Raw genomic sequence first — 228041 nt, forward strand, 5'->3', positions numbered from 1 at the left:
CATGTAGGCATGGAGGCTGTGCTTTCCCACCAACGTCCACGCCTCAATTTTACTGGTACTGAGGCAGTGGGATTAAAAGTGTAGGTTGCTTTGCAGCCCTGCCTGTGTCTGCTGGTGGTGCACACCAGCATGGAGAGAGGGCTTCTGCAATTGCTGTGGGACCTCAGCACATCAGCGGGAAGAGGTACAGAGACTGTGCATGTTTGTAAATGAGCAGCAAGTAATAGAGTAGTGCACAGCTCCAAGCACAATCCAGCCCAGACTCACCAAGGGTCCTTCAGGATTTCGTCATCCTTCCAGCACGGTCATTTGCCAGGGATTTCTGCTCACAACATTAGTTTCATATAGTTTCATAATAGTTTTCATAGGGGACTTTTTAAAGGGCTTTTTGTAAGGACATGTTTTGATAGAACAAATGGGGAATGGCTTTAAAGGGAAAGAGGGTGAGGTTAGATCAGATATCTGGAAGAAATTCTTTACTGTGAGCTTGGGGAGGGACTGGCACAGATTGCCCAGAGAAGCTGTGAATGTGATGTAATGCTGGAAGTATCCAAGGAGAAGTTGGATGGGGCTCTGTTCAACCTGGTCTAGTGGAAGGTGTCCCTGGCCATGGCAGGGGGCTGGAACTGCATGATCCTTAAGGTCCCTTCCAACCTAAATAATTCTGTGATTCTGTGATTCTATGATTCTATGGTTCTATGATTCTATGATAAGTTGGAAGTTCAGGGTTTTTCCTTTGACCTGAAAGAGCATCTTCATGGAGGAACAGACATCCATCCTCTGCTTGAAAGTTGGTGCTGAAGTATTTATTCTTGTACCTGGATCCCCTGTCACCGGGATCTTCCCACCTTAAACCTGTATGCATTCCCTGCCATATGAGCCTCCTGCCACTCAAAAGGCTGAGGGATTTCGAGCAGGAAGGGCTGCAGAGATGGAAGGGCCTTCAGCAGTGGGATGTGTTCATTGCCTGTGCCTCAGAACTGCTCAGGTGCTGCCACATCCTTGGCCAATAGCCCAGGTTAATAGCCAGGGATCAGCCGCTGGGGTCTGTTCTGTGCAGCTGTCCAAAGGCTCCCTGCACTCTCCAAATCCCACCTCCAAGCCCAGTGGTGCAGTCAGGAAGCAAGTCCAGCCCTGTGTTCCTGGCAGAGCCTCCCTCACTGCCTTTCCACACATGCATGGGTCCTGTTGGGCACAAGGCAAGGCTGCCCAAGCCATTCCAAGTGCATCAGATGCAGTCCAGAGCAAAGCCCAGGCACAGCCAGAGCCTGCCCTCACACCCACACCAGCTGTACTGACACAGTGAGGAGGGCTTGAGTGACATGGGCATGGCCCCAGGTGGTCACAAATCGTCTGTCCTGAGCTTAAGGTCAGCTGAGAGTTCACAGCTGAGGGCTGGGCATCAGCAGGGCATTTCTAAGGGCTGGGGAAGGAACCCTGTGACTGTGCTGTGACTTCTACATTTTGAGCAGAGTTCCCAGTTTGCTTTGAAGCAAGGAGACTCCCTTTTATTGCTCCTTATTTCTGCAGTATCACCAAAAGAACACATTCAGTTGGGTCCCCAGGAGGATTTCCAGCACCCTCATTCCAAAGTGGAGCTTAGAAAACTTTTATGATAACACTGCAAATATAAAGGTATATTTTGCACCTTCCACTAGCTAAAATTACAAGCTTTATACCTAGGTAAGAAACTTCAGTGGTGTTTTGTAGAACAATTAAAATCCAACTCCACCTTTCTCAGCAGGAAGGAAAAAAGACACTAGCCCAGATTTGGGGAGAGAGTCACCAGGTCAGAGTTAAGCTTCTAGGTGAAACCCCAGCTCTGAGTTTCCTGATCTCAAGTGTTTTCCTGTCCCAGTTTTCACATTTACAAGTGCACAAGGCTGGTGCATTCAAACAAGGATGCCTGTCAGCTCCTGGCCTCACCGCACAGGACCTCAGTACTGTCCCTGCACAGCCCAGAGACCTCTTTGCACAGGGCAGGAGGACCTTTCCAGCCACAATTTTTCCTAGGAATTAATCAGGACTCTGCACAACGAGGACTTGAAACTGCAGCTAAACTCGTAGCATGGGTGCCATGAAAACATTTTACATGAGCAGATAGTGATAGGAAAAGGGGGTACAGTTTTAAACTTAATGAAGGGAGATTTAGATTTGATGCTAGGAATAAATTTTTTACTGTGAGCATGGTGAGGCACTGGAACAGGTCGTTTGCCCAGAGAAGCTGTGGTTGTCCCATTCCTGGCAGCGCTCAAGGCCAAGTTGGATGGGGTTCAGAGCAACCTGGTCTAGAGGAAGGTGTCCCTGCCCATGGCAGGGGGGGTGAACCTCGGTGATCTTTCAGGTCCCTTCCAGCCCAGGCCATTCTATGGTTTTATGATACCACAAACCGGGGCAGACTCTAGGGCTGCAGGAGGACGCATCTTTGGAGGGCGGGGATGCTGCGGGAGCGCGGCGCGGGCGGTTCCCGGGCTGGAGGTACCACACTCGCACACTCACACCCGCACCACACCCACACCACAGCAGGGGCTGGCTGCAGCCCGGCTCCTCCCCCGCTAAGAGGCTCAGCCCGGGCCGGCGCTGCCCTCGCTCGGTGCTGGCGGCAGCGCGGCTCCGTGCGGGCAGCAGCCCCGTGCCCGTGCCCGTCCCGCCGCCGTGCCCGGCCATGCCCCGCTGAGGTAAGGCGGAGCGGGGGGAGCCGGGGTGCTCCGGGCGGACGGGGAGCAGCCGTGGGGCGCTGTGGGATGCGGGGGGCGCGGTGCCATGGGTGCGGTGGGTGCGATATGTGCCATGGGTGCGGTGCCCCCGGCGGGGCTGCGGGCAGCGAGGCGGATCGAACCTGGGCAGGAGGCTGGGCTCGATGGGAGGGGGAGAGACACGGCGCAGACCTGCCGGCCGTGCCCAGCAGCCCCGAGCCAGCTCGGCTCCTGCAGCATGGATTAGCGGCTCGGTAATTTCTAGCTGCTGCTTAATTTGGCTGGGGTCACCTAGCAGGGAGCTGGAGGGAAGGGTGGAGGGCATTGCCCTCGTGTGCCGTGCAGCCCTTCACCCCTTCGCTCCACAGCCCTGTCACATCCAGGGATACCTCTGGATGTGCTTAAACGTGGGGAGGGGCTCTGGGGGATGTTCCTGCTACATGGATACACTGGCAGTGCCACAAGACCCCGGGTGTCCTCCTAGCCCACTTCACCCCCTGCCTGCTTTCACGCAGCTCCAGACACGGCATTTAGGTGGATAAAGCACAGGCTGTGCTCAGGCAGGTGCTGCTCTTCAGGGAGCAGCACAAGTTCCCCTGGCTGCAGCACAGCACAGCTTGTGCCCAGGCTGGTTTTTGGGGGTGTCTCCGGGTCACGTCTGTGCTGGTAAGCAGCACCCAGGACCTTCCAGGCCATTTAAATTATTAGGAGTCTCCCTGGGAAGGGGCTGAAGCTTGATGTGGGATAGGCAATTCTCACAGAGTGGTTTGCATTTTGCTGCCTGGTTTGGGTTAACAAGATATTTAATACTCTGCTTGTCTGATTTGTCATATATTGGTGATTTGTTAATAATGTATGGATGTAAGCTTGTGTCGTAGAGGGAGGACCCTGGTTACTCATTCTAGCATTAATTCTCCTATTTAAATATAAGTTAGCCTGTTTTGTACATGGGCTGTGCTGGGCCAGCTGAGCACAATACCAAAGAAAAATCCCAGGATTTCCTAGGGTATTTACAATTACATTATTCTAAGGAAAGTGGAACAGTGGAACTGGCATATCTTGGTGTCTCTGGGAAGACTGGGGTGTATGGTAGAGGACCTGCCATGCAGGCAAAATGGAGGGGGAGTTTGAAAGGCAGCACACCAGTGGGTCTAAGATTGCCTGGTTGCCCCTTGCTGTTAAATCTCCCCTGCAGAAGGAGGTGGCAGAAGCTTGAGAGGGTTTTCTCACAGCCCTAGGCTGTGTTGTTGGTGTGAGTGCTTCTCTCCATAGTCTGGGCAAAAGAATGTCCAAGAACCAACCCTGTGGGGTTATCCTATGCATTACATAAAGATGGAAAGGACATGGTGGTTGCAAGCTGACTCCTCACCCATCCTCCACTGTATGATGCTGTGGGTCCTACTCTTCCCATGAGGTGAGGGACTGCAAGCTCCCAGTGCTGGTAGTGTGAAGGTATGGAATGGATTTGCAGCTTTGACCGAGCTTTGCCAAAGCTTCAGTCAAAACCTGCATCCCTGTGAGAGCCTGTGAAGTCTCCTTCCTACCCTGTGCCTATCTGTCCCGAGGAAAACCAAAGAGGGACAAAAAAGGGCAAAAAAAATCCAGGACAGCACTTCTCTCCTGTTCATTGATGGTGGAAATTGTTTTCACCTGTGGCTTTGCAATCTCTGAGCCCTTACAAATTCCCAAATATGTGTGTCTAAATTGTGTTTAGTTTTGTGGTGATGGCCTGGTGACAAACTGTCCTTCTTCTCTCCCCAACCTGTTTGAAAGCTGTTGATCTTCTGTAAAACCAAGATGTAGGGCCAAAGTCTCTTCTTGGGCTTTTGGGGTGAGACTGGAGTAGCTTCATGGAGCTACAGAATCCCCCCACAGGCAGTGGCATTTATGGGATCTGAATCCTGGCTGGGGATGACCCTCTTTTCAAGGCAATATTATTTCTGTGTCATTTCCCCTCCCCAGAGCAGCCGATTCCTCTCGCTAGCTACGAAGTTTCCCTGGGCCAAGTGCTGCTGTGCAGCCTTTGTGTCTCGCACTTGCTAACTTGTGACTTCGCAATCCTTGGGTTGCCATGGAAAGGATTACGCTGTGATTAATGAAGGCATTGTCAGCTAATAGTTTTTTTTCAAAGCCTTTCCTGGAGCTGCAGAGGACAGCTTCCAAGCCTGGCAGAAAGGGGCTGGCAGGATAGGTGGGTGCAGGCACTCAGTGCTGGGCACATTTTTGGCTGTCTGCATCAAGACCACGCTGGCTCCAGTCACAGACATAGTGGTTCTGCAAGTCCCTTTTGAGGGTGAGAGGAAAACCAGGGAGGTTATTGTCTTCTTGGAGCAGAGCCAGTGTTTTTTTTTTCTCTCAAAGCAGAGCGGGACAAGTGTCACTGTACCAAGGGTTTGGCAGGATGTGGAGACAGCACGTAAGACTGTGAGAGCTTTGCACTGTGAAACCCTCCTCTCTGCCAGGCAGTGTCCTAGAGGAAAACTGGTATGGGATGAACCTGTGTGTTGTGACTTTCTGGTCCCTCAGTCATGTGCTAGGTAGAGCCAGAAAGCTTTTCAGGGCAGCCCTGCCCCAGCAGTGTCCATGGTTATGCGGTACCAACCCCAGGAAAACCTTCCCAATCCTGCTGTGCCTGGAGCTGTGCAGAGAGCCCCTGCTCTGACCTGTAGAAGCACAATGGTTGGAAAAGCCCTCTAAGATCATAAAGTCCAACCCTCAACCCAGCACTGCCAACTCCACCACTAAACTATGTCCCCAAGTGCCACATCGACAGGTCTTTTAAATACCTCTAGGGATGGTGACTCCATTACTTCCCTGAGCAGCCTATTCCAGTGCTTGGCCACCCTTTCTGCAAAGAAATTTGTCCTGGTATCCAATATAAAATTCTCATAGTCAGACACTTGTAGAGAGCAGAGTGCAGTTGTGCCCAACTGCGCAATGGGAGTGCAAAATATGAAAATCCAATGAAAAGCAGGCACTTGAAGTAGACTGAGTACCAAATGAAAATAGAAAGTTAGAAATCCATAGCCATAAGTCTCTGGGGACCCCTTCATATCTTGGCATTGTTAGATGAGTCTCCCCCTACCCCAGACCTGCCCAGCCTGAGCACCTGGGTAGCAGCTTCTACCTCAGCCCAGCTGGAATCTAAAAACTGAGTGCTTGGTCCCACTGTCAGCCTCAGAGCAGTCACAGAAAATCACTGAGCTCTTCTTAGGCTGCAGGCCCAGCAAATGCCTTTCCCAGGATGTTGGTTCAGCTGCTGCCATCTCCTTTCCACATCCTGGTGTCATGGCGCAGCATTTACCCGGGGTGCAGATGACCTGAACACAGTTTCACATGCATGAAAGGGGTTAAAACTTGCACTGTGAGGTTGGCTGTGCACTGACAGGTGCCTGGGGGGAGGTTTGCCCTGCTGTTGTTGCTGCACAACTAGCCTGGTCTCCACCTTTATGAGTGTGGAGCAAGGAAGATTTGCAAGAGGCTGTGCCTGATGTTACGTGGAGTGTTGGGAGAATGGAGCCTCTGTGAATCCTGGTTTTGTCTCCTCTCTCCATCTGACACTGGCTTGTACAGTGGGAGCTGTGCTTGGAAGGGGCTTTGCCCCATCTAACAAAGACACTTTCTTCAGCTATTCCTGACTTTTGAAATGGGAAGATAAATCTGGGATCATGGTAGCTGTCAACACCTCCATGTAAATGTAAAGACTTTTACAGGGATACTAGACTAGGTTGCTCAAAATCCCATCCAGCCTAGCCTTGATCACTGAGATTTAGTCTCTTTAGGCTTGCAGGTTCCAGCAGGGAAACACCTTCCACCTGGGCAGGACTCACCTGCCCAAAACACCAGGGCACAGGGAAAAGGTGCTGTGGGCTGTGCTAGGCTGGGACCAGGACCCAAATATTGAACCAAGCCCTTCTGTGTTCCTTCTGATATCTGCTGTTGTCCAGAGAGCACATTCCACTCCTCTGGTGATTTATCTCATTTCAAGTCACCTAAAACAAAAATTATTCCACTGGGGAGAATTCTGAGAAAGGAAAGTCAGAGGTCTGGGACATCTTTCACAGGAGGAATGATTGTTTAGACAAAGGCTCCAAGCTGAGAAGAGATGGGAAGAAGGCATGTTATAGATCCTGGAAGATCATGTTTGCATGGTAAATGCAAAAGAAAGATTTTTCCTCTGAAATACAAAAATTAGGGAGCATCAAACAAAGTTTACAGAGACCAGGCTCAAAGATAAAAAGAGCTTGCACAATCTGGCATCTGTGGAGTTCCTTATGGCAGAACCCCGTGGATTCTCAAAGTATTGGGTTAAAAAAGCACTTGGACAAGTTTCGTTTACAAAAAGCCTCTAAAAACTATAAAGCGTGTATATGAAAGGAAAAAGAAAACTACCCCCTTTTTGGCTCTAGAGGTTCTTGAGCTGCAAATTACTGTTTCTGGGGGAACATTGCAGAGTAATGCCACTACATCTGCTTTTATACTGCTCCTTAGGCATCCTCTGTCAGAGAAATATAGTGGGTGGGGAGCCCACAGGCTGGATCCAGTGTGGGCTGTTTACTCACCAAAAAGTTGTTCAGGCCTAGAGATCCTCCTTAAAGAATTCTTCTGAGATATCAGCCTCACTGCACTTCTTAGTTATCTTGGAGAAGATAAAGTGTCAGCCCATCATTTTAGTACAACTCCCATGTGTCATGTGGCCAAGGGAAATACAACAAAACCTGCTCTCTTCCTCTTTCATTGAAAACATTTTTGTTTTCAGATACAGAGAGGAGCTTAATGGGATTTCTTGCAGGTTCTGTATCAGATTTCCTGAAAGCCATTAGGGAATTGCCACAAAGATACTGATCAGCTGGATCTCTGCTAGAAAAGCTGGGGTTTGTGTGTGGGTTCCTGTGATTTCCAGAGCTGACCCATGCCATTGTTGGGGTGAGGCTTGCATTGTAAGTTAGTTTTCCATGTGCCTGGTGTGTGTTGGTGTACAGGAGTTTGAATTCATGCTAACAGGAGAGGCTGGGAGAAGAAAATGCTTCGCCTCTTGGTGGCATCGAGTTCCCAGCCCAGGCAGAGCTCCCATCGAGCTCAGTGGGCTCAAACAGCCTCACAAGAACTGGGGGGCTGGAAGGGAAGGGGAGCACCCACAAACACAGCACCCCTCATCACCGGTGGGGATGGGGCTGGGGCACAGGCAGACCTCCTGCACTGGCACAGAGGAGTCCAGCACGTGTATGCTGAGGTGAGGTGGTGGAAGGAGCCCTGCAAGCCCAGCTGGAGCACATCAGAGTGCTGCCTCCCACGTCTGAGCCTCTGGGTGTTTTCCAGCATCAGTGGAGGTTGCTGTTATGCTGTGATACCCCAGCTATTTCTGTCCTGCTTCCTCTCATCCCTCAGCTTTGCTGGATCAATGCATGCCATCAAGGCCAGCAGATTTACCCTGGGCTGAGATGAGCTGCAGAAACCACACACACACACTGGGTTTATTTCATACAGCCCACACAAGCTTTTGGTCTGGAGAAACAAAGAGTGGTCATTTCATCTGTAGTTTCTGTGTGAGAGTCTTCCTCAAGTCAAGTCTACTGAAAGTCCGCAGGAGTTCTCCATGGCTGGAAAAAGGCTTGTAAGCTCTTGGCCAAATGATGAAGTAAATCAGGACTGCAGTTGATTCAGCTTAATTGTACCAATACATATTAGGGTAGTGGGTAACAGAGGGTAAAAGCTCTTAGGGCAGCCTTATTCCTCTTATAAAAAACCCTCTAGATCTCCCCCAATGCCCTGTTAGATCTGTTTTTCTCCCAGGGCAAACTACTCTTCAGAGTAGCAAACCAGGTCCTGTCCTCCCAGCCCTGAGCTCAGCAGTCAGGGAAAATATTAAGTAAATAGGAACAAAATTCAAGCTTTTCAGGTGGAGCTGTGATGTTGACCTCAGCCAGGGAAATGAGACCTGTCTCCAGAAACCACCAATTTCTTGAGTGTAGCTAGGAGCAAATGACAACTATCAACAGCCACCCCTTCCTTTGTGTGAGTATCTCAAAGTACTGCAAAGAAGGGTAGGAACAGAGCAGTTTGTTAATGCTGGAATCGTTTAAGGACCTGATTAAAGCCAGCTTTCTCATCTAGGCTGATTTCCATAGGAAACAAGGCTTGTGTGGCCACTCTGACTGTCCCTTTAGATGTGTCACCTAATCACAGCAGTTTGATGATCAAGTTCCCTTCAAATTTCAGCTGTAACAAGGAAACAAAGTTTTTAGACACTTCCTGAAATGACACAGGTGAGCATGGGAGAAATCTGGTGCCCTGCAGCATGATGCCACTGCCTGTTGGCCATCTCAGGTGGGGTGAGAAAGCTATTAGGGATGCCACACCTGCAGGAAAGGCTTCTTAGGAGGGGCTATGCCCTACTGACCATCTAGAAATCCTATTATTTGGAATTTTGTCATTCTAAGTGAGGCTTTTGTTAGCACTGCTCCTCACAGATGAAATTCTACCTGTTTCTGGCTCTGCTGTTTGCTAAGTGGGAACTTGGCACGGAGCAAAACTGCTTTATTTCCTGGAGACTCCAGTCCTTTTGTCCATCCAGGCTGTTTCAGGATGCAATGACTTCTACTTTATGCCTGTGCAACACCTGACATATAAAATCATAGAATGATTTGGGTTGAAAGAGACCTTTTAGATTATCTCGTTCCAACCCCCTGCCATGGGCAGGGGCACCTTCCACTCAAGCAGGTTGCTGTAAGCCCCATCCAACCTGGCCTTGAACACTTCCAGGGATGGGACATCCACTGCTTCTCTGTGCAACCTGTGACAGTGTCTCACCACCCTCACAGTAACATATTTCCTCCTAATATCTAATCTAAATCTACCTTTTTATGTGCCCTTTAGTCTAACTCTCTGACCTATACGAGTGACTTCAGCTCAGCCAGATGATGCCCTTTAAAGCAGAGCATCCCATGCACTGCATAACCCTCAGCAGGAGAGCCACAGATCAGCAGCAAGCAGCCCCTGTGACTCAGAATCCCCAGCTGAAAAATTAATATGACTTTTTGCATGTGCAGCCAATGAGTCAGGGAGTGTCAGTCCCCCTCTCATCCCGACTATTACAGGGCTGATGTCTCCCAGCACTGCCTGATGCTGCCCTGAGGGGTGTGATGCTGATTGCACCAAAGGCATCCTGAAAGGGCAGAGCAGAGTCTCCACTTAATTTTACAGTCCCTGTTCAAGCAAAACAACCTCAGGAGTCAGCAGAAGTCCCAGCATAAAAAGCAGGGTTGGTGTCTTATGATTTGAACCCACTTAATCCTAGCAACCCTTGCATTTGGAGGCTGACCCCAGTCTCTTGAAGGGCCACCCTGAATTTCTCCAGGCCATGAAAAATAAGAGGATAGTGTTATGGCAGGCAGAAGGAGGATTTCACTAAAAATCCCAGCAAAGGGGTTCCTGCTGAGACAAAAGCCCTCACAGGATTACAACAGCTTGCAGAAGTCCTGCTCCAGCCAGCATTAGTAGCACCAAAAGGAGAGCGCCAAGGCCAGATTATTAGAGACCTACAAGACCAGAGGTGAGACAGCTGCCTATTATGCCAATTTAAGGATAGAGAAGAGTAGAACAGCTGCCTTTAATAAGGATATTCTGATCTGGAGTCATAGGCACAGACTCGGATGCCCTGGTTCCACTGCATGACCTTGGGGAAAGTGACTTCCTAACTCTATGCCTTAGTTTCTCTTTGTGTGAAATGAGGACAGCATTAGCCCCTCCTCCATAAATAGGCTGGGATTCAAGAAGGAATAACACAGGATAATATATTTATAGAGTTGGTAAAACAGTGGCTGCAGTAAAGACTCCCTTTAGAGAACATTTCTATAGGTAAAAAACCAGAAGTGGGTTAGTAATTAATTTACTGAGCTGAGCTAAGTTCAGTAAATTACCTTTGCCATATATTGTCTGGGTGGTGGAGGGTCATCTAGAGACTGTTGTAAAATGGAGCACCTTTCCTTAGATTTCTGGTTCCCAAGCCTTTGCAACAGGCTGCCCTGCACAGATAAGCTGTGGATGCCCTATCCCTGTTGGATGGCTCTATTTGAGCAACCTGATCTAGTGGAAATGCTCCCTGCCCATAGCAGAGGGGTTGGAACAAGATAATGTTTAAGGTCCCTGACAATCCAAATCTTTCTAGGATTCTATGACATTTACAGAGTTGTTTTCAGATAACAGAGTCTTTGTAGGTGCCTGAGCAATACAGCCAAAGGGTTACACCTGCATCTAAGACAAAGGCTGATGTCTGTGGTTCAGCTGCAGGGCTGACACAGCCTGGGGGGCTCAGAAGGTTGTAGCCTCCTGAACCTGGCCCTAAACAGGATGTACCATGTATGAATCTCCTCCCAAATCCAAGCATTCAGTGTAAAGCACATCAGGCTCAAGTCAGCCACCACATCTGTGTGTATCATTTGCTCTCTAAACAGCAGGGATTTACCAGCCCATGAAGGAGCAGGTCCATGGTGACCCCACTGGCACTTGCTGGTCTGCACAGTCCAGGCTAATTGGGCTTCTCTGAATCACAGGTAGGCAGGTTCTGAGCTCTGATCTCGGCACAGTGCTGTCCAGACATCTCAATTTGCTCAGGACAAGCAAGAGGGTTTCCAGTACAGCCCAGCCCTGTGCTGCTCCAAGGAGGAGAGTCTTGAGAGAAGGTCACTCGTACAGGTCAGAGAGTTAGACTAAAGGGCACGTAAAAAGGTAGATTTGGATTAGATATTAGGAGGACACATGTTACTATGAGGGTGGTGAGACACTGTCACAGGTTGCACAGAGAAGCAGTGGATGTCCCATCCCTGGAAGTGTTCTAGGCCAGGTTGGATGGGGCTTTGAACGACCTGGTCGAGTGGATGATGTCCCTGCCCATGGCAGGGGGTTGGAATGAGATAATCTAAAGAGTTCATGTCTCTCACCCCCAGTTTCAAACAAAGGCTTTATTTCTAGTTTTTTTTCTTGTCATGTGCCCTGTTTGTAGGGGCAAGACTTGGGAGTTCATTACAGGTAAAGAGGAGATGAAGACACTTGCAAACGCCATTCAGCCAGCCTGCAAGTGCAGCATTTTCCCTAGATCAGCTCAGCCTGCTGCGTCTGGATTATGCTGAAATTACACCTGACCTCCTTGCAAAAGGATACTTTATTTGATTAATTATTGTGGCAGTTGAAAACTGCTCAGTGGGCGGTGGGGGCTGGTGCACAAAAGGAAATTGCCCTCCTTGGAGGCTGTGCTGAGTGCTCCGCGCAGAGTCGGGATCGGATGCCGCCGCAGTCCTTTGTTCTGCTCGGGCTGTGTGAAAGCTCAGCAAGGGAGAAAAGGTCAGGTCTTTTGTTCAGCTCCTCTACCTGCTGGACTTTTCAAGGAGATTGAATGCAGGGCAAATCTATTGAACTTCCTGCTGAAGGCTTAAAAAATTGATGCCCGTTTCCTGGCCACTTCAGATGAACAGAGGCTGCTACGTATCAATTCTCTGACTTTCCAGAGGGGGGAGTTTTCTGAGATTTCTTGCTTTAATGTAACATTTTGGCTGGGACTCGTTCAGTTGAGGTGTCTCTTTCCATGGCACTGCTACCAAAACCCTCCAAATAGAGGTTTGAGGATCAAACCCTCAGAGTCAGATAAGTGGTCTTTTTTCATATTCACAGCTGCTCAGGGATGGGAGAAATGAGGGGACATAAAAATGAAACCAATCACCTCAGGCTTCTTCTGTAGTCTGTGGAGATTAATAATCCTGATAGATGGAATGAATTGGGCCTTGGAAGCACTAGTGTATCCCTATAGTCACGGAGGTGATCTTAGAGAATCTTAGAAATATTCAGGTTGGAAAAGATCTCTAACATCATCAGTTCCAACCATTAACTCAGCACTGCCATGTTCACCATTAAGACATGTCCCTAAATTCTCTATCCACTTATAAGGATGGTAATTCCATCACTGCCCTAGGCAGCTTGTTCCAATGCTTGAAAACCCTTTCAATGAAAATGTTTTTCCTAATATTCAATTTAAACCTCCCCTGGTACAACTTGAGGCCATTTCCTCTTGTGCTGTTGCTTGTTACTAGGAAGAAGTGACTGACCCCTGCACCTGGCTACAGTGTCCTTTCAGGGAGCTACAAAGAGATCTAATTTCATCCCAAGTCTCCTTTCCTCCAGGCTAAACACCCCCAGTTGCCTTGGCTGCTCCTTATCAGACTTGTGCTCCAGACCCTTCACCCTTCCAATCCTTGTTGACTTGCTCAAACCCAGTGTCTGCATATAAACAGCTCCATCTCACTTTGGGTGTCAGATGGGACTTGGAGCATGAAAAGATAAGGTTGAGAACCACAAAGGCACCTAAAGATAGCACTGTCACAGGAGAGGGAAGGGTGGGTGCTGATGTGAGGCATAAAGCCACAACAGAGAGATTCGCTAATGGGCTCCCACTCTAGGATTTGCATTCTTCTTTCTTACTCCATGGTCCCCAGGCTTGTGTGGATAAACACAGTGACAAGTATTTGCTCCCAGCTCTCCTCTGATCTGTGGCATGGCCAGGCGGAGGCAAGGAATTGTTCAGGCATTGCCCCATCCCTAGTTAGTGAGTGCATCGCAAAGCAGGCTCTTGGCTTTGAGGAAATTTGCTTCTGTCTTGAGTTCTGCTTAAAATCACATCCGGAGGTCCACAGTGTTTTGGGGTTAGTTTTTTGAGTTAGCTAGTTTATCACCTTTTGAGACATGGTGTCAACTCAGAAAGTTGCTCTCTTGCACGGAATAACAGAATCAATTTGGTTGGAAAAACCTCTGAGATCAAGTCCAGCCTGTGACTGACCACCATCATGTCAATAGAATATGGCACTGTGTGCCATATCCAGTCCTTCCTTAAACACCTCTGGGGATGGTGACTCCACCACCTCCTTGGGCAGCCCATTCCAATGTCTAATCACTTTTCTGTGAAGAAATTCTTCCCGATATCCAAGCTGAACCCTTCTTGGCACAGCTTAAGACTATGTCCCCTTGTCCTGTCGCTGTTTGCCTGGGAGGAGAGGCAGCCGGCCCACCTGGCTACATTTGAGGTAGTCATGGAGTAGAGCTCAGAATGCACCCCCAACATAGCTAAACCCACAGGGGGTGTCAGCCTCTGTGGGGAACTGTCTGTATTGTCATCACCTGAAATATGGAAGAGTTTGGGTAACTCTGTTAGGAGATTGGTGGTGACAAAGCAGAGGATCAAATGGACCACCTGACTCTGTTAGGAGATTGGTAGTGACAAAGCAGAGGATCAAATGGACCACAGAGGTCCATGAAGACACTCAGAGGACTGGAGCACCTCTCCTATGACAGGCTCAGAGGAGAGATTTGGGTTTGTCCCGTTTGGAGAAGAGAAGGTTCTTGGGGATGTTACAGCCCTTTCCAGTAATGAAAGGGGCTACAAGAGAGCTGGAGAGGGACTTTGGACAAGGGAATGTAGTGATAGCACAAGGGGAAATGGCTTTAAGCTGAAGGAGAGTTTATTTAGACTAGATAAGAGAGAAGTTTCTTACAATGAGGATGGTAAGGCACGGGAACAGGCTGCCCAGAGAAGTGATCAATGCCCCATTGCCGGAAGTAGTCCATGTCAAGTTGGATGGAGCTTTTAGCAAACTAATCTAGAGGAAGGTGTCTCTGCCTGTGGCAAGGGATTTGGACCAGATGACATTTAAAGCTCCCTTCCATCTCAAACTGTTTTGTGTTTCTAAAAAAAGCTCTGAGACCCTGCAGCTGGAGAATGGGTCTCCATAGTCCTTTCACTGACCAGTGCAGTGCTTTGCGAAAGCAAACTGTATGGCACAGCCTGGAGCTGTCATCACAGGCTCTGATTAGTGCTGCAGCTCTTGGTGGAGGAACACACAGAGCACCACTTTGCTTACCTTTGCTTCTTTTCAAACCCTTCACAGTCTCAGCATTTCATGGTGCCACATTTCCCAGCTTGTGCAAATCAGCAGTTTCAACCCAAGTCATTTTATCTCAATCATTTGATACTGCTGGGGATCTGATTGTTGAGATTTTTAGCTGGGTGAAAAGAAACAACATTGTTTGCATTTTTAACTGATCCGTAGTCAGCCTAACCGATGAGGAGGGATCAGCACATGGTTTATAAATTCTTGGTTTTCAGAGAGAAGCCATATTTTTCATATTGTTAATCTCTACTGAGGGTCTGTTGAAAATCATACCCTATTTCTGGATACTGAAATCTTTGGCTGGAAGCAGTACCTACTGCACAGCCCCTGCTGCTCGTCTGTCACTCATGTAGTGTAGATGACACCCTGTTTATTGGAGGTTTCAGTTACGAGCATCATTTATCTGGGTTTCAGTTGCACTTGCACAATGACAGACTGCCATGTGCATTAGCACTGCACTTTCTTCCTGGAGCTGCTTGTACAGAAGAAAAAAGCCCTAATGTACAGAAATGCAAAGTATCTGCATATGTAATGCAGCAAGGCTGCTCCTGTGCTGGGCTGTTTTACTACAGAAAGCTACTTTGGCACCTGTGGTATTTTCATCCTGTAGTTATTTGGCTAATTGATTAGCAGGTTCTCTGTGTTCGTTTGTGTAGGAAAGGTTGTTTTTACTCCAAGTAGCTGGGATTTTATGGGTTTGGAGGTTCCAGATCTGTAGGATGCCTGGAACGTCCCTTTTTTGTAAAACACAAAACACAAACTAGCCAAACAAAGCCCCACCACAATTAAAGACTACCAGGTCTTCCCTGCGAACAGCATCCGCCCATGAGAAGGAGAAGCCTGACAGGGAGTACCCTCAAATCTAATTAGCACTAATCCTGTGCTTTCATCATTGTACGGCTGAGTGTTGCAGGAATAGCTGGAGAAAAAGCTGCACATCTCCTAAAAGAGCCCTTGCAGGCCATTGTTTAGTTGCACAGCACTGCACACCAAGGAGCCCTTCTGAGGATCCAGGGCTTCCCAGGGGCTCTTTTCCCACCCTGCTATCAGGTTTGCCTTTACATGTCAGCTTGCAGCTCTGCTTGAATCTGTCTTTTTCCCTCAGTTGTCTGTGAAGATAGATTTGCAGCTGACAAGCAGGTAATTCTTTACACCAAAACACACCTCTTGTTCAAGCAGCTATTCCTCCCCTGAGACCAGCATTCACTGGAAATCTGGTAATCACTCAAGTTCTGATGCAAAAGCTGTAGGGAAGGCTTTTCTTGACCTTCACTGAATTTGGGTCAGAGCTTTTCCAGGAAAACAGGCTCTGTGCTGCTCACGGTGCAGGCAGAGCCTGCAGGCAGGCTGTATCATGGATGCACCTCTCACATGAGCAATGGTAATTCCAATGTTTTCTGCAGCTTCTTTCTATTGTGACCCGCCTTGCTGAGGTGAGAGCTTCCTGGCATTCCTCACGCCGTTTGTCAGCATGACCCCAAGCTGATCCGTCTGTGCGGAGGCGGCAATTAAGGCATAAATAAGGGAACTTTCTCAGCACCGTGGCAGGGAACCTGTGGCCAGGTGGTGCTTGCCGTGTCCCCACATCCCCACCATGAGATCTTGTACTGTTTGCTTACTTGCAGAAGCTCAGGGTGTGCTGTCCTGTGTGTAAAAAAAACAAAAACAGTGAATGCTCTGGGTGAATTCTCATTGCTTTTTATTGCCCTCCAGGCAATATCATTGCTTTCCATGAGAATGCACCTTTTCTCCATATTAAAGGAGATAATGGGTAGCAAAACCAGAAGGCTGGATTTTGTTTTTCTGGAGGAGTTAGAAATGACAGTTTCTTCTTGCAAGGATGAAGATACTTGTGCTACAGGAAGGGAATGTGCAAGTGAATTGCCGCTGCTGTAACACTTAGTCCAAAGCTCAGGTTGAAGAAATGAGGAGCGCCATAGAGTCACGGGTTCGGTTGGGTTGAAGAGGACTTTAAAGATCATCTAGTTTCAATCCTTTTGCCATGGGCAGGGACACCTTCTACTAGACCAGACAAAACCCTCCATGTAGGCCCATTTATGTGGTCAGTTGTAGTTGGTAAGCTGTGACTGCCTCAGGGGAGAAACTGAAGGCAGATAGAGAGGATGAGACTCTAGGACAAAATACTTAAATAATTTTTAACACTAAGAATTGTTTGAGCTGTAGCTAATTACCTAGAGAAGCAGTGGGTTGTCTCTGTTGAGAGCTTGCTCATTGATCAAGCTAGCAGGGAAGATCCCTGTCAGTCAAGAAGAAGATGAATGGCTGCCATCTTCAGACTGAGGCCTTTTGACCTGAGAGCCCTGCTGCCCATTCAGGGCTCCAGGAAGAGTGCAAAAATACAAAATGTCATAGCTTCCCAACCATGCCAGGTTCCAGATGGACAAAGACTAGGAGGAGTAGTACGTATGGACATTGCTTTCCTCCTTTCTGCTCACTGTCACCCACAGTTAGAGATCCCAAAGACTGGCGGGTTTGTCAGCTTAACCGTGATCAAGAGCCATTGTTTTCCTTCCTGATTGTAATCCTGGTTTCGGTAAGGACAAAGGTGCTTGTCTCTGAGGGTGTAGGTCTGACCTTTTTATTCACCATTCCTCAGATGAACAGTAAAATATGCTGGAAAATCCTTAATCCTTCTCAGATCCCTTGCAGGAGGGCAGGAGGTGAAAGCAGTAGCATGCAGAGAACACTGACGTGTTAAATCTCTGTGCAGCTAAGGTGACACACGTTTCTGCCAGTCAAGTGAAGTGGACACAAGCTGAATGAAATTCTGGATTTTTTACAATTTAAAATGCACAAGGTATTCTCCAAAATACAGGCTCTGCACCAAGATGGGTACAGTTGGGGATGGGATAGGCATTGAATTTGAATGCACACACCCCATAAATTAATTATTCTCTTTTTTCACTGCACTTCCATTTAGGAAAATCATTTAGGGTGCAGAACTTCAGGAGAAAGGAATCGATTTTACTTTTAGCGTGAAATGCCTGAATTTCTTCTGACCAATGCTTAACAAGCATGTGCTCTGGAGGATTAGCACAGTGGAGTGATCCCCCAGGAAGTATGGCCAGTCATGTGGTTGGACTCCTGTGCTGAAGTGCCAACAAGGGGCACACAAGTGCCAGTTAAAGAGATTAGAGTAGCAACCCCCTTCTTTCCAATTGCAGCATAATGGCTTTGTCCAGGTTCCTCAGGCTTCCTCCCTCCAGAGTCAAACTCTGTTGGGTTCCTTTTATACTGAGGATGTCCTCAGAAGCAGGAAAGCCACAGTGGAGATCACTGTGGTGCAGAGCTCATACTGAAATGCTCCTTGGCTTCTGTTGACCACAGCCTGCAAGCAAGTGACATGTGTAGCTCTGTGTCAAACATCACTCTGCATCCAGGTGTATTTTAAAGCCCCCTCAGCCTCACCCCGCTGCCTCCCTCAGATGCTCAGTTCAGATGATGCTTGACCAGTGATGGCCAGAAAGCTGCAATATGAACCGTATTTACAAAAAATACACATTCCAGAGGGTTGTCTCTGTGCCCTTGTGCTACATGTGAGTGATTTGGGAGAGGTGCTGGGTATGTTTTGTTTAGCCCAGCTCATTTCCCAGACCATCTGTAGAGCTTCTCCCAGGATTGGGATTGAAGTGCCCTACACTCACCTGCCAGCGAGGGTCAGAGGGTCCAGATGGCTGTTTGTTCCACCAGGGCCCTCCTGAATTAGTAGGCAGCTGATCTCTCTGGTGCTCAGACAAGCCCAATCCTTCTTATTGATCCCTGTGGGAAGAACAGGCAGGGGAGTCTGCCCCTTCCCCTTTGGGGTGTTCCCTGCTGAGCAAGCCCTAGGGAAAGCTGGCTGCCTCTTGTCTGCAACCTCTCTTGCAAAGGCATCATGAAGGGACAGAATGCACTGAACAAGATTAAGCTAAGGCTACACCTTCAGAAAATAAAAATAACCCACAAAAGATTCAGGGCGCCAACATCCTGTTTAAAATCAGAGTGGATTTGGTATGTGAACACTCTTACAAACCTGGCACAAGTTTTGAAAGATTATTCAGCATCACCACAGGCCAGGGTAAGCAGGATGCCAACACGCCAGGTTGTTTTAATGCTGGGAACCCAGATAACCATGGAAAAGTACTTTGCTTCATCAGCAGCAGGGCACAAACTGCAGGAGCAGTTCTGAGGTGTGGACTTGTGGCTTTAGCCCAACCTGTTGGAATAGATGTCCCATGCGTGGTTTTTGCAATGTGGACACCCAGTGGGGCCAGCTCACCTAGGTCACTTGGCTGATTAGCATAAAGTTTATGTCTGGGGTATTTAGGAGCTCCCTTGTTGGGCAAGATCTCTGTTTTTCAGAGGGGAAAAGGGAGGTAAAGGAACTACTAGATGATTTGTCCATAGCAGATGTCCTTCAGCCAGGGAACTCCAAGTGCTATCCAGCTGCCTGCCCCAGTGTCCAACACTGACCCATGATCATCATGTACACACCTCTGAAGAGCCTCCCACAGTGCCTGCTCTGAGTCTGGCTAAGATTTCACTGACTATTCCCAGTGGAACAGACTCTTCAGCATCCCTAGGCAGTCTGCCTCAGGGCTCACTACTTGGCAGGGTTAGAAAGTTATTTTCAATCCATGTGAATTAAAGAGAAGAGTAATAATTTAAAGTGCTACAGAGAAGGTTCAATCTTAGAATTAGGAAAAGTGCCTGACAGCCTTTCAGTTATTAAAGTGTGCATGTGATTTTCCACCATTCATCTACCTTCTAGGAAAGGCAAAATTAATTCATTAAATATGGCCTGTGGCCAAAGTTTGCCTAGTGAGTATTTCCTAAAGAAGAGTGATGCCTTGGCTGCTCTTAGGACACCAGCTCCTTTCCCAGGCAATGCAGAATGTTTGTGGATCATGTAGATGGTTTTAGCAGATGGATGTTTTCATTATGGTGGTTGAAGGCACTTTCATTATGGTGGTTGAAGGATGGCAAAAGCCTATAGATGAGTGTTCTGTGAAAATGTAGAGGTGGTGCAGGCAGCCTGGTGAGGAAAAGGGAATAGCTGGAAATTCTGTTGGGCCTTTAGAGTCTCTGCAGGAGCTAATGGAGATGAAACCTGCCTTTCTAGCTAGGATGGGAACACCTGTTTCCCACTGCACCTGAGAGGCTAGAGAGAATTCAGCCAGCAGGATCAGCACCAAAGGCCAAGTTTATACCTTGCTGAATGGAATGCAAGCAGTTGCTGCTGGTGGGGAAGAGACATCACTTTCCTTGCCATGAGGAAAGTGTGTAGAGACACTGGCATGGGACATTATTGTACTTTTTTTATGAGACTGAGTCTGTCTCTTTGGGACATCCCACCTGGAGACGATTGTGGGAAGGGTGGAAAGACTTCTCCCTCCCATCCCCCTGAGAAATGTTTGCTTTCTAGGGGGGAGGGGGAGCATAAAAATGAAAATTATGTCTAAAACTTGAAACACAGTACTTAAGTTTTTATGATGAGTCCAGATTATTTTGCCTCTGTGAATGGAAATATCTTGTGTCCTGCAAGATTATCCTTCATCAGCATTCAATGTCCAGTGTCCTGTGGGAATTGTGTCTCTGAGATCAAGTGCCTTTCCTCCTGCTTTTTAAGGCATGAGTATTTTTACTATGCTGGAAAATGTTCCACACCATAAATACAACTATTATTGATTGCCATGTAGCAAGGATGACTCACAGATTAAAAGCTGCAGAAATTCAATTCTTTGAAAGCATTTTTCATTCATACAAACGCAATACCCCAACACACTTAATTTTGGGAGCCATGAAATGGCACTAGAGCAGCAAGCACAGACTCAGGAGCAGCATGGGACTTTCCCATGTAAATCCCACAAATACACAATTTGCACAACAGCTGGAGCAGAGAGTGGAAATACTCCATCCACTCCAGGTCTTAGTTTCAGGCTGTGCTAGGGGACTTGATATTTTCTTTCCTCTCTTGAAAGCAGTTTGGAGGAAAAGATGCAAACCCATCCAGCCATGTCACGTGTTAAGGACAGTACTCCCCCCCTCCACGTGCTTTAGTTCATGCCACAGGATCCAAAGACACATGTAATAAATCAGTATCAGAGTGTTTGCTGGGTTAATCCTTGGATAACTTTCTAGGACTCAGTTTACAAAATATTACTTGCATAAGCGACCTGCAGTCCCAGTCTCATTCACCACAGTGCCAGCATTAATCTGGATGTATTTAGAGGATTGTCTCTTGCTGTCTGGAATTAATATTACGAAAGCATTGGGAGTCTTAGTGCTACCAGCTCTCTTCCACACCTAGGGCTGTGGAAGTGCTGTAGGGTTGGGACAGTCCCCAAGCTGGGTCTCTTGAGTCGGGGGAGAGTCATTAATTGCTGACTTCTTTTGATTTAGGTCCATTCCTGGCGATTGCTGATGTGTTTATACAGGAACCATGGTGATTCTACGACAGGTAAGTGAATCGTTCCTGTCTTCAGCTTCTCTAGTTTTACTCCATCACCACAGGCACTAATAAAAATATATTTTTGGAGGGAACGGGTCAAGTCAGGTTATTTTTGTCCTTTCTTATTTCCCTAAAAGGACTGTTACAAGATGCAGAGATACTCATTAGCCTTAATCCTTGATTGGCTTAGAGGAAATCATTACTCTGTGTGTGTAGTCCAGATTAACCTCGTACAATGTTCCACTTCTATTTTCTCATCTGGGATGGCCCAAAAGCTGCATGAGAGTAAAACAACTTACTGCCTGACTTAAAATAGCATCTAGTCAAAAATTTATTTCAATTTCCAGGAACAATTCTGCTTTGGTTGTTTAGAAATAGAGTAGTTTTGCACATTTAAAAGAAATTGAAGGATGGAGCACCTCTGATATGAAGACAGTCTGAGCAAGTTGGGGTTGAGAAGGAGAAGGCTCTAGAAAGACCTTACATCACCTTGCAGTACGTAAAGGGAGCTTGTAATAAAGGAGAGCAACTTTTATATTGGCCAGCAGTGATGGGACCAGGGAAGTCCTTTTATACTAAGAGAAGACAGGCTTAGATGAAATATTACAAAGAAATTCTTTTCTGTGGGAGTGGAGACGCACTGGCACAGGTTGCCCAGAGAAGCTGCCCTATCCCTGAAAGTGTTCAAAGGAAGGTTGGATGGGGCTTTGAGCAGTCTGGTCTAGTGGAGGGTGTCCCTGCCCATGGCAGGGGGTTTGGAACAACAAGATCCTTGAAGTCCCTTCAGACCCAAACCATTCTGTGATTCTATCAATTGAAGAATGAAGTTGTGTAGCAGGTCTCATGTAGATTCTGCAATAATTTAGGGCTTCATATTGTAGTGTTTTCCCTTTGTCTGGGGTTAACATGTCTCACTCTCAGCTTCTCATTGCCATGTCTCACCTGGGGAGGACTGGCAGTCCCACCATGTATCCTGGGTTGGGGCTGCAGAGACTCGAGTGCATTTGTCAACACAGTCAAACATTGATTCAATAGAGCAAATCTACCCAAGAATTTCGATTGAATTCTTTGTCTTACTTGGTAAATCTGCTTTTGTCCAGCAGAAAGCACTGGACCTTTGAAGGAACTCGCATAGCTTCAGTTTACAGCAGTGACACAAAGCGCTGAGGATAGCTTTGAGTGGAAGGAATGCCAGAGATCTTATGGAACAACTGAAATGCTTTTTATAGCATTTCCCCAACCTGCTGGAACCTGAGCCCAACAAAAACAGGCCGTACTTTGGTAGGGGTGTGTAGAAGCTTGGTTGTCCTTCCAAAGGCTCCAAGGCATTGGGCACAAAGTGGCTGATGCAGTTAGTGGTGCCAAGGAAAATGGGTGTGGAAATTAAAACAAATCAGGCAAAAAGGTCAGCATAGCAGTTGAGAAATACCCTGTTACAGCTCTGTCTAGGATGGTATCACTCCAGGCTGCCTGTCATGTCCCTCTCTGGGTGTTACCCTCGGTGGGTAAGCTGCTGGATCATAGTCTTCTGTACCAGTCTGAATTCACCCTTTGCAGAGCTTTAATCAAATTGAGCACCTTGCTCATTATCTAAAAACAAAGTGTCTTGTCTAGGCAAGGCTGCAGCATACTTCTGTATAATTCTGGACACTCTCCCTGTGTGTTCAGATGCCAGTCAGTTGCTCAGAAATATCAGAGAAATAGGTTTGGATTGAATTTATTGCTTACTGCAAACATCTCTGCAGCGTGGATATGGTGAGCAAGGACCCCTCTGTAATTAAGTAAGGTTAACCAGTTGTTAGCAGGTACAGGCCCTTTGTGAAATCACACCATCAGAAGGTCCTTTCTGAGTCACACAGGAAACACTTGACTCTCTGTTGCCCTAAATACTGCTCTTTATGTGATGCTTAATTACAAATAGCAGCAATATTTGTATTTTGCCTCCTTCAGTTTTGCTATAAGATTTTGGAAACACATCTATGTGGTTCATGAGATGTATTACTTTCCAAGGAGCTTTCTCTTTGTCTTTTTCTTTTTTCTCATTCTTGAATGTGCACAACATGCTTACAGTCCTGCCATCCTACCCCTTTTCCCCTGAAAACTTTCTCCAGCAAGGTCAAACAAAACCCCAAATCATCACCTGGGATAGATGAGCACTGAGCATTTGGCCCTTACTGCTTGGTTTCCACCCAGCTATAAATCCAGGAGTTTTGAAGATGAGCCTGTGACACTGTTTCTCTTCCATTCTCCCATCGGAGCAATCCATTCCAAGGAACTCCTCTTAGGGAGAACTGAGCACTGAGGGCAGCACACAGCTCCAGCGAGGAGGAGAAAGCACACAGAGCTTTCTGCCTGCCCTGTGTCTTCCACCCAGTAATCCAAAAGAAAAGCCAATATTGTTCCCCAGCAGGGGCTTGCAGGGAGCCAAACTTATCAGCTTTAGTTACTAGCAAATTACTAGTGGCAAGTCCATTTCCATGCACAAAGAAAGGGAAGATGGAAAAGGAGGGCTGCCTGAATTCCTGCCTTGGCAGCCTGACAAGTTAGTTTGGCTCCACAGCCCAGCAGCAGCTCATTCATGCACGTTCCCTCTGTTACTTAATGTAGAGATGTTTTTGGAGCTGGACTGGAGGCAGGGAGGGTGTGCTGGTCCTGCCCACAGCCTGGTCTGGAAAAGGGCTCTCCTGGTGGCAAATGGCAGCAGGCTGCTGCTTGCTGCATGGCTCTTGTTGCCAGATCATTCTTCTTGCTCTTGTAGGCAACCCTCCCATAGCCCACTCTTAAATCCAAGGTGCTGCAGATTTGCTGTTGCTGGGCCAGCCCAACAGAAATCAGACCCACTTATCTGCAGGGGAATAAAACATGCTGCAAAATTTAAGTATTTTGTGGAGGACCGAGTTCTGCATCAGGAGTTGGACTGGATGATCCTTATGCAGGATATTCTGTGATCCTGCTAATCTCATCCATTAAGCTAGACTTTTCAGATTACTGTATCTGTGTTACTGTAGGCACCTGACTGTGTCCAGGCCGTATGAAGAGCACTGCTGCTGTTGCAGGTTTCTCCCATTCTTAGTGTCCCCCTAACCTGCTCCTGCAATTAGAGGGAGAAGAGTGGAAATAAGAGCTAAGAGAAACAGTGGAGACCTAATCCAAGCAGACAAAGGAAACCAAAGTTCAGCCAGATATTAAGGTCCTGAGGGATCAAGCACAGCGGATGCCTCACACTCTAAAGTTCTTTTTAGTTCAACTGCAAAACAAGGAAGTTGTTCCAATTATTTTGAAACATTGCAGGAGCCAAGGCTTCGTCAGACACTTCAGCTCTGCTCTCCTGGTTTGTCAGAGCTGCTGGGGAGGTGACTCTTGGGGGCAATGCCAAAGTCTCACTGTTTCCTTGCTCCTACCCGCTCTGCAATTGCTGTGATACCTCTGCCATTTCTTTGGATATAAAGTCTGCCGTACAGCTTCAGCTTTAAACTCCACAAGGCCTACATGAACACGATGGTCCTTAATATTTTCATGTTTCTGGTTTTTGAGAATATTTGTGGCATCCTGCTCTTGTGTCAGGATTGGCCTTTGGATGAAATTGTCCTTTCTCCTTCTTGCTAATTCTCAGTGTTTGTATACAGTTACTGTTTATTTTTGTACCCTTGGAATTGACCAAAATCCTACAAAATCATTTTCCCTCAGCCTTTTAAAACAAACTCTGCAGTCCACCACTGATGGCGGCAGCCCTTTCTTCACTATTCCAGCTTAGTTTCTTCTTGTTAAGACCAGAATTGCACATTGCAATGCAGGTAAAGGGGATTTGTGCAGTTTGTAAATGAGCAGAAATAGATGTGACTGCCCGATGCTCCAGGAGATGTTTTCCTGTGCTGGGGGCAAGAATAGCAGAGATCAGGTTCTGAAATCTTTCACAGACATCTTCCACTTGGGCTGTGTGAGCACTGGTTTACCCGGAGCTGACATACACTGTTTTGAGCACACATTCAGCTTTGCCAAGTGATTTATTGTGCTGTGTATTTTGCTAGCAAGGAGGAAGGGGTGGGAGAGAAAAACAATGATTTTTTAGGTCTGCTTAGGGCTCATCTGTAATCATGTTATTATAAAAAGCAAAGTGTAACTCTGCTGTTTGGATTCTCTTTCTCACAAACACTGAATAATTTAAGTCTTCTCCCATTTATGCCTTGTATCTGTCTGATCTATGAGTCTGAGGCTTCCCTGGATAGCTGTAACACAGCAGTGAAAAGTCCAGCACAAGCCAACCAAAGGGCACATTTGCATATAGATTGAAACATGAATCGTTGGGAGCCATTCATTAGTTGCAGTGCTCAAGACATTTGGTATTTTAACAGCTCTTTGCATCAAATCCTTTCCATCACGTTTATGGGACAATTAAAGTGCTGGGGTTGCTGTGTGCTGAAAATGAAGCTGCAGGCTGGGGAGATGTTCTTGCAGTGCTATGGCTGTGGAATATAAATTGTGTGATGTCAAATAAAGGTAGAACAAGCAATCTCAGCCCTGGCATGGAGATACCTTCTGAGAGAGCCTGTCTGAAATGCATTCATTCCTACTTCTTGATACCTCAGGCAAACCCCCAGGATCCATCTTCCCTGAAGTGTATGCACTGAAACATTCATCTATTTGAATTCAAGGCTGAGAAGGCTTGGAGTGAGAGTTGTTGTATGTGCAGCTGAGTTTAGCATTGCTTTTTTAAGAGGCAGTAACAAAATACCCAGCCAATGGGACATTCATTTGAGGGTATAGGAAACTTCAAAGGAATCAATAATAAATTTTACCTTGACTCAGTCTTGGGGCCACATGTTTCCCCAGGGAGAGCTCTTGCAGAATAGCTCATATATCATCTTGTCTTACTTGATGGTAACTTCTCCATGACTGTCAAAGCTCTTAAAGATGCATTTAACTTGCTGAGACCTGTCATCTGGAGCAAGAAGGGAGGAATTCAGCTCCTCAAACTGTCCCTTTCTCTTAAACCCTCCAACACATCATAGCCTCAAGTTGTGCCAGGGGAGTTGAGATTGGATATCAGGAAAAAATTCCCTCACCATAAGCACTGGAATAGGCTGCCCAGGGCAGTGGTGGGGTCATCATCCCTGGAGACATTAAAAAGATATGGCGCTTGGGAACATGGGTTAGAGTGTAAGGTTAACGATTGGAGCTGATGATCTTAAGGGTTCTGTCCAACCTAAATGTTTCTATAACCCGACCCTGAAGAATTCTCACCGTATTTACATGTTTTCTGTAAAAAAAAAAAAAAAAATCCTGTTGTGAATCTTGGACCTCACCTGGCCACACTGCACCAGCTGGTGGAGCTTGGGGCTGCCAGCGCATCTATCAATCCCTTTTTCAGAAGTGAGGTTTGGGGAGGGAGATTAGAAATCCTTCCCTCTCATCCAGTCTACATCTTATCCTGCTGCTAAGGTTCAACACAAGTGTTGATTTCCCTTGGTCATCCGGCTGTGGAGCCTCTGATTACTGTTCTTAATGGGAGGAAGCACCTTCCTCCCAGCTGTGAAAGCAGCAGAGCAAAAGACCTCATGTCCCATCCCATCCCATCCTATCCCATCCCCCTGCCCTCATACCCACCTGCCTCTGTCTGCCCTCCACTCTGTCCCAGATGTGTGAGACAGCTGTTATCTGGACAACCTTGTCCATAATTTCACAAAAATCATATAATTCACATGTACTTTTAAAAATCTTTTCTGTAAGTTATGATTTTTTTTTTCCTGTTCTTTTTACTCAGGTTGGTTCTCAGGTGGGATATATAGGGACTGACAATTGGAGGGATTTGAGTAAAAGGCAGACATTTAAGGAAACATGTCTGCTGCAAGGAGTGTTTGTGAGGATGTGACATCCTCAGTGGGACCATGCTTGCTGTCTTCTCCTGTACAAAAGGCTGTGTAGCAGGCTGTGTCTCTCCCTGTTCGAGGCAACCTTCCTCTTCATCAAATTCCTCTTGCAAGATTGGAAAACATTTGACAGCAAGGAATTAAAAAGGGAACCCTCACTATTTCATGGATTTGGAGTTACAGACACTTCTGTGGAATGACTCTGATGTACACCACTGAAAGATTTGGGTCTTATGGTGTAAAATTCATTCCCTTTTCAAGACACAGCATCATTTGCTGGCACAGAGTAGACTTGACAGCAACCTTCCTAAAGAAACCCCCTTAGCTCTGGCTTTTGCAATCAGGTTCAAGAGGCTGAGCACATCTCCTGGGGCCCAGGGGAGAAAAAGCAATAACAGGCCTTTTCAAAGAGCACAAATCGAAATATGGCATTTCTTTCTTGGGAGAAATTGAGAATATCTGTCAGGATGTCATTTCCTGGTCCATTAGTAAAATAGTTCCATTGAAATTAAAAGCTGAATTTGGAGACAGAATTCCAATAAGAACATCAAAATTATACTCTCCATGTCAGACTTGAGTGAAATGAAAGTGTTTTCCCTAAAGGCTTTGTTTTTCCTGTTGCATTACAGGTTTTGGTGAAATTGTAATCTCTAAGGAAAATTTATAGTGAGAATTTTTAAAGAGTAAATCTATTTTGAGTTGGTTCATAAATGTAACCAAAATAGTAAGATAATTTAGATGTTTGCTTGAATTCATCTAAGGAGACTTTTGAAAAAGAATTCAAAATCTATTGAAGAACAAAGAAAATTCAGTAGTGGGAGGGAAATAACCTGAGGTTGGCCAGGGAACCAGCTGCCACTTTAGATACTTCTGCTGGAGCTTTCGACAATGGAGGAATGAGATGAGTAAGTGTGGACTGGGATTTAGGAATTTGTGTTCTAATATTTTAGCATTTCCATTTTGCTACTCCTGGATGTATTTACAGATATTGCTCTAGTGGTCAGCAGTACTGCCCAGCTTGTGCAGGGGTTGTGCATCTGTGTTGTATGTGAGGGAATTGTCCTTTCCCTGTTGGCCATACCCACATGGATAAGTTCTGCAAACATGGGAAGGTGTTGTGATGGTGGATCAGTCCTTTTCTTCTCTACTTCACAAACCAGCCCTGTCTGGGAGGTGGCACAAGGGAGGTGACTTTGGCAAAGGAAACCAACTGCTTTCTTGCACTGGGCAAAGGTCAGTCTTAAAAGTTTACAAGGATTTCATCCTCCTTAAGGCAATTTTTGTGAAAGGCGAAAACTTCACCAGCTCTAAATTATAAGAACTTCTGTTCCTGAACAGAAACAATTATAAAATTCTTAAGAGAGTTACAGTGGGCTGAAGTTGGGAATATATATCAAATGTTCAGATTTGTTCAGACCCAGGTCTGTCCCACTTGGCATTCTGTATCCATAATGACTGTAGCTGAGCCCCAAGGGACTAGTAAGCATACACTGTTATTTCCCCAAAATATTTTCCTAGCCTTCAGCTAATTTCCTGGCCTACACCTCTGGCTTTTCAGCTTGGTCATTTCCCAAGCCTGATGTGACTTTTGTAGTTAGCAGCCCCTAGTGCATCTCCCTTCCAAGCACTTGTACAATGTCCTTACTTCTCATCCACCTCCATGGCCATTTTCTGAACCTTCCCACCACTGAGTTTGATATCCCCTTTATTTTGGACCAGAAGGGTATTTTAAAGAAGTGTATCATCCAACCTGTCCCACTCTGCCCTAGGCAACCTTCCTACCATAGATGGTCCTTTGGTGTGCCTTAACCTGGCACACTCATTTGCATGTCCTGCCTGAAGCAATGCCACTTGCATCCTGGTAGTGTTGCTCCCGCCCAGCTTTTCTACCAAAAAGCAGATGTCCTCCATCCTTTCCTCAGAGCCACTTTAGCAGAGCCCAGGAGAAGAAGAGGTTGGCTTATCCTGCATGCTGAGGAAAGAACCAAATTATGCTTGGTCTTAAGGTCAGGAAAAACACCTGTGTGGGTCGGTGATTTGCCCACCGTGACTCAGGGGCCTTTTGTGCAGCCTGTGCAAATGCAATGTGAGCAATTTATGTGCATCCCCTACCACCCAGCCAGGCGTTTTATTGTCAGCACCATCGCTGGCAAATTACTCTTAAGGTCACACACTGCATTTTCATGATCTACAAATCACTTTGTGAGGGCATTTTACTGCCTCTTTACCCCATAAAATTGCTAGATTAGGTGTGAGACGAACAGGAAGTCTTTCCAATAACAAAGGTGCTGGAAATGAAACAACATTGGCCTCCAGCAAAATGCAGTGGGGGCATTAACCATATTTCCATGCTGATATTGTCAGCTAATTCCTGAAACATAGCCTTAATTAATATATCTATATGATAATACTCTTGGCAGTCTCAAAATTAAAGCTGTATTGCAATTACTGAGTTTCTCAAAGCAAGTATAAAATTGATGAGTATTACTCACATGAATTAATTCCCCTTCACGTGATTTGGGTATGCATATGAGCACCCATTAGCTGCCAGTTTCTGAACAAGCCTCTTTGCCATGCTGGGCTCCCTGAAAACCCCCCAGCCAAACCAAAATTTTGGTTCCAGGAGTAACATTTAACAAAACTTATTTGTAATACAGCCCTTCTCAAAAGGGGTTTTGGAGGCCATATCCCCTTGTGCAGCATATGCAGAATGGACTGTCCATGTAATAAAAGATACATGAGGAATAAAACTACAGGAATTATTTTCTGAGCCAAAATGCCGAGCTTATTTCTTTTGTGTTTTCAATCTTAACTAGAGTTCAGGATATCCATATGAAAGTCTTATCCAACTGGTAATCTTACCAGCCAACATTCCTTAAAATCTTCATGTAAGACATAGGTCCAACTTCCTTTTCTAAGCTGTAACTATTGCTTTGTTTGCAGTGGCTGGGATTATTTGGCCAGGCTTGGATTTTGAAACAGGTTTCTGGGTTCATGTGTGTAAAAAGGACTGATATCTGGTTGATGGTCACTTTCTGAAGGCCAGGTCTCTTCAGTGTGTGCCCAACAAGCTCTAAACCATTAGCTGTAGAGCTGTTCCAAGCTCACAGTTTGAAGGCATCCACAGTGCACATCTGTGTGTGTCCTGATCCAACAAGTCGACTGTCTCAGCTGGGTCTGGCAACTGCAGGTGTGATGTGACCAGTGATGGTTGTCTCAATCTCTATCATCTTGTGCTGGCCTAAAAACTCCACTCCACCTCTGTTTGCAGCCTCTAGGGTTTGTCTAGCTGAACTTGCCAACTGGTCCCTTCAGACCCTTAATAAGCCAGGTTGTCCTCTGTGGTCTCTCCATTATTCGAGAGCCTTCTGGAATTTCATATACTATTAGCATCAAAGTTTAATTGAAACCCATGGAGAAATCATCAGAAACAAGTGTCCTGGTGCATTTGGTAATTCCAGGGAGTTACAGCAGATGGGGCTGGTATTGTTCTGTGCAGTTCTGCGGCTGGTCCACCTCCTCCTTCAGAGGGGCCCACCACCAGCACTTTGGTTCGTTTTTCCAATACTGTAAGCAGAGGGATTGAAGAATCCAGGCAAGTGGTTGCAATTAGCAAATTGCTCTGAGTTTCCTTTTCAAGGTGATCTTATATGAGGCAACTCTGGAGTCCTCAGAACCATACAGCAAGCAATGAAATACAGATTTTTCTGGGTTCTGGTAGGTACTCGCAGGATTCTTTTGTTTTCTATTTCATTATGAAAAAAGAACCGTGTGCTTCATGTTCTCAAGACTTTTATCATAGAATCATAGTATCATAGAATGGTTTGGCTTGGAAGGAGCCCCAAAGATCATCTCGTTACAATCCCCTGCAATGGACAAGGACACCTTCCACAGGATCAGGTTGCTCAAAGCCCCACACAACCTGGCCTTCAACACTCCTGGGTTTGGGACTGCCACACCTTCACTGGGCAACCTCTTCCAGTGCCTCACCACCCTCACTGTCATGAATTTTTTCCTGATGCCTAATTTAAACCCAGGTTTTTTACATCTTGGAGTGTCTTTTCTCCTTTTGAAAGGATGCTGCTTGTATTGCAGGATCTCTGCTCCTTTGTTGTGGCACCTAAGGAACAAAGAGCAATACTGAGATGTTTTGAATTGCATCACAACCATGTCAAGCAGGGCTTGTTTGTTTTCAGTTATGCTTTCTCCTGACCTCCATTCTTCTCAGGGATGGCTTTTCAAACACATCCCTGGAGTAGTCAGCTTCTCCTTTCTGCAGTCACATCAAAAACTCCCTCAGGATGCTCCTCTCTGAGCTGCAAACTAACCTCCCTCCAGAAGCCTCAGTCTCCTCAGTAATCATCACAGCTCTCAGTGGGTAAGCATAGATGGTGTGCAAAAAGGACAGACCTGCTCAGATCTGGTGTGGCAATGAAGGAATATTTCCTAATATTAGATACTATATTTAAGTAGTAGGGTGTGTCTGGACAGATCATAGTGACTTTGGCTAATTCAGACCCTTAGCACAGACACATTTCTGCTGGGAAAATTGTATTTACACAAGTATAGACTACTACTATATAGGAAAATAATATATTTGCAGTATGATTAGGCACTTATTTGTACTAAGTCTGCATCTTTGTTCAAGCAGGAATTGCTGTGCAGTTTACAATAGTCCCACATCTATTTAGTACACAAGAACTAATTGCAGACTAGATCTCAGTGAGGTGGTGAAAATGCAGGGAGGAGCAAAGGAGAACCTGAAGTAAAGAAATTAAGCAGAAAGCATCTTCCCCCAGCATGGAAGATAAAGCTAAAACTCTGAAACACAATTTGACAGGTTGCGTGTGAAAAGTAAAAGATATTTTTATTGCAGATGGTGGGAAAATATTCTTTGTTTCCAAAGGAATAAAATCAGCCAAAACAATTAAATTCATGTGGTTGTTTTTAGGCTTCTTTGAACAGTCTGCAAGAGCCAGGATTAGAAGCATCCTTTCCAATTTACATTTCTGTGTATCATCTTCTTTTTATTATTTTCCCTCTTAATCAGTAGTGTACAATGTAATTCAAACTGTCCTTTCTGTGAATCATTGTGATCTTGAAAAGGCTGTATGCCTCAGAGGCAGAAAAATGTTTTGTAGACGTACCTATTTACCTCCATCTGTTACATAGTTCTGCAGCTCTCATGCTCATCAGCTGGGATTCTGCTTTCATGAATCAAATCAAACAGTTCTCTGCCTTCATCCAGGGAATAAAGCTCATCCCTGAGTGTGGCAGAGCATCCATCAGCTCTGCTCAGTGCTGCCACAGCAGGTACCCCACAGGCAGCAGCTCCACTCCCCTGCCATGCTGCCAGCTCTGTGCTCTTGCTGCTCTCCCTGCGCCTGCACAGGGGCTTTGATATTGGCCTGGGGAGTTAGTTCAGGGACTAAACCAGCAAAACACTTTGCAGAAACATGTGGAACTGTTGCTGCTGGGTTAATGCCCAGAGCTGGTCCACTGGGTATCAAATCAAAGAAAAAAATCACAGATTCTTTAAGGCTAATCTAGTCCAAAACCCCTGCAACAAGCACACCCATCTTCACCTGGATCAAATGGCGCAAAGTGCTGTCCAACCTGATCTGGAAAACTTCTAGGGGTGGAGCATCCACCACCTTTCTGGGCAATCTATACCAATGCTTCACCACTCTCAATGTAAATTAACTTTTTCCTAACATTGAATATAAATCTCCCTTCTTTTAGTTTAAAACCATTACCCCCTTTTCCTGCTAAAAAGTTTGTCCCCAGCTTTCCTGTAGCCTAAATTAACCCTACTTCGACTTGAAGCCATTCCCCCTTGTCATATCACTACATGCCCTTGTCAAAAGTCCCTTTCCAGCTTCCTCTTGGATCTTCTTTAGGTACTGTAGAGGCTCTAAGGTCTTCCTGGAACCTTCTCTTCTGCAGACTGAACATCCCCACTCTCTCAATTTGTCTCCCTAGCAGAGGTTTTCCACCCTTCTGAGCATTGTCAGGCCTCCTCTGTTCCCACTCCAACAGGTCCCTGTCCTCCTTATGTTGGGGGCCCCAGAGCAGGTGGGGTTTTACCAGAATGGAGGTGAGGGGGAAGAACCCCCTTCCTTGGCCTGCTGGCCACACTGCTGGGGATGCAGCCCAGGATGCAGTTGGAATTCTGGGCTGCCAGTGCACATTGCTGGGTCATGTCCAGTTTCTCATCCATCCTGTGCTTCTCAGTGTTGCTCTCAATCCCTTTATCCCCTGGCCTGGGTGCAGGGCCTTGCTCTCGGCCTTGTTGAACCTCACGAGGTTCCCATGGGTGCAGTCCTCGAGCTGGTCCCTCTGGTGGCGCCTCATCCTTAAGGTGTATTTACTGCACTGCAGGGCTTGGTACCATCACATGGATGGGAACAGATAGATGAGTGGTATCACCCAACCTTAGGGACCTGTTGGAACCCCTCCCAAACTATGCTTAGAGGAGATGGCATTTCCTTAGTACCATCCTCCTAAAACTTGACATATAGAACAACATTCATTTATAGAAAAATATCCAAAGTATTTCATTCTGGATGGGTAAGGGCAAGGAGTTTCCATCATGCCAGCTATTGCAAACTAAAGAGAGATTCAGCTGCACCCCTGGTTCTCTGGGGATATGGGGTTGACTGTTCCTTGCAGGTGTAAGGTGGATCTGAAAGTTCCCAGAGTGGTACCCGGCAAGCTCTTACTCCTTGGACCTGAAGGAATATGTCATGGTCAAACAGTACTGAATTATGTGCTCCCATCCTAAAGTGCTCCCCTTCGGATTCCTCCTGTTCTTATTTTCCCTCAATCTGGTTTTCCAGATTTGGACTTCTTGTGATTGCTCTGTTGTTTTCATTTGGATTTTGTCCATTTGCATTTAGGACAGGACCCGGCCATGCGGTTAAAGGCTCAGTCTTCATTTCCTCTTCCACTTCTGCATCTTTGCAGATTTTTCAATCACATCCCAAGCAGCATCCATCAGCTTTTTGCATGAGACCTGATAGGCAGGGCTCTGGCACAGCTTTTGGGTGGGTGACACCCAAGGACAGCCTAATCTGCTTGTAGCATCAACGGATTGCCGGATTCTCCACTTCACCCATGGCTGTAATGCTGTAAGAGTCGAGGATTAAATCTTCTATCTCCATGTTTGTCTGCATGCTTAAACTCCTCTCCTGAGCCAAGAGGTCCCAAACAGTCAACAACAAGCTCCTTGCCAAAAGCCAGGGAAGAGGTCAGGCATCACTGGGAGCTCAGCCTCATTACACCACACTAGGTTGCATCCTGGTAAATCTGACTAAATCTATAATTTTTGCTCCCAGAGCCTTTGACTATCCCTCTACACCAAATGGGGAAATGTTGGTATGAGTGCCACATTTGTGGGAGGTTTTTTTCACTCCTGTCAGTATTGGAGTTACAGGGTGAGTAAGCAGTGCATCAATTATTGAATTATTTAACAACTCCTCTTGTATCTCTCCCCTTGCTTCAGGAAGCCTTTGTGTGCAGCTCATTACCTTGGCTGACAGCTGGTGCCTGATGTGCTACAAGAAATTGTGAACAGAATCTTCTTTGAAACAGGAATATTATTGGTGTTACCGGCTACCAGCATGTGTGCTTCTCCTCTACACTATCATTTGTTATCAAGCAGAAATGCAAGCTTTTTCTCCCTCTTCTACCTCTTCCTGATGATAGTGGCAAATGCACAACTAAAGATGAGTGCAAAGAATAGCGATGAGCAGTCCTGGTTCTCCCTTGGGTCACACAGCTGTGAATCCAGGAGGAGCTCCATTAAACTAAGCAGGGTACACCTGTGTAATTGAGAGCTGAACTCAATCAGACAGGTGATATCTAGAGGTGATGATAGGTGGTTTTAGTAGAGCACAGACATTCTACTGCCTGAAGGCTTCAGGTGGCTGCTGCAAGTCCTAACTGGCATAATCAGCTGCAGTGAACCAGTACATTTGGATTTCAGTCTGCTCTTTAAATCACACTGAAATTTGGAGTTGGGGGAACACTCTGTGTTTGCCCTGGTGTCATGTGCACTAAGGATATTTTTCTCCAAAGATGAGCAGGAAGGGAGTAAAGGACTCAGCTCTGGAAACCTGGATATGTGATTGTGTCTGTTTCCATAAGAAAAAAAAAAACAACTGCACAAATGCACAAACAGGTGGGTTTATATCAGTAGTCAGAGGTATGGCCCACAGATAACATTTGGCCCACACAGTGCATCAACAGTCATTCTGCAGGGTATCATCTTTCTTATTTTAGAAAAGCAAGTTTTAGAGCTGCAGGGAGTAACTGCTGGCCTGAGTCCAGACAGCCTCTGCTAACCACTGATTTTTCCATATCCACCTTAGCTAGCCTTGGACACATGTACTGTGGTTTTGTAGCTCCAAACTGTCCTCTTCACATGCTCCTTTAGGTCAGCATCATCTGACCAAGTTGAATTACCTGCTTTGGTGACCATAGAAGTGCCTCTTTTTTTCCCCATTGAATGTAGAATAAGCTAGGCTAGGCTAGGATATTTTGTTTGAAGGGGATGATCATCTACCAAGGGTCTGGATGTCTTGCTGAGAGGGGAATGCTGGGTTAGTTGAGTTGTGCCTGACCTTTTGTCACTGAATAACTTAGCTTTTCAGTGCTAGCTGCAAAATAATTGATTCAAGAACACTTCTTCCACCCTGTTAGTGACTGATGCATTTTCTTTAGGACTGAAAAATAGTTTGGGACAAAGAAACCCAAGCTTTTATTAAATTAGGTGTTTCACCTGCTGTGAGGGTGCTTTCTGCAGGTGAAATTTCCCTTCTTTCTCCAGCAGTAAGGTCCATGCTGCTGCAATGGCGCTTAATGGGAGCTCAGGCTTCAGCAGCAGCATGAACTTATTGCCTGTGTCGCATCAATTCTTTAGGATAAACATTTACCCCTTACTTTGAATATGCACAAAGTGTGTCACAGCAGGACCTTGATCTCAGCTGTGCCTGCTGCTGCAGAGGTGGAGTAAATCATCAGAGCAGGGTCCAGTGTGACTCTTCTGGCTCATTCTTCTGTCTCTGCAGGGAAGGGTCTAATGTTACCCTGGGGAGCTGTAATCTAAACCGGATGGCATTGCTGACAGGCTGCCAGCCGGCTAAAGGTTTATTTTCCTCCACCGTGGCCCTCCCTGTATTGTACTAAGTGCGTTTATTTGTTTCCCACATTAGGCATAGCACATCCCCTCAGAGAAAGCAGGCTGGTAGGAGGCTTACTGCTGTTGCTCTGCCTCTTGATGCATGGAGAAGGGAGGCTGGTTTCCAAGCTGGGTCATCCCTTCCAAGGAATGGGGTTTCCCATTTCCAGGAGGCAGCATGCTCGGGTCATTCAGGCAGACCTCACTGCAAGTGCCAGGTGTCTCTGGCTGACATGTGTGGCTCTGCCTAAGTGTCCCCAGAAAATCTGCTGCTAGGAGAGGAGCAGTGCAAAAAATATAGTGGTGATGTGTGAAATTACAGATCTTCAGCAACCCCAGTGCCAGGAGAAAAATAAGCACACTCATATAATAGGACTGCAGAGGCAGGATTCAGCCCTCTAGGGTCCCATCTGTCCTTTGGATCCTATTCCAAGGATAACCTAGGGCAAATCATTGCAGTCCTCTGCTCCTTAGCTTGCTATTTGTCAGCACACTGGGATACACAGCCTCAGAAATATGGTACAGGGTATGAGCAATGATGGTATTGTCTGCTCCAGTGCAAGGTGAGATAAACACTCCAGCTGCTCTCTTGGATTTGCTGCTCCCACACTGCTCCAGTTTCTGTGGCACAGCAGTGAGGAGAGGTATTCTGGTGAATAAAGAGCCTCTGTAGGACTCCACTCAAATTCAAAGATCCTGTCCTATGGATCCCTTTATACACATTTAATCTCTCTTTCCTTCCACATGGATCCTCTCATTGTTTTTCAGCTTTAAATTGACATCTATCTTCCACTTTCTGGGGGAGCAGAACTGCAGTCATTTACAGCACTGTGTGTTCAGGTCATGCTGGAGGTAGACATCTCCCCTGGGATTGCTGCATTCACTCTGTTCACTTCTTCCTGCATTACTGTCATGCCTCATGTACATTTTTACTTGCTTCTTTGGTGGGCATTCCATCTAATTAATCTTCACCTGGCTTCTTATCTGTGAGACATGATATCTTCCTTAATTTCCCACAGCACAGCTACAAGAATTACAAACCTTATTGTTGCAGGGCTTTGTAATACAGCTTAAACCTCCAGGATTGCCTTGCTGTTGTCACTGCTGCTCATGGCTGAGCAGAGCTAACTCATTCTGAGTGTAATGTACCCATCATCTGCTGTTGTCCTTGGAGACTGTGTCCCACGAAGGGTACCTGTGAAGCCTTCCTTTGTCTAGAAAGCTTACCTTCAAGCATATAAAATCACAGAATCATTAAGGTTTGAAGATCATCGAATCCAACCATTAACGTTACGCTGCCAGTCCTACCAATAAACCATATCCCCATGCCCTGTTCTTTGTGGACAAATGGATTCAAAACCCCATGGAATCAAGGCAATAGCAGAGCTTTGCATTAAAACAGTGATAAATGAGAATGTCTTAGCAGCTGCACTGTTTTATCTAGTTGCTCTGGTCTCTATAAATGGCACTGCTTTACACTCCACATTGTAATGGATGAAACTTGGGCCAAGCTATAGTGGTCTGAAAATCTCAAAATGACCAGAAAAGCCTTTCTTAGATGAAAATGAGAAATTTCTAGTGTATCTAATACAGGACAAGAAAAAAGGAAATCTAATGTTTGGCCAGTGGTCCTGATTAGTCCTTACTCCAACAGTCCTCATTATAGTGAAGGAGTGATTGCAGAAATGGGTCTGTGGAGCTGGCAGGTGTAGAGTCTGTGCAACCTCATTATCTCTGTGCTCCTTGTATTGAGCCCATTTTCATCCACAGCACAGGCTCTCCTCTCACCTATAGGCATGGAGGCCGTGCTGCGCTGAACACCTTCCACTCAATTATTTAAAATTCAGTTGCTATGGATCTACTCAAGGCGATCAGTTTAAAGAAAATGCAGATGGCCTCTGGTTTTGAGTTCCCTCTGCGCTTTGGTATGTAAAGGTATTAGGTTAATTAAATGCCATGTGTTGCGTGGGGACTGACTGCATTTGTGGATTAATAAGTATCCCAGAGTGTTCTGTGCTGAAAGTCCTCAAGCTGGCAGACAGTTATTTCCCTAAGAAAGGAAGGTAACGGAGAAGAGTCCTGGGGAAATGAAGAAGTTTCCTGTTAATCCTGCAGTTGTTTTTCCTGAACGGGTAGTTGCAGTGTCCTTCAGGTTCTTGACCGAGTATTAGCCCTTGCTGGAGAGACTGGAAGAATTTAAGTGAAGAGAAGCAGAGTTGTACAGTTTGCTTTGAGATTCCCACAGGGCTGGTCAATACAGTGAGCGTGTCAGCTGGCCAGGGGAGGACCATGGCTGGTGCGTGGAAATTTTCCTGCTAGGAGAAGATCTTTACCAAGAGCCATATTGTGAATCAGGTCAGAGGGTGTCCTGTGAGCAGCAGGCATGGTCGCGCCACAGGGCTAGCGCAAACCAGCCGCTGCGTTCGGGCATTCATGGTGGAGTACACGTAGAAAGCAGGGAAAGGGACAAGTACCACCACAAACTTTTGGAGATGATGAAGAAGAAGAAAGTCGTTTTCGTGCAGCCATGCCCTGAGGTGGTGGAAGATCAGGAGAGAGACCAGGGCAGATGGACACTACTTCGCAATGTCAACCAGGTCCTGAAGCCCACGACCATGTTAGCGGTAAGAGAGGGGGTCCCAAGCCCTGAGCATGGCTGGAAGCTTTCAGGCTGCTTTGGAATCTGTCTTGCTCTTGATGGGATCTTTGTACTGCTTACGCCAGCTTCTCTCACCTTCCTCCTTTGTCCCCCCCACTAAGCACTGTAGCTCCCCTGCAGTGCAACCTTCTTGCTCTTCACATTTGGAAGCTCCTCCTAAAGATCTTCTCTGTGAATTGTGTGGATCCCTGTGTGGTGTTTCCTCTTCTTGCAATGCTATTTGGTTGTCACTGCCCCAAGTTTGTGAGGTCCTGAGGGTCTGCCCCAGAGCAATTTGGAAATTTTTTCTAGTTTGGAAGGGTATTAAAACCCACTGGCTGCATTGAGGAGGAAGAGGCAGACCGTGTTGATACTGTAAAGGGTGGAATTCTCACTTTTCCAGTACTCTGTCATGTATTTTGGGAAATAAACTGCACCAGTGTAGGCATGAGGCAGGTTATGCAACTTACAAGCCGCAGCTGGTAAATGCATGAATCCTCATGAATTGCCCTGAAATCCCCAATATATCTGCTGGGTTTGGGGCTGATCCGAGGCTGATTGCTTCAGCAGAAGGAATGTAACTGACTTCCATGGGGTTTATGTGAAATTGATTGAAGTCAGAAAAGGAAATGGGTTGGCACTCTTAATAAGTGATGTTATTTTATAACTCCCTCGACCTTCCTGAGCTTACCAGCTTAGCCCATCCCATAAGACTTTTTTCACCAGTATTAGGAACTGCACTTTAATGGGTTTAAAAAGAGCAGTTTGAGGGGATGAGCATTCTGTGCATTAGGCAGACAAAGCGCAGAAGTTGTCTTAGTGTTAGCAGAGTATCAATTTACCTTTGGGAGAGCCTGCCTTTTATCTCAGCTGTGTGGTAATACACCATATGAAGCAGCCTGTTTTTACAGCTATTCAGTATTAGAGATTTTTTTTTTAAAAACAGCATTACAATTTTTGGATTTTTGATCAAGAGCAATTTTTACAGAGCTGCTGAGGTGTTGGAAAGGTTTTCTGCTGAGCAGGAACTGAGCAGCCAGGCTGTCTCTTGCTGACACCTTGATCAGGTTACCCACCGTGTGCATGAATTTGCCCAGTGATGCAGAGAGGATAACAGTGCTGAACATTCTGAAATGCTTTGAGAGTCTTGGATCAAAGTAGCTAAAAAATAAATATTAATATAAATGGATTTATAATGTATCTGTTCCTGACGCTGCCTTCATTAGTTGTGATTTTTTTGCCTTTTTAACTAAGTTATGACATGTAAAGATAAGACAGTTAATGAGAAAAATGTGTTAATACTATATTTTTATGTGGTGGATAAATAGACTTAGAGCTGCAGCACAACACTCTGAGGAAATGAAAACCCAAGCTGAGGACTGGATCCTGAGCTCCATGAAAGCAGGTTGACTTTGTTGATATCCTAGTGGAAACCTAGCCAGCACCTGCCAAGGATAGAGTCTGCCACAGAATGGTTGGGAATTCCTGGTGTGTAGTTTCTCCATGTGTGGATCCCTGAGTGTAACCTTACATCCTGGTGGTACTCACAGGTTTGTGTCTCTTGGAAGTCTTAATGGATGACTTGGATGGTGACACCTCCAGTTGCCACTGCCCAGCACAGAGATGAAAATTGTTTAGCAGCTATCTATTGGGCCAAGCCAAATCTATAAATATGCTCTGTCCACAGGAATGGTTGATAGTGGATACTCAGGAAGGGGGTTATATCAGAGCACATGCAAAGTGATACATCCTGGTTTTCCCTTCTCCCTCTTCCAGCAGTTTTTCAGGACTTCAAAAGGTAGATACCGCGTTTGCATCATGCTTAATAGGTGCAAGTGGAGCTGGTCCCCAAGAATGTGGTGTTAGGTGGGGCTACAAGTCCACAGCATTAATCTCAGGTGCATGAATGAAAACTCACCTGACTACTAGATTGCTCCCCATTTTAATTCCCTTTCACCTTGCAAATAGGGGTGGAAAATAATTCTGCTTTGTTCAGCATGGGTCCTGCTGGGGCTTTAGTTTGGAGTTATTTTGGAGTTTGCTTTTGTATTGAGGAAAACAGCTTCTTTAAAAGCTTCTTTGCATTTGAGTAATTTAATATCCACAGAGCTGATAAGCAGATAGTCCCTGCCCAGCAGGACTGACAGGGGTGTATAGGATCAGTAGTGACATGAAGTGAATGGATAGGCGTCAACTGCATGCTGTGTCTTTCAAAATGAAAACACAGAGATCTAAAATGAAAGAGGTAAAACATTTAAAACATGTAAAAGGACACAGCCTTTTGGGATTATGGATGCTAAAACTTTGCAAAGCTTCAGGACTCAAGTGAAAGTGCTCACAGGAGATAAAATCCACTGAGAAGTATTAAATAGAAACAGCCAACCTACACATTGCTGTAGCTGGAAGAACTCCCGAAGAAGGGCAAATATCTGCCTCTCTGTTTATGTTCTTAACCCATCTTTAGTCATTCCCTTTTCAGCAGTCTCCAAGGAATATTTAATAGTGGTTCTCTGCAAGGAAGAAAGGTGCCACAACCCTCCAGATAAGGCTTAGCAGAGCTCAGAACTATCTCCTAAATGTGACTTCCTAAGTTTGTACATTACACAGAGGAAAACCTCGACCTGGGCAGGTTTTTTCGGCCTGTATCACTGTTCTGTAACCATTCTGTGACCAGCAACCACTCATGAGCTTGAGAAGCAGAGAGTTAAGGCAGTGGGACAGCACAGAGTTAGGTCCATATGCTGTGTGGACCATGCTCTGCTGCTGGCACCTCGCAGGGGATTTCACAGACTCATGGAATCATTAGGGTTGGAAAAGATTTGTAAGATCTTTGAGTCCAAACATTAACCCAGCAGCAGTGTGTTCACCACTAAACCACATCCCCAAGTGCCACATGCAAAGCATCTGCTGTCCTGAGCCTCTGTGCAAAGGGGTGGTTTGTGGTTTGCCGGGGAAGTCATTTGACTTGTGCTAATGACTTGGCTGCAACATCCACTGCTTGTATCCCAAGGGATGCTGAACTCCCTGCAGCACTGAGTGTAACTGCTGTCTTTGTTCCAGGGGGATTATGTGTGGATGGACCTCAAAACCGGACGGGAATTCGACGTTCCCATTGGAGCGGTGGTTAAACTGTGTGACTCTGGACAGATCCAGGTCGTGGACGATGAAGACAATGTATGTACAAAGGCTTGTGATGTCCCTTCTTCAGCTCTATGACCTTGCTAGGCCAGGGGCCCCAGGGCCATGATAATCAACTTTGTTATGGCCTTCCTGTATGCCCTTGGGAATCAACTGTGCCATAGTTTTGTATTTGTAAAGACAAGACAATGTTGTGTCTCTGTTTTATTGGCTGTACTGGGAGTGCAAAATTGAGAACCTTCTTGAGAACAATGATAGCAGAAGCTCCCAAAATATATTTAGGTAGTTTTTTGAGTAAACCCACATACACCTGAGGTTCCTCTGTTGTTATCTAGTCCTTCCTGACCTCCTACCAATACCTGATGTGCCAAAACACTGGTTCTCCTTCAATTTCCCACCTCTGTTTTTGTGCAGTGCTGGCTATTTTAGAGTAAGGCCTGTGTCAAGGTGGTTCTCTGTGCTTCTTTTTTTTCTTACTGAGGTAATTCTAAATGCTCTCACTCCCTTCAAGGGTAATAAAGATTTGGTTTGGCAAGGTCCTTGTGGGCAATTTGCAGTGCTTTTGAAGCCCTTAGAAGTGCTGAGTCCAAATAACACTTCCAATAAAAGTATGACTTTGCCAGCCCTGTCCATCCCCTTCTCCTTTTCTAAATCATCTTCTTTCTTCTCAACAGTATTTTGTGGGAGAGGGTTAGCCAGTGATGTGAAAATGCAATTGTGAAGGGGAAGACAAATGTGCTATTTATTATAAACTCTCCTGATGTGCTGGATGACCATGCTGCCCTGGAGGAAGCTCCTGCCAGGATGGCTTGTGTCTCCTGTCTCTTGTTGCTCCAATAAAACTCCAACAAAAAGATGTTTTCCTCCTTCTGTTACAAATCTTTCAAATTCATCACTGCTTTGACCCAGGAATAGAAGCTGTGGCTCATGTGCCAATGATCTCTTGTGTGTGTCCTTCCATCTGATCCTTCTCTTTGGGGTGGGCTGTTTGTGTCTTTGATCCAAGTGGTCTCTCATTTGACTTACCTTTCTGTGGCCTTGCTCTTTTCCCAGGAGCACTGGATTTCCCCACAGAATGCCAGCCACATCAAACCCATGCACCCCACCTCCATCCATGGAGTGGAGGACATGATCCGCCTGGGGGATCTGAACGAGGCAGGAATTCTCAGGAACCTGCTGATTCGCTATCGGGAGCACCTCATCTATGTGAGTGTCCACCTCATCTCACCTCTGGTTCTGCACTCCCCCCCTGCTCTCCTTAGCTCTGGAGAACCCATGTAGGGGGAGCCCTGACTGAGCTGAGCATCTGGGTTTCTACCTTCGCCTTTTCCCCGGTGGTGAAGGGCTTCTAACTTTGGAGGACATTGCAGAGCTTCTAGATGCCCCAGTGAAAGACCCCATGAGTTAGGTGATGGGCAAAGTCCACACCACCTTGCTGTCCTGCCCCTGTAGAAGTTTTGGGCATGTGCATTAGCTTTCTGCATACAGAGTAACCAGTTCAACCCAGGCCATGAGCATGCTGTAGTAATCCTAAAGCAAAAACTTCTGTAGAGGTGTAAACTACGTGCTGAATGTGACCCTTCTGCCCTGGACTATTAATATATTTAACCCAAGGGGCTGAAGACAACCATTGCTGGAGGTGGAAGGGGTGGAGAAAGGATGATGAGAGGCATGCATGAAATAACTGGGAACAAAGAAGTAAGCAACTCCCAGAAGAGCTCTAAAAAACCTTTCCAGTCTGAGTTCATGGCTTATTAGCCCTGGGCTGCCTGGGATGCTGGCAGTTGATCTCTGAGGACAGCAGTGTCCTTCCTTAGGTCAGTTCAGTCATGTCATGCCCAGTGGACCCAGTGCAGCCTTGCCAGTCCAAACAGACATTCACAGATTGAGGGGTTTACAGGGAGCCAGTCAGGGCTGCATCTCTCTTCTGTGTGACAGCATCACAAAGGCCACCTCCCCAGCAGGACAGGAGTCAGCGTTCAAGTCTCTGTGCTAACTTTGTCAGTGTTCTCTATGCTGTGTAGTTTTCTGCAAACTGTTCAGACAGAAATTCAGAGTGCACATGTGTTTGCTGCTAGATAATGTACTCAAACAGCCTCTGCAAATATGGAAAATTTGGTATTACTCTTAAATCCTACAGTTTTCAGAGGTTCAGGTAAGTGCTTGCTGTGCCTTTGAAGGCCTTTTCAAAGCCTCCTGGTAATTTGATTTTTAAAAGGCTCCAGAGACTACTAGATTTTCGGTCTGGAGGGAATTGCAAGACAGTCAGACTTCACAGATAAAATAAGCTCACAGAGCATGAGTGAGATTTTATCTATCTATTTTGTTTGTTCATCACTGCTTGATGTCCAGTGCTTTTTGATCAGATGATTTTGGGTTAGGGCTGGGCAGTGATGGAGCAGACAGCACTCTGCTGCACAGGCTGTTAATATGATTGATAGCTCCTTGTCCCTCTCTGGGAGAGATCCATCTCTTCTTTCAGAGATGGAGTACAATCCTGGAGGAAGGGGACATGGTGCTGAAAAGGCACCCGTAAGTCCCCAAAGCCTGGGGGCGAACAGAGACCTCCAAATGCATCTCTTCTTCAGACACTTTATTTGTTGTGCATGATGCCTAAGGCCCTATAGTCAGTTTAGACAAAAATACTATAATCAGAAAATTATTCCCACATTAGACGAACTAAGTTTCTCTCTTTGTAGTCAAATTTTCTTGCCATTTATAATGATAAACTAGCAAGTTAATAGCCCAAATTCATACTTGAGGTGGTGTCTCCATGGGCATCTGTGGCAGTCACCAGAGGTGTCAGTAGAGCCAGCTGAGACAAGACTGCCTTTCAGTCATGCAAACAGAAATGCGTCTCAGATGCTCCAGAGCTGAATGGAGTTTGGATATCATAGAGGAGTTTATGTTGGAAGAAAATTTTAGGCTGGAGGTCTACAGTGCAACCTCCCTCAGCTCACAGGACATCTGTCTTCAAGGTTAGGTGCAGCACTCACGTAGATAACTGAATTCAAGCAACCTGAATGCCACCCAAGAAGTACAGATGGCAAATAATTTGTAGCTGATTGGCTCATTCAAGGAACTTGAATTTACCCATTGAACATTGCCCCTTTTTCCCCTGCTTGTGGGCACCCTGCAGTGGCACAAAGTGGATTCCTGCCACTCTCTCTGAGAAAGTTTGGATTGTGTTGGATATTTTTTCAGTGGTGTCCGTGTGTCTCTTTTGGGGTGTCTATTATCCAGCAAGTGCCTGTTGCCTCTCCAGGTGACCTGAGGTCCTCAGATACAATTCTGTGTGTACAGTATCATCAGATTGCCTGTGAATACACCAAGCTCCTTCGAAAAAGCTCTGTCTCTGAGCTCCCTTGCCAAGCTATGCACAGGCATCCAGGAAGATTAGGAACACAAACAAGCACTGTCCAAAGTGTTGTTTGGCAACATCATCCTAATAAGGGCTGATGCAAAGGGCAGCTTTTAGCCTGGAGTGAGTGTGGGTGGTGATTTGGGCTGAGGTGACAAAATAGCCACATCAGTTTCTCTACAAGTTCTTCTGGTCCGATGGTGACAGTGCAGTGCAGTGTGTCCTACAGAGTTCCTGCCTGAGGGATGGCCACATTCCACAAGGACATTTGCATCACAGAGGTTCCAGGTTACTGTGTCTTGATTGCTCCACACCACTAATGGCTTTGGAGTGCCATCCCAGAAACTGGGCAAAGCACGGCAATTAGAGCCATCTCAAAATCAGAATGACTCTCAAAATGACAGAGAATGCATAGCTTGATAGAGAGGTATGCACACCACTTGTGTCTACAGGTGTGTAGTTGGAGGCCCAGGAGCCCAACCTTAGATCTCAGCTATTAGGAGTGATAGCACTAGGAGGAGTAGATTCGTGTCGGATGTGGTAAATATTGATGATAGTTTTGCAAAGCCAAGGTACCACCATATGGATGCCATGTGTGCAGGGGACACCCAGCCCACTGAGGTGATTTTTTCCTGTGGTATAATTAGCACTGTCTTAAAGACAGAGGTGGGGGTTTTTTTCCTGTGGTATAATTATCACTGTCTTAAAGACAGTGAAGTTTCACTGCTTGAAGGGATTTCTGAGCCTGCTGAGTAAATGATTACTTTTCCAATGGAACTTCAGTTCCTCTTGTTTCCTTGTGTCCTTAGCTTTGTGGAGGATGTAGTTCTGCTCTAATAAAATGTAATTTCCCTTTTTCTTCTCCTTCACATTTTATTCATAAGACAAACTGCGGCGGGAGGGTAAGTACGACTCTTGGCAAAGTCATTTGCAATTGCTGTCATGCCTTCCACAGGATCACCTTTTTTTGTTAACCGTTGTGGCCTTCTCATTTACTTTGCACCACCATTGCTGCTGCTTCATAAATGCATGGAGAGCATCCATCTGCTTTGGTGCAGAGCTTGACCCACATGGTGAAGTTGTGACACGTTCCCAGAGATGGAAGGTCCCCCACCTGTGAATGTGGTTAAAGCTTTAAGTTCTTCTCAGTAATGACCTTAACTTGAAGGGAAGAAATGTCTGCAGCAAAATATGAAAAACTTCAACAAGGGCTTCTTGCCCTTGGTTTGGCTTTCACACAGCAAGAGAAACTACGCTGAATAGCAAGAGAGTCTGATAGGGAGTTTCGACTTGTGAGTAAGGTTAAATCTCTTTATCTAGAGATGAAACCAGCACCTGCTGCTGCTCTCTAAGGGCTGCCAAAATGCAGTAATGTTTGGTAGAGCTTTAACCCCATAACAATCCAGATGAAGTCAGCCATGGTGTTCTGGGTAGCGAGGGAAGCAGGCTCAGAAAGGATTTGTTTGGGGCTAATTAAAATGTAGGTCATGCAGGCAGTAATGAATTTGCTGTGAGATGCGGTTCCTGTGGTCAGCTACAGCAGAGTCCCTGCGCTCAGTAAAGCTTTATTTTTCAGATAGAAAAGGGCTTTGACATCACCCAGCAATAGAAACCAGTAAGCTACTATTTCCTTGGAAGTGCCCTTTGGCCCCTGATCAACAGAGTGAACAAAGTTTTGCCTTCTGTCAGCTGTAAGAATTGGGCAAATTGTGATTATTTATCAACTAGGAATGAGCTACGAAAACAAGCAATAGTACAAGAGTTCATGCTGACAAAGGGTTTTGTGGATCACAAGGGAAAGGTCAGTGGGAGCATCCAGAAAGAATACCTAATGGTTAACACCTTTAAAAGCCTGTCTGTTTACATTTGTGGCAGGGCAGACCAGTGTGATGGAAATGCAGGGATTTCAGAGACCTCTGCAAGGAGTTAGATTTTTTTTTTTTAAAGCTCAAGGAAGATTAAAAATGTCCCTAAAATTAATGTCCCTAAAAATGTCCCCTGATGATAAATTGTAAGGAGGAATTTAAGGAAATAAGGAAGACTCAAAGGAGTCTTCATTAGGGATCTTGCTGTTGTAATGCCATTCAGAAATTGAGCTCCCTCCTCCTCTGAGCACTGAGGTTACCTGTTCTGTCCCCTTTGAAGGCTTCTCTGAAGAGATGTCTCTGCTCCCTTTTTTCAATGCCTTCTTTTTCTAAAATCCAGTCTACATGATTTCACAGCCAATTTCTACCCTTTGGAGTTGTGACAACATTGTTCTGGAGCTCAAAGAGCTTTTCTCCCCTACTGGCACATAATCCCCCGTTACAGAGAAGAGTATTGTGTCCTTTCTCAGTTAGCACTGTAAAGTCAAACCTCATATGGGACTGAACTGAAAGTTGCTCTCTTGTGTTGGCCATGAGAGTAGAAGGTGAGGAGCCCCTAATGGCTTTCATCCTCCCTACGATGGGACACAATTGCCACCTACTGGCTGCCTTCAGGAAACCTGAACTGGTGGCAAGTTTTGTACAGATGGTGGCAAATTATTTCTTCTCCCTCACAAGCATCCTTGGCTGTGCCACTTTGCTGCTTTGTGCCGAAGCCTTACTAGGTTTAGGCCATGCAGATGAAAACCCATCAGGATTATATGAATGTTGAAATTGCTTATTTTGTTTCCTGAAAAAATATATGCAGTAGTGGGGGTGCTTTCACAGCTGGTTCCAGCAGGGAAGAAAGTTAAGATTAATCTTTTAACTTCAGTTGCTGAAAATTAACCTAGAGGAAGTGACTTAAATTCTTTGAAGTCACAGAGTGAAAGTAGCCTTCATCTCATGCCGCTGGGCTAACCCAGGGTGGAGGCCCATTGACTCACCTGCTCTAGACACTGACTTTTAGACAGATGAAACAGGGGAAGGAGGTCCTTATTCTCTGCCTTGAGGTTGGGATGTCAAGCCTCCTAACCTCAGCACTACATCTGAGCAAGATAACAAAGTTCATGAGTCCTTTGATGAGAGGCTTGAGAGAAACAGCTTCTGGAAGGGCAGAAATGAAAGAGCAAGATACCACAGAGGGGTTTGCTACCCAAGGCCCATGACAGCTGGACCAAAGGCCATTTACAAAATAGATGAGAAGGGATATGTCAGGACTTTGTGGAAAATAGCCATCTGCCCAGGATAAGGTTTAAACTGAAGTGTGGAGAGATTTGGTTAGGCAGAGATGGAAGAGAAGAATGCATTGCAGAGGGAAGTTTAGCAGCTGCTGTGGATTGATAAAAACAGATTAGATAGTCATCTGTCAGGATGGTTTAGATCCAGCTGGTCCTGCCTTGGCATATGGGAATGGTTGTCAGGTATCTTCACCTATGGTTTCTTATTGTATGTACAATTCAGCAGATATGTATGGATATATGCTGGTTCTGGTGATATTTTTGCAAATATGAGCTTCTCTCAAGACTCTGAATCTTAACTGAGAGCATACAAAATATGAATTAAGGCTTGAAACCATGCTGTGCATGAGCAAGGCTAAATATGAACCGATTTAGGTACTTTGGGACTTCTGTTCCCATTTTAACCCTGTCTCCCCCTGCAAGCATCTCTGACTTGAGCATCATCTTTCATCCAGCTTTTAAAAGCCTTGATTTTTCTGGCCTCCATCCACATCCCATCCAAGCTGCTAAAGTCTCTTGGCTACACCTCACTGTCCCCATAAACCTTCATGTGCTTCTCCTCCAGACATACACTGGTTCAATACTGGTGGCAGTAAACCCCTACCAGCTCCTACCCATCTACTCACCTGAGCAGATACGCCTCTACACCAACAAAAAGATTGGTGAGATGCCACCACACATCTTCGCAATTGCTGACAACTGCTACTTCAACATGCAGCGCAACAACAAGGACCAGTGCTGTATCATAAGGTGAGTTGCTGAGTTTCCAAATGGGCCATAGCCTGAAAGCAGATGCTGAGCAGATGCTTGATTTGGAGCAGCTTATCAGATAGAATCAGACATTGAGTGACTGATTAGATCTTCCATCCACATATTCCCAGTGCAGAGGAGGTCTCTGTTTGCAGTCACTCTGTTTCTCGTAGAGGCGCTTTATCAATACTTTGGTATTTTACCTGTGCAACGCAATAGATCTCATATTCATTTTTAACCTCCACTTTTCAATTTAAGCTCAATACTCCTACAGACATCAAAAACACAAACATCAATAATTTCTGCACAAGGGAGGGTCGGGGACAAGCTTGGTCACTGGACCTGTGGTCATTCATGCTCCTGAACAGTGTTTCCATGCATGGCTCTGCTCTGGACCGATCAACCTTGGGCACCAAGGAGTGCCTGGTCACAGTTATGCATATAGTTTCTTCCAGTATCTGTCCCAAACCCAGATTTGATGTCCTCAGCCCTCCAACATGATCCTATAAATTCTGAACCTCCAGTCTTTTTCGTTTGAGGCATCGTTTTGCCCAAGGCATGCCTACCCTAAGTTTCATTGAATGAAAAGCCATAACTCTGGAACATCCCGTGTGCAGTATTTCAGATACGTGATTCTGAAAAGGTCATTCAGTAAGGCTTATTTTGCTGGTCTAAAAAAGCATCATGGGGGGCCCATAGGAGAGTCAATGCAGTGTGCCAGTGGCCTGAAAAGTGAAACTATTTGCCCATGGGGCCAAGGCTAGATACCTAATGTCAGGAAGGTCTATTTTGGTCACTTATTTTGGCTAGCCCATGTATCAGACACGCCATAGACTCACCTGAATATTTCTGCCCAGCCCTTTCACAAGATAACTGAGGTTATCTTTCAGTGCAGAGAAAAGTTTGAGGAATAACTCTGGCTTCCTGCCCCATAAGCTTCTCCTCTCTCCCCTACTCCTGGTTAGAACAAGCCTAGGAGACCTGTGGAAGTCCCTCCTGGTAAAAGGCTGCATCTCACAGTCTGCCTTATCACAGCTCAAGAGTGGTGGTGATGTCCCATGGGAACAGCTAGATCCTGTACCACAGGGTCATGGTCTGGTGATCATATCTGGAAAAGCACTGACTGAAAGTACTTCACAACCTTCTTGGTGCTGGTTGAATGATGGCATTTGCTGGGGATACCCAAACTCAAGCAACAGCTTGGGCCAAGTGGAACACAGAGAAAATCTGGATCTTGGCTGGAAGCTATCTGATACCATGTCCTATCATTTGTCCCACAACCAGGTTTGATCATCCTTGGGGTGCTGGAAACCCATCCTTAGTGGTGTCATCCCGCCCACGCTAACAGAAGAGACACAAGAGACAGAAGTTCCTTTGGAGACTGAGGGAGGGACATTGGTAGGGATGCAGCATGGCTCTCACTGACCTCCACTCCTTTGTCTTTGCAGTGGAGAATCTGGAGCAGGGAAGACAGAAAGCACAAAACTGATTCTGCAATTCCTGGCAGCAATCAGTGGCCAACACTCCTGGATTGAGCAGCAGGTCCTGGAGGCAAATCCCATCTTGGAAGGTGAGGCCTCAGATAACAAAGAATTCTTTTGCTGGAAAAAATAAGAAACAGATTCAGGAACCATAAATGTAAAACACTTATGGCACACTTTGAGTTTCCAAAAAAGTGACAAAACTTTTTTTTGAGGTACGCTTTTGCTAAATAATGCATTCAGATTCTTTCCATCTGAATTTATTTTTTCACAAGACTAATATTCTCTAAGCTCTCAATGTTTCCTTTAATATTTTTGACAACTATTGTTGAAAGCAAAGCATTTCAGCTAACCTGTATTATTTTTTCAACTATTTTGTTACTTTAAAAATCAGGGGGGAAAGTGGTTTTCCACATAAAACAGTACTTTTTTCCCCCAGAAAACACATACAAAACACTGAATTTTACCTAGTTCTGTGTGTAGTACATAAAAGTGCTGATCAATACTTTTTTGCTCTTTTGAAAAATCTCACCACCTCCTCCAGTGCTGGACTGCATGCAGAGCTTGAGTATCGCATCAGTGCTGCATTCAGCAAACTAATTATTTGCTTTTTTTGGCCATAGTTGCAAAAATTCTATTCCTATTCTTAGGAATGGTTCTAAGGAATAGGAATCCTATTCCCATTCTTAGATGGCTCCATAAAACATCAGTTTAATAGGACCTGAGCTTCACAGCACCTTGTGCTGGCTGTATGCAATAGCAAACCCCACCTTTTCCTTCCAAGACCAGTGAATGGCAGCAGAATGCAGAAGAAGAAATAGAGGAGTCCAAGAAAGAACCAGATAATGAGAATCAGCTTGTGGCCTTAATAGGTTCATTGGCAGGCTGTTACTGTGATCAACCCCACTGTTTTAATTGGATATCTGTAAATTAAATAGGTTATCTAACCCTCTTGACCCAAAATTATGCCAGATGTACCTTTTATGCTTATGCAGAAAAACTGCATTTTCTTTGAAGAGTATCATTAGGGTTGTCCTTTAAAGATAGAGGTTTGATCAGCCTGATATAGTGGGAAGTGCCCCTGCCCTTGGCATAGGGGGTGGAGCTAGATGATCTTGAAGGTCCTTTCCAACCCAAACCATTCAATGATTTTTACCTCCTCTGCTTGGTGAATAACCCTTTAGGAACCAACAGAAGTGTGACAAGCACACAGGGCACTATTGAATATGCACTTGGTCGCTGCTGAGATTCAGGAAAGAGAGGCTCTGTAATTCAAGTGCATGTCCATCACCTGCCAGAAATCCTGGATCAGAAATTGCAGGGTGTGCTGGCTTAGGGCACTCATCCACACCCAACAGAGGATGGACATGGATACCTTTCTCTGCACAGTCTGCTTGCAGGGAGAAGTCTCCTGCTGGAGGTTGGCTTAGTTGTCTGTATTTCCCTTTTGGAAGCATTTTCCCTTTTATTTCACTCTCAGTCATTAAATCACTCACCAGCATCTCTGTCATTTCTGCACAGTGTCACCTTTCACACTGCAGCCACTCTTGCTCAACTCTCCTCTCATTTCATCAACTGCCGCCAAAATCCTGCTGTCCTAGCCCTACTTCCTGGATTAGATCACCCCATTCCCAAGCTTCCTCCTCTGTGCTCCTCTCTGTATTTCCAAGGAAAATCATCTGATATACATGTTGTTTCCTCACATTGAGATGAAATTGATCCAGCCCAACTTAAGGGAAGGCTTTGGAGCTGCTTTTAACCCTCTCAGCCTCATTCTTTTGACTTTTCCCCCCTCATTGAGACCAGATCCATCATCCTCCCTGCATCAGACCCTCTCTAACGCACCATAATTCTTGCAGCTTTCGGGAACGCAAAGACCATCCGTAATGACAATTCCAGCCGGTTTGGGAAGTACATCGACATCCACTTCAACAAAAGGGGAGCCATAGAGGGGGCAAAGATTGAGCAGTACCTGCTGGAGAAGTCCCGGGTGTGCAGGCAGGTAAGGTGATACACCTGCAAGGCGCGGGCAGCTGACCTTTGCCATGCTGTTCTCCTCACAGAGCTGGCACTTGCTCTTCTCCTGCAGGCCCAGGATGAGAGGAATTACCACGTGTTCTACTGCATGCTGAGAGGAATGACCGTGGAGCAGAAGAAGAAGCTGGGTCTTGGGAAAGCCACCGACTACAACTACCTTGCAATGGTGAGAGAGCAGTGAAACAGAGGTTTGGTGGGGGTAGGGTGATGTGGTGAAAGTCCTTAGCAAGGGAAAAGGAAAAGAGAGGTGTTTCTGCAGCCAAGAGCTGCTTTGCTGGTTATTACCTTCCTGAGCCTTAGCCACAGGGTTTGACAGATCTCTTTGTCTCACCACCACGAGGCTCATAGTCTTAGTGGAAATCCTTAATCCCTGTGTCTAGACCAGGCTATTTCCACACTTTCTGTGAAGTAGAACACAAGCTTGGATGGGATGGTGTATGGTGCCCATGCCACATGTTTGGAAGTAGCCAGGGTGTTAGATAAGAACTGCTGCTCTTGAGGCAGTGATGGGTGTAGAGACGTGCTTGTCTGGATGGCATGTTCTCAGCAGAATATGGGGCTGAGCTGTGTGTGCTCCAAGTGTCTGACCAAGCCAGCAATCTCCAACCCCACTCCCTATATACCAGTGTTGATATCCAGAGGAGCTGATAGAAGCAGGTATAATTAGGCTGATGCATCATCAGCAAGGCTGGGACCCAGCTTTCCAACTGGATCAGTGGGAGCCTCCAGCTCTCTATGCCCACCTCAGAGAGCTTTTCTCTTCTGCTGATGGCAGTCAGACACAGGGTACCTGGGGACAACAGGATAACTGTAGGTCACAAGGCTCAGCACTGAGTCATAGAATATGACAAAGGGCAGAGCCAGATCCACAAGTTCAGCATCATCCCTTAAACAAAACCTTGCTGGTTTTGAGGGAAGCCCTGAGAGCTTAGGGTTCTACCCTGGTGCTCCCTGGCTTTGCCCCATGCAGTGTGTGCCCCGTTTGCCCCCCCAGGGTAACTGCACGACCTGTGATGGCAGAGATGATAGCAAGGAGTACGCCAATATCCGCTCCGCTATGAAGGTCCTCATGTTCACCGACACTGAGAACTGGGAGATCTCCAAGCTGCTGGCTGCCATCCTGCACATGGGCAACTTGCAGTATGAAGGTAAAAGGACAAAATACATGGTCCAGTGCACTGCTGCTCTTTATTCTGCCTGCTGACAGGGAGCCAAACTTAGGGATGGAGAGCTGTATCCAGAACACCTGTCAGGGTACCATGCCAGGGACTCAGTGTTTATTATGGCATTGTAAGGACAAGGAATAAAGAATAATTCCACCTGCCCACAGGAGCGCTGCCAGGCTGCAGTGTGCTCAATGACATCCACGTTTCTGAGTGTTGTGAGGTCGAATATGGACAGAGGTCATTCAGTAGACTCAGGTTTTACAAAGGGAGACTAATGGAGTGTTTGACAAGTGCCTGTGTGATTGGATATACCTTTGTAAATGTACCAAACAGCTCTGCTGTCAGAAATGACACAGTGATTTAAAAAGCCTCTTCAGAAGACAGAAGCCTAAAGCACTTAGATGCTAAAACATTTCTACATTCTTTACTATCTGGTCTGGCAGAGCAGAGTACAGGTGCTTTGCAGTCAGCAGCAGGACCCCAGCAGATGTGTGAACTTTTCTCTCCCTTCTGATGGCCAGATTTTGCCAAGACATCACAGGAGGCAGTGGAGAATGACCCTTTCCCTCACCCCATCCACTTTCTGCAGAGACATGTCCCTTGCTGATGGCTTTCCCTCTGCCTTTCTTTCCCCAGCTCGGACCTATGACAACCTGGATGCCTGCGAGGTTGTTCAGTCAGCATCGCTCATCACTGCGGCAACATTGCTGGAGGTCAGTGGCCCTGCAGTGCTGCTGGTCCCCTTCTGATTCCATCCCAGCTTTTTAGTATTGTGGCAAAGCTTTGTCCGAGCCAGCCTCCCCTTGCACCACCAGCTCTGGGAGGCTGAGGAGCCCTGGATAAGCCATATTGTGTCCTGCATTGGCAGCATGAAGGTGAATGTCTCCATCTGGGCTGAGTAGCCAGAGGAGGCTACAAAGATACTCAGAGGGCTGGAGCACCTCTTCTGTGGAGACAGGCTGAGAGATCTGGAGTATTTCAGTCTGGAGAAGAGAAGGCTCTGGGGACAGCTTAGAGCCCCTTTCAGTACCCAGAGGGGCTCCAAGAGAGCTGGAGAAGGGACTTTTGACAAGGACATGGAATGATAGGACAAGGCAGAATGGCTTCAAACTCAAAGAGGACAGGTTTAAATTAGGTATTAAGAAATTCTTCACTGAGGATGGTGAGGCACTGGAACAGGTTGCCCAGGGATTTTGTGGCTGCTCCACTTGTAGGCATGTTCAAGGCTGGGACTTTGAGCAACCTGGTCGAGCAGAAACTGCTCCTGTTGGGGGGTTGGAAGTAGATGATCTTTAAAGGTCCCTTCCAACCCAAAATATCCTATGATTCCATGATATTCCATGGTTATCTGAGTCTCCTTCATTCCAGCAGATAGGAACAGACCCTCTGGTGGGTCTAGCACATTGTACTAGAAAGGGCATCCAGAATACCTCAGTCCCTAAAGTAGGGTGTTTCCCTCAGTGATATAAATAAAGTTCATAATGGTACTTGAGATAGATGTCATATATATTCTGTGTGTCTGAAGAGGGAGGTGAGATGACCCTCACTGAAATCGTCCATGCAGTGACTGGAGCATTCTTCAGTGGCCTTCTCAAGAGCTAACAGGGACATCACCTCATCTCCATAGGCACTGCTGGCCCAGAGTGTGATCCACAGTTCTCTGTCCACTTAGAGAGTGGAGATTTGTCTGATGAAGTACAAAAACAGGTCAAGGTGATGCAAAGCTTTAACCCATGCTGGTAGCATACAGCTTTGCAGGCTTTGCTCTGTCTTCTCATCCTGTGTTCCCCCACCTCGTTAACATCTCATGCTAAGTCACAAGAACACCTTCCAGATTAAAATACAGTATAAAAATGTTAATTTTTCTCTCTGAAAAAACCTGTGTCTTCATTTGAGGTACAGCCCCTGTACAGCAGCTGTGTTTGATGTTGTCTGTCAGGTTGAGCCTCAGGACGTGATGAACTGCCTTACCAGCCGGACCATAATCACCAGGGGTGAAACTGTCTCCACCCCTCTCAGCATGGAACAAGCGCTGGATGTGAGGGACGCTTTTGTAAAGGTAAGTCTCAGGGCATTTCCTTGTGCCTTCTCTTGATAAGCTGAAGAAATTTGCCCCTTCTGAGACTGGAGCATCCACTGCACAGGAAAAGGGTCTCGCTTGGTGCTTGGTGAGCTCAGATCAGCAAATGCTCTTGAAACCATGTTCTACTTGGGATGTACAAAGAGTTGAGATGGAAGGAATGTATGTAACGTGCTCTGCAAGGGATTTGGCATCTGGATTGGAGATTGTCTGTACTCAAAGGGGACCTGCTGAAGGACCCAGCATTCTGAAATGGCTTTTCCTCAGATTCTAGAAAGATCCTCAGGTGCTGTAAATCAGAGCAACTCTACCAACACCTCCAGTACACACACCCAAATTTCAGGATTTGGGAACATGAGCAGCAATAAATACAGCTGAACAACGCAAGGCCAGGGATAGAGCAGTCTAGAAGCCATCAGAGCACTTAGAATATCTTGAGGCTTTGGAGTGAAGAAGGTTGATGGGATAGGTGTGGATCACTGCTGTGCTGTTTGCAGCCCCATGTAAAATTGCAAGACAAGCATTATTGGCATGCCTTGACCAACTTGGGTCCTCATTTTATCTGTGGGGAATTGGTCGATCAAGCTGGTTTGAAAGCTAGCTAGCCTGCAGTGTCTTCTCTAGTGGTGACGGGCCTTTGAATTAGTCTCCCCTCTTGGTCACACTACTGTAGCTTATAAAATAAAAATTAACAACAGTTCAAAGCATGAAGTTATGGAATTACTGAAGCAGCAATATCTGTGTCATTAGATCATCAGACTGTTCAGCCAGTGCTGCACTGTTTCAGTGAGCACCTTGTTCAAGTGAGCAAGATGTTCTTGCAGTGTAACATGGCTCTGCTCTGCTGATCTGTAGAGAGAAATGTGTGGAAACCAAGGAAAGGACTGTCTGGCTTCACTTTAAACCATGCCAAGAGTCTGGCACAAACATTGGTGAGCACATCCTCTAGGACTGTCTGGTTGTTGGCCATGCTTTAGGAGAACCTGTGCCATCAAGGGTGAAGTGGTGACACAGACTAGCAGGACAAAGTGCTGAACTGTCTCAGTGAGCTCCATCTTTGGAATGTTGCAGGGAATTTATGGGCGACTTTTTGTGTGGATCGTGGAGAAGATCAATGCTGCAATTTACAGACCTCCTTCCCAGGAACTCAAAAGTATCAGGAGATCCATTGGCCTTCTTGACATCTTTGGCTTTGAGAACTTCACTGTGAACAGGTATGGAGCCTGCAAAAGGAGAACCAGGTCTTAATCCTCCTTTACAAGCCCAAGCTCAAGGTCTTGCAGTCCTTTCACCTCTACTGAAGTGAAGTGGATTGGGTAGGACCAAGCCTATTTCTATATGAGAAATTATCAGAGTTAATCAATCAGTTTCTAAATTGATTTAGACCACACACATAACATTGTTTTGGGAAAAAAACTGATTGTCTGAACCAATGAGGAAATTCTAAGCCAACAGCAGCTTTACTGAGTGGTTGACAGGATTTGAGAGTATTGCTTAAAGCATGAAGAGAGATGTAGAAAAAATTAACGAGTGTGTATATAAAAAGGCCTTTTCTTGACCTTCCCTCCACAGTTTTGAGCAGCTTTGCATTAACTTTGCAAATGAAAACCTGCAACAGTTCTTTGTGCGCCACGTGTTCAAGCTAGAGCAGGAGGAGTACAACCTGGAGAACATCAACTGGCAGCACATCGAGTTCACGGATAACCAGGATGCCTTGGACATGATTGCCATCAAGCCTATGAACATCATCTCCCTCATTGACGAGGAGAGCAAGTTCCCCAAGGTGTGTTTTTTCTACTCAACCTTGCTGCCAGTGGCCCTCCTGATTTTATCCCCTTTGCACTTGCATGCTGGCAACCTGTGAGAGATCTGCTCAGCCCCAAACATACATTCACCAGTGGCCTGCCTATTTATAGTTTTTATTGCTCTCTTAAATGTTCTTCCGTCAGTGTCACAGAAACAAGTGTTTCTGATGGGAAAATATTCCTGCAAGAGGCTCAAAAACATCTATTTGCAAAGTTTAAGAGAAATAATGTTAAATATACTCCTTTTGGAGCATTATTTTGAATACAGAACTACATACCAATGATATTTAATTAATTTCTGTAATTTTTGCACTTGACATATCTTCTCCAACATATCACTTCTCAACATAAATGCACATTGTCACCAAGTCAAGAAAGAAATGTGCTATTGACTGGAAAATTATTTCAATGGGAACAGCCTTGGTTAAATGTCAGATTTTTTCGTGCATGTACAGGGTACAGATGCCACCATGTTGCACAAGCTGAACTCCCAGCACAAGCTTAACACCAACTACATTCCTCCGAAGAATAACTACGAAACCCAGTTTGGCATTAACCATTTTGCTGGAATTGTTTACTACGAAACAAAAGGTATGGGGCAGCTCCTAGGGCACTGCAGGGGGTGAGGGGATATTCATGGGCAGACAAGCCACTGCTGTGTTGGAGCAGGGCAGCGTGGTAGTCCTTGGTCGTGTCAATGTTTTCCTTTTCTGGCTGCAATGACTTGACCCCCCAGCTGTGCCCATGAGCTGCAGAGTTTGGTGCTGTTTCATTCATGTGTGCCTGTGACAGAATGGCGGTGCTTTGCACCATTGCATCCTCAGTCCAGTCTGAAGATGCACTTCTGTCTTCCTTCTCGTGGTCTCTCTCTCTCTTCCCACTCATTACTCCCATTACCTCACCAAGAACATCCAGTAATCCAACAACCCAGAAGCTGCTTGCAGCTCATGTGCTGACCATGTTGCACTGTGTCATCTATGTGTTGTCCCATTATTTCTCTAGGTTTCTTGGAGAAAAACAGGGACACGCTGCATGGAGACATCATTCAGCTGGTGCATTCCTCAAAAAACAAATTCATCAAGCAGATCTTCCAAGCAGATGTGGCAATGGTAATGCAGGCGGGAGAAGATGTTTATTCAGGAGGAGGGGTGTTCCTGGAAGGGGTGGAAGATTTGCAGAGTCATATTGCTCTGATGCTCCTTGGGGTGTTCCAAACCTGCTAGCGAGAGTCAACCATCAGGAAGTGTTAATGCAGTGTCATGGGTGCATCTACATTTGTGCCCCCAGTTCACTGCATTTGGTTCATCAAATCTTATTTTTTTGCTATCATGGCCCCTCAGACTTGTGTAGGGATTGGAACAATCAGGTTTGTGATTGTAGAAATCTGAGAGAAAGTAACTGTGCCTTCCAGTTAGGTCATCCAGATGTGTGTATTATAGAATGAGAAGTAAACTAACAGAGAGTAGGTTTAGATTAGGTGTTAGGAAGTTCTTACCTGTGAAGGTGGTGAGATGCTGATATAGATTGCCCAGAGAAGCTGTGGATGCCCCATCCCTCAAAGTGTTCAGATGTTCAAGCAATCTGGCCTACTGGAAGGTGTCCCTGCCTATGGCAGGAGGGTTGGAACTAGGTGACTTTGAAGGTCCCTTCAAACCCAGACCTTTCTATGAGTCCAAGTAAAAGCCAAATACTTGTCAACCAGAGTAGAACAAAGGGACAATCTTGCTGGTCCTTAAGCACCACAAGAAGACTTGAAGGGAACAGTTGTGTTTTACTGTTACAACAGCAGAGAGAGTTATGAAAGCTGAACTTCAAAGCTCCTCTTTCCACATCCCAGTTCTCCAGGAGGTTATGTGTCTACTCCACACTCGGTGTGAGAGAAGACTGTGTGCCCTGAAATTTCAGAGAAAGGCAGTTACTGCTGAAACCCTTTCCATCCCGTTTGAACATTTATTACTGGGATACCAGCTTAAATGCTGAGATTAGTGACCATTTCACTTTAGTAACACAAATGTGCAATATTTTCTTCAAGAAGTTGGACATGTAAATCTCTCTACTCATCCCTGCTTCCAGGATTAAAGTAGAAAGTGTTTTAAGATGTCAATCTTGCAGAATCTGAAAGCCTATACAGATCAGTCACTATGGCGAAATTCCCCAGTCTTTCCCAAGGCAAAAGTCATGGGACTGCAGAGGGTGTGGGAATAACATTTTTCAAAGCAAACACATTTTTTGACAGTCGGAGTCCCATTTCCAAATGCCAGCCAATGCCACTGATGGACCAAGGGATTTAGGGACTTTCAGGAGTGCCAATTTGTAAGTGCTGTATTCCTTTATTTGCCAAGGGAAAGAAATATTTACATTCCCAAGACATTTCTTTGAGTATGCTACATGCTGTTTTGCAAGCCTTGTTCATAAACTTCAGCCATTCAGTTTTACTCCTGATGAAATTAATGGTCATTGTCCTTTTGACTTCATTTGGAATAAACGAACATTTATCAATTACTAATTAAGCTACCAATTGGCATGACACTCCTGTTGGGTTCAGAGCTATCCTCAGAAGTGGATACTCCTGTTGAAGTAGACACTAACTCCCTTAGCATCAGTGCTGCTGCTTACTTTGCTTTTGATTGCTTATTCCTTGCTGCTTTTTATTTTTGGTGTAAGCTTTGCAGTTGACCTTGGAAGTGATTTCTTTCTTCTTTGGGCAGAGCAGAGATGCACTCTGGGGCATCAGTGAAAGGGTTTAAACAGTCACACAAGCTTTCTCACAGGGACCCCTACCAAAGCATCTTTAAAATATGCTGGAAGTATATTAATAGCAAAGTTGGGATGTCTGCCTGGATGTTGTCTAGGATCTGAGAACTGAAACCTCTGAAAACATTGGATCCCCTTTTTTTTTAACATAAACTGTTTGAGGTTTTTTTATAGTTTCACTAGACATCTTCAGAATCTGTCCCAAGTGGTGGTCTCTGTGCTTTGATACGTTAATGATGCCTGAGTTTCTTTTTGGAATGAGAGATTTTTAGCCCAATGTCATGGAACTGGAAGAAGAGCCAACATCGTGTGCAAGCTCCTCTAGTCATGCACACTGTCGCTGTGAACCTGGAGAGCACTAATTTCCTGAACACCGCCACTAAAATTCTCAGACAAGCAGGATCCAACATGGGGCTGAGATGTTTTTGCCATTGCTTTCCACCAATGTTTATTAATGTCTGCAGCCCCTCTATTAGGACATGTGCCCCAAAAGAAGGAGCAAGTGAGCCTGGGTCACAGAAATTGACTGCACGTAGCAAAGCTCTGTGGTGAAGTGTCCTTGGAATGCCTTGGAGCTGTGCATGCCTTCCCCCAGCTTCAGTGAGGCCCCATGTGTAGGAAATTTCCAGAGACACTTAGGCTTGGTCAATCAAATGTAACATCTCTTAAAGAGAGACAAGTGGCTGTTCTGCTAAGGCCTGAATCAAATCCTGAGGCATTTTGCTCTACACGTTCCAAACTTTGGTCCTCAGGAGCTTATTGATGAGTTTGTAGGATTTTGTGAGTCAGGTACAAGTAAGTCCACATCTACTTTACATTCAGTCTTTCAGATGGGGCCCTTATATTCCAGAAACTTGAGAAAGCCACAGATCAGAGAAATTTGATAACTGGCTGAGATTGTATATTTGAGTGTTGTAGTAACTGTTTGGTCCCTGAAAGACCTAATACCTGTACACAATGAAACCTGTGGGGTGAACTGGGCATTTCTGAAGCACATGGGGCTGTAAAGTCTCATTTATTCATGGTCATCACAGAGAGGGTTTATCTGCATGTGTTTGCTGAACAGGAACATTGCTTTGAGTGGTGCCAGGTGAAATTATGGATTAAGTGGGAGTTGTACACTGTTCCTCTGAGGAATCAGCTGGTATGGTCTGGCAGCACTGCTTGTTCAAGGAACAGGTAGAAGGAGCAGTGGAGGATGGAACCCTGTAAAGTGAAAAACAAATGGGAAACTGGGGGGCGGGGTGTCTTTCCCCTTGGCAAAAGTTTAAATTCTATCAAAAATACCTGATTTGGGGATTAAAATTAGGGAGGAAGGGCGAGATTTCTTTACAGTTTTTGTGGTTTGTTCCTGGCACCTTGCCGGCCACTGTATATTGAGAGCAGAGATGTGTGAGGTAGAAGAGTGGGAATGGCTGAAATTGGATAGATAGTGATAAAAAATGTATAAAGTTTGTTTCCAAGAAGCAAGAGCTGAACACTGGCAGTTACCTCAGAGAAGTGAACATCAAGACGAAGGAAAAAATCCAGGAGAGGGTCATACAAAAATCTAAGAATTAATGCATTTTGTTCATGAGATATATAACAACTGGACTTCCAAGACTAAAAATGTCAGGCTCCCATTTCAGTTATTCCTTCTTTTCACTATTTGCTCTTCTCTGTCTCTGTTTTGTGTTTTGTTTTGTTTTTTTACCTGTGCTTCGTGTAGTTTCTCTGTGGCTATGCATCCAGCACATTTGGCCAGTCGCCCACACCCACACCAAAGGTAAACTGAATACATGAGTTCCTCTTTTGTATACTCACCTCTCCTTGGCAAGGATTGTGCTTTACTCCTGTTGGTTTATTCCTCTTCCTGCACTATCTATAGAGGATCCATTTCAAGTGACCAATGTGTTGGAGAGCATTTTTACAGCTTGTTGAATAGATACAGGGGTATGACTGTGTCACTTAATTCTAGGACACAACTCAGAACAACTTTGTAGTGATGGGAATTTGGTTTGGATAAAATCAGAACCAGGCTCAGCCAAGGTTTTGAGGATTTTTTCCTGATATTTGAATCATTCTAAATAATGTCAGATGGATCATCTGGAATTTGGCTGTTGTTTACCGTGGTGCCACCATTGGCTGCAGTGGGACATTATTCCTCCAAACAACTGCAAATCTCACCCTGTGTTACACTTTTTGAGGCAAGACAGCTCACATGCAGAGACCCCTGGATTGTATTTCTGGGTTGTTAGGAAATTATTATGCTATTATTTTTGGAGGTGGAAGGTTAGGAAATTATTATGCTATTATTTTTGGAGGTGGAAACATTTTCTTTTTCAGGGGGGACCTCAGATCCAAGCCTTCAAAGACAAGATAATATGAAATTTTGTTGTGATCATCAAAATAGACTTTTAGCACCTCTTTTACATCTTTTCTGTTGCATCTCAACTGCTGACTGGTTCTGATAACTTCCAAACCTTGCTTGCTAGTTATTTGGCCATAAGGTAATATTGTGTGCTAAAAAATTTATGATATAAGCTTTGTGACTGCTCACATTTTCTCAGCCCCTTGATAACCAGAGGATTAGCCTACTTTTCAAAATTCAACTCTTTGCATGGGGCTGAATTTCATCCCTTTTTACTTCTGCAGTATCTTGGATGTTTGGATTTGGAATTCCAATGAGGAGGATCTGACCCAAAATGACTGAAAGACATTAATTCCAGAGGTGGACTCCTTCCCCTCTGTATCATGGTGAAAATTGTTTCAATTGGAACATATCACTGGGCCTTGCTCTACAGTTGTACCAAAAATAATAGTCTTTCCTGAGTTAGGATACAAGAGAGCTGGAGAGGGCCTTGAGGCCTTGAGTGATTGGACAAAGAGAATGGCTTTAAAGTGAAAAAGAAAATGTTTACTTGAGGTATTAGGAAGAATTTCTTTCCTGTGAGGGTGGTGAGGCACTGGCACAGGTTGCCCAGAGAAGCTGTGGATGCCCCATCCCTGGCAGTGTTCTAGGCCAGGCTGGATGGGACTCTGAGAAACCTGGTCTAATAGAAGGTGTCCCTGCCCATGGCACTGGGGTCGGAACTAAATGAACTTTAAGATCCCTTCCAACCCAAACAATTAATAATTCTGTGATTCTATGGTGGGATTAAATCCAGGAGACAAATGTGCAAAATGTGTCAGAAATGTTTAGACCAGTTTTTTCCTCCGAAGATGTCAACAGGTGATACAGGGAAATGGGAGTTTTGTTGTTGTCATAGTTGATCTTACAACTAAACTTTGTGGTTTGTAGGTTTTCTAATGAATAATAATAGTTCATATTTGTTAGACACTGAAGCAAAGGTGGAACAGCCAAGATAAAAATGATTTTTCATATATATATATATATATATATATATATATATATATATACACACATATCTATATGCATCTCAATAAGTTTGTAGTTCAAAACAGTGATACTTGGCACTGTTATGTAGCCCAAGTCACCATTGCATTGGAAGGCACTTTCCAGACTGCACAGCCTTTAGGAGGAAGACTCTCTTCACTATATGATGCTGCAGAATGAGGTGGCCTCAGCTTTCAGTGGTCACCTGAAGGTCACTCCAGTGACATTTCATATAAAAATATTACAAAGAAAAGCATCATTTTGCCCAGAGACTGCATGTCACATTGGCATGGCTCAGTTTAGTGATCATACAATCCTAAAGAGATGGGAGGATGGTCCTTTGTCCAGAACCTTTCCCCAGAGTATTGCTGGTGGCACATGCTTCACCCTCCTTCCCTAGATGTCCTCAAGCATTTCATCTTTCTGCATTTCCACTGAAGCAGGCTGCCATCTCCTGATGTGTTTCTGCTGCACCTGCAGCCTTGTCATTCAAGGAGGAGAAGGTGCAAAGAGACAGAAGGAATAACCCCTACCATTTCTGGCTCAGTGACATTTCTCCTTGTAGTTGCCATTCTCCTTGCCTTTTGTCTTGGTGTTGCTGCAAACAGCCATGTATGTGTTTGCACTTCCAAAGTTCAGACTGGCTTGAGATGGCAGAAAGAAGCAGAATTGAAGCATGTCTGGATGTCATGCTGGTCTGCATATAATTCTAAACTCTCTTCTGCATGCTCCTTTTCTGTAAATCATATATTTCTCTTCTTTTTCTTGTTTTGCTCTTCTGTTTTTGAGTGTTTTCCTCCTTTGATGCTAAGTACAGGCTGAGTGCTGCAGTCTGGGGTACAACACCTGTGAATCCTGCTCATCTTTCCCCATTTTACGCAGGTCTCACCCTCCCTTCTACTGGGCTTTGTATGAACACAAGTGAAGAGAGTCTGAGTCCCAAAGATGTTACAGTCTCAGAATTTGAAAGCTAGAAAGTGTCTGGCCAGGGAAAAGCAGTATCAACCCTTTCTCCATCAGTCTATGGGGACTGGGTCTGGCTTTAGCTTAAAAAGTGCTTCTCCTCTGCAGTAAATCCTGTATTTTCAGTGCCTTGCTAGGCTGTGTTGAGAGGCTGCTCCACTCCTTTTTTTTTTTTTTTTTTTTTTAAGTCATTTTGTTGAAGGGTCATTTTGTTGAAGTAAGGGAAGAGGTGTGATTCTCTCCAAGCTGGTGTTGAGGTGAGGCAGAAGAAACCACAATTGAGTGGTGTCACCCATCCCTGAAGGATGAGGCTGATGCAAAACACTTGTCAGGTTATTTATTGTACCTCTGAGAGCCTGAAAAGTGCCCACCATTGAGAGGGATATGTGCACAATTGTCAGGCCCTGAAATGTCGTCCCTGAATGGGATGATGTGGTCTTGACAGGGGGAGCCCAGACTGCTCTATTTGGACAGGAAGACAAGCTGCTCTCTGGTCACTGTCCCTTCCTTCCAACCCCTCCCAGCAAAAAGCCCTCAGATGTAAGGATGGAGATGGCACCACTGCTTTTTTGCCAGATCTGGATGCATGCAGGAAAGAAATGCAAGGCACCAGCAAGCTGGAGAGGCATTTCTTGCTGTCTGGGAGCAAACCACTTGTGCATTCCCTTGTAGACCCTTGTACAAAGTTTTGCTCCCTTCCTAACACCATGGCTTAAAAATTATCTCTCCCAGCCAAGCCCAAACTGACTAAAATTTGGCTAACATGCAGTTGTTTCAGATTGCCAGCCCTGTTCCTGCATCTGTTGCTGCTTCCAACCCCTGTGGCTATCCTTCCCCACCTCACAGAGGTGACCTCGTGTGCATAATTAGCAATGTGATGAGAAAACATTCATCAAAGCCTTTCAAACCAGGATTCTTGCTGAAACAGCCTTTTCCTCAGAAAATCTGCAACAAAATAGGAGAATCAGACTCTCCAGTGCTCTGCAGGTAGCAGCTGTATCCATTAATTACCCCAGATTTGTTAACAGTTTGTCCTTCTGGGGAGGATTTTGCTGGGAGAGATCGCTGGTAGCCCCCCATGCTGTTCTTGGCAAGCAGGCCAGGTTTTTGTGGTGTTTGCATGAGCTGGGTTTTCTCTTGTTGGAATTCCATGACGACTTTGTGCTTGTCTTGATTGGGTTTGTCTCAACATCACATCGAGCCTGAGCTGTGTAAACTCTCTGTTCGTGGCAAAGGGGTTGGACTAGAGGGAATGTGTAATCCCTTCTGATCCAAACTATTCTGTGATTCTATGGAATTCCTCAGTTTTGGGGGGTGAGAATGTTAAAGGTTATTAGTGATGTGTGGTGAAGCACATGTAAAAATTTTAGCAAAAGTAGAAATAAACACAGTAACAGAAACGTGCAGATAAACACTGCAAAACATGGCAGCAAGGCCAGTGCAGATGAGGATTTTGTGACTCCACACATGGCTTGACCACGTGCAAATAAGAGGATATTTGAAAGAAAAATGCATTAAAATCCTGCTGGAATTCTCCCTTTGGGAATTCTCTAGCCATCAGGTCATGTCACAGGTCATGTTACATGCTCAGCCTGTCTTTAGTTAAGAGGGAGTTACCTCCTGGTGCCCAACTCTTCTTCCAGCCCTCCAGCATTACCTGCTGCTCCACAAAGGCTCCCTGAGCACCAGATCCCACTAGACACACAGTACCACTGTGACTGATGTGTAATGAGCTCAGGTAATAGTTTCTGGCATGTGAAATGAGCTAGGGACTTGATTTGGAGGTGGTTTAACAAGGTTTTCCCAAAACAGGGAGAAGAGACTATTAAGGGAAACATACACAGTCTCATTTAGAAACACTTGCCCCAAAATAGAGATTGGATTATTAATTTGACCAGGGAAGCTGAACCAAGAAAAATACTCCAAATCTTCCTGATCTCCCTAAATACTCACCTCATTTAGTCTAGTTAATATTCTTCTCCAAAAGCAACTCAAATTTGTGGTAGTACAGGCTGAGGAATCTCAGCAGAAGTTTCTGGAACTGTTGCAGTGTCACCCTGCAACAAGCATTCTCCTGGGTTATTTTTTACCCTAAATGAGTCTCTGGTTCTTGTTCCAGGGAGCAGGAGGAGCCCTGCCTGACACAAGGAACCATGACAGAGGATTTGGCATGCCCATGCTGCAATGCATGGGGACAGGGAAGCCCACACTGCTCCTGAGAGCATCCCCGGGCAGGTGCACTGCCCCAGGCTGTAATACAGAGAATTTTGATGGCCCAGAAGAGCCTGTTTGCTCCTATAGACAGATCTTCCTCTTGGCTCTGCACAGGGAAGATGGGTTTTCCAGTCACACAGGGAGGTTCAAGCAGGAGAAATTAAACCATGGCACTTTTCCTGCCTGCACAGAGCCATATGGAGTAGGCTGCCAGTGCCCGGCCATTGCAAGTTCACAGGCTCTGCCCTTCCCCTCTCCTGCCACAACTTTCAGCCACCTCTGGCCCCGCTCCCCCTCCAGCCCTGGCTGTTGCAGGAGGTTCCTGGGGACGTGGCCAGAAGGGAAAGCCAGTGTTATCCTTTCATTTCCTGAGTGCGCTGCTGCGCTGCGGTTTTGCAGGGAGCGGAGACGAGGAAGCGCTCGCCAACGCTCAGCAGCCAGTTCAAGCGCTCCCTGGAGCTGTTGATGAGGACTCTCAGCGTGTGTCAGCCCTTTTTTGTCCGCTGCATCAAGCCCAATGAGTACAAGAAACCCATGGTAAGTCCTGCTTTTCTCTCTTGGTTGGTTTTTGTATGGGACTGCCCGTGGAGTCATTCTGCCCTGCAGTTACTGGCAAAACTCCTGTGGGCATCAGTGGAGTCAGGATTGAGCCTGCATGCTTGGAAAAGCAACCCACAGCCTGCTATGCAAGCAACAGAGTCACTAAAGGGTTGGAAAAATCAGGCACTTGCTTTGCAGTCCAACAGCACCCCAAAACGTTTTGCAGGGCATAAAGGCTGACCCTGCCTTTCTTCTCAAGGACAATCTCAAGGAATTCATCCTGCAGACCCTTATCCTATAGGAAATTCCTCTCCATTTCCATAGGGGGTAGGCTCCTTCCTGCTAGAGACTTCAGCTGAGCCCTGGGTTTAGTTCTGTGGCAGAGCTCAGTGCTTTCTAAAAATCATCTTCCCATGGGTGTTTTCCTAAAAATCTTTGCTCACAATGGATCTCCCTTATTTTAAATCCTGTTTGGTCATTCCCACTGCCTATTTTTTTTTCTTCACCAATTACAAAAGCATGGTTCTAAAAGCAGAGGAAAAAGGGCAAAATAGCACAGAGGAAACATTAGAGGAGTTATCTTGCTCCAGTTCACAGTGATTTGCTTCAAAAGCAATGAACATTATGGGGGTAAACTTTTGGGAGCAAATAAGAAGGAGGGAGAGGGCTCTCAACCACCCTGACCACGAACTGCTCATGGAAGGGCTCTCCGAGTTTTACAGCAGAAGGCAGGTGATAAGGTGGGTGCTGCACACTTTGATGTACTCCCCACACCTTGCAGGATCAGACACTGATGCTGTGAGCAATCACTGTTTCCTGCCTGCCAAACTTAATTGTGGTACTGTTTGGAAAGGAAGAACTTTATTTAATAAATAATCTAGCCAGGGCTGGAGCTTCATCTAAAGTCAATGTCTGTTAGCAAAGCTCAGCTGAGTGCAGAAAAGTATAAAATCCTGAATTTCAGGGCTGTTATCTACAAGCAGTGTTTGTTTGAAACTTTTTTTTGCTGTTCAGAGAACCTAATAGGATGTAGAGCAAAAGGTCTGGTGGTCTCTCAGACCATTTTACTGTGCTCTTATCCTGGTTTTGGTGAGAGTAAAAACCAGTTAATGGAATATAAACATTTAACAATATGTCTGATGTGTGATTGTCATCTGAGCAGAGATTAGAACAAGACCTTCTTTTTGGACATAGGCAATGATGAGAAATAGGTGTACATCCTGAACTGATGTTAGCAAATCATTCTATATGCCCTTATTATGAACTGTTTTTACACCTGGGTGTCTGGAATTCAGTCTGGTATTTTGACTTCTGCATAGGAAGTCTGTATTTCATCAGGTCTTATAAGTACTAAGCCAGAAGTCTCTGTTCAAACTATTTGTCTACAAAACTTTCAGTGAGACAGGAAAACAGTTTGAGGTTTGAAAGAATCAGACAAAGAGAAATTAATCTCCCCATGAAACAAATAAGTGGGTGAGCTAACACTAAACCAGAGACTGCAGTGTGACATGAAATGTAATTTCTTGCTAAATTTAATTTTGGCCTTGGCTTAATAATCCAAAGGAAAAGCAATCCCAGATAAAGGCACACAGAGCTGTGCAGGGTGACTGCAAAAGAGAACATTGTCTGAGAGATCATTTTCTGTCCCTGCCTTTGAAGGAAAACGTACTGATAGTGATAGGAAATGGCATGGCGGAAGTGAAAGGTCAGTGGAAAGTCCTGGCTGTTTGTTACTTTATGTTATTCTAAAACTTTTACTTCCTTCTGAAATGTGCTTTAGGGGGGAAAAAATTGTTTGTATTGAGATCCTGGCTGATGTTCTCTAGGTCCATATATCATACCATGCTGCTGCTTCTGAGTATTGTTCTGGTTAGTCCAAGAAAAAGGCGTGGGATGAATTAGATAACAAAACCATGCAAAGAAAATCAAAAATGTCTCCAGCAGCCTGTGCCTCATCAGGCCCGTGTGGAGGACAGCACGGTTGCCCATAAGTGCAATGAACTAGCCCTGAAAGATTTGTACTCAAACCCCTGGTGATTTGATTTGGTGTCCTGTAACCCCCCCCCAGCTGTTTGACCGGGAGCTGTGCGTCCGTCAGCTGCGGTACTCAGGGATGATGGAGACCATCCGCATCCGCCGGGCGGGATACCCCATCCGCTACACCTTCGTGGAGTTTGTGGACCGCTACCGGGTGCTCATGCCGGGGGTGAAGCCAGCCTACAAGCAGGTGAGAGTCCTCCTTCACAGGCAGTGAGCACTCTCTGCTAGGCAATCTCCAGAGATATTTATGGGGTGTGCCTCCTCTCCAAAATCAACTATGCAACATATGATCCCCCAGTGTCACAGTGGTGCTCTGGGCTTTCCAAGTGAAGAAAAATGGTTACAGGTCTGGCAGGGACAGGTACCATATTCAGGCTGTCTCACTTATCTTAAACAAAGTGACAGTAAAGCCATAAAAAGCTCATTAGCAGAAAACTGCAGGATTTGGGACCAGAAGAGGTTTACACTGGGCCTGGGAGGAGCAGTGGATGAGTCTGGTCCTGGTGAATCCCAGCTCCTTTTCTGTCAGGGTGACCTGCGTGGGACCTGCCAGCGCATTGCTGAAGCAGTGCTGGGGAAGCATGATGACTGGCAGATTGGCAAGACAAAGATATTTCTAAAGGTGGGTGGTTCTCCACGTTCCCTCTTGGGATCCATCTTGGATCCTTGCCTCTGGAGGTGTCTCCTACCATTTCCTTTCCATCACAAGACATACCTCTTTTCCATGGTCTCTGGGCTGGCATGTCAGTGGGTAGACCTTGGCTTAAGGCAGAACATCTGGGGCCGGTTTAGGAGCAGCAGGCAGGAGGAAGTGCTGACATGGTGCCAGCTCTGATGCATTCACAAATCCATACCGACACAAAAATGATCACATCCAGTGCACAGCCTTTTCCCTCCTGGGCTGAGTGGTTCAGCTACCTCTCCTGCCTTCACCCAAAAGGCACAGCAGCAGGAGGGATGCCCATGCAGAGCCCTGCAGAGAGAGGGACATAAGCACAACAGATTCATTTTTCTTCTGCACATCCTTGCGCAACCCAAGATGTGCCTACAGTCTCCTTTTCTGCATCAGTCCAGCTGATGCAGAGCAGTCCAACAGCCCTGCAGCCCTGCAGCCCTGCAGCCCCTTACACACTCATCTTTTCTTACAAACCCATTCCTCTGCTGTTCTTGGAAGGTGAGGCTTCTCTTCAGCAAAAATCACAGTGATAAACCGTGATTGCTTACACCTAAATTCACCCCCAAATCCCACTGCCAGCACAAACACCCCCATCTCTTCCCTAGAACTTGTTGGCACTAGTTGCTCTTTCCAGAGCCTGTTATCAAGATTTCACAGCTGTCAGGGCAGGAAACAGAGAAATTGGGAGGCCCTGAGGGGCCACAGGAGGTCGAGCAGAGCAGGAAACACGTGGAACTGCCTCTGCTGCACGCAGTGTGGCATGGCTCAGCTTGCCATGCCTGGGAAAGAAAGCTGCATCACACACAACATGGGAGGAATCAGAATAAAGCTTGGATTGGTGTATCTGAAAGCCTCAGGGCAAAGGAAATTCAGTGTTTTGAAGAGCTTTTTTTTCCTTAGGTTAGGGAAGCATTGCAGTCTTGGCTGGAAGAAGTGATGGGACCCAGGTAGCCTGGAGTTTGTTTGCAAACCTCTCCAGTGCTCCTAGGAGCTGCTCCCATGGCTGAGAGCACTAGGAGGGAGCTCTGCAAGGAGGGGCAGTGTAATTCAGCTGTTTTCAGACTGTGAAGTATTGCATTTGCAGCTTCTGGATGACCTGATTCATTTGGGAATGAAGACTATAGATCACTAGGGTTTATGTTAGGACTTCCCCAGTGAGCAAGTGGCATAATACTTGGGATGTAAAATGACCCCAGAGTTTATTTTCATCAGTTATCCTGGGGAAGGGTCTTGTACCACCCACTCTGACCACATATCAGGCAGAGGAAGAGCCTGAGACATTGATGTTGTGTTGCTTCCTCCCACAGGACCACCACGACATGCTGCTGGAGATTGAGAGAGACAAGGCCATCACGGACAAAGTCATCCTCATCCAGAAGGTGGTCCGTGGGTATAAAGACAGGTAGGTATGAACCCCATTGCCAAATGGGAGGTGGGCTATGTGGGATACTTCATCCAACAAGTGGATCCTGGAGGCTGCATTACTTCTTTGGTGCCTAGATGACCAGAGGGGACCCCTGATGTGTTGACACTCAGGTGCAGCAAGTACTAGAGGAAAACAGTAGAGGAAACAAGAGGATAACTGTGTTATCTGCCTCAAACCTGCACAGAATAGGATGTTCTGTCCCTGTTCAGTGCCATCTTCAGGGAATGTGGTGTTGCTATGACAGTGCAGCAGAGGGCTCTGAGCCACCTGAAGGCCATGCTGAGGCCATGATCTCCAATCTATGGAGATCCCCGCAAGACTGCCGAGGGAACGCTGGGTCACCACTGCTACTAAAGTTGCTCTCCCCAAAGCCCAAGGGGTTCAGAACTATTCCCTTTGCAACCCAGTTTCGAGACATAGGAAGAGGACAGGTAGCTCATGGCACTCTTGTTGATGAAGAGGGGGAGCCACAGCCAAGGACAAGCTTCACCTGCAGAGGAGGGACATTTCTTGGGGTTTTATGCTCTTTGAGTGTCCAAGCCACAGCTGTGACTCAGGTTGTGCTTTGCAGAAAGGGTACATGCTAAATAACTCATCAGTCTTTCACACACACTGATTGTAGTGAGACGAAACCCCCCAAGGCCTCCCAACACAATTGTCTCCATGTTGTCTACAGGTAGGATCAGATCAGGCTGAGAAGGACTGGAGGAGCAGATAGGGATAGCAGCGTGGTGTTGGTGAGGTTTGCTCTCAGTCATTTGGGTGGGATTCAATCCATTTTCAGGTGCTAGAATGAAATGGGCAGGACACATAGGGATGAGATTTTAGGTGTGAGAAGAGGATGCTGGGCTGGGATTCCTATCATCTCCTGTTCTTCCCATTTCCATAATGTGGCATAATCTCCCTGCAGAGACCTCTCAGAGAGAGTGCCTACAGAAGTTTTTATGAAAGCAAGGAAAGTTGGGGAAGGAGATATTTTTAAGCCAAAAATGGGGTGGTTGTTCCACCTGGACCCTCAGATTCAAATCTCAAAGAAATAAGGCCCAGGAGATGATGATAACTTGTGACCAAACCACAGAGGTAAATAATTGAAATGCTTTTGCAGGTCCAATTTCCTGAAAGTGAGAAATTCAGTCCTGATGATCCAGAGATACTGGCGTGGACATAACTGCAGGAAGAACTATGGTGCTGTAAGTACAGGAGTGCTTCCTCACACCTCTGCCTTCCTGCCTCTCTAACCTGGGACATACATAAGGGTTTCCTGGTTCAAAATGTCCCATTGAATGTCAGAAGTGGTGAGGTTGGCTTTTATCAGTTGGAGTGATGAATGGAAGTTTGCTCTTTTGCTTTGTTCTCTCATTGAAGAGACCATCTTCTAGCTGTCCTCTCCCCTGTGACTTATATGTCCATTGCACCAACTGGTCATTTGGGGTTTTGTAAGTCTTCCCCTAGTTTCCAGATGACTGAAAACTCAAGGGCAGCTTCCTCTAAAAAATGTACTCCATCTCCATGTGGAACCATATTTGAATTTCTCACCCTCCCAGTCCATAGTCCTCTTCTCTTCCCTGTTCCAACTGGTTTTGACCCAACAGCAGAGTCTTTTGGAAAGTGTATTAAGGTCTAAAGTATCTCAGTATAATCTTTCAAGCCTTCAACTTGATAGAAATAGCCACTTCCAGGCTGGCTAGGATGCTGCCTCCTGCCATCAGACAGCACCTTGACTGTCAGGCAGGGGTTTTGCAGGTGCTGGACCTCCACAGGAGCAACCTTTATGACTCGTGACTACCTTGGAGTGGCCAACCAGACATCCTGAGGCCTCTCAAAGGCTCAGTGGGGAACAAACTGTGTTTGTCCTTCCTGGGCTTTGAATCAATGCAGCAGCCAGACAGCTTCATTTCTCCACCCTCTTGGAGAACCTCCCTCCAGAAGGTTGTGGGGACTGATTTCAGTGGCCTGTATTTACAGCCGTGCAAGCAGGAGATTAGCAGTGGAAATCTGCTTAGGGTGGGTGAGGCCCGGGCTGGTGGGGTGGTCTCATCCTTCTCCCTCTGGCAGATGCGGATTGGCTTCCTGAGGCTGCAGGCCCTGTACCGATCCCGCAAGCTCCACAAGCAGTACCACATGGCTCGCCGGCGCATCATCGAGTTCCAGGCGCGGTGCCGGGGCTACCTGGTCCGCAGGGCTTTCCGGCACCGCCTCTGGGCCGTGCTCACCGTGCAGGCCTACGCCCGCGGCATGATCGCCCGAAGGCTCTACAAGCGCCTCCGGGGCGAGGTGAGTACCGTGGAGGAGGAACGGAAATGGGGAGAGGGGAGAAACACCTGCTTCTGTGTCGTGTGCTCTTGGGATCCAATTTTAAAGGGGAAAAAATAATTCCAAAAATAATTAGATGCCTATTCAGAAAGTCTCTTCTGTTTATTCCCACAGTATTATCGACGCCTGGAAGCAGAGAAACTTCGGCTGGCAGAAGAGGAACGACTTCGAAAGGAGATGAGTGCCAAGAAAGCCAAAGAAGAAGCAGAAAAGAAACACCAAGTACATGGGGACTGATCTCTTTGTGGGGTTCTGTCTGTTCTCCAGGAACTAGTTTTGCTTCTTTGAGAGGCAATGACAAAAATATCTAAGGGATTTCTGCCCTGCTTGAGTGATTTGTATTTAATTCACCAAAGTACTCTGTGCTCTATTAGTTTGAGTCTGGTCCAGAATTTCTGATTTGCTGCATGGGAATGCCAGAGATTATAGTTATTATTCACTTTTGCTATTGTATAAAGGGGGAACTGGGACACTCTCTGTGTGTGTGGACATGCAGGGCTGTTGTGTAAAAGAAAAAAATTAGGTCACTGAGAGTTGCTGTGCATGGACCAACACCCCTAAACAGGCACTAAGGAATGGGGAAAATGCATTGCTTTGTCCTTCTGCAGCTGGGGAACTGAGACATGGACATGTCACTGATTTGCTCCAAGTCATGATACAGATAGAGTGCCCTAAGCACCAGGCAGCCTGCCTTCCTAAATCCATGCCCTGTGGAACTTACTGCCAGCTCTTTGGAAGGAGCAGTTCAGTCACTGCACTTCTCCCTTTGCAGGTACGCCTGGCCCAGCTGGCACGGGAAGATGCAGAGAGAGAAGTAAAGGAGAAAGAGGAAGCACGTCGGAAGAAAGAGCTCTTAGAAAAAATGGAGAGAGCTCGCAATGAGCCAGTGAATGACTCAGAAATGGTGGACAAAATGTTTGGATTCCTGGGAACAACCTCCTCTCTTCCTGGCCAGGAGGGACAGGCACCCAATGGCTTTGAGGTACTGGAGATGAACAGGAGCCTAGCTGTCACATGACAGGCATTAGCAAAATATTAATAGATCAAGAAAGAGTACAGTAATAAGAAAGTGGGTCTCTGAAGGCTTCCTTCAAGGTCAGGCTCTCCTGTGTGACCCCAGAGGGTATTGTGCTGTGGCTAGAGATGGGCAGGCATCCTGACATCTTTCCCTGGGACTACCACATGGAGGAGAGTGCTATCATTATAGGGTCATCAAGAACTTGTGGCCTTTGAGATCTTTCCTTTTAGGTTCATCACAGCTCATGGTATTTAGCTCTTAGACATCCTTTCCTCATGCTATGCATAGGGCATGCTTGTTGTATCTTCTACTGCTCTGGGGATATTCCTGGGCACAGGCATGTCCTTCAAAACTTGGGCTTTGCATGGGCTCTAGAGCTATATTCCATGTTTTTCTTCCAGCTGACTTTTTGTTTTGGGATGGAAATCAGACTGACAGAAAAGTCAGGCCCAAAGGGAAATGGTAGTTTGATATCCAAAGCCATGCTGAGTGTCTGACGTTTCCTTCCACAACAGGATCTTGAGCAAGTCCAGAAGGAGCTGGAGGAAGAGGACCTGGATGCAGCATTGCCTCTCCCTGAGGAGGAGGAAGAAGACCTCTCAGAGTACAAATTTGCCAAGTTTGCTGCCACGTATTTCCAGGGCACAACAACACACACGTACATCCGCCGGCCCCTCAAGCAGCCTCTCTTGTACCATGAAGATGAAGGAGACCAGTTGGTGAGGCAGGGGATGAAAAACCTTGTGCAGGGCTGGGTGGGTTGGAGCAAACCTGGGTAACCCTCCAGCCAGAGAGAGTTTCCAATTTGGGATACACTCATCTGCTACACGTGTCCATGACCACTGCCCACCAGTATGCTTTGAGTGCTGGTAGAACAGGGAATATCAGGGGGATGGAGCATTAAAGAGGAGGGTCCCTCTCTGTACCTTGGTGTTAAGACAATGAGGTGCTCAGGACGTGGGCAATGGAAATTGTTGCTTCAGCACAACTTGTAAAGATTCTAGGGAGCTGGATAAGTTGCTTCTTGCCTTGTCATACACATCAGTGAAGAGCTAGAAGAGAAGAATTGCTTGTCCCATAGCCAGCAGTACAAGAGCAGAAATGGATTGAACCTGCATGCCTATAATGCATATTACATTACCCATGAGCTTGCCTTCACTGTGGTTCTTCTTCCCCTGTGGGTCAGGAGCTGCCAGTCCCTGCCTCTTAGTAAGGTTGGCATTCCCTGTCAAGCAGCAAACCCCTTGTGGGGTTCACAGACACATTGATGGTGGCACAAACACAGAGCCACACAGAATGTCTGGTCCCAGCCAGCAGCCTGCCCAGCATTCAGAGAGGGTGTGTGCTGCAGGCAAAAAACAGTGTGCCACTGTTACATGTGGCACAGGCAATAGAGGGAAGTATTTTATCTCCTGCAGCTGTACAGAGAGACCACAGGGGGGATCCTGATGGATTCAGCATGGCTGGACCACCCCCTCCACTGACCTGGTGTGAGCTAAGAGGCTGTGACTTTCCTCTCAAATAGGCGGCACTTGCTGTATGGATCACAATCCTGCGTTTCATGGGAGACCTCCCTGAGCCGAAATACCACACAGCCATGAGTGATGGGGGTGAGAAGATACCAGTAATGACAAAAATCTATGAGACTCTTGGGAAGAAGACCTATAAGAAAGAGCTGCAGGCTCTGCAGGGAGAAGGAGAGGTAACTGTTGTGGCTGTAAAAGAGATGTTGTTATTATTAGGTGTTGGATATTGAAATGTGTTGGAAAGAAACAACTTGTGGGGTTTGCTGCAGGCAATCAGTTTGTTGATTTTATTTGCGCTCATGCTATGAAGGGAGATTTGCCTGTGATCCTGTCCCTTCCTCACAGGGGGAACTGAATGTCCGCCAGCTGAATGTTCCCCAGTGAAGGAAGTGCCCTGATATCTCTCATGGCACTTTGATCTCTCTCCTCCACCCTCCCCCCACCTAAAGTACAGGGGGGAATGCAATGTCCTATGTTTCTTACTTGGAGATTTCCTTTTGATCTGCCCTGAGTCAGAAGAGACTAAATTAAAAATGTGCCCTTAATCTTGGAGCAGGAAGTAATTAGTTACCAGGAGATTAAGCTATGGAAAGAAAATTTTTTAAAACCCAAATCCCTATTGCATCCTGAGTGCCTTCTGGATGTCACTGGAGGACTTCATCTTAGTATCCTTCCCAGACAAAACATTATTCTGGAGAAATCAATGTCCACAGTGCTGATACATTTTCATCTTTGGCAATTGATTTATTCAACAGGATGAGATATAATCTGCCATTGGCATCTTCTGGATGCCACTGTTCAATTTTCAAGAAGTTTTCTTGACAAGTCTGTAGTATTTGCAGAGGTAAATTAACAAATCTCTTGTTCTTAAAATGACGATACCATTCAGCACTTCTAGTGAATTACCTGACGAGTGTAGCCTAAGGATCATAATTCTGTAAAAATATACACCAAGAATCACCTTTCATTCCTTCTGCCCATAACTTCTTGCTTGTTTATTAGAAAAAGTTGTATTTTGGCCAACTGAGATATCAGGTAGTACAGAAGAGAAGGAAATTTAAGCTGTCCTTTTTGACTGTGGTTAAATCATCTCTTCACAGTACAAAAAGTTGCCTGAGCAAAATGATATGCAAATCCAGGTTTACAGCACCAGCTCATGTTTATAATGGATATAAACCATCACAGCCACAGGACTTAAAGTGTCATTTAGGTGTGAAATTGTGGTCTTTTCAAAGCTGTTTACATGGGTAAAGGTTAACTGGGCCCAAAAGTTTGCTATAAAAGCAGAAAGCCAGCAAATAATATGATGACATATAGTCAGTGCCTGGAACTGTCCCACATCAAAGGTGTCCTTCTGGGAAACCTGACAGAGCACAGGACTGGCTAAAAGTTATGAAACCACAGGGGGTGGACTACCTGTCCATGAATCCCTGGCTACATGACTTCCGGCTAAAAACCTGCTGTGCAAATGGCTTGTCTCAGAGAGTGGCCTTGCTCATCTCATTTCCACTGTCATACAGCAGAAATGGATGGACCCGGACTCAGCACAAATCAGCCATGTATTCAACATAACTTTTTTCATATAATTTTGATCTGAGGGAAACTTACTGATTAGAGAGTACTTACAAAATTCAGAGCCAACCCTGGGTTATCCAGAGGCTCAGGAATATGGGTCTAGACTTCTGGTTCCCATTAGCCTCTGACACATCTCAGTCTCTGCTCAGGATTAATGGTCTTTTGCAGGAGCCCAGGGAGGCAGAGAGAGCACTTGTTCAGCACTTGCATCTCACCACTTTGCATCCCCTCCTCTTGCTTTGCAGAGTACTCATGTTGATGGGCACAAGAAGAACAGTGTGCGGCACAAACTGGTCTCCTTAACACTCAAGAAGAAATCCAAACTGACGGAGGAGGTGAGGGGAGACGCTTGGCCGCCTGGCAGCACAAGTGCCGTTGGATTGTCTGCAGCCCTCTCTGACTCTCTTCTGCTTTTCCCTAGACAACATAGAACCAGCCCTCCTCTGGGTTTGGCGCTACCTGTCTCTCTGCCTGAAAGATTTAAGGAGTGTTTAAGGGGAAAGGTTGGCTTCCCGTGTCTCCTTGAGTCATTCTGCACCTCGCGCCGGCCTCCCCTCGGCTCCTGTTCTCCATCCATCCAGCACCTTCCCTCCCCTCTTTCACAGCCCTCCATCCAGCTGCTGATACCTCTCACCACTCTGTGATGGTCTGATTGCTATCCCTGCTGTTAGTTTCCTGCCTGTAGATAGCAGAGATGGGGTCTCCAACAGCACTCTGCTCCACTCCAGTGCCAGGGACAGAACTCCTCATGGGAGCAGTTACCCCAGGCTGAGAGCTTTTGAGAAGTGCTGTCTCAAAAGAGTCAGGAATGATCAATCTTTCAGGTGGGGGTGATGGAAACAATTGATAGACTGCCGATTTGCAGAGCAGGCACCATCTTACCTGGCGACACCTGCTTGAGAGCACGAAGATTGGGGAGAAACAGGAGAGAAACAGGGCCTTATCCAGCTCACCCTAATTGGCTCTGAAGATGCTCTAGGAATGTCTATCTCTCTAAATGGAGATGGGGTTAACTAGCTGAGACAGTGAGCTGCTAGGCAGACAAATGCCATCCTTGTTTTCACAAACAGCACTATGCTTAAGCAGTTTCAGCTGCACCATTAGCGTGGGCAATGGGTCCATTTTGCCTGTGAAAACATTGATGATTATTTTAATATGATTAGATTAAAGGGACAAGTCCTCCTTGGCAAGTAGATGGTTTATTCCAAAGAAATTTGGTGTCCCTGTCCTAGCAGCAGGAGCAGCTCAGAGCTGGGATACAAGGGGGTGCCATTGTAGAAACCCTGGGAAAGGACCAAGCAGGTGGAAGTGTAACTAGACAGGACCATTTTTAATTTCACCCATATATGATTAAAGCAAACACAGTCAAACCCTCCCATTCCCTTTAAAATCCTAGATCAAAGAACTTCTGAGAACCCTCCTGGCTGGTGGAGGAGTCCTTCTGGGGAGCACCACACACTTGGGATGGGGGTGGGGGGCCCACAGTGACTGGCTGTCCTGAAGGAGACCAATATGTTTTGTTGGCAGGTGACAAAGAGACTTCATGATGGTGAGTCTACGCTGCAGGGTAATAGCATGCTCGAGGACAGACCCACTTCCAACCTGGAGAAGCTCCATTTCATTATTGGTAATGGCATCCTCAGGCCAGCCTTAAGGTTAGACATCAAAACAAAGGCATGAACATGCCATTCTTTCCATTCCTTCTTTCTTGAGCTTTTCTTGAGCTATTCAAACAAATTTGATATTATCTGCAGCTTTACAAAGCTCTTGTTTCATTATTTTTTCATGGTTAAGTTGTATAATGCAGACTAGGCTGGATCATATTCCTTACTGCCCATATCAGACCCAGTGGAAAGACTATGCAGATTCAAATATTTCTGGAAGTCCTAATGACACTGGATTGGTCTTTTAAATGCCCACTCTTGTTCCTCACTTCTCTGTTTTCCATTTGACTATTGTATCTCTTTTGTTTGTATGAATATTTTTAATGGTCTGCTAATGAAAAACTCAAACTCATTTCAGCTGCTAAATGAAGCATTCAAAAATTGGAAAGTGTCAAATGAAGGGCACTTGCTCATCTCTGGTTTAGCCAATTTATGTGTTTATGTTTATTAATAGAAGCTAGTGTAAAATAATTCCTCTTTTTTATTGTTTAACTTTTAATTATTTTTAATTCCTATTGTAGGGATGAAATCTACTGTCAAATCTGCAAGCAGCTGACTCAGAACCCATCCAAAAGCAGCCATGCTAGGGGTTGGATACTGATGTCCCTTTGTGTGGGATGTTTTGCTCCTTCTGAGAAGTTTGTGAAGGTAACTTGCAGATGACATTTGTCTAATGAATTATCTACCAATACATTTTCTTTTCTACTCATGGGACAAGCTTTTGTCTTGGGTTTCACAGTAGAGGGAATCCCAGTCTTTGCCAGAAATGAAGATAAGAGAGTTCCTAAGGAAATTGTTCATGATCCAAGGTTCAATGTCTAATGTCAATCAGATGAGTCACTCCTGAGAAGTGACTGTCTCTTTCCTCTGACTCTAAAGGTAACGTAGACAACCAAATTACGTGATGTCTCCTGCATGTAGATGTGTGAAGATGTGATTAAGTGACTTCTGGTAGGAAATTTGTTTAGGGGAGCCTGCAAGTGGAATTCACACAACCAGAATAGCCCACATTTCTCCTCTGTTTCTTATATGCAGAGGTCTGTGCATTCAGCATTTACCGGCTTTGACAGTACGACCTCAGGCATCTACTCTACTATAACTGGCAAGGTAGAGCACAGCCAATTACAAATATAAATTTATACTAAAAAATGCACATGGAAAGGGAAGGATTTAATTTACATGGAAGTATGTTTGCAAAGGTGCTGTCTGAATGATGCTATGTTCCCCATCATGTGTCATATTGAGAACATCCAATTCCAAACAGCCACATGAGATGACATGTAACCCATCTTCAGCAGCACTGTGGATCAGCAGGACTGAAGTCAGTGGGAGATGCCAAGTGGCTGACACTTTAGAAAATCAGGTTGTTCTTAAGGATTTTCTCTTTTCTGGGCAAAGTTCTGTTGCCTAGATTTGAACAGTCTGCTTTCCAAATTAGAGAGTCGTGGAATTGTTTGGGTTGGAAAAGATGTCTAAGACCAAGTCCAACCACTGCCAATCCAGCCACTGCCAAGCCTACCACTAAAGCATGTCCACAGGTGCCATATCTGCTTTTTTTTTTTATACTTCCAGGGATGATAATTCCACCACTTCCCTGGACAATTTGTTCCATTGCCTGACTGGAAATAAAGATGTTCCATTAACTTCCATAGATATCATATTAGGTACTGAGTGTTCAGGACTGAAAGAGCTGAAGCCAAGAATAGAAATGCCTCCTTCATCCCCAGGCCTTGTCAGTGTGAAATCTAATAAAGAAGATAAATCACTGGCAAAGTCACAGGAAATTAAATTAAGTGTGGAAATGAGATCTGAGAAGTATGGTGCAGGAAGTTGTGTTGGTTTAAATCTTTAATAATAGAAGGTTTCTTTAGGATAGTGAAGCACTTGTCAGAAATAATGTATAAGTAGTTCTGGAGGCTCAGACATAGAATCATACAACCACAGGATCATAGAATCACAGAAGCATAGAATGGTTTGGGCTGGAAGGGATCTTTATAAGTCATCCAGTTAAACCCTGCTGCCAAGTGGGCGTTCCTTCCACTAGACCAGATTGCTCAGAGTTCTATTCAGCCTGGCCAGGGATGAGGCAGACACAATTTTTCTGGACAGCCTGTTCCAGTGCCTTACCCCACCCTCATAGCAAATAATTTCTTCCTTATGCGCAATCTAAACCTGCCCTCTTTTGGTTTAAAGTAACTTCCCCTTGTCCTGTCCTTCCATGCCTTTATCAAAAGTCCCTCTCCAGCTCTCTTGTAGCCCCTCTAAGTTCTGGAAGGTGCTCTAAAGTCTCCCTGGAGCTTTCTCTTCTCCAGCTGAGCAACCTCAACCCTCTCCACCTGTCTCTATAGCAGAGGTGCTCCAGCCCTATGAGCATCTTAGCAGCCTCCCCCAGACTTGCTCCAACAGCTCAACATCTTTCTTGTGTTGGGGGCCCCAGAGCTGGATGCAGCACTCCAGGGGGGATCTGGTTTGGGCAGAGCAGGGGGCAGAATTTTGCCCTGCTGCCCACACTGCTGGTGATGCAGCGCAGGACACGTTTGGCTTTCTGAGCTGTGACTGCTCCCTGATGCGTCATGTTGAACTTCTTGTCCATGAATACCCTCAAGTCCTTCTCCCCAGGATTAGTCTCAATCCATTCTCTGCCCAGCCTGTGTTTGTGTTTGGGATTGCCCTAGCCCAGGCGCAGGAAATTGCTCTTGTCCTTGTTGAACCTCTTGTGGTTCACGCAGGCCCAACTCTTAGGCATGTCCAAGTCCCTCTGCATAGCATCCATTTCCTTCTATGATTCTGCCATTCAAAAGTATCAATTAGAACTGAACATTTTGAGAAGGATTTCATTGATAATGAGACAGGTCTTCAATATGTATTCCAGCTCCCAGATATTCAAGGTATGCTTTGGATCCCACCTTTATCGCATCATGTGTTAAATATGGGCCAAGGCACATTAACACTCCTTTTCTTTGCACCTTTCTTTCAACTAACAGTGGGTCTAGGTGGGAAGGTTCAGTCACAAGGAAGTAGGAATGTGAAAAAATATGTAATTGCATATTTTTCATTATTAGCAATAGCATAATTAAACCTACACTTTGACATTGCATCAACCATTTACAATCATTTGCAGCAGATCTCTGCGGGGTGCAGAGGTTCAGGGACATCACACCATAACCAATATGATCCAGTGAAGTCAAATTAATTATACCTAAAAAGACTATAGTTTTAATAAATCTCTATATGATCCAGTGAAGTCAAATTAATTATACCTAAAAAGACTATAGTTTTAATAAATCTCTACTGTCCACGCATCTCTAGCTAGTACATGATTAGTTAATCCTCGCTGTTCGTGCATCTAAAATAGAATACTGATTGGATCACCCAATTTTTCACGCGTCTTGCTGTGGTCGTCTGACCCACCCATGACTCACTTTTTTCTTACTTTCCCAAGCTTGCTGACAAACTTCCTGAGTCCTGATGACTCTTCTTCTTGTATCTTCTTCAAGAATATACCGACCCCATTTCTGAATATGTCCATTATTCATTGTTTGTGAGCATGTCCATTGTCCATTATTACAAGCAGGCTGGATTGTGCATCAGCTGAATACGGCCATTGTCTAGCAAGAACTCCTCAATCTGCAAAAAACTCTCAACAGATCTCATTCCTATAACCTCCCTGTGTTACGTAGGTACTTCATACTGTCTCTGTAAGTTAGGATTTACTGAGATATCTGTCTCTCTGGCCATGTTATTTATGGCTGACAGTGTTACAAAGCAGTCTGTGTTTCTGAAGGAATAGCTGTGTGTTATCATTCAGAGAACTCTATCTTTCTACAAAGTCTCTCAGAAAAAATTGGTTTACAGATTTATTAGTCTTTGCTAACATTTTGGCCAAGATGTTTGTGTAAAATTTTTAAGTGTGTTATCTTTCATATTGTGGAAATCACTGGATTTAATTTTCTCTACAATAATGTGGTTATATCTTAACATACACTGAAGTGCTTAAAATTCTGTTTTAGGCCAAAATGCTATTTGAAATCTGACTAGGGATATATCTGTTAATGTCACTGTGAAAGATCTTTTGTGCTGTCAGTTAAATGTTCTGAGTAGCATTCACTTACAATCCTCTGGAATCATTACTTATACATGTTTTTCATTTGCTCCCATCTTTTTGGCCAACATTCAATAACATTTTATAACACATCTTTAAAATACAAAGATAGAAATCCCTGGCAGCAATAGCAGGAACAGAAGAGCTTCTGCTCTGGCTTCAATCAAAGGTCTATCTGGTCTGGTATCTTATCTCCTCTGAAACCAGAAATGCACAGTAGAAGAACAAGGCAGGGGTGCAGACTGTCTACTGTCTCTCAGCTTCCAGTGATGTGATGCAGGAACATCCAAGCCTGAGTGGTATCACTGTCATTAGTCACAGAGGGCTTTTCTCCAATAAAACATTACTTTTTGCAAATGCTTGGCCTCTTAAGCTGAAGGTCTAAACAATGTGCTCCCTGCTGCCGACAGTATTTAAGGAACTTTATCAACGGAGGCCCCCCAGGTTACGCTCCCTATTGTGAAGAGAGGCTGAGGCGGACGTTTGCCAACGGGACAAGGACACAGCCACCCAGCTGGCTGGAGCTGCAGGTATGAGCCCCTCCATGTCCTCCCCAGGGAACTGGGGCTTAGGGTTTAAGCCTTCCACTGTCACAAGAACCACATGTCTGTCAGGACAGAATGTGGGACAGCAGAATGCCTATTCCTGTCAACAATTTTCATGAAATTCCAACATATTGCATTCCCTGTACACATCCTGGATGTGCTCCAGTATATGTTGAAGATCAATCCTTTTGGCTGCATCAGTATTTGTAAATTAAAAATGTGCTGTTGGCATTGAGTCCAGCTGGCGCAGAGCAAGCTCCTGTGTGTTCAAAAGCTATGTTCTAGATGAAAGTGGCTGCAGGCAAACTGCCTCCCATGAGTGGTCCCTGGGGCTTGTTTGGGGATAATTATGGCTGGAACAGGCAGTTTGTGCAAATTTGCTCATTTTCTAAACTGGTTTGCAAGCATATACAGCTGTGTTCCGGTGTCCATGAGCATTCCCAAGCATGTTTTATTTTCTGGATTAGGCACTTTGATGACTGAATGTAGTAAATAAAATATCTGTGACTTCCAAGTGCTTCCAGTGGCTGGCTGTACATTATCCTGTTGATAAATATGGTGAGGTAGCACTGAAAAGCAGCCAGTCAGTGGGATCAGGAATTAGTAAGTGGTTACCATAGTGGGGTAGCGGAGTATGCAGGTAAATAGTATGGAAATACACGTAACATTATAAAGTTTGACTTTAATCCTTTAGGCGACCAAGTCCAAGAAACCGATCATGCTGCCTGTCACGTTTATGGATGGCACGACAAAGACACTGTTGACAGACTCTGCAACAACTGCTAAAGAGCTCTGTAATTCTTTGGCTGACAAAATCAGCCTGAAGGACCGATTTGGCTTTTCGCTCTACATTGCACTTTTTGACAAGGTACATCTTAACTTTTGTTCCTGAATAGTTCTGGGAAAGAAGAGGGAGGTTCTCCTTGCTGTCGTATAACTTCCAGAAGGCAGAGGGATTATTTCTACAGTGCAAATGTCAGTATGATTTTCACAAAAAGAGTAGTCAAACTCTGCAGCTGGGGTGTAGGAAAATCTCTCTCCTCTGAATATCCTTGGAGATATTCAGAATTTAACAGGAAAATGCACAGAGAAACCCATTCAAAGAGGCACCTGTTCTGACTAGTCTGGTGGACCAGAAACCTTCAGAAATTCCTTTCCTCCTACAAGCTTATGTGATGCTATTCTCTTACTCTCAGTTAAGCTTATTAGAGATGAATTTCCAGTAAAACATCCTACCTGGATTTTTATGCAAGGGAGCCAATTAAATTTAATTGGAAAGCTAACAGTTGAAATTAAGCTTCTGAAATGAGATAAAATCCAAACTGCCATGCCAGCATTGGCATTTAACCTGCTTTATTTGACCTAAAAATATATATTTCTCAGAAATTCTGTTGAAATAAAGGTGAGCATAAATGAGAGGGGCAAAGCTTCATCAGGTGAGACAACAGCTGCAAGACAATGAAACTCAAGTATACCAAGAGCTGCTGTATAAGAGGATGAAGTATATTCTCACCTATAGATGTGGCCACCTCTGCCTCTAGGTGGGGAAGAAAATGGTTTACACTCTGTATTCTTCATCTTTTTTGAGGAGACATTCAGCAAAGGATGCTAAGTCTGAGGAGATGTAGTGCTTTGGAGGCTTCATGGCAGACCCCAGTGAGGAGACATGTAAATTTCTGTAACAGGACAGGCTCTTTTATTCTGGCTTTTTCTGATGCTTAGCTAGGTTGGATCCAAGTCCATGACTTCAAAGCAGCACATTTCAAAGCACAGTATGAATCAACAATAGTTTAAAATGGGACCATTGGCTTTGCTGAATCATGTTGATGCTCTTTTTTCAGTCTGGATGGGAAGCTGGAGCTCAAAATGTAATGGCTCACCCAGCCATGCTGCAGGACTTGGCTGACTAGATGACATAGAACCATTGATTATTTTTATTATTCTGATTATAAAGGTAGTCTGAGTGACTCAAAAATAGACCTCTCTACCTAAAACAGTCTGCATTTGTTCAGGTGAATGGCACATTTCTCTCTGCCCTGCCTAGGTGTCCTCGCTGGGGAGTGGCAATGACCACGTGATGGATGCTGTGTCCCAGTGCGAGCAGTATGCCAAGGAGCAGGGAGCGCAGGAGCGCAACGCACCGTGGCGGCTCTTCTTCAGGAAGGAGATCTTCACCCCCTGGCACAACCCCAGCGAGGACAACGTGGCCACCAATCTCATCTACCAACAGATCGTGCGAGGGGTGAAGTTTGGGGAGTACCGGTGTGACAAGGTGTGTGACCTCAGCAGCTCCCAGTCTGGTCCAACAAGTATCTTTGAGATGGTGAAATAGGTTACAACGAAGGGGATGATAAATATTCCTCCCTGGAAACCCATTAGCTTGGGCATTATGGTACTCGGAAAACAGGAACTACAGCAGTCAGATTGTCTTGACTGGGCTTGGAAGCTTCCATGTGCTGCATGAGCATTCTTAACAATGAACATGGTAAGGCTTAATCATAGCTTTCAGTGGTCAATGCCCTGAACTTCAGATGTGCAAAAAGGTGCAGAAGTGAAGTTCTGCCAAAAAGAAGCATCCCCACACAACTGTGTAGTACACCCAGCCTCCACAACATGCTTCTTGATGACTTGGTGACAGCATTAACTTGATTTGTTTGGCTCCCACAGGAGGAAGATCTGGCAGAACTGGCTTCCCAGCAGTACTACGTGGACTATGGGTCAGAAATGGTACTGGAAAGGCTGCTAAATCTAATTCCATCCTACATTCCAGACAGAGAGATCACAGCTTCAAAAACAGTGGAAAAATGGGCTCAGCTTATTATAGCTGCACATAAAAAGGTGGGGACAATAGATCACCTGTCAGGGACCATGTCATGTTTCAATAGCTTCATTTGCCTTTTAAACATGTGTCAGACATTATAGTTTAGCTCTTAGCCTGGCCTAAAGCTAAAACTGTGAGAAAGGGTAGGGCTAGTACTAACCATATTCAGCTTTACCATTGGTTTTTATGCAAGATCTGGCAAAAGACATCCTGCAAAGATTTACTGTGAGATGTGAAACACCATCTCAGGGGTGACATTCCTGTTACATGAGATTGTGGTGTTACCGGTTGTATTACAGAGGAGGTTCATGTCTCTGGGTAATGTCAGGGCTTTATTGTGCCAAGCACTGTATAAAACCTCCCTGGCCTCAATTAGCACATTTGTGACACTTTCACACGACAGCACTTCCCAGTACTCATTACCCAGTACTCCTGACCACTCATGAGGGGTGATGTTCCTGGCATGAGCATGGGCATTCATTTAACATCAGGAGCCACCTTCAGATCAGGATCCCTACTATGTAAACATCTCCATGTGCATGGGGAGTCTCACCTGAACTTAACTATCAGTGGAGACACAGTGATTCACTTGGACCTTGCACATCCCCTGTCAGCCTGTCAGCTTTGTACAGAAGTGTCAGGTGTCTAAGGATGCCCTAAGTAAGAGGCTTAAGAGATGAATGTCTGCTTCCAGCTAAAGGAATGTCAAGCTGAAAAGTAAACACTTACTTTAGGGAAATCCAGTCAGCTGAGGCCAACCTCACTGAGACTGGTTGCTCCAGATGCTTGCCCAGCTTTCTCCAAGTCAGATTATTCCATAAAGTGGAAACTGAAGGCCAGGACTTTGACCAAACTGTCACTTGTTCCTGCAGTAGTTTGGCCCTTAGCCACACAGAGACCTCCATTAATATTTGTTCCAAGATCTTCAGGTCATTAATATTTGTTCCGAGATCTTCAATCATGGATTGATTTTCCTTGCTTCCTTCCTGGATATAACTGTGTTTTGCTTCATGTTGGTTGTGGTTTGCTTTTTTCTGTAGGGAATTTATACTCAGAAGAGGGCAGACCCAAAAAAGGTCAAGGAAGAAGTAGTGGATTTTGCACGTTTCAAGTGGCCTTTGCTGTTTTCTCGATTTTATGAAGCCTTCAAATTCTCAGGTGAGTCAGTAGAGCACATCCCCAGAGCACAAGCTGCTCTAAAGCAAAAGGAAGGAGAGATGGGGATTCCAGAGACAAGAAGGGGACCATCTAGATGGTCTTTTTTGGACACATTATTTTTGTTGCGTCCTGATTAGCAATGACTCAGTCTATGGGTCTGCCACTATTTCTCTCCCTTAAAAAACCAGAGAGCTTTTTGATAATTGCATCCTCCTTTAAAACGTTTTCTATATCCTAAGACCCTTCATGAGCTGATTGAATGTCTTGTCTTAACCCCAGGGCCAAGCCTGCCTAAAAATGATGTGATTGTAGCTGTCAACTGGACAGGGGTGTACTTTGTGGATGAACAGGAGCAGGTTCTCTTAGAGCTTTCTTTCCCAGAGATCACAGCTGTGTCAAGCAGCAGGTAAGGAGGAATAGACTGGGCTGGCAATCTCACCATAGATCAGTCTTCTTCCAGGCTTTGCCTCTGGATGTCATTATGTTTCATGTTTATGTCTCCTATAAAAATATATCCCAGAGGAGGAAAGCTGCAAGGGCAGAGTTTCACCCTGGCCACCATTAAAGGTGATGAATACACTTTCACCTCCAACAATGCAGAGGACATCCGGGACCTGGTGGTGACCTTCCTTGAAGGATTAAGGAAACGATCCAAGTATGTGGTCACTCTCCAAGACAACCCAAATCCAGGCAAGTAAATAGTCCAACTCAGTGGTAAATGTAGAGATAGATTTAATATTCCTGAGGAATTTGAAAAAACAAAACAGTTCTAACCAATGGTTGGGTTTTTTGCAGTGGGAGAGGAATCTGGGTTCCTCAGCTTCCTTAAAGGAGACCTGATAGTTCTGGACCAGGACACAGGAGAACAAGTGATGAACTCGGGGTGGGCTAATGGGTTCAATGAGCGGACCAAGCAGAGAGGGGATTTCCCAACTGATTCCGTCTATGTCTTGCCTACCGTCACCATGCCTCCGTTGGAGATTGTGGTAAGCAGTCTTATGGAATTACACAACTTGGTACAATGTCCTGGGAGGTCAAAGCCTTCATGGAGTGCTTAGATCTGGCCAAGTCTCCCTGAACGTAAGGCAGAAACCAAAGAGGATGAGAGAGGTGACAAGCTGTCCAAGGCAAAAGTGATCTCAGCCTTTCTTCTGATCTTGGCACTCAGGACACCACAAACTTGTGGCTTGGAATGTCCATGAATTGCGCTAAATCCTTCCAGCTGGCCTGATTGCTTAAAGGTGTGTTTGTGGTTGGAGGGAACTGCTACATTCACATGTGGAGCTGTAGGTTCCAGAGCACAGTATCTTCCTTAGGAAGTGATCAACAATATGGAAATAATTGTTATTCCTTGCATCAGTGACTGAGAATGGCAGAGAGAAATGACAACTGTGCAGTTCTAACTGACTGTTCACAGGAATTGATGGATTATTCTCACTTTCACTGTTCTTGTTTTGTATCTGCTTCCTCTCTTTGAATACATCAGATACCAGGTAACAGAGAGCTTTTCATCCCACAGGCCCTGGTCACAATGACCCCTGACCAACGACAAGATGTTATCAGAACCTCACAGATGGCAGTTTCAGACAGTGAAGAAAGAGTAAAGCCGTACACCTTGGAGGAATTTTCCTATGATTATTTTAGGTGATTTTTTTTTAACCATTCTCAAAAATTATAGGAGTCCATCTGCAGGTAGCTTGGGAATCGGGAAATTTTTGCTGCTGAGAAAGACTCTAAATACCCCATTGTGTGACTTTGTACAACTGCAACTTTTGGTTTAGGTCATGGCATTTGAGCTGCAGGTTTTCCACAGACAAGGTTTTGTAAAGTATTTCTTCTTAGCAGAGGTGTAGCAATTTGAAATTTAATATTATGTGGGAGGATGTTCTTAAGGCTATATAGGAATTTTCATCTCAGTTCCAAAAATTTAAATGCGCACCACTGCTGAATGCAGCTGACCAAAGCTCCCATTTCTGTTTGGATGGGCTGGCAATCCAAACAGGCAGATCAGATCCTCTGAAATGTCTTCCCCTTGTCAGGCTTATGCTAGGTGATATTCTTTAAGTGTGGCTGCCTGACCATTCATTGCCATCATCCTTCCTGTGGCTAGAAGCTTTTTGGGATAGCGTTGGTGATTGTGGTGTCATTAGTGAGGTAGGGTCTATAAGAGACTCTTCTGAGCCATAGGAGAGTACAAGTGGTTCTCTTTGAGCAGAGCTGGATACTTGTTAAATCATGATGTCCCTTTTGATGTAAGGGTTCATTAGCTACATGCCGTGAGTAACCATCCTAGGTGAAACATTGGCCATAAGCTGTTTCTTATGATCCCTGTAATCTCTCTACCTCTTGCTTTGTGTTTGCCACCAGACCACCTCCAAAGCACACCCTCAGCCGGGTCATGATCACCAAGAGCCGTGGAAAGGACAAGCTGTGGTGTTACACCCGTGAGCCCATCAAACAGCCGCTGCTGAAGAAGATCCTGGGCAGCGAGGAGCTGTCCCAAGAAGCCTGTATGGCCTTTATTGATATCCTTCCTCTGCTTGGGAGTCCCCTTGGGAAACAGGTCTGACAGGCAAAGAGCTGAACTGGCTCTTTAGGGCTCCGAGCAAAGCCCAAAGAAAGGTTTGAGGTCTCTTTTAAAGGCTGTGGGACATGCAACAGGCTTGGAAATGGGTCTGCACCACAAATCTGTACCTTAAGCATCCTTGAAATCTGAGGTGTGTCTACTTCTTAATCAGTGAGGATTCAGGGACCAGTTGTTGGGTCCTGCTGATCCACACACACTGACACTGTTCTGTCTTGGTTCAGCTGACTCTCTTCCAAATGAACCTGCTGTGGATGGCCACAGCCCTAGTCAGTCCACGTGGCCTTAGAGACAGAGTTTGATGCCAGAATATCCCTTTGCAGCCACTTCTGTAGTCATGTGTAGGATGTCTTTAGCAACATCATCAACAGACGGCCTTCACCAAATATCCCAGTTAGCTCATCCTTGACTCCCACCTCCCACCTGTGCTGAAATATATGGGTGACTACCCATCCAAAAGGACCCGCTCAGTCAATGAGCTGACAGACCAAATATTTGAAGGTGCCTTGAAAGCTGAACCCCTAAAGGATGAAATCTACTGCCAGACCCTCAAGCAGCTCACAGACAACCACATCAAGTAAGAGCTCTTTGTTCTCCTTGGCCCAAGTGCACTAGACTGTGTTGGGCAAAGCAACATCTGAAGTGTCCGTGCCATGAGTGATTTTCTTTTCCTCCTGGGTCTCTTCTTGTGCAGATACAGTGAAGAGAAAGGCTGGGAGCTATTGTGGCTGTGTACAGGCCTTTTCCCTCCGAGTAACATCCTCCTGCCCCACGTCCAGAGGTTCCTGCAATCCCGGAAACATCACCCCTTGGCAGCAGACTGCATCCAGAGACTCCAGAAAGCCTTGAGGTATGGCACTGAAAGACTCCCAGTCCTGACTGTACCACAACTTCCAAATATGTGTGAAAAAATACAGCTGGGAGATATTTTGATGTCTGGGGGCACAGTGAAAGCTCACAGCCTCTCTCTGTTCCACCAAACTGATTGAAAGGGACATTGGGTTTCTTATAAGCAGTGCAGAAAAATAGAAATTAATCAACTTCGTCCAGGTCCATTGCAGTCACTTTCTTCCTTTTTGGAAGAAAAATAATATTAAGAAAATAGCTGAAGTTACTCAAAAGGATATGCATTAAAATTGGAAGATTTAAAAAAAGGATTCTTGCTATGATGATGCTGTGACACTTGCCACTGTGTGTTTTTCAGGAATGGATCCAGAAAATACCCACCCCATCTGGTAGAAGTGGAAGCCATTCAACACAAAACAACCCAAATTTTCCACAAGGTTTACTTCCCTGATGACACTGATGAGGTAAATGTGGGAGAAGGAAATTCTTTTCTGTCAGGATGGTTGTCAATTTTCTTATTCTCAAAAATCTCAGAAGAGGCTGATATTGGTTCTGATTCAGAAAAGCTCAGCCTTTCCAGAAGCCTCTGGGCCAAAGCATAACAAGGAAAATCCATCCTTGTCTACTCAGATTTGTTGTGAGCTGTGTTTTTCAAGACATGGGTGCTTTGCTGGTGTTCACTGAAGGCTTTAGAGTATGACTGCAGACAGAGGGAAACTGGATGGGCTAATCTATTCACTCACAGTTGAACACAAGCTCTCAGGCCTTGGCTCTCAGTTATTTGGAGTATAACCAACAGATGTTGTCCCCCAATGATACTCAAAGGGGTACCATGATGGCCCCCCCCAGGAATTGGGCAGACAATTGCAGCACTGGCAATTAGGTGACTGAAATTACCCCCTCTGACCTGAGATGACACAGAAATGATACCTGCACTCAGGAAGCTGTCACTAAGCATCTTACATGCTGGAAAGGCAGCTAATCATACTGATGCCAGAGCAGATAGGCATGTCCTTGCAGATACTGCTGTCTCACCTACTGATTGGTCTTTCTATGAGGCTCACATTTCTCTCTTTCCTCATACCCCTGGGTACAACTAAATTTCTGTATTTCTAAATGGGTTTATTTGTAAAACAGTCCACACCCATGGAAGGAAAAGGATGATTCCTCTGCCGCAGCTGGAATTGCCCTTGTTTATCTGTAATGGAGAGCTGAGGGAACTCTTGGGGTTTCTCATCACTTTGAGTATTTTTTCCTAATGGCAATGCAATGAGCATGACACTACTTCATACACATGCCTCTATGTGAGAGCCAGTAGAAAGAGGCAGTAGGCAGCACTTCTATGCTTGGACAGGTGTGCTGTGATCCATTTGGCCATGGAAGTCACCAGGTGGAGAGAGTGGCATCATTCCAGTACAACATGCATCTGCACTGATGTGGTGCTGAGCACTAGCAGCGCTAATCCCCAAATCAGACTCTTGTGGGATGTGGAACGTGGGTCCTGGTAGTTTGGTGGTTCAATGGTGATCAAAAGCTTAAGTTCCTTAAACTGCTAGGAGCTGAATCTCATTAAGTGGGCAGAGCAGAACTGAGGCAATGCAAATGCTGAGCACAGCTCAAAAGGCAAAGCCAGAATTGGAATGTGCATACAAAGGGGACAGACCTTTAAATATCCCATGCTTTAGATATCCATAAAACAGGAATCATTTTCCCTTTATTCAGCTATCTAGAAGCCAGGCATCTGGCTTAGACCTAGTCTAAGCCAGGCATTTGACTTCTTCATCATCACTGGAGAGACAGGACAAATCAGCCTGGAGATCTCTCACTCTGTCTTTCCCACCCCTCTTTCCTCATGCAAATCTGATCCAACTTCACTGTTGGATCAGAAAAATCTCTTGCATTGCCTGGACAGCTCTGGATAAGCCAGTACAGAATATAGATACAGCATCACAAAGAACAGTGGTACAGCAGTAGCATGACAGAGCTTCTGCAGACATCCCTTCAATGCCCGGAGCCCCAGTCCACAGTATCACTGATTTCACTGGTAGTGGGCATCTAAACCCCTTTGTGGGCATCTAAACCCCTTTGTGCATGTGCACCTGGAGGTCCTCAAAGAGAGCAAAAAGTGGAAATTAACCCTTAGATGGCAGTGGTGATCTTCCTCTCTTTGTAGGCATTTGAGGTGGAATCGAGCACAAAAGCCAAGGACTTCTGCCAGAACATCTCCAACAGGCTGCTCCTGAAGTCCTCTGAGGGCTTCAGCCTCTTTGTCAAAATCTCCGACAAGGTGAGTGACCCACCCAGGGGCTGAGGCAGCTCTGAGGTACCCAGGATAACCCACTTGGCAGTAGGTACACGCTGGTGGAGCCAGAGCCATGTGGTGAGAAGCATTTCTCTACAAGCTGTGTGGCATTCCTAAGTGAGATCTGACCTGATGTAGGTGAGGTTTGCAGTCCCACAGCCCTGACTTACAGCAGTCACCCCAAAGAACTTAAAGCACAGACAGGCAAAGCTCTCCTAGCCTGTTGCTGAGTTGGTTTTATAAGAAAGGACTAAGTAAGAAAAATGTGCAGCTTAGAGCTGCCTCTGGCAACTGAGAGAAATCTCTGGAGATAGTCATCAGAAAGGGAAAGGAAGGGTTGTGGTGGAACAAGTTGCAATAAGGAGTAATGGGTGAAATTAGAGACAGAGCCTGAAGCAAGGTGCTGGCATTGGCTTTCTCACGTCAGCAGTTCATAACACATCAGTGTAAGAAGTGCAAAGCAGTGAGCACAACCACAGGAGACGGGCTGGGCAATGGCCAACCCTGCCTGTGGAGTCTTGCCACTTGTTTGGGGCACCTCAATATAAGAAGGAAATAAAGGTGTTAAAAAGGGCTACTACAATGGTGCAGGTCCTTGAGGGGAAGGTGTGTGAGGAGCAGCTGAGGTCACTTGCCTTGTTCAGCCTGGAGAAGAGGAGACTGAGAGGAGACCTCATTGCAGTCTGCAACTTCCTCATGAGGGGAAGGGAAGGGGAAGACACTAATCTCTTTCTCTGGGGTGATCAGTGATGGGACTCAAAGGAATGGCATGAAGCTGTGCCAGGGAACATTTAGGTTGGATACTAGGAAAAGGTTCTTCACACAAAGGGTGGTTTGGCACTGGAGCAGGCTCCCCAGGGAGGTGGTCATGGCACCAAGCCTGACAGAGTTCAAGGAGTATTTGTACAATGCTCTCAGGCACATGGTGTGATTCTTACAGATATCCTGTGCAGGGCCAGAAGATGGACTTTGATGATCATTCTGGATCTCTTCCAACTCAGGATATTCTGTGATTCTACTGTATGACTTATTTGCTCAGCTTTTGTGACTATGTGCTGTGTCCCCCAGGTCATCAGTGTGCCGGAGGGAGATTTCTTCTTTGACTTTGTGAGACACCTGACAGACTGGATAAAGAAAGCAAGACCAGCAAAAGATGGTAATGATGATTTTTTTCCCAGCATGGGTCACACACAGCCTTCCACTGCCCTCCATGCCTTTCAAACAATATTGACCACATAGTCTGCCACAAGCATTGGAACAGGCTGTTCACAGAAATGGTGGAATCACTGTCCTCTAGTGTTCAAAAAAATGTAGGTGTGGTGCTTAGGGACATGGCTTTGTGGTGCTCCTGGCCATGTTGGGTTAATCGTTGGGCTTGATCTTATAGGTCTTTTCCAACCTCAGTGATTCTGTGATCCTGTGATCTGTTGGGCCACACTGGTGGGAGTGGTGCTCTCTGCACCATCCCTGGGGACATCATCTGGGAGGTGATCCATCCAGGAGCAGCAAAACCTCTGCTCCAAGGCTCTTCCTGGCCCCTGTGAGAAGCACCTGCTGGAGGCCATCTCTCCAGGAAGTGCCTGCAGGAAGGTTTCAGTGGTGGGATTCATCTCACCTCACTGACCACATCCAAAGTGGAACTGGCTGCAGCTCTGCTGAATTTACCAGTGGCTGTAAGACACAGGTGCCTCCAGGGTACAACTCTGTCCTGTGTTAGGCATGGGTGCTATCAATGAAGTACGGTTATGCAAGTGAACCCAGACACTTTTCCCACCTTATTAAAGCCTTGCATGGCAGTGACGTGGTTTGTTGTGCAAAGTCAGAGCCCAGTTGGCCTTGTGAATGTCCCTGTCCCTGCAGGCTCTGGTGGCACATGGGCACTGCTGGATGCAGACACTGATTGCCAGCTGATACTCACACTAGGTGTTATGTTTGCTTCACTTGCCCAGGTATAGTGCCTTCCCTCACCTACCAAGTGTTCTTCATGAAAAAACTGTGGACCAACACAACGCCTGGAAAGGACTCAATGGCGGACTCAATCTTCCACTATTACCAGGTGTGCTAGGACTCTGCAGTAGCAGTGGAGACTTGGGAGGGATTAGGAGTGGGTTGCAAAGGCTTGTCCACCTGCAGATGTTCACAGGGAACAGCCTCTTAACCAGGGGCTGGATACCTCCACAAACTCCATTTAGCATGTAAGAGTGAAGGTGCACAGACATGGTCTCTATCTTTCTGCTGTTCTTTCCTCCGTGCAGGAGTTACCAAAGTACCTGCGTGGCTACCACAAGTGCTCACGGGAGGAGGTCCTGCAGCTGGCAGCTCTCATCTACCGGGTCAAGTTTGAGGATGACAAGTCCTATTTCCCCAGCATCCCCAAACTCCTGAAGGAGTTGGTGCCTCAGGACCTCATCCGGCAGCTCTCTCCAGATGACTGGAAAAGGGTAAACCAGCAGCTTGATTCATACACCAGACCTGGCTGAGAGAAGCCCAGTCTCTTAGGTGACTTGTCTGACATTCAGTGTTGAATTTGGACTGCCAAAATCAGTGACACCTGGTCCTTCTGGAGCCTTACCAGAGCTTCAGCTTCCATGGCATCACTAAGAGGAGAGATTGTACTTGCATGTTCACATACACATGCCTTGCCCCAGGTTTTCTTGGCCTGAGACTGTGGCTGTACTGGTGGATGCAAAGCCAGATGGAAACATGCTAAGAGATGTTCTTATGAAGAGGTGGTCTGTCATTTAATGCAGACTACTGCTTTACACAGGGAGAGCTGTGGCACAGGTGCAAACAGGTCTAGCCTTAAAATATTAGAGGTATCTCACTGCCAAGTAATAGGCCAATAAGTGCTTTCTGTTTCCTGTCTGATATCAGGATCTCTGGGCTGAAGGTCTCTCAGTCTCCTCTGCTGCATAAATTGGATAATCACAATTTATAATCTCTTTAATGGAGTCAGCAGCTCAGCTTATTTAAAAAGGACCCGCCTTTGTTCCAGGCCCTGCTCCGGTGACCAGCCAGCACATTTTTGAAGTGTTATTGGAACAGAGGCTAGAACCAAACATCAAGGTTGGGTTGGGCAGAACCCAGAGCAAGCTGCTCTAGTGGAAGGCAGCCCCATCCACTGCAGGAGAGTTGGGCTAGATGACCTTTCAAAGGTCCCTTGCAACCCAAACTCTTCTATGAGTCTATAATTGTGGAACTGATGCTCCTTTTCTCCAAACATCCCTGGTGCCAGGTTCTGCAAACCCTCCATCTCTGTTGTGTTCTCTGTTGCAGTCCGTCGTGGCATACTACAACAAACACGCAGGCAAAACAAGAGAAGAAGCCAAGCTTGCCTTTCTAAAGATTATCTTCAAGTGGCCTACATTTGGATCAGCATTCTTTGAAGTGAAGGTACCTGCCCTAGGGTTCTCTGGCAGCTTTTAGCCAAGATCAGGAGCCCTGTACCACAGAGGGGTTTCAGATCTGAACTAGACTGGGACAATCCTGATGAAACAGGGAAAAATGTAATATGCTTAATTGGAGACCTGCAAACACATTTGTTCATTGCTGATCTCCCTCTTTACCCAGACAGAAGCATTGTAGAGCTTCAGCATATCTCAGTCATTGGGGCTGTTCCCACAGCTGTGCTGCTGAACACACAAGAGCTCTTCTCTGTTTGGCCAAGGCAAAGGGGAACCTGTTTTTTTTTTCCCAGGGATGTGTCTGTACCCACCACAAACCAAATCCAGACCATCCACCGTGGCACTACAGTTCCATCAAGGACAGTAGAAGCCAGTGCTGTCAGAAGACAGGGAGAGAGGAAATAGGAAGGGGTCTGATTTTGCTTGACATGTCCCCTAACCAGATCATCACTTTTCCAACAGCAAACTACAGAGCCAAATTATCCAGAAATCCTCCTAATTGCCATCAATAAGCATGGAGTCAGCCTCATCGATCCCAAAACCAAGGTAAGCAAAACTTGGGTATTCACCAGATACTCCTGAGCCCAGTCCCCAGGCCCTTATGGAAGACATCCCAAGGAGCATGTTGTTCAGTACTTAGAGAGTTCTCTTTAAGCCAGGTTAGAAAGGCTGGATAGACAGAAAATTTTCTGGAGACAGAAATTCACTGTTGCACTGAGGCAGCCCAGACTTTTTCAACAAAATACAGATTGAGAGCATCAACTATTAGGGCCCTGTACCTGGAGGATGCACACACTCCTTCCTTAATCTTTTCACAGGCAATAGGACAGGAGTTGGAGTAAATGAGATCCTACTAGTTACTTCCACCACCTGCATCACCATTCTATAGTGTAGCAGTCCTCCACAAGCTCTGGAGGATCTGGTCTTGATCTCACTACCATTCCCACGAGTCTCATCACAGTAAGACATCCTTGGCCTGCTGTGATGGAAAGTGAACAGCGACAATGAGAAGTGTCCACAGCCCCTCATGGAAGTTGAGGCTCTCTTGCATGTTGAGTGTCAGTTTTGTGTTCCCACCAGGATATTCTCATCACTCACCCCTTCACCAAGATCTCCAACTGGAGCAGTGGCAACACATATTTCCACATAACCATTGGCAACTTGGTGAGAGGAAGCAAGCTGCTCTGTGAGACCTCCCTGGTAAGAAGCATTTAAGATTGGACCAAATCCTGACTTTGGATTTGGCAGCAAATTGTGTCTCAGAAATTCTCTGGGCTGAAAATGGTCTCTCAGAAGAGCCACTGATACAATTTTTTTCTTCTGAATTTCCCATGGCTCTGCTCAATGAATCAGGGCTTTCACTTGGTCCACCATCCAACTAACAAGCAAGCCTAAGGTGCTTGGGATGTTGCTGTGTCAAGAGCATGAGTGACTGCTCCCTATAACTGGACTGAAAAACACACTAAAGCTGATATGGGCTCAAGGGGTACTCCTGAGCCCTTTAACCAATACCATTTACCCAGCTTGTCCCTAGTAACAATCACAGCAATAAACTTTCTCCTAGACTATCTTAAACCCAAAGCACAAAGGATAAAAATTCCTTTTGGATTGTTACTAATCCGAGGCATTCAGTATTTTGTTGGCCATTTGAAAATTTATGTCCTGTCCAAAGCTCCCCTTGTCCTCAGCCTCAGCAGCATCCTGGGACAGGGAACTCCTTCATCTCAAAGTTGCAAATTATGTTTGGACAGTATTCTTTGTGGTGGTGACATTTCACCCAAGGAAAATGGTGGAATAGGTCAAAATGTACCTGAAAATTTGCAAAGCAAGAACTGGTAGCCAGTGTGTTCAGGAGGCTCAAGCCAGACACTGTAAGGCGTGCTCCAGAGGCTGGTAACATCTTCCCTCTCCTCCTCAGGGGTACAAGATGGATGATCTTTTGACCTCATACATCAGCCAGATGCTAACAGCCATGAGCAAACAGAGGAGTGCAAAGGGTAGCAAGTGAACTGCAAGAAGCCACTGGCACATGGTCATGGGGCTGATTCACCAGCTGAGGGCTGTGGGATACCCGTGCAGCTGGGCAAGAAACTTTGCCTCCCAGATGTGGAAGATGAGCCGAACACCATCAGGGAGTTCAATGGACTCTGACCTTGAGGGCTCCAATCCCACCTCCCCTTCCAGCGAAGATGACTATCTCTGACCTCCTACTCACCTTCCTCACCCTGCATCCCAACTCAATCCTACACCTCAAAGATTTCCAGGGGACACCACTGCTCTCAGAGAGTGACCAAGGCAAAGACACTCCAGCAGGAGGTCACAAAGGCTCTTGGATGAGGATTTTTGTGTGTGTGTGTGTCTGTGTGTGTGTGTGGCTTGCTTTGTTTTCATTTGTTGTTTTTTTCTTAAATATGAGAGCTGTTAGGATGCTAACATGTTTTTGGTGAAGTTCTGGGAATTTCAGGTTTGAAGAGGAATAAGAGAGCCCTGACCCATGCTGGAAAGATTTCCAGTGAACACTGCAGGGCTTGTTTTTTAGTCATTACAAAAGAATACACTGTGTTCTTAAGATGTACAGAAAGAAAAAGCAGGGAGGGAGGAGCACATTTTAACTAGGAATCAGAATAAACAAACTACTGATCAAACAGGCTAGTGTACTAAAGTCCTATCCGTGCAATGCTGGAAATATTTAAAGAACAAATTTTGAAGGTTTGTTTCTTCTTCTATTTATTTTTTAAAATATTAAAAAGGAAAAAAAGAAATCCTGTATTTCGTGCCGGTATCTGGATGCTGACGTGCAGAACAATCCCTTGCCCAGAGACCCCCCAAGAGCCATGACTGCCAGAGGCTGAGTAAGGCACATCTTTCTCAACCTAAGGGTTCAGCTGGAAGCGAAGCTTGGAAAATTAATTATCTCCTTTTGCTCCCTGTGTCCAGAAAAATTAACCTTAACTTTTGCTGCAAACCTCAATATGGATATAGGGGTTTTGAACACCCCATGCTTGGAAGACTGAAGCCAAGCCTATGTTGGGCTGTAATTCAAACATTAGCTTGGCCATCGGGTTTGTACCAGCTGATGATTTTATTGTGGTTTTTGTGTGTGTTTCTGTGTAAAGCAGCTCTTCATGAGTCCTAGCTGGATCTGAACCACTCACAGAAGGGCAGACCCTTGATTTTGGTGGTCTTTTCTCCATCTTTGATTGGCTGTACTCATCTGCTGGCTGTTTGTCTCATCTGCCACCCAATGCCACACAGTGCGGACCAGCCCACTTTGGAGCAGAGACAGGACCTGCTGGCAGAGAGGAGGCTGAAACCACGTTGTGTCTGGGAGGATGCAGGAGAGAAGCCTGGGGAGTGCCTTTCCAAAATCCAGGCTTCAAAGACATGGTATCAAGAGAAGGGACAATTGTCCACCAAGATCTGGTGTTGTTGTAACCCACACTGAGTGGATCTCAGTAGATGTTGAGGCCTCTCTTGTTCCTGTGCATTGGGCTGGGTTTGACTGCTTTGTACAAGTCCATATTGTGGGGTGTCATGTGCTGCTGTGTTAGGCTCAGCTGAGCTCAGGTCTGCAGCACCATGGTGTGCCAGGCAGAATTGGTAGTGCTGCCTACCAGACCTCGAGGACTGTGACATTCAAGTGGGATGCAGCAGTGACTTACGACTTTGGTTGCTCCATCAAAGAGAATGAGAGGCTGAATGGGGACATCCACCAGCCAGACAGGGCTGCTAGGAGATCCCCTTCCTCCATTATCCCCTACCCAAAGCACTCTGGTGATGGGAGCACGGTTACACCAAGGCTACATTGGGAGCCCAGCTGCCTTCTCACCATCCATCTCTGACATTTCTCTCCCTTCCCCAGCTGCTATGATCCAGCTGTCCCAGGGATCCCACTTGTCCTTAGACACATGCCTATCATCACCACATCATCACTGCTTTTTCTGAGTCTCTAGCCATCCCTGCCACCCATTGCACACTCAGCAGACGATGCAGCACAGCAGTGTTTTCCAGAGCTGTCCTGGGTCATCTTTCCCCTGCCACCACCCTCCACTTACAGCTCTGTTGGCATCCCATGCACCCCATAATTTTGGGCGGGGCTGGGACTCTGTGTGTGTGCCTGTGTGTCTTATGTATTAGCATCTGCTGGCCTCTTTGTATTCACACCAAGCGATGTAACATGAAAAAACATGTGTCCAAGTGAAATACTCTAATTAAAAAGCATCAAGTGGCTTGTGGGAGGCTGTTCTGCACTGTGCAGTCATGGTGACATCTCCAGGGGAGGGATGGGAATCAGGGCTCCCGAGTTGTTCTTGTGGACAAGACTTCTTGCACTGTGCAATTCCTGATGAGAGCAATTCCTGATTGTTCCATCAAGGGGGAACAACCCATCAGTGTACCTAGACTGGAAATTAATTGAAATCTTTTATTTTGGGGTAAAAAAAACCACTCAAGTCCATTGCTTGTCCTCTTTGACAAGGGCTGAATCTTCCAGTCAAGTTCTGAGCCTAATCACTGCATGTAGGAAGTGTTGGGTGAAAAGTCTGTGTGTGGCAGTCAGACGACCTGTCATGTGCTTAACAAGGTGCCAGACCTTGCTAGCTGTGAAGCAACAAAATTAGTAGCTGAGATGTGACAGAGTGTAAAACATTAAAGGAAACCACAGGTCTAACTGGCCAGGCTCTGCCTAGACAAGGCTTCTGAGGATGAGGAGGGTGAGTACAGGGAGTTACCAGTGCATACTGGCCAAGCAGCAGCTAGATAACATGGATCAAAGAGCATTGAGGTGGCTTTTCCCAATGTACATTACAGGCAGTGGTTGGGCAGCCACAGCCAAGTCCCTCACTTGGACACCAGGGCACAGACTGAGGAGCCCATGGTGCACACCACACTTAACCCACACACACTCCCCACCTACTTTTGCTGCTCACTTTCCCTATGTGACTGGTACCCACAAAAAGTTATGAACCACCTATGTATGCAGGGCACGGGGAGGGGGATATAACACCATCCACTCCCCATATTTCATAGATCTGGAGCTGCTCTACAACAATTCATCAGCCCTTTAGCCTTTTTCCAAAGGAGGATCTTAATTTTTCACATTTCTAGCCTCCAAAATACTCCAAAATTACAACTTGGAAATGTTTGGGTGCTTCTCAGCACAGATAACTCTGAAACTTAATGCTGCCCTCTCATTTGTGATCACTTCATTTAACAAAAGGCTCACATATAAGAAATATCTGTAGTCTAGATTAGGTAAATACTGTATTCTTTCCCCTTCCCAGTTTGCTGAAATAAGAACAATTCAGGATAGGAGAGATAAAATGTATTTAAAACATCACTTGCAATTTACAAAAAACATATTCTTATTATCTCTTCAAGTAGAAAGATATGGCTTAAACCTGAGAGATGTTTACATCTCCCTTACAGAGCAGCCACTGTGTGCCAGCAGCCACTGGGAGAAATGAAAATTGGAATAAATCCCAGGCTGTAGTACAGGTGTACAGACCTTCCCAAGGGAAAAGCAAACACTTGGTGGAACCAATTCACACACAGCTCCATCCTTCTGAAGAAAAGTGGTTCTTACAGGTCATAGTCCCAGTAGTTACATGGCCAAGACACCGAAAAGTCCTTCAGCCCCCACATGTCCTTGCCCATAGACAAGGGGAGGAGATTGTCCTGTTAGGCTCTGTGGCAGGGCAAGAGTGGGAAAAGGAAAACCAGAGTTGCCCCTGCCTCTGTTACAGAAAGATACCGATTGTAACAAGCCAGCCAGCAGCACCTGACCATCGTGGTGGGGACAGTGTGCTCTTGGGGATGGAGGACACCTGCAATGGGGGAGGATGGGAGGTAGTGTGTGGAGAAGAGGCTGGTCTGATATGAGAAATCTGGGCACCTGAGAACGAGGAGGTCTGGAGGATGCTCAGATCTTTGCAGCATGTGTGGAAACAGGGTTTCACACAGCAGGAATGATTGCCCTGTGGGATGCCAGTGGTCTCAGGTAAATGGTGCCTCCCCTGTGGTTGCTGCATCTCACCATAATGCACAGATCTTCATGGCTGCAACTCCATCTGCGCTCTCCTGCACCCCAAGGATCCCTGACAGGCATGGGAATGTGAGAAAAGCTGTAGGAGAGGAAGGTTGGTGCTCATCTCCAGCAGGGCCATGAAGGCAAATGGCTCCTCCTCACCAGGTAGATCTGAGCCCCCACCAGCTCTCATGGAGATGGCAGGTCCGTGTCCCCTCTCTGCCCACGTCAGGCCAGGACGGGAGGCATGCTGCTGAGCTCTGGAAAAGGAGGCACACAGTGAGCTACCAAACATCTGCATCTGTTCTGACAGCCACTGTGAGCAAACAGAACCTGTTTGAAAATGCATGCAGCCCAGGCTGCGTCATTTTGTCTGGATGTTAGCTGATAGCTCCATGGGTGCAGAAATGTGGTGTGTGGGAGGGTCCTCAGCCAATCCCACCCTGCCTGGCAGAACCAAGAGTTCTCAGTGCCTCCAGTGTCTCTTTTCACAGCATTGCAGAGTAATGAGTATTGGAGGGGACATCTGGAGGTGTCTGCTCCAGCCTCTGCTTGAAGCAGGGCCAATTGGATTGAGCTGCTATGGGGTCTGGGGCTGAGATAACCCAGACTGCATCCTTCCTCATAACCTTCCTTACTTAAGTATGGACACTTCCATACTTAAAGTATGGACACCTGTCACCAACCCACCCATCAGGATCTCAGTACTCCCACAGAGACCACCCTGAGCAGGATGCAGCTGCTCTCCTTGCCCCGCTCACCTGTCTTGAATTTGTTGTAGGAGCCACCATTCTCTATCATCGAGTTACTGTCCTCGGCAGGACAGCAGGAGAAATTCTTCCCTCGCCACCTGCATGGGGCAAAGCACCGGGGTCAGGCTACTGCCTGCTGTGGTGTTCCTCACAGCCCCCTGCTGCCTTGGACAGCTTTTTCCTACTTTGTGAGGGCAGGTATTTTGGGATTTTCTCAGGTTCTTACTGAGAAAGGACTCAAGTGCATGACTGGTGTCTAAGCACCCACACTTCATGTGTGCAGCAGCATTTTAAAGGCAACTTTCTGATTAAGCCCTGTTTTCTAAGCAAGATTTAAGAGCTCCAAAACCCCCAAAATGTTTACAAACACTGGTTCTAAAGCAGACAGAGAAATTTTAAAACTGTGATTTTGGTGTGTTCGTAAACCTGACAAGACCACACAGGGCACTGAGGCACTGCTAATGGCCCTTTGGTTCCAGGAGGGCTGGGGATGCAAAAAACATGAACATGATCCTGGAGAAGTTGGACATGGGAAGGTCTGATGGTGGTGGTGATGCTTTACAGGGGTGATTGTGTACCAGCCTGAAACCTGTAGCCTTGAAAACAAGGGGAAAGCAGGACCTGAGGAGAGCAGAGCAGGGTAAGAGGGGAAGGAAAGGAAGGAACCACCTTGCCTTGGGAAAAACCTGGATGCCCAGCAAAAATGCCCATACAGCTGCTAGTTCATCACTGCCAAACTACTACTAATTAATTTTTTCACCATCTCAGAGCAATACTAGCACTCCAACAAGCAAGTCACAGTTAACAGCAGCCCAGAGTGCTTGTTCAGGGCCTTCCCAAACTTCTGCTTGTTGCCACCAGCAGCATCACTGTACTGCCAGCACCCTGCAAAAAGCTCCCCTGGGCTGGCTGCTCTGATCCTCCCACCCACCCATCTGCAGCCAGCCGCCTGAAGAGCTGAGCCCAGCACATCCTGCTTTCCTTGGGCACCACTGGGATGAGAGCACAGGCACATTCCTCATACAACTGTGGCAGAGCAGAACATCCAGCAACCAAACAGTACCAGCTGGGGTAAGCCCACTCCATGAACTCCAGATTTCCCAATAATCTTTGACAGAGTGGAAGGAAACAAAATGTGGCTTCTGTGAGAGAGTCAGACATTTTTCTCTGGGAGGACGGAATTCCTGTGGGCTCTGGCATGTGCAGAAAGACATGGGATGCCTCAAATTTTAACATTGAGAGCTGTCCCAACAAATCAGTCCAATGAAACACTGTCAAATACTAATAAGAGAAAAATCAGTTCCTTTCTCAGCCCAGCAGCTTTGATAATTGGTTTATGTTGCTACTATAAATCTACCAGTTCTCCACTGAATCCTGAGGGTAAGCAATGTCTAAGTTGCCAAAATGGAAAGAGAAAGCGAGAGCAAGCAGGAGAAACAGAGAAGTTTTGGGGGACTTTTGGGTCTTTCTTCCCTTTCCATATGGGGACGGGAAGGGAAGGGAAGGGAAGGGAAGGGAAGGGAAGGGAAGGGAAGGGAAGGGAAGGGAAGGGAAGGGAAGGGAAGGGAAGGGAAGGGAAGGGAAGGGAAGGGAAGGGAAGGGAAGGGAAGGGAAGGGAAGGGAAGGGAAGGGAAGGGAAGGGAAGGGAAGGGAAGGGAAGGGAAGGGAAGGGAAGGGAAGGGAAGTTTCCGGCAAGGCAAGGCAAGGCAAGGCAAGGCAAGGCAAGGCAAGGAAGTGTTTTCAAGTGTAGTTTTAACCTTTCAGGTCACCTGAAAGCATTTCTCCTTCCCTCCACCTGGAGCAAAAGATCAGGTTAGGATCTTTTAACAGGCCATTAACAACTTGGTAGTTACCACTGCAGGAAAAAGATGAGTGTGATGAGGAATGCAGAGATCGTATCTGTCAGGATCCACATGATGCTGTACTGCTGTGGAGTCTGGAAGAAAACAACAGAGGTTGTGTCCACCACTAAGGACCACGAGGTCTGCAAAAAACATTACTCAAGCTCTTTCTTCCTGATTGAATATGGCTGTTCAGCTGCCTGGTTTGCATCTACTGTAACATCCCTTGGGTGTTTAAAGCGCTTGGTGGCCGCTCAGCAGTGGATGTTGGTGCCAAATCATTCTCCTTCATACAAGCAGGTCTGTTGTGTAGCCAAGAAGATTTGTGAATGCCACAGAGACCTCTTGTTGTAAGGCAGGTCTTGCACTTCTCAGCTTCACCCCAAATATAACATCAACTGGTGGCATCTCATTTTCTCTGGCAAAATTGCCCTTTACTGAACACCACAGAGAGCCTGGGGTGGCTCCCTCTTTAAGTGCATCTGAAGATTCATTCTTACACAGGACCTCCACCCAAGCTTAGAACGGACTGAAACACTGCACTTCTCTGGAGGGGAGCATTGTAAAATCTAATTCAAGACTGTGAAACTGACTATTTAAAGCCCTTAGAGACTTAAAGGTGCTTCTTGGCCTTACAGGTTGTCCAAGGCAGAACAACAAATAGAGAAATTATGTGAAAATTCCTCCCGGAAGGAAGGCTTATTTCTGTGCTGTTTCTCTTGGACTTGCAGAAGAAGACCAAGTTTGACAAGGGCAGTGGGACCCTCTGGAAAAAGAGTAACTTCTGGCATCAGTAAGGTGCTTCAAAAGCTCAGAAATGGAAATCTTCATGCATCAGCTTGTGCCCCAAAGGCCCTTTCTTTCTTCCTGCACAAGTCTCAATACGACTTTTTTCCCCTTATCTCAAGGCCTAAGGTGATAACCCAAACAAGTAGGGTGCTTCATCCTGAGCCAGGAGAAGAGAAGGGTGTGGTAATACCTGCAGTGGCTTTGAGGTTCCAGGTAAGCCAGGTTTCAACTCAGGTCCTTCTTATGCAAAGGACCCTTAAAGGATGCTTTATCCATGTGTGAACTGGCCCATCGTCTCCAAAGGTAATCATGAACATGCCAACCTTATTTCCCACCCCTCAGACAGAGAAAACTTCCCCTTACCATGAGGAAGAGTGGCTGGCTGAGATCCTTCAGCAAGTGGACGGCATTGGTGGTCACAGAGTGTGCCCCAGAGCACCATGCCAGGGAATAGAGCCATGGCTCGTTGACCACATAGAAGTTGGTGGTGATGTTTGCCGCGGCATATTTCCTTTAAAAGACCAAAAGGCAACAACCTTCATTGAGCAAGGAGATTAGCACTTCCTTCGGGCTTACTCAAGGAGATTCGGGAAGATCATGGGAAATGGTTGTAGTCTTCTGTAGGGAGTGCTTACTTTAGGATCTACATAAGGAACATAAAGGAAAGCCAACCAGCCAATAATTAATCATTAACAATTGGTCAATACAGAATAGCTGAACAGCTGGAAACAAATTCAGATGAAACACTCAAAAGGTCAAAACCTTTCTAATCCTTCTGGCACATGAATCAATGTAACAATGCTTTTGTAAAGGAGATTGTGGCTAGGTAGGGGCCAGTCTCTTCCTTCAACATGCAACCAAAATATTCTGTTCTACCATTCTTTCTTCATGGAAGATCTTCAAGCAATAGAACAAGAAGAAATGGACCCAAACTTCACCAGGGAAGTTGTAGATTGGATATTAGGAAAAAAATTCTTCATGACAAGGGTTATCAAGCTTTGAAATCAGCTGCCCAGGGAAGTGCTGAAATCATCATCTCTGGAGGTACTTAAAACATGTGGTTGTGGCACTTGGGGACATGGTTTACTTGTGGGTTAGGCAGTGTTAATGTTATTCCATAATCTTCCCACAGTGTGCTCCAAACCACCACAGAATCACCAGACTTGGAAGGGACACAGAAGGCCACAGAGTCCAACTCTTCAGTTAATGGCTCAGGCAGGGATTGAACCCACAATGTTGGTGTTGGTTAGAGCATCTGAGTTGGTTAGACCAGCTGAGCTAATCTTCGAAGCTGGCCACCCAAGTTTGTTATGATTGCTCCATCAACACATCATTTCTCAAGTTATTATAAGCTATTGATCATTTCTCAAGTTATTATAAACTATTGAAACAATATGAAGTAAGTTCATTCATTATACAAGTCATTCCTTGTATAAAGGTAAAGTAATGTATCATCAATATCAGCATTTATAAATCTACCTAGGAACTATCCAAGGTTTACCCAAATGAATCTGCTTGTGATTTTTTATAGCCTTTCAGCCTGGAGGAAAGAAGGCTCTGAGGAGACCTTAGAGCACCTTCCAGTACTGAGATGGGTTACAAAAGAGCTGGAGAGGGACATTTTAGAAGGACACTGAGTGACAGGATAAGGGGGCATGGCCTTAAACTGAAGGGAGGAAGGTTTAGATCAGATGTTAGGAAAAAATTCTTAACTGTGAGGGTGGTTGAGACACTGGTACAGACTGCCCAGAGAGGTTATGGACTCCCAATCTCTGGAGGTTTCAAGGCCAGGCTATGGGGCTCTGAGAAACCAGGTGAAGTGGGAGCTTTCCTGCCCATGGCAGGGAGGTTGGAACTAGCTGGTGGTGAAAGCTGGTGACCAGTAACTAGCTGGTCCCTTACAATCCAAACTGTTCTGGGATTCTATGATTTTACATCTTGTGACAATTATAATTGAGAAAACATTATTCTTGCCCAAAGGACTAAAGTTTTTCATTTCTTTTTCATTTCAACTAGACTTCAATGGTTTTGTGCATTGGAAAGGGCAAAAAATCATATTTACAAAAGGCGAGCTGGACAGATAAAGCTGGGGTTTTTTTGGTGGTTTGTTGTGTTATTTTGCCCTGTGAGAGTAGCATTTTGAGAACTCCTGCAATTAATGTGGAGCCTTTAATCATAGAAATGGCATTTTCAGTGTGTCACATGCAACAGAGTACTGATAGTAACAGACAAAAAATGATGTCTCCAAAACACCAGCTACCAGAGGGTGACTCTCACCATAGCATTATACCCTCCCACTGGTGTTTGTGGAAGAGCCATGGGAGGTTAAATAATTGTCCATTCTCCTTGATTCGGTGTTGGTGAGACTGGAGATGGCACAAATAAAAATACAAGAAATTGGGATACAGCTGTGTTGTTCTTAGCAGAAGATCCTCAGATCCTGATCGGTATGGAATTGAGGACAGCCGGATTTAATTACATGTGCCACCTCTTAATCAACAGTAGGAGTGAACTGCAGCCTGTCACCCCTAAAGTACATCAGGGATGGCTACTTGACCTGAATGACCTATTCCCAAAATATTATAGTATCTGAAACTGGTCACTGGAGGGAGACATTGCCCCATGAGTGAGGCAAACATAGTCCAGTGCACCCCAAAGATTGTACTTGGGGATGAAACCTACCGGATATCTTCACTGGACATGTCAGTGTAGACCAGATTGAGTTTGACAATATTGTGCTTTAATAGGTCTTCTATTGGTGCCTTTCTGCCCATCGTGTGCTGAAACCCTGGAGCAACAGATTGAACAAAGGACCTCACGCTGTTATGCAGCCACAGGACCTGCAGGCAGCAAGAGGAACCAGTGAATTCTCAGCAGAAGAATTTGTGCCCCTCATATGCCCCGCTGTTCATACAAGCCCAGGAAAGATAACATCTTGAGGGACTTAACCCAGCCTGTCAAATTTTCTCCCAATGTTTCTCCCAATGATCAAATAATATTCAGATGTAGGGTTAGAACTTGCAAGTCACTTTTATCATGAAATAAGTATCCACTGTTCCTTGCTTATCTACTGGAAATCAGTGAGCACGTTTCACACAGCCCAACAAAAGATGCAGTGTTGAAAATGAATGAAAATATAGCTTTGGTTTATGGAAAAGACAACTGAAAATATTCTGTTCTACCATTCTTCCAGCATGGAAGAAAAGATTTTCAGCAGATACAGATCAGCATAACTCCCCAGACATCAATGGGTACATAACCTGATTCCCATGAGTTTAGCATTCATCCACTGCCAGGGGGAGGAAGGCAATAAAGACTCGCAATTTATTTTAATTTAAGCCAGAATTTTTAATGCAATATATAAAACAAGCATGGGTAGCAGGGAATAGACTGACAATTATTATATTTATGAAGGGGTGCTGTTTAGGGGCAAAGACATCAGCTTTCTTCCTGTGCTGCTAAAGAATTACACTGCTGTGAACCTTCTGAGGAGCTAATATTAGGAATATAATACATCCAAATGATGGCTTTTAAATCAAGTGAAATGCAACAGGACAATTTTATGCAGGTGAAATCATGCAGAGTATGCCCCAAAGTCCCAATGAGGAGAGCAAGAAAAAGGGATATGGAGTGAGGCCACCCTACCAGATGGCGTTTAATCTTCGCCTCTTTGAGGATGACGTCCAGGACTTTGCGGAGCCACAAGTTCCTGTAGGGATGTTTCTCTGGAGGGCGGTAGAGATCAAATATCACAAGTTTATTGTGACTGTCTGCGAGGCGCAAAAAACTACTTAGCGTGTAAATGGACTGATTCTTTGCCTGCTTTTGATCTGCCTTTGACAGGGAGCCCATCCCTACAAATGGTTTGTTCTAGAAATAAACAGATATAAAAAAAAAAAAAAAGGAAGTCAATCAGGTAGTTTGCTCTGGGAGTCAGCTGTATCTCTAGGAGGGAAAAAGTTTTATGTGAGTCCTCAACAGGTGGGGATATTTTATTTTGCTTATTTCTTCTACATAAAAAGTGGGGGAAGCTAACCCAGGCTTAGCTTCCCTTAGTGAGGATATTGCTTTTGGGACCTAAATTGCATAGTTCAAAGCTAGCTCTGCTGTGCTTCTCTGTCCCACCTTGTTAGCTCTGAATATTATAAACAGCACATTGCACAAGTAGCTCTTTCCTTCTTCCCCCAGCCCATGAGCTCTGCTGCTGCCTTGATAAGGTGACACAAGAACACCCACCAGCCAATTCTTACAGGTCTCCTTAGCCCGAAGGCAAAATGGACAAAGAAAAGAGACCCAAATTGACAGATTTACACCGACTTGAGTTTTAACTCAACTACCAGTTCCTCTTCTAACACTGATGCTGTTAAATAATAGACAGCTGGTGTCTCTTTTACATCCAGTTGGTGACAGTCATGAAATCACAGAAAAGTTTGCATTGGAAGACACCCTTAAAGCTCATCTAGTCCAAGCCCCCTGGAATAAACAGGGATGTGTTGAACTGGATCAAGTTGCCTAGAGTCCAATCCAATTGACCTTGAATGCTTCTAGCCCTTTATGATGCCTACCTTAAGAAACCACATTCCAGCGTTCAATTTCTGCAGGGCATCCCAGGAGAAGAATGAAGCAGCTTTACCAGTGTCATTAGGGTAGACCTCTGCGACATTAGTTGTCCTTCTCAAGGTGTCATCATGCATGAGGAAAGGAACCCCATCATAGCTGCCAGAGAGCAAGAGTTCAGATCACCTGGGGAGCAGGTTCATTCACAGCATGAGCAGACTCAGGTCAGAAGAACAGGTGGGCCACTGTGAATGCCACAGTACAAGCAGCGTGGGCCACTGTGATGCAGCAGAGCATAGCAGATCTTTGCAGAATGTGCAATGTGGAGGAATGCTGAGGCTCACAACACCAGGTTATTTCCAGCTTAAACACTTCTAGGAGGCCTCACAGAAGTCATGTTTGTCTGTGTCTCAGTTTCCCTAGGGGCAATGTGAAGGAGGTGACCTTTTTGCCGGCCGACTCCCTCAAAAATGGTTTGTAACTCATGGTTGAAATCTCTTTTTGTTGACATCAAAGTGTTTCTGTGGTTTTCAGAGGACTGAATTCTGAATGGATAGTGATAGAAACACAAAATTTTCTTTTATAGAAAGGTCTAGTTCAGTAGAATGTCCAAATGTTAGTGTTTTTCTCATTCAGTGCTGTGAACAGCTCATCCTGCACAGAATGTTAGCATTTCATGGCAATGGGTTCACCAAAGGCAATTAAAGATCTGTTGGATTGTAGACCTGATATAACCCTCACTGTGACCTGGAAGTCAGGCTAGATTAGGGGCTTGTTTTTGTACTCTGCCAAGCATTTAAAACACACTGCAGAAATAACGAACATTGAATCAATAAGCTGCAGCTTATTGACTTCCTGAGAATAACCATGCCCTACAGCCCCTGTCATCACATGACAGCTGAGGGACCCTGTCCCAGCCATCAGTAAAACCCAACTGCCTGGAGCTGCATGTCTCCAGCTCTTAGAAGAACCACCATATATTATGGGAGATGTGATGTTTTGCCCTCACCTTATGGCAACATCTGTCTCAAGCCCATCCCCACCATGCTCAATCGTCTTCAGAAATGACATCTCAGTGTTTTCTGGTGCCAGCTGAAAAAAAAGGCACATGAGCAAATAATTTTCAAGCACACTCTAGAGGACTCTGCAAATGTCTTCTGCCTCTTTGTAACATCTCTGGTTTTTATTAAGAGAGCATCATTATGTTGCTAAAGTCTACTGTTTGTTTTCTTTCAATTTAGCCAAACCTATTGTGTAGAAGAATAACAGAATCATAGAATGGTTTGGGTTGGAAGGGGCCTTGAAGATCACCTTATTCCAATTCCCCTGTCAGGACAGAGACATGTTCCACTAGTCCAGGTTGCTCAGGGCCCCCTCCAACCTGGTCTTGTCCCTCAGAAGCATTGTTTTGCTTGTAAGCCAGCCCATGCAGTGATGCCTTTGGCATGCAGTCGCAATGACCAGAAATGTTTCCCACCTTCCACAGATTTCATGGAAAATAAAAAAAAAAGAAACAACAAAAGATGATGAAGAAAGTAGCAAGACACAGGATGAAGAAACAACATAACTTCTTTAGACTTACCATTGGTGCTCCACGGTGTCCAATGAGGGCTGGCTTTGGTCCAAGTGTTCCCATCTCTCTGATGCAGGGAGAGTACATCCCCAGAGGTATCAAGAAAAGAAAGAGAAGGATAGCCAGGTATGGACCAACAATTATCATCTGAGTAACTGAAAGAATTTGAAGGAGGAAGGCTAGAGTTAATCCACATCGTAACATGAGTCTGCCTTGCCACTTAACTTTTAATCCAATCCTTCATCTAAGTAGCTTTGGGTTTTGTCCCATCCTTTTTTCCTTTCCTTCTTCCCCTAATTTTAATTTTCTCTCCAAACAATGCAACCCAGGAAAACAAATTGGTCAAAGCAAGGACGCACACTGTCTAAGTCAGGACTGCAGGTTTTAAGCTTTAATTACATCTCACTATGCCTGACAGCAAGATATGGCTTTATTTCTTTTTTTATTTAAACATGATGCAACAAAATCTCCTCCATATGTAGAAAAACAATCCTCAGCAGAAGGATGCTAATTTTTTCTTACTCAGATGAGAACAAGCACCATTTTCAAGTTTCATTCCCAGTGAAGAAGAGTGGCTACCTCTCTTTCAACTATGTGGCATCTCCTTACTTTGAATACTTGCCTGGTTCATTCAGATGGTTGGTAGGGACCTTCTGTGTGTGACCTAGATAATCCTACAGACCCCGAGAGCATGGATATTGCACCTCAGAAACTTGCTAACTCATTATCCGTGGTCTTCTCCCAAATCTGTTGACACATTGCCCAAGAGCCCCAGGAGTCCTTCTCCTCAGGGATCACAACAGTTCTTCTGAGTAATGAGCACCTATGCACCAACACCTCTTTCTTGATTGGGTACCACCATCCTCTGTGCCAGTGGCTCTGAAGGAATTTGGGCTTACACTAGGATGATGATGTACTAAGCTAGGAGTAGCTCAGGCATGGTGGTATGTAATGTCTAGGGTCCCTCTGTATCCTCTCCCAATTTCTCTAGCTGCAATTCAACAGGAAAAGTCTCAGACCAGAAAAAAACCTTTTCACCAACCCATTCTATCTGTGATTGTTATAGCAAACCAGTATCTGAAGATGGGTGTCAGGTAGATAATTTTGGCTATATTGAGAAACAATAAGAGAAAAACAAACACTCCCAGTCAGGTTTTTCTGTGGTTTTTCCTGGCATCTGGCTTCATCCTTACAACATTTGCTCATTCCTTCTAGAGGTGGGCAGGAACTTCCCATGAGATAACACCAGGAATTGAGCAAAAAGATCTTTTCCCTATCTCAGCTGGCCTCTCCTGAGATACACTAGTCTGAAGTGGTTTGTCTGACTGGACTGGAGATCCCTTCTGTACACAGCAAGCAAAACTCAGCAGGGGAGCTGCCACTGCCTGCATTCTCCTGCAGAGGGCCAAACAAATTTTCACTCATGACTCAGAACATGGGTGCTTCTGCTAGTCTCCTCTGTCTCAACACAGATCACTGCCTCAGTAGAGGGCAAAACACTGCAAGGTAACATGCAAACCAGAAACACACTGGGACAGCTGCAGGGCAGTGCATAGCATAGGCCCCAGCCCTACTAATTTCTCTGAGAGATGCAGAATTTGAAAGTTTCCTCCAGCTGGAGTGCAGGTGTGGGAGGAAAGAGATCCTGCATGACTCTTTTCCCCATGCTTGTATATGTCTTCTATCCCACTATAAGCAGGACCCAGAGCTGCCATACCTTTCTTATCTGCTCTGATGGCATGAAAAGACACAGGCCAGGCAAGAAGGACCATGATGGCAATTGCCCCTATATGGAGGTAAGGAGCTGTGACCTGGCAAGGAAAAAAAAAAGGATTTTAGTCAAAGGATGAACTGTGGAGACAGATGGAAACAATCCCCATCAGAGCTACAGTTCTTACACCTGGATGGGCTCCTGATGCAGATACCAGCAGTTAACCACTCTCCCTCACCTGTGCTGGATTCACCAAACACCTCAGGAGTCAGAGGAGAGACATGTGCCCCTGCTCAGGCCAGGAAGGAGTGTGTCAAATCCTAAGGAGTGCTCCTCACTTCTTTACTTTCTCCTACATCAGCTGAAGGAGACACAACTGCCCTCCTCCATGAGGACACGACTGCCACTACTCATATGCCATAATCTGTGAGCATCTTCCAGTTTAACCCAATATAAACAACTCCAGTCCAATCCCATCCTGGCAATAGCTATCTCCACACCACACCACGCTGCAGTTAAATCATTAAACTGAGGTCAACAAGCCTGAGTGATAAAATGTGGTATTTACTAGCTGTGGTATGAAACTAACTACTGTGGTATAATAGAAGCAGATATATTAGATAATATTGATGGACAGATATAGTTATTAGATGTGATTTCTTTAATCCTAAAGATTAAATAAGAAGATCATAAAACAAGAATCACTCCTATGCTTAGCATGAATGCGTGAAAAGAGTTGTAAACCAAGCAGAAATACAGAATCTAAATAGTTGTTGGTATAACATTTTTCCTAAAACTAGGAAAATTTGAACTAGAAACCAGTCCACTGTTTTCTCATACTCATCAGCACCCTGTGGCAAATATTACAGCTAGAACTGACAGTGATTAAGGTATGTGCTGGGAAAAAACCCAACTCTCCAGATGCAAACCTTTCCTATTTCTTAGTCCTGATGCTCGATTCTCTAAGATGGAAGAGTTGAGGAAAGCAGCAGTCACTGGGACACGTTACTGCACGTGACACTGTCTGCCCTGGACACCCAATACCAACTTCTCCTGACCAGAAGCAGGATCAGTTGCGCAAGCAGAGGTGCCATCTGAGATGTCCAGAATACCTGAGATAGATTTGCTGGGCTAACGGACATGGCACAGTATCTACAAGAGGTTTGTGTCCTTTGGGAACAGCAATGGGAGACCATCTCAAAGAGCATGGATGCCTGAAATAAAAAGCATCTTTGGGGAACTCAAAGGCTTTTGTGTCTCCTTCTCCTCATCCACATCCCCTGGTGTCAGTCAGGGGGAGGAGAAGCTGATGGTTTCTCATTGCCTTTGCCAGTGCACAACCCAGTGGTTAGTGAACTGTAGAACAGGAATGTGCAATTAACCACTCCCTACAAACACCACATCTTCCATTCCTCTGCCAGTCCTCTTGCATTGCTCTCCCAGCCTTCACAGGCACTAAGACACATAGGGGAGAAGTAACAGACCCAAATAGCATAAAATCATAGAACTGTGGAGTGGTTTGGATCCTGCAAAGCAGCTGTGTAGTCAAAGGCTACATGCTTCCTCCTTCCCAATACAAGTGGGGACCTGGATGCTCAGACACTGGACAACACTGGACAGCTCTTGCCTCCACCTTCAGATCTGGTGAGAGTTGAGGAGACCAGCAACTATGAACTCTGACCTCCTGCATCCAGCATTTTGTCTCACCTGACACCAGTGTTCTCCACCTGCTCCCCCAAAGCCCAGTGTGCTCATGCCCTCAGGAGATTAAGCTCTTCTGAGTCACAGAAGTCTGAAAATGTGCTGTACCAGCAGATTGGAATGAGGGATGAGGGAGAAAGCTCTTGCTCCAGCAAACCTAGCAGCCTAAGGGGTCTGATTTACATGCCCTGGACAGCTGAATTTTAGCAGTACATCTACAATTTTGGGGAGAGGAAAAAAAAAGGGGCTGTTACTTTCTATATCTTTCCAAACAGAGACATGTTAAATCACATAGCTTGAAACTCAGCCTTGGGCCTCAGCTTCCTTTCCCCCAACAGGAAATGTAAAGTCATTTTAAAAGTTTTCTCAGAATGTACCTTGCTAACAAAAACCATATGAAAAACATCCACCATACAGAGTATCTTCTGCCAATTGTCACAAAATACTCCTATAAACAAGCTGCTCTTCCAAACAGACCTCCTCACCCTCCTTACCTGGAATGACAGACGGACAGTTTTCCGGTGGTCTCTCCAGAGTATGGATAATGCAAACAGGCATGCAATAGAGAAGCCCAGGACGAGAAAAGTACCAATCTGGGGGGACATAAAGAAGACATAAATCAGCCTCAGTATTTCTGCATAGGGTATGCCATCCATCCTAGTCATGGCTAATTTAAGCAGCTGGAAAAATTGTTTTGTATGCAAAAGACTGACTGTGCCAGTTCAGAGACAGAGGGATCCAACAAGTCTAAAACCAAATCCACAATGCTATCAGTATGGCAGGACTGATTCCAGGAGTTGGGTACTCAACTCAGTCAGCTCTCAGGATTCTCTCTGTAATCAGTGGAGAAAGAGGAATTTCAGAGGTGACCCATTCCTGCTTGCATTGTGATGGAATATGCCTCTCTCTCTATTGATATAAATGGAGCCTAGGTGATCAGCTTACATTAAATCCCTAACTTGCAGATGGAATTCATCATTTCTAAACTCAGAAGTGACAAATTCCACCCAAAAGGGACAATAACACAACCTCCTTGTTCTATGAGCTGCCTTGTAACAGGAAAACCCTCCCATAATTAGGAGATGAGGGTTCAGTTTTTAACCAAAAAGGTGAGGCAGTGTTTTAGTCAATTCTTCAGCTTCTTATTCAGTTTGGTACCAGCACTGTGGTAATGGCAGACCTTTCTTGGTATATCATCTTTCTGCTGACAACTAAAGGTAATTGCACCAAGGCCCTAACCATTCTTCAGGGCATCTTCTATGTATCAATAATTTAATAATCTATCCCTAATCCCTTTGCACCCAAGAAATCCTGGTTTTAATTATTATTCTTTTTAAAATATTTTTGTTTGGTTGGTTTTTTACAAACTGTTCTACAACTTTCTGGTTCTTCTGGAATCCATTTTCAAATAGTAAAGATCACACAGTTTCCATTACTTAAATGAAGAAGCAGAGGATCAAGCATCCACATGTTCAGTTATTTCTTCCTCCTGCAGCCTGCAATCACATTGCATCCTTCCCTAAACTGCATGGACAGAGAAGCATTTTTAAACGCCTCACATAGCCTCAAAAATTACTTAAAGAAGATTATTCTAACCCATAATTTTACAGCAAAAGTCCCTGATAATTTGTTCCTGTGTCTTCAAAACTCCCAAAGAATAGAATTAAGAATTACAGGAAAGTTTGATTTGGAAGAGACTTTAAAGATCATCTAGTTCCAGCCCTCCTGCCATGGACCCTAGATCAGATTTCTCAGGGCGCCATCCAGCCTGGTCTTTAAAACTCCCAGGGAACCATCCAAAGACCAAAAGACATTAAGCACCAACATGCCTTGGAAAAGCCACCTTTCTCTCCTGTGGAGAGAGCAGACATTTTTTTCACTGTTTCACTGGGGTCTGATCCAGAAAATCATGCAGTGCTTCTCATGAAAACTTTGCTTTTGACTTCATGTTACCATACGTAAATGAGTCAAATATAGACATCTTCACCTGAATGAGTCACTGCAGGCACCTTTTAGAGTCAGTGGGGGAAAAAAGGGTTTTTTGAGTGTGATTCATCTCATCTTAATTTAGAGGCCTATGACCAGCTGGATGAATTGCATCCTCAGAGGATTCATTTCCCTTCACTGACTGCAAAAGGAGTTTGAGCGACCAGCTCAGGTGGAGATATCAATTTCATGGGTATCTCAATCTCGTAAGATTAACCTCTTCCCTCTCTTCCTCCTCTCCCATAGTCCAAGAGGTTTGTCATGCAAAGAAACACCACAGACTCAATTACAAGCATAGATTAGAGTTACCAGAAAGCCCTGACTCTCCCCACCTTGTGACTCCAGTGCAGGTACAGCCGCTGACCTTCTGCAAGCAAACACATCGCGAGGACCTGGGAAATCAAGAAGAGATTGTACGCATCCTTGTGGGAGGGGGTGCCCTGTGCCCATGAGGCACTTCTGGAATTATTTTCGCATTGGGAAGTTACTTTACACAAGGTCATCCTGCACAATGTCAGTGTGTGCACAATTGGTGTATGGAGAGAAAAGTTTAGTGCTACAGTAAAAATGATTCTGAAATGCACATATCAAGCACATATCAAGACTGCCCTTCAGGATCAAAGACATTTTCCCAGGTAACAGATAATTGGGCACTTTGGGGTACTTGCTTACAATGACTTTTTGTGAGGACAGACTCTAAAAGAGGGATGATGGCCAGGGTCAATTATTATTGTATAAATCAATACAGTACTAACCTTCACTATTTTCTATGCATTTATTGAGATTGGAGGAATATAGACCACGGGAGAGAAGTTTGGGAATAAAAAAATGCCCCAGAACAGCACAAAAGTACAGAGCAGACAAAAAAAAAAGGCAATTCTTCCACATTTACCACAGGGAATGTAAGAGACAGGCACATCTCAGACCTGTCTCAGAGGAAAGTGTCTTGGGGACCAAATGACTCCAGTTTTCGGTGGTTGGCATGTCTCTTCCACCTGATGGCAAGTTGGAGCCCTTGGAGAGGGTTCTTGTGAAGCAAGCTGCAAACCCCAGCCAGGACAGAGGACAACCCAAGATACCTTGAACACCAACAAGCCAAGAATGAGGCAAGTCAGTCCACAGTTCTCATGCAGAGCTTCTTCACATAGCTCCATACCTAAGTAACCAGTGAATTTGGAGATTAACTTTACTCCAAAAAACACCTTCAGCAGCAAACTTTCACTTTGCTGCTGTGAAAACGCATAGGTCTAATGCTCAGGAGTCTAAATGCCTGGGGAAACTTCCCAACCACTGAAAAGGATCATTTTGGGACCAGTATCACCAGGTATCAGGGCTTAGAGAAAAGTGTCTGTTAGTAGACATCAGTGCTCTACTGAGGAGGATCATTTATGATGCAAGTCCCTCCAGACTGTAGGATAGTGGGATTGTAGGAAAACAAGATAAACAGATTTGGGGGAAGAGGGTCTTCTCTCCTGAAACTCAACTGCAAGTTGTTTCCTATCCATTTACAAACACACTCTCATTCCAGGATCATGCTGATTTGAAGCAAGATACAAAGCCAGGTTGGATGGGGCTTTGAGCAACATGGTCTAGTGGTAGACATTCCTGTCCATGACAGTGGGGCGGGAATTAGATAACCTTGGAAGGTCCCTTCCAACACAAATCCTTTTATGATTCTATGACAAACTCAGCAGTGAACATAAGTGCTTCTTGACATGTTGGTTTCCTGTAATGGAATAAATGCAGCCAGTACATGGTGAGTAATCTGGGAGCAGTTGAGAGAAAACTGAAATACTGCTAAAGATCTTAAATCAGCCCCACTGAAATCTATTTCAGGGTGAAAAATGAGAGCAAAAAGACCAAACATCACTTGCTCCTTTGCTGCAAGTGATGTTACACAAAGACCTGGTCCTTGAGTACAGTAAAACCAAACATTTTCAGAACTTTCTGAGCCAGAAGGGACACACAAGGATCATCAAAGTCCATCTTCTGGCCCTGCACAAAATCACACCAAGAATCACACCACGATTCTTGAATCAACTCACGAACTAACATGAGTCAGGTACTAACATGAGTCTGGTACTCATGTTCCTGAGAGCATAGTTCAAATACTTCCTGAACTCAGGGCACTCAGACATGACTACTTTCCTGGGGAGCCTGTTCACATGCCCAACAATCCTCTGGGTGAAAAATCTTCCCCTAATTTTTAACCTAAATCTCCACTGATACAGTTTTGCAATACTCCCTTGTGTCTTCTCACTGGTCTGTCTACTCCAAATTGCTTCCACACACTTTCTGGGATTATCTAATATAAGTAGAGAAGAGGGCTTAGGTGATCAGTGGGTTTCTGACTAATACTGCCAAGGTTAGAGTCAAGGTCCCTCTTGCCAATCCCATCATCTCCCAGAATCTTACAGCCTCAAATTCTTGCATTGTTCTCTTCTTTAATAAAATGAGGTGTGGAAGTGTCTACCCTCCACCATCTACCTGCAAAGTGGTGATTAAGGGATGCTTCCTAGTGGCAAGAGAAATGGATTCACTGCAATGAGAATTTCATTTCTGTCTCCCTCTTTCTGAGTGGCTGCATTGACCACAAGGTTTTTCTGCAAAATGTGGACAGCAGATGCTTAAATCTACTCCACTTCAGCATGGGAACTACCCTGCAATCATCTCGACACTTCTGGTGAGGTGTGGGCAGGCTCTGAACCTACACTACAACGACATGCAAGCAGGCACTTGGGCACTTGGCTCACCTGAAACATCTACTCACTTAGATGTTCACAGCAGCTGGATTCAGGTCCTTCTATTCATTCACTTTACGGCAAAAAACTCAGAACTTGGGATGAGAACCCAGTCTCTTAGGGATGGAGTTTTGAGGTCACATTTTATATTTCAGTGTCAATGTACTATTTTAGGTCCTCTCCATGTATGAATGAAGAGGCCACAACACATTTTAACCTCTTTACTTTGTACAGTCACGAGTCACCTCCTCACAACCCTTAGAAAAAAGCATGGCTGAACTGCAGAGAGGCAAATGTTATCTGTTGGGGTTTGAAAGACTAAACAAGAAAATATTTTTCTTCTCCACTGAGCATAAACAGTTCTGTAATTAGACCCCTCAGCTTAACCTTTTAGCCCTAATGGGGATGAGAAAATTGTCTTGAGTGGTTGAACAATTTAATTAATTAAAATCGATTGTGTGAGCAAATGACAATGATGCATGTGGATGGAGAGCATCTTTGTCTAGACAGTTAGTCCTTTCTTGTGCAGCATTTTCTTCAGCCACTTGAGGCAGGTGGGCAGAAGTCTGTATGCTCCAGTGGGTCACAATAGGGTTGTGGAAGCAGGCTCACAGGTTCCAGCTGGGTGCCATCAATAAGAAAGAGGGTATGGTGTTCACAAGCAAAACCATCTAAGGGTTGATATTAAATCTTTCTGCTCCAGCAAGGGCATCAGGGTGTTCAGTGTTCTGATGTGGTGGGCTGTTCATGCAAAACACCACCAGAAAACATCACCTAAGTACTCACCATCCAACACTGTTCAACCAAAACTTGGGATGTAATTCATCATGGCAGAAACCTATTTGGCCATCAGTTGTTTGAAATGTATTAGAACAACCCACCTATCGTATAGTTCCCACACTTAATGACTTATTTAGGTGTGGAAGGGCTGAGTTACTCTTACCAGCCCGTGAGGCTCCCAGTGTTTTGCTGGGTGGTCCATCAAAGCCCTCAATGAAAGGGAAGCTCTGCAAACATTGGTGGAGGGAGGGATTCCTGGCAGAGTCCTCCTCTGAAAGAGCCCTGCTAGGATGAGCTTTGCCCAGCCACGGCTGCTACAATATCCTTCGGGTTTTCAGATGGCAGGAGTGTAAGTGGTGGCAGTGGTAACTTTCCTTGCCCCCCTTTCCCTCATGACCTAATAACATTTAAGTAGCAGCCTCATGCCCCCAGCACCCACTGCCCAGCATGGATGCATGCAGCAGTCTTGCTACAAAGGACATGGTGGCATGGTGATGCTGTCAAGCAGGACAAGTGCCCTCAGAAATACCCAACAGCTTTGGTTGGGTCACATCACAGCTTCATAAAGGCAAGAAGGAAATGGACCTTCTCTGCAGGGCTGTTCCCAGAGCAGAGGAACCTCTGAAGTTTCTCCTGCTGTCAGATACCATCCAGTCTACTTGCATTCTATCAGGTTTATCCATGCTCACCCTTCTGAGGAAGGCAAATGCTGTTAGCCTCATTAGACAGAACTGAGAGGCTTGAGAGGAAGAGGATGACGCAGCTACATAATAAAAAGTAAGACCAGGACTGAACTAAACCCTGTAGGACACCAATTTCACTTCATATTCTTCATCTTCCTTTCTGGTTTACTTTGCCCATCACCTGCTTTGACAGCTTGTAGACATCATATTCATGGTGACAAAACCAGGAAAATGCTCAAAGAAAGTGCACTGCTTGGACACTGGCTGACATTTGGATCCAGACAGAGCATGACCAAGCTGTCACATAAGCCCCAGGGGTCTTCAGGCTCCTTAAGCCCAGGAAATCCTGTAAAGCCAGTTTCTAGCATGGACTATGGTGAGTTAGTCTGATCCTGAGGCTGACTCCAGATCCACAGCCTGCTGAGGCACCATCTCAGATGTATCCATGTCACATGGGCATCTCTGGCAAAGCTCAGAGTTGCCCCAAGTAGTACTGTAACCACCAAACTACCCACACCACTCCATGGCCCCTGGGGACGCCAGGGGGCTCTGCTGAATGATAGTCCATGAGCCATCATGGTGTTACCAAATCCTTGTAATTAATTATTGCTGTTAGTCCCTTTCAGAGCTCAGTCAATCCACATCTCTTTCAATGCTCTTGATTGCTGTGGGCATGAAAAAGCACCTGTCTGTTTATCACTTTGGGGTTTTTATTGCTAGCACTAGAATAAAAGTTCTATTTATTTGTACTTCATCAGGAAAAAAGGACCCCAGAAACCAATTGTGTTAGGTACTGCATGGACAAAGCCAAAAGAAGTTCCCTGTCATGAGCAATTTACAGACTGAGTGTATGATGACACATCAGGGAATGAGTGAGAACAGCAGAAATGGATGATAAAAGCTGGTTGTCTTGGTCACAGAGGTGAGACAAAGCCATAACCTCACCCTCAGCACCTGGCATTTCCAAAGGAAAGTCAGAGCAGGCATGGTACTCCAGATGTGAACTCCAGTACCTGGAGTCAAAGTGAATTCTTGTCCTATAGCTCTGGATGAAGAAGGTGGAAGAACAGGTACAAATCTGTCTTTATTTGAGAGCTTTCTTATGAAGGAAAGAACATAGAAAAAGGATGATTAAGTAGGAATTTTAGGAAAATTTTGGGGTTGGTATGTTTCCCTAACTAAGGCAGACATCATATCAGAAAATTTCACAGAATTTGGAGAAGTGAAGATTTCAGCATAAACTTCAGCAGTGTTTTCTGACCACATCTATAGCCTCTACCTGAAGAAAATCCTCCAGCAAAGCAGAGTCAGTCAAGTGAAAAAGTTCTGTTCTCCTTCCTCTAGTAGACCTTTTTATCCAGGATTAGAAGAATAACTCAGCTGTGATGATGTATCACCACCGCTACATGACTCAGAGCTCATATTTCCCTGCTGCCAAAACAACAATTTTTCATTTCCCCTAAATCTAAATCCAGACACTGCTGGGTCAGCTTTCCTTGGGTCCAAGGAAGAATTGTATACATTTATCAAAGGGATACCATTGAAAGAAATCACAGAAATGACATCAGGCTCAGAGACTCCTGAGCTGAAACTGGTCCTTTGCAGGTAGCTACGGGGAGCTGTAAACACTCATTGTGCTCCAGGTCATCTCCTGACTTTCACTGTCCAAGGATCATATGGAGGACTAGCTTGAGCTTTGGTCTGACACATTAAAGCCACCCCTGTGTTCACCTTTCAGGACTACAAATCAAGGCCAGCTCACAAGGAGCATTACTTACCAGTAACAGTGAGACATATGCAAACAAGATTGCAGCCACAATCAGGATAACAAGAGACCAGAGAAACCAGTAGCCCATGTTCCCATAGTTATACCTAAAAATAAACCAATAAAATTCTGTAAGAATGTTTTTTGTTAGCACCTGGAGTAGAGAGGACCAACAGCCCTCTTCCTTGAAATTCTGAAATTTTCTAAGCAATAAAACAAAGGGCGAAGGAATAGCCTACGCTGTAACATGAAAAAGTGATTAAGAGCCTCCTTCCCAAAATCCCTGATTGCATTAACCATCAGACTAAAACACGTTATTATACCTTTCCTTCCCATAATATTTGAGCAGCTTTAATTTAATTTTAGGGGCCAGATTTGCATAACTGTTGCCTATGTAGTACAGAAAGAAAAGATGTGCATAAATCCCTGATGATTATTTCTTACTTTTGAATTTGAGAACATAGAATTCTCTTTCAGTGAGATGGCTGCTGCAATGCCTCTGATTCCAGCCACAGTATTTCTTCACATGGAATGGGGGAGGAAAGGGAAGGAGGAAAAGAAAGACTCAGAGAAGGAAAGAGTTATTTAGTCCTTCCATTCACAATTTTTGTGACGATGATTCTCCCCTTTCTCCTAAATTCACACTTACACCTAAAAATTGTACCTAAGCAAAGACCAAGTCTCAGCACCTCCAGAGTCACTGGACATTCAGTTTGGATGCTGTAAGCAAGAGTTTAAGGTGCCAAATCTTTGATTCATTACTAAAGTGCCCTGTTGCACCACAGCTGCTGCAGAGGGTGCTCATCCCTTCCCAGTCATCCTAGTGACCAGCTGAAGGGGTGGTAGAGGAGGAAAAGGTGTTACTTACCAGTCAAAGCTGTTGTAGTCATTTTTACCTTCACCCCATGTGTACAGAAAGACCAGAGAAAAGCAGAAAGCTGCAACGAGCAATGGGAAAAACATGCATTCCCGCTGGAGAGGGAGAGGAAGGACAAGCAGTCAGAGCTATGGGCAGCCAGAGCAATCAAAGCAAATGGCAGGTACTTTCAGGCTGCTCCTAACATATGTAGCTAGGTGTTGGAATTCTAACTGAAGTAAATATGGAGGGGAATTCCCATCCTGTCCCTTGTAACCAGGAAAATGTCCTCAAAAGCATATTCTGCACTACCTGTTCTCAGGGAAAACTCATTACTTCCCAAATGAACAGGATTTTAACCGCCTCACATGAGAGGAAATTGCACTGTAGAGCAACCTTTTTTCAATTCTTACTGCCCACCCAACCTTAATGTTACTTCTTTCATTTGATTCTATGGCTTTGAGATGTTTCATTGGCCAGGAGAGGTTGGTGCAAACTCCATGTTTATTGTCAGACAAATAGAGCCTGCCACAGGAGCAGCAATTCATCAAGCATTTAGAGCAAAACCTAACAGCCCAACAGATCCCAGCAGACTCCAAATGACATTGGGCTGGGATTCCATGCCATCAGCCCCTTGTCTGCTTAGACCTCCCTGCCCCAGTACAGAAACCCAAGTGTGTGCAGACTTTGAGCTGGCTTACCAGGTTGCAGCAGCATTTCCCAGGCTCGATCCTCTCGCGCTGGTAGCGCTTCCAGCGGCAGCTGTAGAAGCCAGCCAGGCAGGAGACGAAGGGCTGCTGCTCGTACTGCTGCAGCAGGCGCCGACGGACCACCTTCAGCTTGCCAAACTTCATCCTCTTGTGGCTGGTGGAACGGGTCTCCATCTGAGTGCCTTTATCTCATCTTCCTCCTGAAACAACAACATGAGTTTTATGGGGAGACTGCTGGGTAAGCTTTCCATATTTGAGAAAGGAGAGAAAGATTTCCCAGGCAGATGCTGAGACCAGCAGGAAATGATGCTGAGGACATCCCACCTAATTTTATACACCAAAGGGAGATGGCCAGCTGAGAAGAATGGTCACTGCAAATCCTCTTAGCAGTCAGTGCTGCCTCTGGTTGTTACTTAGGTGCTCTGAGTCACCTTTGATGGTCTACCTCTGCCTCCTTTTGCCTATACAGGAGGTTCTGGGAAATGAATTCATTAACTTGAGCACATTTCAAATTATGTCATATGAACCTGAATCTAGGATTAGCTATGGGAATTATTCAGCATCACTGTGACTTGTTTGAAACATGCTATCAGTTTAACTAGCTCATGTAGAAAAGGAACTAAACACCCCCAGGTAAACAGCTCTCTCATCCTGGCAAAACTGCAGCACTGCAGAGACTGATCCCTTAAGAAATAGTTATTACCTGGCTGAAACAACTTTACTTGGAACAGATTTTCAAGTGTAGAAAGACCAGTTGCAAAGATGTACATGTGGGAGAGCTATTCATAATCATAATTAAAAACAAAGAACTTGGTGGTAAATTGCAACCAGTGTAGTGGCAGTGAAGCAAATAGCACGGGGACCAGTGCTAGGTGAAGAATGGCTCACCCAGCAAGGCACTACTGGGACTTCAAGGAAAGATTTAGGAAAACAGTTTTGTGTGGGCATGTAAAGAAGCCCATTATACAGCTCTTCTTTGGAGTTGAGTTAGTCAGAGATGTTTTTCTGTGGCATTAAAAGTGCCATCACATCCTTGAGTCCACATCAACCATGTTGAAATCCTGGAATACCTAACAACAATCATTTAAGAGGAAGAATAAACAGTTTGCTGCACTATACACATGGATGAAACAGATGTATAAAGGTTTTGGAAATAACTCAGATCCCCATGTGACTTTGGAGAAATCAGTGCATAAACCCTTGCAGACTGGCATCTCCAAATAACTGACCAGTTTGCAGAAAGCACAAACAAATCAGAGACATCAGACACAAGTTAAAACAGAAAAGACACTCCTCTTGTACCCTTTCCAAATGCCCAGCCTATTGGCAGCTGGAGTACAAGCAAAGAGGATGGAAAAGAAACAAAAAGGGGGTTCAGTTTGGACCAATACTAATTATGCAGCACTAAGAATGTCATACCCTGAATGCCTTCCTGAGATAGATGTGTCTGTCCACCCAGGACAGTCATAGGGAACCACACACCTGGATGCTTGGATGTAGTGGGGTCAAGCCATCCCTAGAAGCTCAGCAGTGCCAGATCCTGGCACCAGCAAGTCACCCTTAGTAAAAAATTGATGCCAGTCTCATGTGGCAAGATGGTGATCCTGCTCTAGAATTCCCAGAGCACAGCTGGGGGGATGTGGTGCACATGACATCTGATCCGGCTGGTTTCATCAGCTGGCCTAAAGTACACCTGGCATAAACCCAGCAATTCCCAAGTAACAGCCACAGCTTTTGAATATATATTTAATAGATGAGCCTTCAGAGCTCTTACCAGAGGGTTGTCACATGCCATGGGACTGCAATATTTGTTACCTCCTAAAAGGATCCCCAAAATATGAGTTCCTGTATCACCAAAGCACAGCATCTATTCTTGCTCAGCCCTTCTCCTTCAGCAATAGGAATTCAGGACACTGGACCAAACCCATTAGTTTTGCTGTCAAGGGGCCATGACATTTGTTACTCACATTCTCAGGTGTGGGTACAAGGCTCACACATCAATATTTGTCTAAGAGCACACAGGATTTGACAGGAAAACAGATTATGGAGATCCTGAAACCTTGCCCACATCATCTGTCTGGCTACAGCAGCATGCCAGGTGTTAAACCTAGGTGTTAGCTTACTCCTCATGAAATTGTCAGTGATGGAGATCCCACCATCTCTCAAGACAGGCTGAACAAGTCCTAAATCTCTTTATAACTAAAAGCTGGCAGATTATTTTCCCAATGTCTTGTCCCTTGTATTACAGTTAAGGACATTACTTCATGCCTTGTTTGTCATAGATACAGTGACAGCTTAAACTCTTCCTCCGTTTACTCACATATGGATGTTTCCTCTTAAACCTTCTCTGGCTTCAACGATCCCAGCTTTTCTAGTCTTTCCTTGTAGTTTCCTCCTCCTGAGACTATCCTTGTATGGAGTGGATAGTCACCTGCTATTTGGGATTTCTGTGGCAATTCCCATGGGTTTTGGCACACAGTAGCCACAGTCTGTCCAGGTTACACCTGTTCACCCATAGCACAGGCTACCTGATACCTGTAGCATCCAATTTCTCTCATGTATCAAACATCAGCTGGCCTTGAGCTTCTGAACGCTTAAATAATTCACCCTGGACTCACCCCCAGCAGAAAGGGAAAGGTGTTTTCAGCTTCATCACACAGTGACAGAATTGTTTGGATTGGGAGGAATCTTAAAGATCATTCTACTAGACCAGGCTGCTCAGAGTCCCATCCACTCTGGCCTTGATGTGGCATCCAGGGATGTGGTATGCAAAACTTCTCTGGGCAATATTAGAGCTTCATCTCAGAGTACTTGTGACACCAGTATAATTAAGAATTTCATTACCTCCTCCCTTAGTTTTTCCAATCAAGTCACCTCTCCAAGCCCATGTGTTTTTTGGAAAATGGACACCTCATTGCACCAGAGCCTGGGGAATGAGGGAGACAAACACAGCCTGCTGCCCACTCCACCAGCCTCCAGTCCTCTCAAGAACATCAGGCTGGCCAAAAGAGAGCAAAAAAAGATGCCTTTCTCTCTGGCATCCCCTGAATCCCCACTGACCCCTGTCCAAGCAGTATCACTATGGCAATAACACCTTTCAGTACCAAGAGATTGAAAAAACACAACTTGTGAACTGCTTTCAGATCCAGCTTCTGCTGGCATCCATCTGTCCCTCTGTCTCTATCCTTTCCCATTTTTCTTCCCAGAGACTTTTTCCTCATCTCCCAGCCTCCAACAGACAGAGTGATCTGACTCAGCCGCTCCTTTGAAGCCTGCAAAGGGCCAAAGAATTCTACAAAAGCCATAATCTTGGACTGAAATTTTAACTTGTCAAGTAGAGAGGACAGATGTTCTCTAGCACATCTCCACTTTTGACAAGGGCAGGGAGCAACAGGACAGGAGGGAATGGCTTCAGACTGAAAGGAGGTAGGTTGAGATTAGATCTTAGGAAGAAGTATCAGTGAGCTCTTGTCCAAAGCAGAAACCATCCTGTCAATTCCCAGATCATGGTTTGATCCAAGGCTTCTGCTCCCTCTGGGCATACAGGGCTCACCTAGCAAATGGGAGCCTTTGAGCAGCTCTGCCCACAGCTTCAGGGACTGCTGGGTCTCTGCTGAGGAGTGAAGCACAAGGCATGCGTGAGGCACTAGACAAAAGGGGATGCTTGCATAGAGATGCAAAGGAAAGAATTGACAGGGAGAGAGAAGACCAAGGACAACTCACCAAATTTGAGGCTGCTTCACTCTTAAAGCAGTGACTCCTAAGAAGAGCCCATCTCCCTCTACAGCTCTGCAAGATTCATGTGTTGCAATGCATTTACACTGTGCTGTTGCTGTATCAGCAAACAGTCAGTGGCAACTCCTAGGACACGTCCAGGAGAAATCCCTCTTAAATGTGCCAGGTCCCACATGAGAATGAGGAAAAAAAAGACAGACACAAGGACAGTCAGAAGGGTGCTTCTCAGTTAAAATGTATTCATATCTCCAGGCACTCCATTGTCCTCTTTATATGTGTCTTTCTAAACAGGCGTCACTCCTCCCCTTTTACTTCTGCATACTTTCCCTGGTCTCTGCCCTCAGGTTCATCTCCATCTTCTCAAGTAATTGTTCCATTTAACACAATGTTCCATTTAACACAAGCTCCCTCCTTACCACTCAGCCACCTTCCAGCTTCTCCATGACCCTCTGTCCCATGGTTTCATCCTTCATGGTTTCATCCAAGGTAAATTGCCAGTCTGCTGCCACAGCTGGGGCAAGGCAATTAGAAGCCAGAAAAACTTTATAATTCCCAAGGTCTGGCTGAATCTGCAGCACCTCAGACCACATCAGACGCTGATACATTGGAATTCACAAGCATCTGATCCCAAGAAAGAAGATATCGCAGTAACCGGGCCCAACAACCACCTAAGGGGCAAACAGCACCGAAACAAATGACAGATGCAGAAGCCAAAAAAACCAATTTGGTCCTGGGCAGGACTTAGCAAGAGGCTTCACAGTCCTTGCATCTAGATTTGAAGCACAGTTCTCTTAAAATTCAGAGATCGTCTGCAATTCCTGCCCATCTTTACCAGGCAAAGTTAAATGGATAGAGAAGGGAAACAGCAAACTTGCATCTATTCACTGGAAAAGCCATGGGAGCAAAGAGCAAGCAGGTAAACATGCATCAGTAGGATGCAAAGTTTAGAACTCCTTAACAAGTGAGGCATGAAAGCAGTAACATATGTTTTTCTGCTCCATAAACCCCGGGGACTCCAGGTTTTTCCATGGCAAACAGACACCGCTCACAGATAAGAGCCCCCATAAGCACAGGCAGTCAGACAGGGCTGCTGCTTTCCCACTGCTTGGCAGACAGTGAGGAAAAGCATGGGAAATAGCCTGGGGGGATGAGAGGGGAAAGAGAAGGAAAGAAAAATCAGGAAACATGTTCAGCCACACAGCCTGAATGCTGAAAGCACTGAAAAGCGGAACCTGCTTGAGAGGCCAGTGCTTAAGCAAGGATTAAAATCTTCTGTCTTTTTGGGTACCGGGCTGGAACATTCATCTTCCAAGGGGCAAAGGCACGGCAGCCAAATCTGGCATTGCCCTGTAGCTTTTTCCCTTGGGGCCTCTTGAGCATTTCTTTCCTTCCCCTGCACCGAGGTGTCCCCACACTACACCTAACAACACACGGGGGCCTGTGAGGCACGGGGTGTCCCCACACCGTACCTAACAACGCGGGGGCCTGTGAGGCGCTGTCGGCGAGGCGGCGCAGCGGCGGCCGCGGTATGGCCGTGGTGGGGGGACGGCCAGCTCAGGCTGTCCAAGGGGGAACGCCTCGCTCCAAGCCGAGCAAGAGCAGCGGGAGCGGGAGCACCGCAGCGCCGGGAAGCTCACGAGGCCGGGAGCGCCGCGGCGGTTTGCAACCGGCCCGGGCAGCGCGAGCGGCGGGGCCGGGGAGCGCCGCGGGACCGGCGCGGGGCTGGCGCGGGACTGGCGCGGGACTGGCGCGGGGAGCGGCGCGGGGCTGGCGCGGGGCGTCTCTCGCGGGCAGCGGTTGTCCCAGCGGTTATCCCAGCGGTTATCCCAGCGGTTGTCCCAGCGGTTGTCCCAGCGGTTATCCCAGCGGTTATCCCAGCGGTTATCCCAGCGGTTGTCCCAGCGGTTATCCCAGCGGTTATCCCAGCGGTTGTCCCAGCGGTTGTCCCAGCGGTTATCCCAGCGGTTGTCCCAGCGGTTGTCCCAGCGGTTGTCCCAGCGGTTATCCCAGCGGTTATCCCAGCGGTTGTCCCAGCGGTTGTCCCAGCGGTTATCCCAGCGGTTGTCCCAGCGGTTGTCCCAGCGGTTATCCCAGCGGTTGTCCCAGCGGTTGTCCCAGCGGTTGTCCCAGCGGTTATCCCAGCGGTTGTCCCAGCGGTTGTCCCAGCGGTTGTCCCAGCGGTTATCCCAGCGGTTATCCCAGCGGTTGTCCCAGCGGTTGTCCCAGCGGTTATCCCAGCGGTTATCCCAGCGGTTGTCCCAGCGGTTGTCCCAGCGGTTGTCCCAGCGGTTGTCCCAGCGGTTGTCCCAGCGGTTGTCCCAGCGGTTATCCCAGCGGTTGTCCCAGCGGTTGTCCCAGCGGTTGTCCCAGCGGTTATCCCAGCGGTTGTCCCAGCGGTTGTCCCAGCGGTTGTCCCAATGGTTCTCTCAGCAGCTGTCCCAGTGGTTGGCGCAGCTCCAGCACCGGCAGCAGAGTCCGTTTCACCAGATGCCTCGAGCCGAGACGACCATGAGGGGACCTCACCCCAAGAGTCTGCGGGGAGGATGGAGCCAGGCTCCTCTCGAGAAACTGGAGCACAGGTGCCGGAATGCAGGAAATTCTTCTGGCTGCCCTGGAGGACTCGACCCCTGCCCAGGTGGCTCAGACACCTTGGCACAGAGCCCAAGACCCCTGTGCCTTTGATTTAGCCCTTGGAAGAAACAATTACCAACCTCATATGAAGAATTACAAGCCACAAAAGTTTAGATAGAATGATACTGAATTTATCACAGGGTGAAAAATAGATTTTTTGGGGTTTTTAGAATGGGGGTTCAGGAGACAAGATGGAGGGATCTGGTAATGCCAGCCTTTCTCATTCTTCTTCTTGGCCTCCATCTTCTGCTGTGATGTTGGCACTTTTAGATTGGTTTAGAGTAGAAGCTCACTGTCTAACATAGGTGATAGGTATTGGAAAGTTATTGTAAACATTGTACAGGTAGTTTTTAGTATAAAAAGACAACGCCACCTCTGAGGCAGTCAGTGTGCCTCAACCCAACCTGCTAGACAGACCTTGGCGGGTCAGAGAAAGAATTTTATAGATAAGATATAATAAACAACCTTGAGAACGGGAATAGAATAGAATAGAATAGAATAGAATAGAATAGAATAGAATAGAATAGAATAGAATAGAATAGAATAGAATAGAATAGAATAGGAATTCTGAGTCCTTCTTCGACTGCCAGGCTGGGGAAAGAGACTTTCTAATGTGTCTCAGGGTCACTCTGACCAGCTAAAGTCCTGAGACACAGGAAGATCTACCTGAGCAGAGGGAATTACTTCTTCCCTGTGCAGGAACAGGCTGCCCAGAGAGGCTGAAGAGTCTCCCAGTGGAGATACTCAAGAACCACCTGGTGCAATGTGCTCTAGGGTGACACTGCTTGAGCCGTGAGGTTGGACCAATGACCCACTGAGGTCCCGTCCATCCTGACGTGTCTTGGTTCCATGATTCTGTGGTTGCAGGTTCTTTCCAGATCTTACAAATACATTTCACTCAAGAAGAGAGTTGGGCAAAAAGAATTACATGGGCAACAGGAGTCACAGGAGGGACACAGAGATGCTCATTTCTCAGCCCCTGAGCATGGCCAGCTTCTCCTAAGAAAGTAGTGATGCCCACTCTGCCCATTCCACTGTTTCCAAGGGCTTTGGAGAGAAAGTGAACCCCATGCCAGGACTGGGAGATTCCTTGAATCTGAGCTGCGCCTCTCCAGTACCTGCAGCTCCTTAGCCTGGAGATTCCTGCCATCACTCTTTAGGGCATCACTTCCTGGCGTTTCCTCTGGGATTCTTTCACAGCATCACACCAACAGGAGCAAAGGAATAAAACCTCCTGGCAAGCTGCTGGTTGATCACCGTCGCCATGAGCTGCACACAGATCTTGCCACTAGCCAGAAAGGCCAACAAAGAGCATCCCTTAAACCTGCATTTCTACCCTGCACTCTGCCCAAGGCTCTGGATCACAGTCTAGGATCCCTTTTATTTGACTATCATCTTCCTTCAGTTCTTTTTCAGGAAATTAATTAATTTTCATTTCCTGAAACCCAGGAAATGAAACAAAAGATCAAATAAAATAAAGATAGTTGTAACCTCCCTATGAAAAAGAATATAATCTATATCCTCTCCCTTGCAGATGATAATTATAATTAATCAGTACAACCTTCTGCAGTTTCTTGATAAGCCCTGCCTGGGATCCCAGGGAGGGTGCAGCCTGGGACAAACACGTGCAAGGCATGTCTCGTGCATTGCTTATCTCTTGGCTCCTGAGGTGGAAGAACACAGCCATCAGCAGAAAGAAACCAGGGGGCTTCACATGGGAACCAACCAACACATGTGCGTGTAGAAGGGGTTAACAAGGAATTACAGCTCTGCGACTGCGGGGACAATGCTTTTCCATTCCATTTGTTGTAGCACACCTCTAACAGGCTGTGGCTGTGGCTTCCAAAGACATGGAGAGGTTTCCACCAAGGTTCATGCCCTACCTTTTGCAACATCCCACCACATTTTGAACAGACAGAAATAAACCATCCCATTTCAAATAAAGACTGCCAATGTCCTGTATCTATTACACAGGAGGACATCCCCCATCACAGAGGACATCCAGCAGGAGCTGTGCTGGGAATGGGTGGGATGTGGAATGGGTGGTGTGCCCTGCCCAGCCACATGCGCCTCAGCTGTGGGTCCATGCTTTATGGCAAGATCTTCTCAGGCAACCAGTCAATATTCTGAGGTCAATTTGAGAAGCTCTTGAGGAGCTCCCATGGCTAAGAATGAGTGATGGCTAAGAATGGGTTTGGAAACACTGCTGCAGCCCCAAATTTCTAAACACACTCTTACATGGTGAAGTAAGCCTCCCTCCAAGGTGAGATCTATTCACCTTGAAACAAAACCCAACATCAGCCATGAGAATTTAGCATACAAAAGGCATCTTAATCCCTGGTTTTATTCCAGAGTGATCACCATAGAAAATAAAGCCATAAAGTTGAAACACATTTTTGCACAAGGCACATTTTTCCTCTCCCAAATCCCTTCCCCAGGACTGTTTAGAGTCTATTTCTTCAAGATACCTCTCTCAAGAGTCTCACATGGTCAGAGAACAGCAGCACATCTCCTGTGAAGACAAACTGAGAGGGTTGGGGCAGTTATTGACTTTAAACTGAAAGAGGGTAAGTTTACATTAGATATTAGGAGGAAATTCTTCACTGTGAGGGTGGTGAGGCACTGGTACATATTTCTTTGAGAAGCTGTGGCTGCTCCATCCCTGGAAGTGTCCAGTGCCAGTCTGGATGGGGCCCTGAGCAACCTGATGTAGAGGAAGGTGTCCCTGCCCATGGCAGGGGGTTTGGAACAAGATCTCCTTAAGTTTCCTTTCAACCCAAACCATTTTATGATTCTATGTTTGAAGCATGTTTGTCCTCAATGTGCAGTCCCCAGAGATGGCTCATTATTCACAAGCACTTGCAGAATCCTTGTTTAATCATACGTATCATCATTAGAAATCACAGCTGCTTTTCTTCGTTTTCAAAGCACTTTGCAGGCTACATTAACAAATGTGTGCCCAGGAAATTACTGGCCAAGTTTCAGACCATTTACAATGGGTTTTATACAAATGCTTTCAGCTTCACATGGAAACAGGCAAGGGGAAATCATCATGTTTGTAAAATGGTCTCAGAGAGCTACAATAGATTTTCCCTCTCGCCTGCTAGGAGCAAAATGAGTGTTTTGAATAAAGCTGAATAGTTGCTTAAAAAAAAAAAAAAAAAGAAAATAAAAGAAAGAAAAAGAAGAGGTGGAGAAAAGTTTTTTACAAATGCCATGTCTTTGGCTGGACTCAGGCATAATCTGATCCAAGTGTTCTTGGGTACATGGGCACTTTTCCAGCATTGCAGAAATGAGCATGACAGACAGGTATCTTTGGCTCTGTTGGTGCCAGACCCCTCAGCAGAGCCTTTCCTCTGTTTTTGACCCTAATCAGCCTTCATATACCTCATACATAACCCCTTATCTTGGGTTATACAGCACTTCTTACCTCAGTCTTGCGTTCCCACCCCAAAAGGACAGAGCCTTTTGGGGAAGCCAGCACTCTGCCCATTGGCAGTCCAGGTAAGCAGAGGCAGAAAGTCTGACCCCAAAAGGGATCAGGAACAGCTACCTTCCATCTGTGATCACACAGAGACCTTCCAACCCCATCTCCAGATGGCAGCAGCAAGATGTCCACATCTGGGTGTCATTTTGCTCACTCAAAGAGCGAATCAGGAGCATTGCTGAGGTTACACCTCCCCAGGTCAAGCCTGAAAACAGAGACTCAACATGACCAGTCTGGGGTGAGATGCTGCCCCCCACACTTCAGCGTGGTCAGCAGCAGAAGGGAGGAGTTTTGTTGTCACTGTGCCTGTGGTCAGGCAGTGTCACCAGCAGCAATGTGTGCAGTGGTTCCCAGCCAGCCCCGTGCAGCACGTGGGCACAGCCCCTGGGTGGCCCACAGCTTTCCAAGAAGTCGCTCTCCCACCATTGAAAAGCCACTGTGGGGAGGCAAAAAGAAAAGTGCTTCCACGCCTCAAAGCCCGCCTGGGCGGGAGGAGGAGGAGGAATAAATCCCTCAGAAAAAAAATTAAAAAGAGCTCAGAAAGGAGGGAAATATTTCTTTGAAGATATAAATCCTACTTTGTGCATTTCAGCATGCCCTGGCTCGGGTCCCTCTCTGCTCCTGGGAATGCCTAAGTGGCTCTTTGTGCCTTACTGTAAAGGGGAGATGAGGAGATTAGGACACAATGTGGGGGACCCTCTCCAGCCCCACAGCCCCACCGAGGGCTGTGCATCACCCCAAGCTTCATCTCCAGAGGAAGACTTCATCCCTGAGCCAAGAGGGGAGAAGAAAAGAGGTTTCCAGATTGTGTACCTCTGCTCAGCAGCTCTGCAGAGCATTCTTCAGCCTGGACAAAGGACAGGGACCCTGGACAGACACTGTGCTGAAGACCCCAGTGCTGGCCCTCCCGCAGAGTGTGGGTGTTGAAGTTCCAGCCTTGGAGCAAAACACCCTGCAAGGAGGGGAGGAAAGGATGCTTTCCATGCCACCAGACAGAAGCTTATCCACTTAGTCATTGACAGTATCCCAGTGCATGAGGGCTAGCCAGCTTTTGCACCATAAGAATGTGGTGCTGCTGTTCTCAGAGAAAAATCCTTTTCAGCTAATTAAACACTGCCACAATTCTGCATAAGCCAACTCAGAAAATTCTGAACTCATTTCAGAGCAACCAGATATTCTAACACACAGATCCCCTGACCTAACCTCTGACTATGGATGCAGCAGAGCCATCACACAGAGCCTCAGTTTCCCAGTTCAGGGTTGTGCCAACAGTGCCACAAGATGAGCAGGTGAGGATTGTATGGCTCATTTAATTTTCATCCATCTGCTGGTGTGAGACATGGAGTTTGCTTAGCAAAACAAGAAGATTAGCACAGACAACCCATGGGCAGAGCCTTGATGGAACTCCTCGGGGCCAAGGACATGCAGAACAGTCAGATCTGTTGGATCAGCACCGAGCAGCACCCACATTCCAGCATCCTGGAGGAAAAATGGGATTTCTTTAGCTGAGAGCTTGGGGCGGGTGTTTTGATTCTTCCCTTGGCCTTCCTGGAGGACTGGTTAGAATCATGGAATCATTAGGATTGAAAAGTCCTCTAACATCAAGTCCAGCCATTAACCCAACACTGTCAAGCCTACCAACTAAATCATGTCCTCAAATGCTACATATACACATTTTTTTTCCAGGTGACTCTACCACTTTCCTGGCCAATCTGTTCCAATGCTTGAACACCCTTTCAGTGAAGAAATTTTTCCTTAAATCGAATCTCAACCTCCCATGGTGCAACTTGAGGCCATTTTCTCTCATCTCCTCTGTGTTGGAGTGGTCACCCTGATTGCCCAGAACAGCCAGCAAAAAGAAATGGGCACAACCCAGCTCATGCAAGGGCAGATGTCCAAATAGGCCAGATGAATGGTCTCACACACATCCAGAGTTCCAGGGCACAAGCCCAGCCTAGAACGAGAGAGCATTCATCGCTTAAACCCAGCAAGCCCTGCCAGTTCACCTTCAAGGAACTCCTGCATCCTGGCATGGAGAGCATAAGGCCACAACTGCCGGGGGGGTGTCATCCTATTGCCATACAAAGGGACAGCCACAGAAATTCTGTATATGGGGTGACATGAAGCAGTCACAGGGACCACATGCAAGGCACCAACAGGCTGATTGAGGGCATTAGTACTTAACCCTACAGTGCCTCATTTTCACAGAGGGGCCAAAAACTCACTCCCCCATCCCCCCAAACAGCATTCACCATGAGTTGCAAAGGAATATAGAACAGGCCCAGCCTGTTGGTAACAGATTGCCAACTGGCAGCAGGGAGGGAAGGAAGAGGTCACAGCAGCAAAGCACTGAGAAGAAGGCTGGAAAATCTGAGGGATGGAGAAGATAAAAGGGTTGGCGTCATTCACCTGCATTTCTTGCAAGGATTGGGTTGTGCTCAAGGAAAAACTTGTTAAAAGCTTTGCAGGGAAAGAGAGCTCTTAGGACAGAGGCACCATGACCCCACAGAACCTTTCTGACGGCTTTGAGGCATGAATCAATTAAAGCAATCACAGAGCAAAGGTTAATCAGCAGCAAGTACATCTTAAGAAGTAAGTAGTCTTTTAAAAAGCAACTGCTTTTGCCAATTCCCCCCTCCCCGTTTTCTAAAGCGTCTTTTATTTCTCCAGCTCTGGAGACCTTCCAAAGTAAGGTCAGTGGTTAAGAGCAGCTGCCGAAAGGACCAGACGGAGTCGGTGGCGGCAGCCAGGGCAGGGAGGACTGGGCCTGTGGTTGTCACAGAGGCTCAGTGCTGCAAAAGTGTCTCAGGGGCTGAAAACCTTCCAGGGCCTTCCAGCCTAACTGGAGCAGATGGAAGCTGGAGAAACTGCTTACAGTTCCATTGGAGAACAGAGGAAAAGAAGCAGGAGCATAAGGCAGGGACTGACTCTAAAGCCCTTCTGCACAAGCAGTGAGACTCCAGTCTGAGACTCCAGCAGGCCTACAGCAATGCTTTGAGATGCTCCTGGACCCTACCCTGCTTGCAGACATGTGCTTCTTTCTTCTTGCACCCAAAACTGGAGCTGACGTCAAAGCAGCCCCCCCAGGCAGCAGCACAGCCTCATTCACACATGTGCTCATTCCCCAGCCCTGCCCTTTTTCCCTGCCTGCTGCTATTCTCATGCTCCCTGCTGCTATTATAGCACACCACCACCACGGCTGACCTCTCACCCTGCCACCTTTCCTTGCAAGCGTCCATGAAGGAAAAGAGCTGGCACACTGTGGTGGCCCCAAGAGCTTCCCTTGGCACCAGAGCAGCAAGGATGAGTCCCAGGACAGGGTTCTTCATCTCTCTCTTGCTGCAGCACCGTGTGCACTCACATAGGCTACAACTGCTCAGCCACCAAAAGGACCTGGGCCATGAGCATGGAGAGTCATCCTGACCCTGACTGCAGGTTTTCATTGTGCTTAACACAACATCTTCCCTGGAGACACCAGAAGACTGGCAAACCAAACAGTGACAGGAGAAAATTATCAATATGAGACCAGGACATAGGCATGCTCATAAAATCAATGTATCACAGAATGGCTTGGGTTGAAAGGGACCTTCAAGATCAGCTGGTTCCAACCCTCTGCCATGGGCAGGGACATCTCACTGTTCAAGCCTCTGAAATGTCACTGTTTCTACTTTCCTCCTCTTTTTCTAGAGAGAGCAAGAAATACAGCAAATGCCAGTGTCCTGCTGGTGGGGAGAATAACAGGGAACACGACCTCTGTTGACTGGGATTTCATAAAATGCCAAGCCCTCGGCCACCAAAAAGCAGCCAGCTGTGAGTCCTGCCTGAATGCTGCTGGGAGAGCAGTGCCCAGCCCATGAAGAACAGGATGAGGACAGGATGCTGAGGAGAGGAGCACCTGCAGGCTGGATTCTCAGCTCCCTCACACCCTGTGTCTGAGGCTGGAGCAGAGGGCGCAGTGTGGAGCCAAGCCTGTGCCCCCTCAGGGCTCATCCTGCCATGGAGGCACGGCCCAGGGTGCATCACAGGTCCTGAATCCAAGCTGCTCTCCCCACTCCAGCTCCTTTCTTTCCCTTCAGTGAGATCTGTAACACAAAGGATCCTCTCCCACCTTTTATGCTCTCTGCTCACCTAAAACACAGCCCAAGACCCTTGTTAGCTGCACATCACAGAGGGCTCTGGGGCAGTTCTACAGGCCAGCACACAGCAGCTCACTCCAGGATGGGGCACAGACCTCTTCCTATGAGATATTCTTGGGCATGGCGTCAGGTCTGGACCAAAGCCAGGCTGTTGCTGCACATGTGCATGGTCCTGCAGGGAATGACCACTGCAGAGCTCCCTGCAGCCTGTCCCCCATGGAAAGCCACCAGGCTGGGGCTTTGCCAATGGGCAGGATCTGCTCCACACTGGAGCACGTGGGTCTCAGCTGGTAAGAGTCGCTTCTCAAAGTGTCTGCACACAACCAGAAAGGTTTGCCTGAAGGAGGGCCTCTGGGTTTGCAAAGAAAGGAAGGTCATACTGTCAAAGGGCCACAAACTTCTGGGGAAAAAACAAACAAAAACCCAACTTTCTCTTTTATTTTAGCTGATACTTTATCACACTAAGCAGAACTGCTTGGTAACAACCTGCACAGAGGTACATTGTGAGCTGCAGGCATTCTCACAAAAAAGCTGACACAACTAAACTTAAAGAACGGTGTTTCCATCACCAGAAATGATACATCAAGACACCATTTGCTCACCTCCTTGGTCCAACGTCATGGCGAAAGGAAGTCCCAGGACTGGTCATGACAACAAGCTTTGTGTTTGTATTCTCTGCAAGGATTTCAAGTTGTCCTGAAAATCTTGCACAACTTTTAGACATTTCAGTAGTAAAGTTATAAAGAAAGTGGCAGCTTTGTCTCCCTTCGCATTGAGAACAATTTTTAATTAAAATCCAGCTGGTCTCATGGTATATTATGCCTGTCCTTCCTGTTAAATGCAGCTTAAAATCTTTAAGGAAAAATCTGTAGGAAATTATTTCTGTTCTCTCTTGTCCTTCCACCTGGTATCATCTCTCAGAACTTATCAGGGGAGATGCTGCATTATCAGGTCAGGATTCCCAGAGAAAGTGTGGAAGTGAAGGTGATGTACATCATGCGTTGGACCTCCAGCTAATCCAAGTTTGCACTTTGCAACTGAAAGTTGTCCCTGTGCCAGTCCCCAGGTTCACACCTGCTCGGTGCCTGATGCTGAATTAAAATTCACTCTTTCTTAGGAGTGAGAATTCCTCTGTTTCACTGCTAATTGTGGTTATGCCTACAAATAATGTGGCAGCGTTCAGACAACAGCAGCAGCCTAAAGCCAGGGTCAAATCGTGTTTCAGCTGCAAACCGAGCTGCTCTCCAACAGTTGCCCATCAGAGCTCCCGGGGTGACTGCAGCATCTGGGCAGATGGCAGACCGTAGTGCTGCTTCCAGCTTTTCTAACCAAGTCGTGATTATTTACAGCTGTTCCCAGATGTTCCCCTTTCACGGGTTATTTGTTCCTGAGTCAAGCTCCCCGTTCACACGCTAGGCAAGCTCAGGGGAAGAAAGAGAGAGGCTCCTTTCTCCCTTTTACTATGGAAACAGCCCTTTATCCCAAGGACTGCCAATGCTCAGCCGCGGTTTCCCTCCCACACTGCCCCGGCCACAGCGACCCCAGGAGCCGCTCCCGCCTCATCCCGGCCCCGCTCATCCGCTCAACAGGTCACAGCCCGCTCATCCCGGGAGAAGCGGCACTGCTGGGCACCTTTCCCTCCTCCCCAGCGAGCCCCCAGCTCACAGATCGCGCTCCCTTGCCTCCCCTTTGCTCTCCTTTCTCCCTGTCCCCCGGCTCTCCGGGCTCCGTTTCTCTCCCCAGCCCGGGCGGGAGCCGGGTCAATCTCCCGCTGCCGCATCCCAACCAACGCACTCAAACATCCACAGGCAACAAAGGAAAAGTGACAAAAGCCTCGCCAGCTCGGTGCTAACTCTCAGGGCAAGCAGGGGAGAGGGGGCAGGGGCGCAGTTCGGCGTCAGGAGCATCCCGGGAGCCGGGAGGGAGGGAGGGAGGCGGTGACTCACCGCGCCGGGAGCGCACGGACGGCGATTGCTGCTCTGCGGCTGCCGCGTCCCCTGCCCGTGACACGCCGGGACGCCAATGGTGGCACCGCTCTGTGAGACCCGCTATTAGAGAGGCTGCTGGAGCCGTCCCTCCCACGGGAGGAGGGGCCAGGACAGGCTCAATAAATTCACTCCCCACGGCTAGAGAAATTAAAATCTCGCCGTGGGACGCAGACAGCTGCTCGTGGCACGGCTCTGGGAGACACCCGGGACTTGGGGACAAACCTGGGATTGATTCATTTACCCCTTGCCCACCCAGAATAGGAGAGGTTGGTGTTCACATCCCACCTTGGCAGAATTGAGTGCCAAAAGGATGGGGTTTGAGGAAATATCCCAGAGGAGATCTGGGAAAGATGTGTCATCGCTGACCCTCAGAATTAAAACTCCTGAACGTCCTCCATGAAAATATTTCCCACAACTGTAAGCTACAGGCAGGAATCCACTGCACCAGATTTCTGAGCAACCCTGAGTGCAAAACTGCTTATTTTACTTGGGGTTTTGCATGGTTTTGGGCTTTAATATCTAAATCCTATTAGAGTTATAACTTCCTTTGAAGGGGGAGGAGAGGGGACAGCAGGTACAACAAAAGCAGGTTGGATTTTGTAACCTCCAATGCACCCTGGGCTTTCAGAGAGGCAAAATCCCATAATAAAGTTTCTCAGGATAGAAAGCTGCACAACATCATGCAGCTCCCCCTGCTCCATAAAAGCTCTTCACTGCAATAGAAGCTAAACAAACATCCCCTCCAGCCCTGGAGAGCTCTCTGAATCACCACTGGTGCCATTTTTCCATCCCCGTGGTTTCTCACTTTGGGATTTTTCTTGTTAAAGGAGGTCCCTCAAAAGCAAATTCAGCAAACTGCCCTTGGAAACAGAGCAGGAATGGGCAGAAGGAATGGTCCAGCCCTTTTTGTGCAGTGCACTTGGCAAAGAGAAACTTTTCAATAGAGGGTGAGCTGTAGAGGTGACAGCCTGGTTCACTCCGAAACTTAACGATGAGCAGAAGGCATAGAAGAGCTCCACTTTGAAATCTTTCCTTAGCTAATCTTTCCTTAGCACTTGGTCCTAAAATAACATCACTCTTCCTGTGGAACTGGGAGAATTGGAATCAGATAAATGCAAGACGTGAAGGTAGAAGCAGCTGGTTCTATTGCTGGTGGTTCTCCAGCTAACACTTGGCTGTCTGGAGCAAAAATGCACGGAGCTGTGTGGGAGCCTCCAGAAAAATTAGTTGCTTTGTGGTCTAATTCCTGGAAATGTGATAAATAGGGCAGGAGAGGGTGAGATTTAGAAGACTGGTAGCACTAATGAGATTTAGGAAGCAGCAGCTTTTCCAGGAGCCCTGCAGTTTTAATCTTCCGAGTTGATCCACTGGATTTTTCTCCTTACGTATTTGGGCCGTGCTGAGCCCAGCTTTGTCACGGGGCCACACTGGAGTCCTGAAGGTCCAAGACAAGGGGAAGCATGGCATGGGGGTGGCTGGAAGGCAGAAGGAGTAGTGGAAAGCACAGAGAGCCAGAGCATTTTGCTCTGCCTTTGAAGACAGTAGTAGGGTCAGAAACTCCCCAGAATAAGTTCTGAAGGGCCTTCACCATCACCCCTATTCAGGCTGCCATTCTTCCAGCTGCTGCATCCTCACAGTGTGGATGAACCCAAGGGTTACATGGAGATAAACGGACAGGGTTGAGCAACATCATCAGCCCAAAAAAACTCTTCAGTGGAGATAAGAGTCTGAAAAATTAAAAAGCTTATTAAAAGCTCTACCATAGTCTTACCTCCTAAAAGCAAAAAAAAAACCCAAATATCTCTGTTCTCTGCCCTGTGGTTTTGCTTTCTTCTGGGCATACACATGCAAAGCATTCAGCATCAGTTTGCTCCCCAAACCCCTGGCAAAGGACTGATCAGCTGGGCAGATGCTGCTCCGGCTTCAGTATTTCAGCTCAGAGTTCACCAGCTTATCTCAAGCACAAAATCCTCACGCAGCATTCCAGTCAATGTCCTAGACCTGCCAGAAACTGGGAATAAAGGATCTGCTGGGGCCCTGCCACCAGCAAGCCCAGCCTTGGAGATTATGAGTCCATAAAGGAAATATCTGCAAAGGAACTGGTGCTGTACAAACCCTTTCCAAGGGGAGAGCAGGGCAGGTCAGCCTTGAACCCAGTGAGTTGTTCCTCTGTTTGTGTCAGGAGAAGATAAACCCAGGGCAAAAATGGCACAAACAGGGAGTGGGGATGGTGTCCCTGCCCAGCTGCCAGCCGCATCATGGAGGATTTTGCTGGGAAATGAACAAATGTTCACACCCTCCTACCCTAGGTCCTCTCACAACTCACTGCCTTGGCAGCACGAGGGGCCGGTGTGTGTCCCCATCATGTCCCCCATCCCACTCAGCACACTGGCCCAAGGAACAGATCAACTTTCAGAGCAGGGACTCATGCAGGTAACAATGTCCCCACGAGACCTGTGATAGAAATGGCACAGTTTATGGCAGTTCCAGGAAAGATACGGGAGGTGGGGGGAGAAGGAAGTGACCTGAACTGATCCAGGCTTCAGACCCACAGTCAGGGAAGAGCAGCATCTGCTTTTTCCACAAGTAGTATCCCACCAAAAAGCAGAAATGTCCGTCCCGAGAGGCACACAGGATGGGCTGAGGGGGAAGAAAGGGACCCTGGCCAGCTCCAAGCCCCATCACAAGAGAGCAGAGGCTCCTCCAGCCCCTCAATGCACAGCATGTCCAAGAATAAAGATGTTCACAGTCAGTTTCACATCAAGCCCCAGGGATGAGGCTGCAGGGGAAGGGGCAGGTTGGGAGGTCCTCTTGCCATCTCCCAGCCTGAACCACAGCTCCAACACAAAAGAAACAAGAGAGCACCAGCTGCCCCCAAAGTGTTGGTGTGGGGAGACACAGGGTAAAGTAGAGGCACTGTGAAAATGGGGAGCAGCAGGTTTTGAGGGATGCTGGCAAGCCTGCATGGAAACCTGGGCCTGGCCCTGCTTCTGGGACATGCCCTTCACTAACACTTCTCAGGCTGCTTGGGTTGATCAGAGTTGTTTCCAAATGCTCTTGCTCCCAAGAAATGCTGCTGTCCCTTCTCAAGCACAGCAGTGGCTGTGAATAATGGTGCAGAGTCCAACCAGTTGAGCCCAAGACATGGCAGTTCCTTCTGGAGTGTGCAACCCACCTGATAAATAATATATATTTATAATTATATAATATATAATTATATAATATATATATTATAATTATATAATATATAATTATATATAATATAAAATATAAATTCAGCCGAAATATAAACTCAGAAAATCACCTCGTGCATGCCAAAATGCCAGGCAAGTCCTCCCAAATCCTGGGGTTCAACAAGGGGCTCTGAGCATTGTTTCTGGGAAAGCCACATCCCTCAGGTGGGCAGGAAGGGACATCAGGCAGATTCTCCAAGAGCCTGGCTGTGGGGAATCAGCCCCCAGCAGAAATACAGGCTGTGTTGAGTGGATGGAGGCAGCTTTTACATTGTCCTCAAAGCAGCTGGTGGGGACAAAGTCTGCCTGTCACAGTTGTGGCTGCAGCAGCTCTGCTGCCCGCTCTCCCACAGCAGGGCTGGCTGCTGCTGGAGCTGGTGCAGCCTTGGCTAGGGGGAGAAAGGGACAGCCCTCACTCTTGTTCCATGGTTTGTGGCTGTTCTTTAAGAAACAGCATCATTTTGTCCAGAAATCAGGGGATTGCAGCACACCCAGGAGGATACAGCTTCAGGTACCCTGAGAGGCCAAGGGACTTGCAGAGGGGAAAATCACGCAAGGACCAATGGGGAAGAGCAGGGTGTGATAAAACATCCCTTGGCCAAATTTTTGTGTCCAAGAAGTGTAAATGGCAAATGGTGAGGGAGGATCGTGACAGACCTCAGGAGTGTCAAAGAAACAAAACAAAACTTTAGAATTTTGTTTCTCGAGCACACAGGCAGCACACACAGTTCTGTGCTGCCTCCTGCTCCTCTTTGGTCAGTGCACCTGGAGGTCTGCGTTGCCCCTGCCCCTCGAGAGGGATGGGGACATCCTGCTGCTCCTCAGTGGGGATCTTGCAGCAAGGTCCCCCACCCTCCCAGAGTAATAAAACACCCTTCAGGGAACTGAGCAGTCAAAGAGTTTTGTGCGCAGTCAGAGTTGCTGTCCCATTTTGGACTAGCAAAGGTGGTTCCCACCACTCAGGCTCTTAAAACTGTGACACTTGTCACCACCAGGATAAGTCCAGAGAACTACTGGGTGCTTCTTACCCTTCACATGGTGGATGGCACAGGCAGGGAGACACAGGCTGGCCAGTGGGACCCACCATCAATGAGCCCTCCCTTGCCCAGCACACCAGTGCCAATGGTGACATTTCCCAAAGCTCCTGCAGCCACTTGGGAGCACCCAACCCACTGTCCCTGTGCAAGGGGACAGCTGAGCTGGCTGATGCCCGCTCTGGGGACACCGCCATCTTTCTGTGCCCCAGCATTACCTCTGACCTCAGGCTGGTCCTTCCTGAGCTGGGACCTACCTGGTGGATTCTTCGTGGTGCAAAAGAGACAGGACAATTTACAGTGTCCCTGGGTTGGGCTTTAGAGTGACCACAAAACACAAAGGCCTTGAGAGAGAAGTGGGATTAGTGGCTGATGTGGTTAGAAAATGTGACAAATAGAAAAGCAGTGGATGCTTCTCATCGAGGGACTCACTGCTCAGGCAGCCATGGGGCTGGGGAATGAAAAGGAGGGGGACTGAGGGAACAGTTTGCTCCTCAGTTCACTGCCCCCCGTGCCAGTTGAAGCTCACTTCCCTGTACACCTTTGAGCATTTCAGCTCTCCACTGGTGAGAAGAGAGAGGGCTCTTACCTGCCCACTGCCCTCCAGGGCATGATCCAGGCACACCTGAGCCCTGGACACCATTTCAGCTGCACACACGGACAGCAGGACCGTGACCTTGACCACCACAAGAGCTGTAGCCCCAAATTTATGCAGATTAGTGGTTTTAGGGTGCAGGGTGTGGGATGAGGGATGAGCCGGGGCTCACTTCACCCTGGCTGCGTCCACAGGGGAGGAGCCTCTGCCCAGCAGCTCTCAACCCTGCCAGCCTTTGTGGCACGGTGCCCCTTCTCCTTTAGCAGGCTTAACCAGTCTGTCAGGGCAGGCTGGCCAGCAGAAAGTCCCACCAGCCCTGGGGGAAGCACAAGGGTGTGGGTGAGCATTAGGGACCCGTGCTGGGATGGGAGCAGAGGGCTCACACATAACCCACGGCCTGGGGGAACACGTTTGCCTTACAAGGCTGCTGCAACTTAAAAATGTGAGAGGAACAAAGCTGGAGATGGGGTGATCACAAGGGAACAGACAGCAGGGCACCAGATTCTACGTCAGGATGATCTCCTTATCCATGCCTGTGTGCGCCGGCTGCCTTCAGCGTGCATCCTCCAAAAGAAACACAAAAAAGTTCCTTTTTACATTGCTCACAGAAAAGGAGCACGAAAGGAAAGGATTTTCGGTGCAGCTGCCGGGAGAGGGCATCACAGCCCCAGGAATGAGAAGGATCAGGCAAGCCTAGCCGGCTCCCTGCTTACCCTGTTCGAGCTACAGATCCTCCTCAGAAATGAACTTGAGAACCAAAACTTGGAAGTCTTCCTGGTGCTGCTAGGAAATGAGGGGACCCAGTCAAAGCTGCCCTGCTCGAGGAGCTGCAGTGTTCCTGCAGCATGAGATAAAGAACACCTCTGTGGGACCTGCCAGAGTATTCCTTCTCCCACCACTTATTCCCCTCTGTCACTCCTAAATAAATTAATATCATGCAGTTACACAGAGAATAACTGCTCCCACTAGGATTGAGCTGCCAGTTTGCTGTGTCTGGCTCAGACCCCTCAGAAGCTGTGTTTTCTCCAAAGCTTTTTGGTGTCTTTCCTCCCCTGCTCCCCCTCCATAGAGCAGCTGATCTAATGCAAGGTGTCATCACCTTGTGTCCATCTCCAGAATTATTTATCTGACTCCCCAACTATTAAGCTATGAAATAAGCCTTCAATAATTATTTGCTTTTAAATTTGATTATGAATTTACCTTTAAGAAAAACTCCCTTGGGCTCTGAAGAGTCTTCAGACAAGTTATACTTCACTGAAATCAACATCAACCATTTCCTAAAGCCTTGCCATCTTTCATTGTCCAACATTTGCCATCCCCCATCCACTGCTGGGCAACTCAACCAAGTTAGTCTCAAGAGAAGCAGCTTCCAAGAAAGAAAGTTCTCCCCAGAAATCATGGGCAATGGTAGCTGGTTAGAACACACTATGCCCCCTCCATGGGGTAGGGGGTAGAGCTACCAGAACACCAATCCAGTAGTATTTTTAGGAACACTTTTTGGGGACTTACATTACCATAAGCAAAGTTTGCCTGGTCCCCTCCTTTGTGAAGCATTTGAGGAAGAGTGGTTGTTCAGCCTGGATAAGAGAAGATCCTGTGGAGACCTTAGAGCACCTTCTGGTACCTAAAGGGGCTATAGGAGAGCTGGAGAGGGACTTTGGTCAAGGGCATGCAGTGACAGGGCAATGGGAAATGGCTTCAAAATAAAAGAGAGAAGTTTTAGATTGGATATTAGGAAGAAATTCTTCACTGTGAGGGTGGTGAGACACTGGCACAGATTGTCCAGTGAAGCTGTGGATGTCCAATGCTGGAAGTGTTCTAGGCCAGGTTGGATGAGGCTTTGAGTAACCTGGGTCTAGTGAAAGGTGTCCCTGTCCATGGCAGGGGGGTTGGAATTAAAGGATCTTTCAGGTCGTTCCACCCAAGCCATTCTATGATTCTATGAAGGGGAGGTGGTGTTGGTCCAGTCAGGTTTCTTTTCTCTAATGGGACAAGGACATCCAACACGGGATGCTACCACATCATGGCAAAGAGAATCACCCCAAATCCCTGCCAGCAGAGCTGCAGCATTCCTCTTGCTCAAATGGTGAGCCCCCTATCTTTGTAAAACACAACTTGATGGGTGTCTCCTCTGGCTTTCCTGAAAAAGACCTGGAAAAGCAATGGATGGAAAGCAGTATAAAGCTCCAGCATCTGTTCTAGGCAGAGGGGATTTTATGGAGTCACATTGATTTCCTTGTTCTAGTTGGTAAAGTCCCCCATTCAAGGTGTTCCCTTGTCTCTCAGTGACTTCTCTAAAACCTGGCTCAGCACCAAGCTGACTCACAGGAGCTTGTCAGAGCTTCTCACTGCTCCTCACCCCCACATTCCACAGGTGCTGACCTCAGAAACCTCTCAGCACCAGGCTGGGCTTCTCAGAGTAAAACATCCAGGTCAGATGATACCCAGGCAGTATGATGAACTTCTATTCTTTGCATCAGCCTTATCGCACCAAGCCTAAAAGAAAAAGTGATTCTGCAAGGTGGGTGCACTTACCCATCTCAAAACCACCCAATTTCCTCCGCCATACCAGAAGTCTCAGACACCAAACTTCATCTGCAGAGAAAACAAACTTCCTTCTTTTCTTGTTTGAGCTGTGGTCTAGATCCTGCTTCCAGACTGCTTTCCAGAATATTAACTGTGTCCAAACAAGTTAAAATAAGTGGTGAAACTCACACTTGCTGCAACAGCTTTTAGTGTAGTCACTTTGCTCAATCAAACAAGACCTGATTAATCTAAAATAGGTCAGAGAAACACAACCCCTCCTTCAAGCACCCCCATTCATTCCTACTATCACTGCAAGGATCATTGAAACAGCAAGTCAAGCGGAACCAAATAATTAATCAAGGTTTCAATTTTTATTTTTAAAATGGCTGAGCTGACCTGGCACATTAACAAACCCAGCAGTACAGTACAGGAGTTATGCCAAGGCAGCATGGGGAGAAGTACATGACCCAGCAGATTTTAAAACTGCAACAACTTCTGTATTTCCAGGTGGGACACAACACAAAGACATCTACCAACAGCAGAGAGCTGCAGTCAGAAGTCAGTAGGAGCAGAGCAAAAAGCCTTCTTTACAAACACGAGGCCGAAGCTGGGTGGCTGCTGACATGATCCCAAAGCAGAGCTGATCTCAAAAGGACAAGACACTGATGCTGCAAGGCAGGAGGGAACAAGCTACTTGTCACCCACAGAAGCCGGTTAAATTTGTTTCTGCTGTTTCACACATTCAGGAAATCTGGCTTCTCTCTTCAGTTCCCTGGCACATCAAGGCCATCTCCTCTGTTCTAGCTCCACTTTTCCTTTTCAGCTGAATTTTGTCATTTTTTGTGAACCTCCTGGATTAGCTCCAGCTCTTAAGCACAAGCTGTGACTCAGAGCCATACTGCTGCTCCACACTCCACTTTCAGCACCTTTTCGCTTCTCAGGCTCCTTTCTGCTCTCCTCCTTCAGAGACGATGCTGCCTTGAGATGCAGCAGGCTGCTGTGGCACTCCCTGAATTTCCTCAGCAAGTGTGTAATTGGAATTTTAATGGTTCATCCCACCCTTTGGACCAACTCTGTGTCTTTCCCACCACTCACTGTAGGCTCCACTCTGGCAGCAAGTTTCTGTCCAGCTCCCATCTGCATTGCAGTTTTGTTGCTGTTGGCCATTCCCTGTCAAAGCTGGCAGCTGCTTCTCTAAGGTCCCACCTTTGCCACAGTGAGTTATCTTTAGCAACAAACTATGAGATCCTACAGCATTCATTATACATATGCTCCATCCACTTGGGCTTATGACCCCAAAATACAGGCTCTCCATTACAGCTGAAATAAGAAGCCATTAGAAAGTCTTGCTGTGTTATGGGGGAAAGACAAGCAGATAATCATTTCACCTTCAGCAATTTTAACACTGACGATGTCATTCACCAGACAAATGGACTATGCTCTTAATTAGGAGTGGGCTTCAAACAAGTATTATTCTTAGAAACTGGTCAGAACCAATTTTGCTGTCAGCCAAGAAGGGTGAGTTTGTTCTAAGAAAGCAAGCACCTACTACAGACCATTGCAATCCTTTCTTGCAGAGTCCTCTGCTGCAAACGTGCCCTACTTACACCGACCTGCAGCATTTTGAGACAGATGGGTCAGGATACTAACAGACATCTCAGCTAAGCTAAGAAGAGACAGACTTTTATACTGCTCACAATCCTAACCAGGCTACATTCACAGCACTTTTTCAAAACCAAAAGGGGCATCAAGTTGGCAACAAAACACTGCAGCAACTCCAGCTGCTTTGCAAAACAGTGGTGTCGATGTGGTGTCTACCCACCAAACCTCTTCTCAAGCCTTTGCCAGATTGTTTAAGTCAAGCAAATGTCTCCATGGAAACCTCCTTTCTCAAGGAGCCTCCTTTGCTGGAGAAATCCCTGCACCCCTTTTGTTTAAAAGAGGAAGGCAGTTTGGTAGGAGCATAATGCCTGCCTAGAGAAGTGCCTGTAGCAACGAATCAGTCAGATTTATGCTCCTTAAAAACACATCCATTCAATGAAGACATTTCAGGGACGGCTAAAGGTGTGCCCCTGCTGCTGCAACCAGCTAGTTCTGCTGTGCCCTCCACCCCTGTCCTGGCTCTTCCCTCTCAGCCTCACAGAATATCCTGAGTTAGAAGGGATCCACAAGGATCACTGAGTCCAACTCCTGGCCCTGAGCAGGACAACTCCAAGAATCACACCATGTGCCTGAGAGTGTTGTCCAAATAACCTGCCCTCTTCCCACGTGGTCTCCATACCCCCCTCACACACAAACTCTTGGACACAAGTCAAATTGTTTGTTTAAAAAATCTTTTAAAAACCCTAATAGCTAAACTAATACAAAGAATCAATACCCATTCTTGAAACATAGGAAAAGTCTTAATGACGATACCAATTGATACTCAAATAAGACAACTCTCTGTGTTTAAGAAAAGAACATGAGTTTTATCCTTTCCCTCCACCAAGCCTGTAGGATATGAAATTATTTCTGGTATAAGATTGCTTGAGATTCCCAAAAAGGAAATCAGCTTTCTGGAAGGACAGTCAAAACAACTGAATATTTCATGTTCTAATATGGAAGAGAGAACTTTAATATTAGGCAAATTAATAATTAAGAGCTGTGATTAAAAATGGTTTCAACTCTAGAATAAAAGAGAGCTAGGGGGGGAAAAAAGGCACCAAGAAGCTGTCAAGTTGTAGTCACTTTCAAGTAACAAGATATTCTCTGAAAATAAGCCCTGGAGATTAAATTTGAAGTCAGAAAGTCACTATTTAAGAGCCCTCTCTAGACAAGAGTGTGCTGCAGACAGAAAGGGCTCTTCAAGAGCTAGCAGAGGTGCTGGTGCTGGGCCTCTCACACATGAAAGGAGAGGGGAGGAAAGGATGCATTTCAGAACAACTAGAACAAAATAAACCCATTCTCTTAAGATTAGGCTAACTACAATTTTTTTAAAAAGATTTTAAAATACTTTCTGAGAGCATAAAACCAGGATGTGTCTGGTAACTAGAAACTAGGTCCAGGCACACTGTAGCAATCGCCTTTTTTTCCCACTCACCCAGCATGAGTGGGGACAAAACAGCCTGGGACAAGATGACACACAGGCATGGGCACAGCCTTGCAGCTTTTCCCAGCAGAAAGAGTGAGCTTTGGCAACACCCCTCTCCAGCAGCCAACAGAAACCAGGCATGACTGAGTCCATGTGGAAGATGACGAGACAGAAGCACATTGTGGGATGAGGGATAAACAGTCACTGCTGATCCCTTTTCATTATGCAATAGAGGATCCAGAAGAGCAACTTAAAACACATAAAAATAACCTTTCCTATCCTTTTTGGGGAAGTTTAGCAGAAATCTTGCTGGAGGAAAATAAGCTCCTGTGCATGCTCACAGATATGGCACATCTGCATTAAGGTTTTCATCTCAATGAGATGCAGAGAAGGGAGTGGGGAAGGGAATCAAAGACAAGTCAAAGACATTAAACACATTGTGGATCAAATTGAACCCTGAGCTGCCTGAAAAATAGTCAATTGCCAAATCTGCCAGTCAAATGAGATTTTAGATCAAGAGAGATCTAGCCACTAATTCTATTCCTCCCACATATGCCATCCTGAGTCTTCCAGAGGGAATACAAAGTCCTTTTCAAAGGGAATTATTCAAGCATAGTGGCCTTCCATTCCACAATCTCCACCTAAGCTCCAAGTAGATGAGCTCATCAATAGATCATATCCCTTTCCAGGTTGGCAGCTCTGCTGTTTTGCTCAAGGAATTCATCCTTGGATACAAGCTTTGTGAGAGGAAACCTAACAATACTGGGAGATGAAATATACACACACAAAGGGAGACAGGCTGCAAATTGGGAGAACAGACTTCACCCCTCAGCCTTCTGTCAAACAGTGACTGCCTTGGAGCTCTAAGGATAGAAGGCGCCCCTCAGAAGCAAAAGAACTCACACAGTACCTACACCAGTAAAGTTAGTGTAATAGCTGTCATGGACTGTGGGGCCAAATCAGAAAAATATATTTAATTAAAGCCCAGGTCCAGGGAGGAAAGGGCTGAGCCAGCAGCAGATCTCAGCAGGAAGGAATGAATTTCTGTCCAACAGAATGATGAGAGGTTACTCCAGGATAGGTTTAAACTCATCCCATATGTGACCAGAGCAGTACAGAAAAGCAGCTCCCACAGTTACAATACACATTTTTGTATGGTTTTCACTATGTGTAAAGTGGCCCTTGGGAGCCACTTGCTATCCCAGGACTGCAGAAGAGGTAAGCAACAAGGTTAAATTACTTCATCCAACACATCCAAGTATCTGGTGATCATATGAGCAATGACAGACTTGTCTGGTGACAGTGAATTCTCCAGTTCTCCTCTATCCCCAAGTTAAGAAACACAGCAGTCACTTTATTAAAAAATCAGTATACAGTTTAACATCAGCCCAGTGTTTACAACCAGTCCCTCTTCTAGTAGTTCCAGATTTCCTGTTGTTTGTTACAGACTATGGGCAACCCAAGGAATCAGTAGCATAAAGAAACCATCACTTCACAAAATTTGTGTCCCCACATCTCCACAGAGAAAGCAGCATCCATCATCAGTTTGTTTTCCATTGGACTTGCTCTAAGAAACAAGAGTTCTCAACATATTTTGTGGGCAAATCTTGTCTTTACAATAGTAACTGCTCTGTTTGTTAATCACACAGGGCAGCATCTCTAAAAAGCCTCACAGCACTGATGAAACAACCCTAAAAGAGCTCTCTGTCATTTTCTTCCTGTGATTTATTTCCTAGAACAACAAAAATTATTTGAGATTTGTTTAGCTAGTAGAGTTGCCACTAAAGGGGGAAGGGGGAGTAGGGGGCAGTTCACACCATTTGGCAAAGAGATCATCCATAAATCGAGTTCTTCAATGGCTGCAGGCAGCACACAGAGGCTTTGTCCAAGCTTCCTTGAAGCATCCAGCAGTGCTGCAGGAGGGATGCACCTTCACCCCCTGGTTCCCCTCTCAGCTGACAGCTGCTCCCAGTGCTGCTGCCTGCTTCCTCCCCTCCTCGAGTCATCCGGAGCACAGAGCAGCCTCCATGGTGTAACAGCAGCTTGGCAGAAGCAGGCAAAGTGCAGCCAGCAGAAGATTTAATTTAATAAGATAAACATGGTGTAAGGCTCCACCTTATTTTTAAAAATAAACACCGTAAGAAATATGAAAACAAACTGGCTTCACTACGTGTAAGTCAGGTTCAGACGCTCTCAGAAAGATCTTCTCACCCATACAAAATGTTCTTCCCCTCTTGTCCCCATCACAAAGATGGCGGGACAGTTCACCATGTAAGATCAGCCATGTCCTGTTGTGTGCCCTTCCACATACAGTGAACAATGCCTCTGCCACCCTCCAGGGCAAGTCAAGGTTTTAACAACACCCCTGTGAAGAAGGAGCAGAAGGGGAGAAGGGCGAGTAATTCAGTCTCTGAAATGAATATCTGAAAGTCTTGACATGATGACTCTGTTGACTTCACCACTCTAATGGTTGTTCTTGGCTGCCTCTTTAGCCGCAATAATCAGAGGAGTGAGACTGGATAGAGGCTTTGCAATTTTCAAGAACTGGTGCTAGGACAAAACAAAAGGAAAAATGGTTAGATTTTTCAGAGTATGCTCCAGAAGTGGCTATTCCAAGCATTTTCACCTAAACCCATATGAAATCTGAGAACCTGCTCTAGTCTCTGACTACATCAATCCAGAAGCTCTGGATTCTATGACAAAATTTGGGGGATTGCCTGAAGCGATGAAGAGATTTGCACCCAACACATGCTAAATTATCCAATGTTTGCATATGTTCAAGATTGAGCAAAACTCAGCAAATTCCCCCGGTGAATTATAAAGCTGCAAAATCTATAGTGAAATCCAGTGTGAAAGAAGGTGTACTAAAATCAACCCATGGGTTTCAGACACAAGGGACAGCGCTCCGTGCAGGAATCATCTCTCATTTCCCTGTTCCCCATTTTCACAGGTCTGGAGAAAGCATTGCCTTGGCCTTCTACCAGATAACAGAAATTTGCAAAGCAGCTGAAATTTGGGAGAGCAGCACAGAGCTTGCAACACAGCACCATTCATTCTCCTATACAGGTGCTCTTCTTTAAATAAAACAATATTGATTATCAAAACAACTCTTAGGTGGGAGTGAAGGTCAAGTCCACAAGCTGTTCTGAAAACAAAAAGCAACAATAATCCACAAGACTTCTAAGCATCAGAAGGGATCAATCATCCAAAGCAACTTGCTTCAGAGATGGAAAAAAATGAAAAGTAAAAATTCCGTGCCCACAAGGCAGTTAATAACAGGCTGAAGTGTTACAGTCAGAATGTTCTCCTGCACTGAGGAACAGAACATAACTTCTTTCTGATATTTTAGGACTGAAAAGTCCAGAAGAAAAATGATCTTTCAGCTACTACCATATTGTCAGACATTTATGCTTCATTATAGTTACAGAAGGCAGCGACACATCCAAGTCTGAGCCACTACACAAATTAGTGAAGAGAAAGGAAAACAAAATGGAAACAGTCTAATTCTTAAGGTCTGAGTGTTCCTGATCACAGATCTATTTTATAAAGACTCGTGGCAAATTTGACAGAAAGAATGCACAAAACACACTTCTCATCCATGCTGATAAAAATCCTGGCAGCTTGGTTCTCAGCTTTCACTGTGAATTCAGACTTACACCAGGTTTTCAGTGACATATCTGATTACAGGGTGGTGAGGCATTGGCACAGGTTACCCAGAGAAGCTGTGGATGCCCCATCCCTGGAACTGTTCAAGACCAGGTTGGAAGGGGCTTTGAGCAGCCTGGTCTAGTGTAGGGTGTCCCTGCCCATGGCTGGGGAAGTGGAACCAGAGGACCTTTAAGGTTCCTTCCAATCCAAGCCATTCTATAATAAAGATATCTCACAAGCTTTGTTCCATCATCTCTCAAAGGAGTAGTATCAGGCAAAATGTGTAAAAGTGAACTGCTCCAGTTAACTGAAGCCATGAACACTTCAAAGAGCTTAGTGATCCCTCCTTCCAAAAGAAGACAGCCAGAATATCTGATAGCTAGAAGCCTTCCTGCTGTCCAAATTGGAACAAGCATGACAGGACAACACACTCAGATGTCATGGCCAGCCACATGAAGAAACCACGGGAACAGCGGGGCTCTGGCAGGCCTGGGACACAGCTATTGTTTGAGTCTGGACACAGAACACGCTGCACAGCTGCTGCCAGTAGCCAGTACTGGAAAGGGAGCAGTCTGTTATCACTTTATTATGGATTTTTCTTTGAGGGCTGTGGTTTTCAGTTGCTTTTTCCCCCTGAGAGGCTACCTTACCTTTGTGCTTTCAGCTGGTGCAGTATTTAAGACCTCAAACAAGATCTCACCCCTAAGCCTGGCCTCACTCAGGACTGTGTGATTATATTGTCCCAGTCTTGTTACCCACCTGTAGCAGCTCTTTTGCAGAGCCTCTCTTTTCCACGTCCATTTCAAGACAGCGGTTTAAGAAGTCTCGGAATATGGGTGAAAGCTTTTCTGGATTCTGCAGTTCTGGAGTCCCATTAGTAGCAATGAGATACAGGGCCTGAGACAAAAACAAGCACCCAGGAAACAGGAGGTTATGAAGATTAGATTCCACCTCTGGATTAGAAACACCCATTTCTCCTCTCCCTCCCCACAGTTCAATAGGGAGGAAAAAAACCCCACCTTATCAGGGTCACTAATCAATGCCAGCATTTCAGCAAACAGAATAGCTGTGCCAGCCCTATTTTTTTGTGGATGAGATCCAACCCTTTATTGTTTTGCCCCTGTAATCTGGGTTGGGATCCTGCAGCCCTCTCAGGAGATTGCAAGGACAAAACCAACATTCCAGACCCTGTTTACATAGGGAAGTTAACTGGCACGACTCTATCACTACTCCTGTAATGACTATATCCTCATGGGAAGGTAACCCTGACTAAATAGATTTTTTCTGTTGGTACTCTGCCTGAGTGCACAAGGCCTAAAACATCAACACTATAAAGATGCAGCTGGCTCCTCACAAAGGATGCCCAGCAGGCCCTTGGGCATCTTTCCTGCAGGAAAAAAGCAGTTTTGCTACTGCTTGGGGATAATGCATTCACGTACATCCTCCTCTGAGAATTGAGAGACTCAAAATTCATCCATTTCAGGATTTCATGTGAGAAACTTCCTGGATTAATTTTCAAAAGAAACAGAAATCTGTCAGAGACTTTTTAATATACAGGCTTTTTGAGCACATCACTCAACATGTCCCATGGGAGCAGTCTGGTAGCCTGGGAATTGGCATAAATTGAGTTAAATGAAGCCAAAGTATTGTTACTTTAACTCAGTACTGTTTTATTCTTTATAGTCTTCTTGGCTGCTACACTTCTGTCCCAAAAATCCCCTCCAATGCAAGAGATGGGAAAAAAAAAAAGTTGAACAGAATTTTTCTAGATCCCTCGAACCCATGTAACCAGGGAAAAAGCCATAAATCTGGCTTATAATAAGAGCAGTGATGTCCCTACATGCTGACAGCATATCTCCTTTTGTTAATAATTAAACAAAGGAAAGACATCAGGAGACTTAAGCCCTGTCTAAAGGCTTATGACACTTTGAATTTACTTGGAGCATGCAAGGAGGAAAAATTTGCCCATAGGAAAAAGTTCGTACTAGAATAAAACTCAACAGAATCACAGAAACATAGAATTCTTTGGGTTGAAAGGGACCTTAAAGATCACCTAGTTCCAATACTCCTCCCACGGGCAGGGAACCTTCCACTACACCAGGTTTCTCAGAGGAGAATTCTTTCATTCCCAGGGTAGAAAGTTTTGAGACATGACTGCATTGTTGCCTTAAGGTAGAACTTCTGCCTCTATTAGCATCCCAAAAAATGGGAAATTATGAGTGGGCATGATCTGACTCATAGAAGAACCCACACCTCTGCTACCCAGAGCAAACCATGGTTTTTTAGTAAGACTATCTCAGTTTTCTCATTATGACATCTAAGGAGGCCACAGGATCATTTGAGTTAGATAGGGCTGGAGGTGATGAAACCACACCAGAGGATTCACATGAGCTCAGCTCCACCAGCAGCTTAGTGAAGACCTGAGGAGAAAAGCACTCTCTTACTCTCAGAGGGTTCTCATTGAGGTAGGGGGGCTCTCCTTCGATCATCTCGATGGCCATGATCCCCAAGGACCAGATATCCACCTTGGGCCCGTAGGCTTTCCGCGTCACCACTTCCGGGGCCATCCAGTACGGCGTGCCCACCATGGTGCTGCGCTTGCTCTGCTCAGGAGTGATCTGGGCACAGAAGCCAAAGTCAGCTGCAAAATTAAAATAGAGTGGAGGGAAAAGACATAGGAATCAGCAAGCTTCTTCAAAAACAACCCTTACAGACACCAGAGCTACAGTACACTTCCCCCTGCTGCCCTGTCTGGTGTGCTGCTGCTGCAGATGTGACAGGAGGAGTGGTTTTGTGGCTAACACAGAGGATGGTGTTTAGAGCTAAGTTTCTAAACCTGGCTCTTTGAGGCCATGAGGATTCCAGACCTGCTGACTTGTCTGTGTGAAAGATGGTGATCAGGAAATAACCACACACAGAAGTTAAGACACTCACCTGTGTTGCAGCATTACACAGATGTTCCACACTATGTAATATATGGTCTAAAGACCCTTCCTGGGTATGTGAAAACAGGAATTAATGCAAGACTGAACTAGATACACCCCCCTGACCACAGGCTGCAATGTCTGGTGATATTTGCAGTCCATGGGTATTACTTCCCCTGTAGACATATCATCCCTCAAGAAGCATTTATTTTATAGAGCAAAGAGTGTTCAGAATTAAATTTAAAGTACTTAAATTTATATTGGTTGTTTTCTTTGAATAGAGAGAAATATGGAGGGCCTCATACAAAGACTGCTGCACCCTATGTTTTACTTGTATTTGGCTCACCAAAAGAAAACTTCTGGGCTCTTCTTGTGAGCCCAGAAGAATCAACACAGCAAGATGCACTGCCCATCCTGACCCCCTATGGCATCACAGGTCTAATTTTAGGAAGAATTATGAAAATTAAACTGATTCCTAGCTGAGTTTTCATCAAGGGTAAATACCAGGAAAGGACATATGGTTCATAAACAGGGCAAATTTCCAGCAGAGCCAACAAGCAGCTCAGATCCAGAAGGTTACTGCATCATATCCACAGGGATTTCTCTAACTTTAAACTACAGCCTGGCACCAGCATGCTGTGCTTAAAGAAACTATTCCATAAGAATAGAGCACTTTGGCCCCCATCAGTTATTCATTGCTAATGCTCCTGAGACCTGGCTCTATCAAAGTTCAGCTTTAGTTTAAAAAGCAATTATGTGCAAAAAACCCCACCTTACTCAGCATATCTGCACTCTGTGAATTTTGAGTCATATCTGCTGTTGCTGCCGACAAAAATAGATTTATTTATGCCTGTTGGGTGCTGGCCAACAGAACTGAGAGGAAGAAAAAGGGAGCACCATTCTGTTAAAGCTATAGGTGGAAGATAATAATTCACTGGTTTCCAGGGTTATCTCTGCATGGACAATGACAAGCACAACAGCTACCTTAGCACCCGACAGGCAGAACAGTCTCAAGATTTTCATTACTAGCAATACCACAAGGAGGAAACAACATTTAGGCTCCAGTCTGGGTCGGCATTGTAAGATTAAATTATTTCTAGTTACACAGTTTTCAATCCTCCCTCCACTTCCCCTGGCCCTTGAGTACCTGCAGTATTTTCCAGACTGAAGGGGTTGCTCATAAATAAAGACTTGTAGCCTTACACCTTCCAACCCAGCTTTCTGGACTGGAGTAGCATTAAAATACTGTTATTTTAGTTCACATAAACAGATGGCCCAAAGCTAAGTGAAGCCCGAGCCTCACTTCAAGTCTGGTATCAGTTCACAAGGATTTGTGTTTGCCAATCTCCATTAAAACAAATGCCACAGAAGTATCTACAGTAGCATTTCTACAGGCTGTTTGTCATGACAGCATCAAGCACCTCAAACACCCATCTCCCTAAAATGCCTGGCCCAGAGCAGATAACTGGCATGGTTTGACAAATCATCAGCAGTAATGTTCCCTGCATACTTAGTTTGACAGAGCCATCCATTCCCAGCAGGATGTTGTCACTCTTGATGTCCCTGTGAATAACTTGGTTTGAATGGAGGAATTCCAGGGCTTGGAGACACTGAAAAATAATTGAGATATTCTTACTGTGCATGAAATGATTCACCAGTCACAATTAGCCAACTGAAGGACTCAAACAGACTGTACATTTTTGGTAGTAAGTGTCAGGACCTTTCATATATTCAGTATGTGCAGGGCCACAGAGAGATGTCACACTGGGATCAACAGGTCGTAGGAGGACAAGTTAGTCCCAAAAGACTTGAAGAACAGACAAAACCAAGAGGATCCCACCCCCATTTCCCACTCTAGTTCCTGCCTCTGGGGTGAAACATGAGGCTTGCATTAGCATTGTATGCTGCATCCTCACAGGTGAAATCCACCCTCTAAAAGAATGACTGTCACGTTACAGAAGCTGGAAGCATTTCCGTGGAGTCAGTGAGAGGCTGTGGGAAGTCCATGTCCCATTCCCAAGCAGAGCCCCCTCCGGGTGCTGCCTCACCTCCCGGCACACGGCGGCGATTTGTCCCTCGTCCATGCAGGTCTCCGTCACGACGTCAGTCAGGGAGCCTCCTGCCAAGTACTCCATCACCACCCAGAGCTCTTCTCCTACAAGGTAACTGAAGAGCCCAAGCCACATTTTAAATTCAGAATGCACAGGGTTGTAAAGCTCTCTTACAAGTGCAATAAAAACAAGAGCTGCTATTAACAGTATTGGGGAACCACATACTCCTGGTACCTTCTGTGCATGGGAGCATCTGATCACAACCTGAATGACCAAAGAGAAGGGTGAGTGCAGAATGATGAGGAGAGATGTAGGGGGAGAGCTGGCTACAAGTTTCCTGTCCATAAAAGCAAGGCTGAGTATTTCTGCCATGGAAAGGATGCAGACCTGACTTTAATCACTGCTCCTGCTGCTGAGAGAGAAGGCAAAGAGCTCCTACTCAAGGATGGGGCCCAAGCATGCAACCCCGATATTTGGCACACAGCAGTGGCTCTTGCACTGGAAGAGGTGGCTGAGGGCTGTTTCACTACTTCTGGCATCCTGCTGTCCTAAGCAACTAACTGCTTTGCCTCAGCCCGGGGACAGTTCTGGGTGACTCAAAAGATGCTTACCCACAACCAATCATGACAGATCACTTCTTTTTTAAGCATCGTGCATTTGAAAATCACCTCAATCTTTTCCATATTATCAAACAAGTTTGTGGTTTGGTCTGAAAATTTCAGAACCATTCATAAAGGCAAAAGAGTACATCTTATTGGGAAAAACAGCAGTTCTAAAGACTTAAAATAAAAAAGGAAATCCCCAAAAGGTAGGTCTTTTCTAAAAAAGGCTCATAGGAAGATGGGGAGGAGACAGCTGAGATGAGAGTGGCTTTTCTCAGTCACTTGGGATATTCCTCTCTGCTGAGTGTGTGTGTACCCATGTTTAAAAGTGGAAGACAGGAGATGAAGACTTCAGCAATAACTCATTAAAAACAAACAAAAAATAATTTAAAAACCCCCAAACAAACAAAACAAAAATGGAAAAAAAACAAACCCAAAAAACCATCAACTATTTCTGCCCTTTTTGGGTCCATCAACACAAACTTCCACGACCAATAAATACATCAGGATGACACATTCCTGAAGGAAGGAATCATCAGTATGAAAATCCACCTTTTCAGCCTATCCTCTCATTTTTCAAGTGAGTGGACAGATGAGCCAAAAGTGAGAGGACAGAGAAAAAAAAAAAGCTTCATCTGGCATTAGAGTTCATCAAGGACACATTTGCTTTGCTATAAAACACTGATCCTACTGAGGCATGGATCTGGCAGGAGCCAAATGCAAAAGCTGGGATAGGTACTAGGGAACAGCTAGGTAGAAAGCAACAGTAAAGGACAAAGAAGCCATTAAGCTTGGCATGGAAAGTAGACAGAGATGAGAGATATCACAGGAGTGAGCAAAGTGTGGCATCTACCCCCAAAGGACACACTGACAACACTAAGTTGATGAAAAAAATCCCCCTAAATAGTAATAATGGCCTGAGCTGCACCTGGATGACAGTAGTGTTACAGTTATGGACAGCTTTCAATTCCAGAGACAAAGGGGGTGTCTTGGCTTGCTGATGCTAAGGACTGTGTAGGGAGGTGCCATCTGCAGATTCTTCCAAGGTACAAAGCCCAAGGGCACAGGGCTGTGCTCCTGCAGCCAAGGTCTCAAACTCCACTATGGAACAGAAGCTGATGCACTGGCATTTTGTTTTCCCAGCATTACAGACCCAGCAATGGCAGTGCCACCTGCAGAGCAGCCCCTCTGAGTGAGAGAGGAGCAGCAAGACTGCTTTCAGAAGCATTCTGCTAACTCTGTGGGTCATTAACTTCCTGTTGGGCTCTGAAAGCCACACTCTTTCTTCCTGCCCCTGCCCCATCCACACTCTTTCTTCCTGCCCCTATGCCATAGCTACTTCTTCACTTCTGCCAAATCAGGCTGTCTGCAGATTTTATCAGCACCCTCTCAACACATCACCCACCATGGACATCACAAGGTTTCCCTTTACTGCCAGTAGCATTCTCTGCAGCTCAAATGCACTTGACTGTAAGAATGAGGGCAGAATGAGCTCTTTGCATGACAATCTCAGGTTCCACATGCTGGGAGCAAGCTGGTATCTCTCTGCAGCCAAAACAGACGGAGCGAGCCAAGAACCACACTGTGAAACCAAAGCTGAGCCATGAGCAGCCACAAACATGTGCCAAGATCCTGGCAACTCAATAATTGATAGATTTGACATAACACACAGAGAGGATAACTTAACAGTGGCTCCCTGCCAGCTGCCACCAAAGGAATGTCAGTCCAGGGTGGTACTGTCTCAGGGATCTTTCCACTTTCCTGCCAGGCTTAGTCACTGAGCTGCCCACTGCAGGCATGACTCAAACCCACTCTCTCAGCAGTTCTAGAGACACCACCAGGAAGCCCATACACCTACACGCTGCTGTGATGTGACATCAGGCACAGCACTATTGTCACCCACAGTCACCTTCCAGAACAAGCTGGCTGTAAGAAAAACCCGATGAAAATCTGTGAGGAAATCTACAGCTTTCTCTTCATCGATCTGCAAGGGCAGCCAACATCTGATCCTGTAAGGTGTTCCTCAGCCTCCACTTGGATACCTTAGGAAGCTGTTCACCAAGCCCTCTCCATCACAAATACACATCCTTTATTGATGAAATTGATGGAATTTGGAGTTGCCCAGAAGTCCAAGTTCATTCATTACAGAATTTTAACCTGCCTCCAACATGCAAACATAAATCTAGCCTGGGAAGAAACCAGTGTGTTCTTGTAGCATGACTGTCTCACATCTTCAGCTTTATTCACTGACCATCCATCCTTACTACAGTTTGGGGTTGGGGTAAACAAGGCTATCACTCATTTGGGGGTTTATTAAGTTAAGGAGTTGTTCAGAACAAAACTAAAGGGCAGGAGTTTGCTTTGTCTAGCATAGGGCATCTGAAGCCTGTGTTTAGATGGCTGATTTTAGAAGCAGGACTCAGGGCCTCTTTCTGGGACCTCCAGCAGGTAACTCAGCACAAGTGGCTGTTTGTCTGTACAGAAGACTGATGTCACTGTCTTCAGAGCCAGATGCTTCTAAATCCAGCTCCTAAGTACAGCTGAAATAGGCCATGTCACTATCCTAAATATCACAGCACACCTTTGTGCAACTCTGGCCACTATGGCTGCAGCAGAAAAGCTGCTTAACCACAAGCAAGTAGGCTAGGCAGTTAACAGAGGACAAAGCACAGGAAACCCTTGCACAAGGGCAGGAGCTGAGAGAGCTGGTTTATGCCAATAACTACCTTGCAGCTCCCATTAGGGACTCAGAAAGGCAGACACTGTAACAAAACCACAAAGCAGAAACCAGGCCTTGCAGTGATCAGCACATCCTTCCTCCACCTCCCTCAGCAGAAGGCAGAAGCCAACAAGTGGCATCCAAATATGAGCTTTATTCAGCACTTGGGAAGCATAAGCACATTTAGGCTGGGCAGGAGGGACACAGCTCCCCAGCAACAGAATCCTGCAGTTGCAGAACTGAAGTGGCATAATAGGCACAAGGACCCCCATGTTCATCCCAGTTGCTGTTCTGTCCATGTGCAGCACTCAAACAAAAGCCAATCCCTCTGAAAAAGATTAGTGAAAGTGGAGGACAAAAGCAGCAGCTTTTGTTGCTGAAAGTTTGAACAAGACAGCAGGACATGGAGCTATCCTGCAGCTGGGATGCACTGGCTAGGCAAGGGAAGTGAACGTACACAGCGACGCTCTCTAATGGGAAGAGCCTGGCTCTCAAACAGTTTTGTCAAAACAAAGGCTCTAATGAGCCAGAGGAAAGTAACAGTTCTAGCCCAGCTGCAATTCTTAACCACTTGTTTCATTTTACACTAGGCACACACCCTCCTCTCTCTAGGAAGAGGGTGTGTGCCCAGCATCAGATCCCTGCACACACACCTCTGTCATAAAAATTTCAGGAGCAGATTTTCTGTCTCCTCAACAAAGTAGCTCTTTACAGCTATGTATGGGACACAGCAACACAAAAATTCAGCAAATCAACTGCTGCAGATTGTAACTACCACCTCTTTTGGCTAAGACATTAAAAGTCTGCAAAAGAAACCTATTAAATAAACAGCTGATTAGATCTTGATATACACACAGAGCAAAAAAAGTGTGCAAATCCTCTCTCAAATTTCCAGAGATTCTAGGTCACATCCCTTTGTTGTATCTTCCAAAAAACCCAAGCTGCTGAATTTAAAGTCTGCAGCCCACCTTATCCAAGCAGTCTTTACCCTTACAAGAAGGCAAACCTGTGGTTCATCAGAACTGCTACATTCACATGTTGAGTGCAGCAGACCGAAAATCTTGCTGCAGCTCAAATGGAGCTAGCAAAAGTTTTAACAAGTGAGTGACACAGGCTTGACACAAGGCAGCACTGTGATACTGATGGTGAATTAAAGCCACCATTAAATGCTTTTGCCTGCTGGGCTTTCAGCATCATGGAATGACAGAATGCTTTGGGTTCAAAGGGACCTTAAAGGCCACCTAGTTCTAAACCTGGAACCATGGGCAGGGACACCTTCCATTACAGCAGGCTGCTCAGAGCCCCATCCAACCTGGCCTTGAACACTGCCAGGGCAGCTACATCTTCTCTGGGCAGCCTGTGCCAGTGCCTCACCACCCTCACTGGGAAGAATTTCTCCATTATACCTAACCTAAATCTACCTTCTTTTGTATGAAAACTGTTCCCTCTTGCTCTTTTACTAACTGCCTTAAAAGTCACTCTCCCTCTTCTTAAAAGTCCCCTAAAGTACTGCAAAGCTGTGCTGAGGTCTCCCCAGACTTCAGGTTATGTGCTACATGCCATTCACCCTCACTGCTGTCATGTTACTGTGCACAAACCTCATGGACAGTCACAGGGACTGCACTGCATCTAACCCTGCAAGCAGTCTGCTCCTCTGGCAGCAGAACACCAGCATTGCTCAGTGGGGAAGAAAAAAAAGAGGAAAGCTAATAGAAATAATACATTTCAAACTCTATCTACTTCTCCTTTAGTAACAGGAAGGAAATAAGCAGGAAGTTTGTTGTGTCAAATTTGGCAAAGGAGAGAGATGAAAAATTAAGTCCTGACAGGACCTTAGTTACCAGCATCTCTGAAGAGAGCCTAGACATCCCATTAACACTGGTTCAGATAGCTGTTTCTTCTCATTCTGGAAAGACTGCCAGGCCACCCACAATCCCACAATGCTTTAAGCAGTGCAAGGTTGTCCTACACCTGCACTAAGCTGAGCCAGGAACCCTTAAGACACTGACAAGAAAGCATTTTCCAGTGTCCCTTTGTGAGCCCTGCAAATACTGACGTACCTGTCCAAGTAGTTGACAATGTTGGAGTTTTTGTTTTCCCTCATCACCAGGATCTCATTAATAATCAGTTCTTTTTTGGGCTGCTGCTGCAAATTCATCTGTTTGATTGCAACCTGCAGTGAAAAGAGATCAGGTAAAGCATTATTGCAGGAGCCCCCAGAAACCTGCCAGTACCAGTCAATTTAGTCCCACGTCCACATGAGGGAGGAAAAACACCTTTGGATCATGAGGTCACTGTTTCATCATCAGCTACTGAATTACCATTCCATAACTCTGCAGGCTCCTGCAGCCAGTCCATTTCCACTTATGATGGATGATAATGAAAAAAAGAACAAGAGGAATTGCCATTTTCATACTGGACTTTAGTGTCACAGCTGGAGAGCCACCTCCCATCGACAGCTTCTTGGTAACAAAGAAGAGATCCCCTTGCTCTGGTATGGAGTGGTAAACTTTTTGTTTCTGAAAGGATTATTATATATTTTATTTTTAATTGGATCTTTCTGGAAATTTTTTGGTGTTTTTCCCTGTTACCATGCAAATTTTGCCTTCTAGAAATCTAAAGTAGGGTGGGTAAATAACACAACCATGTTTGGTACTTCAAGGTAATAACTCTATTTCTTTTGTCACAACTAGACCTGGGGGAGAGAAGCACCAATGTTAAGATAAAAGGCTGAAAATAAATGAATTTGAGTCAGCTTTATGTCCAGTCATGCCTGAAGGGCAACAGGGATGGATTTGTCAGCTGCAACCCTTTGGTTTAGTAACTTTCTTCCTGTTTTAGGATGCCTGCTCTGCATGTATGTATGCAAAGAGCAGGAAGGAAGAGTTACAACAGGTTGGTAACTCTTGTATTCAAGTTTCCACACTACCAGTACTTTGTGAGAGCCCCTGGCCCTCAGAGGCTCTTTCAAATAGTAAACCTGCTCAGCACAGCTGGAGGCAGAGATAATTCATAGAGGTTACAACTCAACAGCCTTTGGTACAATATTTAGGCAAAAGGAATGAAGTGAAACTACAAAACTGCTTTACAAAACTGCTACATGGAGAGAAAGAGGCCTGGGTGAATGAACTGGAGCCAGCAACTAAACTACTCACAAAAGCAAGGATTAAAAAAAACCAAGTCACAGAGTGCCAATATAGATGGATACAATTAGCATTTTGATAGTATAGCAGGGAAGACTATAGAAAAATCCCAACACATGAGAAGGCAAGAGCAGACAGACATGCTGCTTTTCCACAGTACTCATGAGGGCTGTACTTTAAGAAGACAAAAACAAAACCCCAGGCTGCTCTTTGTACAAGACCAGAGAGAAGAATGAAAGATGAAGAAGAAAGGGAAGGCATTTTATGCAGATAGAGAAATTCCCAGTGTTTCCATGCACTGAGTTCAGTGCACTTCACAGAAAGGCACAAGGAACAGCATTACAAAGTTACAGTGATCCCAAATGCAGACTTAAAAATTCAGGGCCTGAACACACTAGTGTAATGGGAATGATTTAAAAGTCTGTTGTAATACAAAAGTTCAAATTTTCACATGGGAGTCACCGAAGGGGTCCAGAAAGAAAGCAGAAAACTATCAAAGAACTTCCCCCTCTTATAAAATTTGTCATTGCTTCAAAATAAATCTAAGAACCCTTCCTTAAAGGCTGCAATTAAAGTGTATTAATTCTTCAGGAACTGAAAAAGGAAGGGAAGGAATTTCAGCAAAAAGTACAATTATGAAATTTGCTGGTGAATAACTGTTACATTGTACAAATGCAAAGTAGACACACGTTGTTGCAGACTTCCATAAATATATCTGGAATAACAGACTTTAATCTTTTAAAAAATCCTCCATCTAGAAATAAAAGTTTCCACAGTTGCTGTATATCCATGACTACTAGTTTATGATGCCAGCAGTAAGTATGGCACTTTTTAATATTTGTGAGGGAAAAAAAGAAAAGACAGGCATTCCTTGTCTCATAATTCAAGGACAGAAAGTAAGTGGGCAAAGGATGTCTGCAATTAAAGTCTGTTCTATCCAAGTTAAGTCCTATAAGTGCAGGAAGCAAAGGAGCAGAGGGCAAATAAGAGCTTGTATGGAGACAGGCAGCAATCTTGAGGAAGAGGAGAGAAACTTTTCCTGAGGACCTGCCCAGTCCAAACATTTGCTTCTAGCCTTTGCAATAACAGAAAGAATCTTTATAAATATGAAATTATTCAGTAATCAAAACTTGTGAAGTCATTTTTTCCAGTTCTCTGCTCAGACCACTCAACCATGTCTCATTAGTAAGTAAAGACCTCATTAAAAATAAGATGTCATGAATCCCTGAAAGACAGTCTTTATTTTGTAGCATCAACTTGAACTTTTGGGACACGATCCAAAATCCACTGCTGTGGTACTCTGGCAGCACTTACCTCCTGTCCTGTAGCTACATCTATTGCTGTGTAAACTGTACCTGAGGCTCTAAACAAAACAGAGAAAAGAAAAAGAAATTATTTGTTAGTATCTCGAAGTAAAAGTGAGAGCTTAACACATGCCCCTTCCCACTTGTCTCTGAAGTGCTCTCAATCCCATTCCTTTACATGCAATAATTCCAGTGGCAAACATAATCTGAAATATTTCTGAACAAGACTGTTGTTGAGGCAGAAGCCAGAGGATTTATGGGAAGAAAAGTTCCTAATAAGGAACACTACGGTCATCCAAACCCTTGCTGCTAAACCAGCAAACTGTAGGACTGTGAGTTTATTCCATTTCAAGTGGCATGACCACACTATCCTGGCTTGCAGAATGCCCAACATGATAACAGAGCAACAGGATCAGCTGAAGTAAACAAATGGGGCATTGTAGTGAGGAAAACAGGAGTTTGAGCCTCAGCACAGGGATCTGACTGCAGATCTCTGTTGTGCCTCAGTACAGTCTCTCCTACAACCTCTACTTCCCCCCTACCTTGCTCAGAGGAGCACAGCACATGCCTTGAGAGAGCTGATTCAGAAGCAAATCTGTACACTGAAGATGGTCCTGCAGTTCTTTCCCTGCTTGTAGCTGTATTTATCAACCTGATCATCTAATGGCATAATTTCTTATATTACAACACAATTCCACAAAAGCTCAGTCCCTGTGACTTTGCCGGGAACAGGAAAAGATTTGGGGGGATGTGGAACCCAGCAAAACAGCCAGAAACAAAAACAAAACAAAGAAAATAAATAAACAACCAAACAAAAGAAACTTTCCCAAGTATCCCCAACAGCCCTTCCAGCAAACTAACTTAGCCTGGTTTCAGTGAATTCTTCTTAGAATATGAAAGTGAAAGGTTTAGGCCAGAGAAGAAGCATATACTTACCCCTGTCCAATCTTCTCAAAATTCGTGTACTTCTTTTTTGGATCACCCACACTAACGATACTTCCTATAAAAAACAACAAAAAAAAAAAGAGGATTTTTTTCAAGGACTTTTTTCATACAGCTACAAGAACTAACTGTAAGAACAGCTCCACTGACCACAGTAGGTTCTGTCTCATGAACCACTCATCAGAAATCCAGAGACACATGGACACCAAGGAAGTCCTCAGTTATTTACTCACTTATTATCCCAGCTGCAGCATTCCCCTGTATCAGGAACTTCCCTCCAGAAATGATGGGACACACACATTAAGAACATTTAACTTTCACTTGCAGTCATTACTAGGTGCAGGATGGGGATAGACAGGCCTGACATATGGAAAAACAGTAATTTGTTGGAAACCTGCTACTTACACTCCCAGCTTTAACACCCTGGATGATCTAAGATGTCCCTGCACTGCAATGTCTCTGAATTTGGAGCTGGGCTCTCAATCATCTTGAAGGCAACAGTCTGTTATAAAACTAGTCAAAGATTTCCCTACAGCATGACAATTTGTAGCAGCAAAAAAAAGCATTTATGATCTTTTTCTACCAGCACAACCACAACCATTAACTGACCCAGTGACTGGGCTGCAAGACTCAGGAGAGAAAGTAGAAAGCCAAACCTCCAGAGCCAAACCTCCCCTGTCTGTCCTGGGCAATGCTGAGCTGCTCTTCCAGGAGTCTGACAGGCAGCACAGGTTTTAGCAGCAGTTACCAGCATCCCTCTGCTTTTGGAGACCAACCTGAGACCACCTCAGCTCATTCTCCCAAAACCAGAAGTCTCTCATTGCCTTCCTCAAAGGGAAAAGCACTTTGCCTGGTGTTCCACAGCACAGGGCTGCAAGTGGCTGCAAACTTAAACTGATTTTGATAACTCCCCTATGAGTTAGGAATGACACCCTTTTTAGGGGAAGGAACCAGAGCCAGCAATTTCTAGAGCTCAGCTGGGAGCCAGCCTCCTCTCTAACAGCACCAGGGTGGCTAAAAGGATCAAGGGATGCAGAGCAGCGCCCGAGCTGGTGCTTGCAAGTCCCCGGAGCTGCCGACATACGGTGCTGCTCTCACAGGGTCTGGGGCTGAGCCCCAACAGATCAATGCTGGCAAAGAAACTGCTCGTGGCCATTAAGCCAAGAAATCCAGTAGCAAGCAGAGCAAGAGCAGGCTATTTTCAGACACCACCGGAGAGCAGCCAAACCCAGAGGGTTTAGGACAGACAGAGGTAGAAGTAGGGAATATCACCCATGTTTGGAGAGGAGGGCAGGAAGAGAAATTTGGCTTCACAAAACCCACTCCACAATTACAGAAGCAATGCTGTCTGCCCTGAGGACTGGTATTTCTGGACAAATATTCAGAAGTTTTCCTTTAAAGCCTAACACAGGCTACAAGCTCAGACTGCAAATGCTTCCCCAAGGCAAGGACTGGACAAAATGCTGTGGTGACAAGTGGCAGTTGCCAGTTTTGCCCTGTTTAATGCTGTATTTCCTACCTTCCAAAGAGTCAGGTGAGGATTCATTAATGTTTGCACCAATGCTGCGCTTCTGCTGAGAGGTAGGGATTGAGCAGCCTCCTTTTAACCTTTGCATGCATTTAGCACATATTTTGTATGTGTAAATATATTTTTGCTTTACAGTTTTAATAATTTTAGTTAAACTAAAATATCCAAAGGATGCTTCTCTGCACAACTACAGCTCCACTGCCCTCAGTGGAAAGACATTTTTACTTAGATTAAGACTAAAGATTAAAACTTCATAACATTTTTCTATATGTGGGACTAGCCCACATATAGAAGCTGACACCTGGAGCAAGCAAGGTGTCAGAAGGTACATCTGCTTCCCAACACTCCCAAAAGTAGCACTTGCACTTCTCTGCATGACTGAAGTGGGTGTATTTTTATTAGAATAGCACTTTTTTTCCTGCCACAGTTGCTGCTCGCCTTGCCTGGTCACAAAAATGTCTTGAATCCTTAATGATACAAAAATTCTGCTAATTGAGTTGGTAAAGTTGGTGTTTTGAAACAATGGGTGTGAGTTTTCTAACAGCAAGCAGTTCCAATTAATAAACCATCAAGTCAATTTAGGCTCTATTTAGAGAAATTAGTTACTCAGATACCATTTTAATATTTTAATTTTTTTTTAAAGTTATAGCCTCAGATTAAGTCTTCATCTAACTACTAGACTCTTACTCCTGAAATACTGACAAATATACCCTCAAACCAGAGGCCAGCCTTATCATAGAGGTGCTAACACAATTTCAGTCAACTGACAAGCAAGCCATGGATGTAATTAATACAGGATTAGTAGTTCAAAGAATTAGAAATGCTCTGCTCTAACAAAACCTGGCCCAGGCTGAGGATAGCAATCAGTTGCATCAAAGAGCTGGTTCAGCTGTTGGATATGCCACAGCATAACCCAAAACCACCAGGCAGCAGAGGAGCACTTGCACTGAAGGTAGGAACTGTTAAAGACAGGAGGACACATCTGAGAGACTTGATGAATTTTTCTCAGAAAAAACCCACCAATTTGGCTACCCACAAAATGTTAAAGCACTTAAAAATAACCAAGCCACTTTACACCATGATACTGAGGAAGGCAAACTTGGGGATGCATTAATTTTCTCTCCATCTTTTAGACACCTTATGTCTAACATTGCAATGTAATCATTCATGTTTCAGAGCTGCAGAATAAGATGTGGAACGATCTCAGACTTCATAGTTAAATAGATGCTATTTATTCAAGGCTTGTTTTGCAGAGCCTGAGGATCTGCAGCTCCCTGGAGACTTCAGCCAGTATCACAGGGGCTCAGTCTAAATTCAAGCTCACCCCTTACATCTTCCCCCAGTTTTGTGTTGTGACTGTGGGCCCATGCCTTCAGTAAGGGATCGCAAAACAGGGAAACATTTCAGCTTGTTGACATTCTGAGAAACCAACACAGCAGGACCTGGAATTTAACTTTTTTAGAGAACAAGGACATACTTAATTTTTCCAGTATCTCTTCATCTGACATTTTTGGCTTTTTCTTTTGCTTCTCCGTGTTCCTGACCAGCATATCGGGTGCTGTTGTGCTGTTTTCCGAGGGAGAAGAGATAGGAGAGGTGGCCACATCTCTGGTAGGCGGAGGAAGAGGGTCTATCACAGAGCGGGTGTATATCTAATTTGTTGGGAAAAACACACAAGTCAGGTGAAGATTTAAACACTTCTATTCATCCTGTTACTGTTGTTGTCAGGGATGCATTTCTATAGCTGCTTTGTTAACAACTAGCATCACTAATCAAGGACTCGTGCCCCCACAACATGGAAGGTGACAGCACTAAGGTATTCTGCCTGAAGAATGGCTCCCATTGCCTCCCTCCTGCTCCCAAGAAGGGCTCAGCATCAAGCCATGCAGAGGGACGAAGAGCCACAGGCACGGCCTGACTGTGATTGCAGCAGTGCAGGCTGAACAGAGAATTTCTGCTCACAGATTTGGTGTGTTCAGGTCGTGGAGCTATCACAGGGGGTGGAGCTGCATCATCTTCATCATCCTCATCTTCAGACACTGAGGGCACTGCAGGGGTCTCAGAGACTGCCTTCACATTCTGCATGCAGTTGCACAAATAGCAAAAATCAAAACCCAATCACACGTTATAAACAAAATCACAAACATTGGATTAAGCTGCTAACAGAGATTGCACTGAAGCAATAATCAGAACAGGGTGGTGAGTTAGAGTGTCTGAAAAAGTCAAACCCAGGGTTCCTGGGTCTTCATGGGAAATGGATGTGCAGTCCAACACTGCCTGACACAACTGCTCAGACAGAGCTCCCCATCTGCCTGAGTGACAGCAACCCTCTTCCCAAGGACCTGAGGAGACCTGGGCTCTCTCACTGCTTTCCCAACACCCACACAGCTGACCAGCAAGTTTTGGGACACCCAAGTTTGGAAATATCTGTCCCTATTCATACTGTCTCTTAGGGCTTTTTGCTTGCTTCAAACCCTGACCATTCAGCATGAGGATTTCAGACTTTAAATGCCAGAATTCACATCAAACTCTTAATGGTTTCTCCAAAAGTTAGGTGGTCAGGTTAGCATCCCTTCTGGTATGGTGATTGAGAATTAATTAATTAATGTGAGATTTTGGAAGCAGAATCTGGAAAAATCTTTTCAAATCTCTTTTAAAATTACTTCCCATAAGAATTTACAGAAAAATAGGAACAATTATTTTGTTTAAAAACAGTTTTTCAAGTGGTTAAAAATTATCTAGAATTTTCTGCAATGCTGTGATTAGGAATGAAAGTCACTTTTAAATTTACGCATGTGAAACTGGATTAGAAGTTCATAACATTCTTTACACTACAAACATTTCAGAATAAACTTGGTAAGGTCCTCAACCCACTAGACCAGTTCTGTTTGTGCATCATCACCTCCCTAAGAGTAGTGGGGGGAAAAGTATTAAAATCCTCAGAAAGAGGGGGAAAGCAACACAGTATTTCACTGAGCCTAAAATACTTGAAATCATCATCATCTTGACAATTAATTGTCAAAATGCACTTGACATAACACAAAAACCTAGCTGGTCAAAAACAACAAGGAAAAGCTATGTACTGGGAATTTCCTAAGTATCCCCAAAATTAAAGGTTGGCCTGAGGGAAGGCATTGGATATCTCAGTAGACTGGTAACTATTGCTTTTCTCAGGATTTACTTAAAAATCCAACCTCAGACATTGAAACTTCTGAGGACTGACATATAATGATGTGTAATAATGAACAATGGCAGAAACATTTTCTGTTTCTTTTTCCAGAGTCCCAAATGATCAGATCTAAATAAGCTGCCTTTGGAAGGGAGAAAAAAAAGGCAATGCTAGGTAATGACATGGCCATGATAAAACAAGAGCTGTGGGAATTGTGGAGTTTTATGAACCATCTTACACTGAAAGTTTTGTTTCTTTTATCTCACATGCACACACAAAAATTTATCATGTCTCCTAACAAAGCAAATAGGAGTGGTGCCTGCCCTGGCAAGGACTGAGTAAAGGTCAAGCAGAGAGGAGGAGAACCTTTTATTTCCTGTTCTGCTAGAGATTAGTCTGGTTAACCAACATTAGCTTTAGTAAATCAGACCTCACAGGTTAGTAAATAAACTTTGTTATAAAACAGTTTACAGAGAAATAAAACTTGACAGCAGAGTGGTTATCAAATTCTCGGTGTAGAAAAAGACCAACTTCTATGAAAACAGACCTATTTCTACTAATTAATTCACTAATTTCCATTCACTAATTCACTACAAATCCTACTTCCATCTGCTTTATTCCCCACCAGTTAAAAAAAAAAGAAGTGAAAGGAGCACACCTGTTTTTATAAACATGAACTGGCTATACAAATATACATAGTTCAGATTTTAAAACATTAAGCAAACTACAAGTTTACAAGTAATTAACTAGTTTTTGCAAGTTTTTTAATGCCAAGATAGAATGTGAGGCTTACCAATGTATTAGATGAATTGTAATCCTCGGCTGATTTATCTGAAAGACAGATAATAATGCCATTATAAATGAGTTATAAATGCAGCAAAAATGGGGAGAGGAGCAAGGAACAAGCTCTCTTTAGAAAAGGCAGGCAAAAAGGCTGCTCCCGAACTTAGCTCCCTCACTCCAGCTTCCCAGAACCAGCTGAACCCTGGAAGATATAGGAACAGAGGGTAAACAAATTAAGACAAATGCAAGGGTCACAAATCCCTGCAGTAGGAGGGTGGAATTGCCCAGAGCAAAACCTGAGTGACTATTGTCCTCCATCCATGTACACAAAATATTATCAATGACTAAGTCCCCAGCAGAGGCACTGCAGCTGACTCCTGACTGCAAAATGTTCAGTCTCAGCCACCTAAACTTCCTGGAATAGCACAGAGGACCCCACAAGTCAACTGATGGGCTTCTCATTTGACTATCCAGGCACATATGGGGAATATTTGTGCTTTTATCCTTGCTTGGAGCCTTCCTAATTAGTACCAGATCTGGTGACATGGTTCTATCCCCCTGGAAGAACCAAAGTAGGGGTTAATATTTAGAAAGGGAAGGAGTTGCAGTTGAAAGGAAAAGAGGTGGTGGTTGCAGATGGGCTTCAGAGGGCAGATAAAACCTTGGCAGCTTCAACTTTTAGAGCAACCCAGCCAGCAATTTTCAAGCACCCAGGCAGCTGAGGCCCATTCCCCAACCATGGCACATGGGAGCCGAGAGGTTCTCACCCCAAGTACACAAAAAGCAACATCCACACCCACCCTGCAAACTGAAACTGGTGCAAAATTTAGCTGCCTGTTTTCTCTGGGGACTTTGATCAGGAGGAACCCAGCCCCAGCAGTCTGGGATCTGCCTTCCAGATGCTGGCTGTGAGCATCACAAAAAGGATGTGTTTGGGAGGCTCAGCCAGTTGACTGACCTCCTCTTTTGCAGCTATGCTGGGCATCCAGATTAACAGAAGAGCATTTTAAAGGAAGAACAATGCCTGAGCAGCCAATGAATCTCGTTCACATTTTCCTTGAAAAGAGAGACCTACTTGTTGATTAAACAAAAGAAGCCCCACATGCCCTGACCACAGAGAGTTGGAAAAAGCAGCCACGTGAGACCATCACCATGTACCTGTGAAGCTCATGTACTTCTGGCTGTTGGAGGTCTTCTTGGAGTTGTAAAACTCCAACACATCCAGCACTGCCTGGGGGTTCTTCTTCTGCTCTGACTTGGTGATGTTGGAAGTCTGCAGCAGGCGTGCCCACTGCTCCGGCATTCCCTGTGGGAAGAGGCACCTTGGTAACACACAGCTGGTCTAATGTGCACAAAACATTAACCCACTGTCACTGTTCTGCCCCAGCTTTTGGAGTTACACAGTATTGTGAGGGAAATAGGGAGAAAGGAGGACAGAAGAGGAGAGGAAAGAAAATGAGGTGGTGAATGTGTGTGTCCCCAGCCAATGCCTGTGCTACAAATCACACTTGGGCATGTAAATGTCCCTCTGCTCTTGGGTCTCTGGGTGACTCCCAGGTCCTTTGCAGACCAAATTCAAAAACCAGAAAGGAGAAGAACAAATTGCTGCACTTTGGGAAAAGTCTCAAGAAAAAACCAAAACAAAATACAAAATCCTTTATGCACAGGTATTCACATACTTATATACATCCAAGAAAGACTATGGAAGTAACATACACTGCATAGCCTTCAGCACAATGGACATGCAACACTCATTTGGGTCTTCTGGTAGCACTAGAATTCTTTGGTAACAGCAGTGTGGTGCCCTCTGTAACCAGAGCTGGGAAAGCAGAGGTGTTAACTCCACACCTGAAGCTCAGAATTTCATTATAGGGACATAATTTCAGTCAAAAGATAAACACACCTGAAAAACAGCCAGACTTGTGCCCCTCCTCACCAGCAGGGATAACAGTTTGCATGGACAAAGTGGCAGAGACTGGGATCCATGAGCAGTGAAGTTATCCTCCCTGTTCAAAAGGAAGGCTGGATGCACCCCCCAGGTAATGCCCCACTAGTACAGCTGGAGTAACCTGGGCAAGTCTAGAGGCTGCCATGCAAAACCCACGTGTGCACATGACTCAGGGTAGGGGAATAAAGTCCCTGAAAAAGCAGCACACTACAGACAGGCAGAAACACCTTGTTCACAAACAACTTCTGCTGCTAGGAAATACTATCTCATGACCAAAATAAGAGTGAAAATGCGATGATGAAATACCACTCTGTCTTTACAGTATTTTGCATGTCAATAAACAAAAAAACACATCACACATAAAAGCATCTGACATTTAGCCTTAGGGCAGCACATACGTGTTCTCTCCTAAGTAGCTGTACACAGCTGTGTGCCTCCCAAAGGAAAACTCTCAGAGCCCCACTTGGGGGACACAGACTATGCTACAGACTTATTTCAGCTCTACAGGGGGAAGGGGGGGAAGAGAAGGGAAGGGAGGAAGACAGATATACCATGTTTAGCTGACCACAGCAGCCAAAAAACCAGGAAAGGAAAAGTTTGCTGGCAGCCTGAGCTCCTGGGATGTGCCAAGTTTGACAGTCTCTCAGCATGAATTAGTGGGTAGCCTCTGCAGATGTGCTTCAAATGAGATCAAACTAGATGATGGTAATAGCCCTTCCAGCATTAATATATAAAAGATTAATGGGCCCTGGCTCCTCCTAGCAATAAGCTAAACCACACAGTTCTCTCTTCCTCCAGCTTCACTTACTGTGAATTCTCCCGTGACTGCATCAAACCCCACATGAATCGTGTGTTCAAAGTCTGAGGGGAGGGAGATCTCCGGCCGCTCTTTCTCTTTCTTCTTATTGGCTGCAAGAGACAAAAACAACAACAATTAAAAAAAAATCCATAGATCCATCAAGATCCATAATCTCCCCAAGAGCTTCTAATTCACCTACACAATCACTCCCCCACCCCATTTTTGCTAGTCATAGGATTTTGACCTGAAGCAGACAAACAGAAAGTTTAAAAATTTTCTGCCCACACTTAAGAGCAACCACAGCGAGTGGATAACAGAAATAAAAGCCCTGTAACACAGGACAAACATAAAAGAAGGAAACTGATATTTTCAGTATGTTAAGTATCAACTAGTGTATCTAGACTCAACAGCATGAGAGGTATTTACCTAAAATATTCACTCAAACTTACACAGGTCAGAGCCAAAAGCTCTACAGTGGCAGTAAGTGGAAGCCAGTCAGTTTTGAACACATATTTTTATTTGTTGTTTTAAGCAACTTTAAAAAACCCAACAAAACAATATTATGTGCTTTTAAATATGCACTTGCCTCTCATACAAAAGCCGGGGACAAAATTAACTACAAATACTGCTTAGAAATTGCTTCCTTCATCCTATTTCCTCAAACGTTCGTGAAGAAACCCAAATATAATGTGGGGTTCTGCTATAAAATCTTATGAACAAAAGCACTTCTTTTTCTTTTTTTTTCCCCTCACAAAATGAACTAAAGATAGTTTTAATAACCAGTTTTAAAGACATGAGCAAGATAGCAGAATCTGACAGGTGAGGAGCAGAAGTCACCAAGAAACAGGGAAGGAAATACATCAAAGCAGATGCACCCTGCAAATTTTAAACAGGGGTCTTCAAACAAGATTATCATTATGCATTGGATTAAGTTCATCCATATTCATTATGTATTAAAGACTCCACCTTCCTTTTAGCATTTATTGTATTCAAGAAATTGAGATCAGTTCAAGGAAGAACCACATTCTTGTCGGCTCTGCTGCTGCTTGCAGTTATAAAATCAGCAGAGCCAGGAGAAGGCGAGCAAACTACTCACATTTCCCAGCTGCTCCCCTTTTTTATCCAAAGCCAAACAGAAATTGTTTTGTGGCTGACATTCCCCAGTGCACTTATGGCAACATGAAGGCCAAACCCCAGGTGTTTGAGAAGCCTGCAAGGCTAACAGTGTAGCAATTCTTTAAGACACTGCTGTGGTTGGTGTGTAGAGAGGCTCAGGGCTGGCCCCAAAGGACTGAATCCCATTTCCTTCAGTGCCAGCTCTGGCACTCTTCTCTGTATCATTACAGAGCTACAGTTGTATAGAGTAATTTTGGAGAACGAAAAGGATCAGATGCTCCATTTGGGACACAAAGATGGAACAGATTGTTTTTGATCCCTCTTTCAAACAAAGGGAATGAGGGAAGCTGAGTCACAGAGGAGTGACAGAGTGCCAAGGGGAAAAGAGCAATGCTGGAGGAGCCATCCCTGAGAAGGGAGCGTGGAGGAGGCAGGAGCAGCTGCTGGTTGGCAGATGGTGAGCATCTGCAGCACAGAGGCTGCTGCACGCACTAGTGCCGGATGGAAAGCCAGAGGCAAAGGGGTGCAGGGAGCGCCATCAGAGCCACCATATCCCACAGGTCTGCCCACAGGATCAGTCCACTCTTCCAAGCCACAGACTGAGGTGCCATCTCAGCCCAGAAGCCCAGGTGAGGAAGAAGAGGACACCTCTACCAGTGCCACTACACAAGAGCTCTGCACACACAATGAACACCCACACGTGGTGCAGGGCAGCTGCCACAGCAGAGCTGAACATATTCCTAAACAAAGCTTAAGGGCATTAGGTTGCTATCCAGAAGTCTTAGGTGGTTTTTTTATTTCTACATTCAGGCAGATCTGACAGATCTAGAAGCCTAAACATTATTAAACCATTAATAATACAATTGCCTTGTAACCAGGTGGTATAAGGGAAAAAGAACTAAAGAGAAAGGCAGTCCCAGTCTGGCTAAACACTAAAGTCCCTTTTAAGTGATTGCATTACCTTTGCAATGAGCTAAAAAGACTTGAAGAATCATAATTAAAAAAAAATACAAAAGCAAAATAATATCATATATTTAAGATGACCTACCTACCACCACCAAAGGCTTTATTCCCACAAACACCTCATCACCTTCTCATTCCATGTTCAGTGCTGTTATGAGAGCCTCCCATAATTTTTTCTTACAATGTTCTGGCAACTTGAGCTGCAACTGTGAAGCATGATGTCTGACCATGCAGCGAGGCCATCCTGAAGCACACTGAGATGAGAAAGGTCTTCACCACTGCTAACATGGACTCAGGTGCTCCCAGTCACCATGGAAAGGGCTCCTGGTTGCTGCACACTGTCACCTTATGGGAAAATCATTGCCTCTGTTTGAAGCTGCAGCTGAGCTGAGCAAAGTTCAAAGGAGATAAATGTGCCCCATTCAAGCCAGACTGACACCCTCAGTCTGGCACTGATGAGTCCCCTGAGCCCAGGAAAATTCAAAATATTCACAAGTCCTGCTGAGAGCAACAAGTCACACAAACCCTGCATCCCATTGGGCAGGACTCACCCAGTATTAAACCAACGGGTTTTTTAAATGCCAGATTTGTGGTTTAGGCTTGGACAGAGGAAATGAGGACTACAAATTACATCCTAAATTTTGCAGGCAGTGCATGACATCTTCAGAGCTGCCTGGCAAGGGGTATAGCTCAATGCAAGTGTGCAAACATGCATGAGGCCCTGGATTTATGCCCCATGTGTCCTTTATACAACACTTCTGCTCATGTACAGGGGTAAGCACAGATTTGCTCAAAATTACTTTCCTCTAACTGAATGGAAACCAACTTCCCTTTTAAAAAAATAAAAACTAAAAAATAACACCCAAATCATTTCAGGCACAAACCAAAGAGAAGTGTTGTGAACACTGAACAATTTCCCTACATTTAAGCAGCATGACACAACAGGAATTTAGCTGTCATCATGAGACCAGAAGAAGTTTTCATAAGATGGAAATAGACCAATTTGAAGTGAAGGTGACAGTGTTAAAGGAATTTTTTGCTCAACAGGAATTAGAGGACAGAAGCAACCATTCTCGTTTGGGCAGGTGTATTGCAACAGAAGGCTCTGCTGGGCTTGGCTAAACAAAAATCTCTCATGTCTTGAAGCATCTGCCATGTTGGCCAATCTTCAGTAAACATGGGCAGCTTTGGATCAGTCACAGTCTGTCTGCTGATTTTCCCCAAACCTTCATTTTTCTCCTTGTTCGTAGTTCTCCTTCATAATCCAACTCAAACTAGCATTTCAAGTTCTACTTCTTTTGCTCCTTTACAAGTTTCAGGTAATTTCTTTGATCTCTAGAGCAGTTCATCCTGGTGATTTAAAAACTCCTCTCCTTTAAGTAAGTCAACACTAAAATCCTGCAGCTTTTTTAGGATTCATATTCATAATGGCAAGTTCTAACCCAGACCCAGCAGACTTTTAACATTGAGTTTCTGGATTGCAGGCTCAAGATCCCACATTTGTAAAACAATCCAAAGTTGCCAAAGGTATCAGATAAGGATAAAAATAATGTATGCCACACTCAATTTGTAGAAAATTATCTACCACCTTGCTTATTTAAATTAGTGAAGCTATCATTTCAATTGTCTTTTCGCTAATAAAAATTAGGAAGCAGCCTCCCTCCTGAAGGCCAGGGAGTTGAAGGTATTTAGTCTTGACTTCAGTTACCCAGTGCTTAGAAACCATTGCAATACAGAAAAAGCTGATGTATTACGAAGAGGAACTCCAAAAAAATAGGTCAGATATAAAAAGAAACCAGCACATATTAGGAGATGATTTTTTTTTTTGCATCACTTCAAAAGATTCATAGGAGAGAGGTTTTTTTAAAATATCCTCATCCTAAAAATTAGAATTTCATGTACAGTTCACAGTTCCTATCTCTTTTTCCATCTGTTACAGTCCCTTGAACATGAAAAACTCCTTCAGTTCACAAGAAATATGCAAGAATTTTCAGTCACAGAATGTTCTTAAAAGCAAGTAGACAATGCCTGACCCAGACATTAGAACAGAGTAAATGGCCACGAGGCAAAATATGACAGGTCTAGTAGGAAATTGCATATTAGTCTTGTATAACTCAAATTATTTGCTGTTTAAAGCAACAAAACAAGCAAAAGACCTCCCTCTGCTTTCCACCAATTGCCAATGCCAGCTTTATTGGCCAGCTTGTAATTGGCACAAAACCTTATGGTTTTCTAGACCATTATGGACAAGTTAGGCTGGGAAGTAACAGAGCTAGTCCCAGAGCTAGTCCAGATTTTCAGGGACACTGTTCTCATAATTTATAGGAAAGGCAAAATAAATTAAAAAAAAAAAAAAAAAAAAACAAAAAAAAAAACAAAACAAAACACTACAAGAAAGGGGGCATAAAAGAGACCTGCAAAAGGATTTTGACAAGGGCATGGAGTGATAAGACAAGAGTGAAGTAATTAAAAACAAGAGAGGGCAGGTTTAAACTAGATACTAGGCAGAAGTTCCTCACTTCCTCACTGTGGGAGTGGTGAGGCAGAGGTACAGGTTGCTCAGAGAAGCTGTGGCTGCACTTTAGAAGTGTTCAAGGCCAGCCTGGATGAGGCTCTGAGGAACCTGGTCTGATGGAAGTTATTCCTGCCTATGACAAGTAAGTTGGAACAAGATGATCCTTAAGGTCCCTTCCAACCCAAATAATTCTAGTATTCTATGATCCTGTGGAAAAAAGCAAGATGGATTAAATGCCAAAGGTGTAATCATTACAAAAAACGTATCTACAGACTGTACCTTATGTACCCTGCAACAACCAAGACAGAAGATTTATAAGAGATAAAATACTGTACTTTTGTCTCCTGGCAAAATAGATCGGTAAAACCGATCCTTCCTCTTCTTTTCTTCTGGGTTGGGAGGCAGAGGTTTTGAGCCATGGTTTAAAGTCCCGGGATCTTTGCTTCCTGAACCAATCATAGTGCTGGTATTTCTCATTGGAGGAGCAGGTGGTTTGTCTTCTGTTTCAACTCCATTGTTAGACATCTTCAGCTGGGGAGGCCGTTACTAGGAATTGGGAAAGAAAACAGGTTAGAAGCCATATTTATTTATTTACTTATTGTGGACTAAAACCACACACTACCAAGTAAACCACAAGCCGGTATCTGCAGATGGACCTGCAACCTCAGCCCAACCATTAACCCAGCACTGCTGTGTATGCCATTAACCATATGCCCAAGTGCCACATCCACTGGCTTTTTGAACTCTTCCAAGGATAACGATAGCAACACGAACCCCGCATAAAAATTTGTGTCAGCACAAAAAATTCTACTCAAGACGCCTTTTCTTTTTCTGTTAATAAGACTATGTTCGATCATTTGCATTATCGATCACTGAGAAAAGCCTGTTTCAGGATACAACAAATTCTCAAAGAAACCATGGAGCAGAAGTCAGGGTGAGAAGGTAAACATGATTTAGTGAAGAGGAAGGATACCTGAGAGGAGCCAACAAGTTGCTGAGTTTGTAATACCTCTCAGATCCATGCTAGCTCTCATAAAACTGCCAAAAGGTTTGCATCAGTCTCCAGCACAGCACAACACAGAGAATGAAGTTTGTACTCAGAGTTTTGATGCAGCTGCTCAGGCTCCTTTGCTAAAGAGCTGCTGAGCGGGTTCAGAGGCAGAGGTGGCTGCAAAGCCCTGAGCTGTACCCCCTCAGATGCAGTGCCACAGCCCTTGACTGTGCCAAGCCAGCCCTGGCCTTCCTGCAGTAACTGCACACTCCAGGAGCAACTCCAACTGCCAGGAAGTTGATTGCATTTTGTTCTGTTGGGAGGGTCAAACGAAACCAGATCCCCAACACACACTTAAATCCATAAGTAAATAATCCCTGCTGTGCAGATTTAAAGACGGAAGCTTGGGAACAGGGTAATAGATTATTCTGCAACAACTAACTTGTTCCACCCAAATGAGATCAGCATTACTCCCAGCACAGTCTGGCTGCAGCAAGATCCTTCTGGAAACTAGAATTCATCTGCACTATGTTTTCTTTCAAAAGTGAGTTGGGAGTTAACTGCTGAATAAAGACCAAAGTGCAAACAATTTCTGTTTGGGTGGAAAAAGCAATTCAACGGCTTTACCACTTTCACAGGCAGTAAGGGAAGTTGTTTCACTCGGGGAAAGTTGCAGCGTGGCAAGAAGTCAGAAGCTGTTTGCTCTCTGCAAGTAAGAAGTTCAGTTACAAAGCTGAGATCACTGCTGACTGCCAGGGAGCCGCTTTCCATAGGCTGGACTCAGTGTGACACTGAGTTACACTGAACACATCCCACCACTGCACCACAGTCCTATGGCCACACAGCACCCAGCCAGCCTTCAAAGTCTTCCTCAGCCAAGCTACTGATCCTCAGTGTAACTGGCAAGCTTTGGACCCAGAGCACACTGCTCTCGCTGCTCTGGGGAACTAAGGCAGGCAAACACTGCCCACGGAAGTCACTCAGCAGCAATGTGCCGGATTTTGCCAAGAGCAGAGTTTCCCTGTTGCCTGCCAAGCCATGGCTGGCCTGCAGCTCCAGCTTTGCTTCCATTGATTGATTCCCAGTTTCTTCACGGTTGCCCTTAAATGGGAGGGTTGGCAGTGTAGTACAGCCTGTAAGGCTTTGGGCAAGTCTTTACACACAGGGAACTTTGTAAAAGGTCTGCCCCTAGCCCCATTCTCCTTCCAATACAGCTATGCAAAGGAATATTAAATGACAGACTAGCATTTGGGGATTGATTTTAATGGTGGGACAGCTTTGGCATTTGGGAGGGGTGGGGGGAAATTATCTGTGCACGTGTCTGGGCGTGTCCTCACATGTGCCCTGTGCATGTCCCACCACTCACACTTCAGCCTCATGCCATTCTTGGGTATAAAACAGAACAGAACTAAGCGACAGCTGGGGTGCCAGCCATGAAGGGGTTGGTGCAAACGAATACTCTCCCTGCCTAAGCAGTGGAAAAAAGTCTAAGCTAAAACCCAACTGATAATTTTGGCAGCCACTGCGGCACATGTATCTTGTGAAACATGAAGATACTGAGCCCTTCCTGATGGGCTTTGCACATCACAGTGTCAGCGGCTGGAACCGAACTGGCACAACTAAACCATTTGAAACAACATAAGCAGCAGTGTCCCATAAGAGATGCATTCTCTGCTTTGATCTTATTTAACCACGAAAAAGCAAATTGCCAGGAAGGTGCTAGGAATACACTGCAAACAGGGAAGCAGAAGGAAAAGGAATGTTAGCAGCCCTCTGCCTGCCAAACAGACCTCCCCAGGAGTGGCACCACATTTGCTGCTCTAACAGTCTGATTTACCCCCAACGGGGGTTTGAATAAAGGTGCATCCAAAGATTCCCCCATCAGCCAGACTTCCTGGAGCTGCACGCATGGCTGGGATGGAGACTGACTCACTTCTGGGTCCCTCTCCCACTGAGCAGAGAGCTCAGTATACCTGCTGTCGGAGGCACAAAACTAAGCAGGAGAAAGAGTAAAGTTAACGAAGTTGGGGAATGGATGCAACATCAGATCAAAATAGAGCAGTATGCGGCTCCAGATTGGAGAAAAAGAAGTGAGAGGAAGAATAAAAAAAGCCCCAGATTACAGGCAGAGGCTGGTCTAGTGTTGGAAGAAAGAAAAAGAACATAAGGAAAAACCTCAAAAAAAAAAAGAGTACAAGAAAAATCTCTGGATGTCAAGAATCCTCCCCCTCAGTTCCACCAGTGTAACCCCAGGGACATCTGCTCTCAGTTTCTTCAATATAAGAAAGTTTTTCAAAATCTCTCAGTCAGAAAGGACAGCGCACAAGTGAATTACTGTTTTACCGCAGGGATAGAAACTGGCAGTACAAGCTCTTGTTTATCTTACATTATTCCCTGAAAGAGCAAGTAACTGCTAAGAAGTTACATAGTTTTACAACCAATATTGTTTCACACCTATTTGATAACTGCACCTTTGCTGCAGGCAAAGCCTATAGTACACCCTCTCATTTTCCTTCCATCACTCAAGTTCACAGACCTTTCTCTTCATCAAAGTCTTATGTTTGGAGTTACATGAGCTGTTTGGAGATGGGGGGCGGTAAGAGAAATCCCTTGATCCACAAAACTAAGAGACTGATTCCACAGAAGTTCCCCCCTGTAATAGCTGCACTAGAGGGTTCCCAAAAGCCTTGTGCCACTATATATTTAAAGGGAAAATAAAAAACCTGCTTAAATAAATCCTCCCACTATAATACAGAGGTCAAATGCAATATCATTATACTTTCAATTTCTATTGGCTTCAAAGTAGGCAGATGAAACCCTGTCCTGACAGAATTATACAGCCAAGGCAGAGCTGAGAGCCCAGAGCCAGGCCAAGTGGTTACAGAGGTAGCCATCTCCCTCACTGCAGCCCAACTGGCTGTGCAAATTCTCTTCTTCCTAAAATAATCTCCTGCCAATTCACATGTAAGTAGGCTTTAAACAAACCCCTTCATGTGGGCACTGCCCGAATTCAGAGCACCAGACAATCACTTCCCCAGCCAGCAGAACATCAGTGCTAGGCCACTGAAATGAGTCACTCAGCTAGGCACAAGCCATTCCATTCCAACAGGAATGCAAAGCATCGCTGCTCTGAGTTATTTCCTTCTTCACACCAGCACGACTCTGCCTTGAGAAATCCATCTTAGGTTTCCACGGAGTGATTAAGTGAACAGTGGAAGCAATGAAACAGCACATGAACTTTTCAACCAGAGTCAGATGGGGGAATACATTTTAGCTGCAGACACAATTATTCTCAACTACTATATATATTAAAATACCAGCACTCAAACCAAACTCCATAGACACCACTAGGGAAGGCATAGCTGTAATGTAGGACTATTGTTTCTGTAGACATTTGAAAGTACTGAAAGTTTGAGTTGCTTCAGCACACAGTAATAATGATAAGTTTTATTACATACTGCAATCTGTGACTGCTGTAGTCAAGTTATGGTTGCCTTCAATGCACCCCTATCCCTTCCAATCAACTTTTGCAGGTCATTAGCTACATATCATTGCCCCAGACTCAACAGAGTCCAACAGCAAACCTGTCAAACTCTCCTTTTACACCTACAAAACACTTATGCAGACAGGAAGAAGACAGACGTAGGCAGATGGCGCAAGCAGAAGTAGTGAACAAGCAGAAGTTGTGAACAGAAAACAGCACCCACAGGTGCCAAGAGTGGCATCCAAGAGCTCAGGGTACATTGACAGATGCAAAGATCCATGCAGGTCTGCTGATCTTTGTTAAGATGATATAACACAAAAGACAATCACAGAATCATTAAGGTTGAAAAAGAGCCTAAGATCATCAATCCAAGCATTAACTCATCACCATGGTGTTAACCACTAAATGCCACTCTCAAGTGTCACATCTACATGCCTTGGAAATTGTGACGTTTATTCCTAAACTACAGGCATAAACTGTAGTACAGGCACAGCCTCCTGAGACATTCACCTTGCAGAGTGGGACCCAAAAGTAGGTGGCACATTCTGACCCTACTCTAGCACACACACAAGCAGAAAAAAAGAGAGAACAAAGACCCTCTATGTATGTCATTTTTCCTTCCACTTAACTTGGGCACATCATTTCAAACCTGCTGCTCCATGCTGAACTCTAGGTTTCTATCAAGCTGCTTGTCTTCTCTTTGCATTCCTTAGCAAGACAGACATATGACTGATTGCTAAAACAGAAAGCAATTAAAAAGTCAGAAAGGCTGAAACCTACGCTGCAGTAGATGCCATACAGATAACTACATCCAATGCATACTAATTGCAGGAGTCAACATGAAAACTCATAAAAGAGACATCTATAATTCATGCAGTCTGGCAAGAGAGTAGCTATAAGTTACTCACTACAACTTACAGAAGAATAAACTGTATTAAACAAGACGGGGAGGAGGAAGATGCTCAGCAACTGCTCTTTCCTCTCTGCTTACTACCAGAAGGAAATCTCCCATTTCTCCAAGACACTAGTAAGTATTCTGTTGTTGGCAGGGTGAGGAAAGGGTGTCTTGCTCACAAACAAAAAAAAAAAAAAAAAAAGAGAGACTCTTAACCTTTAATTGAGCTGATCCTTATCAGAACAAGTGTTTTACCTCTGCACCAGTATCCTTGCATCCTTCCACCCCATGGCTAGAAATTGCTTGTGAGCACACACAGTTAACATCCCCTCCTTCCCCCTCACACTGCCCTGGTGAGAAAGAGCACAGGCTGTGCCCTGTTCTGTTCAAACACATTGCAAGCAGCAGATTCCCTCCCTGTGTGTCACGCTTCCATGCAAATCCCAGCAGAAAAAGTAACATCAGAGTTTATCAGCTGGGTTTCCACACAGGATGAAGACAGTCATTCGTTTTTTATTACTTTACGTGGGACTAAGTCTCAAACACCAGTCTCACGCTGAAGGAAGGGCACCCCACGCGTTCCACCTGAAAAAGAGGCAAGAGGTGTCTTCTTCCTCCACCCAGCAGCAGATGGGACCAGGAACACATGCTGTCACAAAAAAGGCAGCTGCAACACACTCTGAGGGAGGAAAGACCGATCACCGCATTTAGAGGTGATTAAAAAACCCTCAGAAACCCTAGCATGGAGCTGTCTCCCCAACCAGTTACTGCACATCTGAGCTCTGTGTAAACGTGCCAATTAAACAAAAAAAGCCAAGGACCAGCAAAGCACCAGCCCAGACCCTGCATTTACATGTAAACTACAACAAACACAAAACAAAAATAACAACAAACAAACAACACAAAACCCCCAACAGACTAAACAACAGGCTTGCATAAAGTTCAAATAAATAATTACAAAACAGCAATGTTTACTGATGTCTTTTTAGAACTTACCTGTTAGATCCCTGCAGGTGCTGCCAACACCTAAAGATGCAGATGAAATTGCTAAACTAAATGAAAGAATAATCTCTCAACATCAGTATACACGTAGAAGAGAATGCATCCACTGCTACAGCACGAGTGGGTGGGTGGGTGTGAGGAGGGGGAAGAGAGACATTCTCATGGCAGATGGCCAACTACCAGTTGCAGTCTTGCTCCACTGCCAGTATTATTTCCATAGTGCCAGACATAAAGGATGACTGACCACTTACAACTCAACAGGAAAAGCTGGACAGTCCCATGGCTTGGAATTTTAAAAGCTGAAAGTCTGGACGGTCCTTTTAAAAAAAGCCTTTCATTCAATCCCAGCAGTTTGGGCTAAATGCAAGGTGGGATTCCCTAGCCCAGATTGTGCAGGAGGATGTGGACATCCCTGTAGTGGGCAGGAGAGCTGCAAAATCTCTCCCTGGGCAGATATCCACGCTAACCCATCCTACCGCACAGATACGCTTCTAAAGAAGAACAGACTAATTATAACCACTCGATTCCTAGCAACAGAGTTCTCCTTTCATTCAAGTTAAGGAAGCTTCTTTCTGTTTTGTTAGAAAGAATCAAGGCCCAATGTTCACCATCTTCCACAGTGTGGCCCCATGCATGACCATTGTGACAGTAACCCAGGCACACTGAGGGTTTTAGAAGCACTGAGGCAGGTCAAGCCCTTTTCACCGCATTAGGCTTGAATCCAAAACCACAGAGAGGCAATGCCAGCTTAAATTGCCGTGTTTAGACTTGGCTTCAGCTGTTGCACAAATAAATGGCTGTGTCAAACAATAACCACTTCACAATCAATGCCAGCTATGCCCAAGTACCTGGAACACGTGATGAACTCCCCTTAATTGTGCTCCAATACTCAAACTTGGAGAACTGCAGAGGTCAGCTCTGCCTGATCCCATCCCTGGGCAGCAGCCTCCTCATTCTCACCAAGCATTTACCCACTCCTAACAGGGCTTTTAAACAGCCCAAGATAAATAAATTGCATCCATATTCAAGGAGGAAAAAAAAATAAAATCCAAGCTACAACAGAAAGGACCAAGAGTATCGTTTTTAAAAGTTCTCAGCCCACAAATCATCCTCCTCATTTCCTCATCTCCAGAAGTGCTGCCTCCCCTCCCCCTACATGCCTGAACAAGCAAGTTGGCTGTTGCAGATGTCAGGACAGGCTCCCTTTTCCAGCACAGCACAGAGCAGCCTTGGCTCTGGTTCTGCTTTTGCTCACAGGAGGGCAGGGCTTCAACCGCAGAAGTCAAAGTAGTCGCTGGAGTCAGAGCTTGCTAAGCAGGGTGGGAAAAATAAAGGCCTCTTATGCTAAAGCATATCCAAAGCCCATATAAGCAGGTTTCCTGGAGGAAATCTGTGCTCCAGAGGAAATGACTAGAAGCAGCAAAAAGAGAATATATTAATGCACACAGTTAAAACCACCCCCACTACTCCTGCCTAAGTTACTTGGCTCAGAGTCCTAACTACACATTAGCAGCAACAGCAACTGAGAGCAGCTGAATCATTAATCATTATTCCATTCAAAAGTTTCCAATGCAGGAAGATGGACATGGGGCACAGGGCTCAGAATTAAGCCCTGCTCTCTCCTAATGTGGAATAATTCCCAGTACAATGTATTCACACTTTAAATACATGTTAGCACTTGCAAAAACTGCACCTTTTTAAATCCAGAGATCTGTCACTTAGCAATGGGGGTGGGGGTAAGAAACATATAAGAAAACGAGAACATTTTCAGATCAAGTCAATGACATCCCACAGGCACAGAGGACACTGCAATGCAGTGGTTAGCAAAAAGCCACAGGACATAAATAGATGAAAGTTTACGTTAACCTGTAAAAGCTGAGTTTTTTCTGAGGTGAAGAAACGCTGAGACACAGAGACCTGCAAGGAGGAAACCAATGTTCTTAAGAGCAAAACTCATTCAACTCTTTTGCTGCTGGGAAAGTAAAGAGCAAGAAGACAACCCAATTATCGTTAGTGAATGAAACCACCCAAGACCCTCAATTAGACTGAGGGGAAAATGCCACAACAGTTCAGTGCTAATTGGAAATGCAAACATTTATCATCAGAGTAGTTCTTGCTCCTGTGTATAGCTCCATTGTGTTCATTGCAGCTAATGACAGTAGGAAGCCCAGTGCTCCATAGTATTTATGTAATGACTGGCAAAGCTGTCACATTCCCTTAATTGCTAGCCAGGATTTTCATACTGGCAGTAGATTTCAATTAAATAAAATCACAAAGATTGGTTCAGTTTCACATTGCTTTTTAAAAGTTTTCATTCTTCAAAGCTGGGAAAAGAGGGGAGAATGAATAGTTCTCCAAAGACAGGATAAGCTCTGCATCAAATATGAGGTTTTTGTAGACAAACTGAATTTAGAGACAAGCACCATCAAATATCCAGTGCTGCAAAAGCTAATTTAATGTCAGTGAAGACAAGCAATTTGAGAACTGCATATAAATCTGCTTCAGGTTTACAATGATTACTCCTTCAAGTGCAATACATGAAATGCTCTATGAGCAGTTCACTTATAAGGGAAAATGAAAAAGCCTAAGGTGGTTTGCAGTTTCTCCCCGATTTAAACTGTCACTGTGGTTTTCTTTGCTGCAAGAACACCACCTCTGTGTTTATAATTATATGCTATCTAGCAAAACTCCCTATTCCACCTACTTGATGATTCTAGAACATACAGGAGGAGCCATAGTGGCAAGGTCTCACATCCCTAGACTTGCTTACTTGTACCAAATTCACTGCAGAGCATTAACTAGTCCATTAAGAATTATCATCGTTTAATTTAATGAGCAGCAGTTTGTTTTTAGGAAGCACCATCAAGCCTTTTATCACATCATTTACTCAGATTCCAATCATAGTTACTGTATGTCAGTAGAGAAAAGAAAGCTCTATAGGACTGGCACAAAGGAACTGCTGTTTCTGCAATATATTACAACCAAGTCTGCATTAGTGCTCAGTTAAATAAAGCCCATGAGCCAAGTGAACTATTTTTACTCCACTGAACAAAAGAAAATATAACAACATCATTTATTACAGTGGCAGGCCCATTTTAAAGCACTATGTAATTAGGAGTAGGAGTTAATTGCAAGGCTAGATACAGCAGGCAAGGTTTTCCTCAACATCTTTGAGCAAAGATCTGTGCTTTTCTGGGGCACAGATCTTCTTATCCTCTGTTCTTGCTACAGTGACCTAAGCAGCTTTCAGCAGGATGCATGGATCTTCACTGCTACCTATTTAAAATTCATTTTTTCTCAAGAAGCAGCAACACTGCAGCCATAAAACCCAACCCAGAGGAGACTGACTGAGCTCCCATTCACAGCCCTGTCAGCATCTGAAGCAAGTGACTTGCTAATTTCCATCCAATTCCCAGTGGACAAGCATCTACATCATACAATTAGCGACAATATGAACTGCACATTCAGCAGAATTGGGATTTCACTGATGGATGGATTACGATGGATTGCCAGTATGCATGATTTATTCATCTCAAGACTGCTTTGCCAGTTTATAGTTTGTCCTTTGTGTAATTAAAATGATAAAAATCTTTTTATGGCCACTACTGGGCAGACAAGAATCTCTCTATAGACAATGTTGTACCTTTGCTAAGGGATAGATAAAACTCAACCAATTTCCAAAATGAAGACAACAACCAAAGACAGATGCTCTAGGAAGTTGTATGAATTAAGGCATTTTGTTCAGTATTCCCTCCCATTGCTTTAAGTCATCTTGCTCAAGTCCTACAGCTACTTGCTCCTAAAACCATCAGCATAAGAATTAGGAGAGCACAGCATGCAGCAAGTCCAGGTACAGTTTTCTGATCATCCTCCCCTAATTTCAGCAATTAAAGAGTCAAGAATATTTGCAGCAGGCTGCCACAGAGATATGGTACCTACCCACAACCCAAAGCTCTCTCAGTGCTTTGGCCACACAAACCCAGCACTCACCTCGGGTTACCTGACCACTCTCCCTCTTCCTATCCAAGGCAAGAGAGTACAAAAGGATACTTTAAATTCTGTAACTAGCACACCATAATTTCACCTCTCACCTCTACAGTAACAGCTCTGTTTGCTACAAAACCTCAAGATAGAAACAGGGTAGTCAGTTTTGGAAACAGCTATTGCACAGCTCTCAAGAAATCCCAGCTTTGGTCCCTGAGCACACCCAGGAGCAATGCATAGGGATGCACTTCCCAAACCACTTTTTCCCCCTTCACTTTATGCCATTTACACTTGTCTCAAGGCAAGTGCTGCCTTACTCTTTACTAACAATTCATACTCATATTGTGGCACAGCCTGCACTAACTCCATCTTTCCTGTTCTTACACTCATTGCAGAGGGATTCAGTGAAGTAAAATACATTTGCTGGGGGAAAGGAGATCCTTCAAATCAATCCACAACACAGCTTAAGTGAACTGTCTTCTTTGCAAGGATGAGGTTGCTTCTTCCACTCTTTCCCGTTGTTTCTTTCGGCCCAAGTTTCCAAGGAATCATAGAAAAGACTTGGTTTGGAAGGGCCCTTAAAAATCAACTAAGTCCAGCCCATGTGCAGCAATGTGCAGCAATTCCTCCCAGCAGATCAAGTTGCTCAGGGCCCCATCCAACTTTTTGTTCCATTCCTGGTTATTCCTGTACTGCTGGTATTTGCAGGTGCTCATTCACAGCCTCCCAACATATGCATGTTTGGCTGCTTTTATTTTTAAGCAAAATCTCTTCAGGCTGGAAATAACTCTTGTTTTCCTGTGAACACTCTTCAATGTGCATCTAGTTTTATCTGAGGTGCTTAAATATCCTACATTGACAAAAGTTTTGTCAGTCTCTGCGACTCTATTAAAATGTTATAAAACAGACATCTAAACTTGTGGCCTTCTACTTTGTAAGGTCCATTTTAGCTTTGAAGTAAGAAGTTGGATTTGAGCCTAATATATATTCTTCAAACTTACAGCATTATTTGAATTTATATCCCACATAGGTGAAACTTCCCCAAAGGGTTTCAATTCGTAAAGATAATTAAAAATCTGCAAAAAGGTAATGCTTTATTTCTGACAAAAATTAACCAATATATCTTAAATAGAAGTAGTCAAATCCCAAATCATGACTTTTTAAAATGGGCTCTCAAAAAGTAGTCCTAAGAAAATAAGCCTGTAATTCTGCCATTTTAGTATCTTGTGTTGTCAGCAGACAGCTTAGATCTGAGATGATGAATTGTCCCCAACCCCTGGTCCACTGGCTCCCAAACTTTTCTTCCCCACGGAGCATCTGGACTTTGGGTATTTCCCTGAAGATTCATTAACTGCTTCTTCCTCAAAGGCTGAGATTATTGGCATTTTTCTCAGACTACATTTCTAACCATTTAAAAGACCTGTCAGGACACAGAAATAAATACATACTGAAAAATAACAATTCATCAGTCTCTCTGTCAAGACATCACAGGTAGAGGGGAGACCTAAGTTTCGGCTAATGCCTTTAAAGACCATTTTCTATATTGCTTGTCTGTAAATCATTTACATAGCATTCCACATCCTCTTTTAATGCCAGTATCCCAAGGGAGAAGGTGGATTAGAATATTGATACCTTTAATTTAGGAGGCAATTAGACCAACAGCAACAAATCAGAGCTGTATGTATGCTCAAAACAAACTAGTTAGAACTCTATTTAATTAAAAGTCAGTAAAATAATCCCATTATGCCAAGAATTGCTTTAGGCATGGTTCCAATCCAGCACATCTTTTTCTTTAGTATTTTAGTTCCACACAGAGAAAGCGATTGAAGTAACACTGTAGGCTACCAGAATGGTCCTTTCTGTACAGCAAATTCCTCTTCCAGTGAGACAGCTTGGGAAGATACAGAAATAAATGTTCCAGTGTCAGTCACCCACTTGGTAAGCCACTTAATAAAAGAAACAAAAAGAAACCTGCTAAAATAAAAGCAGCTACATCTCAGGCCACTGTGACCAGCAGGTAGAAGAAGGCAATTCTCCATTTTGCTCCACTCTGGTGAGACCCTGCCTGGAGTCTGAATCCTACTCTGGGGACCTCAGTGTTAGAGGGACCTGCTGGAACAGAACTGGAAGAGACCAGAAAGATGCTCAGTTCTGCTATGCAGACAGGCTCAGAGATGTGGGATTGTCCAGCCTGGAAAAGGGAAGGCTCCACAGAGATTTTAGAGCACCTTCCAGTACCTGAAGGGGCTACAAGAGAGCTGGAGAGGGACTTTGCACCAGGGCATGGAGTTACGGGACAAGGGGGAATGGCCATAAGACAGAGAGCAGGTTTAGATTAGATACTAGGAAGAAATTCTTTCCTGTGATGGTGCTGAGGGATTGAAACAGGCTGCCCAAGAAGCTGTGGATATCACATCCTTGGAAGTCTTCAAGGCCAGGTTGGATGGGGCTTTGAGCAACCTAGCACAGTAGAGGGCAGTCCCCAAGGCAAGGGGCTGAAACTGGATGATCATTGGGGTTCCTTCCAACACAAACAATTCTAGGAGTCTGTGAAATCCAGTTTCCCCAGTCTCCATCCCACTACCTGCAAACCTCACCTCAAAGGGCACCTAATTCCTCATATATCCCCCTTTTGACTCCTTTGTCAAAAAGTAACATGCACCTCTGCTACAGATGCACAATTTACATGGTCTTGTTTTTTAAAAAAACAGGGAAAATAAATATTTCCCATAATATCTTTCATTTCTGGATTTGCTCTTACATGGTCTGTGGGGTCCTGCTGCATAACAAGCATTTTATCCACAGCAAAGACCAGCAGCACAGCTGTCAGAGCCAGTCACCTGCCTGCATCACTGAACTGGGGAAGGGGGCAGAAGGAGCAGGGCAGAGGTCTGTCCTACAGAAGACAGTGTGGATGTATAAACATGTATATCCACACACACATTGATGTGTGCGTGCGTGTATGTAACTTGCACCACCCCAGTTAACTCACTTATTTTGTTTACTCCCAGACAGTGAGTATGCATATTGTGATATGACCATTTATAAAACATAGTTATCCTCAAGTGACAAAGTACTAAAAAGAAAAACATTTGTGGAAAGTTATAAAGTACCACAGACTGCTCTAAAATAATATAATTTGGTATTGTGCATTGCCCAGTTATTTCTGTAAGCATTCATACACTCTATCTTGTTTTTATTAATTGGAATCTATATTAAATTATAAAATAAATAAATTTATTCCCCAGAGGCATGTAAACAAGGCTGTTGCCCAGATCCACGTTGCCCTAATGCACATCAACCACTACTACCCAAAGTACTGAAATATACTTGGGAATTAAATGAGAGGGGAAAAAAAAATAACAAAGATACTTCTAGAGGCCATTTCCTCTTCCAAGACACTTGTGGGAGGGAGGGCCCAGGAGCTTAGCAAAGGTTAACCTCACCTATTCCCTCCAGGCTTGTGCTGAAGAAAGGAGAGATTCAAGGTCTTGCAATTCCATAAATAGGAATCCTCCTCTGCAGACATTTTATTCTACCAGATCAACACACAGCAGACAGTGGTGAGTCCCCAGACATCATCTTCACCACTCCTTATCCTGCAGAGCCTTCCAGTCTGCCAAACTCAACCTTTCAATGCCTCTGCCTTCTTGGGAAGTAGAGATGTTGTCAACAGACAACAGTAATAAAGTTCCTGAACCCCCTGGACTATGGTCACATTATTTATTTTCAGCATTTGAGTGTGGAAGCCCAAGGAACTGATGAGTAGAACGAGGTTTTGCTCATCTTGGTGTTTTGTACTAAGACTAAACTTCATGCAAAGCCCTCTAGCCTCTCCAAATATCACTGGGAAATAAGGTAGGATGGTTTTGGGGTCTTGAATGTGTCCATTATTATGAAGAATGGTGGAGGTTTTCCTTATTACAGGCTTTCCACAGCCTTAAACTTTGAGAAACTCTGCCTGAAGAGACAGAAGCACACTTCTTGCTGCCAGGACAGGGGGGTAGCCCCAGAGCAGTCTCCATGAATGCGTAACAGAGGTGGGCAAAAGACCCTTACACTCCAACACAAAATCATTACAAAGCAGCAAGGTCTTAGACCTGAGGAATTCTTACAGGACACAGTCAGGAAGCCTTTGCATGCCTGCAGGATTAAGCACAACCATCCAACACCATGGCACAGTCCTGCAGGATCAGAATCCCCACTGGGCTGCAGCCTGGAGGTCACTAGAGCCAAAGCCCATCCCACCTACACACACAAACCCAGCATGGAATGTTGCATCACAAGTCCACAGGACCATATGGCAAGAGCACCTCTGAAGGTGCAATCAGGCAGCCCTGAGAGTAGCAAGCTGGCAGAAGAGGGAATATTTGCTCTGAACCTTTTCTGTATCATCAGTGCTTGTGCTAATTACATTAACCAACAGCAACAGTCACTCTGATGGGAGGGCTAAACAGAAGTGACACAGCTGTCAAATCCATTCAGAGAACTAAAGCCTTAAAAGTTTGTTCTTTTGGGGGCAGAACAGAATCCCTACAGCAAGATGCAGAGGATTGCAGCTTTTTTAGGGCAGAAAGTTTCAGTGAGCAAGTACAGCTGACACAGACATTAAAAACCAAGTGCGTTTTCCTGTTTCTCAGGGGGATTTAAACAGCAGGTGAGTGGGGCTGGTCTGTGGGACGTGACCCTTTCTTATTTCAGCTATTTAGATGCAAATTGCTCCCCCTCCCTCCTCCTCTCAACACCATCTGTTAGCCCAGAGGTTTAGATGGTGCCTAGGATGTAGGTTTTGGGGGAGGGGGTTATAGATAAAGCATTGAGAGAATTTCGGTTGATGCCTCTATTTCCTCTAGGGCACAGTTTGGGAGAGAAAAAGAAAAATCACTTTGCAATATTATAAAATAGCAGTGGGATTTTTCCCTCATTCTACTGCACTTTTTTACTGATCCCATGGATTTCCTGCCCTAGAAAGCATTCCTTGTCCTGCTTTTGGCCAACAAGCCACATTATATAGCGACATTTATAGCAGGTTGCTATGGTAGTAGCAAAGGGCAAGAGCTGGTATTGCATGAAGTATCAGAGACTCAAGGAATGAAAGTCCTAAATAATAATAATGAAGTCCTTTACTACAAGGCACAGCATTTAATGTTCTGTTAGTGCTAGTGAAGCTGCCTCATCTCTGTCTGACTTTCCCAAGTGAACAGCAATGTACTTTCTAGAACTGTTGAGAGATTTGATTCATTACATACTTCACCCAGGGCTCTGAATTCTTTATAAAGGAAAGATTATGGGTGGCAGCAGAAAGTCAATTTTCAGGAAGTTTGAGGATGACACAGTATTGGAAGTGGTGGCTAACAGACCAGGCAGGCCACTCAGAGGCATGTGGACAGGCTGCAGAAATGGGCCAACACCAACCTTTGCAGTTCAACAAAGGAAAGTGCAAAGCCCTGCTGCTCAGTAGCACACACTGGGAGCCAACAGGCAGACAGGAAGCAGAAAAAGCAGAGAAAGGCCTCAGATTCCTGGTGGACAGCAAGTTGGCCATGAGCCTCCAAACCACATTTGTAGCAAAGAAGTTCAACAGCATGTGGGCTGCATTAGGAAAAACAACTTCCAGTAGGTCAAGAGAGGGGATCCTTCCCCTCTGCTGAGGGCTGGTGAGACAAATCTGGAGTGCTGGGACAAGTCCTTCCCTCCCCAGTATAACAGAGACGGGGACACACTGCTGAGAGTCCAGCAAAGGTCCACAAAGAAAAGTAAAGGACTGGAGTATCTGGCATATAAAGAGAGGCTGAAGGAGCTGGGATACTTCAGCCTGCAGAAGAAAAAGCTCAGAGGGGTCTTATCAATAAATACCTGATGGAGATGTAAAGAAGATGAAACCAGGCTCCTCTTGGTGGTATCCAGCAACAGGACAAGAGTCAGTGGGCACAAACTGAAATACAGGAAATTCCATTTAAATGGAAGAACAAACCCCACAACAAAACCATACTTTTTTTCTGGATGGGGATGAGGGGAGATGGACACAAAACCACAGAACTCAGAAAACCACAGGTTGCTCAGGAAGATAATGGGAATTTCTATCCTTGGGCATGCTCAGAACCCCACTAGACATGCACTGAGCTGTTTCAGCTACCACTACATGAGGTGGGGAATTGGACTAGACTATCCACACAGAGGTTCCTGCCAATCTACAATTCTGCAATTACAAGCCACACAAACTGATAGGGAGGCTTCAAAGGAAAGAGAGACACAACATCATTCAGACTACTGGTCTGAAGCATGTTTTTACTCCTCAGTACCCAAGCCCCAGTTTAGTGATGAAGACAAATTAGAAGTGGTTGTGACAACCTTGAGCAGAGAACCAGCAGAAGAGCTGGGATCAGTACCATAACACCCTCATTACGAAATTGAGTGTGTGGAGTACAGTTCCAGTACTTGGGAGATGCCAGCTCATGTCCCAGTTCCCACAGACCTCATTTGTGATCTTGGAGGCACAAGAGGGGGAGAAAGCCAAAGAACTTCTTGTCTGCTTGGCCCTCCTCCTATCAGTCAATCAAGTCTTTAAAGGAAAGGCAATTCAGGTAGTTAGAGAGCACACAGCATGAGATGAAGCCCTTCCAGCTGCTTCTGCAATTTCAGTCAGCACTAGAAACATATATCCAGGAAGAGAAAAAAAGGAAAAAGAGAGCTGTGTACACAATTCTGAGGGGGAACTCAGAGGTAAAGGGGGGCATGGACTGATTTGAAAATGCTTCTTCCCCCTTGGAGTCCCAGTGATGGGACAGAAGAGCCCTCCTGGGCTTGAAATATGAATAGGCAGTGACCACTGAAGGGGAAATGGGCAAGAAAAACAATAGTGTAGGCTTCAGAGTCTCAGTCACAACTGAGCAAATTCTCAGGGTACCTTTACATAACACTTGAGGCTGACATCAAGTTGGGTTCAGTCAGACTTTAATTTTGACGCTCCACTGAGATGTAGGAAAGAAGTTCTTCAACTGGGAAGACTTTCTGCCAGCCAAGGTTTGCACAGCAACATTTTCTGGAGCGATTTGGGCCTCTTTTCTTTTCTTACTGTTTGATTTTCTTAAGTGTTGCCAACACAAACACAACATCTTCCCTCTTTCTTGCATAGAGAGACAAAGCCAGAACAACTTATGATCTCAACCACTTGGTGATAGTCAGGAACTTCAGGTACCTACTTTCAGACTCTTGACTTCTAAAATACATTTAATTCAATTTCGCTGGAACACAATATACTGACAAAAGTTGCAGGGATTTCATAGAAACATTCTCCTAAAAAAAAATAAAAATCAGTTATCTGAGCAAACAATTTCAATAAATTTATGCTGGTAATTAGAAAGAATTTTAATTTTTCCATTTAAAATACATGGAGTTATATTTTCTTTATTTATGAAAAGTAGAATTTTCAGAACATCAGTGTTTCCTCTACAGAATGAGTGCCTTCTTCATGCACTGCTCTAAATCAGCAGCTAATTTTTGTTTCCAGATCTCTGGCATTTCACCAGCACTACTGAGAATCTAAAGAACAGTTACTGGAAATGTTTTTGGTTAACCAACTTCTTGTTCACAAATCTCAGCACATGTACAAACTTTAAGGGCTGCAATCCTGCAGTTTGATCTCTAGTACAAGACAGAGGCATCAAGTCTCAATATCCTTGATTTTCAAAGGACAGAAAGGTCATCTGTAACAGCTGAGGGGTACTTGGCCTTAATGCCAGCAAGCCACCCACTGAAAACAGTGGGAGTTTAGCCCAAATTAGGATTTCAGGATTTATCCCTGCAACACTTCCCACACAGTACTACCTGACAGCTTCTGAAAACTGGCAAAATGTGAGGGACATGCCAACACCATCCCAGATGAGGTTTCCAAGGGTGTGTTTTGTAACAATTGAATTCAACCAACACCAGTCTGCATATGCACATATTCTCACAACTCCAAGGGGGTTTAGCATGCTGATTTTAAAAGCACAGTGGCTAAAAACACCTCTCTGATAGCTATTCAATGCCAAATAAACCACACTTTAAAACAGCCCCAACCACAAAGCAGTTGCATCCACGGTATTATTTAACTTGTATAATAATACCCCCAACCTTCAGATGCTTTTCTAGTACTTTTTTCTAGCACCTAAATCCCTATCTTTTCCTACCCAATACCTCCAAAACTGCCCTAAAATAGCTACTGCCATCCCCAACACGACCTGGGACAGGGTGGATGGGTTTACAGCAAGGAGGCACTGAGGGCTGAGAGGCCAGTTTCTGCCCACACAGTGCCTTTGTAACCAAATCTAATGGTGTTGATGCTCAGGAAACCAGTTCACCACTGGCTGATGAACTTTCCCATCCCTGTCCCACTCTTAACTGTGCAAATATTGACCAGGTAAGTATGTGCCAGAGCTGAGTGCTTCTCCTGAAGGAAACATGTCTATGAGCCCTGTTCAATCCTATCTGGCCTTAATCCCTCAGGGATCAAGGGAACTCAGGCATTCCAGGGAGCTGAGGAACTCAGGCATCCCAGGGGCCAAAGGCTTTGTACAGTACCACTGCTCTGAATGGAGGGTCTGGGTCCTGCCCAAATCAAAGCCCCTGGTTTTGCAGACAACAGCATAGGGTCTGTAGCATCCAATTTTTAAAAAGATCCTTTATTTGGATCCCTAGAGGCAGCAGGCCTTTGCACAAGACAGGGTCAACACCTACGGTGCAAGTCAGGTCGCATCCTTGTAAATAACCAGTGGAGCAACTGGGATACAACAGGGAAGAGGAAAAGCCTCTTTAGCTACCACAGCACCTTCCTGACAGCAACCAACAGAAAATAACCCAAACAAATTATAAAAATAAAAAAAAAGTTTAAAAGACAGTCAAGGACAGTGGGGCTTTCAGAGAATGAAACATGACTTATTTTGAAGCAAGAGCACAGCTAAGTAGACATACTGCTGAAGAAACAAGACAGGTACTACTCTAAAAGCACCAATTAGTTAGCAAATGACAGAAGACTTCCACAGGTATTTTGCTATGCTTGCATTTTTCCCTGAAGCTAGTCATTTTAAAAGGATTCAAATGCAGGAGAAGGAAAGAAGCCTGACTCAAAGAATAAAAAAACTATCAAATAGCAAAACACAAAAAAAATTCCATAGTTGTCATGCTTATGACTTACATTCTCTTGACAGGAAAACTTTGGAGCAGCAAAAGCCTCTCTGCCCTCCACTTCACAAACCCTTGATATCATAATCACATTTTTAAAATATTGCCTTCTTGAACGATGCAGATTAAAAGGCCTAAGTAATTCTCTGCCATTCTCTTTGTGCTATTGAAAACACACACCAGCACAAACCAGCATTTATCACATGCAAGACCATTAAACTATTACTTACAGTGCAATAAATTGTATCCACACAGATACCACGGTCACTGCTGAGCACAAAACTGAGGAAATTCCTTGTCCCTGGCCCCTGGGGTTTGAGTGAGAGAAGTTGAACTGCTCCTGTTTGGAGCAGGGTTTTGTCCTGCAGAAACACTGCAATATCTCACCTAAAACAGCAATTGTCCTGTAATTATCATGCACACTTTATAGTCAGTGAAACAAAAGGGAATTTTCGTTTCAAAGGTAGTTTTTAAGGCAAAAACAGAGGAAAGCTTTTCAAATGAAGACTGTGAAAGGACAAGGAAAGAAGATTGTGCATTTTTATGGGTCAGTATAGCAGTGCTGAAACAACTGTGGCAGAGGGTGGCCATTGGAGACCAGGGTTCATTTGCCACACCAAAAGTGGGTTTATTTTCCCACAGTTAATGCACTTGTCAACCACTCAGACACAGCCCCAAACAAGAAGGCAGCCTGACAAGACAGAACAAGACACCCAGCTGGCTCCACAGTCTAGACAAAAACTTGCTTCTCTGAAGCTTTTCTATTTTCCCTTCCTCTTCCAGAGTTAAAATTGGAATGGTATCAGTTCCTTTCCCAAATGGAAAGCCCTCTGAGAGCAAAGCAGACTTTGAAGCTTTCTAGCAACTACACAGATCAGGCCGCCAGAGCTTGCTGCTTACATGTCTGTGTGCTCAGGGCATCTGCAGGGTAGTCTTGGGATCAGAGCAGAGCTACAGTTGGATGCTCTCCAGAGGTATTTCGGGAGAACAGAATCAAATTGCCACACAAACGTAATTGCCAAGTTTCCGTCTACTGTTTCAGCAATTTGCTTGACACATTTAATTTCAGAGGAGAGAGTGGTGGAGTAATATGTTGTTTTTATTAACATGTCCAAATTCCTTAACACAGCATTCATATCTTTGGTATGGTGCAGGACTCTTTCAAGTTCTGCTCTTGATAACAGAAAGCATTACAAATTCTTCATGCGGCCTGGAAAAAATATTTGGATAGACTGAGTTTAGGGCAGTCATTGAGAAAGGTGCAAAGCAATATTCTTAAATTACCTATTTAAACTACCTATCAAAATCTACAAATCTGGAGCAGAGAATTTTGGTCCTCTGCCTTCTTTTCTGCAGTCCATTCAGAAAGCCAACCTTCCAGACACCTGTTGAACATCTGGTCACTTATTTACCTGATGCTTTCAATTCCTGTGGCCCACACAGAGCTAACTCGTGGGAAAATAAGATTTCCCTGCAGAATTGAAGAAAGTTCAAATTCTGACCCCTTTTGAAAAGCCTGTTCAAGATCAGCATGTTCCTATGCTCCCATCACCAACCCATCCAGCTCTTGCCCATTGCACCTCTCCATTCCAAGGTTTCAGACATCTCACAGCATCCCAGAGAATACACTGAGATCATCTGAAAGCATCAATATGCATTTGGATCATCTGTTAAACCCACAAGGCATCCACTGTCAGAAGATCCATAGAGTCAGTGTGTATGACTTCCTCTTCACCATTTCTTTTTAAAAATGTTTCAGTCCCAATTCCCACAGAACCAGAATGTCACTTGAAGAGGACTATTTGCCTTCAGAGCTACCTGAGAATTCAGCTTTTCAAGCAAAGCTGAGCTATCAAAAAACCAAGTTGCTTACACATCTAGTTTCCATTATGGAGAAGAAGTACAATATTGTCTGTTACACTCTGCACATGGAAAACTGTCAACATTTCAGAGCAAAGAAGTCAGTAAATTTTTAATCTAAAAAGTGAGAAGAGATTACAGACCTAAAAAAATTACAAAAGCCATGTCATTCTGTAATGCTGTTCACAAGAAATGAGTTCTACCTTCAGGAGTCTGTCATTTGGATTATTAATTTTTTTAAATGTGAAAGAGCTGTGTCCCAACACTGACTTTCCAGTCTAAGAGCATTTTATTCTGAAGATGATTGACCATAGCAAAAAAAATCAAGCCAAAGAGTGCAGGAAGTGGCTTCAGACCTTTATAGCAGGTATACGATTTCAAGCACCAGTTTGATATTAGGTTGAACATCCAACGGCACAAGAAGCACCAACCCTAAGCCAAAGATAGGGCAAGTCCCATGTTGCCCCTTTTGTATAGAGGCAACAAAAAACATTCTTCCTCTCTGTTAGAATTCAGGATTTCCCTCTGACTGTCCTGGACTGCCAAGACCCCTGCCAGGGGGCTCAGAAACCCTGGCACAGAGCCCAAGATGCCTGTGGTTTTGATTGTGACCCATGGAGCAAGTTACCAACCTTAGATGAAGATCTGCAAGCCATGACAGTTTAAATAGAATGACAGTGAATTTATCACAGGGTGAAAAATAGATTTTTGGGGTTTTTAGAATGGGGCTTGAGGGGGCAAGATGGAGGGATCTGGGCATGCCCAGCCTTTCTCCTTCTTCTTCTTGGTGTCCATCTTCTGCTGTGATGTTGGCACTTTTAGATTGGTTTAGAGTAGAAGCTCACTGTCTAACATAGGTGATAGGCATTGGAAAGTATTGTAACCATTGTACACATAGTTTTCAATACAAAAAGATAACACTGCCCCAAGGGCAGGCAGAGTGCCTCTGACTATCTTGCTGAGCGGACCTTGGCAGGACAGGAGAAAGAATTTTATAGATAAGATACAATAAACAACCTTGAGAGTGAGAAATGAAGAGCCCTGACTCCTTCTTTGGGCGCCAGGCTGGGAAAAGAGACTTTCTAATGTATCTCAGGGTCACTCTGACCAGCTAAAGTCCCGAGACCTCTCCAGCTATCTGAAGTTCTCTCCTTTCTTGAATCCTTATAGAAGGGCACTTTTCCTGCTCTATTCCACTTTACATGGGATTCAATGTAAGTAGAAAATCCACCTTTCACATTACTTTTTGGCACAATATTCACACAGAAAGATAGATTTTAAAGAGAGCTTGAGCTTGTAAAAATTGGACCTTTCTATTCCACAAGTTAGACAAAGTGTTCCAAAATCATACTCTGTGTAGTAACAGTAATTAACATTTTACCAGTTTCCTCAGAGTTTACTAGTTTTCTCCTCTGTAGAGCCTATGAAAAATCATTTAACTTTTCAAGTCACAAACACCACTGGCCCCATCAGCCTCACAGACTCAAGAGTGGTTTTACAATAAGTGGGTCAAACTTCTGCAGGCAATCTTCAACTCCTGAGCAAGAACAATGCTGGCCAGAGCTGTGACAATGCAAAAGGGACAGGTAGCACTTGAGCACAATCTGGTCAACAGTTACTGCTTGGGAGATCCCATGAGAGCTCCACTAGAGATATCAGAGGAAATACTTTTGCAGAAATCCTCTCACAGGCACAGAGGTGGAGAAAGAAACAGCACAAAGCTCTCAAGCAGTACTTTGCTTGCTCTTGTACTAATGAGAGAAACCCACAGCAGCACAGACTTCAGCATAAGCCACTCATGAACGCTGTGGTCTGTCAGTACCCAAATACTGTCTACAAGAAATGTGCAGGGGAACTGTTTACAAGGGCATGTAGTAATAAGAGAAGAGGAAAAGGCTTCAAACTGACAGAAAGCAGAAGGTTTAGATTTTCTATTAGGAAGAAATTATCTGCTGTGAGAGTGGTGAGAAAGGCTGCCCAGAAAGGCTGTGTATAGCCCATCCTTAGGAGTGTTCAAGGCCAGGTTGGATGGGGCTTTGAGCAACCTGGTCTAGAAGGGTTTTCCTGACCTTGGAAGGGGGTTGGAATGAGGAGATCTTTGAGGTTCCTTCCCACTCAAACCATTCTATGATAGATACGCTGGCTCCAGGCAGCTTGACCTGGCTAAGCCATGACACTGTCCATGCTCCAAATACACCTCCAACAGCAGTGAAGACTGAGCACAAAGACAAGCACAAAGCCAGGTGACACAGATTTCAACCTGATAACACAGTTTCAACAGACATTCAAGCACAGCCCCAGTTTCCTCTAAAAATGAAAGGTTTCAGTGAGATAACTCAACTTAAATCGACACAAAGCCTTGAGTCATTTGCTGGGTCAAGATCCAGCTGATTCCAAGAATCTGTATGCAGGCTGCTTACCCAGAAATTAACCTACTGCCTCAGAAAGTGTTTCTTAATTTAGAAGAGTGATTACTTACAGCACCCGCTGCCAGCCTTGCAGCCCCATACGCCAGCTTCCCCAAAATGAATGCTAAGTCTTCTAAAATTATTTACATAACTCATTAAGGAAAGAACTAAAAAAACTGTGCTAAATGTAAAACATAACAATCAGCTGGGTTATCAGCAGCAATTGAAACTGTAATTTCCAAAGTAAATAGTGTGAGTTAAGGCAGTTTGAGCTGAAGTTGCACAGCCAGCCCTTGTGGCAGAGTCCCTTTCTCAGCCAGGAATAAACAGCAAGCACTGCACAGAAGACACCCAATTGTGTATGTACATGGCACATCACCTCAGAAGTGGCCCCACACAGCACGAGAACCTGTGCAAAAGAGGTGTCCTAGCTTTAAAGCCACATTATCTGAGGGCTTTAAATCTAAAGCCAAACCCACAATAGCCTTGTCATGCAAGCAGAGAGCCTCTAGCAGTAGCTGATGACTGAGGTCAGCCGGCAATGGAGAGAGGGAAAGAAGAGAAGAAAGGAAGACCAAAGAAGAGCTTGATTCTCAAGCCTTAGCCCTCCTCTAGAAGTTTCTGTTCACATCTGCAGATAGACACTCTAAATAAGTACACAGGCCCTAACAGGGTGTATCCAGGAATGCCATTGCAAGGCCAGGATCAGTAACTTTTGATCACTCATGGCAACTGGCAGAAGGGCCCATAGACTGGAGGAAAGCAAATGTCAATCCTGATGTTCCAGAAGACCCAGGGAACCACAGGTGCACCTACAGGAACCTCATCAAGTTCAACAAGGAGAAACACAAAGTTCTGCACTCAGGGAGGAACAACCACAGGCACATACAGGTGCTGGGTTCATCCAGATGGAAAACACTCAGGCAGAAAAGGACCTGGGGGTCCTGGTTGTCAACAACTTGAGTGTGAACCAGCAGTGAGTCCTTGCAGCCAAGAAGGCAAATGGCACCCTGGGCTGCATTAGGCCAAGTATTGCCAGCAGGTTCAAGGCAGATGATCCTTCCCTCTCCTCAGCACTGGTGAAGGCACACCTGGAGTGCTGGGTCCAGTTCTGGGTTTTCCTCTATGAGGGGCACACAGGCCAGAGAGAGTCCTGCAAAGGGCTGCAAAGATGCTGAGGGGAGCATCTCTTCAATGATGAAAGGCTGACAGAGCTGGGAGTGCCCAGCCGAGAGAAGCACAGGCTCAGGGGGATCCATCCCGTCAATGTCTATAAATACCAGCAGGGAGGATGCAAAGCAGACAGAACCAGACTCTCACCAGTGATGCCCAGGGCCAGAGGCCACAGGGACAAACTGAAACACAGAGGACTCCTCTGAACACCAGGAAACACTTTTTCACTGTAAAGGTGACCAAGCACTGACAGGCTGGCCAGAAAGGTGGCAGAGTCTCCATCCCTGGATATTCAAATACTGTCTGGGCACAGTCATGGGTGGTGGAGTCTCCATCCTTGGATACTCAAATGCTGTCTGGGCACAGTCATGGATAACTGGCTGTGGGTTGCCTTGCTTGATTACAGCAGGTTGGGCCAGATGACCTCTGGAGTTCCCTTTCCTCAGCCAGTCTGTGATTCTTTGAAGATACAAGCCTAAAGGTGTACAGGCAACAAGAAGAGCCCTTTCAAGACACACTGCAAACTTTTACCTCAGTTTTAACTACTGAATGCATATTTTTATTTTGCTTGAAAAAACTGACATTTCACTAATGGTAGCTGAGATGTTATGTGCTTCCTTGCAGGAGAAGGGGTTCAGAATTAAAGATGGAACCTTTTACCACACAGGTCTGTCTCAGGAAAGAGTCAGCCCACTCACTTGTGTGCACACAAATTGGAAGCAATCCACATTTGGGGGCTCATTTCTTTTCCTAATCAAGACCGAGGTTATTTGCAAAAATCCAGCTGGAATCTTGAAACACACTTCAGGCACTCAGAAGGATTTTTTCAGCACTTGAAAACATCCAACAGTCTATGCTTGCTTCCTCCCCTGACCCATATATATCAAACTCTAAAAGCCACAAGCGGCCTCTACAGAAAAGTTTGCCTTTTAGGAGATGGAACAAAGAACATAACATTCCAGTCTGAGCGCAACAAAAACAGTTTGAACAAGATCTCAAAAGGTCGCAGTCATTACAGCCTCCCAGAACTAGAGGCACCCAGTTGCAATTCAAGCTACACATCTCATCTCTTTCAAGCCCAAAAGCTTGGCTAAGTTTGCAGGTCTTCTGGGGACACTGAGCAAAGCACTGGAGTGCCTCAGCTCCAGACCCCAGCTGCCTCAGAAGCCAAAGCAAGCAAAGTAAAACTCAAAGTACTGAGGCTTAGGAGAGCTGTGTGGGCAAAATATGACTTCACCCACTGCTTTGCAGCTGTGTAGCAGGCCCAGAAAGCATCACGCTTCACATGATTCCTTAGGGTGTTCTTATGTCCTTGCTTATGGCTTATGTATTGAAGCATCTTCTAATCTGTACATTTTTCCAAAAGAGCCCACTATCTGCTGTTTCACAATGTACAGTGAATTAATGAAGGTTTAATATAAATAACTAGCCTGAAATTATTTTGGAAGAGAAAATGCACAAGAGTTTCTCCAGAAAAGCATACAACTCCTCCTTCTTCCACCCCCTTGAACAGCTCTGCCTATACAAAAGGCTCATAAAATTTCAGGACCTTTTTCTAAATTTTAAGCACTGCACAGAAAAGCATTCATGCATAAAACACTACTCGGTGATAAAACATTACTAGCGTGGGTAAAAGAACAACTTCTGCCAGGTAACACAGAATACCTGAAAGTACACAGTAGCTCCACTACCCTTCTATAAACTGAGGACAGGTGAAGTGGGTTGAGAAAGGTCACACAGGTCCACAGCAGAGAAGAAACACATCTTCCAGGGTTCTGTCCTGTTCTGGTTCTGCACTTGCAACCCTCCAACCCTCTGTTAATTTTGCAAGTGACTCGAGCAAGGCATCTGCTGCTGGAACAGGCTGCCAGGCAGAAGCTGCTGCAGCTGGCACCCCTCTCAGAATGGAAACAGCTCAGAGAGCAGGAGGAACTGGCAGTGCTCTGCCATCCTTATCCATCTTCTGTGCAACTTTCCCAATCAGGGATATTGGCACTGCTCGCTCTCTTTTGCCTTTCCACCTGAATGAGTCTCACAGATTTGTTCTTGGTTTAAACTACCAAGTGATTACAACACTTTACCCTACTCCCCATAGGGCACAAGTTGCATAAAGCAGAGATTTGCATCACTGTTCCTGGCACAGCTTACAGTGTTCTTGTTCCAACCACCTGTGCCAGGAATGGGATTTTCATGTCATAGAATCATAGGGTCACTAAGGCTGGAAAAAAACCCTTTAAAATCATCAAGTCCAACTATCAACCCAGCACCACCACCACATTCACCGTTAAACCATGTCCTCTCAAGTGCCATATTCACACATTTTCTGAACACTTCCAGGGATGGTGACTCTATCACTTGCTTAAGCAGTCTGTTCCAATGATTTATAACATTGTTGTGGGAAAAAAAAATCCTAATATCTAATCTAAACCTTCCCTGGCATATCTTGAAGCCATTTTCTCACGTTCTGTTAAGATGAAGAAAATGGTCAGGACTCTTTCTCTGGAAAAAAAATTCACCATCAGACATTTCTCTACAGCTTCTGCCCTCTGAGGTGCTTAAAGCCCTCATCACATCCCCTCAGACTGCCATGACTGACACTGACCTTGTTCCCCACTTACCTCACATCAGGCTGAGTCTGTTGACCCCCACTCAAAGCACATGCTCCAGCCTATGAATTCACCCCAGAGCAAAGCACATCCAAGCTGTGACACGACCATCACATTCCTTTCTCTCTAAAGTGCACTCATTTATGTTGCTCTGCTGAACAGCTGAAGGACATCTATTCCCACAGGTTTATCTTTGCCCCACCTCCTTGCTCATCTGTTTCCTCCTTCCCCAGGAAACTGGTGGCAGATGCCCACCTGGGGCTGCAAAGCCCCAGCATCACCAGTTAATTCCCATCAATTTTAACTTTTAAACACTTTCCAGATCAATGGCACGAACTGCCACTTCAATGAAAGATTAGGAGCCGAGCATCAAAACTCTCCTTTGATTCATATAAGATTCTGGGAAGAGAAGCCAATTTCTAGACACTCTCTAGAGCCAGCTCTTGGGGCAGAAACAGAAATAGAACAAAACCAACATTGTCCTCATGCAGCGGCATCATGCCAAATCTCTCTAGGCTTTTGGCATCAGAAAAAAATGCCAGCTACCCACCAGATTCAGCAGGAATCAAGCTGAACGTCTCAGCTGTGCAGTCTGTCACCAGTTCAGCTTCTTCAAACACACTGAGGTTCTGATAACAGGAGAGCAAAACTATCTCCAGTATGAGATGCTTTCTGAAAGAGGTGCTTGCTTCAGTCACCACAAACAAGCAGCAGGTGCTAACAACATGCCAGGTTTGACTCACAAACTTTATTAGCCTCTTTACAGAGTTTGTGGTTTGTTTTTCATATTTCTCTTTGCACACAGTGAAAGAGATCCTCTTTTATTTGTATGCTCCACTTCCAGTACAGTTCTAGCAACAGCTGAGTTTTAACACCTTTATCACTTTTTTTTCTGAACAGGAAAATAAATAAACAAAAGGCCACATACACACCCTGGATTTTCCCTCCTTAATGGTACAGAAATACTTTGGTCATCTGCTCCCTGTCCCTTGTCCAGGTTTTACAACTCAGAACAAATTTTAGCCAAGAGCATTTGTTTGTGACTTCCAGCACCATTTATTTTCTTTCTCAAAGATTCAGAGAACCATCTTGACCCAATCCCATTAGTGCTGCTAGTAAATTAGCAACTCAGCTGGCTGGTGAGGATCATATTTGATCATAACAGGCACCCCTGTTCCAAGGGGATGGGTAAACCAAATGTTCCAATACAAGATCATGGCAACAGGCAATACGGCAGAAGTTGTCTGAGCCAGCAACAGGACATGGCTGAAAGGGCTTGGAGGCAGATTCACATCCTGTTGGGCCAATACAGGGACAACAACCTCAGGCAGAGCTGCAACAGCCATGCCAGTATTTGCCCAGAACCACAAATCAGTGGCCCAAAATAAAGCTGTGAGGAGGCAATGCCTCTGCATTGGTTCAATTCCTCTGGCTGTCAACCAGCTTGGAGCAAGTCCCACAGGTACAGAAAACCTCAGAGACTGGAATCAGGCCTCCCATCAGTGAGGCAACCCGATTTCACTGTCCTTTCCATCAATCCCTCAGGGCTGTTTTCACTCTCTCATGAGAATCTGGGATATAGTTATGTAAAACAGATTCCTCATCCTTAATTAAAATAAAGTTCACATGCACACCCTGCTGAAGGCAGCATTAAAAAAAATTACTTCTATGAGGAATAAGTCACTTATAATTAAAAAAAAAAACCAGCTCATTGTGCACACAAGGGAGTGTCGAACACTTGCCAGCCACCTGGATAATTGCTTCCTATGAAAAACTGCACAGGAGAGCCCTGGGGAAAGGAAGGGTCACACAGAGATTCTTGTAAAGGCAAGAGTCTTGCAAAATGCAAGTGGGATTTTTCCTGCACAGGTGAATGCCTGAAAGCCTGTCACCAAATTCTACCTATTCTGAGGCTACAGCCACCAATTCTCCACTGCACTAGTACGGTCTTTCACCTATTTTAAAATCAAAGCCCATCATGTTTAATCAAAAGTTCCCTGGTTGTAAAAGCATGAGAGCTGATGGCTCATATTACCTTTACCTGCTGACTTTGTGATTTAAACCTGTGCCCCTTCCTTTCTTCCTATATGGAACAGTCTCAACTATTTTAGCTTCTTCTTGGAAGGTAGCCCATTTCATTGCCCTTTCTGCAATGCCACTGTGCTCTGCAAGAGATGTGGAGACCAGAACTGCACATCACCCACAAGATATGGGTGCATTGAGCATTTATACCAAAGCCAAATGGTGTCATTTATCACTTTCCCAATGAGGATGATGGCCTTTGTGGTTGCTGCTGAAGTGATGTTTCCCTCTCCAATATAAGATGTGAAATTGTCCCAAATGTTTTACTTCCTATTATCCATGTGGCTTTCAAACCATAAAAAAGCCTTTCCTCCAAACTTACAGGAGCTTCAGGTGTTGACAGAAGTTTTCTGAAAATCCAAACATCTTATATCCACTTTAACCCTTCCTTACTGACACCCCACAGAACTTCACGGAATTGGGAAGCAGGATTTTCATTTTCAGAAGCCACACCGACTTTCCCATTAACAGTTAACATTTCTCTACATATTCAGAGATCCTTTCCATTTCTGGTAGCATGACTCTTTGTTGTGTTGTTCCCAGGATCCCCTCTAGAGCCCTTTTTATAGTTGGGAATCACACTGGCAGCTCCCCAGTCCTCTGGCACAGCGGCTGTCTGTAGTGATAAATTAAACAGCTTGGCCAGCAGTTCTGCAGTTTCACATTCAAGCTCCTCAGGATTCTTGAATGCCATCCAGCTCTGGTGACTTATTAACATTTCTCTATTTGGTCTAATTTTTCCTTTAGTAATTACCTCAAATTAGTTTATGGATCTATTGGCTGCAAAAAATGCACTCGACACAGGAACATCCCCAACACCTCCAGCAGTTAAGACTCAATATTCTCTGCTAATGGTTTATCATCTTCAAGTAGCTTTCTTACACCTTTGACATCAAGCACTCCCCAAGATGCCTAAATCTTATTGGACTATATCCTCACACATAAATATAATATTTATGTCCTAGTGGATATAGTAAGAGATGTGCTAACATCTCAGAAGAACAGTCCCAAGACAGGCTGTTTTACCTACCTGGTGTTCCCCTCCTACCAACCTGTGCCCTGGAGCAGCTGTCACCCTGCTTTTCCCTCCTGGTGAAAGTTTCAGATACCACAAGTGATCAGTGAGATTAAACTGTATCACCATGGCAGCCAGCTGTAAGGCAGGGTGGAGATTCAAGCACTAACAATCCAAGCTTGGGACAGGAGTTTCATAAAGCTCCTCCTGTCTGGGAAGGCCAGCGCAAATGGGAAACAGCTTTTGTGTGATGTGATGACATTTATTGATGCCAACCAATCTGAGGTGCCAACAACTGCAGATTTTAGTGGTTTACCCGGACTGAAGTACCAAAGCAGGCACCTTCCTTGCTGCCACACAAAGTGTTTCTGTTCCTCAGCAGCACGTCCCTGTGACACTCACAAGGGTCTATGAAAATTCTCCTTTTGAATGAGGCTGTGTGTGAGGCTACCTGCCTGCACAAGCACTTGCAGAGTAGAGACTCCGTTTCTTTCTTCCACACCCTCCATTCCTTGGCATTTATACCCTTCAGAAGCCCATAGCAGCCCTGCCTTCCCACTCACTTTATAAAAACTACACAAGTACATAGCTTTTATCTTCCTCTTGCGTCAATCCCTCCAATCCCAAAGTTGCTTCTGTTGCTTTCCGTCAAGTTCCTTCTGTTTATCTACTAGAAAGTAACAAAGATCAAAGCCACCATTACGTCACAACAAAAAAATCCCCCCACCCTTCACACTGATTAGCAACATCAGACCCAATTTTCAGAAAGATATTTAAGAGTTTTTTAAAATACTTTACCAGCTTAGGTGCCAAATCCCAACAGTTTCCGAGGGAATCAAGCGCCCACGCGCTTTCTGGATTCCCACTAGATGCCTACCCACATCTTTCAGTACGTAACCACATGAAACACTACTTTTGTTCTCAAGGTTAGGCTCTCAAGTGCTGCTAACACAGTCCCTGAATGTTCCCACTGAAACACAGAGGCGACTGAGAGAGTTAGGCCTCCTGGTTAGGGAGAGGAGAAAGAAAAAATAAAAAAGGAAAAGGAAAAGAAGTAGGGGGGGAAAAGACAAGAAAAAGGAAAAAAAAAAAGAAAAAGCTCTCCACAACTTTTGGCTTTTGCTCTTTTATGCCAGGCAGATCTTACCAAATACCTGCTGCAGAGTTCCTGCCAGATGAAAGCTTTGTTTTCATCTTGGCTATGAATTCTGAGGCACAGATGTTGCTGAAGTCTTTCTGTATATATTGCAGGGTATTCAGAGATAAAATTACATTATGCTATATCAGAAATATGTTTTCCTACTCCTTCTGTGCCTCTGCTTCCCTGTTTGCCCTTTACACCTATATGACAGAACTAAGCATATTATTTCTCCAGCACAGTTGTGCTTTATGCTCACTGTGAGCCTTTACTGGCTGTGTTTACATAGAAGGTGACAAAGAATCACAGCACCTCCATGAAAAAGCCATCAAACATTTGTACAACTCCTACACTATTGCACTTTAGCTACGAAGTGGAGGACTGCAAGGTAGAAGGGGAACAGCAAAATATTAGGATTCTTTAATTTTGTGAGACTGGCTGCAGTATTAGCAACTTAATTCTGTCTCAGAGAAAACATATAGTTCCAGCTAAACAACAGAAGAAGTTTGGGCCCAGCTTATAATCATTCTCTCAATTCTGAAAAACTTCTCAAGAATACATATAACACTTACATGACACAGGACATAATCCAGATAGGGGATGGGAAAAATTCCAAAAGTGCTCTGCTACACTAACAAATGAACCCACTAATCAAAGCACAGAAGTCCCTACAGCATGGCAGGGATTACAAGAATTATTCCTCCATATGGAATCAAAGAAGGATTGAGAGCAACAGAACAATGGGATGGGGAGAAATACATGATCCAGTCGTGATTTTTTGTCAGGGTCTTTCTCACAAAGACATTTATTAAAGACAGAGAACCAGCTAGAGAAGAGTCAAAATCAAAAGGCTGAGAAAGTCTGGGCGGTTCAGCCTGGAGGAGAGAAGGCTCCAGGGACACCTTAAAGCACTTTCCAGTACCTAAAGGGGCTACAAGAAGGTTAGAGAGGGACTTTTTACAAGGGCATGGAGTGACAGGTCAAGGTGGGGGGTGGGCTTAAGCTGAAGGAGGGTAGGTTTAGGTTTGATATTAGGAAGAAATTCTTTACTATAAAAGTGGTGAGGCACTGGCACAGGTTGCCCAGAGAAGCTGTGGATGCCCCATTCCTGGAAGTGTTCAAGACCAGGCTGGATGGAATTTTGAGTAACCTGCGCTAGAAGAAAATTCCTTACCTATGGCAGGGGAGTTTAAACTAGATGATCTTTAAGGTCATTTCAAGCCAAGCAATTCTATGATTCTATAAAATCCATTCTGCACAAAGGACTTTCAGCTCTGCAGCATAAGCAGGTCCCTCAGGAGCTGACTGGGCAGGTGCTAGAGGTTCAGACAGCTTGGGGATAGAGGGATGTAGGAACAAAATAAGCAACATAAAAAGCTGTACACAGCAGGTATCCCAATGACAAAACTAAAAGGCACTTACTTGAGTGTCAGTTCTGAGGAGCCGCCAGATCTCACCGTGTGTCTCACAGACCTTACTTCCAGCACTCAGACCTGCAGGCAGCTCCGTGATCTTTAATACTACACCACAGCTACAGTCACTCACACTGCTTTGCAAAGTTTCCTGCCAGGTCAGCTCACAGCCAAGTGCTGAAAGGGAAAAGCACCCTTGCCTTTGGATGGCTGTGTGCCACAATGAGCTCAGCTGTGTCAAGCTTCATCCTCCCATCTCAGTGCCTAAGAAACTCAAGCAAAGAGCACACTCCCAGCAGGTGGAGAGACATCCCTCCTGTCCTTTCATCATGCACTCAGTCTCCCAGAAATTCCAAGTTCAGAATTATACTTTTAATGTTAATTTTGAGTTGACCACATCAAAAAGAAAACAGCTGCCAATGATCGCATCCTTGCTTTATAGTTTGGGGGAGGAGGGGACTGCAAGCTGGTTTTGAGAAAAAAAAACAAAACACAAGCTTCTCATATGCTAGTTGAGAAGAATCTTAAGTCAACCACACTCTCCTCCAAAATTTGTAGTTAATTCATTAGCAATTTAGAGCCCTCACAGAGAGAGTTTTTCTGCTGAAACAAGCACAAGTTATGTTTACAGAGAACCCATTCCTTGCTAACCCCATTCATACCCCGATAAAAATAAAAAAGGCTCACAAAAGGCCCATCATGTAAGGGAAGCACATGAACTCATGAGAAAGGAGAACACAGAGATCAGGCATGCTCATCATCTTGGATTTCAGATGATTTACCTACAGCTACAGGAAGTGCAGATGGAACAGGATCTCAAGTCTTCAAAAACAAACACAGCTACACCACACATTGAATGAGATCACGTTGAAGTCACTGCTCCTCAATACTGAGCCAAAATAACAGGGTGGGACTCAAAAAGCAACATCATCACAAACACAAAGCATCCACTGTAATACTAAATTTAAAGCAGGTATGATGTAAAAAGCAGAAAGCCATTTGCTGCTCAGGTGAGATTCTTCTCGTCTTCATGACCATTACATCCTAAACTGCACATTTACACATTAAATGCTGCCATATGTCATCATGTGATGAAATGTTTTTGAAACAAACAAAAAAAAGCCTACACAAACACTGTTGGTGGCATTTGGACTACGTCCCAGGATGAATAAGTATTGGATCAGAAGGCAGGAAGGACTCCTGCAGGATGTACCTAGTGTTAGAAAGAATTAGCTCTTAAAAAAAAATGATTATGTGAATTCAACAAAAAAAAAAAAAAATCTCGATGATCATCTAATGAGCTGCAGGAGATAAAGGAAATCAAGCTGAAAGCATTTCAACATTAGCATTTTTCTCAAGTAGCAAATAACTTTAAACAAAGCCTTTGCCTGCAAGAATAGACATTGTTGGTTGGACAAATTAAATTACTAAATTCTTACAATTTTTTACAGCTCATCACTTCTGAATGTTTTCCTTTGCAACTCAAGGACTTGTTTCAGAGGCACACAAACCAAATGAAAAGCTGGCATTCTGAAGTCTACAAGGTAGTGAGATTTCTGACCTGCCCTTGCAGCCTTCTCCTGCCCTGACACCCCCAAATCCCCTCTTCACCTGAGTCAACTGGAAACAAGCTTGGGAGGGGGGACTGTTCATATGAGCTGGCAGGGCACTGTTTCAGCAAGTATAACTCAGATGTGAAAGGCACAAGCCCTGCTATGACAGCGCACTGAGTCACTTGATGACAAGTCACTGAGGCATTTAGAGATGGATTCTGAGTTCTAACAAGTGACACTGTTTTGCCTCCTCGAAGGGAAGGATGTGCCTTTATTGAACCTGGAATCCAAACATCGCCTGTGGCCGTCTGCCTCCATCTAAAGACAGCCCACACAGAGGAATACACTGTTGCATATTTTGTGTCTTGCAGGAGAGCCCAGAAGGAATCTTGAGTTGTTTGCTTTCTCTTCTTGAATCAAGTCCTGCTCTTGTCATTCCCAGCCCTACCCTTATCTCCTCAGCCTTTCTAATGAAATCTACAGATTTAAATATTTCTAGGTATCTCATTACCAAAACTACCTGTGTGATAGAGGAAGATAATGGGTTTCTTCCTCTATCCAGTCTTCATCCTCCTCCCAAGCCCCAAAGAAGATGCTTTGTACTGGGGTGGAGGACAAAATATTTTACCTCCCTGCTGCTCATCTGTGCTTGCCCAGTATCTTCAGGATCACAGAAGTATGAGGAATCTGTTTCTCATCAGTCTTAGGAGTGACCAGGGAAAAGATAGGCAGGAGATGAACAAGGTTTTTGTAGAAAGGCAAAAGGAAAACCAACAAACTAGCAAAGAATAGTTTAAGAGATATGATCAAGACATGGAAGCAGAGAAAAGAAACCAAACAGGAAGAATACAAAAGTTAGCTCCCCCATACACACTGCAAGTTAAGTTCAGTATTGCTGTCAAGGCTCCCAGAAATGGCAAGACACAAGTCTGACACTGGAGGTTACAGCTCCAGATAAAGTGCCAGTTTAATTTTATTCATGCTCTCCAAAATCTGGTTTAGGAATATATGCAAAGGAATTGAAGCAGGCTGGAAAAGTACTTCCAGTCTCACTTCTTCAGAGTCTTTTGGCTGTGGCATGGTAGTGGATGAGACTCCTGCTGATTGAGTAAAAAGGGTGTACCATATTCACAGCATTCTCTCTGCTACCAAGGGAGTCAAAATTGCACAAAAGAATTTATAGCACACACAAATGTAAGAGACTGCAATTTTTCCCAGATTACCTGATTACCAAGACATATAGGCTGATGCAACAATAAGAAATTTGATGAGACAGAAATTAAAATGCAGATTTTTACATTAGATCAAGATAATTGTGAGACAATACTTGTTGCTGGTGCTGCATTTCTTCTCCTTCCTTCCCTCACAACTTCTCTGGCTTTCTGTAAGGCTACTCAGTGAAGACTTCAGTGATTTTGGAGAATTAAGTTATAATGCTAGTAACTCACTGCTAAGAGGTAGTGGATACCATCACTTCCTCACCCAGAATTAGGAACTGGGGGCTCAAACCAAAGCCTCTGTGTGCTTAAATCTCTGTATTTAAGTCTTCAAGGAACATTTGGATCAAATTCTGTCATTTTTCTCTACAGATAGGAGTGGGAGAAGTCTTTTTTATATGACACATATTTTTGCATAACTTTTACATCTCCAGAATCTTGGAGCTTAACAGAAAGCATCAAACACCTTAACGCACACCCACAACTGCATACATTTTACCAAAGAACCTTACCAATGACTTTGATTATCAGAAAGGGGATGGTTTTCATGAAGGACTATGAGGTGTCATCACCATTTCATTTCTGGGTCTCACTTTTTTGAGTTCAGCTCCCAAAGCTTTTTTGTTATCCCTGTGATCATGAGACCAGAGAAGCAACACTGGAATTGAACACACATCTTATTCCAAAGTGGGACTGAAGATGAGCACAACAGCAGAGCAAAACAGGGATGGGAACTATAATCTTGTGGTTAACCAGGAAAATTAGCTCTCCTGAGCAATGTGGCCAAAAAAAAAAAAAAAAAATCAATCAAACTTTTGTAGAAAAAAAAAGTAGCAATGACCACATCAATGAGAAGTGCCATCCACCTAGCAACCTAGCAATCATTCCAGGATCTTAGTTCTATGACTTTATCTTCCTCCAGCCTCTCTCCTGCATGGAAACTGAGTATTCCAGAGCAATTTCTCATTTCAGCAAGATTGGCCCTGTGTCAGGTGTCTCAAACCCTCTCAAGCAAATCCCTCATTAAAGATACCATTAAAAAAAAAAAAAAAAAACAAAAAAAACCAACAAAACAAAAAAAAGAATCCCACACAATACTTAGTAAAGCAGAGAAATTCACATTGGAAATCCAGTTCTAAGCCATTTAAGGTTCCATAAGGCAATTAGATCTGTAGCTTTAAAAATTGCATTTATGCATTATGGAGGCAATATACATATTTCTGAAGAACTGGGAAAAATTTCACTCTTTTCCCTTTTAGGAGCAACATGCCCTTTCTATGCCCCAGATAGTTGTTCCTTGAGTTCCTGAGCTTGAATCAAAGGGTCTTCCTCTCTGTGTGCTGTATTTTGAGACAGATTTGTCTGATTTGCTAAAATTGGCCAGTATATGAATATCTGCCCATTATTAGTTTTTGACCCTACCTAAAACAACATTAGCCCAATTAGACACTAATTTAGATAATTCTCAATAAAAGAAACTTTTTAGTACTATGCCTACATCTTGGAGTCTATTAAAAACATTTCCCTACCAAAACCAATGTTCTACTAAATAAAACACTGACAAACTTGGGCTCTATTAAAAGTTAACACATTTTGTGGTTTGCAGAGGAAAATGACATTAAAATTTGTCTTGTGTGAGGTATTCCTGAAAGGATAAGGGCATATAAATTGTTCTATTTCCAGAAGAACTGCAAAATGTAACAGGACTTTGATAATTGAGTGTCTTATTAATTTTAATGAGCTAATCAATATTGCATTTCGAATCCTGATGTGTCCATTTGCTGCTAATCCCTCTCTGTGCTGTGCACTCCCTGGTCTTTGCAGCTGTCACCTGACAAATCCACCTTCTTATGCGAAGGGACACAGGAGTTCAGGCCCAGGTGACCCATTTAATGAGCGAGAAAAGCAGAGGATACATTACAAGCCTGGCCTCATTTTTTTCTCTCCTCTGCCTTGACACATGCTGTCACACAGGTAACCCTTGAGCTGAATGAATCCAACAGCTTCAGGAGTGTGCAGAGAACTGGGAAGGAGAGGTTGGAATATCCCTCCCTTCTGCTGCTGAAGGAAATCAGCTTTTGCTTCACCCCAAACAGGTCTGAACTCTGGAAACACATGAATTCCACATCCAGCTGTGACTTCTATCCTCTCAAAGCCTGATTTAAATAAGGCATTCTTGAAATACCTACTAAAGGAAAACCATAGAATCATCCTGGTACAAAGCCTTCAAGTTGAGCTTGTTGGCAAAACTGCATAATGTTTACTTACAGATAGCTGGGGAAATTAAATAAAAGTTTAACAAAAGGCATCACTTCTGTACTCTTTCCACAGAAGAGACTGGGTTAAGAGGCCAAGCCACTCTTATTTTAGGATCAGCAGAGAACGTGCTTTTGGGAATATGTAGGTACCAATAATAATCTATCTTGTGATTTCTTCATGCTAAATAAGTGACAAGGTATTTTGCATTACACTACATGCAAAACAGAAAAAAAAACCCACATGATGCAAGCCACTGGTTCAATTAAAAATATTTCTCACTCCAGCTCTTACTTCATGAATAGAACATCAGCCCTCAGAAATGGGCTTTGCCTTGTAAAGGAAGCATCATGTAAAATACTGGTGTGCCACTACAGTCATTAAGAAAGGTGATAGTTCAAAGCTGATGCTTAGAGTAAGTAACTCAAACCAGTGCTGTGACCTCAGCAAGCCAGGCTGATAAACTGTCTCCTAACCTTTTGTACTTGATTTTCCTTCTCTCTGCTGCCACCTGGAAAGTCATCAAACGCCATCAGCAGTAAGCCATGGACAGACACTGTAACTACACGGAGCAAGCTCACAAGGGCAGGAAACAAAGCCTTAAGGTAAACTTGAAAGACTTCTCCATTCCCAAAACACTCACAATCTGAATAGCAATTACCTTCCTCCCCCATTTTCCTTTAAGATTACAGGTGGACAGACTTTATGTTAAAAGAAGAATAAAATAAAGGCATGACACAAGTCTTTATGTCTCACCTGCCTGCATGCAGCACATACTCCCCACTTGACTTCCTCACAGTCCCACAGCTAAAGGCCCACTGAGATCAAGGAACTGTCTGCAGCTAGATGTCATATGCTGCAAGGCAATCACAATATATTTTGTCCACTGTCTCTCACACAGTAGTTTGAATCACAAAGGGCTACTCTGGTGGAAATTATTTCTTTCCAGAAAGTACATTTGGCTACTACTTCTGCAATCTTATGATTTGGTCCAATTTTCACAAGCTAGGACATTTTTTTCTACACCAGTCACCTTTTTCTCTTCCTTTCTTTAAACCTAAGATGATACAAGGTTGCCTGATTCGGCACCACTTCTGACTTTTGACAGGAAGTAAGAAATAGAATGGCTTGAAGGCAGTTAGACCAGCTTAAGAGTAAAACAAACTTGCTATATGGCAGGTCCAAAGAGTACAGATTGCAAGAAGGAAGAAGCCATGGAGGAGAAGTTATTGTTTAACCTGCATCTCAGACTACACTCAAGAGACTGATAGTGTACAAGTGGAAGCTGGAACACCTGGATTGCCAGCCTGAAAGAGTGTATTAGCACACAAACCAGAACTGAATACTTGGACTTTTTCTTCAAATTCCCCTGGAAATCCACTTCTCAGATGGCTTTTTTTTTGTTGTTTCTTCTTCCCCCATCCCAACAAAAAAATGCTAAAATGAAGAGACAGGGGGAAAGCCATGCTACAACAGTGGTTTTGCTGATGGATTTGTCAGCAATGCTGCCTGCATCCCCAAAGTGAGAGGAGCAGGTAAAACTCCTCTCAGCTGCTCCAATATACAACACAATGCATGGGAGACAGAGGAGACCAGGGAGACTACAAGAGGAATCAGCATTTTGAGAGTGCAACTCTCTGACCTCTTTGAGAAATACCTACTGGAGGGTGACACAAGGCACATGCTAAAAGGGCCTTTTTCTCTCTGCAGATCATACTGAGAGCCTGGGGAGACACGTTCAGCTCAGAGGAGCCATGTTTTGAGCTTGGAGCATCCATGTTTTCATCAAATAGATCCCATGAAGGGCCCTGAAATTGCAATGCGCACCCCAGTGTAACGTGCCAAAAAGAAGACAGGCCATGGAAGGACCCAAAGGCATCCACACCTCTGAGGATGTGCCTGAGGCGAGATGGGACAAAAGCCAGCTCCCTTTCCTGCACAAAGCCAGGAGCAGTCACCACCACTGGAGTACTGAGCGTTAGCCCTCAGAGCCACAAGATCCCATCTGCAAAGTCTGTTTGCTTCTGTTATCTGCTGTCGACAGGATGAACTGTAAAACCAGAACACTTTGAGGGTGGAGCTCTGGATCATTTCTGTATTTTTCAACTGAGAAAAGTTTATTTCAGCTCTAGGTCGTTCTGTATGCTCTTAAGCATATAAGGAAATTGGATCATAGCAACAAGCTTTTGAAATTACAAACCTTCCCACACCAAGGAAGTGAGACAGGTGCACAAAAGGGAAAAAGAAGAAAAGAAGCCATACTCCAGCTCACATTTATAAAAAGACAAGACACTAGTCAGCAAACTGGTGAAATTCATGCACTGGAATCAAAGCTGAGAGAAAAGGTCTCCCTTCAGAAACCTGGAAAAGGATAATAAAACAGCTCTTTGACCTCTGAAGCAAAGAGAGCTAGCATCAGTTTTCAATCCAGTGCAAGCAAGGCAATCAGAAACACAATAAACAAGCAATATATTTTCACTTGTGGCAGTTATATTGGACTTGTCACATATTTCTTCCTATACCCCCATGATGCACAAAAAAGCATGAACTAAAAGCCTCACTTTTCCCTATTCTTTTTTTTTCTGCACAACATCCAGAGCACATAGTATTCCTCAGAAACCAGTAAAAGCATTCTTGCTGTCATGCTACAAGAGCATTTTCCTCTTCAAGTTTATTTTTGGCTTTCATTTCCAAATCAAAGAATAGCAGTTATATTATCCCATTTAAAGATGCAGGACTCAAAAAAGGCTAAAAAAAATCACCTGGCAGTTAATTGTCCAGTCTTAGACTCCTGCTTTGCTATACAGTACAGCTGTGAACAAATTCTGTTCCGTGGCACAAGACAGGCAATCCAGAGTTAAACATAATCAGTATTTAGAAATATTCAAATTCCCACCATACCTTCTGTTCCCTGTGCAGAGATGAGCTTCATTTCTCTGACTTACCCACAAAAAAATGCACAGGGAAAAGCAGTCTCCAAGCATCCAGTGGAGACACACACACAAACTGTTCCACAAGGAGGAGTTTTTCCAGCCTTACCCTATAAAGCTGAGAGCAAGATCAGCACACCCACACTAAGAGATACTGGAGCAGCAGACAGGAAGATGCTCCCTGCTTGGCCAGGTAATGTGGAAGCAGCACCGGGAAACTCCAGGTATGGAGAAGGGGGAGGAGGTTCAGTGAAAGGCGTCCCTAAGCCACTGGGCAAAGAGTAATTGCGAGCAAAGAAAACAAACATTCTTCCGTCTGTGCCCGACACAGCCATTTCCCCCGGCTACAATACCTGCTTTCACTTTGAAAATGGAAAGCGTGGTTGTTCTTACACACATGCATCTCTCATACATAATTACCACAGAAAGTACACACCTTCCAGCCAGTCCCAAGCAAGAGTCAGGGTTTGACACTTATTTATAAATCTTGCTCCTTGAAGAAAAAAACTCCTGGAGGCAATGTTGAAATCAGAATCAAGGAACGCTCAGCAGGAGCAGATGCACCGTGACACACATATGGATGCAGCCAGCTATTCCCAACAATCATGAATTTTAAGCCCTCTGGATAACAAAAGCAACAAGACCAGGGATTGCAGGCATGGGAGAGCTGTGGATTGGGGCATTTCCATGCACAGAGAAGACAGGAGCGCTACTGCCTCTGAAGTCTTGTCCTGCTGGCGCTGCCTCCTCCATCGAGCTCCAGGTGCATTCAAGAGCACCCAGAGGTGCCACCCATCTCCGACGTCCCTTCACTGCTCCCTACTCCCCAGGGAGAAGCCCCTGCTTTGAAGGAGGCTGGATTAGAGACCACCTGACGTTCCCTCCAGTCTGAATTATGCCACGATCCCAAAGTTCAGCTTTGCTTTTAAGTACTTAACTAGCAAAAAAGCCACGGTTTCGTACACACCCGCGGGCGGAGGGGTTAAAAGACAAGCTCCCACCTCTCCATCCCTCCTTCACCAGACACACAAAGCCCGAGGCTTCATCACCCCATCGCCCAGCATGGGTCCAGCTCCTCAATTCTTTGTCTTTGCCCAAAGCGCCCGCCCCTCCAGCCGAAGCCAGGACGGGGTGCTTGGCAAAAACTGCGGGCTGAGCCCCGATTGCACCCCAACCTGTGCGCCGGGACCCCAAACATGCGGCCCCGAAGGGCTCCCCGCTCGCCAAGCCCGGGGGCTGAGAACAACTCCCTTTGTTAAATGAATGAGCCGGGGAGGCAGGAGGGGGAAATCAGGAGGGGGAAGGCAGGGTCAGTACCCCCTTCTAAAAGAAAATTTCAAAAGGAGGGAGGAAGAGAAAAGCTGAAGAAGAACGCACCCGTCCGCTCAACCCCTGCGCAAACTTCCCGGTTACCAAACAAGCGAGGAAATCCCCTTGCCCGGCGCGGCGGGACTCACCTTCGGCCCGCCGCAAGGTGCTGCCCGGCTCTCCCGCGGCTCCGCGCCCGCCCCGCTGCCCACACCGCCCCTATTGTCGGCCCGGCGCCGCCCCCCGCGCCCTGCCCGCCTTGCCGCGGCCATTGGCCCCGGGGGGCCCGCCCCGCACCCCCCTGCCGCCAAGGTGGGCAGCCGGGCCCGCCGGGGCGGGGAAGCGGTCGGGGGTAAGGGTAGGGGGCAGGTCCTTCCCGCTCCGCTCGGCGGCGGCCGGGGCGCGGCATCGCTCCGAGTGGCCCGCGGGGGAAAGTTTTTTTGGGAGGGGTGGTACCTCGACGGCGCCGCAGAGCGGGACCCCGGAGCGCGGTGCGCTGCCTCGGGGAGCCGCGGGCTGTGCTCGGGCTGAGCTCCGGCCGGGCTGCGGCTGCAGGCGGTCCCGGAGCCCGCAGCTCCGCCGGACAGAGGGCGGGAGCGGCGCTGGCCTGGCTGGGACGTGGGAGTCTTGGGCGATCACGCCATCAGCGGAGCTGCCATGCGGGGAGTGGATGGCCGGCAACTGCACCCTTGGCGAGCGACGCTGCGATGACTTTATGTGTGCCGCGATGACTTTATGTGTGCTGCTCGTATCGCGCTGCGCTATCGCGGAGCCGGCTCCATTGTGCTGAGGTCTGTGTGCGTGCAGATCCAAAAAAGGCAAGAGTAAAACGGGCTCTGCCCTGCTGCTGTGTTGCACAAGCCGAGGCGTCTATACCTTATATTGCCGGGATCCGGGTGTCCCCTCTCCCCGTGATGCACAGCTCGCTAGAAACTTGTCACCCTAGTTAACAGGAGTTTTCGGCTCAGCGCTTGAGCTGTGCCTGCAGAGAAACAGAGGAGGGGTTTGCACGTACAGCGCAGGGCTCTCGGGAAGAGAGCACGGGCATGCCGAGGTGTTCTTGGGACGTGCTCTGTAGAGGTGCGAAGGGGAGATGTTGAAGTGAAGCAGGTAGTTCCAGGCAAAAGGGAGACAAGCTTTGTGCCGAGACAGCATGCCCTACACACGACAGATTAGGGCAGCGCTGCCACAGTCTCGCCCTTCCCCCTCGTACCAACATTTATCAGCTCCCGTGATAAGTTTGTTCGGGAGCTAAACCAGCCGAAAATTAACATCGCAAAAGTAAACAAATGGAGGAAGCGAGAACTCGAGTCTGGGACTGATAGGGAAAGTGGGAATGCCACAGACCTGATTTCAGCTGCTGAACCTGCTGTGGAATTGTGCACTTGGAAGCATTTCCCTCTGTCGGATACGTTTAACATTGGATTCAAATCCACGCACACGGGCAGATTGCATGAGCTCCCTCAAGCATCCTCTGCCCGTAGTCTGGTTGCAACATGAAGGTTTTTATGTAGTTCAATGTAATATGTATCAGTCCCATCACTTCATAAGACAGGATCAGACCGTGTCAGGAATCCCAGAGATACATGGGAATTTACAGGATTGCTGCTGGGTGGTGGGGGGGGAGGGAATGAACTGAGGCAAAAGCCACGCAGCTCAGTTTAATTGCTGGATCCATAAAGGGAGCTCCATCAAAGCTGGAGTTAAACCCCAAGAGTGACCCTTTGGCCCTGAACTGAGAGCTGAAGAGTGACTTCCTTTTGCACCATGCTTGAAATCCCAAAACCTTTTCGGAAACACGGATGCATGCTGACAATTTTAAAAAATAAATTTTGAAGCCAGACAAGAGAAGAGCCCAAAATACTCCATAAACATGTCTGTTTGACAAGATGTTTTACCACATACATTCATTCAACCACACAGAGAATGGATAGGTCAGGAAATTGACGTGGTTGACCTAAGGCCTGGTCCATGTACACCGGGTGCACTGCACTCTACTGAGCCCTGGAGAGATCCATCTGGAGTGCTGTGACCAGTGCCAGGCTCCTCAGTCCAAAAGAAACATGGAGCTCCTGGAGTGGGCTGTGTAACTATGGTGTTTGCCCAAAGCACCTGCCCAAAGAGCTACAAATATGATGAGGGGACAGAAGCATCTTATGAGGAAAGGCTGAGGGAGCTGGGCATGTTCAGCCTCGAGAAGAGACAACTTAGACAATTGAGGGACAATCAATACACAAGTTAACTCAGTTCAGAAATTATTTTTATTAAACCTTTGTATATTTGCTGCCAACGAATCTCACCAAAATCTTAAGAACCCTTACGTTTTGCTATTTTCCTGCTCTGTAGTAATGTGGAATCCTAATGGAATATCCAGGAATTACAATACTTAGAGATTTCTGAATTTACCCAAAGTTCAAGACTCATTTGTCTGAAACTATTGCTGGATATTTCAGAGGGAGTTCCTAAATGAAAGGAGGAAGACGTTCATGAACAGCATAAGAACAGGATAGAAAGCTACCACTGCAAACCACAATTTGGTACTTCAGAAAGGAATAAGTGAAATGTAAATCTTTTTATTTGCATTTCTAAGCACTCACAGCTAAGGGTTCAGGGGTCTTCAGGCAAAGGATCCATCTTGCCTTGCACTCAGGTTCAAGTCAGACGGCCGTTTTCCAACATGGAGGAAAAAGGGGATCTCTTACACCTCAAAAGGGTCTCCTGTGTTCTGTGGGAAGAAGCCTGGCACCAGACCCCAGCCTCAAAGACCAACTCAGTTGAACAATCAATTTCCCAGTGATCACATAAGAGCTGCATTTTCCTCCCCTTCAGACACACAGCAGAACAAGCAGTGCACTGCCATGGGGCACAGCCTGATGATTTCTTCTTTGTCAGCAGCACCAGTATCAATAATTCTTACTCTGCTGTGCATC

General features: G+C 45.3%; 3 protein-coding genes across 10 annotated transcripts; 1 reads left to right on the plus strand and 2 right to left on the minus strand.

The window, feature by feature from the left end:
* Positions 1 to 41814: 41814 nt before the first annotated feature.
* MYO7A (myosin VIIA) lies at positions 41815 to 100448 on the plus strand. 7 transcript variants are annotated; one of them, XM_058800606.1, is made up of 49 exons: positions 41815 to 41940; positions 42958 to 43110; positions 46150 to 46167; positions 48976 to 49160; positions 50609 to 50730; positions 52501 to 52643; positions 52731 to 52844; positions 53673 to 53826; positions 54481 to 54557; positions 55784 to 55903; positions 56996 to 57138; positions 57497 to 57707; positions 58185 to 58320; positions 58732 to 58838; positions 62192 to 62248; positions 67436 to 67573; positions 69645 to 69803; positions 70146 to 70238; positions 71600 to 71694; positions 72824 to 72908; positions 73774 to 73992; positions 74146 to 74253; positions 74804 to 75013; positions 75565 to 75768; positions 76575 to 76751; positions 78396 to 78653; positions 79678 to 79805; positions 80336 to 80462; positions 84327 to 84446; positions 85156 to 85329; positions 86506 to 86733; positions 87129 to 87299; positions 88323 to 88440; positions 88720 to 88846; positions 88961 to 89130; positions 89236 to 89426; positions 89960 to 90084; positions 90808 to 90965; positions 91448 to 91601; positions 91719 to 91874; positions 92229 to 92334; positions 94044 to 94157; positions 95241 to 95328; positions 96122 to 96228; positions 96428 to 96613; positions 97449 to 97565; positions 98039 to 98122; positions 98657 to 98776; positions 99495 to 100448. In XM_058800606.1, the coding sequence occupies exons 1-49, from the start codon at positions 41842 to 41844 to the stop codon at positions 99582 to 99584; spliced, it is 6744 nt and encodes a 2247-aa protein (XP_058656589.1). In that variant the 5' UTR covers positions 41815 to 41841; the 3' UTR covers positions 99585 to 100448. The 7 variants fall into 7 exon arrangements, with proteins under 7 accessions (XP_058656589.1, XP_058656590.1, XP_058656591.1 ...); XM_058800604.1 differs by having other exon boundaries at positions 41827 to 41940; positions 54481 to 54581; positions 55790 to 55903; positions 78396 to 78485; XM_058800605.1 differs by lacking the exon at positions 62192 to 62248 and having other exon boundaries at positions 41842 to 41940; positions 78396 to 78485.
* A 3381-nt stretch (positions 100449 to 103829) lies between these two features.
* GDPD4 (glycerophosphodiester phosphodiesterase domain containing 4) lies at positions 103830 to 126220 on the minus strand. Its single transcript, XM_058800416.1, has 15 exons — positions 126038 to 126220; positions 125349 to 125452; positions 124494 to 124587; positions 118844 to 118903; positions 117020 to 117118; positions 114831 to 114924; positions 113123 to 113268; positions 112550 to 112632; positions 111549 to 111699; positions 110629 to 110853; positions 109666 to 109823; positions 107347 to 107494; positions 106207 to 106289; positions 104363 to 104451; positions 103830 to 103861 (listed from the first exon to the last, which is right to left on the minus strand). Exons 1-15 carry the CDS (start codon positions 126218 to 126220, stop codon positions 103830 to 103832), a joined length of 1749 nt encoding a protein of 582 aa, XP_058656399.1.
* Positions 126221 to 152639: 26419 nt separating this feature from the next.
* PAK1 (p21 (RAC1) activated kinase 1) lies at positions 152640 to 225254 on the minus strand. 2 transcript variants are annotated; one of them, XM_058824087.1, is made up of 16 exons: positions 225181 to 225254; positions 198848 to 198926; positions 182971 to 183181; positions 178051 to 178151; positions 176453 to 176600; positions 175305 to 175342; positions 173305 to 173421; positions 172820 to 172994; positions 169809 to 169872; positions 168883 to 168931; positions 166486 to 166598; positions 161102 to 161219; positions 160564 to 160663; positions 158574 to 158770; positions 156889 to 157026; positions 152640 to 155031 (listed from the first exon to the last, which is right to left on the minus strand). In XM_058824087.1, exons 3-16 carry the CDS (start codon positions 183158 to 183160, stop codon positions 154945 to 154947), a joined length of 1635 nt encoding a protein of 544 aa, XP_058680070.1. In that variant the 5' UTR covers positions 183161 to 183181; positions 198848 to 198926; positions 225181 to 225254; the 3' UTR covers positions 152640 to 154944. The 2 variants fall into 2 exon arrangements, with proteins under 2 accessions (XP_058680070.1, XP_058680078.1); XM_058824095.1 differs by lacking the exons at positions 198848 to 198926; positions 225181 to 225254 and adding an exon at positions 223913 to 223964.
* Positions 225255 to 228041: the final 2787 nt, after the last annotated feature.

Source organism: Ammospiza caudacuta, chromosome 2 (genome assembly GCF_027887145.1).
Source record: "Ammospiza caudacuta isolate bAmmCau1 chromosome 2, bAmmCau1.pri, whole genome shotgun sequence".
NCBI lineage: Eukaryota > Metazoa > Chordata > Aves > Passeriformes > Passerellidae > Ammospiza > Ammospiza caudacuta.

Coding starts and splice junctions, on each gene's coding strand:
- MYO7A (XM_058800606.1), top strand. CDS start 41,842: ATGGACCTCAAAACCGGACGGGAATTCGACGTTCCCATTGGAGCGGTG. Junction 89,427..89,959: donor TGCCTCCGTTGGAGATTGTG/GTAAGCAGTCTT, acceptor TTCATCCCACAG/GCCCTGGTCACAATGACCCC. Junction 95,329..96,121: donor AGCAAGACCAGCAAAAGATG/GTAATGATGATT, acceptor TCACTTGCCCAG/GTATAGTGCCTTCCCTCACC.
- GDPD4 (XM_058800416.1), bottom strand. CDS start 126,220: ATGGAGACCCGTTCCACCAGCCACAAGAGGATGAAGTTTGGCAAGCTG. Junction 118,904..124,493: donor CATATGTCTCACTGTTACTG/GTAAGTAATGCT, acceptor TTGATTTCCCAG/GTCCTCGCGATGTGTTTGCT. Junction 114,925..117,019: donor CTGTCCGTCTGTCATTCCAG/GTAAGGAGGGTG, acceptor TTTCCTTGCCAG/GTCACAGCTCCTTACCTCCA.
- PAK1 (XM_058824087.1), bottom strand. CDS start 183,160: ATGTCTAACAATGGAGTTGAAACAGAAGACAAACCACCTGCTCCTCCA. Junction 168,932..169,808: donor TTTGAGAAGATTGGACAGGG/GTAAGTATATGC, acceptor TGTTTTGTTTAG/AGCCTCAGGTACAGTTTACA. Junction 155,032..156,888: donor CTGCAAAAGAGCTGCTACAG/GTGGGTAACAAG, acceptor GTTTTGTCCTAG/CACCAGTTCTTGAAAATTGC.